The following is a 288,358-nucleotide window of genomic DNA, read 5'->3' as shown; positions in this document are numbered from 1 at the left end:
TGTGCAAGAGACTTTCTTAAAACACAGTCTAACTCTCTAGTCCATGCTGAGCTTAAACTCAAAGCAACCATCTGTTTCAGTCTCTTGAATATTGAGAATAGATGCAAGCCACTATGCCAACTATAAAGAACTTAAAGGATGTTAATGGTGTTTATTTTTAAATGGGCAACATGATGTACAAGGACTGGTGACCCATGCCTCTGTCTAGTTCCCCTTAGTATTTCTGTGATAAAGAAGCTTCATTAGCCTGGAGAATCAGTTGGACTCATCCACAGCCAAGGAAGAGCTCTTACAACTTGGAAAAATCTTTTGTTTTCCTCTGACAAAATTGATCCTTTAGGAGAGTCCTCCTTGACCTTTGTCATACCTGATTGTTCTACACCTTCAGACTTTGCTGTAGTTCTCGTTACTAACCTGTCTTTATTCTTCAAAGATTGGTCACTGGCCAGCTAAGTCCCTGTTAGTGGCTAGCAATATCAAAATAAGGCCACATGAAAAACTTAATGAGTTATCATTGCTTGGGTTCCTTCCTTCTTGCTCTTTCGTACTAGCCTTGTCTCCACTTTGTGTCCAGATACTGTGGTCTGTTTTGAGGTCAGACATCTCTGCCTTGCTTCTTAAGAAGCCAAGAAGTGCTGAGATTGCTTCTGACCTGGTTATGCAGTCAGCAAGACTAGGGGGCCTTGCAGGCAGTTCAGAGCTACTTCAAATCATCCTGCTCTCCTTGCTGACTCTGCTGAATCTTCTCACCTTGCTTCATTCATTCACTCACTCACTCATTCATTCATTTTTATTAATTTCCTAGGCTTTGAAGCCAAAATATCTAAACTCTTTAAGGGTTTATTCAGTAATTTGATGCTGGGTAGATACTTTGCATTGCATCTTCAATTAGCAGCCTAGCTTCTGAAGCGTGGATTAGGGCACTGTGTGGGTCACACTCTGCCCAGTCTATCTGGTGCACATTAGTGCCTACCACTGAAGTCAAGCAGGATCTCTGCTCTTGCTCATCCTATTCACGTCACTACTTTGAAATTTGTTAGGAAGATCAACTCGCCATTTGTTGAAAATAGACAAGATTTTATTATAGGCTCATTTCATTTTGTTTCCCTTCTGGTGATGTTCACCCTTATGTGTATACTTGCAAGTACAGGTAATTAGAGATGTACCAAGTATCCCCCCACACATTTAAAATTATTTTTAATATTTAATTACTCTGTGTGTGTGTGTGTGTGTGTGTGTGTACACACATATGTGTTCCATGATGCGGTTGTAGAGGCCAGAGAATGGATAACTTCTGGAAGTCTGTATCTTCTTACACAATATTGGTCCCAGGAATGAAGCTTATGTTGTCAGGCTTGGCAACAAGTATCTTTCCCTGCTGGGTCATCTCAGGGATCCCCAATTACTAACTCTGTTCTTAATAGCAAGACACACATCTTTCCAAATCATACAATATAATAAGCATATATTGGTTTCACCACTAACCCTAACCCTAAAATGGTCTTACTCTTCGTATTGTTCTAATAAAAGTATTTTCCTCTAGTTAACATGTCATAGACTACTGTCTCAGGGGCAATACAGGAGATGTATAATGTGCCCCAGGCTGATGGTCTCTATGCATTTGCTTGCACTTACTGCTGGATACCATTGCAAACAGTATGTCATAAATCTATACCATTTTATAGATGGATGTGTATAATTCATTGCTCATCTTTGCAAGGGGTGCTGTAGCCTGCATTGGTACTAAAGGCTATCTGTTTGCAGGTCAATGTGCGGAATGGAATGAGCTTGCATGACTGCCTTATGAAAGCTCTCAAGGTGAGAGGTCTGCAGCCAGAGTGTTGTGCAGTGTTCAGACTTCTCCAGGAACACAAAGGGTAAGAGTGCACCTTTTAGAATAGTAAGGATTTCCTAGCCTCAAATAATTTGTTATGTCACAAATGCTTTGTATTTGATTCCTAGGGATTAGTATATGTGTATTCTTTTGTTTTTAAAGTATCAATTCAGAAAAATTTGTTTACTGAGAATTTGAAATTATTGCTTGGACATTGTCTTGAAAACTACAATGCACAGGAGATGCTCATAGTGTGTTCAGGGATGGAAGTGGAATTGTTAGAAGGCATGTTTTTGAGTGCAAAAAATGTTCCTGGTGTTTATCATAAGAGTAGGTATTCTGAAAATGTTTGCATTGCTTTTTATAGTTAAGCTGGAGGGATGGCTTATTAAGAGTGCTTGCTGCTCTTGTAGAGAACTCAGGTTCAGTTCCCAGCACTCAGGTGGTTCACAACAGATTGTAGTGCCAGCTCCAGAGGATCTGATGTCCTCTTTTGGTGTCCAAGGGCACCTTCACATACGTGATGTACATATATGCACTCTGAGATACACATTTTTCTTTTTAAAGAATACTATCTTTGGCCGGGTGTTGGTGGCGCACTCCTTTAATCCCAGCACTCGGGAGGCAGAGGCAGGTGTATCTCTGTGAGTTCGAGGCCAGGCTGGACCGACAGCCTCCAAAACAGAGAAACCCTGTCTTGTAAAACCAAAAAAAAAAAGAATACTATCTTTGGCCTGAAGAAATACCCCAGTCAGTATAGTGTTTGCCTTGCCATTTAATTGCTAGAACTGACATAAAACTTTGACTATGGCTGTGCCCTTAGCACCTGGGGGTAGAGGCAGGCAGGTCACTGAAGCTTTCTGACCAGTTTAACCTAATCAGTGAGAAGCTGTCTTAAAAAACAAGGTAGATGGAACTTGAAGGGTAACATTTTCAAGTTCCCACTCACTGCAGTCCTAAAGAGAAGGTCTTGTCATTCGTGCTTTGTCAGACAAACCTAGGGAAACATTGGCCTTTGCCCTCTTTGGGGAGCAATGCATCTGTCACTAACCTGCTGCTTTGTGGTTCTGAGTTCCCTAGCTGGAGAGAACATCTCAGGAGTGTCACACAGAGCTTACCTTCCACCTGTCTTTTCCTCTGCTTTATCCCCATGTTGGTGTCCAAGCTGATCCATAGACTTCCTTTATGACTTGGGGGATTCTGAGACAGGCTTGGTCCACTCTTCTCCAAAGCTGTGTGATTGGGAACTGACCTCAGTTCTCTTCAGAACACACAGCTCCTACTTGTGTTCAGACAGTGGGGCTTCCTTCCTGTCTTCATTAAGAAACAGCAATACTCTAGACAGACACCATCTCCCTTTCTTAAGGAATTATCTTAAGGAATGGATTATTGACTGCTGGGTAACCAAAAGAGTAGTTTGCTAGCCTCTGGCAGGGGATAGAGAATTTTGAATGATGCATATGTGTTACATTCCTCCTTAACTAGGAATGTTCATTCTCCACAAATGGGACAGATTAACGGAACACAATGGTTTTTCCATAAATTACTATGATGTCCTGTCTTGCTTGTTCTGGGCACAAGTTTCAGTCAATTTTAAAGACTGTTTTTGTCTCTTATAGACGTCATTTATTTTATAACCTCTCCAAACACCTTTTGAGTCAGTAACTAATGGAAAGGACATCTCTGAGTTATGTTTATGGACATTTAGATTGAAGTAGCTGTTGAACACTAACCTTGAACATTGTAGTGACTGCACTTTACTTTATGGGATCTTGGGATTTTGGTAGGATTTTAATATTACACAGCCCCCCTAAAGACATAGTTACCCTTGTCATGAGATTGTTTTATTTCATTGTTCAAAGGAAACTTTGTTCTAGGAGTAAAAACTTAGGAGTCCAACAGACTTGGATTCCAACAGGCTTTTTTACTCTGTGAGCAATGACTCTTCAGGGCCCCAGTTGGCTTATTTCTAGGGTGGGACCAGAGCACCTGTTAGGTGTGCTCAGACAGCTTGCAGCAGACAGTAGAACTGCTCTATGTCCTGAGCTTGGACATTGTTCCCTCATAATTATGCTTTGGGTAATTTTTAGTAAGAAAGCACGCTTGGACTGGAACACCGATGCCGCCTCTCTGATTGGAGAAGAACTGCAAGTGGATTTCTTGGATCACGTTCCACTCACAACTCACAACTTTGTAAGTTTCAGTGCCTGGCTTTCTCTGCCATTTTGGGCTCTTTGCTTTGCATGGTTGACCTTTCCGAGAAGTACTAGACTTGTGCATTGTTAGCTGCTTTCACTTCTCCCTATGCAGTCATGGACAGTGGGCACTTTAGAGTCCATTAATAGAGGTCCCTCTAGAAGCCTTCCATTTCTGAATTTGACAGTGTGGGAAGTATGATTCTTCACTGTGAGAATTCTTATGGGGCCAGTGGAGAAAGCACCTTGTTGGTTCTTCCCTTGCATTATTGTAATTTTATACCTGCTTTCTTGTCATAGGCTCGGAAAACGTTCCTGAAGCTTGCATTCTGTGACATCTGTCAAAAGTTCCTGCTAAATGGATTTCGGTGTCAGACTTGTGGCTACAAGTTTCATGAGCACTGTAGCACCAAAGTACCTACTATGTGTGTGGACTGGAGTAATATCAGACAGCTCTTGTAAGGCATTTGGTTTTTTTCCTTGTAAAAATTCAGGGTCAGGTGCAAAAACACTTTAGATAATGTTCATTATACATTTTTATTATTAAATCTGAGTTTTATGGCCGGACGTTGGTGGTGCACGCTTTTAATCCCAGCACTCAGGAGGCAGAGGCAGGTGGATCTCTGTGAGTTGGAGGCCAGCCTGGTCTACAGGTCTACAGAGTGAGTTCCAGGACAGCCTCCAAAACAATACAGAGAAACCCTGTCTCGAAAAACCAAAAAAAAAAAAAAAAAAGTCTGAGTTTTAGGTTTGTTAAAGAATTGCTGTGAATCAGAAACTATCCACCTTAGAAGCACAATAGTTCTAAAATTAGCTAGTTTTAGTGTGGCAGCTTAACTAAAATAAACAGGTAGAGATCTGAGAGATGACTCAGTTGGTGAAGTTGAGTTTGATCACCAGCACTGACATAAAAGCTGAACCTGTGCCACATGTCTGTAATCTCAATCGGGATGGTGGGGACAGGGCTGTCCGTGGGCTTGCTGGCCAGCTAGTCTAGCTAAGTTGACACCAGAAACAGGTAGGATCCATTGTCTGTCAAACAGTTACTGACACTGACTTGTCAAGGAAAAGAAAAGGGACATGGAAATCAAAGGGCTTTCTTCTCTCCATAACTGGGTTGCAAGTGGTCAGTGCTGCATGTTGTCCTGAGGAAACAGAAAGAGTTCATGCTGTTTCCTTCCCCTTGCTTGCTCTGGGGAGCAACATGTTTGGGCCTCAGACGGTTTGGTTAAGAGATTAAACCAGGTACCAAGATATATTTCACAGAGAGAAAGTTGTTTAAATAATTGCAAATTTAAATTAAAATTACACTCATTAGAGCCCTTTAAAAACTTGTGTTGAGAATATGAAGTACATTTTATCTTTATTGGAGTGTGTTAGGAAAAGAGAGGAACATTTGTCTTCACTCAAAATAGGAGGAAACCTTTAGCTCCCACAGAAGTCACCTATTTGCTCTCAGAGAACTTGAATAGCAGAAAGGCATTGCTTGTGGCCAACAGACACCTCAGTACCTCAGGGCTGTCCTCAGCACCTCCAAGTCTCAGCTCATTGCTCTGAGAAGAGGTCTCATGGGAGTTGGCTGGGATAGCATGAGATTGCCTAGTACAAGAACTCAGTGCATGGAATGAAAGTGCCTGGCTAATGGTCATTCCACTTTCCCTTCCTTTTTACTGTTGGTGCTGAATGAATTTATCCCTTGTAGATTAGCCTTCTCATCACTGTTTCCAAGGTAACAATTCCAGAAGAGTTGGATGTGATAACGGTTGTAAAGTGTAGCATTATCACTTAAGGAAACCTACTTTGATACAGCTGGCCAGGATCAGACTTCTAGAGATGCATCCTAGCAGGATGGATGTTCATTGGCAGGTTGCTGTAATCCATCCCTTTGGGTTGGTAGTCTCTTCACAGCAGGTGTCTGAGGCATTTGAGGAAAATGAATAAAGGGAAGTTGGGTTGTAGCTGTGGGTTTGCAGGCAAGGGGCTGGCTTCTCTGTAGGAGGACAAAATCTATAAACCAGTATTTCCATGTTTCATTTAGGCTGTTTCCAAATTCCACTGTTGGTGATAGTGGAGTCCCAGCACTACCTTCTTTGACAATGCGTCGGATGCGAGAGTCTGTTTCCCGGATGCCTGCTAGGTAATGTTTTACTTGGCACTCTTTTGGAATGTTACATTAGGTTGGATGGGTTGGGAGGCAAAATACAAAGAATCCCTATTCATGTGTTGCTGTCTGCAGACCTTTTGCTGCTTCTGTGGAACACTAAGTGGAGACCTTTCTCTCTGTGGTCCCAAAGAACTTACATGCTGAAAAGTGATTTTTGACTGTAGGCCCTTCTGTTACAACACAACCCTCAGTCTCACATTGTATGTATAAGAAGATAGAGGTTCTGCCTTCTTGCAGTTGTGGTGAATTAAACCTCTATAGAAAGGTCCGCCAGGTGGTGGTGGCGCACGCCTTTAATCCCAGCACTTGGGAGGCAGAGGCAGGGGATCTCTGTGAGTTCGAGACCAAGCTTGGTCTACCGAGCGAGTTCCAGGACAGGCTCCAAAACAATACAGAGAAACCCTGTCTCGAAAAAACCAAAAAAAAAAAAAAAAAAAAAAAAAGGTCCCCAATGTGATTATAGTGAGTATAGTGGCTAAGAAGATCATCAGACCTTACTTCTAAAATGTTTATTTATCATGACCTTAATATCCAGTAGATGGAAATAGATACCCTTTCTGTTACACTTTTGAGTTTGCATTTAACTTACCATTGCTATTTTCTAACTCTAAAACTCAAAGTTCAGTGGAGTAAGTTTATATTTTGCTCATTGACACACAAAAGAATTTAAAACCTAAACAGAATCTACATTTTTGTCTAAAATGTCTGACTTTTAACTTACATGCAATCAGCTAGCATTTAATGACTCCAGTTGTAGCAAATACTGATCTGTTCTTAAGAGATATTGTAAAACCCTAAAGTATTCTGAAGAGTGATTTATTACCAGCATAAACTTGTATGATGGATTCTCCTTTTCATAGGGATGATAAGCATATTTATTTTTCATTTTCAAAAATTGCATGCAAAAGAATCCAGACAGTTTCTAAACAGTGCATATTGAAATTATGAAACATTGTGTCCAAAGTGATATGGATCAGGCTTACCCTTATGGGTCGGAATGATGTGGGCAGTTGAAAGACTTGGCCAGTGTGGAGGTCTGAGTGCCAATCATGGGACTTTCTTTCTCCTCCATGCCTAGTTCCCAGCACAGATACTCCACACCTCATGCCTTCACTTTCAACACCTCCAGCCCTTCCTCTGAAGGTTCCCTCTCCCAGAGGCAGAGGTCAACATCCACTCCCAATGTCCACATGGTCAGCACCACCTTGCCTGTGGACAGCAGGATGATTGAGGTAATAGGGCCCCTTGGGGGTGGTGATGAGCAGCAGTAGTTAACACTGGGAGCACAGAATGTAGATTTCAAAGCTGCTCAGGAATGTTGCAGTATTTTCTTAGGCCCTTGAAGTTTGAAATGTTCTTTTTACGTCTGTTATGTCCATAGACTGACTTAACAACTAGGCCAGGGCGTGATTCCAGTAGAGAAACAAAACTCCCTGCTAGCCCAATATTGTGCCCTGTGCCCCAGGATGGAAGTGAGTTCTTTGAGCTGGTACAGATAAGTGCAGAGCAGCGTCATGTGGTGATGGTGTTGTGAAGACTACAGATGCTCTAGAAGACTGTATAGTAGGAGCTCTAGGATCTACAGTGCATTGAGGCGAATGTGACAGTGCCAGTCAGTGTTTGCAAACTGCCTTTTCTTTTCTTGTATGTTCTGTTTGTTTAGTTTGCTTTCTAGCTTATCTTTAAAATCAACTGACTACACTTCAAATGCTTCCTTTGTTCTTTATTCTTCTTTATTTCTCATTGCTTTGGACTAGAATAACAGCCTGAATGCCTCTTCCAGGCCGTGCTCCAGACGGTTTTGTCTGAGGGGAAGAGTAGGTATTTTCTCCATGCTTTTGTTTCTTGGTTTTAACAGGATAGACTGTTAGACTATCATGTGAGACAATGGATACCCTCATTTACAGTTCTACTTTTGCCATGTTTTCGTTCTTTTCTATAGAATATGAGTATAATAAACACTACAAGTTAACTACTGCTAGGTGAGTTTCTCAGGGTAGATTCTTGAAGGCAAGGGCATTGAAATAGTTTTTAAAAACTTAGTTCTCTCCAAAGACAAATGATGGACTGATATAGTAACACAGCATCTGCATTGAGTTCAAACATTAGAAACCAAAACATTTCACCCATTTGGTTGATATGACCTAGAAAAGCCCAGTTGGGAAGTCTGGCATCCCAGCACATACCTAGAATCCCAGCACTTTGGAGGAGCTTCTTCAGTACCAGCATGGACAACACAATGAAACCCTGTTTCTAAATCGGATTAAAAAGACACAGAAGTCATGGCCATGTAACTAAGCCTTCTCATCTTTGCAAAAATTTGTTCCTTGACACCTAATACCTTAGATGCAATTTTTCTTGAGCTACAAATCACCTTAAATCAATTGTCCTGCCCTGTGTAAGCTATGGGCTTCATCATAATGATTGGTCCTATACATTTATATACAGTTATGAAGTAGCCATTTTCTTTTCTTGTACAATTTGTTCCTGTATAAATTGTTAATACACTCAATGTGAAAAATTTCCAATTTCTAACATAAGTAGTACAGGTATTATTTTTAATCCAAATTGTGTCTCAGAAGAAAATTTAATTCTTGGCCTCCTTTTTGTCCCCCTCCTTATTGGTGTTGTTTTTCAGGACAGGGTTTCTCTCTGTAGCTCTGGCTGTCCTGGAACTCACTTTGAAGGCAGAGGCAGGTGAATCTCTTGAGTCCAAGGCCAGTCTGTCTACAAAGTGAGTTCTGGGACATCCAGAGGTACACAGAGAAACCCTGTCTCAAAAAAGAAAAGCACAAACCAAACCAAAAATAACAGAAGAGATTGGTTGAATGGCCAATGTTTCTCTCACTTGGCTGTCATTTTGTCGTACTTCTTTATACAGACTTTTGCACCTTTCCCTCACAGACATACATCATCAGACCTGGTTTGAGTTGTATAGTGTGTGTGTGTGTGTGTGTGTGTGTGTGTGTGTGTGTGTGTGTGTGTGTGTGTGTGTGTGTGTGTGTGTAGGTAGATAGGTAGGATGTCAGTTGTCTTCCCCAATTGTCCAGGATCCTCCTGTTCCCTGTGCCGGGTTCATAGGCATGTGCCACCACTCTGTGCTTACATGACCAGCCCTTCAGCAACCAAGGCCTTTCCTGAGGCCCAAGGATCTGGATTTTTAAGCATCTCTATGGGTGCTTTACATAGCCCAGGTTTGGGAACCAGAATTAGGCTTTACTGTATGCTGTTAATAATACTTGGAAAAAATTAATAATACTTGGGTAGGCTGGCTGAAACAGGTGGTTGTGTGTGTGTGTGTGTGTGTGTGTGAGAGAGAGAGAGAGAGAGAGAGAGAGAGAGAGAGAGAGAGAGAGAGAGAGAGAGAGAGAGAGAGAGAGAGAGAGAGCAGTAGCTTGGTTTGTGGTTCTTTTACTCTTGTAAAGATATCTTTGAAAGGTAGGCATGGTGCCACATGCCTGTAATCACAGCACTAACAAGGCTGAGACAGAAGAATGACAGATTCAGGACCATCCTAATCTACACAGTGAGACCCTGTATCAAAAACACACCAGAAAATATGGCAGGAGTGATGGCCCTCTTCTGGCCTCCAAGGGCACTGCACAAATGTGATCCACACACATAAATGCAAGCAAAACACTCATATTTATAAAATGGGGGGGGTGCCTTAAAAATTGAGTGGGAACATTCTAGTAATAGCTTCATGGAACAAATATCTTGTGATAATACAAAGAAAAATTCAAGACGTTGGAGAGATGGCTCAGCAGTTAAGAGCACTGACTTCTCTTCCAGAGGTCCTGAGTTCAATTCCTAGCAATCACATGGTGACACACAACCATCTGTAATGAGATCTGGCGCCCTCTTCTGGCCTGCAGGGATACATGAAGACAATACTGTATACATAATAAATGAAAGGAAGAAAGAAAACTGCAAATGACTTTCTAGAAAGACACTTTCTGAAGTGATGAGGGTCAAGGGTCAAGTGGTTTTATATTTATATATAATATATATTAGTTTTTTTTTTTTTTTTTTTTTTTTGGTTTTTCGAGACAGGGTTTCTCTGTGGCTTTGGAGGCTGTCCTGGAACTAGCTCCTGTAGACCAGGCTGGCCTCGAACTCACAGAGATCCGCCTGCCTCTCCCTCCCCAGTGCTGGGATTAAAGGCGTGCACCACCAATGCCCGGCTCAAGGAAGAATTTTAAGATTAAAATTTAGACATTTCTCATGGAGGGCTATATAGATAGTTAGGCAATTAGAGTGCGTGTTACTCTTGAGGATCCAAGTTCAAGCCCAAGCACCCATGTCAGGAAGAACATAACTGCCTGTAACTCCAGCTTCAGGGGATCCCACACTGTCTTTTGGGTTTGTGGGCACTTGTATTCTAACACATACACATCAAAAATCTTAAAAAAAAAAAAACCCAATGTCTGATGGAGGTAGGTCCTTGTGATTCGAACGATTTTTAAAACAGAGTCTAGTCGATTTGCCTTGTCACATAAGAAAATATAGCCAGCTTGAGAACATCACTAAGGTTTAAAGTAGTATCTCATATCTCATGTTAATGGAGCTGAGATCCATATGTGATGGTTCTATTTCTGCCACTCACAGCTCTGTGACCCTTACTGAGTCTCCCCTCCTGTCCATGTGGGTTTTAAAATGTAAACACAGGATTTAGACTGTGGGGTTCATGTTTTTCCAGTTCCCTGTAACTTAGAGTTTATGTACCTGTATTAAATCCAGCTTTGATCCATAGTTGTCCTTACTCTTACTAAAGTAAAAATGAGCCTGTCATTAGATCTCTGTCTCTTTGTCTCTGGTTAGCCTCAGTAGAGCAGGATCCTTAGACTGTGGGGGCGATGCCAGTTGACAGTAACTTCACCAGTCTTTGCTGAAGGTTTGTTTCTGAGAAATGATGTGGTTTCTATGAAAAGTTAGACTCAACATCATGTAGGATGTAATAGAGATCAATCTTTTTAAAAAAATTGCTTTGGGCACTAGGTAAACCAGGAAATTAGGAGTATGGAAGTATACGTTTTATATTTTAGAGGGTTAATAATTGCTTTGTTCCTACAACCCCCCCCCCCCCCAAGAGAAAAAGCCTTTTTAAATGTATCTGATTAGCTTTTGTTTTCTGTTTCAGGATGCAATTCGAAGTCACAGTGAATCAGGTACTTTACCCCATTTAGTGATCAGTAATGGGTTTTTTTCTCTCTATACTGTGATCTTTTGTTGACTTATCTATGCTTGAATTCTGTTTGTCTTGTCTATTAAGCCTCACCTTCAGCCCTGTCCAGCAGCCCCAACAACCTGAGCCCAACAGGCTGGTCACAGCCTAAAACCCCTGTGCCAGCACAAAGAGAACGGGCACCAGGATCTGGGACCCAAGAAAAAAACAAAATTGTGAGTATGGCCAATAATACCTCCTGCCCCTCAAGGCTTAGTAAAGATAAACTCTTGGAAATTAGAATGTGCTTAATATTATTTGGGGGTGGGTACCTAATAAAAATACTGAAGGAAAATGAGTGCAGTGCTCCCTGGCATGTTCACTGTCTACAAGTTGCTATTTGGTTACAACTTAGTAAACTAGCATCTCCTCAAAGACAAACTTGTAGCTGCAGTGACAGTGCCGATCTTTAAAGGAAGCAAGAATAGATGGAGGGTAGGATGACTCTATTTGATAGTCTTGCTCTCAGCAGGCTGTTGGCATTCTGTGCGTTATGAATGATCTCCACTTATTTCAGAGGCCTCGTGGGCAGAGAGATTCAAGCTATTACTGGGAAATAGAAGCCAGTGAGGTGATGCTGTCCACTCGGATTGGGTCGGGCTCCTTTGGCACTGTGTACAAGGGCAAGTGGCACGGTGAGTTTGGGGCCTATCTCTGGCTTCAGGGCTTTGGGGGTCAGGTTTCAGCCAAGAGGGCTAGGGGACTTCTTGGTTCACAGTGGCCTTCGCTATGGACACTGGATCACACCTGGCAATGAAATCAGTTTTGAAATTTCATACTATTCTAACCTCCCATTACTTTACTTTGTATAATAAAGTTCTAGTGATGCTTAGAAACAGTGAGCATGTTTAGTTAGATGTTAGCTCTGCTCATGGAACGTGCTTCTTCACTGAGCAGGTGTTTGCTGCTTTGGTGGAGGGTGCCCTAGATATCAGCTGCTAAAGGGACCTTAGAACAGGTACAGAAAAGAGCAGGAGCTGTGTCCTGATAACAAGGCTGGCTCAGGAAGGCCGGGAACTTTTTGGCTCTTGCTCTGCCCTGGGACTAATTGTAGCTCTCCCTTCCCTCCTGTGGGGTTAGTGTTCTTATTTCCCTGGGGAGCACTTGCACTTGGAAGAAAGATTCTAGCTTAACCTTTGTAGCCACAGCTTGAATAGTTTGGCAACATACTTAGCTTTTCCATACCAGGTTTTTAACACCTAGATTAGGATGTTAACAAATTCAAGTTTCAAGTAGTGCTTTCTTGATGTTCCCCCAAAAGTCAGACACGGTGCTCATAATCGTTATAGCTAATAGGGCACAAGTGTGCAGATGTTCAAATTCACAGTGTTGGAAACTGAGTGGTATCTGTTTCTCCAAGTGCACATCAACACATGGGTTTTTGCCTTGCCTAGGTTGTCATATGAGCAATGTGATTTCTTAGGAGCACAGATCAGAAAGTTGGTCAGTGACACAGAGAGTGACTCCCGAGAACTGTTAAGTAATGCCCTGCTGGCCTGCCAGTTGGTTTGCAGGGGAATGGTGTCACTGCAGCAGGCTATGAGCTAGGCAGAGGCTGTTCTTGATGGCTGCTTAGCATTCCTCCAGTCTGCTTCCAGCATTTGCAGCCTGCCTTGTCTTGTCCTTTTTTTGTTGTTGTTGTTTGTTTTTACGAGACAGGGTTTCTCTGTATTGTTTTGGAGGCTGTCGGTCCAGCCTGGCCTCGAACTCACAGAGATCCGCCTGCTTCTGCCTCCCGAGTGCTGGGATTAAAGGCGTGCGCCACCACCGCCCGGCTTTGTCTTGTCCTTTTAAGCTTTGCCTTTCCAGGTACCTGATCACCAACATTTTTCTGGCTTCACCACTTAAGCTGACCTGCCTACCCCAGTCTCTCCCTCCACTCCCAGCCTCCCCACCACTTTGTTTTCCACTGTAACTCCAAGCCTACCCTCACCTTTGTTTCTGGTGCAGTTTGGAGTATCCTTTCTAATATCCTTCCTGATGCTTACACCCCACTACCTCCAGGAAGCATCTCCGTACACTCCCGCTTCTCAGCAGTCTGAGCCCAGCTACTGTCTTGTCTTCACAACCATGCAGGAATCTCCCTTTTTTAGCCACTTGGGACCTGCCACTAGGGCACACATGACTTAGGGTCTCTACTGGACCGGAGACTCTATCTCTGCACCTTCTCTACTCAGATGAGCTGCGTCATCTATAACAGCCTGTGCCTTTGGTGCTGGGCGATGCCAGTTACCAGGTCAGCTATAGATAATAAACTGGAGCTCACAAGGAGTCAGACTGGCACCTCATGGGAACCCTGTCATCCCCACTGGTTTTCCCTAAAACAGACTGCCTCAAGACCACACTCTTCAGCTTGAGGGACCAGCCACCTCCAGGGTGCCTTTCAGCTGACTCAGACTTTTGTGAGAAAGGGTCTTGGTATGTGGTTTAGGCCAAGCTCCTGCCTCAGTTTCCAGAGTGGACAACCTTATAAAAATTTGAGGTCCTGACTAGGTGGTAGTGGCGGTGCATACCTTTAATCCCAGCACTTGGGAGACACAGGCAGGTGGATCTCTGTGCTCAAGGCCACCCTGGTCTACAGAGTGAGTTTCAGAATAGTCAGGGCTACATAGGGTAACCGTGTCCTTAAGAGATCCTTAAAGGGTTCCAAGTAGCTTATTATTACTCTTGTTCATATATCTTATGTAGAACATATCTGAATGTGACTTCTGACTCTTCGTGAAAGCACGTTGATTGTAGGATGGTGGCTTGGATTGCTGCCTTGGTGGCTGTCAGTATTGCAAGTGAGGCAGTAGTGTGGACCCCCATAACTCTCTGCCCTTCCTGACTTCTGCAGAGTTTTAACAGTCAGGTGTGTATACAGGCTGTGACGCAGCAAGGGTTCAGTTTTCTCACTGCTCTGATAAAGGACCCTGGCTCAGCTTGCTCAAGGGCCTGCTTCCTCATTGGTTTTGGCTTGGTGTGCCACTCACAGCCCTGGTGTTGATATCATCCTCCCAGGTGAAGGACCTACCTAGGTTCTCCCAGCATCATATGGATACAAGCTTGTTGAAGGCCTTTTTAGCACAGTGTGAGTATGAATAGCAGTGAAGCTTCTCAGCCACTTGATGTATTAGTTAGCAGATTTGTTCTACTGCAGACATGTGTTCACTGAAAAGTGTCTCCCTGTCTTCCTTAGAATTAGGGGTTTTGAAAGGCTCAGAAGTAGCTCAGTTGGTAAAAAGAGTTTGCTATCTAAGAATGAGGACCCGAGTTCAGTCCCTAGCTAGCACTTACATAAAAAAATTCTTCTGTGGTCGTGTGGTTGTACTATCTCGTAATCTCAATGCTGGGGAGGTAGAAAGGAGCTCACTGGCTGACCCTAGTTGAGTCCTGGGTCCCAGTGAGAACCGTCTCAAAAACAAACAAAAAAGGTAAATGCACATAAATCCTAAGGTATGTGAAAAATAAAGATTATTTAACCGAGTGTAACTGACTACAAATTAATCTGCAGGAGATGTTGCAGTAAAGATCCTAAAGGTGGTTGACCCAACCCCAGAGCAGCTTCAGGCCTTCAGGAACGAGGTGGCTGTCTTGCGGTGAGCCCAGCCCCTGGAGCAGCAGGGTTGGGTAGGGCCGGGCTGTGCAGGTCAGCACCTGCTGTGGGTTCTGAGGGATACTCCTCTAAGGAGGAAGGAACTCTATTTCCTTTCAGCGTATGTGCTAGAAGCTAGACGAGCCCTTTGCATGGACACAACTCATCTCTGCAGTTAATATGCAACAGTCTAGCTGTGTGGGGTTTGGCTTGTGGTAGGACTTATGTTTTTACCTTTATTTCCAGGCATCTCTTTATAGCTAATCTGCTTTGTTCTGGAGCTTGAGCACTAGCTCTCTAGTCACTGAATTACTCTTAGGTTTGTCGGGATGAGTTGGACAGAGGTGGAATCCACAGATGAGGGGTCCTGTGCAGAGGGCAGCCTCTGCAAGCAAGGCCAGCGTAGAGGTGGATGAAGGGTGGGCTTGAGCTGATGGTAGGCAGTGCTCTCATGGTAGTGCTTTTCCTGCTTCCCTTCCCCCCAGCAAAACACGGCATGTTAACATCCTGCTGTTCATGGGCTACATGACAAAGGACAACCTGGCCATTGTGACCCAGTGGTGTGAAGGCAGCAGTCTCTATAAACACCTACATGTCCAGGAGACCAAATTCCAGATGTTCCAGCTAATTGACATTGCCCGACAGACAGCTCAGGGAATGGAGTAAGTAGACAGCTTGGTGAGTCCTTGTGGCCTGAACCATGAGTTTCCTCCCTTGTGGGAGCTGGATTGAGTGGCACCTGGGTAGGCTCTTTGACATTGGATGTTAATGCATGATAACTCTGAAGCTCCCATTCCTCATGAGCCAGACCTAGTCACTGTCTGTAGGAACCTTGTGCCCAGGCAGAACATCTGCTCACTGGTGCTTTTGTCAACTTAAGAAATGTGTGTGTGTGTATTTTAGATTGTGTATATTTGTGTGGGTCTATATGTAAATATATACACAAGTCAGTATTCAGGAGTTGCGTGGTCCTGAGGCTGAAGTCAATTGTGAGCTGCCTGATGTGTGTGGGTGCTGAGAATCGAAACTGGGTCTTCTACAAGAGCAGTACATGCTCTTAACCTCCAAACCATCTTTCCCCCCTTTGTCACCTTGGATCATCCACTGTCTTTAAAAGGCCATCTGGGTCCTGGGTCCTCTGGATCTCTGCTGGACATGGTACTGAATGATAAGGTTCTGTCCTGGCCAACTTTGCTTCCCAAGTGCCCTTAGGGCTGAGGGTACAGGAATTCTGTAGTGTTTGCTCCCTCCTCCCCTACCAGGTGACTATAGCTACAGTTGTGTTCTGTTTTGAAGTTCATACAGAAGTCAGATGGTGGTGGCACATGCCTTTAATCTCAGCACTCAGGGATTGGGGTGGTGGTGCACAGGCAGGTGGATCTCTTAAGTTTGAGGCTAGCTTGATACAGAGCAAGTTCCAGAATAGCCAGGGCTACACAGAGAACCCTTATTTCAAAAATAAAAATAAAATAAAATTTATACAGAAACTTGAACATACTGTAAGAATTCTTTCTTTTGGAAGTGGGGCTTTGGAGCCCTTCTGTATTCATAGTGTAGCTGTCCTGTTAAATTCTGCATTCTCACCACACAAAAAAATACCCAGCTTACACTCATCCCCAGCTCCTGACAATCAGCCTTCCCACTGCTTGGTTTTGTATTTGGATAAGTGGCATATGAGGTAAAAGACAGCACCCTACATGCCTGGCTTTGTTTGCATGGCAAATCCAAGTTGCAGTATGCAGGGTGAAGTGGTACCCACCAGTTAGCTGATGGCCAGTGAGACTGTCAGTTACTTTTGAGTGAAATTGATGTTTGATGTCAGCCCATTTACACTTGTGGCCTTTCTATAGGTGATAGACTTAGGCTGAGAAAACGGGCTCTTGGTGCCTTATTAGCTGTAGCTCCAAACAATTGATGGATTGATTTTTCTCCTTCACAGCTATTTGCATGCAAAGAACATCATCCACAGAGACATGAAATCCAACAGTATCCTTTGGTATTGAATTCTCAGCTTAGGGATCCAAGAGGTCTTTTACATATATGGTTCATGGTGCCAAAAATGGAGTTAGTTAAAAAGCCAAACAGAACTTCTACAGCCTCCACCTTACTGCAGTGCCTGTGTCTATGAAATTTCCTTGGAACTTGGAATGAGCTTGAACTCAGCCTGGTTGAATTATACAAAGTTTGCTTGAAAGTTTATTAGCACCTATTTATGCTTCATCTGTGGAAGTACATCTCATTGCTGTACATACAGATGAGAAAGTAAATACTGGCCAGATTTTCAAGATTTTGGATGTTATTTCCCATCCTCTGATGCACATGTTACCAACAAGTCCAAGGTGGTTGCTGCCTCTTACTTGGTCCAAGCAGCATAATATCATCTATAGAATCAATGAGATACTTTGTGGAAGACACATGTGATCAAGATCCCTTCAAACTGAATATGACACAGAGCAGGAGAGAATATCCTTGAGGTAAAACTATGAAGGTCTATTTCTGGCCTTGCCAACTGAAAGCAAATTATTTCTGGTGGTCCTTATGGTAAGGTACCAAAAAAGGAAAAAAAAAAAAAGGATTTGCTAGATCACTAGCTGCATACCATGCACCAAGAAGTATGTCAAATGAAGGACAGCACATCTTAGAGTAGCTCTAATTGGATGGAGTTTGATAGTTAACTTGTCATTCTTTAGGTCCGCTCAGTCTTCCTCACTGGCCAGATAAGAGAAGGGAGATGTGGTGTGAACCCCTGCATCTTTCAAATGTTGATGGTGGCTGCTAGGGATGTGATACCGACTTGGATTCAATATTTTCCCTGGCAGAGGCTTCAGTGTAGTCTTTACAACCATTAACAGCCCTCACAACAGTCAGGGAACCATTGTAAGAATTCTGGCAATTGGGAGAGTAGAGCTATACTAATTATATATTCTGGGAGTGGGGAAATAATCACAGGGTGAGTTTGGGAACCTCTTGTGAGCTAGATTCAGCCAAAACTCCACTAATCACCTGGCCTCCACAAGTCCGTTTTAACTGGAGGGCCACAATGTTTCCTGGTATCTCCTAGAATGGGCACCATTTCAGAACAATGTCTGATTGTTTCCTTTTCTCCAGCTACATATTGTCCTTGAGTGTTTAGGAGCTAGCCTAGAGGCTACTGTTAGAAACCGAATTCCCTTTTTCTCATACCAGTTGTCCACCTTTTATGCTGAGAGATGGTACATAGCGTGGCCTAGTAGTGTGATGCTCAGCCCACAATTAGTGGCCATGACTGTCTCGATACACTTTCCTGAAGTAAGCTTTTGGCAGCAGAGCACTGCTCCCATGGACCAGGTCACAAGTCAGATGCAGAAGTGAGCTGATGGAAGTCAGTTTTTTAAAGAAAGCATTTGGTGGTGAGGCTGCTATTTGTTGCTCTAATGAGTGCTACATGTAGGCAGGCAAGGGTGAGCAGTCTGGGGCCCAGTTATTGGCTATCACTTCCTGCCTCCTGGAAGACAAGTAATTTTGGAATTTGATTTAGTAGTGAGACAGATGAGGTAGAAAGCTGTAATGAACGCTGTAACTGTCAGTCTCCTTAACTAGCATTGAGATATATTTCTCCATGAAGGCCTCACAGTGAAAATTGGAGATTTTGGTTTGGCAACAGTGAAGTCACGCTGGAGTGGTTCTCAGCAGGTTGAACAGCCCACCGGCTCTGTGCTATGGATGGTGAGGAAGCTGGCCCCATACAACTTCCTGAGCATGATGGCCCAGAGCTGGGTGCAAATTTGACAACAGTTCTGCAGTTCTGAGAGCCTGGTTGACCCCTGGTGTCAGCTTAAGGCAAAACCACATATCTCCTAGAGTGGCAACAAAGGCCAGAGCCTGGGGATTGAGTCTTTGGGGAAAAGCTATCCTGGGCTAAGGACTGACAACTCCCCTCCTCCCCAGGCTAGCTGGAATAGCCTGGCTCCTGAATATCTCTGGAGCCTATCACCCAGGGACTAACATACTTTGTCCTCATAGGCCCCAGAAGTAATCCGAATGCAGGATAACAACCCGTTTAGCTTCCAGTCTGATGTCTACTCCTATGGCATTGTGCTTTATGAGCTGATGACTGGGGAGCTTCCCTACTCGCACATCAACAACCGAGATCAGGTGATCTGCACGGGGCCTGGCAAAGCAGCAAGGGGCTAGTTAGTCCCAGTGTTCTGTTGTTCACAAACTCCTTTGCTCAACTCTTTAGATCATCTTCATGGTGGGCCGCGGATATGCTTCCCCAGACCTTAGCAGGCTCTACAAGAACTGCCCCAAGGCAATGAAGAGATTGGTGGCTGACTGTGTGAAGAAAGTAAAGGAAGAGAGGCCTCTGTTTCCCCAGGTTAGATGGAGCTCAGTAACTCAAATACTGATTACATTCTGGGGGTGTAAATGTGGCGGGCTAGGGGTTCTGTAGAGAGGTGTGGCTGGGGAGATACGAGTCCCTGACTTAACGAGACCACGTGGGGCCTTGTTTCAGATCCTGTCTTCCATCGAGCTGCTTCAGCACTCTCTGCCGAAAATCAACAGGAGCGCCTCTGAGCCCTCTCTGCATCGGGCAGCCCACACTGAGGACATCAATGCTTGCACGCTGACCACATCCCCAAGGCTACCGGTCTTCTAGCTGATGATGTAGCGGTTCTTAGGCCACCAGGGGAGGAAGAAGAGTCAGCAGGCACCACTGTTTCCTTGGGGGCAGAATGCATGTTTTCAGAGAAGCTGCTGCTAAGGACCTAGACTACTCACAGGGCCTTAACTTCATGTTGCCTTCTTTTCTACTCCTCCTGCCCTGGAAAATGAAAAGGAAGATGTCCACCATGCTAGCCTGCTCTTCTCCAGAGGTATACAAGTCAGCTGAGTATTTTAGGGCAAGAAAATGGCCTTGGAGAGAAGTCAAAGTGGCTGGCACTCTGGCTGCTGCAGGGATGTGCAGTCGGGAACCTGACTCTCTGAGCCTATCTGCTGCGTGGCACAGATTGTGCAGTGCCAGTTTTGCACATGGAGTCCTGGCCACCTGGGGAAGCCTGCTTTGGTACTACAGAACTTCACTTTGTGGACACACCCTCCTCTTACTGTGTCTAAGGTGTCCTGTGTGGATGGCTTTCCAAGCGCGGTGCTCCACCTTTGGGCAGCCTCCCACACGCTGAATCTGTCTTCCAGGAGCTGCCCCTATGGGGTGGGCTGCAGCCCAGCCTATCTCTAGCCACATCCTTGTCTGTAAGAAAGCCAGAAATACAGGTTTTCTTAATGATTTTGGGTTTTAATTTTGTTTTTATTGCGCCTGACAAGATACAGTTATCTGATGGTTCCTCAATTATGTTATTTTAATAAAATAAATTAAATTTAGGTTTAATGGCTACTGACTCCTTCAGAAGTCATACTGAGCTTTCAGCAGACATCCTACTTGTTTGGTTTCTTGTGTACAATTCAAGGAGGGTCTGTGCTGTGTGAGCTTTTTCTGCAGTTACATAAACAGCCAAGCAAAAAGCACATAGGTTTGATACTCCCCATACTATAAGGAGTGCATTTATAAAATATTTGGTATCTACAGAGCTTTTTACAAAAATAAATTCAGGGTTAGAACAAACTTGCTCTGACTTACAAGGTTATACACACTAATTTACAATCCAGCTGTCTTGGCCTCATATCCCCTCAGGACCACAAAAACAGCATAGAGTAGGGCCTGCTTTCAGGTGAGAACAAGCAGTTTGAGTGTAACACCTCAGTGTCTTATGCTGTCACTACAAGGGAAAGATGGCATTTCCATGGAGACCTTTACAGATAGGGCTCCTATCACTATAGGATGTACCCTTTACCTGGCAACTGCATATACCTGCTGACTAAATCAAGCCTGACCATCCTCAGAGCATTAAGAGTCTATGCTATAGTGCAGCACCAAGCTGCATGAAGTCCAAGGCTTACAACACACTAGAGATGGTCACTGCAGAGGAGCCCTCTACAGGGCTGGCGACGCCTTGGATAAGAAAAACAGATCTGCTGCTTTGTAAGCAGCTCCAAGTTTACTGATGCTTAAGGAAGAAAGTCACAAAAGAAAGATGGCAGTTTGGGTTTCATTTAAAAGCAATCAGTTAAAACAGCTGGACCACATAGCTGGTTCCCCCTAACGGGCTGGAGGTACAACTAAGAGTTCATCTCTAAATGTAGATTCCATGGACTTGGTTATCTTATGCCTTTCCCTTCACCAGGGCTGTGAAAGTGGAGCATGAAGAGACCAAGGGGATTCACTGCCGTCCTCATATCCAGGTACCATGCCACCTTGGGTCAGTGACAGCGGCTTGTGCACCCTGCCTTGGAAAGTTGTGACTGCAGAGCCCTAGATGAAGGTGTCAGCATTGATTCTAGGGTTCTGATGATTCTACTCCAGAAAGATGCATGAAGAGGTCTCCAAGCTCTGTCACGTCAACATCATCTGTGTTGGTGACCTGCTGGGTTTCTCGGTTCTCGATAAAATCCCAAAGCCGCACTGAATTAAAGAACTGCAAAAACAGCCAAAAAAGCACACCTGGGTCAGTGGAGATGGCAGCAGACACCGAGTCAGCTTGCTTTGCTTTTCTTGACCCCAAAGCTCTGCTGCCAAAGCTATTAGGAGGGAAATTCCCACAACACCCCTAACCAGCTTACCCTCACAGTGCCTTCAGAACTCAGCTGCTTCCGAGGTTTCTCTGGTTCTGCCAGCCGTCCATCCGGGTAAGCATGGCGGTAAAGGCACTTACTTCCAAAGGGACAGGTCCCCTTGCCTTGCTCAAAGTATTTACATGCCTTTTTCCTGAAAAGCACACACATGATAGATTAGACTGGATGGATGGATGGATGGATGGATGAGCTGGAGGCGACTTATTGCAGTCACAGTTGTCTGCTGGATGTACTCCGTGAAGGCTGAGTGTGTGGAAGCAGGAGCAGCCCTCCCCACAATCGCAGCAGCCCTCATGTCTCTGCACCAGGGCCCAGCAAGGCTTGGGCACTCCAGGCGCCAAGGTCTGAAGCTGGTTCGCTTGCTCTGCTCAAGTCTCCAAAGCAAGTGGGTTAGTTTCCTTTCTTCTTAGTTACGGATCCTGTCAAAGTAGGTCTTAGATGCCTCAAGCATCTAAGTGCCTTCCATTTTTAGAGCTTCATTTAACTCTTCCTTGTACCTTTGGTCTTTCTCCACTGTTTGGAGATTTTTTTTTCTTTTTATAGCTTAGACAGTAAACTCTAAGGTCTCTAAGGGCGCTTCACCCTTAGGTGCTTCAGAACTGCCTCCTACATGGCGATCTACATTTGTAATCCCGAACCTCAGGAAGCAGGGGCAGAAAGGTATCCATGAGTTTGAGGCCAGCCTAGTCTACAGATAGTTCCAGCCTAGTCAGAGCTATAAAGCAAGACCCCATATCAAAAACAAACCCACCAGGCAATGCTGATATACTCCTTTAATTCCAGTACTTGGGAGGCAGAAGCAGGCACATCTTTGTGAGTTCAAGACCAGCTTGGTCTACAGAACTAGTTGCAGGACAGCCAGGGCTACACAGAAGAACACTGCCTCAAAAATAAACAAGCAAACCCAACAAAACCAAATAACAAAAAAACACCTCTGCCTTCTCTAGGCCAATTCTTACATGGCCTTCCTCTTTTTCCTCTAGCCCTACATATCCACCCACCAAAGTCAAAAGCTCCAGCTTGGCCACCAGACTGTGCTCTCGGCTCACACCCATGTAAGCTATTGACAAAACTAACCCAAACCGACTGGCCTTCTAGTTTTCACTGTCCCATTGCCAGGGTTTCAGTCACCCTTGCCACCCACCTGCCAGTCAGGTCTTCCTTAATGCCTTCTCTTCTCTACTAGTAACTCCAGCCTCTTCAAAGGAGCCTGGTGGAGTTGTGCTATCTAGCCCACAAGAGCAGGGTATTCAGGCTCCATGTGGTTTTCTTCTCGCACCCAAAGTAGACAGACCCAAGTGCTTTCTCTGCTCTGGCTTAGATCACTAATGAAATCTGCCACCGCACTGCCCTGTCACACTTTGATGAGAGATGATCTCACTCATCTCTCTGCTGGTGGCACTTGGCAGAAGCTCATGTTCTGAAGACTGTTCAAGAACATCACCAAAGGGACACAGCCAAGCAAGATCAACAGCACTAAGGTGACTTCTAACCAGCACAGCACCTTTGTAAGCCCAGCCAGCTCTGTCTTGCTGCATCTGCCCTCTTGTGGATGGATAATTGTATGACAGGAGGGAAAAAGAAGGTAAAATGGGTAACTAGATAAATATAAAAACTTCCAAAACAAATAACAGGAAAAAAAAAAACCTTAAGGAAAAAGAAGTGAATTTTGGCCAGGCATGGCATGGTGGTGTAAGTCTTTGACTGTAGTGCTTGGGTAACAAGCAGGTAGGTTCTACGAGTTCCAGGTCAGCTAGGGCTACACAGTGAGAACCTGTCTCAATAAAAATGACAAAAAGAAAAACAAAAAGTGAGTTCTAGATGGCAAATCTGATGCTGCCTTGTGGGTTTTGTAATAAAGTAAATATAACATGTATTATTCACAGTATCAGTGGCAGGATGACAAAGGTCAGATAAAAGGCAATATGAATATTCTGTGAGAAATTCCTAGAAAACTATTTCTTCTAAAAAGATGCTAGGTGTGGTTGTACATGTCTGTAATCTTAACACTAGGGTGGCTGAGGCAGAAGGTTGAGGCTAGACTAGGTGACAGAATGTATTGGGTGTCGTGGCAAGCATGTGGGGGCCAGTCCTCATCTTGCACCTCATCTGAGGCAGGGCATCTTTGCTAGAGTGTGAGTTGTATAAGGCTGGCAACTGTCAGCTTCTCTGAGTGATGCCATGGCCCCCTGCAATGGCCATGTCCTGTGAAATAGATAGCAGATCCTCAACAGGCCCTTGTTAAATGCATGGAAAATCAGAGATGCCAAAGTACCCTCAGGGTTCATCTTAGAACTCATCTGCTTCCTCAAGGCTTCGCTCAGCTCTGCAGCCCAGAGCCCAGCAAAGTGCCTGACAGGAGCACGAAACTCTCAGATCCACCCACCAGGTCCAGATGACACAGGCTCAAACCACACTCAGCCAGGCAGGCACCAGGATCCCCTATGAAATCAATCAAGGCACTTACCCCATTCCCTGTTTGAAAGCTTCAATCAATTCATTCTTTTTATTCTGATCTTCTACCCAGTACACACTTGGAATTACAAACTCTGATATCACACGGCACTCTGGACAAGACCTGAAGAACAAACAAACAAACAAACAAGGTTTATAAGGGAGAAAATATATCATGAATCCTTTGCACATTCCACTCTGAAACCCCTTGCTCAAATGCATAGCCAGAGACACAGTCACATTCTCTAAGAGCAGCTTGTGCTGCCGAAAAGGTTCAACTCAGTAAGAGACAGATCTGAGCATTCATCCAGGACAGCCAGTAAGCAGACAAAGCGATGCTCATTATCTTCAGTGACTACAGAAGGCAAGATGATATAAGATACACTTTCCTATGACAGCTGAGATTAGATTAGAAATAAAGGCAAGCACTGGAGAGGATGTGAAGGAACTGGAATCCTTATCTGCAGATAAGAGTAGGACACAGCTTCAGTTGGAAGCCAAACTACTGTGACACTCCTGGGGTCTAGACTTGTGTGAGTGCCCACTAGCTGGAGAGCAGGTTACAAGCTGTTCTCAGTCAGAGCACTCTTCACCCATATAGCATGCTCAGAGATGGCCCTGGGAACATTTGCTAAGACAGGCTATACACAATGACGGGCAGAGTAAGGTATTTGTAGAGAAAGAACCTAGGATGGAGGCTACCTGACAGAAGGGCAGGTGGCAGTACAGGCTTGGGGGATGATGAAGTTTCTGAAACTAGACTGCATGTCAGCTGAGCAACTAACTCTGCAAAGTACTGAACACTGCAGAACTCTACTGTCTCTCTCGGTGAAGCTGCTGCACACAGGCAAGTTCTCCAACATGCACCAGGCAGTAGAAGTGCACAGGAGGGAGCCATATTCCGAAGGAGTACCAATCCCTTATTAAGGTTAAAAAACATGAATATGTTATAAGGCAGACACAACAGACTGTCCAGAGTTCTCGAGGTCTTCAGGACAGAACCTAGCCAGCAACAACTGGCAGTTCAGCTCAGAAAGGATGACTTGTGCAAGCTCACACAACTCGGGGGTCTCAGCTTTGGAGGGCAGCAGCCTCCAAGCCTACGAGAAGCCCAGCTGCACTTACTTTATGATCGGGTTTTCAAACTGCTTGGCACATCTCCACTGGCGGATGCAGGACAGGCAGTAGGTGTGGCTGCAGCTGGAGAGAATGCCAAACCTCCTCTCAGATGCAGATGCCTTCTCCAAGATCACCTCCATACAGATGCTGCACACTTTGTCCTGGCTTGCTTGGAAGGCAAAAGCCTTTTCCATCTCATGTTCAAATGTTGACATACACATCTGAGGATGACAGGAGGGAAGCCTTAGTTGTCTTTGGCCAAGACCCCAGGAGTTGCTCAGTCACAGTCACAATAGCTGTTAAGAACAGTACCTACAATCCCTGAATTCAGGACACAAGATCTAACCAAAAAGTAGACCTCAAACCACCTTGTCCTTGTCCTGGGTCCCCTAGTAGGCTATGGTCACTATCAGCTTAACAGCCATGGAGTTCTAGAATACTGTGGCATTTATGAGCACTGGGCCACAGGTCTCTGGTTCTTCTCGATGTCATGCCTATTCCACACCACATCAATACAGGAAACGCCAATAACTATGACGAACTGAGTGAATCCAAGTGAACGAAGGCAGATGAGAAGACCCAGGCCCCTGCTCTGGGCTGTACACAGTGCTCTACGCACATGAATAAAGAGGAGACCCAACTGAGTTCCACAGCTTGCTACCCCACTGCCCCATGGTGGCTGGATTTCCAGGAATGCTGTCTGCTAGCATGTGCATTAGGAGTCCTCTGGGACACAGGTCTTCTCCGGGTCAAGAGAGGCCATGACCATTTTATCCCATGTAATTACCAAGTCCTTAGAGGAGGTAACCCTGAGCTTCTTCCCTTCTATAACCCATCTTCATAACCCTGAAATGAGGGCAGCCTAATGTGAGGCACAGCCTACACACAGGGACATTCATGACCTTTCAACACTTGGCTCCCAAGAGTCCATGATAAAAAGGAAAGGACTAGATAGCAGTTAAGAGCTCTTGTTGCTCTTCCAAAGGGCTTGCATTTGGGTCCTAGTACTCTCATCAGGCAGCTTACAACTGCTTCTAACTCCAGCTCGAGGAGTCTACACCTCTCTCTCTACAGAAACTCACGTGTGCGCTCACACACACACAAACACACATATACATGCACATAAAATTGAAAGAAAAGTCCATAATAAAGGTTTTTCAAAGTTTCCAAAATATTGGCTGCCTGGATGCCAACAGGAGATGTGTGACCCTAGGGAGGGGAGATGTGACAGTCTGAGTGCACATGTGGTTAGAAGGCAGCACAGGCACGTGTGCTCCTGAGCTGGGTGGGCTGTTTTCTTTACTTTGCATTTCTTTTACTCATTAGCTTTCTCAAAGAATCTACTTAATGTTCTGTGAAATGAACGCATTTTTATTTTTTATTTTTTGAGACAGGGTTTCTCTCTGTGGCTTTGGAGGCTGTCCTGGAACTAACTCTTGTAGACCAGGCTGGTCTCGAACTCACAGAGAACTGCCTGCCTCTGCCTCTCGAGTGCTGGGATTAGAGGCGTGCGCCCCCAACGCCAGGCTGAAGCTTCTTTTTTTTAAAATGATTTATTTTGGTATTTTTTTTTAATTTTATTTTTAAAGATTTACTTATTATGTATACTGTTATGCATGCATTATGTCTCATAATGGATGGTTGTGAGCTACCATATGGCTACTGGAACTGAACTCAGGACCTCTGGAAAAGCAGCCACTACTCTTAACTGCTATGCAATCTCTCCAGGCCCCAATTTATTTATTTTTATTTTATTTGCATTGGCGTTTTGCCTGCATGTATGTCTGTGTGAGGGTACTAGATCCCCTGGAACTGGAGTTACAGACAGTTGTGAGCTGCTATGTAGGGGCTGGGAATTGAACCGGGTCCTCTTGAAGAGCAACCACTGAGCCACTGAGCAGTACTTTGCAGTTCTTAAAGCTTGATTTATTTTATCACTATTATTGGTGTGGTGTGTGTGTATGTGTGTGTGTGTATGTGTGGGGTGTGTGTGTGTGTGTGTGTGTGTGTGTGTGTGTGTGTGTGTGTGTGTGTACGTACATGCATGAGGTTCTTGTGGAAGTGAGAAGAGGATGTCTCTCTGGAGCTGGAGTTACATGAGGTTGCATAGAGCTACCCAAAGTGGGTCCTAGGAAGTGAACACTGGTCCTCTTGCAAGAGCAGCAAGTAGTCTTAATTGGTAAGTCATCTTTCCAGGCCTGAGTTTTGCATTTCTAATATTTCTTATTCTTCTTTGTTCTAAATAATCAAAACTGATAAAATGGGAGGGGAGGTTGGTGGGATGCATGGGAGGATGGGAGGGAGAGGGAACTGGAATTAATATATAAAATATTCTAATTTAAATAAAAAAAATACCAAACAGGGGTCAAGAAAAGCAAACAAAATGGCACAGAAATAGAACTTGAAAGTAGAGTAAAAGTAAACCAGGTATACAACATAGGCACTCCCGACAGAATGAGACTCCAGACTCTGTCCCTGGTACATTCAGGTCTCTTAAAATGAGTGCACGCCAAGGTTTAAGTTACCTTCTCATGAGCTTTCCTTTGCTCTGGGTCAAAGGGGTGCAGAACTTGAAGCCTGCAGATCTCACACATGTCCCCATGCAGGTAGACACAGGAATCTCCAAACCGGCACTCCCCAGCAGCAGCGTAGGGGCATAATTGCTGCTCGTTGCTATAGGAGCTGCTGGCCTCCAAGTCATCCAGGCCACTCCTGATGGCATCTAGGTAGGAATGGGGCTTCATCTCTGGGCTGGTCTGAGGGTCACTGCAGCCACCTGGGTTATTCACTGTGCTCGGTAGAGTCTTGTCTTCAGCCTGGCCAGTGAGATCTCAACACAAAATGCAAACATATGCAACAGATATGAGAACAAGCTCATCTTTCACATCAGCTACTAGCCCAAATTAGGAAGAGCTAGAGAAAAGCAGGTCAGAGAACAACAGTGCAGAGGCTGGGAGATGGCCCAGGAAGTCAAATGCAGATGCCAGAACAACAGAAGAGAATGGGGTCTTCTTATACAAAACACAAAGATGTCAACATACAGACCATTTAATGCTAAAACCACCCCAAGACATGAAATCCCAAGGGGAACGACCCCAAGTTATAGGAAATCCTCCTGAGGTCCAGCAGCACAAAAGCCTTTCCCACTTGGTAACTTCTTTCTCACAAACCTGGGTCTCAGCCCAGACCCCTTCCTTGTCCTTTGTCTGAAGATACTCTTCAAATCCCCAAAGCAGTCACTACTAGGATATGGCACCAAACCAGGAGAAAGTGACCTGCCCTCCATTAAACATCCAGCTTTGCCAGGTGGTGGCACATGCCTTTAATCCCAGCACTTGGGTGGCAGAGGCTGTCGGATCTCTGTGAGTCAACTTGGTCTACAAAGTGAGTTCCAGTACAGCCAGGACTGTTACACAGAGAAACCGTCTCAAAAAACAAAAACAAAAACAAAAACAAAACACACACACAACACACACACAAAAGCAAAAGACCTAACAAAAACCCTACCCAGCTTCAGAATGAGTAGCCTGGGGCTTCTCATCTGTAGGTGACCTTATAAGAGGCAACTTCAGGGCAACAAAAGACCACTCTGATGCTTTGCTGGGCTCAGACCAGCTGTGAAGATGCGCCCCTGGACCTCTGCAGCCTGTTTCAGACAACTCTGGGCTCCTGGGTGTCAGGATTCCCTGAGCAGCAGCACTAAGCCGGCATGCTGCTTCCCCAGCAGCAGTGGAGGTTGCAGTCACTCACTTCGGTCTCTGAGCACCAGCGTCTTCTTCTCTCGCTTCCCCGGTTCATGCAAATGTGTCCTCATAACAGATGTGGCAATGTCTGGAGAAGGGTGAGGACTGGGCAAGCCTGAGGATGGCAAAGAGTGGGGTGCAGGGCCAACCGCTCCACCTGCTGCAGCTGGGGGCTTTGTATGATCATATCTGAACAAAACACAACAATGTATGATGGCCATGCAGGCCCTAACACCTGCACACACACCCACATACTACCTGCCCTCCCAGCGACGAACTACTGGACTCACTAAGGTAGGCAAGGGCTTGTCTCTATACTCCCAACTAGAAAAGGCTATTGGGGTCATGTAACCTATACCACCACTACCTTTACCCACCCCTAAGTGTCCTAGTAGGACTGACAGGAATCCACCTACTTAAGAGAGTCCCGGGTAGGAATCTCCAGAATACAACGATCGGGGTGGGTAATGGCTGGGAAAAGCAGGTGGCTATCTCAAACTCTAGAGCTCTGTCAGACAGCAGGACTAGATGGGCTCTGCTCACACTGTTGTCCAGTCTGGAGCAACAGGCTGTGTGTGCATGAATGCCATTAGCCTCCCGTCAGAAGTCACTCAAGCATGAACTGGAAATGGCTTAAATGGCATACCACACCTATACACACACACACACACACACACACACACACACACACACACACACACACACACACACACACACACACACACACACACACACACGGGGATAGGCTGGTGGCAGGGAAAGTCTGATGTGCTATATGGGGTTTAAAAGCAAGACACAAATCATTAATATTCTAAGTACAACTCTAAGTTGAAAATCTCCCTCATTAAGACCCATGCACAGGCAGGTATACGGCATACACTTGTATCCCCACCACTGGGGATGGGGGCAAAGCCAGCCTTGGCTACATAACAAGTCTGAAGTCAGCCTGGGTGGCATAAGCTGTCAACAAAACTAAACCCAACCCCCATCCTTCACACACAGCTTCACAGTAGCCCCAGTCATGGCAGCCTTGCCTGCAGCGTGTGCCATAGGCACAGTAGCCCTTCTGGTAGTACTTGCAGATGGTGGACGGCTTGCTGTTTGCCAGATCATGTGAGAACAGGCACTGGCTGCCTTCACGACACACGCCATGCATAAAATACCTGAGGAGACAAGCACAGAACAGCCGAGTCACACGGGGAAGGTGGCACTCTCAGCACTATGCATACAGCCCCGCCCATGCAACCTCTTCTTTCTTGATTTAAACATGCATCACAATGACCCAAGACTAGCTTTTAGGAAGAAAAAGATCTCAAAAGTTTCTATGTTGGGGCTGGAGAAATGGTTCAGTGGTTATGAGCACTTGTGGAGGACCCAGCTTTTTTTTTTTTTTTTTTTTTTTTTTGAGGTTTTTCGAGACAGGGTTTCTCTGTATTGTTTTTGGAGGCTGTCCTGGAACTCTCTCTGTAGACCAGGCTGGCCTAGAACTCACAGAGATCCACCTGCCTCTGTCTCCCAAGTGCTGGGATTAAAGGCGTGCGCCACCATCGCCCGGCTAGAGGACCCAGCTTTTGTGGAGGACCCAGCCTCTGTTCCTAGCATCCATACTTCAGCTAACAAACAACTGAAACTCCAGTCTTAGGGGGGTCTGATGCCCTCCCTCCTCTGGCCTCTTTGATCACTGCATGCATGCGGTGTATAGACATACATGCAAGTAAAGCACTCATACACATAAAATACTTCAAAACTCTTCTATATGGATAAGCTCTTGATTTGTGTTAAATATGTAAGATATGAGCTATTGGGGAAACATGTCCACTCTCCCCAGTCTCATGGAGCTGTTGAAAGAGACAACTAAATGGCAGGAGAAAAGACCTGGGTTCAAGCCAAGTCACAAGTCCTTTTCCTTACCCTTGCACCTGTAAGTGTAGAGATGACACCACCTACTGTTTCATGAGGCTATTGCAATGAGCCCCAAAGAAGACAGTGTGGCATCAAAAGGCATAAGGGATGCTGGGCATGGTGGCATAGGCTTGAAATCCTAGCCTGTGGGCAGGGTGCTTGCCTAGCATGTGCTAAGCCATGGGCTTCATTCCCAGCACAAAATAAACCAAATGCAATGGTATATGCCTATAGGCCCAGCACTCAGAGGAGAGCCAGGAGGATCAGAAAATCAAGGTCATTCTTCGTTATATAACAAATCTGAGCCAGGTGGTGGTGCACGCCTTTAACCTCAGCACTTGGGAGACAGAGGCTGGCAGATCTCTGTGGGTTCCAGGTTCAGCCTGGTCTACAGAGTGAGTTCCAGGATAGGCTCCAAAGCTACAGAGAAACCCTGTCTCAAAAAAACAAAAGCAAACATACAACAAAGACATCCCAAAACAAACAAAACAAAGAATTAATAATAAAAATTCACAAACAAAACCAAAAGTAGTATGTACATATAATGGAATATTATTCAGTCTTAAAAAGGAAAACATTTCCAACTCAAAACTACATGAATGAGCCTTAAGGACATTGTGCCAAGCAAAAGAAGCCATCACCACAAATACATGTGGGGTACTTTCAACAGTTAAATTCACCAAGGCAGAAAGCAGAGGGACTGTTGGCAGTTAAGGGAGAGATGAGAGTTCAGCACAGTATTCTCTCTCACAGTAAGAGCTCTGGAGATTGATTATACAACTGTGAATGTACCAAGACCACAGAACTGTGTGCGACTTAGGCACCCTGGCAAAGCCCAAGCTATTAGAGTCACTTTCTCACAATGTTTTTAAGGTTTCTACTCCTATGCTGAACACCATGACCAAAAGCAGTAAGAGGGAGAAAGTTTATTCCCGCTTCCAATCCATCACTGAAGGACATCAGGAAAGGAACTCAGGCATGAGTGCTGCTGCCTGGCTTGCTCAGCTTGCTTTCTTTTACTGCCCCTCCCACATCAGTTACTAACCAAGAAGCAGCAGCAACAGGCTTTGCCTACAGACCAATCTGACGAAGGCATTCTCAAGACCCCTCTTCCTACGTAACTGTGTTAAGTTGACAAACACCAAAGCAAACAAATCAACCAATCAGGACGCACAGTGTTCTTTAAAAATTGCTATATACAAGATCTCATGTTGTTTAAAAATATTATAAACATAAACTAGTATGCTAAGACTGGTGACCCACGCAAGTTCCGAACGATCTAGGATAAGGGGGACTCCCAGAAGGGTTAAAAAGGAGGGTGGGGGGTGGGCGGGGATAAGCTCAATATATAAGGGGCAAAAACTTTAAAAGCTGGTGATGCCTACAGCAGGCTGGTAGAATCTAGGCCATCATGTGGCATTTTCCTTACTTCAGCACCTGCACTTCCCAACGTTTCTGCTGTGAACACATTATGTAACTGCCTTTGTAGTAACAAAACGCTGATGTTGCTTGTAAACGCCTGGATGCAGTGTAAATTGCTCAGTTCGGTTTTATTCAGACTCCCCAGAGTGCAGCTTATTAAGGTCTATAAAGGACAGGTCTATAAAGGTCCCATGGACATAACCTTCCAAGTTCAGGCTGAGTGAGTGTGGGGAAGCAGAGACAGGAGACACAGGCCACTAGCTGAGGGAGGGCAGTCTTCCCAAGCTCATGTCAGCACTAGATCACACTTCGTGGAAGAAATGGACCAAAAGAAAAGAAAGGGCATGGTGATGAGGTGTGCAGGCCTGCTGGGAGCCTAGACTGGGGACCATGGACCATTTCTCACCAGGTCACCTGGTGTCAGCTGTAACCCTGCTGTGCTCAAAATGAGGTAGGTGCCCAGGAAGCTGAAAGACATGCTGCTCAGGCCAGGCTTTCTGGAGACTCCAGAACATCCCCCACTGAGGCCAGCAGCCTTCAGATGTGCACACTGCATTGAGGAGGGGCCTGAAGAAGGTAAAACATCCCTTTACAAAAGGCTCAGAAATGCGTTTCTATAACAGATTTATTGGAAAAGAATATTTTAAAATTTACTTAAGAACACATAAGCCAGGCACTTGAGATGCTGAAGAGGTGGACTGCCACAGCTAAATGCCAGACCAGCTACATACAGCACCTTGTAGAGAAAAGGAAAACACACACACACACACAATGTCCCTCACCAGCCAAAGTGGACCAGCAGATTTGGTCCTGAGCTACAGCCACCTGCATTGCTACTGGTCTGCCTGGTTTATCTTGCACCCTCCCTTTTGGTAAAGAACCCTATGGAAGTAGACTTTTGGGTAGCGCCTCCTTACATCCCACTGAACCAGAGGACAGTGCCCAATTAGCGATGGGGCTGGCAGGCTGCTGAAAATCTTGCTTATGGAGAAAGCTGGAGAGTTGGCCAGGCCCTCTTACCCCCACCCCCATCTGATGAAAGGGATAGCAATCTCACGATCAGAAATTGAAAGCTGTCACGGCTCTGAGCTTTTCTAGGAAGCTACCCAGATTTCCCAGGAAACACTTCCCAAGTTAGGCACTGTTCGGTAACTTGCTAGACGGCTGACTGGAAAAGAAAAGGAAGGGAAAGAAGGGAGGGTTGAAGACCTCATGGGGAGCCCATGACATTCAGAGGCCCTGGGCTCCATTCTTAGCAGGCAGGGGCGGGGCAGAGAGCAAGTAAAGGCCATGGAAAGGAGTCAGTCACTACAGCAGCTCGGAGACTGGTAACCTCTGAGCTGGCCTAGGAACAGCCTTTGGCTTCTAGAAGCTGCTGGTATAGTCAGAGTTCCTACACTGACAGAGTTTCTCACTGTGCCTCAACTGTTCCATGCTGTGGTTCATACAAAGTGCACTTCCTCTTGGGCCTGGAACGTCAAGTCACAGGCAGAAGCTGCACTGGCCCCCCACTGCACCCTACCTGGTACCTCTGGGTAGGAAAAGTGCTTCTACAGGGGTAGAAGCAGCCCTCTGGACTCCTGCTCTCCCTGCCTGGCTGTGTATCCTTGCTAAGCCAGTGTAACAGCCTCAGTCTAGAGTCTAGCTATATGCTAAACACCATGACTCTATCCAGTCTCCAGGTGTGAGGATGGTTAATCCTGGGACTCCCCCAGATAAGAAGATATGTATATCCTCAGCTGACCCTGAACTCCTAGACTTAAGTGATTCTACGACTTCTCTGCCTCAGACTCAAGTGGCTGAAAGTATGGGCACACCACCACCACAGGCTTGGTGAATCTTTAATGCCATCAAGACTGCAGTGAAGCAGAGTAGGAGGACACACCTGTAATCCCAGCACTCAGGCTGAGCTGGGGACTGCAAGCTGAAAAGTAACTTGGGCCATAGACAGGAGACTCAGTCTCAAGAAAACAAAACAAAATGACTTAATATATTGTAACCATCCATAAATTGGAACTCTGAGGGCACAGAAACAACCTGGTGCCAACAGTCAACCTGCGAAGATTAGGGCTGGTAAACGCCAACACATGGTGGCAGGCAAGCTCACAGTGGCTACAAAACCAGAAGGCCAGGTGTGGTGAAGCACGCCTTTAGCCCAGCACTTGGGAAGGAGAGGCAGGCGGATCTCTTGAGTTTGAGGCCAGCCTGGTCTATGTGGTGAGTTCCACAGGACAGTCAGTCTGTCTCAAAACAACTACAAGCTCGGGGAGCTAAGATAATGGATACTTGATAGTCTTCTGGAAAAAAAAAGACTGCTTCCAGGAAAGCTAGTGAGTGGAGTCTCGTGTCAGAAGTGAAGCCAGCACAGCCTTCTTCATGTGCTGTCACCAGTGACACACACAACCTGAGCACATGCTGCCTCTCCTCTGGGTCGTGCTCATCTGAGCTTAACCAGGGCATCTCAGCGTTGAAACTGCTGACCCGCCCCCAAAAGAGAGGCTAGGTATGGATTGGAGGGGACGACGAAGGGGCTTAAACCTCACAATAGGGAGGTTCCTTCTGAGTGTGGCTCACTACAGACCCCAACCTGCCCCAAATCATCCATGGAGCTGAGGCCAACCTCAATCAAGAGAATCAGTCTGGTTTCCTGCAGGGCTTCAGTTGTCTCTTCAAAACTGCTTCTCCAACTCTTTCCATACACAAGTAATTTACAGTCTGAGATTCAGAATCGCCTCTAGCACACCATGGGAGCAGCTCTTAGTGTGTGGACGCATGGCCATGAGATGCATGTGAGGTGATGGCTGGAGGCCAACTCAGGTGTCCTCTTTTCATTTACTTGTTTATAGTGTGTACATGCGCGCTTGCACTTCAGCAGGGACGACGGTAACCTGAATCACTCTCAGCCCTCCAGTGCCTCTGAAACAGGCATCTCTCACTGGTCTGGAGCTCACCAGGTAGGCCAGTGAATACTCAGATTGTCTTGGTTATAACTGGGTGTCTGACTCCACAGCACTGGGATAGCAAACATCCCAGCATACCCAGCATTTTCACATGAGCTTTCAGGATAGAACTCATGTACAAGCTTGCAAGACAGTGAGCTGACCCTCAGCTCCTTGTGCTATTTGATACTATAGAATGAGGGGTATTCAGGGTTAGGTTTTAAAGTCATCAAGGCTGGGAACACTGCTTCTCATATGTGGTACACAACAGCCAAGCTGTGCATAGGGTCATTTCAGACATTTGTGGAAGTCCTGTGCTAATGCCAAGCCAACACTCAGCTAGTAATTTATGAAACAAGTCACATGGCAATTTTTGAAATAAAATCTACTTAACACAATCCAAAGATACACTAACTTGGTGTTTGTATGCTTGCTGAGGTATGGGTAGGGAAATATGAAAAGTCTTTGTTTTCCATAATTAAGTCACTGTATCTCTGCAAGACGCACGCCCTGCAACTCATAACACTGACTGGAGCAGTGGGTGGCATGAAGGCCAGCCTGGTCTACAGAGTGGGTTCCAGGCCAGCCTGGTCTACAGAGTGGGTTCCAGGCCAGCCTGGTCTACAGAGCGAGTTCCAGGACAGCCTCCAAAGCCACAGAGAAACCCTGTCTCGAACTCCCCCAAAAAAGAAATTTGGCCCCAGTCCCACAAACAAATCATCCCTTGAGTTAAATGTTTTAGTGAATAAAGTGAGAAAATATCCCAGTCTCAGCACAAATGCAAACTTGGTACTACCAGTGATTCTTAATGTTTCCCACTTAAATAATGTTTTATATCTAGCAGGGTCCAACTCCTTCACACCCCTTTAAAAAACAAAACAAATCTGGGTGGTGATGGTGCATGCTTTTAACCCAGGCAGAGGCAGGTGGATCTGAGTTTGAGACCAGCCTGATCTACAGATCCAGTTCCACCAGTTCCAGGATAGAGAAACCCTGTCTAGGGGGAAAACACACACACACACACACACACACACACACACACACACACACACACACACACAAAAGAACAAAAGCTCTGAAACATCCTCCAGGGGGACACAAGCTATGAGACTCAATGTTAGTGATAGACTTGTACCACTGTGAAGCTAAGCTTAGGAAAAACCTGACAGGCCTGAGGTTGTTTCACTTCAGGAGATGACAAGTTCATAGATCAGGACTGTGATGGTTGCCACTGACTGCAGTCACTGAGGAGATAAGTCTCTGGCATGTCTGTGAGATTAAGTCAGCTGAGGTGGGAAGAGTCAACATGAATATGGTATATCATTCCTTAGATTGGAGTCAAGACTGAATAAAAAGGAAAAAGTGAGCTGAGCACCAACAATCATTGCTCTCTGGGTGTGATATGATCCACTATCTCAAGCTCGTATCACATGACTCCCCCTTCATCATGGACTACTAGTCAGAATGAGCCCTTCCCTTATTAAGCTGCCTTTGTCAGGTATAGTAAAACCACACAGCATCACATACTGTATGACTTGACAAAGCTGCAGAAAGAAGCCCAAACACCAGTTAGCCCTGCAACAGAAACTATCCTTTCCCAGCACTCCAACATTTTTTTCCAGACAGGGTTTCTCTGTGTAACAATCCTAGCTGTCCAGGAACTCATTCAGTAGACCAGGTTGGCCTCCACCTCACTGAGATCCGCCTGCCTCTGCCTCCCAAATTCTGGGATTAAAGGCGTGCACCATCACTGCCAGCCCTAACATCCCAATTCTTAAGAGCAGCATCCCATAGGACTCTCTTAGAATCAAAATAACTTAAGCATTACGTAAAGATTCTGTAGACACACATCTCAGAAAAGTCTGTAAGTGGTAAAATTAAACCATAAGGCAGCAGTGTGGCGGCACATACCTTTAATCCTATTGAGGGAGGCAGAGTAGGTAAACCTGAGTCCAAGGTCAACCTGATCCACACATTGATCTCCAGAACAGTAAGGCTACTTAGAGCCTGTCTCAAACAAACAAACAAACAAACAAACAAACAAACCATAAGCTGAGTTTTAGAAGTTATTTTCTAAGTAGCCTGAATCTAGTTTACAGGACACCATGATAGGAGCATTTCCTCCTGCAAAGGGAAGGGAGTAAATAAACACACATTCTGGTACCAATGATCCACAAGTACCATTACAGACTGTCTTAGAGTTTCTGTTACTGTGACAAATTACCATGACCCAAAGACACTTGGGAGGAGACTTATACTTCTGGGTAACAGTTCATCACTAAAAGAAATCAACCAGCGGGGCCATGAAAGAGTGCTGCTGATTGGCTTGTTTAGCCTTTCTTACAATACCCAGGACCACTAATCCAGGGGTGGCACTACAGGGAGCTGGGTTGTCCCACATCAATCAAGAAAATGAACCACAGGCTAGTACGGTAGAAACATTTTCTCAATTGAGGTTCCCTCTTCCCAAATGACTCTGGCTTGTGTCAAGTAAACATAAAGCACAGACACTAACTGCAATTTTCCTGGTAACTACTTAACATAAGCCGGGCTCTGGGTACTTGGCTCAACCCTTATATCAAATTTGAAACGAACTCTTCACAAAGGCATCATGGCCAGGCGGTGGTAGCACACGCCTTTAATCCCAGCACTTGGGAGGCAAAGTTCCAGGACAGCCTCCAAAGCCACAGTGAAGCCCTGTCTTGAAAAACTAAACAAACAAACAACCAACCACAAAGGCGTCAGGTACCATGCAACAAGGTGTTAGATGAAATGCTTATCACATAATCAAAAGACATCTCGGTTTCTTAATTTACAGAAACCAACTGAAACTTGTATAAGCTGAGGCTCCTCTACTCAAAATGCTTGGGCTGCGGAGTTTCTTAATTTTTCTTTTTTTTTTTTTTTGTATTTTAGAGTATTTTCATGTACAAGTTTTGGGGATGGCACGAACGAAAGTGTAAACATAGAATTCATCATTTCATATATGCTTATAAACACATCCTGAAAAAAATTATAGAATATTTCCTAACTTTGTATTTTAATATAACAAAATTTCATGCTGTGGAATTTTCCACATGTAGCATCATGCCGGCACTCAAAAAGTTTGGGATTTTGGAGCATTTCGAAATTTGGATTTTTTACATTCGGGATGCTCACACGCTGCATTTCCCAAACATGCAAATCCACAGGACTAAACCCCCCAAAAAGCCACAAGCTCGTCACCGAGTTGCGACGTTGCTATTCAACCCAACTATTTTTACTTCAAAAGTAGCTTTCTAGTTCTCCATTTCGTCTAACAAGCCATCCATTGCAGCCGTCTTTCTGCTCCTAAAGGGGTCTCGCTCTAGCCTCTTTCGGTGGTCTCAGTTTCCTGCACCGCCAAAAGGAGCTATCCGCTCAGGATGAGGACTGCGAGCAGCCCGCGTCCCCCGCTATCACCCCTCGCTCACTCTCTGCAAGCCGCCGCTGCAGCTGCTCCTGCCGCTCCATCCTCTCCGCGGCCTTCGAGTTCCTGCCTGTTATCGCCGCTGTACACAGCCCGCCGTGGCTCGGCTCGGCCCCTGGCCTCCCTCCCACGCCCCCGGCAGCGCCCAAGGCCCCGCGGCGCCGCGCACTTACCTACAGGTGACCTGCTTGGTGCTCATGGCGGCGGGGCGGAGGGCTGGAGTCGCGCTGAAGTCTTAGAGCTGCCAGCGCCACGGCCCAGCCCGGCCCCGCCCCGCGCATGCAGTCGCGTCACTCCTGAGCGCGCCACCCCCGCGCGCGCGTCACCTGGAGGGTGCCGGTCGGAAACTTAACCATCGTCATAATTGGTTCCGCCGGGGCGTGGAGCCGGAAGGTCCTTACTCCCTAGAGCTCCGGGTCTCACGTTTCCAAGACTACCGGGCGGAGCGTGTCTGTCATCCTAGACTTGTCAATCGTCTGCAGGGCTGTTACTTCTTAGAGCTTGACCCCCATCTCCCAAGACAGTCTTTTTCAAAAGCAATTTTATTATTTATTTTTATTTTATGATACGGGTATTTTTGCCTGCATTGATGGTTGTGCACCGTGTGCATGCAGTGCCTGCCCAGACGAGAGGAGGGAGTGAGATCTTCTGGACCTGGAGTTACAGACAGTTGTGAGCTGCCATGTGGGTACCAGGAATTGAACTCGGTCCCCTGCAAAAGGAGCCAGTGCTCTTAACTACTGGAGCATCCTCTAATAAGAATGTTTTTATTTCTTTGATAATTTCATATATGTGTACAATGTATCTTGATCATATTCAACCCAAATAGCCCCTCTCCCCCTCTGGTCTTTTTATGTAAATACACACGCATACATAACTCAAGGCAGGAACCTGGAGACAGAAACTGAAGCAGTATGTTTTGTGTGTGTGTGTGTATAATTTTGATCCTTGCAAACTATAGTTATATTTTCAGCTTTGAAAACCTATATCCCAGTTTTCTGTGTTGAATTGGCATTGCATAGAAATTAACAGTATATTGGTCTGGAAACATTGTACTTATTTTTTCCATTTGTATAGAGGTAATGTACTGTACTAAGCATGTAAGGTCTGCTGAGTGCTCACTTCTAAGTAGGACATCTATGTCAACACCCAACCCTGCAAACAAGACTCAGGAAATATGGAAGAAAGGGTAGCAAGAATGTAAAAGCTGGAGGATGGGAGAAGCGCTAGGAAATCTTTCTTCTGGACACGTCATAAAGTCACAGCAGCTGTGGCCACTGGCACAGGACTGGACCTGTGGCCAGATGTGGTGGTTCACGCCTTTAACTCTAATCCTTTAGTCAGGAGTCAGAGGTAGTTAGATCTCTATGAGTTTGAGGCCAGCCTGGTCTACACAGACTAGCCAAGACTATATAGTGAGACTGTGAAAAAAAAAGTAGTGGGCAGAGCTCATTAGCATTCTATCACAGATGCGGGAGGGAGGAATAAGGACCCACCTCCTCCACAGGGGTTGTAAGAAGTCAGTAGTTGCTGGGAGAGGAGAGTCATTTTCCTTGCTGGTGTAGCCACTAGAAAGTTGTCCTTGTTCAGGTAAATGACCCCTTCCATGTTCATGCAAACAGCCTTGTATGATCACAGGTATCTTGGGGGAGGAAAGGATTTATTTCAGCTTACAGTTCCATGCAACTATGCATTACTGAGGGAAGTCAGGGCAGGAACTGAAGAAACAACAATGGAGGAATGCTGTTTACTGCCTTGCTCCCCATGGCTTGCTCAACCTGCTTTCTTATAGCAAGCGGGACAGACAGCCCAGGGGAGGTACCACCCACAGTGAGCTGGGTCCTCCCACACCAATTATCAATCAAGAAAATGCACTGTAGGTTTGTTCACAGGCCAGTCTGGGGGAAGCATTTTCTTAATTGAGGTTCCCTTTTCCCAAATAATTCTGACTTGTGTGTCAAGTTGCAGTAAGAACTAGTCAGTATAGTGGCACATGATTGTAATCTCAGCATTCTAGAGTTTGTTTGGTGGGTTTTTGTTTGTTTATTTTTGTTCTTTGAGACTGGGTTTCTCTGTGTAGCTTTGGAGCCTGTCCTGCATTTGATCTGTAGACCAGGCTGGCCTCAAACTCACAGAGATCCGCCTGCCTCTGCCTCCCAAGTGCTGGGATTAAAGGTATGTGCCAACAATGCCCGGCTGAACTCAGTCCATTTTTTATGGAGTTAATATTTCTTTCTTTCTTTCCTTCAGTTCTAGGGATTTACAAGGGCCTACCACTGAGCTAGTATCCCTGAATCTGGCTGGAAAGTAATAAATGCTATATGTTCTAACCCAGACAGTGGTGATGTAAGTCTTTAATCCCAGCACTTGGGAGGCAGAGGCGGGTGGATCTCTGTAAATTTGAGGTTAGCCTGGTCTATAGAGTGAGTTCCAGGACAGCCTCCAAAGCTACAGAGAAACCCTGTCTCAAAAAAAAAAATGTGTGTTCTTTTTCCTGAAAAAAAAAAAAACACAAAACAGGTCAGTCCCCCCAAGCCCAGAGCCTCTCTGACTAGCGGGAAAACACAAAACTAAATATGAATAATTGACTATAGAGAGTCCTGTTCCAAATGTAATGAGATCTCACACCCTCTTCTGGTCTGCAGGCATGCAGACAGACACTATATACAAAAATTTAAAAAATATTTTAAAAAAACAACAACAAAACCAGAACTATTTCAAGTACTTGAGACTGACTGCTGGGACCCCCTTGGTGGGCATTCTTCTAGATTCTTCTAGAGCCTTGAGGGTGCTTTGTACTGCTGGACTCTCAGATGCTCCAGCAAGAGTTCCCTTCCCTCTGTGACAGATTTTAATTTTTTAACTCTTATTTGATGTACACTGGTTCGGCTTTTGTTTTTATGTACATTGTAAGATGGGTATGTGTGGAGGGGGCGTGTACCTTTAGGGAAACTATTATAGTTTGTTTACCTGAGAAAGAGAAAGGAAGGCAATGTGGGAAATAAGATAATAGATTCAAAAGACTAATGAAAACAAAGCTATTTTTTTTCCCGAGACAGGGTTTCTCTGTGTAGCCTTGGAGATCTATGCCTGTCTATGCCTCCTGAGTGCTAGGATTAAAGGCATGTGCCCAATGCCTGGCTTGTTTTTGTTTTTTGAGCCATGGATTTTTGTGTAGTCTTGGCTATCCTGGAACTTACTCTGTAGACCAGGCTGGTCTTGAACCTAGAAAGTGCTGGGATTAAAGGTGTGCACTACCACTGCCCAGCTAACAAAGCAGTTTTTAATGTACCATTCTGTAGACAGGACACTAGGATAGATAAAAGGCAAAAATGGACCCCTGCTGATTTGACACAAGACAGTGGTTTTTAAAGTCTCCATAATCAGCCAGGAGGTGGTGGCACACGCCTTTGATCCCAGAACCTGGGAGGCAGAGGCAATCAGATCTCTGTGAGTTTAAGGCCAGCCTGGTCTACAGAGTGAGCTCCAGGACAGCCAGGGCTACACATAGAAACCTCGTCACGAAAAACCAAAATAAATGAATAAATAAATGAAAATTAAGTCCCCATAATTATAAGAAATTCCTGCCCCTCTTTCCTTAAGGCCGGGACTTCCCTTCGCTCTAAAGTCCCCATTCAATTGGTTCAGGACACAAAGCCTTATCTAATGAATAATTTGGGGCTTGAGGCTGCCCCTTCCTGACAGAGGACTGAGTCATGCAGCAGGCTGTCTGTACCTTTCCAACTTTCAGAGTTCTGGCACTGGCTGCCAGCTAGGGGAGAGAGAGTCCAAACCCTGTTTATCTCATGACCCTTTGATGAACACTGAGCCCACCCCATACTGGAAATGGACTATAGCAATTCATCTTTCAGCAGGAAGGCAGTCACAATGAGTCTACTGTTAGTACCACATGAAAAGGTTGGAAGAAGGCGAGGCAGGTTTCATGGGAAAGGTTGCACGGGAAAGCAGGGGTGCAAATGTGCAGTGTCTACAAAGAAACTTGGTAAGCCAGCTCAAATGAAAACTAGCTCTTTAAGAGCCCAGCCGGTACAGCCTGGTTACTGGTTAATCTACCTGGCTTAGCTCTTGAAGCTTCCATCCATGATGATGTCACTGTTGATCAGGTTACTCAGGTGGTGTGAATTCACCAACTGCGTAATGAAGAAAAGGAAGTCTCCAGAAACCTGTTCTGGTGGCCCAGGAGTCAGATGGAAATGCACTTCTCGGGAGCCAGCAAGCCTCTAATTAAATTCAGGCACTGCGGGAGGTCCATCTACAGTTTCAGTGTACCCCAATGCTGCCCCCTGTGCCAGGGGGATGTGGGCTCCACCAGGATAGAGGACGCACCTATCAGCATCTCGGACCCGTTCTCCAATGGGCATCAAGAGAAATGCTCCTTCCTCCTCAAACCTACGAGAGGGACGTTCCTTAGGTACAGTGACTTGAGTTATAATGAACTGTGCGTGTGTTTCCTTCCTTCTTTGAAGGACATGTGTTGTGCTGTGCAGTGTGTGTGTGGGTGTTTTGGGTAGACTGTTGTCCTTATGTCTTTGTACATTAGAGTGTGGCTTGCCTGCCTTGGGACGGCCCTGGGTTTTGTGTACACATTTGTGTAGTATGTGAAAAACTGTGCACAGTGTATGAAGATACCTGCCGATTTTAGGAGAATGTGTGCTGAGTGGCTGACTGGGGATAACCTGGCAGTGAGTGCTGCTGGAGGAACACTGTATAACCTTCGACTCATACTCCTGTGGCAAGCAGCTTCAGTGTGCAAAGTACAATTTGAGAGAGAAAGCGCTTGATGGAGGTGAATGAAATTAACAATGAAGTCCAAGGGGCCCTCCCCTTTTCTTTTTATTTCCTCTTCCTTTTTCAGTGCTAGAGGTTGAACCCAGACCTCATACAGGCTGTGTAAGGGGTCAGTGCTCAGTGGAACTCACAGAGATCTGCCTGCTTCTGCCTTCTGAGTGCTGGGATTATGTGAGTTCAAGGCTTAGCATGATCTACAGAGCAAATTCCAGGACAGGCTCCAGAGCTACACAGAGAAACCCTGTCTCAAAAAATCAAAAAACAAAACAAAAAAAAAAAAAAGGAAAGGGAAAGAAAATTCCAGGAAAATTCACAAATCCACATATAAGTGGGTTAGTAGGTTATTATTATTTTTAGATTCATACAATTATCTTTCAATAAAAATATTTTTGATATTACTCAAATATTCAACTTTTCTGGAGCTCCTCACTCATTTGGGTAGATCCAAGTGCCCATCTTGCATTATCTCTGTTCTGCTTCAAAACCTCCCTTTAACTTCTTTTTTTTTTTTGGTTTTTCGAGACAAGGTTTTGTTTTGGAGACTGTCCTGGAACTCGCTTTGTAGCCCAGGCTGGCCTTGAACTCCTGATCATCCCAGCACTTGTTTCCTTAGATTCCTAGAGAGAGGCTGCCCTCCTGACTAATGTCAGGAAAGATTATGACACCATGGAGGAAGTCTGCCCTCCACTGTCCCTCCCTCTTGCAATGGGCACCTGTGTATTCTCTGGCCAATGCTAACCCTGACGGGCATGGGTAGAATGAGAAAGGAGGTGTGGACACTGGTGTCTGCAGGAAACCATGGCAGCCCCGCCCACTCTCCAAAGCCATTCCTTCCCTTTCACCCACGCCTCCACGTCTGCCTCGAGTCCCACAAAACTTGTGACAAAAGGAGAATAAGCAGTGACCCCAGGGACTCAGCAGGCTCTGCCTGAATGAGGTTGGCCAGCCCTGCTGCTTACGGCTGTGCAGGGTGCAGAACAAACAGAGGTGCTCTGACAGTGGGTGACCCTCAGCCTGAACTGCATTCACCAAGCCAAGGGCACTGTCCAGAACTGCACAGGAGGCCCTTCCATAACCCATGTAAAGGGGCTATAGGAGAAGGCTGGCCAGACCATCAACATACACTTTGTATTTTTCCCTTCATACCTACCAACTGATTCAAATTTGTTGAACTTCAGTCTCCAGTATAACAACCTACTGAAAACACATGCTTGCCAAACTAAAACTGAAGTGACCCTTCTGGAAGCAAGCCACGAGGGCGGAGCCACATGCTTTCCTATGTCACCAGCAGGCCTAAAGGCCCAGAGTCAAAACCCAGCTATCTGTCACGTGACCAGGTTTACGGGAGGGAGGGCAATCTGGCTAAGATGGAGCTAGGGAATGAAGAGTGTGGAGCACCAACCACAGTGGCAAAAGCAGCATCACTAGAGACACATTCTTGCTCACTGTAGCCTCTGCTCCCATGAAGTCTCCATAAGCTCAACACAGTCCCTGGGGGTGACACTGAGAAGGAGGAGCAGTCATCCGGCCATCATAAAGCTGGATGCTTGCTTTACTGAAGAACCAGATATCCAGATTTGAGATCTAACACTTAGGTTCCCTCTTAGGTCTACTAAGCGGGACATTGGAACCTAATCAAAGAGCATTACATACACGCCAGAAACTGTCATAATGAAATATATTATTTTGTTAATGTACAATAACGAACATTTGATGTTGGGTTACTGGTTCAAGGTAAGCTTGGGCTAGCTACATGGTGAGCCTTTGTCCTAAACAAAAACAAACAAATTAAAAAAGTACAAATTTAAGGGTGTGTGTAGAACAGAGAGCATGTACTGAGCACAGGCAAGGCCCTGGGTTTGATCTTAGAACTAACCAACAACCCAAACCAGAAAAATCTCAAGCCAACAGAGTGATGGCGAGAAACGGCAATCTAGGGAGTGCAGTGGCCGTAAGCTGCTGAGCCGTGGTGAGCGTCTCCCAGCTGCCTCCAGGACCCTCTCACCCACATTAGCCAATGGGCTAGTGGGTGAACTCCCAGAGGGGAGTAGGAAGCTCTTCCACCATTGACTGTGGGGGTGTGGGAGTCCTGAGTCCAGCTTCTGCTGTACCATTTAGCCAACTGATGGCAGGGATGGTCCAGGCTACAGGGGTGGGGTCAACGCCCTCCTCTTTTAAATATCCATGCTTCACAGTCATGCTTGGCATGAGTGCTTGTTAATAGGCAAGATGGCACACTTGCGCTTACAGCTGCCCTGGGGGCCGAGGCAGGAAGGTCCTGCATTCCAGGACAGCCTGGGCTATTCAGCAAGACTTCTTACCAAACTAACACCCAATGCCAACAACACCCCTCTGTTTCAGGGAATATGATGGAAAGTCTGATCTTCACGTTGGACTCACTAACACACGAGGTGAGCATTTCCTACATTTTTTCCGCATAAGAAAACCCCACGATTACCGATTACCAGACAGGATGAGCAGCAAACCCATTCTGCCTTCCTTGCTTCTCCTATTGCAACCCAAAGCAGGTCATGTGACTCGGGCAAGTCAGCACTACTTACAGTTTATATATTTAGAAGACTAAAAACACTTTTATTGTCACGTCTGCTGCGCGGCCTGTGTCCGAGAACGTGCGGAGGGTGTCGGGTATTGAAAACACAGAGACTCGTTCAATGATATAAAGAGAACTTTTAACAGGCTCCAAAAAGGTTCAAGAAAAACTTCCTAAGAAAAGCTCCCACCAGAGAAGCTTCTGCTCTCTCCTCTCCCCTGGCTGGTTCTGCTCTGACACCAGAGGTGGATGTGTGTGGGTTTCTGAAGGTGCGGTTAGTCTTTGGACAAGGTCGAGGTCAGGGCGGTTTCTGTGGGAAGGCCTTTCCCAGGAACTTATTGTATCATTTTTAGTAAACATGTTTTTACTAAACATTGTCTTACAGCTGCCTACTCCAAGGCAGAAGGGGAAGTGGCCAGGAACTTATTGTATCGTTTTTAGTAAACATGTTTTTACTAAACATTGTCTTACAGCTGCCTACTCCCAGGCAGAAGGGGAAGTGGGTCTCTGCTCAAGGTCTGGTGTTCCCACAATTCACCCCTTTTTATTTTTAAATGAGGCACTCCTGGCTTAGGTCAAGTAGGGTCACCCTCCCTTTCCCGTCTTTGGGGGACCTTGAACCCCTGTTTTAGGTGGGAGGGGTCTTCCCCACAGGTTGCCCGTCATCGGAGATACCCCAACCTTAAATCATCTGTAACCAACCTTCATGGCTATCGGGATTGCCATGGGCTAAGCTAAGCAATACTTGGTTACGGATCTCTTGTCTCTGGAACAAGGCACGTTTGAGCTCGGCATAAAGCCAGAATGCCTACTGCCACTGCCACCATTTCCAGGACCCCCATTGACATAGCGCCTCTCCATCACCATACCCATCACCAGATCTGGGCCATAACATTCTACCAGCCTTCATCTGTTACAAGGGTAACCCGCATGTGATTTACATTTACAATTTGATAAAGTTTCCAATCGTTTTAAGATCTGCTCAGGAAAGCATTTAGAAAGTGCACTTGCACAGATACATTGGGCACAATCATTGATGTTACACATGTAGCATTATGAAAAATATGAACAATAGTTGTCACATTAGGACAAGTTGCATTTCTCCAGAAAAATACACTGGCCTAGTCGTGATTCCAGAAACAGGAACCATCAAGTCTGGTATTTCAAGTGACCATGTCCTGTTCAAATACTGAAAAGAGGCTTTTGCCACTCATCATAGTCCATACCAATGTCCAAATGCTTTAAATGGGTCCTTTTTTCTCTGTTGGCTTTACGATGAAAACTCATGGGTCCGGAAGGTTGATGCAGCAGGTCTGTTGAGAAATTGGAAATCTCGAACCGACTATTTTCTCTTTTTCTTGGGCTCTAGATTCGATGACATCAAGAATCAGGAACACTGATTTAGGAGATCTCACTCAAACTGGCTTAGGTAGGCTCCCATGGTCTCAGGTCCAGTTTTTCTCTGCTCCATGCATCTCACTAAATGGTCTGACAGTTGCTGAAGCTCTATTCCTTTCCTGCAAGAAAACACAAACATGCCCTCGACCCCAAATTAGGGTCTTCTCCACTGTCTAGTGTATGGATGTCTCCATTTGATCTGAGCAATGGTTGCTCAAGTTCCATCATGCCAGAATCTGTCTGAAGCTCACTGGCATTCACATTATAAAATTTTTAAATGAGGAGTGTATTATTTGATGAGTCATGTGGGGACTGGGGACATTATTCCCCCTTTTTTATTTTCTAAAAAAATTTTCTTTTTTGAACTGTTGAAGCTGGACCATAACAGTAGAAGGATTTGTCTACCCTCCTTGGTTGACTATCTTGGTAAATTGGGATTACTACTTAGATTATTTGTAGATGCCCATTAAAAAGGACATATCCATTAAATATTTCCCAAAAACTTCTGAAAAATCACTCAAAGATTGTAAACTATACTGTGTCCAAATAACTTTTTGAAAATTATTTGAAGTCTGTGAGCAGTCTTTCCCAATCTAACCTGTAGAGCTCTCACTAGCTGACAAGGCCTCATTTGCATCTTAAATTTTTCTGTTAAAACATTAACAGACTGGCTGGATGTTCCTTTTGGCTATATTTAACGCAATCTAGGTAGCTTCTTAACTATTTTTGAAGGGATTTAAGTATCCTTTTAATCATATAAGCAGTTCACACTCACACATTCGCAATCACATTTCATACATACCGGTGTGGCCACACCATACATTCAGAACATACATGCATCTTTCAGTCATCCTTTTTCCCTAGGTCATGATTAGTCTGTTGCAATGAAGCTTCCTTAATTGAAATCTATGTAAAAGAACAACTCCAGCCAATCCTTGAACTAAAAAGGTTAAAAAGTCCTATATGTTTTTATCATTCCTCCATTTGAGCTACAGTCATGGGGTACAGCCGTACCTACTCCTTGTAATTCTGTAGATGCAAGGTGGAGAGGCCAGGCTTTTGGCTAAAAATTTTTAGAGATGACTCACAAAATAGAACTTAAATGTAAACAAAATTTTTCATTCCATATACCTTTGTCTTTTTCTTTTTCTTTACTTAATACCAGTACCTCTTTACTGTTACAAAAAAAATTTTTTTTGAGTCAGGGTTTCTCTGTATTGTTTGAGGCTGTCAGTCCAGCCTGGCCTTGAAGAATAGTACTGGACTGTCCCAAGAGTAGTCTGACCGTGCCTGGGGGCAATGGCCCATGCACCCCAGTAGGGAGGGCCTGGATCCCCATTTCTGGTGTTAGGATTGCCCGGGCAGAGGGAGCGAGGTCCAATCCTGCACTCCCTGAGGTGGCTCTAAGGAGGTCTGAGATATGAAGGGGTTGCTCTGGGGGAGAAAATGAGTCCTGCCACTGCCCAGAGCAGGGGTCATTGCCCCGTACACATTGGTTTTGGGGCCCTGGGGCGGGGCCCTCCTCCCGTTTCCCTGATTATTATTAGCAGAAAGGAAATTTCCCTCCCTGTCAGTTTTAGAGTAGCAGTTATTGGCCCAATGATATCCCCTTCGACAACGGGGGCATAAACCAGGTCTCTTGAGACCCGTAGTACTATTTTGAGGGCACTCTCTACGGAAGTGTCCCTCCCTACCGCAGCTAAAACATGTTTTTCTCCTTCCCAGAGTAGGTCTTTCTTTCCCCACTTGGGGCCGAATAGCAGCAGCTAACACTTGGCCCTGGATGAAGTTCCCATCAATGTCCCTACAGATCCGGATATAGTCATTTAGACTTTTATTGCGATAGGGGCGAAGGGCTTCCTTACAATATTTATTTGCATTTTCAAATGCCATCTGCTTTATGACTGGCATCGCAGGCCCAATGCCCCCAAATATTCTTTCTGCTACCTGACTGAGACGGTCTACGAAGTCTTGAAAAGGTTCGGAAGGTCCTTGAAGGACTTTGGACAGATGATCCCCTCCTTCCTTGGAAGGCAATGCTTTCCAAGCCCCTTGGGCTGCTGCTGCCACTTGGGCATAGACTGCGATGTCATATTGCATTTGTTGCTGAATGGTGGCATATTGACCACTTCCTGTAAGCATCTCCACATTTCTCTGGGGCTGTCCGGCCTGTGCATTTCTTTGGGCTGTCTGGCTGCATCTTTCCTGAAACTCACCTCTCCAAATCAAATAATCTCCCCCCGACAGAGCTGCTCTGCAAAGCTGCTGCCAATCGCCAGGTGTCAAATTAAGAGACGCAAAAGATTCCATTAAGGAAAGTGTAAAGGGAGCCTGTGCTCCATAATTTAAAGTTGCCTCTTTCAGTTGTTTTATATCTTTGAAACTTAAAGGGTCATGGCGCCGAATGACCTGTCGAGAATTGTTCGGGTCTGGAACTTCCATTACCGGGGCCACCACCGGGCAGCATTGGACCCCTCCTCTGGGTCTTCCCTCCAGGTCCAAGAAGGACTGGGTTATCTCATAGGAGGAGTCCCTTTTTTCAGAGTATGGGGAAGGGTTTCTCTCCCTGTCCTGTCTTTCCTTAATTAGAATCTTTTTTAGTTCTTTTTTAAGGGCCGCGATCTCAGCAAGTAACCGTTCCTTTTCAGACTGTGACGAGTCTGAGTCTGAGCTACTTCCATTTTCTAGGTCTGATAGAGAAGGATATAACCGATTCTGACCGGAGTCCTTCTTTTGGGTCGCGCCCGGAGATGTCTACCCGTTTTTTTGTTGTTACTAAGAGACTCCTCCTCATCCTCACTAACAATGGAGCCTCTAGTTTCAATCACGGTCTCTTCATCATCACTCTCTGCCCCTGAACTCAAGGAGGCTTGAGTCTCAGTCTCTTGTAACTCTAAAAAGCCTCTTTTGTGTCCTGAACTACCTGGCGGTGACGAACCTTATCTGTCAAAAGTGCTCCCCTCACTAATCTCCATAAGGAGAATGTCGTAGGGGGCAAGGACTCAGATCCCTCTTTTCGTAAAAGTCTATGAAGATCACGGCGAACCTCCTCCCAATCTGGAATATTTAAGCTTCCCCCAGTAATGAACCATGGACTGGCTCGTTCGATCGATTTTAGAAAGCCTTCTAGGGTTTTAGACTTGACTGCAGTCCCATGTTCTTTAAGTAACTTTTTTAGTTGATACTGCAATGATTCTAGCTTCCCGGAACTATTCCCCATAGTTTCTTAACCCCGTCCACTTACCTCGCTTTCACGATCTCGGTGGGACCTCCAATTGTCACGTCTGCTGCGCGGCCTGTGTCCGAGAACGTGCGGAGGGTGTCGGGTATTGAAAACACAGAGACTCGTTCAATGATATAAAGAGAACTTTTAACAGGCTCCAAAAAGGTTCAAGAAAAACTTCCTAAGAAAAGCTCCCACCAGAGAAGCTTCTGCTCTCTCCTCTCCCCTGGCTGGTTCTGCTCTGACACCAGAGGTGGATGTGTGTGGGTTTCTGAAGGTGCGGTTAGTCTTTGGACAAGGTCGAGGTCAGGGCGGTTTCTGTGGGAAGGCCTTTCCCAGGAACTTATTGTATCATTTTTAGTAAACATGTTTTTACTAAACATTGTCTTACAGCTGCCTACTCCAAGGCAGAAGGGGAAGTGGCCAGGAACTTATTGTATCGTTTTTAGTAAACATGTTTTTACTAAACATTGTCTTACAGCTGCCTACTCCCAGGCAGAAGGGGAAGTGGGTCTCTGCTCAAGGTCTGGTGTTCCCACAACTTTTTAGTGATGCTGGGGTGGAACCCAGGCAGGGCCTCCTGCATAATTAACTCATACCATCACTGAACCACACCCCTGGCCCCTGGGAAGGGCTAATGTTTTCTCAGAAAAAGCATCACAAACCTGCACACTTCTGTGACAGATTTAACGATCTGTCCTTGTGTTTGAACTAGGTTGCAGGCCCTTGGCTTCCGATTCCCCACTCTTGTGCTGGATCTCCCCATACTCCAGGATGTGGTGGGGGGGCCTGTAGTCTCTGGCTTTGGAAAGTGGACTGGGTGGGGGTGGTTGTGTCACAGCACTTGCCTAGCCTGAACCCGGCTCTGGGTCCCACCTCAAGTACGTGAATTAAAAGGGGAACAATGCCTATTATGTTCTGTGGGCAGGATTTAGCTCAAAAGCCACCGTGCTACTCCTGGGAGACATGTTGGTGGGACACTTGCCCAACATACATGAAACCCTAGGTTTGACCCCTCTATAGCTCATTAGATCCAGGTTCTCAACCCGTGGGTTGCCATCCATTTGGGGGTCACATATTAGCTTTCCTTAATACCAGATATTTCCGTTACGATTCATAACAGTAGCAAAATTACAGTTACAAAGTAGCAACAAAATAGTTTTATGGTGGGGGGGCGGTCACCACAGTATGAGGAACTGTATTAAAGGGTCACAGCATCAGGAAGGTTGAGAACCACGGCTCTAGATAGAAAGGCACTCTGACAGTTGCAGACAAGTGACAAAGATTGCAGGATTTATGGTTACTGTTATTTTCTGAGCACCTGCCACAGGGCGCCTGCCTTTGTTCTGGGTCCTCAGGGGTCGTGTATAATTACAACACACACGGCATACAGCGGGACGAGGCAGGATGGGAGCAGAGTCTCAGCGTCCCTCTAGTACAGCCCAGCATGTTTGGACTGCTGGACCAGTGGGACAAGTACTTGGAAGACTTCTCTGCTTCAGCGGCCTGGCTGCCTCACAGGTAGGTGTCTGGAAAGACTACGAGTAACTGCCACCCATTTGTCACGTAAGTGGCATCCTAGTTGCCGTGTGGTTACTGCTGTGTTTCAAGTCCATGCTTGAGACTGTCAATCTGTGAGAACAGCTGAATCCAATTGCTAGAAAATGTCCCATCAGGCGTTGGTGGCACCCGCCTTTAATCCCAGCACTTGGGAGGCAGAGGCAGGCGGATCTCTGTGAGTTAGAGACCAGCCTACAGCACGAGTTCCAGGACAGCCTCCAAAACAATACAGAGAAAACCTGTCTCGAAAAACAAAAAACAAACAAACAAACAAAAAGTCCCTGAAAGATTCATGTGCTTGAATACTTGATTCTCCAGATGGTGGCGCTATTTTGAGAGGGCGGTTGTGGAATTTGGGCAAGTGGGACCTGGCAGGAGGAAGTGGGTCTCTTGGGAGAGGCCTTGGGGTTTGGAGCCTTCCTTCCTCTCTGTCCTACCTGTGCCTTTTGCTCCTCATGCTCCTGCTGCCACCAGACTTCCCACAGGACACCAGGCTGGACAGGTCCCTCAGAGTCAGAATAAACTCCTCCTGTGAGCTGCTGCTTCCCGTTACTTGCCACGGAAGTGTTCTGAGCAGTGGGGCCAGCAAACACTGATGGGCGGTGACTGCTGCTGCACACTCAGTTGGTGTCTTGAGCCCTTTGTGCCCTCCTGCTTAGGTTTTTCACTGATGTGACAAGAGGCTTTTCCTTTTTTTTTTTTTTTTTTTGGTTTTTTCGAGACAGGGTTTCTCTGTGGCTGTCACGTCTGCTGCACGGCCTGTGTCCGAGAACGTGCGGAGGGTGTCGGGGATTGACAACACAGAGACTCGTTCAATGATATAAAGAAAACTTTAAACAGGCTCCAAAAAGGTTCAAGAAAACCTCCTAAGAAAAGCTCCCACCAGAGAAGCTTCTGTTCTCTCCTCTACCCTGGCTGGTTCTGCTCTGACACCAGAGGTGGATGTGTGTGGGTTTTTGAAGGTGCGGTTAGTCTTTGGACAAGGTCGAGGTCAGGGCGGTTTCTGTGGGAAGGCCTTTCCCAGGAACTTATTGTATCATTTTTAGTAAACATGTTTTTACTAAACATTGTCTTACAGCTGCCTACTCCCAGGCAGAAGGGGAAGTGGGTCTCTGCTCAAGGTCTGGTGTTCCCACATGTGGCTTTGGAGGCTGTCCTGGAACTAGCTCTTGTAGACCAGGCTGGCCTCGAACTCACAGAGATCCGCCTGCCTCTGCCTCCCAAGTGCTGGGATTAAAGGCGTTTGCCACCAACGCCCGGCTTGAGGCTTTTCCTTTTAAGATTTATTTTAAAATCTTTATTTATCTAAAATTGGTATGGGTGTAAATTCACTATACGTATGCAGTGCCTGAAAAGGACAGATAAGGGTGTTGGATTCCCTAAAACTGGTTACAGCTGGTTGTAAACTGCTCTGTGGAGCCTGGTGGTGGCACACACCTTTAATCCCAGCGTTTGGGAGGCAGAGACAGGCAGATCTTTGTGAGTTCTAGGACAGCCTGGTCTACAGAGTGAGTTCTAGGACAACAGCCAGGGCTATGCAGAGAAACCCTGTCTGGAAAAACAAAACAAAAGCAACAAAAAAGCCCAAACAAAACTGCCGTGTGGGTGCTGGGAACTGAACCTGGGTCCTCTTGAAACCAGACAGGTTTCTTAACTGTGGAACATTCTCTAGCCACCTTTTGCTTGCCCCCCCAAGACAAGGTCTCACTGTATAGCTCAGGCTGGCTACAAAATCTCCATCCTCCTGCCTCAACCTCCAGAGTGCTGGGATTAAAGAAGAAAGCCCAGCTATGAGAATGGATTTTTAAACATACACAGAAAAATCCAAGTTATATTTCATAATTTTATATTTAGTTTTTGAGACAGGATCTCTCTTCATAACCTTGGCTGTCTTGGGACTTATTCTGTAGATCAGGCTGATCTCCAACTCACAAACATATGAATATCTCTGCCTCCTGAGTGCTAGGAATAAAGGTGTGTGCCCAATGCCCAGCTCATAATTTTATTCTTGACACAGGCTCTCACTAAGTGGCCCAGACACACTTTGAACTCTTAAGAGATCCATCTGTCTCTACCTTGGGCACAATAGGCTTAAAGGCATGTACTACTATGCCTGGTATTCCTAATTTTTTTTTTTTTTTTTGGTTTTACGAGACAGGGTTTCTCTGTATTGTTTTGGAGGCTGTCGGTCCAGCCTGGCCTCGAACTCACAGAGATCCGCCTGCCTCTGCCTCCCGAGTGCTGGGATTAAAGGCGTGCGCCACCACCACCCAACTAAATTTTTACAAGTATTGTTTGTAGTGTACAAATATTTAAGTGCCATTTTTGTTTTAGCAATTTGAATGAATTTCTCAATTTTTTTCCCTCTTCACTCTTTTTTTCTGGAGATAGAGTCTCACTCTGTAGCCTTGCTTGACCTTGGACTCACAAGGATCTGCCTGCCCCTGCCTCCTCAGTTCTGGGATTAAAGATGTGAGTCTCGATTAAAAATTTTTAAATTACATTTTATTCATTTATTTTGGGTGCCCTGGTGTGTGTGTGCATCACAGAGCATGTGTGGCAGTCAGAGGGCAAGAGTTGGTCCTCTCCTTCTGTCATGTGAGTCCCAGAGATTGTCGGGGTTGGTGGTAGGTGCCTCCACCAACCGAGCAGCTTTTCTTTTCTTTTCTTTTTTTTTTTGGTTTTTCGAGACAGGGTTTCTCTGTGGCATTGGAGGCTGTCCTGGAACTAGCTCTTGTAGACCAGGCTGGTCCCGAACTCCTGAGCCCTGAGCAGCTCTTCTTCTTCTTCTTCTTCTTCTTCTTCTTCTTTTTTTAAAATTTATTCATTATGTATACAATGCTCTGCCTGCATGCTTGCACACCGGAAGAGGGCACCAGATCTCATTACAGATGGTTGTGAGCCACCATGTGGTTGCTGGGAATTGAACTCAGGACCATTGGAAGAGTAGCCAGTGCCCTTAACCTCTGAGCCATCTCTCCAGCTCCCCTGAGCAGCTCTTAATGTGAGCATTTGCCAGGGCCAGCATGGTGGCCTCAGTGGAGGCAGGCGTTCAAGCCCAGCCTGGCCTTGCCTCACTGCAGCTCGCTCTTCTCTGCAGGTATGAGGAGGACCACCACAACTGCTCCAGCTTTGCTCTTACCTTCATTAACTGCATCCTTGCCATGGAGGGCAAAGAGCAGCTGGACAAGAGGGAGTTCACGGAGAAGTACGTGGTCCCGAGGACGCGTCTGGCCTCCAAGTACATCACGCTTTACAGGGCCATCCAGGAGAGGGGTTTCCATGTGGCTGAGCATCCCGACCCAGTGGCAAGCCTCTCGTGAGCAGTCTGTGCTGAGTGCTGCGTGTGACGGCAGTTGGGCCAGGACATTCTCGGGTTTACTACCTTTAAATGGTACTGCAGGTTTCTAACTGTATTTAACTGTGGCTAATAAAAAATGATGGATAGTTTTCCCTTAAGCATGATTGTAAAAACTTATAAAAATTAACAAAAATAAATAAAAATTTACAGAACTAGCCGGGCAGTGGTGGCGCATGCCTTTAATCCCAGCACTCGGGAGGCAGAGGCAGGCGGATCTCTGTGAGTTCGAGACCAGCCTGGACTACCAAGCGAGTTCCAGGACAGCCTCCAAAGCCACAGAGAAACCCTGTCTCAAAAAACCAAAAAAAAAAATTTACAGAACTAACAAAATTACAGTGTATACAGTTAGGTGGGAGAACCACCTACCAATCATGTAAGAGACCCTAGGTCCAGTCCCCTGTACCACACTCTCAAATTAAGAAAAAAAAATTAAATTTTCCTGGGTCTCAAAAAAAATTCTCCAACATTTGTTTTTAAGCTGAGAATCTGCTACCAAAGTGGAAGAATCTTATTCACCGGTCCAAGAAAATGCTTTGTATAAATTACTTTAAACTGAACACATTTACTTTTTGATGTGACTGAAAGGAGTGGAGAACCAGAGGGAGGGGTGTTGAGGGTAGGAGAGGGAGACGCAGGTTCTGAAGGTGTAAGCGAGCATGTCTTACACCTGCACTTGAAGGCACACAGGAAGGCTGACATGCAGTCAAATGGCAGAAATCTGCCTGCACAGTAAACTCTTGATTGTCAAGAGTGATAAACAAAACAAAACAGAAACAAATATAATAGTGGCTAGAGAGACGGCTGAGGTGTGAAGAGCATTTGTTCCTCTTGAGAGGAGTTGGTTAATTCCCAGCTCCCACATGGCAACTTGCAACCACCCATTACTCCAGTTCCAGGCCTCTGTGGGCACCAGACACATAGTGGACAGACATACACAGACAAAATAGCCATACACATTAAATAAAATAATAATTCAAGGTATAGCAGAAGTGTCTTTGAACTGTTCTTCCCCCTTGTCTGACAGAGCTGGCCACTGCTCTAACACACTTCATTTTCTCTCTGGCATGTTCTCTCTTTGGGTTTTTTCCTTCCCCAGATGATCTCAAATTCTAAGGAGAACAAATGGAAAGCAGGACACCCAGCCCCCTCTCACCCAGCACTCCATGAAAGCATATTCAATACCTACAACTGACAGTATACCCAACACCTATTACTGACAGGCCGCCCAACACCCTATGACTGACAGTACACCCAACACTCATGACTGACAGGCCACCCAACACCCTATGAAAGCATACCCAACATGTGGGAACAACAGACCTTGGCCGGAGGCCCATTTCCTGGGAGCAGGCAGCTGTAACCGGTAGAAAACATGTTTACCAAAAGTCAATCCGGTGTCCATAAAAACATGTTTAGGGCTCGCCCACAGGAACGCCCTGACTTTGACCTTTCCAATGACTAACCGCCTCTTTCTGATCCCCCCACCGCCGCATCTGGTGTCAGGGCATATAACCAGCCAGGGTAAGAATAAAGGGGAGCTTTTTTGGGGCCTTCTTGAGGCTTTCTTGCACCACTGACTGGTCTCTGTGTCATCAATCCCGACACCCTCCGCACATTCTCGGACACAGGCTGCGCGAGCTGGCGTGGTACAACACCCATGACCAACAACAGCACAGTCAATACCCTTGACTGAGGGAACATAGCACAGGACACCCAAATTGCACCCCTCAAGCAGTAACTTGAGGTGATAATGGCTGCCCTGGCCCCCTAGCCATGACTGCTCCTGTGAGGACCCGGCCCATCTGTGTTCGTCCCCTAAGACTGTTCTTAGCACCTCACGGGCAGAGCTTAAGTCCTATGTCTGTCCTTGGTGTTGGCCACACTGAAGTAACTTCCTCTCCTGTCTCACCACACTCACCTCTCAGCTATTTGGCTCTCCAGGGACTAGCCCCCTGGCCTCATCGTTGTGACCCTAACCTGACAAAAGCCACTTAGGGAAGGAAGTTTGTGGGAACACCAGACCTTGAGCAGAGACCCACTTCCCCTTCTGCCTGGGAGTAGGCAGCTGTAAGACAATGTTTACTAAAAACATGTTTACTAAAAAGGATACAATGCCCGGGGCAATAAGTTCCTGGAAAAGGCCTTCCCACAGAAACCACCCTGACCTCGACCTTGTCCAAAGACTAACCGTCCAAAGACTAACCGCACCTTCAAACCCACACACATCCACCTCTGGTCAGAGCAGAACCAGCCAGGGTGGAGGAGAGAACAGAAGCTTCTCTGGAGGGAGCCTTTCTGAGGAAGTTTTCTTGAACCTTTTTGGGGCCTGCTTAAAGTTTTCTTTACATCGTTGAACGAGTCTCTGTGTTGTCAATCCCCGACACCCTCCGCACGTTCTCGGACACAGGCCGTGCAGCAGACGCGACAGAAGTTTGGTTTGAGGGGACAGACCATTATGGTGGGGAGGTCACAGAGGCAGGACTGAGGCAGCTGAACGCACTGTATGCACCCAGGAAGCAAAGAAAGGGGCACTGGTGTTCTCCTCTGCATTCAGTCCAGGACACCAGACCATAGGACTGTGTGGCCCCCTACTTAGAATGGGTTTTCCATGGCCAGAGGTTTGTGTTCTAGGTGGTTCTAGATCCCGTTGACGATCAACACACATAAGTTACCATGGGCTCTAAGTCTGGAGGATAGCCTTTGTGTCCCAGGAGCTCTTGAGAGTCCTTTGGCATAAACTGGATTGGACCCTACCTAATTTTCAAGTTTTTGGTCAGCATACAAAACCACAAGTTTCATGATAACACTGTCCCATGTGTGTGTCATACACTATCACCCTTCCTTGCTGCCCCCATACTTTATGAGTCAACACTAGCAATAAAGATAGAGCCTTTTCACACAGAGGTCTCTGGTGAATGCTACAGTATAGATAAATTGAGGGGTGGGGTGGAGGGAGTAGACATCCCTCCATACCAAATACCCGTATTTATAAAGTCAGGAACTTTAAAAGCTGCCCATTCAGATCCCACACAACAGCTAAGGCTTCACTGGAAACAGGTGACTGGGATAGAGCCAGGCTCTCTCGATGAACTGGAAGCTCACCATTTTGGCTCTGCTGGTCAGCTAGAGATCTCTCCAGATCTGCCTATCTCTATCCCCCAATCCCCAGTGCTGGATTACAAGGTGTGTGCAGTCATGCCTAGCTGTGTACCTGGCTGCTAGGATTCAAACTCAGGTCTTCATGCTTGTGTAGCAACTGCTCTTACCCCGAGCCATTGCCCCAGTTCAGTTCCATTGCACAGATGAGTAAACTGAGGCTCAGAGAAACCATCATTCCCAAGGCTAGACACATCCCTGGTGCTGACATGGAGTGTGAACTCAGACTTTTTTTTTTCCGAGACAGTTTCTCTGTGTAGCTTTGAGCCTATCCTGGCACTTGCCCTGTAGACCAGGCTGGCCTCGAACTCACAGAGATCCGCCTGCTTCTGCCTCCTGAGTGCTGGGATTAAAGGTGTGCACCACCACCACCACCACCAGGCTGCACCCAGTATTTTTCTATGTATCAAGATTCACAGCCAAATTCATAGCAACAGATATTCTGGACTCTGTTTTTCTTGTAAACTTTGCAAGGCACCTTTTCTCCATCAGAAGTTAATTCTGGTGGGTTAATTCCTAGAATATTAATTGCTACTTCTGTAATAAATGAAAAAGGCTCTCAGCACTTACACAGCCTGGTGGGGGGGAGGCATTGAGGAGGAAGTTTGAGGTCAGCTGGAGCAACCTAGCAGAACCCTGTATCCTCCCCCCCTCAAAAATTCACATAAAGATGCCAATTATTCAGGCTACTAGAAGCCTTTCACATAAAGGAAATACATCAGTCATTACTTTGTGGGAACACCAGACCTTGAGCAGAGACCCACTTCCCCTTCTGCCTGGGAGTAGGCAGCTGTAAGACAATGTTTAGTAAAAACATGTTTACTAAAAACGATACAGTAAGTTCCTGGCCACTTCCCCTTCTGCCTGGGAGTAGGCAGCTGTAAGACAATGTTTAGTAAAAACATGTTTACTAAAAATGATACAATAAGTTCCTGGGAAAGGCCTTCCCACGGAAACCGCCCTGACCTCGACCTTGTCCAGAGACTAACCGCACCTTCAAAAACCCACACAGATCCACCTCTGGGTCAGAGCAGAACCAGCCAGGGTAGAGGAGAGAGCAGAAGCTTCTCTGGTGGGAGCTTTTCTTAGGAGGTTTTCTTGAACCTTTTTGGAGCCTGTTTAAAGTTTTCTTTATATCATTGAACGAGTCTCTGTGTTTTCAATCCCCGACACCCTCCGCACGTTCTCGGACACAGGCCGCGCAGCAGACGTGACATTACTTTAATAGGTTTACAATGCTTTTGTTTCCTACTATGTGCTTGTAGGCGAGCAATCCCTATATTTTGCACAATGGTCAACCTGCTTTTAAACCTTTTAGTAGTTTACAAAGCAACAAATGTTTATGATAAACTGGTGGGTTAAAACATCCGACCTGGCCGGGCGGTGGTGGCGCACGCCTTTAATCCCAGCACTCGGGAGGCAGAGGCAAACAAACAAAAAAACACCCGACCTGGCAGAGTTCAGCATGGAAGAAAACCATGGCTAATCTTTTTTTTTTTTGTTTGTTTTTTTGTTTTTCGAGATAGGGTTTCTCTGTAGCTTTGGAGGCTGTCCTGGAACTCACTTTGTAGACCAGGCTGGCCTCGAACTCACAGAGATCCGCCTGCCTCTGCCTCCCGAGTGCTGGGATTAAAGGCGTGCACCACCAACGCCCGGCTTCTTTTCTTTTTTTTTTTTTTTCTTTCGTTTTACGAGACAGGGTTTCTCTGTATTGTTTTGGAGGCTGTCAGTCCAGTCTGGTCTCGGACTCACAGAGATCTGCCTGCCTCTGCCTCTCAAGTGCTGGGATTAAAGGTGTGCACCATCACCGCCCGGCCAGAAGAAACATTTCTACACAGGCTTGAGTAGAGACACTACTTCTGGGGCTGGGGACCTATCAGCCGTAGCAAACTCTAACCTAGCACAGGCAATGCCTGAGTCTCCATCAGCTCCAACCAAACCAATCGAGAAGATCCTGCAATGCTGCTACCACCGCCCCCACCCCCATCCCCAGTGGTGGTATTAAACCCCAGGCCTCGCTTTGCAGGCTGCTCCCTACTGTGTCCCAGCCCAGGATGCTCCTCCAGTTTCTCCAGAGCTTTCAGTGACAAGTGGTACCTGTGGTTTCTAGGGCTTTCTATAATACAGCTACTGAAGTCTGTACACTTGGAGGCACACTCAACCTTCAAGGCACCCGAGATGGCGTGAGACAGGGTGGCGGCACTGGATGAAGCGTTCTTGGGAGAGTCCAGACTGCAATGGCACCGAGCACGAAGTATGTGAAGTGGCTCAGAAGCCTGGGGTAAGCACATGACGGCAAAAATGAGGGGAGGGGAGGAACTGCACCACTGAACCTGAACTTCAGATCACAAGGCCTAACACACGTGTGAGGGCAGATGCGAGCCTGGACAGATACCCACATCTAGGGTATGGACCATGAGCAGACAGCACGGAGTCAGGAGCTGGTGGCCACAGGTCACAGCCATTAGCATACATGCCTGTTCTCTTTTTTAAATATCACCGCTTCCAAAGATGGTTTCAGCTGACCACTTTGGGATTGTCATGTGCCAGTTTCTGGTCCTGGATGAACCCCGGACACTTCTCTTCCACTTACACTAGCTCCCACTGTGGCCTCAACCCATCCTCATAGGACTACCTCTCAAGTCCACACCCCTGGCTGGCTATCTTGTAAACATGAGCCAAAAATATGTTGAAGCTTAGTGTACCCATTTACAGTACTGAAGGGAATAGTTCTTCAAGGGAGATAACCCAACCAGTAGCTTTGCCCCTGTAAGGGACTAATGCAATTCTTGAAGGATGGTGTAGCTCCCCAGAGACTGGCTACAGAACTATATCTCTATGCCAGGTCTTGTTTTGGTTCATGTCCCTTCCCATTTCTCCAGAAAATTATGACATCCAGTGCCAGACCTGTGTCATGCTGTTTGGACTTTGCAGCCATGAAAATCCTGAACCAAATAAGCCTCTTTCTTTACGTGCTATCTAGCATCAGGCATTCTGTTATTGAAACACAAAAACTGACTAAGATGCCCAAATGCCCCTTGGGCAAGAGTTTTTCTGCTCTCTAACCCATAGGAAGATGGGGGCAATGTCATGTTCTGCTAAATGTAAACTACACTCGTTATCTTTCCAAAAGCTTCACTGCTTCGTTTTTGGAGACAGTGTTTCTCAGTGTAACAGTCCTGGCTGTCCTGGAACTTGCTTTGTAGACCAGGCTGGCCTTGAACTCATTGAGATCCACCTGCCTTTACCTCCTAAGTGCTGGGATTAAAGATGCACACTATCACACCTGGCTTCACTGCCTATTTTTATTTTATAAAAAGTTTTCCAAAGCAGCAGACAGATTTTTTTTTAAAACTTACTTTGTAGACCAGGTTGGACTGGAACTAAGAGATCTGCCTGTCTCTGCCTCTCGAGTGCTGGAATCAAAGGTGTGTGACACCACCACCTTGTGCAAGATGCATTTTAAATAGCTAATACTGCATAATTTTGTGTTCAGCATGCAAGCATGTCAAATAATGAGTTCATTGAGAAGACACCAGTCGCTCAGTATTTCAAGGCTCCCAGGCCATCATTGATTTTCAATCCTTTGGGTTACTGGTTGAAGTCCCTGGGTGAGCTGAGCCACAGGAGTAGATTTCTCATTTAAAGCAACAAGAACATGGGGCTTTGACCCCCAAACATGCTCATGCTTCTGTGAACTGTGGACTCTGAGGTTGAAAGGTCAAAGCTCATCCTGGTCACTTCTCTCTCGTGAAGACACCCAACGGCTGAGAATCACCTCCTGCAACCAAGCAAAAGAGGGCTGGGCTTCAGAAAAAGAAGTGGGAGTCCCAAGCATGTGACACCATGACCCTCACACAGAAGCCTGAACAGTGTCCCAGCACACAGCAGTGGTGAAGCTGCTGCCTAACTCTATGACTGGTCTGGGTGTTGGCTCTTTTTGTCAGCCATGAAAGTAAGAGTGAACTTTGGTAGACATTTTATGAACCACCAACCTAGAGAAGATCAGAACAAATGGTGGGGGGGCCCTGGGGCCCTGGAGACTGACAGGGGCTCTGACTGGGACCAGGGAGGATGCAAGCACAGAGAAGGAAAACAAGGGCACCCTGGCCGTGTGCAGTGAGCACAGGTGCTGTCAAGTCTTTCAGGGAAGGGCACAGAAACAGCAACAAACACGGGGGACTCTGACACACTTGGCAGCCCTAGCAGAGGAAAAACAGCAGCACTAGAGGGTGCCTGGTTCAATACAGGAACAAGGGAGTGAGATGTGCGTGCGGGCATGCGCCAGGCGCAGCGGCAGAGTAGGCACTTAGTGTGAGAGAGGCCGTGCTTTCACCCTCAGCACTGAGGGAAGTCACAGGAGAAGTTTGAGGAGGGAGAGACAGCTAGTCTCTGGGAGTGAGACTTGTGGGAGCCCTGGCCTGGTTACAGCAGGAGATGGAGAAGCAACAGACAGACTGGTTTATGGGGCCAGAAGAATCTTTCTATCACTGAGAGAAGGCCCTTCCTGGCAGGCTTCTAGAGGATGCAGTGGGAGCAGACTCTTGGGAGGTCTCTGCACGCACAGACCTGAACCTGTATCCTCTTCATGCATTCTGGGGTTTCCATGTCTTCATTAGTCATGGTAGAGGGCTTAATCAAGTAGCACAGCATCAGCTCCTGCAGAGAAACAAAGAGACCTCAACGTGCCAGCGTGTGAGGGGGGAGCAGGCACCCTGCCTGTCCCCTGGATCTGGGTCTTCTCTAAAGAGCTGGCTTTGACAACCATCCAGAGGCTGTGACAATGTGGTGAAGCACACAGGCTGACATCAGATAGGGAGACAGGCTGGCTCAGACTCGTGACCCTGTCTCCACTTTCCAAGTTACAGGTGTGTGCACCTTGCTGAGCTGTATCCATAACTTAAAATTGTTTATACCTTACTTTTAATTATGTGTATATCTTCGTGTCTGTGTGTAGGTATATGCATGTGAGTACAGGTGCCTGTGGAGGCTGGAAGAGGGCATTGGACCTCCTGGAGCTGGAGTTATAGGAAGCTGGTGAGAAGCCTGATGTGGGTGCTCTGGTCCTCTGGAACGAAGAGCAGTGTGAACTCTGAGCCTTATTTTTGTTTATGTGTGTGTATGCATGTGTATGCCATGTGAATGCAGTTGCCAACAGAGGCCAGAAGAGGGCGTCAGATCCTCTGGAGCTGGATCATAGGTGGTTGTGAGTTGACTGATGTGGGTGCTGGGCTCAACTCAGTTCTGCTGCAAGAGCAGCAGGTGCTCTTAACCTTGGAACCATCTCTCCATCCCCACATTCCCACTTAAATTTTTTTTTTACTATGTTTAAGAGACAAACAAAGGAACTATGTAGGTGACAGGCGAGGCGAAGGCTATTACCTTAGAGACGTTGCCTGAGACTCTGCTTAAGGCGGCCAGTGACTTCCAGCTGAAAGGTCTGCGGAGGGAGCCCTCAAAGTTGTCGTCGACTAGCTCTACGATGACAGAATAGCTAGAAGACAAGAGAGGCATCCTGGAAGAGCCACATCATCAACTCGTTCAGAGAGCACTAAGTCAGAAGGATTTTGCATCGCCTGCTGCTAAAAGCCTAGACCACCACAGAGAATTACTAACGACCAACCAGGCTGACAAGATGCTTACTGTCAGGAAAGACTAGAGGTACTTTTCTCACACAGCTGCTTGGATACTCATTCTCGCTGGCTGCTGGGAAGACTGTACACAGACTAACCTGGCATTTAACACATCCATGATGGGCACAGTGTGACATGCCAGTGTCCTATCATTTTCCTGTGGTGCTGATCATGGAACCCAGGGCCTCACACAATCAGCCTGAAGCCTGGAGGAACATGGTTTTTTTTTTTGAGACAGGGTCTCACCATGTAGCCCTGGCTAGTCTGAAACTTGCTACATAGACCAGGCTGACCTTAAACTTATAGTGCTCCATCTGCTGCCTCCTCAGAGTGCTGAGCTTAAAGACATGTTCTACCATACCTGGCCATGAATATGACTTTTTAGAGAGATATATTTTATTTTTATAAATATTAGGTTTAGGCTGGAGAGATGGTTCAGTGGTTAAGTGCATTGGCTGCTCTTCCAGAGGATTTGAGGTCAATTCCCAGCACCCACATGAAAGCTCACAACTGTCTGTAACTCCTGTTCCAGAGGATCCAAAACCCTAATGCAGACATATAAGCAGGCAAAACATCAACGTACATAAAATAAACTATTAAAAAGTAAGTATAGGTATTTGCCCGCAGATGCTCATGCCTGGTGTCTGAGGAACCCAGAAGATACTGGATCCTCCTGTTGTAAGTCACCACGTGAGTGCTGGGAACTGAACTTGTTCTGTAGACCAGGCTGGTCTTGAACTCAGATCCGCCTGCCTCTGCCTCCTGAGTGCCAGGATTAAAGGCCTATGCTATCACTTTTAATTGTTTCTGAGACACTGAAAATTAAACTTGAAGCCAGAAATTTGTGTGTTCTTTCAATTAATTTATTTAAAAATTTCCAAACCTTGCGTGGTAAAATGGAGGGCCTTTCCGATACAGCACTGCAAAGAAGAGAAGGGAGATGTTAACCCATCACAGCCAGGTCGAGTGAGGCAAACACCTAGCTCTCTGCATCAGGGCACTCTGTTCTCTGCCCTCCAGTCTGCTTCAGATCCAAGTCCCTTCTCCCAGAAACAAAGGAGTTAGTCAAAGCTGGGTGGTGGTGGCATAAGCGTGTGCTCAGCACTTGGGAGGCAGAGACAGGTGGATCTCTGTTTGAGATCAGCCTGGTCTATAGAGTGAGTTCCAGGACAGGCTCCAAAGCTACACAGAGAAACCTTGTCTTGAAAAACAAACAAAAAACCAACCAACCAACCAAGAAAAAACAGACAAACAAAAAAGAAGCTAGTCAAATCCACTGCCCAAACTGACACCCTGGTCCACCCCACAAGCAACTCCCCCAAGTTAAATACAAGCCATTCTTTCTGGCTCTCTTCTGGTGCTGGAGACTGCATCTAATGATTTACTCTGCCGAGGCCATACCCCTAGACACAAGTGGGTCTTGTCTTTCTCCATGTGTATGACGTGGTAGAAAGAACATGAAGTCCATAAAACGTACAACACTTGTGATTTGTTGCAAATCACCCAAACTCAGAGTGAGGGTGGCCCCATCTGCTGCATCAGAGATGAGCAAACCTCCAGGATATTTTCAGGGAAGTCTAGGGTCACTTCTCAGCCTTTTGGCTACACAAGTATAGAAACTCAGGTTCTGCAGAGATGGCTCGGTGGTAAGAGCACAGGCTATTTGAGTATGAGGGCCTGAGTTTCAATCCTTAGAACGACATAAAAGGTGGGTTATGGTTGCACATGTCTGTAACCCCAACATCAGGGGTGGAGGGGTTGGGGTATGGTGTGGTGTGAAATGGGGTAGCGGGGTGGATCCTGACAGCTTGCTGGCCAGCCCAGCCAGAATAGTGAGCTTCTGTTCTGGTTCAATGAGAAACCCTGTGTCAAGGCAATAAGGCAAAGAATGACAGAGGAAGCCACCTGACCCTCCTCTGACCTCCTGATGCATTCTCACCCGCCGTCATATGCATGCATCATACACACTTGGCATGCATAGGCTAGCAAGATATTTCAGCAGGTAAAAATGCTGGTATGAATGCCTATGTCACAGCACACGTGCCCATGCAAACTGAATTCATGCACACACTTATAAATCAAAACTAAAAAATAAACAAATAAGAAAGAAACCCAGTCAAGAGGCTATAAAAGACCCACAACCACATACTCTGCCCAGTTACCACTCTGCCTTTCTCATGGGGATCTGACATAGGAAGGGGTGAAGCCAGTCTGTAGAGACCAAAAAGAGCCCCTTATTGAAGGAGCCTGGGCCTAACGACAGTCGGCCTCCGCAGGTCCCTTTGGAGGCAGGTACCAGCTAGCTAGCTGCCCACCACGGCCATCTTGCTTCCTCCAGGCTCTCAGTCCCTGAGCAGCCAGCCCTGACCCTGTGCTGTGTCATCAGCAGAGTCTGTGCTCAGTACTTAGTGAGTGATCCTGAGAGCCTGTGCTGAAGACAACCATAAGCTTGGGACCCCGAGGACCTGTCAGAGTTTATCTGGAGACAAGCGGAGATGCACTGGATTTCATGTAAAACAAAGGGAATGTTATAAAGTGCCCCAGGCATGACATTTATAGATGAAAAATGAACACTATGGCCAAGTGCCAAAAGCCAAAATTTATAAGTAACCTACAGCTATGTCACTATTGCCACGTGCTAGCCCCATGACACTGGCTGCCTCCTTGCTCCCCAATGGAGGAGAGTGTGTCCTTTGAGCAATGGACACAATTTCCCTGGGAAAGAATTCTAGCAACACCAGGTTAATCATAGTCTATTTTAGACCATTACAATTTTGATTTATTTTTGACTTTTTATTATAGGAGTATTTATCCTGCAAGTGTTTTTGTGCACGACATATGTGTGCTCAGTAAATGACAGCTGGGGACATCTTCACAACTCTAGGACTCAGGCCTGACCACAATCACACAAGCTGGTGGCTGAGGTGCAGCAGGTGCCATAGAACTCTCGTTTATGATAAGGAAAGCCTTCATCTGCCCGTGGGCTTCCCCAGCACACTGCCTTCTCACTGTGGATTTAACCCATCCCATCCAAATACCCAGCATTTGTATCCAAATACCTCCCAAGCAAAATGGGCTGACACACACCAAGAACTACTCACACAGATCTGTTCCGTACTTGAGCCCCACTTTGGGCACCCAGCCTTTGCTTCGGAAGTAGTGGTAAGCCATGTAGGTGGTCCTGAAGGTGGGCTGGATTGCAGTGAAGGCTTGCCAGAGCTTCGCTATTGTTAAAGGCTCCTAAAGTTGTTAAAAAGAAAAGAAAACAAGACATTAGTTTGCATGTGTCTACTTCCACTCAGTAAGGGAGCAGACATCTAGATTAGCATGGTATAGCAGCAGTAATAGAGATAAACAAGGGATTCATTCAGGAGACTGGACCCACACTATGTGACAGCAACCACCATGAGTGGTTCCTCAACCCAGATGCTACTGTGAGGTCTATCTCCGCATGATAAAGCAACACATGCAACCTTGGTAATTTGGTTCATATCAGGTTAATCACATTTCCCCTTGCAGTGCTGGGTGTGCAAGACAGGGCCTTGTGCACACTTAGGCAAGTACTCTACCTCTGAGTTACAGCTCACCCTCCTGCATATGTGCAGTTAAAAAGGCTATGCATGTATTATTAAAATTGGTTTTGTGGGTGGGGAGACAGTCTCACAACTGTAGCCCAGGCTGGCCTTGAACTTGCAATCTTCTCATGTCTGCTTCCCAAGTGCCATCAGAAAGGTCTCCAGTGACCCATGTGGCTCCCACCCGAGGCTCTCACTCATCTCTTCTGAAGCAGGACTTTAGAGAACTCAGAAAACAATGAGGCTGGGGTGCAGCTTAGTGATGGAGCATGGGCTCAGCACACATAGGCTCCAGGCTCCATCCTTGGGAGAGGGAGGGGGAGGGGGAGGCAAGTCTAACATCTAGGAATGAGAAGCAGCAAAGGGCAAGGGTCAGAGGCCATGTAAAAAGGTGGGGAATCTAGAAAATGTGTGGTGCTGGACTCAAAGGTAACAAGCCCACTGGAGCTTATTGTAGATGAAAGCTTCTGTTCAGCTTGGTCCCGAAGCTGATTAGCCCCAAATAAACACACACTTATATTAATTTATAAACTGTTGGCTGATGACTAGGGCTTCTTACTGGCTAGTTCGCTCTTAATTATTAACCCATAACTATTAATCTATGTATTTCTACATGGCCTTATCTTACCAGGGAATGCCTGGCATGTACCACATGGCATCTCTCTTGAGGTTTCACTCTCCTCACTCCTTCCTCTCGTAGCCCTGCCTATACTTCCTGCCTGGCTAATGGCCAATCAGTGTTTTATTCATCAACCAATAAGATAAACATATATACAGAAGGACATCCCCCATCAGCTTGTTAAAACACACTGTTCTTTAGTGAGTAGCTACTGCAATGTCAGGCCAGGCTCAGGAGAGTAAAAATAATTCTGTAAATGAAATTTTCATTAACGATCCAAAGATGATCCTTGGCTCCATCTTGGCTTTCAAATAGGAGAATGGTCACCTGATGGAGCAGCACAATAACCCAGCTACGTCCAGAGAGGGGCCTTGAACAGAAGGAATGGTTTTCTAGGTCCCAGAAGAAAGCAGTCACAAGCAAGTGGCTGGGTTTGGAAAGTATCTCTCCTCATTCCATTGCTTTGTGAAAGAATCAACTCGTTAGCTGGCTGGGGCTCAGCTCTGCGAGACATGCTCAGTTCAGCTCAGTCTAAGCTTTAATTCCACAGATATGGCTGGACCACAGCTCACTGGCAGAACATATGCTTACGGTCAACAAGGCCCTGAGCTTTGTCCCCAGAAAGCAAATAGCTCCCATAAGCACCTAGGGTTAGTTTTTGTTCCTGTATATGTGGCATCAATCCCTTAATAAGTCTCCCCAAGAAGGTGGAGTCCCCGTGGGGCACTGGAGCAGGGTGCCGGAGGATCCCTAGGAAGCAGACACAAGCACTTCGGCTGCCATTTGTCTCCCTTTGTATCTTACATACTCTGAATAGGCTTTGTATCAGCAAGGTTCTGAATTCAAAAAGGACAAAAAATGTCCAGTGACAGGCCACCTCTCTTCAAATGCGTAGAGGTCAGCGAGGACGACACCCTGGCCAAGGTGAAACCACAGACTTTTTTTTTTTTAAGATTTATTTATTTGTTACAAACACAACACCCTGCCTCCATATACATCTACACACCAGAAGAGGGCACCAGATCTCATTACAGATGGTTGTGAGCTACCATGTGGTTGCTGGGAATTGAACTCATGACCTCTGGAAGAGCAGTCAGTGCTCTTAACCTCTGAGCCATCTCTCCAGCCCGAAACCACAGACTTTGAAGACACCTAGATAGGGATTTCCCAGCTGATTCTAACCACACTAGCCAGGCTGAGTTGTTTATTTTCTCTGAGCCCCAGTTAGCTTGTTAATGCATCTACTACTAAGAGGAAGGAAGGATCAGAAACAGCACAGAAGCTGGGCCCTATGGCTTACATATGTAATTCCAGCACTTAGTGAGGTCCAGGCCTGCCTAGGCTACAAAGGGAGATCTTCACTCAAAACAAACACAAAGGACTGGAGAGACTGATCAGTGGTTAAGTAAGAGCAACCACATGACAGCTCATAACTGTCTGTGCTCTAGTTTCAGGAGATCCAATGCCCTATCTGGCCTCTGTGGTTACCCAGCATGAATGGGCTGCACCAACATGCAGGCAAAATGCCTATACACATAAAAGTCAAACAAATAAAACCAAAATATAAAATGTCCAAACAAAGAAAAACCAGCTTTCAGCTTCCAGTTCGGTTGCGGAAAAAGAGACCAAGACTTCTGTTGTTCAATCTTTTCCTTCTTTTTTTTTTTTTTTTTTTGGTTTTTCAAGACAGGGTTTCTCTGTGACTTTGGAGGCTGTCCTGGAACTAGCTCTTGTAGACCAGGCTGGCCTCGAACTCACAGAGATCCTCCTGCCTCTGCCTCCCGAGTGCTGGGATTAAAGGCGTGCGCCACCAACGCCCGGCCCCGTTGTTCAATCTTTTATACCTTCCCCTGTAATGCCCCTTAGCCATGCCCAAAAGTGGGCCTAGCTAGTGATGTAGTTCACCGCCTACGTACGTATACATCTTTATGTCCGTCTGTATACGTCTTTAGTCATGTCTAAAGTGGGGGTGGTTAGCGGTGTGTTAAACCGCTCTTTTATTACCTCATCTGTATGTGCCTCTAGTAAGTCACATGGCTAATGGCAGTATTGTTTTCCTCCTACAAAAGGGCCTGACACAGGCATGTACAGGAAGGACACATTGATGACTTTGATTATTTTTGCAGTGCTGGGGGTGGAACAAGGCCTCACGCATGCCAAGCAGGCCCTGTGCTCCTGAGCTGCACCCAGCTTTGCTTTGCTTTTTGTGGGTGGTTTCAGAACCATCCAGATACAGGTTTCCTTCTTGTATAACGAGCCACACTTTCCGAAGGTTCTGAGGCAGACACAATCTAAAAGGGTCACCCTGGCTTGTGCCTGAAGTGCTCCAATTAAGGCTCCAAATTCGAAACTTACAGGAAAAAGGCAATTCCTACTTTCTTTTCACTCAAAGTTGACACATTTGCATTAAAGCTCCATGGAAAGGGGTCAACCCACTGTTAACATGGGACTGTGAGATTATGCGTATACAGAAACTTACCTTCTCATAGTAAACACTTAAACATCCCAGGGCGTACGTCAGGAAGAAAGCCTATAACAAAGCAGGGAAAGACCCATTAGAAGCACTGCTGCTCTCCTAGGGTGGGCATGTAAAGCAACCGCCTAGCACACCCTTGGCTCACCCCAGCAACATCCAACAGAAATAAAAATAGCTTTCTCACAACGCCTACCTGTTTCCAAACACTAATCCCATCCCAACAGCCGCATGTTGTGGCTTCTGTCCCTGGCATCAGAATCTACTATGATCATCAGGTCTCAGGTACCCAGGAGAGGGGGTGGTGGGCAATATTAAAAGATAGCTTATAGCAACACTGGGCTTCTTTGTATTTTATTGACTGTAGACTGAGGACCTCCTGCATGCCTGAACTGCCTTGTCAGTTACATCCCAACGTGTCTTTTCTAGCATCAAAGTATCTGAAAGGGCAGACATGTTAGCACAAACAATTACAAACAGTCCCTGCCTCCAGGTTCAGGGCAGGAGGGTCCTTGAGTACAAACAGGACTTGGCTTTTTTCCTCACTATCTCCTCCTGCCCCAACCTGGTGTACACGCGGCAGTAAGAGCCCAGGAAGCTGAAAGGTGCAGGAGAGTCCAGGGATGAGGGGCTGCAGGGCCTAGCACTTCAGTGACCTCCTTGGAACCACCCAGAGCCACTGGACATGGATGTTCTCCACATGCAGCTCTCTAAGGCTACCTGGAGGTCCTGGGTCTCAAACTGTGTCCTGCTAGGGGGGAGGCACATGGAGGCAGAAAAGCCCCACGCCCGTGGTGAGACCATGGCAGAACCCATCACAGCCAGACCTCAGTCATCTTCAAAACAGGTCCAATAGTCTCACTAAGCTATTAGAAAAGTTATTTTTTATAAAATACTGTTTAGAGTAGGATGTGGTGGCTCAGTACTGCTCCTGGAATATGCCCAGTCCTTCCCACTCTTGCTCTCTGCTGTCTTAATGGTCCTTTCCTCACCACAGGCTCCAGCAACTCCTTTGCCTGCCTCCTCCAGAGCACTTGCTTTTGTCTGGAAGTGTCTTTCGTTCATGCGCCTATTTGAGGAGAAGATCAAGCCAGGCAGAACCGAGTCTAGAGCTGTACCTCAGTCTACAAGACTGTCTAGCTCCCTTTTGGTGAGTGCTCAGTCCTTGTGTTGAAGGAATAAAAGAAGGGCTGGAGAGATGGTTCAGAGGTAAAGAGCATTGATTGTTCTTCCAGAGGTCCTGAGTTCAATTCCCAGCAACCACATGGTGGCTCACAACCATCCATAATGAGATCTGGAGCCCTCTTCTGGTGTGCAAACATACATGCAGGCAGAACACTGTATACATAATAAATCTTAAAAAAAAAAAGAAATAATAAAGAAAGAAAGGTGTTAGGATAAAGCACGAGGGGGAACTTTGACCAAACATTCCGGGCAGATAGAGCTTAACTGAGAAGTTTTATTAGAAAGGGAAGGGGGGGGGGGAAGAAAAGAGGTAAAGACACACACACACACACACACAGAGAGAGAGAGAGAGAGAGAGAGAGAGAGAGAGAGAGAGAGAGAGAGAGAGAGAGAGAGAGAGAGACAGGAAAAGTCCTGTCTGTCCCAAGGAAACAGCACAAAAGAGAGTGTAAGTGGGCAGGGGTCTTTCTTTTAAAGGGTCCTTTGCACCTGTGTGCAGACTAGTAGTCATGGAACCCTGGGCTGACCAAGGTACTGCCTGAGTGCATTCTGCCAGGTGACGGGGCAGGCCAGCATAATGCCTGAATCCTTACAAAAGCAACCCCAATCCCTGTCTTGGCTTAGGCCCAGGTGGCTAGATCCACTAGGGGCTTCTGCACCTGCGTCTGTTTGGTCTACATGGCCCGAGGCTGGTCTAAGTCTCTCAGTGCTGTCCATAGCCCTACAGGCCTACTACAACTTGTCATTAGCTTTCCTAAGACTGAATACTGTGGTTTGTGGATGGCCCAGGGTGACCAGAAATACCATGGAAAAGATTAACCTGTCTCCTCAGGTAGACAAGCTCCCTTCATTTTATCAAATTTACATTCCTTGGTTCAGAATTGGAGAAATACAAAAAAGAATCGGCCTCAGAGGAGCACAGTGGAGACCAAATAAGGTCTAGCAGACCTGGGTTCAAGTCTTCACTGGGTGATTTAATTTTTAATTTTATGTGTATGGTGTTTTGCCTGTGTGTATGTATGTGCACCATGAGTATGTCAGGGACCCAAGGAGGCCGGAAGAGGGCATCAGATCCCCTGGAACTGGAGCTACCACGTGGGTGATGGGCACAGAACTTGGATCCTCTTGAGGTTAAGAGCCAGCGCTCTTAACCACTGCCCCCCATCTCAGTAAGATGTTTTTATTTGGAATCAAATCCTCACGAGACAGGGAAGGGAGGTCTGCGAAGCTGGCATCATCAGTGAGCTTTCCCCTTTGGGTGCTGAGGTGGGGGTGAACCTGATGACAGTTTTCCATCACAAGGCTTATTCAGGTAGAACCCTCAGCCAGGCGTTGGTGGCACACGCCTTTAGTCCCAGCACTCAGAGGCAGGCGGATCGCTGTTAGTTCGAGGCCAGCCTGGTCTACAGAGTGAGTTCCAGGACAGACTCCAAAACAATACAGAGAAACCCTGTCTCAAAAAAAACAAAACAAACCCCCCCTAAAACAAAAACAAAAACAGGTAGAACCCACAGCACTGGAAAATGAGATCGCAAAGGCAACCTCTATGAAGTTATGGAGCAGTCTGCCTCAGTGATCACATGACTCCTTGAAGGAAGCCCTGGAGAGAGAGGGGGGAGAGCAAGAGAGCAAGTGGGCAAAGGAGAGAGAGAGAGAGAGAGAGAGAGAGAGAGAGAGAGAGAGAGAGAGAGACAGACAGACAGACAGACAGACAGACAGAGACAGAGACAGAGACAGAGACAGAGACAGAGAGAGAACAAAATCATTCAGAGTGGTATAGTCTGCTATGGGCATGGTTCAAGAGCAGGACAGAGAAAAAGCCACCTGTGAAAGATGATATCCGTGTTACATCATCAATCAGCATCTAACAGAAGAAAAGGCAAAAGCCACTCATGTGATGCAGTCACTGTGAAGTTATCTTAATTTATGATGGGTGTCAACAATTTAGAGAGACGACAACTTGCTATGGGGGAGGGCATGAAGGTCACCAAAGAGTCAGGAAACCAGTGAGGAAGGACGTGTGCATATACCTTACATTTGTTAAGTTAATGTGATATCTGATACTGAACATGAACTCAAAGAGAACGGTTCCGCTGAATAAGCAGAAAGGAGTGCACCTGAGACATACCTCCACCCTTTCCCCTAAGCTTTTCCTTAGCAAGTCACACCCTTCCACAAGCTGCAATCAAACCAAATTCTGCTGGAGCTCATTTGAAATTTGGAGGGAAAAACTAAACTGGGGCCATGTCCACTTGGGGATGTCGCATTCTTGGTGAGAGATGTGCACGAAGTTGTGTGCCTTCCAGGAAAGCCTCCAGACAAGTGACATATCTCATTTGATCTTTACTATAACCCTCTGGGGTCAACATCCTGGAATGTCACCATCAGAAAGCCCAGGGATGTCACCTCTTGTGTGCCATGTTGACGAGGCCAGTAGTTTCTTCCACTTATCTTTTCTGTTTTTTTTTTTTTTTTAAGACAGGGTTTCACTGTGTGCCCCTGTCTGACCTGGAACTCACAGAGATCCCTCTGCTTCAGTCTCCTAGTGCTGGAATTAAAGGTGTGGGCCACCATGCTCAGACCTATTTATCTTTGTCTATTACTTCACTTCTGTCTTTAGCATGGAGGGGAGCAAACCCAGGGTTGCAGACATGCTAAGCAAATGCTATGCCATGGAGTTATGATCCAGGTTACCACCATCTTATTTACTGCCATTTATCATTGACAATTCTCAGCAAATGCTTCAGACTTTAGGCTGCAGAGTCAGATGGCTTAGGTACAAGTACTGATCTTGAGCAAGGAGTTTAACCAGCCTGAAATCAAGTTTCTTCCCCGTCAGAAAGATCACAACAGGCTCTAGGGTGATATGAGGACTTGAGATATTACACAAATTAGTCCTTAGCAGAGACATTAAGACCATGCACAAGGAATTTAAGACCACACACTACTCCGTTGTTCTCATTATGCGTGACTTCCTCTTGAGCCCTAATCATGGGCCAATGAGAGAGAGACACCCCGAGGATGTTCCCTCTTCCATGAACTGAAACAAGCACAGTGCAATCCCCGTGGTATCTGGAGCAGATAATGCAGGTGAGGCAGACTGGCAGGTACTGCTGCAGGAGTTCCCTTCTTCCGCCCCAACTGCAGATCCCTAGGAGATCAAGAGGAGGAGGAGGTCTTTTTCCTGCTCACATCTCCAGCACCTACCCTGCCCTGCCCGCCACTCAGGAGGTCCTCTGGAAATGCTGACTGAACAAAAGACCATTATAGGAGGGACAATCTCTACTTGCGCCGTTCCTCCAAGGCCCTACCAGCCTTCCTTTCCTCAACAGCCGGCCAGTGGGCTTACAAGGAGAATCTATCACCTAAGGATACTTACTGTGTACAAAGGATAAAGAGATCAGGGTGCACATGAACAATGGGATTTCACTCAACCACAAAGAAAAACAAAATGATACACTTCCAGGAAAACGAAGATCATTATGTAAAGCAAAATAAGCCAGGCTCAGAAGGCCAAATTCTGCAGGATTTTTCCCCCCTCAAATCTATATTTTCCCCCTAATCTATATTTAAATTTATGTGTGTTGGTCATAAAAATAGAAAGGATGCTATGAGAGGATGATGGGGGACGGGAAAGAAAAGAAGGTAATGGGATCCAGGTGGGAGCAGGGGGGTTTATCTAGAGAGGGCAGCAAGGGTTTCAGTAAGAGGGGAACATGGGGCGGGGAGTACAGTGAAAGGGTCAATGAGATGAGAACAGAAATAAAATATATTGACACACATGTATGAACATATAATGAAGCATATGTTGTATGTTTTTTTTTTTTTTTTTTTGGTTTTTACGAGACAGGGTTTCTCTGTATTGTTTTGGAGGCTATCGGTCCAGCCTGGCCTCGAACTCACAGAGATCCGCCTGCCTCTGCCTCCCGAGTGCTGGGATTAAAGGCGTGCGCCACCACCGCCCGGCGCATATGTTGTATGTTAATTTAAATTCGTAAGTTAAAAATCTATGTGAAACAGGTTACAAAGTGAAGTGAAACGAATATGGCAATCATTTAAGTTCATTTGTATTTATGTGTGGCATTTGTTAGTTAAATAATTTCCACTTTTTTTTCAGAGCTGTGGACTTCTAGGAAAGGAACCCTCTAGCAAATCTTTCCACCACTGATTTATAGTTCTAGCCCTGACATGAATCTGTATGTCACAGTTTCTTAGAAGAGCTTATCGTTGGGCAAAGCGGGATACTGAAATGAAATTATTTCGCTTTGGGCTTTTTGTTTGCATTGTCTCTGAGATGACTCTCACACAGACCAGGCTGACTGTAAACTTTCTGTGTTGCTGAAGCTGACCTTCAGTTCCTGATCTTTTTGCCTCCACCTCCTAAGCACTGAGATTACAGGCATGTGCCATCATGCCCGGCACATCTTCCTTTACTGCCCTGAACTGAATTCTAGCACACACTATGAGGTGGGATCACTGGTCTCTTTCCACATGGTTCATGAGCCATCCAAATACTGCAGACTCACTGTCTTTTCCTGACAGGAAATGAGAGTTTCACTGAACCCTGAAATCCCTTCTACAGATGGCCTGTTTTAGTCTCTTTGGGCCAATCTTTTCATTCTTACACGTTTAACTACTCTAACCTTATGTCTTTCACGACCAGCTACCATGACATTAGTTGTTTAAGTTGTTTTGTTCTTGGGCAGAGTTCTTGCCCAGAACACACAGAGCCCTGGCTTGGCCCCCAGTAGCTCCACTACTTTCTCACGATTCCCAAAAGAAGTTTGAGAACCAACACAGGGCAAGAGCAAAGCTGTGAACCTCTCTTCCCGCTGGTGCACGAGCATGGAAGAGCATGGTCTGAACACAGCAGACCCTAAGAGGCGCTCACGGGAGGGTCTTACATGAGTCTACAACAAAGCTGGACTTAAATATGGCGATGGAGGAAATTTTGAGCTCTTTAAAAAGTCATTCAAAAGGTGGAAGTATTTTTACAGTTAGAATCAATATTTTAGCAGTAATAAAAGTGATCACAAATGTCTGTGGTGGAATTGTAGCTACTCAAATCCACGGTGTGTGATGCTTGGAATCAGAACTATTGATACCAAGGAGGGGAAAGGGCAACATGGAGAATTGAGAGGCTGGGCTCATTTCATTTTTTCCCCAGCCTCTCCTGCCCAAGACACTAAAAATATTCTACACGGTGTCCAGCACAGAGGTCACATGTGCCTGTTTGGTATAAAAAATGTGGCAGGGGCAACCGGATGATGGAAATTTGAACTCATTCAATTTTAATTAGTTAAAATAAATCATTCACATGAGGCCAGTGGCTACTGAATTTCAGGGTAGACTGTCAGCCTTGGGTGAAAAATAAAAGATAAGGCGATGTCCTCAACACCCTCCCCATTCAGCTCTGTGTCACCCGCTTTCCTGCAAAGAAGGAAGAAGTATAGACCAGGGAACAGAGGATTACAGACACAGCCCTGAAAAGACCACCGCGGACGCACACAACAAATTCTCCAGAGACCACATGTCTGTCAAGAGCTGTGGTGCTGCAGAGCTATCCGAGAAGCCCAGGGAGGGCCCACCGTCTCCACAGCACAGAGAGTTCTGTGTGCAGAGCAGATGGGAGCAAGAAGGGAGGGTCTCAACCGAGTGGGCCACAAGCTAGAGGAACACATCAGAGGGGCAGTGTGGTGACATTTTTAGAAGGACACTTCAGAATGCAGCTAACCCAGTGAGTGGAGCACACTAGTGATTCTGCAGAAGAAAATGTCTGAGGTCACTTACTCAGCAGTCGGTACGTGATCAGTCTATGGCACATTAAAAACAGTAGGTTCAGCAATTTTAAAAAAATTAACTCTCTCCCTCTCTTGTTGTGAAAATTCTTTCCCCTATAGTTTTGGGGTACAGGCCTTAGGGTGTGGCCTGGGGTGCTACCTGAGAACTGAAAAGCTGGAAGAGAACATGCGCTCTCTCTCTCTCTTACTCTGGCTGATACTTGGCATGGTGGGAGCCCTGTGCAGTGAGGGACCAGCGGTGGCTTCAGCCTTTGAATCTGTGAGTTTGTCCTTTTCATTTCACCCTTAATAAATCGGTTTTTATACCTTTGTGAGTTATTGCATCACTCTCTCTCTCTCTCTTTTTTGAAAGTCTGACTATGCTGTCTAAGTTGGTTTTGAATTTCTGGGTTCAAATGATCACCCTTCTTCAGCCTCCCAAGCAGCTGGGGCCACAGGCACATGTGGCCACACCATGTGGACTGCGTTTTTGGTTTCTCTTTTTGCAGTTCTGGGGATTGACCTAGTGCTCCGTGAATACCAGGCAGGTACTCTGTCAGTGACCTTCACCCTAGCCCGAGCTACATACTCCAAATGAATGAACTGGTATGCTAATTACAAAGATTAATTTTTAAAAAGCTGAGGAAAATAATCTGGGCACGGTGATGCACACCTTTAATCCCAGCACTCGGGACTGTCAGGGGGATCTGTGTGTTTGAGGCCAGTTGTCTATAGAATGAGTTCTTATAGAATAAGTTCTTGCGCAGTCAGAGCTACACCATGATACCCTGGCCTCAAAATAAACAAAGAATAGAAAAACCTAACAATATCCTGAAACCGTGATGAGAAAGAAGGACACAAGTTGGGTGGTACACACCTAAATCCTAGCACACCTTAGGCAGGGGAGTTGTGAATTCAGATTAGCCTGGACTATGTAGCAAGAGCCTACTTAAAAAAAAAAAAAAAAGCCGGGCGTTGGTGGCGCACGCCTTTAATCCCAGCACTCGGGAGGCAGAGGCAGGCGGATCTCTGTGAGTTCGAGGCCAGCCTGGTCTACAGAGCGAGTTCCAGGACAGCCTCCAAAGCCATAGAGAAACCCTGTCTCGAAAAACCAAAAAACAAACAAAAAAAACAAAAAACAAAAACAAACAAACAAACAAAAAGAAGCCGGGTGTTGGTGGTGCACGCCTTTAATCCCAGCACTCGGGAGGCATAGGCAGGCAGATCTCTGTGAGTTCGAGGCCATCCTGGTCTACAAAGTGAGTTCCAGGAAAGCCTCCAAAACAATACAGAGAAACCCTGCCTCGAAAAACCAAAAAAAAAAAAAAAAAAAAAAAAAGAAGGAAAAGAAGAGGAAGGAGGAGGAGGAGGAGAGAGAAAAGGAAGAGGGCAGGGCTCATACGAATCCCTTAAACGATCAAAACTCCTTTCTTTCCTTGCTGAGGGTTTGAACCCATGACTCTCACACTATTTTAGTGATTTCGCTCAGCTACAGCCCAGCTCCAACACACTCAGAACTGATGAAACAGGCGGAGGATCAGCGAGACGGCAGGTATTTCAACAGTTAGCATTCTATACGGAACTGTTCTGAGGAGGGTTCCGGTGCACAGCGCACAGGGCTAGACTCACCCAGGGCTGAGACAGCAAGATGAACACATACCTCTTCCAGGCTGAGCTGCAGATACTCAAAGATCCTGTATGGATTTCTTCTGCACACCAGTCTCTTTCTTTGCAGCAACTACAAAGGAAGGAAGGACGAGAGCCAGTCACATGGGACACAGGTGAACGTCACCTGCCATGAAGACTGAATCCCCAAATGAACATTTTTTTTTTTTTGATAAACTCAATGCTGACATGCTGTTGAGTAAAATAACCTTTGTGGAAAAGACATTCTGATTTTTCTGCTGCTAACACTATCCCATGGACTTTGCCTGAATGATGTGATACTTCATTGTCAAACCAGTGTCCCCCACTCACAAGCTGTGTGCCTGTTCTTAGCTGTCAGAATCTTCATCCTCTTAGCTGAGATCAGGCAATTACACTGCCGTTCTTTTCCTAAACAGGACACAGAGTATTACTTGTTTTAACTTACTTTAACTTTTTTAAATTTGAATTTTAGTGGATTTAGTGAATTTTAGTGCAACTGGGACTGTGCTTCAGTAGTGGCCTCAGAAGCACCATACAGGACCAGTGGTGTCCACAGGCCTGCCTGGCGGCAAGTGAAGGGCATCTGGGTGGGCTGACATCTTCTGCAGGCCAGCAACAGGTGGATGTGGAGGAATGACTGACAGTCTTCCAATCTCCAGGGCATATGCCCCAAGAATCCTGGTGAATGCATATAACCATATAGCACTAAGCCCAGTGCTATAGTTTTCCTATCTACACCCAGCCACTGGAAAGTCTGCATTAGTGAGAGACTAACACACTGCAGTGACACAGCAAGACAAACAGCGATGTTCTGACTGGCTGACTGTAACTGAAGCCCAGATGGGGGAGCATGGTACTTTGTTCCACATACCTTCTCATCTGCGGCCTCGTCCTCCTCCTGGACATCACACAGCTCTTCCTCCACGAGTACATACTCGTGGGCAGCCCTTTTCTCACCTGCTGCCCGGCTGCTGTCTGCAGGCCAAAGGTCATCCTGGGCAATGAGGGCTTCATGGCTATGGCAGGGGACCTGGGACAGAACTGTGGTGTCTTCCATCACATGTCCATTAAGGCCAGACGGACTAGCCACCGTGAGTGTGGCTTGGCTAGGCCCTTCCTGCAGGCAGTCTGAGTGTGTGTTGAGACCCTGCAGGTCATCTGACTGTCCAGCAGCTCTAGTGGTCACAGAGAGTGCGTCCTTTCCCACTCTTCCTTCCAGGGAGGAGTTGGCCTCGGAGTTGGGCGGGTCACGCTGTGGGGTCTCTTCTTTCCCCTTTATGCCAGGGAGCTCAAGTGGCTCTGTGTAGTCTGTCAAGACCTTTTGTATAGTGCTCTCATCCTGGCCTTGTCTACGCATGAAATCCATGGCCCATTCCACTCGATGCCGATACCTGTCCACAGAAACACTGTCAATAACACACTCATCTTGACTCCAGGACAACAAAATGACCAAAAAAGTCTACACGATGGCCCACCAAGATGGCGAGTTTTCCTGAAGGGTGGATTACAGGCAGAGCTTGCCTCCTTCACATTCTCCTACATCTAACTGTCCAGCAACACCCATGTGTCACTGGTCCTTTGGTATCATTTGCTTACTTCGAAAAAAATTAACCCCCATTTAACAAAGTGTGAAAACTTATATAATTGAAAACCAAGAGACGCTGGTAAATAAGGCAGAGAAAATATCGACTTTTACTGGCATCCATTTTGTCTTTTTTTTAGGGGGGGGGGTTCCAGACAGCGTTTCTCTGTGTAGTTTTGGAGCTTATCCTGGCACTTGCTCTGTAGACCAGGCTGGCCTCCAATTCACAGAGATCCACCTGCGTCTGCCTACCAAGTGCTGGAATTAAAGGCGCTTGCCACCAACGCCTGGCTATTTTGTCTTATTTTTAATCTTGGTTATCACACAGTTGGTTACAGATACTCCTTTCATAAAATCCTTTGTTTAGTATTGGAAAGCGAATGTCAATCACTAATTTTCATAGTATCCATCCATGAACATCACTGGATATAAAAATAAATGGTTTGCCTAATACACAGTTCAAGGGAGGAAAGGGTTTATTTCACCTTAGAACTTACAGGCACCATGAGGGAACCCCGGGGCAGGAGCTCCAGGCAGGACCCGGAGGCAGGGATGGAAGCAAAGGTCTTGGAGGAACTTTGTTTACCAACTCATTCTCTAGCTCACGGTCAGTAGCTTTCTTATACAGCTGTAGTGATATATTATTTATGATTTATTAAGGCTTGACTAAGGATTCAGAAAAGCAAAGTCAGTCTCAAGCTATAGAAATTAGGCAGTGGTGATACACACATTTAATCCCAGCAACCAGAAGCTAGGAGGTGGTGGCACACACCTTTAATCCTAGGACTCCGGATTAAGAGATGGACTGATCTCTGTGAGTCCAAGGCCACCCAGATCAACACAAGATTGAATCAGTCTAAAAGAGAATTATGCTCACACCTTTAATCCCAGCACTAGAGGGGTATAAAAGACAGGGGCAAGGATTCAGTAGGAGGCATTCGTTCTCCAGCCACGCTGAGCAGAGGCAGCAGTTTGAGACTTGGCGAAGACTTCATGCATGGATCAGCCCTTTCAGCCTGAGCTAGAGGTGAGAGCTAGTGGCCGGCTGCTTTGCTTCTCTGATCTTCAGCTTGAACCCCAGTATCTGTCTCTGGTCTCTTATTTATTCGTGTCATATACAGCTCAGGCCCACATGCCTAGGGATGGTATCACTCACAGTGGTCTAGGCCCTCCTCCTTCAATTAGTTGAGAAACTGTCCTGTAGACTAATCTAATCTGACTGAAGCAATGAACCATGGTTTCTTCTTCTTCCCATGTGTGTCAAGCTGACATTTAAGATTAGCCGTCACCACACACACACACACACACACACACACACACACACACACACACACACACACACACTGAAGTAAATCCCCCTTTAGAATATAGTTAGCACAACTCAGAGCTGAGCACTTGCCAAGGTACAAAGACCATGAAGACAACAGGGCTGCATCAGGACATTGCTGGGATGTGTTCCTGTGACATCAGAACCTATTGTAAACAAAGGTCAGCAGCCAACGAGGCTCTGCCCACATCCAAGAAGATACATGTAATTTCATTCCTCACCTAAGTGCTTAGATGCCTGGACATATCAGGGTGCACAAACTGTCATGTCTCATACAATCCAGTAGGCAAACTGTCTTTTGCACCCAGAAAGACCAGTGTCTGCTTTGCCCTGGCTCATCAGAACCAAGAACCCAAGCTGTTCACATCAGTCTTCCTATACTATACACAGATGAGCATACATCCCTGTGCACTGGGACTGAATCTTTGACAATTCATTTACTGCTGTTCTGGGGACTGGACCTAGGACCACAAGCAAGGGCAAGTGCTCAAGTGCTCCACTGCTGGGCATTATCTCCCCCCTCCCCACCCTTTTTTTTTGAGAAAGGGTCTTTCTGAGTTGCCTAGGCTGGACTTGAACTTGCTAATTCTTCTGCCTCAGTTTCTTTCTTTTTTTGCCATTAAAAAAAAAAACTGAGCTATATTGGGGCTGGAGGGATGGCTCAGAGGTTAAGAGCACTGGCTGCTCCTCCAGAGGTCCCGAGTTCAGTTCCCAGAAACCACATGGTGGCACACAACCATCTGTAATGAGATCTGGTGCCCTCTTCTGGTGTACAAGCATACATGCAGGCAAAACACTGTATAGATAATAAATAAATAAATCTTAAAGAAATTGAGCTATACATTTCCCCCACCCCCTTGCACCTTCTCCCCCTGCCTCAGTTTCTTGAGTAGTTGGCAATACAGGCTTCTGCCACCAGGCCTGACTGAATCTTGGATTTAAAGAATGAAACATGGCAAGGCTGCTCTGAAACCTGTATTATAACAGTATAAAACGTGGAAAATCTATTACTGCATGTTTGGGGTTTAGTCTGGACTCCATATTTACTACTGTGTAGATTACTTAGCTACTGTTTCTATTTCCTCCCCTACAAAATTGGGGATACTAGTCCTACTGGCTCACAGAGATCTTGTTCTATATAACCTTTTAAAATTGGGGGACATGGTGTCCCGGTGACCAACACATGCAGTAGAAATGTTGGAAAGATCTAGAAAGAAGTTTTCTTGTGGTAGCAACTGCAGACTCCTTGACTTAAAAGCGTGCCCCAATCACAGTGGTGCAAGTATGTTATACCAGCAAACAGGAGGCTGAGGCAGGAGGACTGCATGCTTTAGACTAGCCTAGGCTACAAGGTACGACATCAGGCACAAAAAAAATCAAAAGCAAAAGCATAGGAAAAAAAAAGTAAAAACCTAAAACCAAAAACACATTGAAAGAGTCACGTGACTGAAGGTTCAGCCATCCCCCTTCCTTTGCACAGATCCAGAGTCAGCAAGCACACTGGGCTCCACTCCACCCTGTGCAGTGGCCTGGGCACAGTTTCATGCTTGCTGTGTGACCCTGCCTCCTCAGGCTCAGGGACACGCCTGCACACTCTGTGTGCCACCTCAGGGGGCTGTAGCAAGGATGAACTGAGAGGAGGCATGTGAAGGGTGCAACACACACGTGCCCAACAAGTTACCCATCTGCTTGCTCTCTTACTGTCAAGGCTTCAGGGATATGGTAAAACACAACTCACTCTGTCTCAGCACACAATTGCTAAAACCTACACATGGCCCAGGACCTGGTTCTTTGAGTCTGAGCTAACCCACTGGTACCACGCCTCTCCTCTCTTCTGTCACATGACACAGCCACTGCACTCCTGCCTCACTGCATTTCAGAAGACCTAATACTTCAACCAGAGTGGCCACAGGACTGTGCAGAAGAAATCCAAAGTAAGGCCAGCGATGAAAGAGCTAGGCAGCAATTAGCCTAGGTGTGCGGCATGAAGGTCCCAAAGTGGTGTCCTCCTGCTAGCTGCAAATTCCTTAAAAAGCCAAGTCCTCCAGGAGAGGTAAGAACAGAAAAGAGGCCCGGCAGTGGTGGAACACACCTTTAATCCCAGCACTAGGGAGGCAGAGACAAGCGGATCTCTGTGAGTTTGAGGCCAGCCTGGTCTACTGAGCTAGTTTCAAGACAGTCTCCAAAGCTACAAAGAAACCCTGTCTCGAAAAACCAAAACGAAAAAAGAACAGAGAAGAGTAGGTGCCAGGGAGCATAGGGGAGAGGGCAGAGCGAGGAGGCACAGCTAGGACTGGAAGCAAACTCACTCAAGGCTGCAAGAACCCCACACCGCTCAGGTTCCCAGGCTCTGAACATGCCTCTCCCACTGGCCGGACCACCTCTTCTACACGATGGACCATGTGCATCTATTATCTGGGCCAGTCCAGCTTTGGAAGGCCCAGTTCTGATCTCGGAGTAAGGAGCTTAACTTCCCACGGTTCAGTTCTTCCCCTGCAGAACACGGACCTCAAGAGGATCGAGGGGTCTTCATGGGCTGGGGTGAGGAGACGAGAGAAGCGGATGGTGAGCACAGCACCTCTCACACAACACACCCCAGCACCACTGCCATGTAACAGTTGCCTTATTGTTCTCATTGTCAACTCCTCTCACTCTGGGGCTGAGCCCATGAGTGTATTTTTCCAATTTAAGATGAGGTCATCCTGACTGGTGTGCTTAACAGAAAGGTGAAGCAGACAGACAAGGACACACACACACACACACACACACACACACACACACACACACACACACACACACACACACACACTCCTCTCCCTCTCCCTCTCCCTCTCTGGAGGTAGGGACTGGCCAAGAAGACCGAGGGCTGCAGGTACCACCAGAAGCTGATCCTGGTAGGAAAGGTCCTCCTGTGTCCTCCAGAGGGAGGTAGCCCTGTCAGAATCTGCATTTTGGTCTTTTGGCTTCCAGAACTGGGCTGCCAGCTGAAGGAAACATGTATGAGCTGAGGAAGCACTTCTGGGCCCTCATGCTGTAGACACTGCAGTGCTGCTGAGTGGCACCTTCAAAGAGGTAGGACTCCCTTCCTTGGACAGAATTGACCTCATGTCATCTACACAGCGAACCTGACTAGGAGGGGTCTTCAGCCTCTGTCTTGTTTCTGAATCCTAGCTTTGGGGACAGTGACCTGTGTACTGTGGCTTGGATGGGATGGGGGCTCTGCCAAGTTCTAAGTAAGTCCCACTCCAAGCCTAACCTGGGAACACTCCTCCCTGATACTCTGCTTGCCAGCAGGGCACAGAGCTGTGACATCTGCCACCACCAGTGAGAAGATGGGAACATCACTGTGGACTGAGAGTCACGAGGCTCTTCAGAGGGGCTGGGATCTGAACTAGAGCACAAACAAGGTTTGGGATGACTAGACTCCTACTTTGTTTTATGAGAAAGGGGTGTGCTGGCTAGTTTTATGTCAACCTGATGCAAAGAAAAGTCATCTTGGAAAGGACCTCAATTATGAAAATATTTCTAGCGAGGCGTGGGGGTGGGGTGGTGGTGGTGGCGCATGCCTTTAATCCCAGCATTCAGGAGGCAGAGGCAGGCTATTTCAAGGTTAGCCTGGTCTACAAATCCGAGTTCTAGGACAGCTAGGGCTGTTACACAGAGAAACCCTATCTAGGGTGGAAATGCCACCATAAGACTTGTTGTAGGCAAGTCTGTACGGCATTTTCTTAATTAGTGATTTATAGAGGAGGATCCAGACCATTGTGAGTGGTGCTATCCCTGGGCTGGTGGTCCTGGATTCCATAAGAAAGCAGGTTGAGCAAGCCATGAGGAACATGTCAGTAAGTAGCACCTCTGCCATGGCCTCTGCATCAGCTCCTGCCTCCAGGTTCCTGCCCTGTTTGAATCCTGTCTTGACGTCCTTCATAATGAACAGTGCTGTAAACTAAATAAACCCTTTCTTCCCCATGTTGCTTAGTTATGGTGTTTCATCATAGCAACAGCAACCCTGAAAAAGACTACCTTACCCTGTAGTCCAGGTGGAACTGGAATTCACTATGTGGACCAAGCTGGCCTTGTACTCAAAACGATCCTACTGTTTCAGTGCTGAGATTACAGACATGAGCCACCGCTTAGCTATCAAGGGACCAAGACCAGGCTACAGAGATACCGGGTCTGGTCCTGATATCCTGGAACTGACTCCAAACCCAAGCATGTGAGAGATGGCACAGAGAAAAGGGCAGTAAGCCCAATCGTTGGGGCAGTAGAGAGGACTGTCGCAGGGAGAAATTCTAGGAGCGGTGATACATGGGCAGGACCATGGATATACTGGGATTAGCTAGTGTCTGTGGAGTCAAGGGAAATACTTCCAGAATGTCTAAGAGGGGCTTCTGTGAAACCCTCTGGCTCTACAGTGTACAGCAGGCAAGAGGGCAGGATCATCTGCCCACATGGGCTGGGAGGCTGCTCAGAGCCTGAGTCCCAGTGTCTCAGGACTTTATAACACACTCTCAACATGACAGGAGTTGGTGTTTTGAGAGGCTGATCTGAACTAGCAACATGTTTCAGATGGGATTTGAGCCACATTAAGTTCAGATACAGTTTCCAAGTATTATCTACTATCAGGAGAAAACAAAGGTACAAGGTTGTGTCATCACAGTCTACTTAACACCAGACCCGAGAAGACACCACTGCATCAGAGCCAAGGTCACCCTCACTTACTTCTCTGAGGTGATTATAGGCATATCTGTCTGCATACCTGGAACAGAAAGACATTCGATTAGTTCCAGACAGACTTCCTTAGAAGGAACAAAACCCACCAAAGACATAATTTCAAGATCCAGTTACACAACTGGGCGACGACGTGTATCGGCCATAGCCAGCTTGTTCTGACCAACATCCTGCCCTGTGCCCACATTCTCCTGTTGGCTCAGATGGGCCCTCAGAACCTCTGCCCCAGCTCAAAAGCAGATATGAGACGGGACAGTTCATCTGTAGGAATGCTTGGGTCCTGTGTATGAGCTCAGCAGGGAGGGCTGGCCACCCTTGATGGCGGTGTGGTTTGGGATATGGGGCCAGGGGTTCCAGCTCTATTACTGGGTGCCAAGTAGGACAAGTCCTTTCTTCTAAAGTGTTTTCAGATCATTCAGTAGTCTAGCTTTTACTCCTAGTTCCGCCTCATTCTGCCTTTAGGAAAGTTGTCTCCTTTCTCAAATTCAGCACTGAGGTTTGAATGAGAATGGCCCCTGTAGTCTAATAGATTTGAATGCTTGGTCACCAGGAAGTGCACTACTTGAAAGGGTTAGCAAGTGTGGCAGATGAAAATGTGTACCGCCGCTGCCCAGCTTATGTGTTTCTTACATGGACACACTGGTGTTTGCAATCGACACCCTTCTCTTTCCACTGGGTTGTTTCTATTCTTCAAGTATTACAAATAGGACCTCAGAGAACAGCCTAGGCTGCTTTTCTTCCTATTAGTTCCTGTGCATTGTTAAGATGAATCTAGGCTTAAAGGGAAGATACAGATATAATTTTGCTAAACATGGTTAAATTCCTCTGTAAGGGCTGAGGTGTGTGTACACATACACCTACCCGTGGCGAAGTAATTCAGCATACTGTCAGGCTTTCGGGATTCTAGCCAGCTGCTGAACTATACCTCAGTGTGAGTAATTTCTATACTGTCTTACATGAGTCATTTCACAGCTCTACCCCCGCCCCTACCATCTCTTTCCTTTTTTCCCCATTGAGACAGGTCTCTAGTTGGTGATCCTCCTGTCTCAGCTTCCTACTTGCTGGGATTACAGGTCTGAGCCACTATACCAGTGGTTCTCAACTTGCGAGGCACAACGCCTGTGGGGGTCACATGTCAGATATCCTGCATATCAGATATTTCCATTGTGATTCATAACAGTAGTAAAATTATAGTTATGAAGTAGCAACAAAATAATTTTATGGTTGGAGGTCACCACAACATGAGGAACTGTATCAAAGGGTCACACACCAGGAAAGTTGAGAACCACTGCACTGTACTTAGCCTTAAAGAAATTTGTCTGTCTGTCTGTCTGTCTGTCTGTCTACCTACCTACCTACCTACCTACCTACCTACCTACCTACCTTTTCTTTTTCAAGACAGGGTCTCAATACGTAGTGCTGGCTGTCCTGAGACTCGATACGTAGACCAGGCTGGCATCGGACTCACAGAGATCCACCTGCCTTTGCTTCCCAAGTGATGGGATTAAAGGCGCACACCACTATGCCTGGTAATTCTTTTATGTTTTAATGTGCTGGTATTGCTTAATTACAAGGATGCCTTGAAAAATGTATTAGGAGAAAAGAATTGTAAATTAAGGAGCTATGCACATTAATAAACTCCATTTATTTGTGTGTGGGGGTATGTATGTGCCATAGCATGTGTGGAGGTCAAAGGCCAACTGGAAGTAATGATTCTTTCCACCATATGGGTCTGTGATGGCTATTTTTGGAATTAACTAAAATCTAAGTAGCTAGGCACACCTTGATTAGATCATTTGTAGTAGAAGCCCCACCATAAATCCGGGCTACATCTTCTGGTGGCAGCCCACATAAAATGACATGAAAAAGGGAAGCATTTGCTTTTTGCCTGCTTCATTCTCACTAGCAAGTTCATCTATCCTGCTGCTGAGGCATTCCCTCGTTTTAGTAGTTGCTCCCTAACATGGGGTCCGAGCGCTCTAACTCAGGTCATAAGGGCTGGTGGCAAGCATTTTCACCAACCAAGCTGTCTCACCACCAGCCCCACAGTATGTTTAACAATGCCATAGCTACTGTAAATTCTACCTCTGCAAATAAAACATTAAGCTCATTTTGACAGTAGCACAGGCAGGCAGAACTTCCTACACACAGCATCCTGCCAGGCAAGATGTAACAAGAGCCTGAATAGTACTTTCCCCTGTCTTCCGAGGTGCAATGGATTGAAATCAGAGCCCTGTGTACGTAAGACTTCTGACCACTCCAAGGAAGGGGAAACACATTTCCAAGAACCACAAGGATCTTTTTGCCTGGTCTTCCGGTTCATGGGAGATCCTGATTTCAAGGCTAGCCTGGGCTAAGTATTGAGACATTCTTAAGAGAATTAAAATTTAAAAAAGTCACACTAAAACAAAACAAAGAACTGTTTTGATGTATGTTTTTGTAGGCGCTCTTCCAGGCAGGAATGTTGTCAGTGTGCCTCTCTTCCAGAACTTACCACCTCACCAGGACATGTTAGTGCCAAATCAAAGCTGCACAGCTTACCTTTCCATTTGGCAGCCAGTTTAGAATCGGAGATTGTGAAGTTTGGACGGCTTCTGGAAAGAATGCCTTTTCCAAAGTAACCCTTCCAAAAAGAAAACACGGTTGATGCTCAGTTGTCAGGCTTGCAGCTGTGGCAGAATAAAACTACTTAACAGCCTCGTGTTTCCCCGATTCTCTAACGATCATATACACCCACCTCTTTGGTGTGCGGTGTATGCAGGTGTTCATGTGTATGTGAGCACATGTGGGAGTGCAGGCACATGTGCGCAGAGGGTGTGAGAGGAGGGGCGTGTGTGCGCACGTCTGGGTGCTATCAATGTTTAGTATTTCCCATGGACACTGGGGGTCTGAACTTAGCACATCATGCACGTGGGTCACCTCTGGGCCCCATGGCTTTCAGTACCAGCTCGCCTATCACATAAGGAATCACTTCAGCTTTCGTCTGGCATCCTGAAGGCACCAGAGCAGGCAGGGGAAGCTTCTTCTCACATGCGGCTCAGGAGTGCATTATGCCTGGGAGTGGCGCTATGCCCACTCCAGACAAAGGCCTCTTGGATTCCTTCCTGCTCTGCACTGGAAGTATCCCTGTCTTCCCTGCTTTTGACTATAAAAAAGCAGAAAAAAACCCAAATAATAATGTGACTAAAACGTACCCAGCGTATGAAAAGCCTCATCCCATCTTGCACACGGTGAACAAAGGCCTCAGCAGTGAGCTGTAGGCAAACAGGACCCAATGAGACCTAATGCGCCAGGGCCCCACTGACCTCACTGCACTCTCTAGAGAAGGTGGAAGACAGGCAGGATGCCCATCAGCTGCTCTGAGCTGGGAATGGGGGCAGGGTTTGGTGTCATAGGTATGAGTGACTTCAGTAGGGATAGCAGGTGCAGTTTAGAGGTGGAAGACAAGGACCTGGACCCAATCCCCAGCACCAAACCAAACACACAAATACTAAAACTGGACTGTGGTGCTAGGGAACCACTCTGTAGATTCATAATGTCACTGAATTAAAGGTATGCTTATGAGGGGTGAACTTCTTGGGTATAAGTTACATTTTATCCAGGCTGCTTAAAAAATTACTTTTGCTAGGCAGTGGTAGCATACACCTTTAATCCCAGCATTAGGGAGGCAGAGGCAGAGGCAGAGGCAGAGGCAGAGGCAGAGGCAGAGGCAGGCGATCTCTGAGTTTGGGGCTAGCCTGGTTTACAGATCAAGTTTCAGGGCAGCCAGGACTACACAGAAAAACCCTGTCTTGAAAAACAAAACTGAACAACAACAACAAAACCAAACCAAACCAAACAAAAAACCCAACTCAGCAAAAAAGGTTCATTTCTTTAAATCTCATGTGCATGGGTGTTTTGGGCAGATGTATGTCTATATACCACACGTGTGCTTGGTCCTGCAGAGGCCAGGAGAGGGCACTGGATCATCTGGAACTGGAATTACAGATGGCTGTGAGCTGCCATTCTGGTGCTGGGAATTGGATCCAGGGCATCTAGAAGAGGGGTCACTGCTCTTAACTGCCGTCTCTCCATCAGGCTGCCTTTCACAATTCCCCAGTAATAAAAATATATGGGGAGTGGAGCAGGAGAGATGGAGGAGGGGAAAGCAAGTCTTATTTGAAGCCCATAACTGCCATAACTAGGAGCTGTCCTCATTTAACAAGTCTCCAGACAGGAGAGAGCAGAGACCTTGGGGAACTTTCCACAGGACCTGGCTCTGCCCAGGAGCTGGGCCCCATGCCACTGGGAAGGGACAGAGGTCAGTGGGTGACCTTCAGTTTTCACCCATTACATTTCTGTAAATTACTTGTTTGTCTTTGATACACACTTCACCCTATGTGGTACTGGAAGCTGGGTTTGTGGCTGGGTATGCCTAGTTTTCAGCCTCACAGTCCAGGTTGGGAGGGCCTGCTCAAGATGTCACCAGAGTTGCCAGGCTTACCTTCCCATATAGCTGCTCCATGTCCTCTGTGCCCCTGACTACCACATTGTTGCTAATCATTTCAGCTCGGAATATTCGGAATTCCTTCCTGGGACCTTGGTCCTGACCAAAAGGGATGGGCAGTGGTGACTCGTAACTCTCATATACTCTTCTTTTCCTCTTCGGGGCACGGAAGACTGCCTCTGCCATTCTTCAAGGGTGACAGGCCTTTAGAGGACAGAGGAGGAGTCAGTAATCACAGACTGACACAGCCAGCACACACAGAACTGGGCTCATCTGGTCTCCGGAGAAAGGCAGAGTATCTATAAAACCACGAACTAGAAGATGCCATGGGACAAGGCCATGATCACACAGTTCAGTCACCAAGGGTGTCTCAAAGCTGAGACCTCCCAGAAGCCAGCGCCACAATCCTAACTGAAGCTGGTAGTACCAAGGCCTAGTCTCGTACTCTGAGAATTCTTGCCGGTAAGAACATGCTTTCCTTTCCTTGACCAAAAGACATTCAGAGCTGCCCAGGGACTGCTAAAACTCCAAGGTACTGACATGTACAGATAAAACCAAGCAAGAATATGTCCTCAGCAGAGTGAGTCTAGTGAGACCTCCATCTTCCAAAGATCGACCCTGAGATACATCATAAGCCCTGGGGCAGTCAGTTCTCAGGGTTTTCTGTTTGTTTGTTTGTTTATTTATTTGCTTGAGACAGGGTCTTGTGAGTGACAGTGCTGGATAACAGCAGGGTCGTGGAGTCCAGAGCCCAGGCCCTCTCTGTGTGTCCTGCTCAGGCACACTGCGGAACAGGTGTGAGCAAGATGCCACACAACTACCAACCATGTAAGGCATTACCCAGAAGGAGCCAAGGGAGCTGAAGTCAAGACCTCTTTATTCTGGGTCTCACCCTGACCCGAGGAGACAAAACAAGCGTGGAACACCCACGAAAGCCAGTTGATGTAACACAGGGCTGCTGCCAGGTAACAGCTCACAATAGGAAGCAATGCTGAGTCGCAGTCCATGCAAATGTATACACTGCAATTGACAGACAGACGCTGTCACCAGGTGGGCGGGTGGGGGATTCAAACCTGTCTAGGGTCAGGTCTGCATATGGGTTAACCTGAGAAGTTACATGAAACTTAAAGGTCATGTACACAAAGGACAAAATACAATGATCTGGGTGTCCTTACGCTCAAACCAGCATCCATTAGACAATGGAGAGTTGTGCCTGAGGAGGTGGGTGGCTGTAACATTTCATGACCATTAGAAAGAAACGATGTGGCAGAAGTACCCACATGACAGCTCCCATCCATCTGAAGGACCTAATGCCCTCCTCTGGCCTCTGTGTGCACTGCATGCATGTGGTGCACAGACAAGACACACAGGTCAAACACTTAGTGTTGCATGTTGTAGTGTAAGCATGTATATGTGTGCAGGTATGTATATGAAAGCAATCATTACAATGTCCTGTCTTAGAACTGTCAGTGTTCCAGATAGAAACACATCAAAATAAGTTCTTAGACTTCAAGGAAACATACCTGAGCATTACTGTACGTGCCATGTATAATGCTGAACAGCATTTATGACCATGGCTACTGCATGGAAAGGGAGCTGAAGGGCTGTTCTCCCAAGAGCACCGTAACTAGATATGAAGACTGTCAGCCCGATAGACTACTGCAGAGACAAGCCTCTGGGCATGTCTAGGTTAGACTGGCTGAGTCGGGAAGCCGAACCCTGAACGTGGACAACACTATCCCATGGGCTGCAGCCTCAAGAGCACAGAGGGTGAAAGCAAGTCCAGGAACCACACTCTACTTCCCGACTGTGGTTACTATGTGAGTAGCTTGTCTGCTCTTGCACAGAACATACATGCAGGCAAAGTACATGAATAAACCTAACTTTAAAAGAGAATTGCTTCTTGTTGCCGTGTCAGCAGAACACCATGATGTAAGAGGGCAACAGAAATAAACCTGGAACCATTGTAAGTGAAGAGGCCTCACTGGATATCAGTGCAGCCATGACAGGCTGCAGACTAACAATACTGGGACTAGGCCTCACCCTTACCCTGCGGGGGACTAATCAGAGTTGAGACAAACAAGAACTAGATGCTCCAGAACATTAAGACTAGCTTACCCAACTTGCATATTGGTTGCCAATTGCCTTGCAGCAATGCCAGTCACTGTTTGACCAGTCAAGAGTTCAACCCCCATCTGAGTCTGGAATTCCTCTACCCGCCATTCTTTACTCCTTAAAAACCCTGCCTCAGCGGGGCGGTGGTAGCACATGCTTTTAGGTCCAGCACTCGGGAGGCAGAGGCAGGTGGATCTCTGTGAGTTCGAGACCAGCCTGGTCTACAAGAGCTAGGTACAGGACAGCCTCCAAAGTCACAGAGAAACAACAACAAAAAAACCCTGCCTCAACTAACCTCAGGGCTCCCTGATCCAACTTCTGTGTTGGAACAGATGGAGAATTCAATCAGGAGCTTGCAATAAAGGTTGTTTTTTCATATGAACTCAGACTCCTGGTGGTGTCTGGGGGCTCATAACTCTGACATAACACTAAGCAGGTTCAGGGTTTCAGATACTAACTGGGCCAGGGACACACAAACACACATGGGCCTGGAGAACTGTCCTTATTTTATAAAGAAGCAGAGGTCGGCCATTTGCTCAAAGCTTAGGGAACTAAGAGGTGAGACCTGATGTGGTGGCACTTCCCAGCCCTCAGACTAAGACAGGAGGATTGCTCTGAGTTCCAGGCCAGCCTGGGCTACCGAGTGACACCTCAAAAACAAAACAAAACATGCAACCAATAAACAGGTACATAAACAAAAAGAGAAGGCCATCTTTCACATGTCGGAGGCACATTTAATGTATAGGGCAGACCAGGTCAGTAATGTGGAGGACTGAACGTAAAGGCTGCAACTTGCTTTCTCCTAGTGTTAGGGCGTGAACCCAGGGCCTGGCTCGCTCAAAGAAGACGCTCTACGGGAGGAGCCACATCCCGGCCCTGGCATTACTCTCGCACAGATGAGGAAAGTGGCTGGGGACCAAATGTACCTGCAAAGATCGCTACGCTTCATTCAGTTCCCAAGCCTGGCATGCCTGACGCCAAAGCACCACACTCGTATTTCTGTCTTCCAAAAGCAAGGCCTGTCCTTTATTCTTTCCCTGATCTGCTGGCCTAACTTTCATTTAAAATTTTGGGTGTTACTATGTAGCTTTGGCTAGTTTAAATCTCATCATGAGCTCTCAATCTCCCAAGTACCGGGGCTAAAGGCGCGAACCATCATACCCAATGGTCAGCATAACTAACCCCTGTTCCAAAATGTCAACTCAAGAACAAATAACAAAGGAAGGGGTAGATGCATTTAATTTCCCAACACTCTTGGATCAGGTGTCAAACAAGTCTCCCTTGGCAAAACTCACCCGTGGTCTCTTATCATTTTTTATTTTTTGAGCCGGAGCCACACGTAGCCCAGGCAGGCTTCAAACCTCATACGTGGCTGAGGATGGCCTTAAAAACATCTGATCCTAGGCGGCGGCGGCGGGGGTGGGTGGGAGTGGGGGGGCGTACTCCGAGGCAGAAGCAGGCGGATCTCTGTGAGTTCAAGAACAGCCTGGGGCCGGGCGGTGGTGGCGCATGCCTTTAATCCCAGCACTCGGGAGGCAGAGGCAGGCGGATCTCTGTGAGTTCGAGGCTAGCCCGGTGTACAGAGCAAGTTCCAGGACAGCCTCCAAAACAATACAGAGAAACCCTGTCTCGAAAAAACAAAAACAAACAAAAAAGACCAGCCTGGTTTACAGCGAGTTCCAGGACAGGTTACAAACTACAAAGCTAGAGCCAAAAACTGTCTCGAAAAACCAAAAACCAAAACCAACCGAACAAAAACCCCGCGGATCCTCTAGCCTCCACCTCTCAAACGTGGGGATTACAGGCGGGCACTGAGAGGCGCTGCCAGCTGAGCTCCATCCTCAGCCCTCGTGGGCTCATCATTTGAAAACACGTTTGCGCCTGTGCTCCTGACGGCACTGCAGAGGTGCAGAGCTGAGGGCCAAGGAAGACCAGCTTGGGTCTGGGGCAGCCGGCTCCTTGTCAGTCCGAGCAGAGTGCTCAGCGGCCCGCACGACGCTGTGCCCACGGGCGCTGAGAGACAGACAGCCCCCACCCCACTCGCGCCGGAAGCCGCTTACACGCTGGGCACAGCGACACACCCACACCGAACCGCCAGGCCTCTGGCCCCCAGTCAGCCTTACCTTTCCCGACCACGCGCGCCCACCGTAACCCGGGCAACCTGAGGGCGGTGCTACAGCCGTCAAGCAGCAAAGTCGCAAAACCAGAGGCTGGCGCAGCCGCAGAATCGACCCACCGCGTCCTAGCGCAGAGCGCCTGCGCACAGTATCGCCGATCGCTCGTTCCGCCCCCCCCAGTTGACTCTAATAAGGAGGGCTACTGGATCATATATCCCTCACAGCAATCCCACAAAATCCATTTTTACCCTCTTGAGGTTACATAAGTCTCACGGCTTGGCTTTGGTTCGCTTGGAACTCACTGTGTAGCCCAAGCTGACCTAGAACTCACAGAGATGCACCTACCTCTGTTTCTCCAATGCTGGGATAAAGATGCTCACCTCTTCACGGGTACAACACAAGATCCATTTTTACAGATGAGATGTGAAGTGGCCTGCCCCAAAAGATGCCCTTGACCTCCTCAATATGACATGAGATTTTATTCAGTAATGAACCCTGCTTGCTACAATAATGACCTACCAGGGAATATGTACCCGCTGGTGCAATAACAGCGCGAAGGGTATGGAGGCAACCAACAGCAAGAATTCATGCCTGGTACTGTAAACCTGATCAAAAGCCCGTGTCTCGGGAGGTCATAGGGCCTAAGGGAAACCTACTTACGCTGCCTTTTTAAATGGACACGCCAAACTACTTGTAAATATTTGGTTATATCCACAGTGCTGCCCTCACCCACAGCCAGAGAAGCACCTCTCTCTGGGTAGTGGTGAATGGTCAAAATGCTGAGAACAAGTGCTCGGTCTTAAATGGGATGTGTATACTAACTCCTGCCTGACTAAGGTTGAAGAAACATTGAAAAACCCAACCAACCAACCAAAAACAAACAAACAAAACCGGGCAGAAAGAAGGCGAGAGCCAGAGAATGGGGAAGAGTGCTGTGAAATGCTGTGTTCTGGACATGACAGAGCCCATGGCATTCATGGGCTCCGAGCAGCAGTGATCACACACACACACACACACACACACACACACACACACACACACACACGCACACACGCACAAACGCACACACGCACACACGCACACTCGCACACACGCACACACACACCCCTTAGACATGGTCAACCCTGCTAGATCAGTTAACATTCCAGCATGCAGTACTAATTGGATCAGGTGGATTACCAAAAAGTTAAAGAACAGGGGGTATGAAGGGATGTATGGGAGAGTAGGGAATGGGAGAGGAGATCTGGGGGTGGCTATAATCAAGGTACACTGTACACAGGTATGAAACTGTCAGACTACACTAAAGATAACAAAGAATATGGACAGGCAGTAAGAAGATAATCTCTGCAGGTTTGGTGGTGCATGCCTTTAATCCTAGCACTCGGTAAGGAGAAGCCGCTAGAGCTCTATGAATCCAAGGCCAGCCTGGTCTATTTAGCAAGTCCCAGGTCAGCCAAAACTATATATTGAGACCCTGTCTTTTTTTCTCCTTAGGCTAGGGTGTGGCTCAGTGATAGAGCACTTGCCTAGCATTCAGAGGCCTTGAGGTCTGTTAAAACAAAACAAACAAAAACAACTTATTTCTCAAATTTTTAGCCTTTTGTATCTTGTTTCTTTCATACTCTTTACATCCCAACTTTTTTTTTTTTGGTTTTTCGAGACAGGGTTTCTCTGTGGCTTTGGAGGCTGTCCTGGAACTCACTTTGTAGACCAGGCTGGCCTCGAACTCACAGAGATCCGCCTGCCTCTGCCTCCCGAGTGCTGGGATTAAAGGCGTGCGCCACCAACGCCCGGCTTTACATCCCAACTTTGATTTCATTGAAGTATTTGAAAATAATCCCTACCCAGGCGTGGTGGTGTATATTCATAGTCATAGTTACTAGGGAAGCTGAGGGGCTACCATCCCTTGAGGCTGGGAGTTCAAGGCCAGACAATATACTGAGACCTAATATGAAACAGGCAGCATTCCTCAGGGAGGCAGAGGCAGACAGATCAGAGGCTGCCTGGTCTACAGAGTGAGTTCCAGTACAGCCAGGAACTTACTCTCTAGATTGGGAAACCCTGTCTCAAAAAACCAAACCAAACCAACCAACTAAACAAACAAACAAACAAACAAAAACCCAACAACAAGAGGGGCTGGAGAGGTGCCCCGGGTTAAGAGTGCTGGCTGCTCTTTCAGACAACGTGGGTTCAATTTTCAGAACCTCCATGGCAGCTCACAGGGCAGCTCACAGCCATCTGTAACCAGTGCCAGGGGACTCGATGCCCTTTTCTGGCCCCAGTCACACACATGATACACAGACATACATGTAGGCCAAACAATCATATGCATAAAATAAGTAAGCCTAAAAATAAAAAATAAAACAAGAACCTCAAACATCATGTAAAACCTCACCCATGATATTTCAGTGTGTATCATCTTTTTTTTTTTTTTTGGTATTTACGAGACAGGGTTTCTCTGTATTGTTTTGGAGGCTGTCGGTCCAGCCTGGCCTCGAACTCACAGAGATCCGCCTGCCTCTGCCTCCCGAGTGCTGTATTTTATCTTAATGTATCATATACCTGTAACCCAGACACACATACTCGACCATGTAGTTGATTCTATTTCTGATAGTCATGTGTATTCTATAAAGTTAGCAAATATACATATAACACAGACACATATACTGGACCATGTAGTTGATTCTATTTCTGATAGTCATGTGTATTCTATGAAGTTAGCAAATATTGGCCTGTTCTTCCCAGGAGAACGCAGGACTAGCTTCTGGCAGCCTGTAATCACAGCTTTTTCATCCAGCGGTCAGTATATCCCCGTTTCGTACTGGTGGTTCTATTTAAAGCCACCCTTTGTATTATCTGCTGTTGATTCATTAACACTGAACTGGAAGCCAGCAGTGAAATAACTGATGCATGCCAGGGGCTTATCTAAGCCTATTTCCTTCAATAAATCGCATTTCCTGGCTGAGCAACACTGTAGTGCTTCAGCACTCCCCTGGAGGCATTTGAAACACTCCCATCCCAAGAGTGTGGAAATCTTGTGCACATGGCTGGTGCTGGGTGTGTTTAGTGAGACCTTCATTTTGAAGACACACACACACACACACACACACACACACACTCACACTCACACACTCCATTTCAAAATTCCAGAGCAGTGTTAGAAACAAACAGAAAACAATCTAGGTGGCTCACAAGGGGACACACAGAGTGAAAGTAGCTTGGCAATGCAATTCTTTTTGCAAAAAGGGTGTGCCAAGACCCACAGCAGGCTTGCATGCGTGTGGGGGTAGGAGCTTTACAGCAGGTGATGCCTGTGTCTCTTCCCCATTGGCTGGAGTCTGAGCTCACAGACTTTTACTATTGGTTAGTTTTGAAAGCCTCCACGGCAAAGACGATGAAGGAAAGGATTGGCGCTGCAGGTACCAAGTGGCCTGCTTTGCATGAACAAAAGTTTTACCAGGTAGGGGAGATCTGTGGAATCATAGTCCTTGGTAGGCAAAGAATTTTTGATAGACTAAAACAAACACTTCTAACAGTATGAAGGCCATCTGTCTAGTACATCATAAACACAGCAGGAAATAGACACCAAGTCTTTTTTTTTTTTCAAGTTTGATTTTTCTAGACAAGGTTTCTCTGTGTAGTCTTTGGTGTCCTGGAGTTTGAGCTTTAGACCAGACTGACCTTGAACTCTGAGGTCTACCTGCTTCTGCCTCCTGATTGCTGGGATTAAAGGCGTGTTCCACCACTGCCCAGCGACACCAAGTCTTAATGTGAACCATGAATGCAATCACTTTGTAATTTTTGGAATATACTAAAACAAAATACAAAAAACAAACCAAAAACCCGAATTTGTTCCCCCTCCTTTTCTTAGGGGAAGGGGCTTGAAACAGTCTGATGTTGCTGGCTTCAAACTGCATGTAGCAGAGGATAACCTTGAACTCTTGGTCTTCCTGCCTCCACCTCCGAAATGCTGGGATTGCAGGCATGCATCGCGGTGTTTAGATTCAACATTTTTCTAATCTGAAGTTCCAGATCGCCTGGGTGTCCTGTGTTTTATCTAGCCATCCTGGTCACTTCTACCGTGGCCATTATGTGGTTGTCATAGCAGGCCTGCGAATTGGATGCCACCACCTCTGTCTTCTTTGCCGGTGACTGGGAGCAGAGCAGGCTAGATCAGCTCCCAGCCTCAATCACCCCATGGGATGCCAGGGTTTGGCTCCAGCATCCAACACACAGCATTCAGTGTTGAAGCCGACTCTGCTAAGAGTTTGTGGGAAGGAAGGAGGGAACCTTGATGCAGTGATGGACCAGGCAGGCTTCCTGGAAGAGCTGACCTAGAAGCTGGGCTGATGACAGTCTGGGGCACCAGGCTGGCCCCAGTGAGAGGCTGGACCCAGCTTGGAGGTTCAGGGAGGAGCTGGGCCTGGTCAGGGCAGGAGGTCGGAGCCGAGATAAGGCTGGGTAGTTGAGGCGGGGCCGATTGTGGAGGCGCTTGAATTCCAGGCTTGGCTTTCGGACTTTACCCCGCAGACAATGGGGAGCCGGTCGCATTTCTGAGCAGGGCTGGGCACCCCTTGTCGCCCCATTGTTTTCCTGAGAGTCCGGGACCCGCAGTGTTGCTTCTCGACCACCAGATGGCGATATTTCAGCAAATTTCAACCACTCCAAGGAGGCACGCACTCGGGAACCCTCTCTAGTTGCTAATGAGTATCGTCCATCCATAACCCAACTAGCCAGAGCTGGGAAACACACACCAAATCCACCCAATCCGGGACTTGGTCCAGCCTCACTCCGCCGGCGAGTCCGCGCACCTTCACAGCTTTGAGGGAGAATCTGTTGAGCCGTAGAAAAGGAGAGACCGGTGTTGGCCTGTGCAGCTGGAAGCGCTTTCAGTGGCCCACACACCCAATTCACGAGCTGGGAAGCAGAGGTTCGCCTTAACTTGCCTGTTAGGATGTGGAGCCACGTAGCAAGGGGGTGAGCCTGGAGCCCTCAAGGTTCTGGTTTGCTGGTCAAGGTTCCTTGCATAGTATCCAGCCTTCAGTCTATCGTGGTTGCCAGAAAAACAAAAACCAAACCAAAATAATCCTAAACCACTATAGTACTATTTGAGGGAAATAAGCCACCTGGCCTGTTCCTGGACACTGATCCTCCCAGCTAGAGATCCGGAACACCCGTTTTACTGGAAGGACTTGTCCAAGGTCCCACGGAGGGGACGCACCAGAGACCAGAGGGCATGCTGGATCCCAGGACCGTTGTCATGCCCACCTATCTCATGCCTTCCTTTAACAATCAGACACATCCCACTGTGGGGTCAATTTCTTAAGAGAAACTTGTATGTCTACATGCGAGAAGATACAGGTTCTCTCTCTCTCTCTCTCTCTCTCTCTCTCTCTCTCTCTCTCTCTCTCTCTCTCTCTCTCTCTCTCTCTCTCCCTCTCTCCCTCTCCCTCTCCCTCTTTCCCTCCTTCCCTCCCTTCCTTCCTTTCTGTTTTTTTTTTTTTTCAAGACAAGGGTTCCCTGTATCTTTGGAGCCTGTCCTGGAAATTGCTCTGTAGACCAGGCTGGCCTTGAAGTCACAGAGATCCTCCTGCCTCTGCCTTCCAAGTGCATGTGCCACCATCGCCCTGCCAAATATTTTCTTTTTAAAACTATGTATAAATATGTGTCTGTGCATGGAGTTCAGGCATTTGTGAGCTGCTTGGCATGGGTGCTTGGAATTGTACTCCAATCCCCCGCAGGATAGAAGGAGTGAGTGTTCCTTAATCACTGAGCAATCTCTTAGCTCTAGATGACTTTTTAAAAAGTGTTTTTTTTTTAATGTGTGTGTGTGTGTTTGTGTGTTTGTATGCACTCACCAAGCTACTTGGGGAAGCCAGAACTACTGGAGCTGGAGTGACAGGCAGTTTTGCTACTGGGTGTGGGTGCTGAGATGCCACTTAGGTTCTCGGGAAGAATAGAAAGAATTCTTACACGCTGATGCGCCTTTCTAACCCTCTTCCTCTTTTAAATCAAGATGCGTGGGATGTAATTGGTTTGTTGTTGTTGTTTTTAATAGAGAAAACCTAACTGTTTCTCCTTAGAAGGAAGGGCACACTCGTAACATGTGCTATGGACACACACTGTATAGCATTCATATAGTATGTTCAACAGTAAAAAGAACAAATTGTTATTAATATGTATCTACAGAAGTGTATCAACAGACACATTTCAAACACATGATAAAAGCAAGATGCAAGATAATATGCATCCTACTTTTGAAAACTAAAGCACACAACATTGCACACTGGGGTATACAAAAAGGTATGTTCATATAGCAATGCCCAGTCTTCCATGGTACTTGGCAGTGAATAAGGGAACCTTAACTTTGTTTCTAATCTTTATCTCTTAAAATAAAACAAACAAACAAACACATCATGGAAATAAACCTGGGTGGTAGGTATACAAGCGATTGCCACATTATTTCTTCTTTATTTATGTAAATACAAAAGATGCTTCCGGGAAGTAAACTCAGTTGAGATGACACTAAGTCCGGCTTTCTTGTCTGGGGTCTGAGGGTGGCAGCAACAGTGTTCAGAGGCCTGAGGGTAGCTGGGCTCCAGTTCTGGTCCCACAAACACAGGCCTGAGATTTGTAGCTGGTGAGGTCCCATTCACGGCATTTCCAGGGCCCAGTTATCCACCCCTGCTTCTGTCACCCCTTTGGGGGAGATGGATGTGACTAGAGAGACCATTGAACCCCTTGGGGGGACACAGAGGATAGAGGCCAGGACCATGTAGTTTTTATCTTGGATGCCGCTAGCTGGCAGCGGCCACACCCTGAGCCCCCCCCCGCCCCGTCCTTTGCTTTGGTCATTTTCTCTGAAGCCCTGATCCCACAGACAGTTTCTCAACGTGTCCTTGCAGGGAGGCTCTCACTTTCTGTGTTAGGTGCTCCAGCCAGAAAGTAAACCCAGTTTGTTTTCACTTTTGCTTTCTTGTTTTCCAGGACTGTGCTGACCAGCGTGCAAAATCATAGTGTCAGTGTTCTATTGGTCATGACGGAGAAAGAAGCAATCAAGTGACCTCTTATGCTGCACAATCATGACAGATGGGGGCAATAGGCTGTATCTTGGTGTGTAGCAGGCTAGACCATGCAGCCCCACCACGTATCAAGATGTACCATATAGCCTTGGTTTGTAGCAGGCTAGACCATGTGGCCCCACCATGTAGCAAGGTGTATCATATAGCCTTGGTTTGTAGCAGGTTAGAGTTTACAGCCTTACTATGTGACAGGCTAGACCGCCTAACCTAGGTGTGCAGGTTAGGTGGCTGAGGCATGTGTAGCACAGCTGTCACCTCTTATTCATTCCTCAGAGCACATTCCATTCTTTGGTGCCTGGTTGTGTGACCTTCTCCTCTTATACTTTTTTCCCGTTCCACAACACACAAGTGTGTTGTTCCCAGAAGCCCATTTTTCTGCTCTTTTATTCCTCACTCTTAGGCTTTGCACGTCTAATGTTCCCTTCTACATCACGTACTTGCACACTTGGTCTCTGTCTAGTGGCTGTTTGTGGAGGCCATGGAATCTTAGGGAGTGGCATAGCAAGCAAAAGTGGGTTATGGGGCTCCTGCCTGAGCCTTTGCCTCCTGGTCTACCACGGTGGGAGAAGCTGCAAGCACCCAGCACGGAACTGACCACAAAGCCTGATGGGCGGTGTTCCCTGAAACTGTGAGCCAGATAAACCCTTCCTCCCTTAAGTTGCTTCTGTCTGGAGTTTCTCCGTAGCAACAAAAGCAGCAACATGTGCTCACCTCACTACTCTTAGTATGCGATGCTCACTCTCTCCATTTCATTCATCCATTCATTTATTCATTTTTATTCTTTTTAGGTTTTATTTGTTTTATATGTGTGGCATTTGCCAGTGTGTGTTTATGTACATCACAGGCGTGCAGTGTCTGTGGAGCCAGAAGAGAATGTTGGATCCCCTGGCACTGGAGTTACAGGCAGTTGTGAGCATATGGATGCTGGGAACTGAACCAGGGTCTTCTGCAAGAACAGTCAGTGCTCTCACCCACTATGCAGTCTTTCCAGGGACCCCTCTCCGTCTTAAAGATGAGGAAAGCGAGAATCAGAACAGCTATGCACTTTACCTTAGGTAGCACAGAGAAGAAGCAGACAGCGGTCAAAGCCTTGTCCAGCAGCAGCAGCAGCAGAAGCAACAGCAACAGCAGCAGCAGCAGCAGCAACAGCAGAAGCAGCAACAGCAGCAGCAGCAACAGCAGCAGCAGCAGCAGCAGCAACAGGGACTCTCCCTGCACTGCGACTAGAATGGCAGCAGTTTAGTTCACCCCTCAGTCTAAAAAGTGTTTTATGAAGAACACTTGCCTTGTTTTCTCTCTCAAACCCCGTGTTCTTTGTCCAACGTTGCTTTTGCCTTACATGTGGCCCCTGAAGGGACCATAATTTCCTGGGTGGCTACAGAATTCTCTTCTCTGCTACAGGACAGAGGTCCAAAGCCCAGTTTTCCTGCTTATTGGAGCACACACACCTCATATGTCAAAGGCCTAAATTCCAGGCAAGCCGGTGATAATACCCCAGTCATCATATTTGAAACCAAGTTTCAGCAAAGACATTTGCTGCCAGAAAGCAAATTAGCCCTTTCTTTTCTCTGTCATTTTTTCCCACCCAAACATAACATCCTCTTATGAAATATGTCCGATCTGCAATATTTGCTTTCCCTTATTTAATAACAGGAAAGGCTTTGCTGCACTTTTGTTGATTTTTGCATTTCTTATTAAAATTCTTAAGGGGGTTTTGGGGGAACTTAATCAGCAAAAAAAAGGAGGAGAAAAAAAAATCCTCATGTGCGGTCCCCGGGACTTGCAAACGGAGGAAGCACACTGTTTGTTTAAGAGTTGCTGATGGGAGAAGCAGCTGGCCACGTGTTCCGGAACCTTCCTCAGACTCTTCCTTCTCTGAGCGCCTTTCTCAGCTGTCTACAGAGCAGGGCAAATGCCAAGAACGTGGAGCTGGTGTCCGTGCCCCTTGCCAGACTGGGGTGAATCCAGAAACTCATAGAACACCCAGCAGGCTTGCTACAGGAGGCCTCAGTTTCCTCTTTTTTGCTCTGGCCAGCACCCCTTGTCCAATCCCTCTTCCCATACTACTTGCTGTCCGAGGGACTAAGAGGAAAGGGCTTACAGTAGTCATATACTCTCAGGGACAGTAGGTGATCCCCGATTGTAGCTTGCTGTAGGTCACAGAGCCCAGAGTCCCTCCCGAGCTGTACCCTGGCTCCTCATCATGTGTGCGTCTCACACAAGGCTTTGTGTGACAGAGTAGATATACCATGTCCTTAGGCTTTAAAATTCTGCTCCAGAGAGGTCATGGCTACCACCCTTGCTTCCTAATTGGGGGGCTTCAAGTTGCTTCAAGATTTTAGTGTTTATATTTACATTCTAGTAGCAACGATTATTTTAAAATTTAAAGTTTCGTTTATTTGTGTATCTGTGAGAGTGCTCATGAGGGAGGCCGGAGGACATGTTGCAGGAGCTGGTTCTCCTCCTCTAGCATATCGGCACAGGGTACTGAACCCCAACAGTCAGGCTTGGTTGCAAGTGCCTTTATCAGCTGATGCCCTCCCACCAGCCCAGGAAAGACTGTATTTCTAAGCACTGTTCTGACATCATTGTACTGTTATTATAAGGTGTATGTGTTCTGGTGTCATTGTACTGTTATTATAATGTGTGTGTGTGTTCTGACGTCATTGTACTGTTATTATAAGGTGTGCATGGTTCACCATCAGAAGACCCCTTTACAGAGTCAGTGTCCCCCGTTTCTTCCACAGACAGGCGCCAGGTTCAGGCAGGCCAAACAGCCTGACAACCAAAGCTGTGGAAGACCAGAGCTGCAATCTACGTCTCTAAGCCTGGAAGGAAAAGCTGGGGCCAAGCTGTGAAGGGCTTCACCTGGTGCTCTTAGGAATCTGGATCTTTACACAAATAGACACCTGGAAAGCTTCAGGGGCAGTGATTCAGCCTGGTTTGGACTGTGGAGGCCCCGGGGTGGAGAACAAACCAGAGGTCCCAGGGCCCTGCGGAAGAGGCAGTTCTGTTAGGAGCTGCAGGCTAGAGGGCCCCAGGCTTGCCCACCCCACATCCTGTTTCCTCCCACCTCCATGAACAGAGTCCTCTACACTCACCCTCCTCCTAGAGTCCCTCTCTGGTTCCTCCTCTCTCTGCGGTGGTGGGATTTGAACCCAGAACTTCATGCTTGGCAGGCTCTTCTCATTCTTCCCTCCTCCCTTTGCATGCTCAAGGTTTCAGTCACAATGACTCTTGAGCTTGCGGAGGTCAGAGAGCTGTCTGAAGACCCAGGAAAGGAAATCTACAGGCTCTGAGCACCATTGCTCTGTGCAAGGAACCCAGCATCGGGTTTCGCAGACCTCAACACTACTTTTGCTTGTGAACAACCAGGAAGACAGACACCTGGAAGGTATCAGCTGTGCTCTCTAGATGTCCTGGGAATGGGTGTGCAGTTGAGTAGGCAGAGGGCTAAGCTTATCCTCTGAGAGGTCAAGTGCATGGCTTGGACGGAGTTCCAGGCCAGCTTGGGCTACAGAGTGAGACCTTGTCTTTAAGCAACAAAACGAGAAGGAGAAAAAGGGGGTGGGTGTGTGGGAGTGGTGGTGTGGTAGACCAGAGAGAGACCTAAGTGATTGGTTGCCATCATTTTTCTCCTTCCCTCCCTCCTCTGTCCCTCTGTGGCTCCATGTTCTCAAACTCTTGGGCTCAAGTCATCCTCCTGCCTTGGCCTCTTGTACAGCTAGGGTGACAGGGGCCTGCTCAGAACACAGGAATATCGGTTTGTCCTTCTTATTCTTTGACCGAGTCCTGTGTAGCTCAGGTCAGCTTCAAACTCTTTACATAGCTGGGGCTGGGCTGGCCTTGAACACCTGTTCTCCTGCCTGCACCTCCCAAGTGCTGGGATTTCAGGTGTGCACCTACAGTAATATTTCTCATACTCAAATGTCCATCCAAAGAAAGGCTGGGAATGCAAGAGCGCAGCAGATGGAGGCGGGGAGGTCTCCCGTGCCATTAGTCACCGGAGTCTCCTCGACAGTCCCTCCCGAGTCTCCTGCTTACCAAGCGTCACTCTGATTTGATTTGGCTTTCTGTGGACTGTTCCTACAGGGAGCTCAAGTGTTGGCAGCAGGACATGTGTATCCGGTCCCTTTGGCAGTGACATTTTCACTGTAAATTAGTAAATTGGGAACAGATAATCCACAGAAGAAGTCATGGAAATGACTAATCTGTAACATAAAAATTCTTCCTCTAGGATTCAAGGAAACATAAATTCAACCCCAAACTCAGATTGTCTCCAGTCTCCTCAATCACAAAAGATTGATTTGTTTGTTTTTCTCACCAAGTAGCCTTGACTGTCCTGGGACTCAGTCTGTAGATCAAGCTGGTCTCAAACTCACAGAGATCCACCTGCCTCTGCCTCCTGAGTGCTGGGATTAAAGGCGTGCACAACCACATCTGACAACTTCTATTAAAAAAAGATTTAAAAAAATAAAAAACAAATAATAGACAAAGAAAAGGAAATGTGTCAAACCAGTGCAGCACGGTGGGGGAGGGACCGAAGGGGGTAGATGCACCTGGAGTTACAGGCAGTTGTGAGTCACCCGATATGGATGCTAGGAACTCAATGCAGGTCTTCTGGAAAAGCAGCTCAGCCTCAAGCCTTTTACATTTTTTTTTTGAGACAGGTTTCTGGAACTTGCTCTGTAGACCAGGTTGGCCTCAAACTCAGAGACCTGCCTGCCTCTGCCTCAATTCTGGGATTAAAGACTTGTGCCACCACAGCTGGCCTCAAGACTTTTTTGAAGTCAAAACATATTGCTATGAAAGGCAGGTGTAAGGGCACACTTGTGCACTACTTGTGGGAAACCTTGCTGCCTGCATGGCCCTGGAACACTACGTTTAATCATGCAGGTTCCTTTGGTTTCTTTACTTAGGTATGTTTGCAGGGCTAGGGATGGAACCCAGGGCCCCTTGCATGCCAGGCAGGTGTTCTGACCCCCGAGCTGTGGCCCAGCCTCTCAGTGAAATTCTTTAGGCTTCTACAGACTCATTTGAGACACTGCCATCTGCCAGAGAATAGCTGAAGGGGGCTGTGTAGAAAGCTCATTGGGCAAGTACACAAGACTGAAGAACTGAGTTCAGGTCTCCAGAACCCACTGAAAAGCAATGACCTAAATGGTTGTAATCCCAGCATCCACTACCAGGAGATGGAACGTGGAGACAGGAGAATGGAGGGAAGGCCAGCTAGAACAAAGTGGGGACCAGAACCTGAAGTTTATCTTTCGTAAGTGCACTGTGGCACGAACGTGCCTACACCCCTGCTCAAAGAGCACACACACTAGTGTGCATACACAGAACAGCCACAGGAGCCACGTCCTGGATTTGCTCCCGAAGGTTTACTGAACACCTACTGTGTGCAAAGCTTACACGACAGGAGGTGGGACCACATAGCTGGGAGGGCGGAGATCACTTCCTGGGTGTGGCGGAAAGGGGAATGGAAGGGTAGGAGATGGTGAAGTCAGCCCCTCCCTTGGTCTTTGCTGTCTCCTGCTGGTCCCCAGGCTTGTCCTACTTGGGCAAACTGAGGCTCAGGTGGCATCCAGAAGCCTCCTGTAGCCATAATCTTCAGTGTGGCTGATCTAAAGGGCCTGAGTCTATTCATAGCATTTTAAAAGGCCCCCAGGAGTTTCAATTGTTTAGTGGGGAGAGAGAACCATGAAGAGAATAGAAAACTGACAAACTCAGGGCAAGATGCTGGATAAGACAGGGTGTAGAGCCACACACAGCTAGCCCAAGAGCTGACTTACAAGACTGCAGCCAATGCCATCTTGCTGAGCACTGGTCCATTTTGAAAATGTTGTTTGAATTAATTAAAAGCATGTACAGGTGTTTTGTCTGCCTATGTGTCTGTGTAGCACATGTGTGCTTGTTGCCTGTGGTGGTCAGAAGAGGGCATCGGACCCCTGGAACTGGAGTCACAGAAGGTTGTGAGATGCCATGTGGGTGCTGGGAATTGAACCTGGGTCCTTTTGCAAGACCAGTCAGTGCTCTTCACTGATGATCTAACTTTCTAGACTCCTTCACTAATTAACTTTTGAATGGACAAAAAATGCTTGTATCTACTTAAGGGATAAAGGGTGACATTTTGGTCCACCCTGAAATGGTCACTGAAGATAGAGAGGTCACCCAACCCCACAAATGTTTATTCTATTTTTTAATCCTCATTCCTCCCCTCTTCCCCTCTTCCATCCCCCCTCCTACTCCTCTTTCTGAGACCTTTTCATGTAGTCAAGCTGGCTCAAATTCCCTGAGTAGATGCAGATGAACTTAAACTTCTTCTTCTTCTTTTGTGTTTTCGAGACAGGGTTTCTCTGTGGCTTTGGAGGCTGTCCTGGGACTAGCTCTTGTAGACCATGCTGGTCTTGAACTCACAGAGTTCCGCCTGTCTCTGCCTCCCGAGTGCTGGGACTAAAGGTGTGTGCCACCACTGCCTGGCAACCTTAAACTTCTGACTTTCCTGCTTCTACTTCACAAGTGATGGGATTGCAGGCTTTGTATCCCACACCTGGTCAATGCAGTGCTAGGGACAGAACCCAGGGCATTGGCATGCTAGGCAAGTTCTACCAACTGAGCCACATCCCCAGCCCCAGAGTGAAAGTACACCCCCTGGCTCCCTCTGGAGTTCAAGGGATTCCTGTCCTGCCTACAGTATGGGTGGGGAGCTCCTATCCTAAGAACAGCAATAAGTGCAGTAAGGACTTCTACTGAAGATCACACGAGATGAGCTGATTTCTCAAGGCTGGGTCTCACAGTGGTAAAGACAGCATTCAAGAGTGTTCCTCAGATCTAACTCTACAGGAGCCCTCTGTTCTTTAGCTTTGTGACTTCAGGCCAGTGGTTTGGTCCCCCTGAACCTCATCAGTTTCCTCGTTCCTATCTCATGGACTTGGAGGAACAGGTGGGGTTATGACAGCGAAAGCCCCCAGCACAGAACCTGGCTAGTTAAGTCCTCTGTGACTGGTGGTATGGGCTTCTACCCAGCCAGGAGGATCCCTTCCCACAATAGCTAGCCTCATTTCCTTCTTCAGCTTTCCCCACTGCACATGGGCTGTGTAACTACTAGTGTGTGTCTTACCGAGGGCCCATGCTGCTATCTGAAGCTGTTTGGAGGACATACGAGACCCAATAGTTCCTCTCCTCCCCTCCCCCATAGGTAAGAAAAAGCAAAGCTCCCAGAGGGTGGGGTAGCACTGAGGTTGCTCACTCACAGGGCCACCCTGGTCCCCTACTTCTAGTGGGTCCCACCTTTCTAGCCCCAGAAGGCCCACTCTGCTGGATTCCTTGACAGTGCCCTCTACCAGGTAAATCTTGGAGGAGAGTCCATGAACATCTCAAAGTGCTGAGGTGGGTATCAAAGGACCAGGTGAGTGGGGGGCAGAGGTGGGCCTGGGCTAGTGAGTTGACTGCCGGTTGACTAGGTGACTCATTTGTACCAACAGGCTGGTGAGACATAGAGAAACTCCGGTACAGGAAGATGAAATAGGATAACAAACCCAGAGATTCTTTGAAAACAGTCAATTTGTCTCCTAGTTGGGCCCCTGGCTGCTACTTGCAGAACTCAAAGGCTGCTGTGACCCAGGGCACAGTGACCCCCCAGTACAGGGTGGCTTGCTACAGCTTCATCTCACTCACCTGACAGATGGGGATAGGACCCCACCGCTTCCCTCCACCCTACATTCTTGGGATGGGTTTGAGACTCCAACACCCCTTGTGTAGTACACGGTGAACCTGTGTACATCTTCCCAAGATCTTTAAATCTACTCTGTTGCACCAATCCTGAATGGGGTGTGCATGTTGTAGAGATGGACAATCTACTGTGCTTAGGGGACAACATGGAAAAACATCCGTGTGTGTTCAGCACAGACGCCATCCTTTGCCCTGAATATTTCAAGTCCTGCTGGATGGAGAAACTGTAGATAAAGAAGGCTACCCAAGGAGTGCTGCCTCGCTGGCTCATTCTGAGGACAAAGGGATAGAATGTGAGCCTCACGCACAGGGCCTGGCTCCTGGCAGGAGAGGTGGGCCTTCTGTTAGGCCTGCTCTGGCTCATAGCATCCTCAAAGCTCCTCAGCATCCCTAGCTTGGGTTTTTGCTGGGTGGAAAGATCCTCTCTCAAAGAACGTGCCTTGTGGCCAAGGCAGCCTGGGAGCCACAGGCAGTTTAGGCCGTTTGCTTTTGTGCGTACTGGACCCCTTCCTTCTGGAGCGCCATGGAGGACCCCAGGGGAGCTCAGAAAGGCAGAAGCAGCCTAGTGCTGTTCTGGTCTTGCTATCAGAAAACTGTGCTGCCTCCATGCGGGCACCTGAGCAGCACAGAGGACAAAGCAATTAGCAAATCTGTTTTCACAAATTCAACTAGACCCTCTGTACCATAATGACTTTTTTTTTTTAAATACAGCTTTCTGTTTGTTTTGCTTCCAGGCTGTGATACAGATGAAATGAATGACAGTCCACATTAGCCACAGGCTGATAACCCCCCCCCCCTGGAATGTTTGCTGAAAAGCAAGGCAGGGGAGGTTGGCTCATGGAGGAGCCCTATCATTAGCCATCAGTAAAGACCAGATCTGATGGAGGCTGGGAGGCATGCCTGGCAGCCTAGAGGTCTTGAGAACTTTCTGGGTGCCTCCAGCCTGCTCATGGTGAGGTTGGGGAGGCAGTCGTGTGTGTGTGTGTGTGTGTGTGTGTGTGTGTGTGTGTGTGTGTGTGTGTGTGTGTGTGACCTGCATGGGGCTGTAAAAGGGAGCCCAGAATGGCCCTCTCCATTTCCCTCACTCTTGTCACTCCTCCTCTGTTTTCTTTGTGGTACTGGAGGTAGGCTCCTTGGCCTTTTACATGTTAGGCAAGTGCCCCACCACTAAGCTACATCCCAGCCTCCGATGGGATTTTCTTAAGTCAGGAAGTTCAGGAAATACTTCAAATAGGCAACAGAGCCTAATATTTGTCCATATTGATAATCCCCAACCCACCAACCAACCAACCAACCAACCAGTTGAACCATTCACCCACCCATCCATCAACCAGCTGAATCACAAACCAACTAACCAGATAAACCACAACTAAACCACCCAACCAACTGTACAACCAAACAATCAAACAACTGTACAACCAAACAATCAAACAACTAGACAAACAAACAAACAAACAAACAACTAATGGAACAACCAACCAACCAGCCAACCAACCAACCAACAGACTGAATAGCCAATCTGCCAACTAACTAACCAATGATCAGCCAACCAGTCAACCAACTGAAGCACCAATTATTCTAGTAACTGAGCCACCAACCAATTAATCAACCAACCAATCCACCAACCAACTGAATCATTAACCAATCAATGAACCAATGAACCAAGCATGAAAGCAACTAGGTAGTCAAATCAACAACCAAGAAGTAAAACCACTAACCCAAATATTTGCTGGGTTAAAAAGAAATCCCTTCTCCCCATGTTTCTGTTCATGCCATCAACCCCCACCCCTGCAACTGAGGAGTAATGTTAACTGCTCCTTAGCTACCCCCTCTGCTGGGCCATCCCACCCCTGCTTTCTGCCATTCCTCTAGATGTTGCTCTGGAGGGCACCTCTGTCCCTTGCACTGCTGCCCACGGGCTCCTCATCTGTAGCCAGTGGCACAAACTGCATGACTGCAGAGTCACAGGCTGAAGGGCCCAGTCCCAGCTATCTGACTCCTGGGAAGCCCTGTCTTTTCTGGTTCCCCACTTTTCCAGGTGGAGATCACCCACCTGGGTCCAGGCAGACAGTAAGTTCCCTGGGTTCTTTGCCCTGAGTTCCATTCCTGCCACCACATTATCCTGTCAAGGTACTGCATACTTGTAATCCCAGGACTTGGGAGGCGTAGGTAGGAAGATTAGGGGTTCAGGGCCATCCTTGACTACATATTGAGTTTGATGCCATTCTAGACTCCATGAGATGCTGTCTCAAACAAAACAAAACAAGCAATAAAACAAAAGCCATAACCACAGTCACTGTGTATCAGTGTCAGAAAGTCAGGTGAAGCAAAGTCAAGTGTGTTTGGGTTGGGAGGGGAGGTATCATGGGGAGGGTGACTGTGCAGACCTAGGTTGGCTGCCTTTGTTTTTTAGCAGCCAGAATCTCTTGGCCACTTGTCTTTGATGTCCTTTAATTAGTCTTCACATTTGCCACTACAGGTCATGGTCCCTAGGAAGTGTCCTGGACACTAGCTGGACCCACAGTAGTTCCTAGAAGCCACTGCTCAGGCCTCAGGAGCCGCTGTCTTCCCTCCCACCTGACTCTGGCTGCGAAGGAGCTTTACTGGCTGTGCACTGACCTTGCCTTCCCTCACGGTCCCGATACTAAATAAGTATATTATTTACAAAATATCGCTATCGCCTAGAAAATATCTCCCCAGGAAGAATTAAACAGTGACACATTAAAACCTTTTAAAATGCAGGCATGCATCAGCTGGCATGGGGCGCTGGCCACACAGACCCAGGACAAACAAGTTAATGGGCTTCCAGGCAATGCTGTCTCTGCTCAAAGACAGAGACTGTACATTTGAGCCTATCCAAGGGCCCTGATTCTGGCACAGCTTGCTCAGTTGCTGTTGGAGGAAGGAATGCTGTCTATGACATTGAGGGTGTTTTCGGAAAACTAGAGTAAGGCTAGGAAGGTAGTTCTGACAGTAGTTCATGGAAGAGGATCTGATTTCAACCCCCAGAACCCACATTTTAAAAAACAAAACAGCAGAGGCAGGTGGATCTCTGTGAGTTCGAGGCCAGCCTCGTCTACAGAGCGAGTTCCAGGACAGCCTCCAAAACAATACAGAGAAACTCTGTCTCGAAAAAAACAAAAACAAAAACAAAAAACAAAACAAAACAGCTAGGCATGATGGTATAGGTTTGTAATCTCAATGTCTGGGAAGACAGAGACAGGCAGATCTCTGAGGCTGTCTCAGTCAGCTTTGCCTACATGGTGAGCTCCAGGCCAGTGAGAGATGATGTCTAAGAAAAGAAAAAGGAAAAAAAAATTGTGGCCAGGTGTGTGGTGTATGACTTGAATTCCAGCACATTTGGAGCAGAGGAAGGCAGATCTCTGTGAGTTTAAGGTCAGCCATCCCGGTCTACATTGCAAGTTACAGGTCAGACAGGATGACAGAGAAGAAGGAGAAGAGGAGGAGGAAAAGGAAGGGGGCAGGGTGGGGAGTTAAAACCCGAAGAACGAAACTCAAGATTAACCCTCTGGCCTCTGAAGACAGACAGACACACAGACACACAGACACACACACACTCGAATGGAAAAAGTCCAGAACAGAAGGCTTGAAGCAGGTTGAAAATGACCACTGGAGTCTGTACAACCTTTGACCTCTACAGTCTCACCCAACCCTGGAGAGTTAGTTATGGCCACACTCTTACAGATGTGAATTAGGGGTGCAGAAGCAGCATGCCCTCCAGGGTGTGACCCAGCCCGAGCCCTGACGGACACCCCTCGCCTCTCCCGGACTATGTACAGCTCTTTCTCCAGTTCCGCACGCCTTGCCTGGGTTTTGAGGAAAATTCCAGCCTCAGAATAGCGTTCTATACTAAAGAAGGTTTTGAAGAAGAAATTGGAGCTCATCAGTCTTTGCCACTTCCTGTAGGCAGAGTTCAGAAGGAGGTCAGTCTAGGCCTGCAAACACACCTTCCAGGCCTCTCTCCCTCCAGTGAATAACTCTGCTTGCCAGGCTAATCTGCTGCAGGCTGGGAGCCTGGTGATAAGGCAGACAAAGGCCTTATCCTGTTAAGCTCCTGGTGTGAATCTAAGGAAGCATAGGAGATGGTATGAGGCACAGGGCATGTTTGGAAGCAGAGGAGAAAATAGCTTTTTGGGCTTGGTTTAGGGCTGTCTTTATAGGAAGGTAACATTCCAACTGGGCATTAAAAGGGTGAATATAAATTCATTGGAATATTCCAGAAAGGTGGGAAGAGCATGAGGCACCGGGTAGAAATTATGCTAGGGTTGGGGACCTGCCCGTGTTGGAATGAGACTTTAGCCTGGTGGCAGAAGGCTGGTTAGCTCAGCAGTGGCCAGGATTCAAGGAAACTTGAGGACTTAATTAAGGAGTCTGGGTTATTACTTCGGAGTGCTGGAGCAGGGGAGTGGCCTGCTCAGAGCATGGTCATGAGAGGGCACCTTGGCCTCCATGTGTGGTGATCGATGGAGAGCAGAGCTGGGTGTGTTATCACACAAAGGCCCAACCAGTGCTAGGCATGGCCAGGGGTGTGTGACAATCCAACGCTGTGCCAGGGACCGGGGACCGGAAGGCACCTGGTTGTACTCTCAAGGGACATGGTTATCTGCTGTATTACTGGCATCTTCTACCCAGAGCTACCAGCTCAGTTCTAGGTAATCAAGAGGGGACACTGACCCTCCGTAACTCTCAATCACTCAAATTCCAGGACAGAAAAACAGCCACTTCTCAGCTGAGGGCTGCCGAGGCAGTAGGCAGACATAGCACCTTGGTCCTCAGACCCTCCCAGATCAGTGTCCTAAGCCTGACTGGCAACCCTTTCCTACAGCTGTGTCACACCCTGGGAGGCTGGCAGGCCACAGCTGCTGGGTGAGGTCAAGGTAGAGAAGGGCTAGCCTAAGCTCACTGGATGAAGACAGGGTAGTCACTACACTCCCAGGCTATGCTTCCACACTGTTGCTCAGGAAGGGTCAGGAAAGAATTCACCATGCCACATGATCTGCACCTGGGCTCTTGCTTTATTCCCATTCTGCAGATGAGGAGACTGAGGTCCCACAGAACTGAATTTGTTGGGCACTTCAGTGCTACACTGTGCTGCCTCCCAAGTCTGAGGATAAACTTGGATCAGGGCCACAGCAGGGTCCACTTTGCCAAGGAGGACAGATGAAGACACAGGCCCCTGGAGAGGGCCGTGTTTCTCTCCTGAACAGGGCAAGTGACTTGCAAAACTCCTTGGTCTGAAGAGGGGCTTTTGCAATAGTGCTATTGAGACAAGGCATGGAGACCACAATGCTCTGGGACTTGTTCTTTTTAAAAAATAATTTTTCCTTTTTTGACAACTAATACAGAGCCACAGCCAGACTCCAGACAGCCAAGGGAAGCTGCCCTTCCCCCCAGCAGCACCTACTTCCTCCTGGCTCAGGAGAGAGGTCCGGGCCTGCACCCTGAACTGGCCCAGGTACCCCAGTTGTTTTATGGATGGGTCTGTCGTGAGTCAATATGATGACGTTTCCTGGAAGAACTTTATTTCCCTGCATTGTTTGTGGAGTCTGTGTGGTTGAGCACGTACTTCAGATTGACTCCGAGTGTGCTGGGTCCGGTGGACAGACACTCCTAAGGGCAGAGAGCAGGGTCTGGGGAGGCCAGGCAGGGGTTGTCCCCTTCCTTCAGGTGGCAGAAAGAGGATGGTGACTCATAGGCTCTGCCTCATCTCCAGCCCACAGAGGGCTGGTTCTCTGGCTGAAGAGGCGCTTCAGTCAGTCATCTCCAGATGTGATGACCACATCCTGCACACTCGCCCCCTCCCCCACATGGCTGTCCCCACCTGGAGTGTTCCTGTTCCTGCTCAATCTACCTACAGGGCTGTCCCTCTCAGTCCCTTGCCATTTGTAGCTGAGGAAGTTTGGAGAGGTGACATGGTTGTCTGAGAATACTTGTAGAGACTATAGCAGGTTCTTTGCAAGTCGTGGGCTCAAATTTTAATTCTGGCACTCATCAGTGGGTAAGTCGCTTCAGCTCAGTTGCTTCAACCACCAAATGGGTCAGTAATTTTCTCCTTGTGGACCCTTGACTGATCAGAAAACAGGTATGTGGCATGAGCAATGGAGGCATTTGTCAACTTCATTCATTCCTATTTACTCTTTTTTTCCCTTGAGACAGGGTTTCTCTGTGTAGCTGTCCTGGAACTCAGAGATCTGCCTGCCTCTGCCTCCTGAGTGCTGGGATCAAAGGTGTGTGCCGCCACGGCCGCGTTCCCATTTACTCTTAATATAAATTGGAGCTGGGGCTTACAGGTAAGTACTGTCAGTGTGTCTGTCTCAGATCATCCTCTTGGAGATATTTTCATCAAAGCCACGGGACTCCTGAAGGTTTTAGTACAGAGGAAATGGCCCTGGTGCAGATATGACTGTTGGTTTCAAGTCAGTGACTTAGCCAAGAGGTTTAAAGGGAGGAAGAAGAAATGCATTCATCCAGCTCTCCTTGGCTTCCTAGCCTGTCCATAATTCCATCTGCCTCGTGCACCTACTGTGACCCCAGGTTTGTCCCATGCTCAGGGCCCCAGCTTACCTGGCTTTGTGAAACCCCTGATCTTGATTTAGACACTCATCTTTTGTCGCTGTGGAACTTTCCAGTGGGTAGAGGACACAAGTTATTTTGATCTGCCCAGCATTTTTCTCCTTTTCTTGCAAAACCAGAACCCATGTTTGGCTCTGAAGTCCACTCCTCAGCCTGTCATTAGGTGTGGTCCTCACAGGACTATTAGGACAGGCACCAGACGATTTTTGGGCAAGGGAGGGTCTCTGAACCATTTGAAGCCCATCAGAGGCCCTTTCGGAATCCATATCTCAAGGGGATAGTGCAAGACTGCCCAGTAGTTAGGGCCTTGTAATCCTGTGCAGCTACCCAAAGGGAGGGCTGGGGATATAGTTCAGTGGCAGAGTGTTTACGCTGAGTTTGATCCCTTGTACAGTTAAAAAGAAAAGAAAAAAGAAAAAAGACAGGTCTCTACTAGATCTGGATGCTGCATTTGATCCCTCCACCTCACAAGACAGGATTTTTGGTCTCCCTTCTTGTTGCCTTCCCAGTGAATTATGCCCTCCCTCGACTCAGCTGCAAGCTCCTTGCAAGTTTGGAGCAGTATCCAATGTGCATGTGCTTGCAGATATCCTCTCTGCTGTCTCAGGGAGGTACTGAGCCACTGGTTCATCCACTCATTCACTCATTTACTCACTCACTCGTTCACTCACTCATTCACTCACTCATTCACTCACTCACTCATTCACTCACTCGTTCACTCACTCACTCATTCATTCATTCATTCATTCACTCACTCACTCACTCATTCACTCACTCACTCATTGACTCACTCACTCACTCACTCATTCACTCATTCACTCACTCATTCACTCACTCACTCACTCACTCATTCACTCACTCACTCACTCATTCACTCACTCACTCATTCACTCACTCACTCACTCATTCACTCACTCACTCATTGACTCACTCACTCATTCACTCATTCACTCACTCATTCACTCACTCACTCACTCACTCATTCACTCACTCACTCACTCATTCACTCACTCACTCATTCACTCACTCACTCACTCATTCACTCACTCACTCACTCATTCACTCACTCACTCATTCACTCACTCACTCGCTCACTCACTCATTCACTCACTCACTCACTCACTCACTCATTCACTCACTCACTCACTCACTCTTTCACTCACTGCTTTATACAGTCAACAGTCCATTATCACACACCTGCTGGGGACCACTAGTTCAGTGATGGAAGGAGTGGAGGATTAGTTGTGGACACACCTACCCGCCTCCATACTGTCCCAGGTCTAGGACAGCCCTGTAAAAATTCACAGGGAGGGTTGGAGAACTGGCCCAGGGTTAAGAGCACTGGCTGCTCTTGTGGAGGAGCTGAGTTTGGATCCCAGAACCCACATCTGGCAGATTATAACTACCTGTAACTCCAGCTCCAGGGGATCTGATACCCTTTTATGGTCTCTGTCTCTCTCTCTCTCTGTCTCTCTGTCTCTGTCTCTGTCTCTCTCTCTCTCTCTCACACACACTCCTTTTAAGGACTGTGCATGGGAGCTCTTCCTTTGGTCATTCGCTCTTCAGGCAAGGACTCAAGAGTTTCTACCACACTCCTGGGGCTGGAGGGTGTTGGGTAGGAGGCACAGGGGAGGGAAGGAAGCCAAAGTGGAGACCTTATGGTCCATGTTCTCAGCACCCTGGAGGGCCCAGAGTGAGGCCATCCACCACCATGCGGCCACTGCATTTTCAAGGTTCCTTGGAGCCTTGGGTCTGAATACTAGTGTTTCATAGAACATTCTTTTTTATAGCCTTATTGAAGTATAATTTACAGACCATGAAATTTCCCCATTGTAAACATATGGTCTATAGAAAACACACAGAATTGCACAACCGTCGCCACAGTCCCATCTCCGAAGTTCTCATCCCACAGAGCTTCCTCCTGCCTGTTTGCAGTCAACCTTAGCTTGAAGTGTTATGGTGTTTAAGAAGTGAAGACAGCCCAGGGTGGTGGCAAATACCTTTAACCCCACACTCGGGAGGCACAGGCAGGCATATCTCTTAAGCCAGCCTGGTCTACACAGTGAATTCCACACCATCCAGGGCTGCATAGAGACCCTGTTTGAGAGAGAGGGAGGGAGGGTGGGGAGAGAGAGAGAGAGAGAGAGAGAGAGAGAGAGAGAGAGAGAGAGAGAGAGAGAGAGAGAGAGAGCACATGGGTGAGGGGTCTGCCCCTTAGTGAGAAAGCATGGGTTTAATATGAACAAGGCCCTAGGTTGTACCCCCAGCAAATAAAAACACAAGGAAAAATAAAAACTCGGTAACCAGTGGTCTGTTCAAGTTTCCCACTTTACAGATGGGAAAACTGAGTTCTGGAGAAGAGAAAGGGCCCACTCCTGACAGCAGGGAGCCCGCGGCACTGCTGACCTCCAACACAACCCAGTCTGAATCCACAGCCCAGTCTCTCAGGGGAGGCAGTTAACAGTCTCAGAGCAAAGTAAAGTCCAATCCTGGGTTCCACCAAGCATATGCTGTGTGGCTATGGGCGAGCTGCTTTAGCTCCCTGGGTCTGCCTCAGTTTCTCTGAGAGTCAGTGTCATACCCACTGTTGAGGAGTGTGTGTGGATTCCCCAAAGATCGCCCATAGGAATCGCAGCCATGTGCAGCTCTGATTAACCGCCCAGGAAGGTTGGTTAATAACTGTCATTTCACCACAGTCGTGTCCAGATTTGTCCTCAGAAACTTGGAAGTGAAAAAGCAGCAATTAAAGAAACCCGGTCCAGGCCCCAGATGGAAATGTGGGTACAGAGACAGCTTTCTAAGAATGTGATGCAATGCCCCACCCTGGGGCCTCATCGCCCTGTTCTGTGGATGGAGCAACTGCCGGGAGCTTGCTTAAGGCGCCTGCCATGGTCGGCTGCTCCCTTCTCCCTGGCCCCAGCATTTCCCAAGAGTCCACAACACACGCATCTCCTCAGCAACTGGGGGCCGCTTCCCCTCCTGTCCAGACAGGAGGGGCGTAGTGGGGTGGAGGCTACCCTCCCACTCCACATCAACTGGCTTGATGAGGCCACACACCCAGAGAGGAAGGAAGGAAGGAAGGAAGGGACTTACCATGATGCCACCTGCCTGAATGCTGCCTTCATCATTTTGTCCAAAGTTATTCACGTGGCTGCCAAGGTTCCTAACAGCTAGAAAATAAAATTCAGTGAAGATGATGTGAGTGCTTCATCTGGAAGGGTCCCCCAAACACTCCCAGGTGGACTACGGTCCCTCCTTGCACTGGGAGGTCAGAGGTGGGACTGTGTCTGAGGAACACTACACACTACTCCCAGGGAGCTGAGTGACTTACACGCCACACACTGTAGACCTCTGCCTTCTATGCTCAGCAAACTTGAATTCACGAACCATTTGGAGGAAAGTGCTCAATACTTACTAGGTCTTTTTTTTTTTTTTTTTGGTTTTATGAGACAGGGTTTCTCCGTATTGTTTTGGAGGCTCTAGGTCTTTACTGTAAGTAGAGAAGCTGCTTTGTTGGTGCCTTCGGAACCCAGGCCATTGAGAATGTAGGGTTAAAGCCACTGCATCTCCAAGAGGGTCACAGTCTAGGGTCAGGACAAAGCCCTGTGGTAGCTGAGGTTTGCTTTTGCTGAGGATGAGGGTCAGAGACCTGGGGAAGCTGAGGAGCGCTCGGGCATTGGAGGATGAATGGGGTATGGAGAGCTTGCCAGGCTTTGTTTGGCTGGAATCTGGGGAGCAGGAGAGGTAGGAGGCATTGGAAGTTAGGTGGTGAGGGTCTTGAAGGATGGGACATTTTAATGTTATCATGGAGGACATGAAGGTGCTTCACTGTGGTTGTGACCTAAGGAGTAAGGCACCCAAGGACACCTGTCTGACATTAGACATTAGATGGAAGGGGGGGGGGACAAATGAAGAGCCCCTGTGGGGAAGGTGCCTCCTGGGGACAGATGACCTGTTAAAGGCCTGCCTCCTGGGGACATATCCGGTTGCCCCATGCCAGTTGGTAACATGGGGAAAGGGCAGAATTCCAGACCAGAGAGTCTTAAGCCTCCATCTTTTACACCCAGGCTCAGGCTGTCCAGATGTATGTCCATGCACATGGCTATGGAAAAGGAGATCACAGCCTCGCCTGGCTTCCCCATTATCCTGCTGGAGTCAAAGACACCAGGTTCACCCTTTCTGCCCTGGCTCAGCTGGTGCATCCTGGCAGGGACTTCCACACTGTGCTGGTGGAGGTGGGATGTTGAGCTAGACAGCCACTTCTTGGCTGTGTGGCTTTTGGTGGAGAGCTGCTTCTGCTCAGGCAGGGCCAAGACAGCAGAACCTGAACCCATGGCATGTTAACACTCTCTGTTGTAATTTGGTTTCAGTTGCTATGATGGAATACCCAAAGCTGGGTTGCTTATGAAAAACAGAAGGTCATGAAGGCTGGAAGGTGCACGATCTAAGGGGTGAACCAGGTGAGGGTTTGTGCTGCAGGGGATGGGGAGAGAGAGAGGGGAAGGGAGGGCATAGGGGCAAACTGATCTTTCTATTAGGTGGTCCTTCCTATAATAAACTCAATACCCTTCTGGGGTAGAGCCCTCATGAGCTAAATCACTCCTAGAGTTCCCTGTTGTGGGAACTTCTCTGCTGGCACATGAACAAATGTCTACTCACCCCCAGACAAGGGCGTCAGTGACAGACCAAAGCAAAGGCTCCATTCAAGCCCAGCTTGGCAACGCAACGAGCTCATTGGGTTTAGTTACAGAGCACAGATGAGAGAGTCACTTACAGGAGTTCAAGTGACCCCCCAACAACTGTCTCCCCGCAGTATAACGGACCACTTTTCTGTAAGCGCGTAGATGGAACACCCTTCAGAGAACCTCCCACATCGATCGATGTACCCTAACCCTTCCTTCTGTGAGGGGGATGACAACAGGCCTGATTTTGAGGGTGGAAAGTGGTCACAGCTGCTCTGATGAGGTTGGTAGTGACTATTATCCTTAGAGAACAACGTTTCATACCAGCCTCACCTCGATACACCACCGCTCTGGGATGGAGTTCACAATGCAGAGACCTTTGGGGACACTGCACGACCCAGGCCAGCGGTAGATAGCAGTAGCTCATGTTCCCCTCTGGGGATCCTAAGAACCTTCCTCCCATAGCCTGAGGTCTCAAAAGAGTTGGGCAAGGCCGGCAGGAAGGGGTTAATCAAGGCTAGTGATTGAGAAGGATGGAGAAAGGGGAGGAAGCGTCACAAAGCCATATGGGCATCTCTTGTTCAGGGCAGGCTGACGTTCTTGCCAGGAGTGTGTGTGTGTGTGCATGCATTTTGACCTCTTTTTTACAAAGTGGCCCTGAGGATTGGACATAGGGCCTCCTGCATACTAGGTAGACTTTCTGTCGCTCCTTTGTGTCCACTCCGTGTGCGTGTTTACACATGTATGGGTATTGGTCTGTGTATGTGCGCATGCGTGCAGAGGCCAGAGGTTGATGTAGGTGTGTTTGTCCATCTCTTCTCGCCTCCTGTGGTGAGGCGGGATCTCTTGCTGAACTCAGAGCTCTTGGTGTTTTCAGTTTGCCTAGCCGGCTTGCTCTGGGTATTCTGTGGATGGGGATCACAGGAGGCTACAATGCCCACTCATCTTTTCCGTGGGTTCTGAGGATCTAAACTTGTTCCTTCCACTTGTGCAGCAAGCACTTTACTCTGGGCTGTCATTTAGCTCCCACCATGCCCCTTAATACTTTTTACGTGATTTGAGACAGGCTCTCATTAATTTGCCATTAGGATTTGGAATGCTCCTACCTTTGGCTCCTGAGTTTGGCCTATAACACCAAACCTGGCAATTTCCGACTTGTTTTTATGAGTGTAAAAGGCCCAAGAAAGTGAGAGAATTCACCCAAGGGGAGAATTCCCAGCATTCTCTCTGTTTCTGTGGCAACAGAGGCAGGCTGCTCTAGGCAAGGACCCTCAGAGATGGGGAGGAAGGGTGGAGTGGGCCTGAAAGTCACTGAGCTGTTGATGGTGACCCAGACCTAAGCTACACATAGGAGACTGTGGACCCTGGAAAAGACCTGTTCCCTACTTAGGTGTGACCTTCAAGGACAAAACTCTGCTATTGAGTGATCAGTGGGAGCTATGAGCTATGACCAAACACCATGGGGGAAGGGTCTTGAGAGACCCTCCTTCAGTTTCCTGGTGCCCCACCCCAGACACATGGCTTTCTGAACTAGAAGGAACACACACACACACACACACACACACTTTTAAAGATAAACTCTTTTTAATTAATTAATTTATTTTTATTTTATGTGCATCGATGTTTTGCCTGCATATATGTCTGTGTGAGGACACTAGATCTTGCTGGAATTGAAGTTACAAACAGCTGTGAGCTGCCATGTGGGTGCTAGGAATTGAACTCGGGTCCTCTGGAAGAACAGCCAGTGCTCTTAACCACTGAGCCATTTCTCCAGCCCCAAACTCTTAATGTGCTCATTTTTATGCTCAGGTATTCTCTGATTACATAGGCACAGAACTGACTGTGGAGGAATTGCTTGAGACCAGTCACAGCTGTGAACACTCATCCTGGTTGCTTCAGTGTGTAGTATGTCTAAAATAAGCAGGGATTTATATTATTATTGTTATGATTATTATTATTAGGTAGGGTCTGCCTATGTAGCTCAGGCTGGCACTGAACTTAAAGAAATCATCCCACTGTTCCTCCCCCACTACTGGGATCACAGGTGTGTGCCATCATGCCTGGCTGGAATCATTTTTTTTCCAGACAGGGTTTCTCTGCATTGTTTTGGAGGCTGTCCTGGAACTTACTCTGTAGACCAGGCTGGCCTTGAACTCACAGAGATCTGCCTGCCTCTGCCTCCCGAGTGCTGGGATTAAAGGCGTGTACCACCAACGCCCGGTGCTGGAATCATTCTTAACACAAAAAAATTTTATGCCAGGTGTGGTGATCCACCCCTGTAATTCTAACACTTGGGATGTGGAATCAGGGGGAATCAGGAGTTCAAGGTCATTCTTCCTTGACTGCATACAAGTTTGGAACTAGCCTGGTTTACATGAGACCCTGTCTCAAAAATAAAACCAAACAGAAAAAACTGAGAGCAACTAAAGCAGTTTAAGAGGATGGAGCAGGATTTCAAACAGAATCTTGGCTAAAATTATGTGTCTGTGGACTTAGACAGCAAGAGCTAAGTTGGGGGCGCCTTTCATGAAGGCACGGTCTCTGGGAGGTCAGGGTTCAAGTCCCCCTTTCCTCATTTTGAAATGAATAGCATCAATGGATTCATTTATTCTCTCTTGACTTTTTTCCTGTAATAAGATGAATTGTAAAGAGACATGAGCACTGTCCACAGAAGTGAGGAGCCACTTCCTCCCCTCCCTAGATAACCCAAGCAAGAAGAAGGTCTCAGAACTAAGCAAAGGCCTGGAGGTGACAGAATCACCCACTGCAGCCGGTTCCAGCAGGCACACACCTTTGCCAGTGTGAGCATCTGCATCAAACTTTGGATAAGGGACTCCTGTCTACACACAAGGGATGCAGCTGGAAGGTCTTGGTATTCTGCAGGCATCTTCCCGGATGGGGTGTCTGTGGGACCATCATTCTGCAGGCATCATTGCATCTTCCTGGATGGGAGTGTCTCTGGACCATCATTCTGCAGGCATCATTGCATCTTCCTGGATGGGGGTGTCTGTGGGACCATCATTCTGCAGGCATCTTTGCATACTAGGTTGTGAGATACAGAGATGAGTGTAATAGTACTGGTGGAAGTATGCAAATGAGGTTCTTCAGAGAGACCTGGGTTGGAATCCTAGTTCCATCTCTTCCCTGCTGTGCAGCTTTCTGCTAATTATATGACATCACCTCTCTGAGCTTTAGCTCAGCCCTCAGTAAGGATGGTGGAGATGTGATCACCTCTGCAGGGGGCTGTCACCAGCCTCAGATGGGGTCACACACAGCAAGCCTTGCTCCCATGGAGTGATGACCGACAGAGATGCCCTGTAGAGGCCAGGTCCTATGTCCTCCTTTGGGCCTCTTACAGTAGCCCTACCTGGAGAGACAGAGCCCTCAGAAGAACATCCACACAGCATCCTCACAGTAAGTTAATAGTGATGACTCGGACTTGTGTCTGTGGATTCTCAGAGACAACCAGTGTGGGGATCACAGACCCTGGCTGGAAACCCACCCCTCCATCAGCCTGGGAGCAGGCAGCTGCGAGATAATGTTTACTGAAAACAATTCAGTGCCATAAAGCTCTTGATAGAGCTCAGATAAGGGCTCACTCACTGAAACACCATGACTTTGATTCCCCCTAAGGCTAGATGCTTCTTCCTGCTCCCTGCTGTTTCTCCCCGATTCTGGTGCTGGAGATTTAACGACCAGCCAGGAAGGTGAGAAGTCTGGGAGAGCTGTGAGAGGTGTGTGAGAGCTTGGTTGGAGAATTGTATGTGTATGGATGACAGAAGTCTTTAAAAAGGGAAGCGTTTTTTCTTGGGGGGTTCTCCTAAGCCGACTTGGGGAGCATAAAGTTTTCTTAAAGCAACCAACCGGTCTCTTTGTCATCTATCCTGACCACCTCGCTACATTCTCGGATGCAGGCTGCTCAGCAGGTGCGACAAACCAGCACAGCATTGCACTCACCCTGAGAGGAACAGGATCATCATTCCTGTTTTACAACAAAGGATGCGGAGGGGCAAAGAGGCTATGGCTTCTGTTCAAGGCCACACAGCTAGGAATATGACTCTCTAGGTCTGGCTTTCCTTGGCCACAAAACTAGACTCCCCTTGGCCTGATATATCACAGCACAGGTTAGTCCAGGGCACTAGGGGGACACGACTCGAGAATATGGTAATGGAGATAATAAATCTAGGGTGGCTTCTGTGAGGTGGGGACATTTACACTGGGCTTTGACATGTTCAATGGCATGGGCTGGGCTCCATGTTAGGTAGATGTATGGGTTCAGAAGACAATGCCTGATACAGTTTGGCTCTGGTATGTTCCCAGGGGTCCTTGTATTGAGGCTTGGTCTCCTGGGCAGAGCTACTGGGAAATGATCTTTTTTCTTTTCTACTTTTAGGTTTCATTATGATATTTTTTAAAATTTTAATTGAAAATTCAACAATAATTCTGATCACAATTTCGCCTACCTCATGTCCTCCCAGATCCTTTGCATCTCCCCACCTATCCAACTCCGTGCCTTTCTCTCCTTTTAGAAGACAAACAGGCAAAACAAAACAAAACAAAAACAATAAAACAAATGAGGAAGCACAAGAAACACACACACACACACATACACACAAAACAAAACCCATAAAAACACAAAATGAGAAACGATAATGCAAAAGACCTGTAGCATAAAGAGATGCTCAAAAAAAGCAATATGAAATAAAAAAATCTATAAAAATATTTTGAGTTAATTTTGTGTTGACCATCACTCCTGGGCATGGGGTCTGCCCTTAAGTGTGTTTTAAATACCTAGTGAGACTCTATTGTAGGAAAGTGACTTTTCCCTTTGCAAGCAGTTGCCAAGTGGAGATAGACTCTTGAGTAGGGATGGGAGATTGTGTCCACTTCCCCCTCTCAGTGCTGGGACCCATCTGGCTTGGAGTTGTGCAGGCCCTGTCGTGCTGCCGCAGTCTCTATGAGTTCATATGTGCGTCAGTCCTCTTGTGTCTGGAAGACACAGTTTCCTTGATGTCATCCATCCCCTCTGGCTCCTACAGTCTTTCTGGTCCTCTTCCGCATAGCTCCCTGAGCCCTGAGGGGAGGGCTTTGATGATTATGTCCCATTTAGGAATGAGTGCTCCAAAGTCTCTAACTCTCTGTGCATTGTCCAGCTGTGTCTCTGAATTTGTTCCCGTCTACTGCAAGGAATGATGGCCGAGTGAAACACTGATCTATGGGTATATGGGTGTCATTAGGAGTTGTTTAATAGTTATGTTCCCTTAGGAAAACAATAGTATTTGGTTTTCCCTTAAGTCTGCAGCCTATCTAGCCTCAGGTTCTTGTCCACATCTGCATTGGTTTCATTTCAGGGAGTGGCCTTAAATCCAAGCAGAGAGTAATTGGATACTCCCACAATGCTTGTGCCATTATTGCAGTAGAGTATCATGCAGGTAGGCAGGACATCATTGTAGATCTCAGGGTTTGCAGCTGGGTTGATGTTTACCTTTCTCCTCTGGTAGCATGCAGAGGACCTTCCAGCACCATGAACATGAGTCAGAAGGGGTGAAGGCTATAGTTAGGCATCAACTTGGTTTCTCCATGTTTAATGATATCTGTAAGTGCTGTTTTTAGTAAAAGAAAGAACTATCATTAATTTGTGCAAAGCAATCAATAGCCTGAGTAATATCTTAAGTTGTTAGGGGTTTCCATGGACTTCTTTAGTCAACAACTCAGATGTAACCGTTCCTGGCACTGGATGCTTCACTTGGTGGCAAAAGATGTTTAGTTGGGACATCTATCTCCCTTGTTATTTTAGAAGTCCATTTAGATTTATTTCATATATGTATAGATTTTAAGACTTCCACAGTAGTAGGTTTATATATAACCCCTCATATGGCTCTTAATGTAAGTTATCCCTCCTGATATTCTTTCCCTTATCCCCATCTTCCTTCCCCTCTCCACTTAATCCTTCTGTTCTAGTCTTCCCAGTGCTTTTCTATAACTATATATTCTAGGGAAATGATGGATCCTTTAAAGGGTGGGTTTAGTTGGAAGAAGTTAGGTCATTGGGGTATATGCCTATGGAGACTGTGATAGTTGATAATTCCCACTTTGACAAGATGTAGAATCACCATAGAGACAAGTCTCTGGGAACATCCATGAAGAATTATCTAGATCAGATTAACCATTCTAAATGTGGGTGGTACCGTCTCATAGGCTGGGGTCCCAGCATGTATAAGAAGAAGAAAGCTCAATAGCTGAGCGTCAGCCTTCATAGTTGCTCACTGACTGGAGCTGAAGTGTAAGCAGCTGCCGCATGTTCTGCTGCCATGCTTGCCTCGAACTGTGGGTCAAGAGAACTCTGTCTTTCCTTAAGTTGCTTCTGTCAGGTGTCTTGCCAGAGCAATGAGTAAAATAGCAAGTACTTAGGTGATAGGGGAAGTCCTTCTGTGTATATGTTGTCCTATTGGTTGATAAATAAAGCACTGTTGGCCAATAGGAAAGCAAGATAGGTGAACTAGGAGTCAAGGAGAATTCTGGGAATGCAGTCAAGAGTAGGAGTCGCCATGTGAACTCGGGAAGAGAAAATGCATGAGGCTGCGTCCTCAGTAAGATAAGACCTTATAAAGATATATATTAGTAATTATGGGTTAATAATTAAGTCAGAGCTAGTCATTAAGAAACCATAGCAAACAGCCAACCACTTCATAATTAATATAGTGTCTCATGTGTTATTTGGGGGCTGAGACAGTGGGACCCAGGTGGCTAGAGGGAAGAATACATGTTACCCTTAGTGATAGTAGGCTCTTAACCTCTCCCCCCTGCTCTTTTGCTTACTGGCTGCTAGGAGGCAAGCATCACATGATCCAATATGTTCTGCCTTATCACAGCTCAAACGAAACAGAGACAACCAAACATAGGCTACAGCGTCTGAAGCTATGAGCCTAAATGAACCTTTCTTCCATATAAGATGATTAATTATGGCCGGGCGGTGGTGGCGCACGCCTTTAATCCCAGCACTCGGGAGGCAGAGGCAGGCGGATCTCTGTGAGTTTGAGGCCGGGCTGGTCTACAAGAGCTAGTTCCAGGACAGCCTCCAAAACAATACAGAGAAACCCTGTCTCATAAACCCCCCCCCAAAAAGATGATTAATTATGGTATTTTGTCATAGTGACAGAAAACGCATGGGCACAGTGACTGTCCCCATGAAGGCTGTAGACTCATTTGTGACTGTAGGTCTTGCATAGAGCCACTGATCCCTGTCTCCTAGGACAGCGGTCTAAGTTGATTAAAATCACCAATAGGGGCCAGAGAAATAGTTCAGTGGACACAGACTTGCTTCATAAGCATGGGACCTGAGTTCAATCACCAGAACCCATGTAAAGCTGCTGAGTGTGTAGGATCCCTGGGCCAGTCTATCCTAATTGGTGCTCTTCAGGCCAATGAGAGACCATGTGTCAAAGAAGGTGGATGGCATTCCTAAAGATGGCATCTGAGGTTGTCCTCTGGTCTCTGAATATCCCCACATATATATGTACCTGCACACATGTACATTGTATCACATAGTAAAAAACCAACCATCAGTATGCCAGTTGACTGAGTGTATTTATTTGTATGTGAGGTATGTGTATGTATTCCAAAATATGTATCTGGGATATACATAAGTATATATAAAATGTATGTATATATTATACACACACAAAGTTTTATTTGTGGTTTTAAGAAATATTTGAAAGTATCCTTGGGAAGACAACCATTTGTGGAGCTTCCAACAGGGCCTCCAGGGGCAGCAATGGGCTGGCTGAATTCTCTTGGCAGCTTGCACCCCGGAGTTCTCGTCCTTCCTCCAGGTATGAGGAAATGATTCATTCAGGTCAAGGGCAGGTCAAGGGACTTAACTGAAGCCTCTGGACTGCCAAGTGGATAGGATAGGACATGAGACTCCTAGGCTTGACTGTCCTACATTTGGTCCCTGGGCCAGGCTGAGAACGTGGAGGGGCTATAATAAGGACCCTGACGTGAATGCAAAGAGATGTTCCCACTCCACTCACATATCCCACCTCCTTAGGAGCCACTGTGGAGAAGGACTTGAGCTCTTATCTCTGCACTTAGTAACCTGAGGTCTTGGCTTATCATGCCCTGTGCCTGGCTTTAGTTCCTTAGCTGTAAAAAGAAGTGATGACATCTTATGCATCCTGAGAATGCCGGGAATATGTGAAAGCCTGTGTGCCCACCAAATCCTGTAGGTCCCCTGTCTTGTCCTATGGCTGCTACTCTGTGGATACAGCTTTGTCTGTATCCAGGGAGCCCAGCACTGTTTACTGCAGCCTCTGACTGGCAAACCCTTGACCCAAACTGTTGCTCAACGCCGATCCTGATCATATGAGCCTTTGCACCAGAACTTGGGTCCCCTGAGTCCTCGTGGCCTGATCCTAAGACGCTGGGTTCTGTGCATGTGGCAATCATTGCTTCACATGGTGGCTGCTCTTCTTGCAATGGGTATGGAGCTGGCCAGGAGCTGGTGTCCATGTGCCCTGTGTCCCAGGTGGGTTGCTCTGCTGAAGAATTGCTAAACACTGCCTGTGACCCTGGCATCATCCAGAGGACTCAGGCCTGGGCTGGGGATACACACACTTCCCAGGATCTGACGTGGGGTAGGGGCACAGGGCATGTGACCTTCTCATTTGGTACCAATCTCCACTTGGAAGGCCAGAATTCTAGTCTAGGGTCCCCACGTCTAAGCCTGAGCCTGGGGGCAGCACACGTCTCACTTGCCCATGGGAACAGGATGGAGGGAAGAGTCCACCCCAGGCCCTGTACAAAGTAGATACTGGGCATGTGACAACTTCTCTGGTGACCTTGGATCATTTTCCTCTCTGGAGTTCAGTTTCCTTACACATGATACCTGAAGCCATCTGGGGGCCTCCCCAGCTCTTAGTCTCAGAGCTGGTCCCAAGCTGGACATACTTGAATGATGTCAACTACTGGGAGAAAAACAGAGATGCAGAACAAGCAACATGTCACTCTCTCAAGGTTCTGGGCAAGTGACAAAGAGGTCTACAGATTCTTACACCCAACTTTCAAGCATTAAGGAGGTTACTCCTCCTGTGGGGCCCTAACTGAGGCACAGTCGGGTCCCAACCTATAATTAATACAGGGCTCCCTGAGTCACTTTCAGCCACTGGAACTTTTCCTTCGTGTCAGCTGGTTACTCACCTGGCCTTCGATCTCTTGATTAACTTTCAAAATATAATTCAAGGTCTTGGGGAAGGGGCTGAGGCATAGACATTGTCTTGTGCTGGCTCCCTGTCATTAGCTATCCCAACCATCTGGGTGCCCATACCTACCAGCTCTGTTCCTCCTCTGAGAGGTGGTGGCCAATGTGCTGTGTGGATTCTGTTGTACATGGTCCCGCACTGTCCCCTCAGTGAGTAGGCTGGCCCAGGAACCAAGAAGACCTGGAGGGAGTGGTAGACTCCTACTTCCTCCAAGCCTATGCCATAAAGGTTTTGTTTATGGTTTGTTTATTTTATGATTCTGGGGACCAAACTCAGAACTTCCTGCATGCTGGGAAAGTCTATACCACCGAGCTGCACCCCAGTCTACCTTTTAGATCTTGGGAAGACCAGCTGCTAGACCAGGACACTCAGGCAGTGGGTGTGGGGGACTGTGCTCCCTTGCTATTAGCCTTGTGTCCCGGTCTAGGAAGACTGTCATAAAACACCACAGTCTGGGTGGCTTAAACAACACAGACTGCTTTTTTTCTTGGTTCAAGAGGCCTAAAGGCCAGGATCAAGGTGCCAGCAGGGCTGGTTCCTGTGAGGGCCTTGACTTGAGGATGACTGGCTAGTTTCTCGATGTGTTCTCACATGACCTTTTCCTGTATACATGCTTCTGTCATCTCCTCCTTTGGTAAGGACACATTCTTTCTGGATTGACCACTTCCTAACCCCAGCTAACCTTGACGACCTCCTTGAAGGTCCTACCTCCTGATGCAATCACACTGAGAGATAGGATTTCAACATAGGAATTTTAGGGGGACACAAGTCAGTCCATAGCAGCATGGGAGTGAATGATCTTGAAAGTAGACCCTAAGGTCCAATCCACCTTCAGATGCTGCAGTTCTAACTCCTCAGCTAAACTGCCTCCAACTCTCTGATCCTCAGACAGTGTGTGAGCAAAGGCTCTGTGGGAGAATTCCCAGTGGATCTTTACACAGGACACCTGGGTGAGCATCGGCCAATGGAGATGTAAACTGCTAGGGAGAGCATCTACCCACTGACAGAAGTAACTTCTAGTGTGCCTCTTCTCAGTCCCCACTTCCTCCAGTCTCCTGCTCCACTCACCCAGGCATGTCTGCTCTCAACTCTGTCTTCTTGTGATTTCATTATAAGACCTACTGGGGCTGGCATGATGGCTCAGTGAGTAAAGGAACTTGCTGCCAAGCCTGATGACCTGAGTTTGATCCTAGGAACATATGTGGTGGAAGGAGAGAATGGACTGTCACAAGTTGTCATCTGATGTCCACGTATATGCCATGGTAAGTGCGGAACTATCCCAACTCCCAAAAACCAAATAAATGCATTTAAATTTGTTTTAGAAAATTTTTATTCATAATTTTTCATACAATACATTTTAACCCTGTTTTCCCTCCTCCAACATCTTCCTACCTCCCTACCCATCCAAGTTCATATTCTCTCTCTTTCTTTCAACCCCCAAATAAAATCAAAACAAACAAAATAAGACAAAAATACTAAACAACAAAATGAAACAAAAGATGCCTCCTCACAGAAAAACCCAAAATAAAACATAGGGCCATTTTGTGTTGGCCAGCTACTGCAGTCCATGGGGCCTGACGTGGATGGAGTGTGGTTGATTATCAAGTGATACTCCATTGAAGGAAACTTGCTTTCCCTTTGCCAGCAGGTATCAGTTTCAAATAGCCTCTTGGTTGGGGTGGGACCCTGGTTCTACTTCCTCCTTTCAGTGTTAGGACCCCATCTGGCTCTGACCTGTGTAGATCTTGTGTGTGCTGCCAGTCTCTGTGAATTCATAAGTGCATCAGCACTGTTGTGCCTGGAAGACGGGGTTTCCTTGGAATTGTCCTACCCCTCTAGCTCCCAGAGCCTTGAGGGGAGGGGTTTGATGAGTAGATCCAATTTAGGACTGAGTGCTCCAAAGTCTCTCATTCACTGCACACAGTCCAGTTGTGGATCTGTTAATTCCCATCTATTGTAAGCATAAGCTTCTCTAATGTGGATTGGGTAAGTCATTAGGAGCCATTTTATTTTCATTCTCCCTTAGTAGAAAAATAGTAGGTTTCTCTCAGCTTCTTCTTCTTCTTCTTCTTCTTCTTCTTCTTCTTCTTCTTCTTCTTCTTCTTCTTCTTCTTCTTCTTCTTCTTCTTCTTCTTCTTCTTCTTCTTCTTCCCCCTCCTCCTCCTCCTTCTTCTTCTCCTCTCTCTCTCTCTCTCTCTCTCTCTCTCTCTCTCTCTCTCTCTCTCTCTCTCTCTCTCTCTCTCTCTCTCTCTCTCTCTCTCTCTCTGTCTCTTTCAAGAGACACTGTAGACCAGGCAGTCCTCAAACTCGGAGAGATCCACCTGTCTCTGTCTTCTGAGTGCTGTGATTAAAGGCGTGCACCACCACTACCCAGATGGTCTCATGTTTTGACCATTTGTGTCAGGTATGGGTTCCATGTCATGGAATGGATTTAAACGTAATAAAAGAGTGCTCAGTCACTCCCACAATATTTGTGCCACATTGCTCCAGTAAATCTTGCAAACAGGCCACTGTTGTAGATCGCAGTGTTTATAGCTGGATGATGTTGATGATTTCCTTTCTCCTCCAGTAGTGTGTAGGGTACCTTCCAGTACCACTAACACTACTTAGTAGGGGAGAAGCTTCTAGATAAGTACCAGATCAACTTTTCCATATTTGATGATGTAAGTGTTGTCTTCAACAAAAGGATCAGGCTGTGGAAAGTAATCAATAGTCTCGGAATAGCCTTTCATGTTCGAGGGGTTCCATAGGATTCCTTTGGCCAATGACTCAACAATATATATAAAGGCATTGGAGGTTTTACTTGGTGGCATAAGATGTCTACTAGGGGTATTGTCTCCTCTGTTATTTGTTGACTCCCTTTAGAGTTCTTTGATAAGTGTATATATTTGAGAAAGCAGTAGCAGGCTTCCATGGGGTTTTTCAAATAGCCTTTAGTGTTAGTTTCCATCCCATCTTCCTGGCTTTACCTTTCTTCCATTATCCTTCCCTTCCTTGGGAGATCCTTTCTTTTGCCCTGGTCCCTTACTAGGTATCTAATCTCTGTGGTTATTCAGATTGTAACACACATATGGGAAACTTAAAGCTAACATCCACATATAAGAAAAAGAAAGCAGGCAATATTTGTCTTTTTTGGGTCTAAGTGACTTCTTTCAGGATGATTGTTTCTAGCTCCATCCATTTACCTGAAAATTTCGTAATTTTACTTTTTCTAAACAGCTGAATAATATTCCATTGTGTAAATGTACTACATTTTCATTATACATTCATATTTTATAGACCTTTAAGATATTTCCAGTTTCTGGCAACTATGAATAGAGCAGCAATGAACATGAATGAGTGACTGGTGACTATATGACCAATGTGGTATAGCCAGATCTTGAAGCAGATATATTTCCAGCTTCCTGAGGCTCCAGCACACAGTTTTCCATAGAGGCTATAAAAGTTTGCACCCTCTGCTCCTCAGCAATAGACAAACGTTCCTCTCTCCCCGCATCCTCAACAGCATGTGCTGCCATTTGTTTTACTGATCTTGGCCACTAGGATTTAGATAAGATGACGTCTCAAAAGAAGTTTAATTTGCATTTCCCTAAGGATCGTGGCCATTTCTTTGTTTCTCTGCCAATTGTTTCATCTTTTGAGAACTCTGTTTAGTTCTGTACCCATTTTTAAAAGGGTTATTCGTTTTCTTGGTGTTCAACTTTTGAGTTCTTTATATATCCTAGATACTAACCTCTCTCAGATGTATAAATGGTAAAGATCTTCTCCTGTTCTGAGGCTTCCACTTTGCCCAAATGATGGCATCATTTGCTGTATTGAAGCTTGCACGCTTCATAAGGTCCTATTTATTGATTGTTGGTTTTTTATTAAAATTTTTTACTTTTAAATTTAAATTCAAATTAGAAACAAGGTTTCTTCACATGTCAATCTCACGTCCCTCTCCCTTTCCCTCCCCTCCTCTCACCCCCTCCCACCACCCACCCAATACCCCCTCCTTTCCTCAGGGAGGGTGAGTTCTTCCATGGGAGTGTCCACAGTCTGTCATTTTATCCAGGACAGGGCCTAGAACCTCCCCCAAGAGTCTAGGGTGAGAGTGCATCTCTCATTGTGGGATGGGCACCCAATGTCCATTTGTATGCCAAGAATAAATACTGGTCAACTACCAAAGGCCCCATAGATTGCCTAGGCCTCCTCACTGACATCCCCATTAAGGGGTTCTTGGTCAGCCCCATGCTGGATTCCCAGGCGATTGTTGGTCTTAATGCCTGTGATATCAGTGTTCTGTTCAGCAAGTCCTTCCCTGTGCCAACAAGTTCAAGCCTATTCCCCACTTTCTCTTCTAAAGGACTTATAGTATGAAGCTCTGGCACAGAGCTTCTCAAAACTCTCTGGGTGGGCCTTCGGAAACCTTCACATGGAGAATGCTGCTCCTAGAAGTGTCCCAGTTTATGGGTCAAGGCCCTGGTTCCAAAAGTTGCTGAGCTATATGACAACTGGGATTCCTTTCGTGGCTTTTCCCAGCCCACACTCAAGTATCTCCACCCTGCTGTGGCCCAGGGAAGGCCATACTCTGGACCATGCAGTTTTCATCAATGCTGTCAATGGGACTCGCAGGCTTACTCTCTAGACCCTTCTCCGGAGGTCCCGTGGGCTGGCTACCCCTCTGGACCAGAGTTGGGCTCCTGACAAGCTGATTTTTTCCCCCATAGAGGTTCCCTTCTACACTCTGGGACTCAGTCACACTCTCAGTCAGCAAATGACCCCCAGTGACCCAGCAGCTCCAGTGTACCTGCTGTTCTTTGGCAGGTTCTGACACAGTTCTGTTTGCTTGGTTCCTTGCTGTGGTAGAAAGAATGACATGTTCCTCTAGTGACTGTAGTGATTACCAGCAGTGTGTTCCTTCCTAGGCCCCTTCCAAGTGACTCATCCCCCCACAGTATGATATGAGGCTCCAGCTGGCTGTGCTCCAAGAATGGACATGTGACATCAAAAGAAGCCCCTTGGTGGTCTGCAACCCTCAGCCACAGTGATTATTTATGGGTTGTATTAAGTGACCTTGGCTTGGCAAGTGAGATTGAAGTCTGACAGGAGATACCTGGGAATCCCCGCAGTCTCTGGCCTGAGACTTCCGTACTGGTGTTGAACTTTCTGTGATGTTGAAGCTTCATCTTGAGCTGAAGTGCAATGTGGGTCAATGCCTCCATCTTTTCCTCAGCCAGCTTAAAAGAATTTATGTCTTTGGACAAAACTCAGCAATTTCATGCCTCAGTTACTTCTTAGAGTGGGCCATGATGATTCTGGGGTGTGGCTTAATGGTATCTTGACTAGCTCAGGAGAGGCCTGGGTTCCATCTGTAGCAGGCATGATGGCAGGCACAGTGGCTAGCAGGCACCTTGAGTGGATTCTTCAGAGGTCAGTTCATGGAAAGAGCCCGAAGCAGAGGCTTGAAGCAACCTTTGTTTGTCTGGGGGCCTTGTCTGTCTGGAGGCCTTGTCTGTCTGGGGGCCTTGTCTGTCTGGGGGCCTTGTCTGTCTGGGGCCCAGGTGTGCTGGCCTGTGGGGGTTGGGGCGGTCTCCCAAGTGTGACTGTCCCTCTCTTTACCCAGACTTTGCCTCCCAGCGGACTCTTGGAACTGTGCTACCCTAACTCTTGAGGATGTGCTGTCCTGTCTCCCAGGACAGGCTCATGGGACTCTGCTCTACTGGTTCACAAGAGGGACCTCTGCAGGTGCCAGTCTCCCAGAAGTTTCCTGGAGAAGGCCAGTGGATGCTGGGTCCAGGGAGGTAGCATGCTGGGCGGACTGGGACGGGAGGGGGTGGCGGCACTCATCTTCCCAGTCTAATCTTTCCTCCAAAGCCTCGGCAGCCACCATGGGAGACTGCCCAGCACCCTTTGTAAATGGCCATGTGGTTGCAGCCAAGCCGGAAGCTTCAGGAAACAGAAGTAGAAGCGAAGAAGCTTCTGCAGCACCCCACAGCTCCTTGGGAGTCTGAGGTACTCGCTCCCGAGTGAGTTTCCTGGAGTTCACACTTCCCTCACTCCCACTTCCCTTTAGAAAGTGCAAGCATGCCAGAAGACACTCCGAGAGGACATTCAGCATCTACACTCCGCTTCATTTCCCACTGTGATGTCATGAGAGTCCTGTGTGCCACCCGCAGCCGCAGGCCACAATGGGAACGGCAAGCACTTCAGGACCAGGTGTGGTTGCTTATGCTTTGCTGACTTTGCATTCCTGTTTCTTCTACCTACAAAACCCTTCTGTACCAACCCCTCTAGAGCAACTTCAGGTGACCCTCCAAGACCCAGCTGAGCTTCCTCCTTGACTCCCACAGACTCTCATAAGTTCTATTTTCACCCATGTTGCCCTGGCTGGGCCAGGCCTATAACATGTTTACCCCAGTGTCCTAGTAACCAGGATCTGGTATACAGTAGGTGCTCTGCATATACTCACCATGCTCTTGGCTGTATGCACTGCCTTCATGTTGAGCACCATGAATGATAACCTGACATCTTGGTCAGGGTTCCCACACAGAGATGTGGTGCAGCTGATGAAGCCTGTGGGGGGTGGACACAGAGAAGCGAGGGTCCCGAGGGGTCTATTTCATCTACTTCTGATCAGGGTGAGGTTGCTGGGAGAATGTGGGAGCCCTGGCAAACTTAGCCTGTCTTATGGAATGTCAAAGTAAAATCCTGGCTTGAGAAGGGTCTCAGGCAGAGGGAGTGGGACTGTTAGGTTGGGAGCCAGATGGAAGGTGAGGGGTGTTAGCTGTGGCAGCCTCTACCTGGTATCTCTACCCTGGAGCAGCCATTCCAGCCACAACGCTGTACTGAACAGGATCTGTGTGACTCGTCCTGATGCTGCCATCATTCAGCAATAGGGCCTGACCCAGAGAAGCTCAGTGAGTCCAAAGAGAAGAAGGGAATGAATCAGTGGACGAGACATTAAATAAAGTACTGGTCATGTTAGTAAACTTTCTCTCTGCGAGGATAAATTAGGACTCTATAAACCCCTAGGAGGGAGTTCAAATGGGAAGAGAAAGGAAGGAGGGAGAGGAAGGAGAGATAGAGAAGTTTTGTGTATTTCTCTATATAAATTCTAAATAAAATTTATATAAGTATATGAGAAAGCAGAGCGGACACAGTAGGGGTGCAGGTGGGCAGGACTAGGCAGGACTGGAGAAGAGGAAAGTCAGCCATGGCTGAGGCCACTTGGGCAGGTGGCCCTAAAGGAAGCTCATTTTACATGCTGTGTGGGGAGGGGAGGCTTCCCAGGTCCCAAGGCCCTGCGGCTGTGGGAACAGTTTCCTTCCTGGGCTTGTGGGATTGCGTGACTCCCGGAATGCAGGGCCCAGGGCGTGGATGCGAGCAAACGCCATTAGGCCTATCAGTGATCTTGAGGTGTAGATATGGAAGTTTGAGGAGGCCCAGCCGGCTCTGCCCAACTGTAAAGAGACGTGATTGAGGCGGGTCATGGGGAGGTGGCAGTGATTAAGGGGGGGCAGTTGAGGCTTGCTGACTTCCTGCAAGGCAGGCAGAGTAACACAGGAAGCCAGTGATGGGGATTAGTCATGGCACCAGCTCTCTCATGGAGCCTATAAACTCAGGACCTCGGCATCTCCAAGGGAGAGCACCTGGCCCCAGTTCACCAGCCAAGTGTCATTTTCACCCTAGAAGTAGCTGCCCTGAGGTTTGACTCTGGCAACGTTGAGGTTGGTCTAGACAGCGGCTCTAAGCAATTTACAGCAACTCTACGGCTTCCTGCGCCCTTTCTCTTCTCAGCATCCCATGGGACTCCTAGTTGGCCTTGTAGGACCTGGGACAAAGCCCTCACCTCCGCCCCATGGACAACAACACAGACCACAGACTTTCAGGACAGAAAAGGGCGGGAGGAAGGTTGCCGAGACCCACAGGGCTGCTTGGCATCAGCGGCTGCAAATCTAAGTTTGGAACCTGGCTTAGGTCCAGGGCCACAGGTGGAGGTGGGAGTTTCCTGACCTGGGAACGGAGACTTGGACCAATGGGGAAAAGGGACTTAAGAGTGAAAGGACTATGCCCCTGGGCCTTGCCACCTGTCTGGGGCCCAGCTTCATAGTTATAAAACTCTCTCCAAAGGTAAGATAGGTTCTCTGGGAAGTTTTTGTCCAGTGACCAGAGAGAATAAAGTTTTATGGAGGAGCAGGACAGGGCACACCCTGTGTGTGGTGTGTGTGTCTGTGATGAGAGACCCTGGCTGGGAGTACCGGGCACTGGGTTGAGGACTGTCATCCACAGAGGCCTCCAGTTCTTCATTCCTGGGGACCCTGGGCTCTGCCAATTTGAAGGGTTGTCACTGGCACTGATATTAGCTTCATTACTTACGAGCCTTTGGAGGAAGCTTGGGGAAATGGGATGACACATGTCTTCCAGGGAAGACTTAAGACCTGGCAGTTGGCAGGGAATAGCTTCTCCACAGCCCCAGCACATGAAGGGCACCCAATAAATATTTGGAGACTCTCTTCATGGGTAAAAAGAAAATAAGAAAAAAGCAATGTGTCAAGCTTCTTGTCCACTTCAGTGGAGATGGGCTTGGAGAGTCAAGAAGCTCCTCCACGGCCCTTCATGGGGGCTGTCAATCACTTTCTTCCACAACTCTCCCGTGCCTCCCAGAGAATTGCACGCTGATGATCCTGATCTGCATCCCACAGCCACCGAGACACCTGACCTGGGGTCCTGAGGTATTTCTCCCTCAGGAAGCAAGCACCTCCTCAGATAGAGTGTGTCCCTGTCTCATAGTCTGTGTCACCAAGTCGAAACCTCATCCTTGTCTTCTATGCTCCCCCTAGGCTGTCTCCACATCTGTCTGCTCACTCTGTCCCCATGGTCAATGCCTTCCCCTCCTCTCCACCGCTACCGGTTGTCTGTGTGCCAGCGACAGCCTCTTCGTGGTCTCCCCATCACACTTGTCTTCCCGGCAAAGGGATGCTCAGTGAGTATCTGCCCTGCTACTTGGAAATTTGGATCTTGGATGTGCCCCAAAGGCCCACGTATGTTAAAGGCCTGGTCTCTGGGGCGATGCTGTGTGGAGGAAATGAGACCTTTGAGAAGTAGGGCCTTGGAGGTTTTAGGCCATCAGGGTTTTCCCTGAGGGGATTATAGGGCTCTGGCTTTTTCCTCTCCTTGCTTTCTAGCTTGTGACAGAAGTCTCCTCACAGCCCAGAGCAGTGTGACCAGCCAATCACAGGTTTGAACCCCTGCCCCAACTGTAAGCCAGAACCAACCTCCCCCTTTATAAATGCGACTCTCAGGGGAGCTAACATACCTGCTAAAACTCTCCCATGGCTTCCCACTCTCCTTAGGACACTTCCCACTCTCCTTAGGACTAACGATGGGTTAGTCTTCTTCGCTGCTCTCTTACCCTGATTGATTCTATTCTGCTGTTTTGGCTTCTCTTCCAAGAGCCCTAGACTCCAGTCAAATGGAAAGACTTGTCGTTCCCGCAGGCCATGCACCTTTGCACAGGAGCCCCTCGCCTAGCTTTTCTTTCTTGTTTGCCCAGGTCCTTCCTAAGTGCCCCCACTCTGTCTCAGACGTGACCTCCTCTGTGAAGCCTCCTCTTCCCTCTGCATCCAAGTTGACGCTTGTCCCCACTTGACTGCAGCTCAGACTGCCTGGGAAATTTCAAATAATCTCTTATGGTATCAGATGGCAGGCAACACCAACTGGATGACGCTTCAGTTGCAACTTGTCCCCAGAACTAGCGCGAGGAGGGAGTGGGGGGGGTAGTGCTGACTTGCTTCCCCCCTTCCCTCCTCACTGTGACCCCCACGGGTAGCTAGCTATACACTCCCGAAGCTATAGAAGAATCACAAGAGGGTTCCAGAAATATTGCCCAAGGCTATCCAGCTGCACCCGCCCTGCCTCCGGCTCTCTGGCTTCCTCTGTTTGCCAGGCTATTCTGTGGCTGCCAGCTTCTGTGTTTATCTCCGTGAAAGTGAGTTCCTTGGTGGCCTGAGTCACACCAGCCTTATCTATGTGTCCCTAGAGGTTGAGGAAAGTTGGGGACAGGCAAGGCCAATGAGCATTTACTGACATTGGCCTGTCTTTCCTTTTCTTCCCTCTGCTGACCTCAGGCCAGCTCCCCCTCCCTTGTCTCTCCCCAGACTCAGACTCTTTAATGGCGACTGTATGGCTAGAGGAGACTGACTATTGTGTGTGTGTGTGTGTGTGTGTGTGTATGTATGTGTGTGTGTGTATATGTGTGTGTATGTGTATGTGTGTGTATGTGTGTGTGTATGTGTGTGTATGTGTGTGTGTATGTGTGTGTATGTGTGTGTGTGTATGTGTGTGTGTGTGTGTGTGTGTGTGTGTGTGATCAGACAAGTCTTCCCCTAAAGGTCAATCGGGCTTGTGCCTCTTAAAGTGGGGCACACAGCCCTGTCATATGGGCTTATAGAGTCATGAGAGAAAGGGAACACCCCATCTTGGGGAGAGTTTTTCCTTTTGAAGTCCTGGGGGTAGGTAAAGTGAGGCAATTTGGCTTTCAAGTGATATTTTAAGCATGATTTTAAAACTTTAAAGAAGATAGTCAACTCTTGGTATCCATGGCTTCCACCTAAGTGGACTCAAACAACTTTGCACGTACTATTAGGGAAAAATTGTGTCTGTCCTGAGCGTGTGCAGACTTGGTTCGCTTTTTCCTAAACTGGTGTGATACCTGTTTATCTGGCACTTCTGCTAGGCTGAGTATTCTAATGCAGACATGGATGCATATTTGTGAAAGGGCATTTGAGGTCCTATGCAAATACCGTGCTGTCTTACACATCTATCTATGGATTTCAAGGGCTGGAACCCGTAGCTTGTACTTTGGTTCTCCTCACGGTGTGACCGGCAAATTCATTCCCACTTGTCTCCCCTGGGCTGTGGCCTCAGCAGACTGTTTCCTATGGGCTGTTTCCTTCCTGGCCTTTTTCTGGGTCCTCCTTCAGACTGCAGCCTCCGCCTAGGAGCTTCTGCAAGGCTGTAGCTTTCTCGAGGTCTGAGGGTCTGTCACCCCTCGTCCTTCAGTGTCTGGGCTGATATTGTCTTGATCACCCTCTTCCGCCAGCTTCCCTGATCACCGCCTGCACTTTGCTTGTGGCCTCTGCATTAGAGGTTCCTCCGCCATTGGTGCCCTTGCTTTTGCTCCTGGCCGGGTCTTGACCCTTACACTGCCTGGAAGCTTGAGCCAGGACTCAGGAGGTGGAAGGCAGTTTACAGCAGCAAAGCGTGTGCGTGGTGTTTGAGAGAACAGTCACCCTCATCAGGGGGCAGAGCAAGGAGAAAGCCTTGGCTAGCATCTTGCCAGTAGGAGGCAGCTCCTAAAAAAAAAGAGTCCCCCTTCATCAGCAGCTGTCCCGCCCCAGGAGCCCTGGGAGGCCTGGCCACGGTGTAGCTTTTCCAAGGCATGTTGCCCGCCACTGTGGCAGCAGCGGCAGCATCGTCGATAACATGGGCTCCTCCGAGGCATAACATGGGCTCCTCCGAGGCCTTCCTGGCGCTGACCCATCTGGCAAGCAGGGTGGCCAGGGACCCCAGGCCGAGCTGCCAGCAACTGACTCAGCACAACGCCCTTCTCTCAGCAGCTTGGCTTCGGGTGGGAACCAACCAGCCTTCCGGTGTCCCCTCCCCTGCCCTTGGAGGCAGCCAGCTCAGGCTGGAGCAGCCCCAGCCCCTTAATGAGCACTGGCTGTGGCCTGGCCCAGGCCTGGGTTGCTCTGAGCTAAGAACACACGCTCAAGCAGCAAAGAACGTGGTCCTCTGATGGGCAGCCAGAGTTCTGTCCTCTGGCCTGCCTCACTAGGAGGCCTGAGGTCTTGGGATATTAGAGCTAGAAGACAGAACAGCTTTCTAACTATGCAGATGGAGAAACTGAGATCCAGAGAGGAATCACCATGCATGTAGCTGTGGCAGGTACAGAGCTGTGTCAGCATCCAAATTTAACTGGTTCCGGCCTCCCTAAGCTCACACCTGGATGGTGTGGGCCTACACCTTTCTTCTGGAAACTTTCAGGCTGGCTCCCTGGACTCACTGGGTGTCTAACTCCCTTATCTGCAATCAATAGTGATAAGATTTTGGTCCTGGTTCTTTTATTTGATCATCCAGGAGATGTGTAAACTAGGTACCACTAGTAGAGCTAGGGGAACAGAGGCCTGTGATGAAGGGATGCTCGGAGACTTCTCCAGGCTAGATACCAGCTCTCCAAGGAGCACTTGCCCACAGCCTCACACTTAAAAAGTGGCAAGTCTGTCTGTCTGACCAGTCTCTCACCCATACTCCATGGTCTGGGGCGGTGTGGAAAATGGGCCTGGGATCCACTCTCCAACTCTTGCAGGGAGCCGTTTGTGCTGTCCCTGAGACCAGCCCTTAGCTCTAAACAGATCCCAAAAAATGACATTCTCCTGGGAACATTTGCCCTGGAACATATTTACAAAACTCCAGAGGGAGAGAAATAGCCCAACCCGCTCCCTACAGACTCAAATTAGCAATTTTCTTATTCATTATTACCCCTCTGGAAATTCAAACTATGTAATATTTATCTAAAATTAGGAGTAGAAGTCGCCAGAGAAAAGCCCTGTTACTTTTGGGGAAAACGTTCCCTTAGCCTCATCCTTTGCATTTGTTCTAAATCAGAACACAGAACAGTTGTCTTTCAAATATTTCCCCCTCCTGATACTATGTGGACATATATTTTCACTTTACTCTTAAAAATGTAGATCTTCCAAGTACTGGTGGCACATGCTTTTAGTCCCAGAACTCAGGAGGATCTCTAAGTTCGAGGCCAGCCTGCTCTACAGAGTGAGTTTCAGGACAGCTAGGGATGCACAGAGACACCCTGTCTTGAAAAACAAACAAACAAAACAAACTTCTTGCTTTTATCTTGTGGCACATTCTGTACTCAAGGACTCTAAGATAGAAAAACCTTCTCCACCAGCATTATCTTATATGGGTGTTTTTTAAAAGAATACGCCCCCTTATTTTCTCTTGGTCTCTCCTCCCCTCCCTTCTGTGGTTGTAGAATGTGTATGGCAGTGCAGTGCCTGCAGAGGCCAGAAGAGGGGATCAGATCATTTGAAGCTAGAGTCACAGGTGGTTGTGAGCCTCCAGATGTGAGAGCTGGGAACCAAACTCAGGTCCTCTGCAAGAGCAGTATGTGCTCTTAACTGCTGAGCCATCTCTCTAGTTCTTGGATGCTTTGTTTTTAAATTAAATTAAGTTAATTACAGTCTGTGGTGCTGGGGATTAATCCAAGGCCTCCTGCACACTAGGCAAGGCTTGTGTCTGAGAAGCACCCCAGGCCTTGAAGGGCACATTAGTAATGGCAGTAATAATGCTGCCTGCAAGCAAGACTGACTGAGATGTGCCAAGAAACCCTGAGAATTACTTTACAGTCATTATTACATCTAATCCTCACAATGACCCTGGAGATGGTGTTATTACCCCATTTTACATTTGAGGGCAATTTAGGCCTAAAGAGATTAAGACACTGGCCATATCCTCATGGACATCAGACGGGCACACGGTAGAGTTGGGATTTAAACCCAGTCAGTATAACTCCGAAGTCTGTTCCAGGATGCTGTTATTTGGCTGTACCACATGCCAGGCTCTCCTCAGCCTTATGTAGTAATCTCTGAACTTACAGCTATGGTCGCCCAGGAAGTTTGTTCCATCTTTCCCTTCTTTCACGATAGTGGGCCTCTCTGGTGGTAGTGCTGGCATCTGGGAAGAGTGTGTGTGCAACAACCAGATTGAATATGTGGCATCAGCCTAGGACTTCAGGTCCTATGTTAACTGCTTTGCTGTGGTGTTGGAGACTGAACCCAGGGCCTTGTTCATGCCAGACAAGTGTTTCACCACTGAACTATGACCATAGCCCTAATTCTCAGCCCAAGGATCCTTCTGGAAAACATGTTGAAGTAGGTTTGAGACACAAGACTAGAAATGACTTTGAGAGGCCTAGGACTAGGGGAAGCCATGGAGGAAAAGCCTGACAGCAGGAGGCCTTTGTGGGTTGAATGTCTGTGAGGCCTTGGCTCCTGGGAATGGTGAGCCGGGTAGAGAACACCATTGGGTGGGCCAGAAGATTGTGACATGTTAGAGGGTTAAAGTGAGTCAGAATCTCAGGGTGCACAAATAAGCACGGTGTGTGGGAACCAAGGGGCAGAGCCAGGCCTAAGGACTGAAAGTCCCCAAGGGGTCCATCCCTCCAGGTAGCCATCCAGGGCTGGGCCATCCTGGGGAGCTTTAGAGAGGGAATTTACACTCTGGACAGTGTTGACTTTTGGGAAGCTTGCTTTCCAAACTTCAAATTTGATCATATCCCTCTGTTGCTTGGCAACTTCCTCTGGATCCTCATGGTCTCCAAACAGTCCAAGAGATCTCCTTACCATGGGGTAGATTTGTGTCCCAGTCTGACACAGGCTTGGCCCCTCTGACTTTCCACCCTGACCCTCTTGGAGAGCTGGCCACTACTGTATCTGCATCTCTAGGCAGCTGTCACTTCTGGGTTGTCTACTCATCCATGTACTGTGACCTCTCGAGGGCAGGGCTGTTCCCTCACCTTCATCCTGGGTAGCGCTGCCAAGTATGAACTGTGGATGGACTAGATAATGGCTGACCATCTTCTATCTCTAAGATCCTGCTATTTTGTTTGTTTGTTTTTGAGACAGGGTCTCAAGCAGCCTAGGTTGCTCTTGAACTCCCTAAATAGCTGGAACTAGCTTTGGATTCCTAGTTATTCTACCTATGATCTTATTCCCAAGTGCTGGGATTACAGCTGTGTCACTATGCCTGGCTTTATATTTTAATGTATGTATGTATGTTGAAGCATGTACGTGCATGTGTGTGCATATATGAAGGCCAGAGGTTGATGTTGGGTACCTTCCTCTACTTATTTATGTATTTCCTTATTTTGAGGCATGGCCTCATTCAACATGGAGCTTGCTGTTTGGCTAGGCTGACTGACCACTATGTCCTTGGGAGAAGTGATCCTTCCGTCTGTGCCTCTCAAGCATAAAGCTTCTACATGGATACTGGGGATCTGAATTGAGGCCTTGGGGCTTGTACAACACATTTACTCACTAGACCATCACCACAGTCCATAGTTATTCATTCTTTTGATGCAAAGTCTTGCTTTGTTGCCCAGGCTGCCCTCAAATTTCTAGATTCAAGTAATTTTCATGTGTCAGCCTCCCGACTAGCTGGGACTACCATGAGCCTGCTTCTTAATATACTTTAAAAACTTATTTATTCTCTCTCTCTCTCTCTCTCTCTCTCTCTCTCTCTCTCTCTCTCCCTTCCTCCCTCCCTCCCTCCCTCCCTCCCTCCCTCCCTCTCTCTCTCTCTCTCTCTCTCTCTCTCTCTCTCTCTCTCTCTCTCTCTCTCTCTCTCTCTGTGTGCCAAGTGTGCTGCTAGTCATGGATGAGGAATGGGAAGTTGCAGATAATAGGATAACAATACATACAGAGATGTCCTGGAACCAGGCTAAGAACCAAGATGGGTGAGGAAAGAGGAAAATAGGTGACGTTTCTATCTAGCAAAGGACAGTTTCTTCATCTCTGATCTTATGATCATGATAGCGCTGTGGTGTCATGGTGGAAATGAACTATGATTCTTGTCCTCAGGATTGGGAATGAACACTCCATCCCAGTTTCCATTCCGGCATTCCCCTGCCCCTGCAAAAGGTACCCAGCCTCTGTTGTCCCTGCCTCCTTCCTTCAGCACCTCAGTTGTAGTAGATATCATGCAAGTCAGAGCCCACTCATGGCTCCTTGGTGGCTGAGAAAAAGTCACTGAATGCAGTGACAGCTGCCTTCTTTTGTGGCAATTCGTCTGACTTCTGACTTCAAATCCACAAATGGGAATCTGCAGAGTGACACCAACACCACCGTACAGGGACACATTGGATAGAACTGGGGCCCTCACATAGGCTAAGCACATGCACTACCTCTGACACACACACACACACACACACACACACACACACACACACATTTTCTTGCTGAACCTCCTTGCTCCTCACTTGGATTTAAACACAGAAGCCAAAGAAACAAAACAAAAGGCAGAACAACAAAAGTCTGGAAATACAGGTCAGCTCAGGTTTCCATGGCTGTAGAAAAGGTTGTGGAACTCTGGTTTCTTGAGGTGTCCCACTCATAGTAGAATGATGTCAAAGGATGCTGGGTCATGGTTAGTGGAGGTGTGGGACAAGGGCTTGACTCTTGACCATAGTTACTTTTCTTCCTATTTTTATTAACAGGCATCCCTAAGTATGTTTGTGCCTAGAGAAAGCGCTATGAATAACCCATGATGCATGTGTTGATTAACTTGTGAATCATGCTGGGGGTTGGGGGGAGCAGGAGCTTCAGAGATGAATATAATGTGTTGTAAAATATTTAGCAAATGATCATCCAAGCCACAGGGAAAAATCCGAGAGATGGGAATTTGAAAGCTGCCAGGATTTAAAAGCTATTTAATGCTAAGCGTTGGTGCCAAAGAGTTGAGAGCATCCCTCTCCCCACTCCATTGGCAACAGAGCTTGAAAATGTGGAAAGCGCTTGGCTGGGCCGTGGAGCGCTAGTGGGAACTGCGATCAGGCAGAAAACTGAAAGACTTTTTGTTTGAGAACCTTGTAAACAAGGGATCGCCTCCCAGGTCCCTCTGAGAGCTCCACCTTGCCTGTGGCTTGCACATTTTCTCTTGCCATCTCCCAGATAGACTCCCAGTGTGGCGCCAACATTGTGAAGACACTCGACAGTCATCTGGATGTTTCAAAATCCCCGGATGCTCCTCATCAAGGCAGTAAGAAACCACCATATGGCCGAACAAATTTGTCACCTTCCTTCCAAATGTTTGGATGTCACTCAGACTCTGCCTTGGCTCTGGTTCCAATGGGGCTTAGCTCTATCTGTCATTTTAAAGGTTTGGACTCCTATGAGTCTGTCTTTCTGAGGGGCATAGGGATTGTATATTTTTAGGGCTGGAGTCAAGACTCACTTTCATAATTTCACTCTTTGGAGATGCACTTCTTTCCAAGAAGAGGATGGAAAGATCTTTCTTGATGTTTTGGCTTGACAGCCCTTAACTCTGAAGTTGTAGCCTCCCGGGTAGAAACACCACATGTTAAGGTGGTAAGTTAGGGCATGGGAACAGTCATCCTGGAGAGCAGAGACTTCCTGGTCATTCAGTCACAAGGCATGCTTCAAAGATTCAATGTGCACCTTATGGCTGTAACCAACCCGGAAGCCTCCACTGCTAGGAACGATTTATAATCTGCTTGTTGGTATTTGTTGCAAACATGATGGACCAAGAGGCTTTGAGTTCAGTAAAGTAAGGGATCTCTGCGAAAATGGCCCTCAGGAAGGCCCTCTCCCCTCTTCTGCTCTGTTGTTCTTGCTATTTTGCTTTCCTGTAATGTTTTTTGTTGTATTTCTTGCAGATTCTTAATTCAACACCATCCCTGAGGTCTACCTCTGAATCCACAGGCTCCACCCTGAGTTTTCAACCTTCACGAATCTTCACTTCCCTGAAAACCATTCCCTTGCACATGACCAAGCACCCTGACCATTCATCCAGCACATAATTACCTGCATTATAATGTTTTAAGAAAGAGTCATGCTTTTCTTTTCAGTGCAATGGTGGGCTCATTTTGGCAGACTCCAACTCTTCAAAGTCTTAAAAAATATTCATTTATCTACTTATTTATTAGTGTGTGGGGGTCAGAAGGCAACTTTTGTGAGCTGATTCTTGAATTGTTCCCTTTCGAAGCAAGGGTTTCTTGTTTCTACTGCTATGAATATTCTAACTAACTGGCCTGGAAGCTTCCAGGACATTCTCTCGTCTCTACCCCCATCTTACCACACTGAATATTGGGATTGTGGGAGCTACCAATGACTTTTATATGCGCTTCCTGGCTGGAAATCAGGTGGGCAGGCCTGCAGGACTAGCGCTTTTTCTTACTGAGGCATCTGCCCCTCATTTTTTAAGATTAAAAACTATTTTATTTATGGGTACATATATGTGACGTATATATGGATGTCTAAAGAAAGCTTCAGACTGCTGTGGGATAATCCTTCTGTACACTGTGAAGCTGTGTTGCTCTCATTGTTAATAAAAAGCTGATTGGCTGATGGCTAGGCAGGATTTTTCGGGGCAGAGAGAATGCTGGGGAGAAGGGCAGAGTCAGAAGAGACCCCATGAGATGCAGAGAGAGCAGGATGAAAAGTATGTAGATGAGATAAATGAGCCTCAGGGTAGCACATAGATTAATAGGAATGGGTTGATTTAAGTTATAAGAGCCAGCTAAAAACAAGCTTAAGCTATTGGCTGAACATTTATAATTAATATTAAAAGTCTCTGTGTGGTTATTTGGCAGCCGGCAAGACAGAAAAGTCCACCTACGTCAGATAGCCTAGAGCTGGGAGTTATAGGTGGTTGTGAACCATCTGATATGGGTGCTGGGAAGTGAATGGGGCAGTCAGTACTGTTAACCACTGAGTCATCTCTCCAGCCATTCCCTCCCTCTGTTTTTAACACAGTGTCTCATGTATCTTAGACTGGCCTTGAACCTGATAAATAGGCCACGTTGAAAGACAACCTTGAACTCCTGCTCCTACTACCTCCGTTTCCTGAATGCTAGAATTACAGGTATCTTCCGACATGACTGTTTTTTTTTTTTTTTTTTGCTGTGGTAGGGATCAAACTCAGAACTATCTGTTTGCTAGGCAAGCACTCTACTGACAGAGATACATTCCCACCCCCATAGTGCTAACTCTTAAAATTTGTGGTCTCTGAAACTTCTAGCAGTGTTGAGATGACACATTTGGGTCCCCCTAATAGGCAACACAATCAGACTTTCAAATACCACTGTGTTACAGCTTACAGCATTTCCACTGTATTAGGTATTGTAAGTATCTAGAGATGGTTTAAATGATGGGGGAGGGTGTACTTGACACCCACAGGGTTTGGTACCTTCAGGAGACCTGGAACCAGAGCTCATAGTTATAGAGGGATGGCAATATGATAAACATGTTGCTGGTGATGAGGACCTGAGCTTGACCCAGGACAAGAATGCCAGATAGGTTTGTGCTGGGGAGCTGGAAGCAGAAGGCTCCTCAGGCCTCAATGACCAGCTAGTGTAGCCTTATTGTTGGTCTCAGGACAATGAAAGACATCTTCTCAAAGTAGGTAGATGATGTTCCTGAGCATGGTACCTAAAGCTGTCTCCGGGCCTCCAAACATATGAACAGCACCCGAACATACATAAACACAAACATGAACACACACACATGTCAAAGAATGACCAAGAAAGGAGGGAAGAAATAAAATGGGGAAATCTCCCTCCAAACCTGTGATGGTAGAATGGGAGACATGCATTCGATCTTTACTATAAACAATTCCATAATGTGGTAATTTTTTAATATTAAAAGTAAATTGTAAATGTATCTTTATAAACAATATGCATAAAATAGATCATGTTCTAAAACCTTTTGTTTTTAAAATGCTTTTTCACAGTAAATTTCTTAATTGTCAGATTTTCCCCTCCAGATAATAGTGCAATTGGAAGAGGGAGCACATCAGCGAGGCGGGGGGCTTTTTGGCTAATATAAATCCTTGTAGATCTCCTGGAGCAGGGGGTGAAGGCTCATGTCTGTCTCCGTCTTCTTGATCACATGCAATAGCTGCACGTGCTCTGTGACGATCTGCCTGAGGTCTGTCATCTTCTGGAGCACCTTGGCGAACAGCTGGGAGGACTCTGGGTGGTTCAGCTTCAGCTGAAGCTCCAGGGCCTGCAGCAGGTTGTCTTGAATGTCCTCGATGGGCTTCACGTTCAGCAAGCCTGGGCGGTCTGGGAGAAACAAAAACACAAAAGGAGGCTCAGTCAAACGTTCTCTGGGCTGGCTCTAAGGCCTGGGCAGCTTGGGGTTAAAGCACGTCCCATGCAGGATTAACTGTGTGATGACATGATGCTATCAGGAGCATTCTGTCCTCAACCCAAGACTCTTCTGCCAGCATGCTTCTCTTCTCCGAAATCACATTTCCAACCTTTGTTCCTCCTAGAGGAATCTTTTTACAGCTCCCACCTACATGCTCAGAACAACTTCAAATAAAGTTTTCAAGTGAAAGCCTTGCCGTTTTTCTGTGTGTGGCATAGTACAACACATTTCCAGCAAGATAAGACAGTAAAATAAATTGATACAGTGTAGCTGGTGTTTCTTCCAAGGGATGAGTTGCAGGTGTTTTTCATCAAGTCTTAACATTTCTTTCTCTTTGTTTCCTTTCTACATTTCCATTTTGTTTTGAGGCAAGGTCTCAATGAATTACCTAGGCAGGCCCCAAACTCCTGGGCTCTCTCAGACCTCCTGACTCAGCCTCCCAGTCTACAGCTACCGGAGTCCTGTATTTGGTAGGATACCCTTGTGTCAGCCTTACCTAACATGCAAGCAAATGCTGCTAATGCTTTGCCCTAAGTGCGACATTTGCTGTAGATTATGGTGAATATGTTTTACTTTTGGTTTTCCAAGAATTTTAAAGTTTTGAATTTGTTTTAGTCAGGAATGTTGGTTAAATTTTATTGAAGGCTTTTAAATTTTTCTATCTGAAGAGATATGGTATCTGAAAAGATATGATTATATCTTAGCCTAGTGTAATGGATTACATTAATAGATTTCCTTATGTCCTTGCACTCATTTGTTAAGATCTTATTCTGGGCTTTGTAATAATTGTGGGTGATATGGTTGGGAGTTTTATCGTTTGAGGCATCCATTGTTTGGGCAGTGACTGTGAACCAGCCTTATGAGTGGAGTTCTGTTTTCCTTCAGTTTTGACCTGCTCTTTTGTGGTTTCTTGGAATTCGTTTGAAGAGCCCTCTGGCCCTGATGACAAATCCTTCACTACCTAGGCTCTCTACAACATATAAAGTAAAATGTATAAACGTATAAATGTATAAAGTAAAATTCTTTAGAATGGAGTTGTACATGATATTCTTTTATAATCTGGAATCTATTTTTGTTATATAGTGGTGAAAGTTTCTATTAGACTAAATTAATTGTACATAATAGCAAGTGGGTTTCATCACGATATTTCTGTATATGTATGCATATAATGTACTTTGACCATATCCCCCGCTTACCCTTTATGGTCCCATTCCCACTCCTGCTGAACCCTCCCTCTTCCCAACCAGTCCCTCTCCTGTTTTCTTTTTCTTTTTTATGGACTAATGGAATCTACTCTTTTTATGTTTCTTAGCTTAATGTTCTTTGTGTTTCTCATTTTAAAATCTTACTTGTAAAATACTTACTTTTCTTTAAAAACGTGATTAAGTTTATATGTGTGTTTATGTCTTCATATATGTATGCACACCTTGTGCATGCCTGCTGCTTTTGGAGGTTAGAAGAAGGCATCATATGCCAATGGCTGTGACCCACTGGTCAGTGTTGGGCACTGAATCTGAATCTGAGTCTTCTGTGAGAGTAGCCATGCTCTAAACCATGGAGCCATTTAGCCAGTCCACCCTTATTGTCTCATTAAAATACAGCCTTTAGTTTTATTAATCAACTTTAAATTATATTTTTGTTTCAATGTTTAATTCCCTTTAAAAATAAATTTATTCATCTCTCTTCCCCCCTTCCTAAATTCTTGATCTGAATGCTTTATTCTTTTAGTTTTGGGATTTCTCTATCTCTAATGAACTCATTAAGACTCTAAATTCTCCTCCGAGTGTCACTTTGGTTCCATCCCACAGGCCTTCAGGAACAGACTCTCATTGTTCTTTTAAAACAGCCTATCTTAGAATGTTGGCTTCATTTTTTAATCCAAGAGCTATACAGGAGTGTGTTTTAAGTTTCTTCCTCAGAGTTCTGAGTAAAGGGGTTTTGGTTCCTGTATTCTAAGTTTACTACATTTGTTAGAATGTAGGGGGTTTCTCCTTAAGACCTACTGAAAGGACACTTAGGACACACCCCAGCATCTTACATGGACTCCAGAGTTTAGCTTGCAGGCTGCTCACTCTGCTAAACATTGCAGCCCTTTTTCCTTCCCTGTAAGTTCACCCCCGTCTTTGTATCCATCTCATCGGCTGCTGTCCCTATCCCCTAGCCTCAGTTTCTCTAGTTACCTTCTGCTCCAATTACACTAAGGTACTTCTTTTCCAAGTTCCTCACACATCCAGATCTGTCAGACTGTGTGCAGAGACTCCTGCCTCCTGCCTGAGCCTCTTCACCTCACTGTGATGTCAGTGGCCTCTCCACAGGGAGCACAGCAGGGTGGACTACTCCTCCCCATCCCTTCTCTCCTGTCCTCATCTTTTTGCTCTGGGCCCCATAGCACCTTATGGCCACTGCAATTTCTACATTTGAGGTATGTTTACTGAATGGCTATATTCTTCCAGGATTGTGCGCTTCTGATCCAAACACTATACACTTAAGTCGTTCCCTTGTGTTGTCAGCACTGTCCTGTGCCCAGGAAGTTCTGATGTCTCTGAGCCACCAGTGGATGGATGCCCAGTAAGCCCTCAGCTGGCTGAGTTAATGAGCAAGTGGTTGTTCTGGCCCAAAGTCCATAATTCTAGTTGGTGAACAAGCCTGAAGGCAGAATCACCACATGATGAGGACGTCTACCATGAATGGTGTTTTGTTTTACCATATCTAATAAACTCTCATAACCTTTAATCCACCAAGGCGAGGCTCAGGAGAACAGTGTGGTCTCAGGGTGGGACTTGGAGAACATTTTCTCCATTTTACTTCTTTTTCATTACAGAAAGAAACATGTCTTTGGTTTGACATTTTTTTCTTCTCTAACATATCCCATCAATTGGATTAAATACAGTTTCCTTTGAAATTCCAGCATTAAATGTGAGACCATGGGAATAATAATAGTGAAAAGTCTCAGCTCTGAGAATGGAACAGATGATTTTAGTCCTGGACTAAATCCACTCCTGAGCTGTAACAGAACAATGAGATAGCTCACTTGGGCTAGTGACGTGGCTCAGTAGGTAGAGCTCTTGTTGCTGTGCAACCCTGATGCCCCGAGTCTGACGCCGAGAAGGAGGATGGACTCCACGGATCTGTCCTCTCACCTCCACACTGTGTATGGTGGCTTGCATGTGTGCACGTGGATGTTCACATACACTTCAAAAGTTAAGAAACCACTGAGGCTTCAGCAAAAGCTGGACTCTGGACTGGGGCTTGGGTGTAATGACTGTTGATCCCCTCCCCAACAATGTCTGAGGTTTTGAAAGCCCGAGGCTGTGTGAATGGGCATCCCTGGCCCACAGAGCCTGTTCTGGGGTCTTTGTTCCTGGGCCCTCTCTCTTTTCTCCTTATCTTTGAGTAACAATGGTGGGGACAAAGCTGCTGAAGAGATCATATGAATGAACCCAGGGTCTCTATCAAAAACAAGACCCTAGCATGCAAAAGATGGGCTGGAACCTGGCTCAGGGAGTGAAATGTGACCGGCAGCTCTAAGAGTAGGGAAGGATCTGGTTTGGATTTTCCAACTCTTCTTTGGCAAGTTACTGTTTATGATGTGATGGATGATGTTTGGCTGAGGGGCTGAGATGCTGTGGCCACAGATTAAATATATTTTCTCCAGTGACAAGTTAGATCATCTACTGATCAGCCTTGTTGTCCCCTGCACAAGCCTCTGTCAAGGGAACACACAGTTTGGAGAAGGAGGCCACAGAGTAGAAATGGCCACATTCTCCAGTTTTGTCTTTCACCAACTCCATGACCTTGGGTCCAACTGATTAAATTTGTTGGGCTCAGTTCCCTCCTCTGTGTACTCTATCAGTGATCTCTAATCCTTAATTCCCAAGTTCTAAGATGCATTCTTATCTGTAATTCCCTCTAGCACAAAATTCACATAATTCAACTAGGGAAATAAGAATTGAATTAGAAAAGTGTATTCATAAGCTTACATATTAAGCTTAGGACGGGCTTATTTAAAAACAAAATCAGAATGAAAGCCAGCCTCTTTTGGTCTTAAGTCCAGGGCAAAAGGGATCTACCAACAACTCCTCTGCTTCTGCTCTTCATGGGCTTTGGGACCTCCTCTGCTCTCTTTCCTGTTTCTCTTTCCACCTTCCTCCCCACATTCCCTGGGACCTTCACTGGGTTGACACTGTACCATAGACTAGCCCCCAGAGTCATCCCATCCTTGTCCTTCTGTCTACTCTCCAGGGTCCAGAGCCTGCTAGGACGTTTTCTGAAGGGCTGTCTTAGGTTCTCATACCTTGTTAAGGTGAGAGGCGGGTCTGGAGTAGGCTCAGGGTCAAGGGGTCTCTGTTGGCTAGGGCTGCCCAGAAGGCCCTTTGGGGAAGCCCTGTTGACTCACACACTCCAGGAGGCTGGAGTCAATTATTACATCCTTACTCCCCGGGCTGCAAAGAATTGGGAAAGAACCTTTCTGGTCTTCATTCACACAGTCCTGGGATTGATTAGAGAGCAACTGATTTGGGCAAATATACAAAGCTTCCATCTTATCCAGATCTGATTCTGATTGAGAACAGGGCTTATCTGAAGTGAACCCAATGTTTGGTGCTGCTAGGACCCACCCACCTGAGCTGCATTCCCCTAGCATATGTTTCCTCAGGAGGCTCAGTTGGGCCCCACAGCAGCAGGCCACAGATCAGGTTTCTTGAAGGACAGGCAGGAGAACAAAGGCCAGTCCTTCTGTCTAGTCTCTGGAAGATGTTGTCTGAGTCTTTCCCATCTTCCCTGTTGGCTTTATGATGGGTTGGTTTGAAATGGATTGTACTTAGGTCCTTTAAGGGGAGATGTCAGTTTGTGGGCAGCTATATATTGACCCATAATCAAAAAGAACTTCAGTTCAAGGAGGAGGAGGAAAGGCTATCAGATTCAGACTCAGTACTCTGCGACTTAACTTCTTTCCCAACTTACTCCATCATTTCCTTTATTGGATTATACCTTAAGCTCCAAGATAGGTTCTAAGGGGACCTGGGCCTGGAACCTGAAGATCAAGTGCTGTATCCCTTCCACTTAAGTATCCATGTGCTTTTGGACAACTTAGCAGACCTTTCAGGGGATGGTTTACATTTGAAGACAACAATGCCACATCTCTCATAAGGCCATAGTGAGTTACAGGGTAAGAACACTAGAAGTTCTTACTCTTTGTGCTACAGGTGGGGTGGTGTATCAACAGCTGGGAAATGGAAGGTTTTGAAGTACTTTTGGTGAGAATGGAAATTTGAGATCACAAGAATATAATTTCTAATACAGACATGTTTGGGGCAAATTCTCACCCTCACAGTTGAAAACATGCATGCAGGACAGTTCCAGAATAGGCACAAAGCAGTCACAGTGGTGCGGTTACATGTTCCTTGTAGAAATGACTAAGGACTCTAATCTTCAGAATTGGAGTGAACATTAGACAGACTATGTAAGATGTCACGTGGTCTGTGGCCACTCGCTCCCACTATCCTCTCTAGAAAAACACATTGTTCAGAAGGAACCAGATCTAGTACAGGGACCTCAATTTGGTCTACACATTAAAATGAACAGGAAGATTAAACACAACATATATGTCTCATATACATGACCTGGGATAGATCTTCTAGATTTCAGGAGCTGTTGGTGTTTGAACATGTAGCCCTCAGTGAGCAGTACCAGTTTACTGAGAAGCTTTGGCTGACCAACTTTGCACTTCCTCACATGGTGACCTCAGACAGATTTAAGAACATCTCCATACTTGAGTTTTTTTTGTTTTAAAAAAGGAAGCTGGCTCAGTGGAACACACCTATAGTCCAAGATATTCAGAGGCCAGGGAAGGAGAATTGCTTGAACCCAGAAATTAGAGGCCAGCATGGGCAACATAGCATGAACTTGTATAATAAATAAATAAGGGACTAGGGATGTATTGGACTACTTATCTAGCATACTTGAATTCAATCCATAGCACTGCAAAAATGGTTTTGTTCACACGTGTGTGAGTGGGTGCACATGTGGGAATGGAGGTCAGAGGAAATCTCAGGCATCATTCTACAGGTGCTGTCCACTGTTTCTTCTTTCTTCTTCTTTTTTTTTGAATCAAGGTCTCTGACTTTGTTTGCCATGTAGAGCCCCAGGGACCATCTGTCCCTGCTTTCCCAGTGTTGGGATTACCAGCACAGGTCTGGCTTTTAAATATATTTGTATTATTTATGTGTGTGTGGGCTAAGTATGTGCTTTGTATGTGTGGGTGTCTAAGGAGGCCAGAAGAGGGTGATTGATCCCCTGGGGCTGGAGTTACAGGTTGTGAGTCACCTGATGTGGGTGCTGGGAAACTAACTCTGGTCCTCTGAAAGAACAACAGCAAGTTCTCTTAACCACTGAACCATCTCTCCAGTTTCATAGCTGGCTAATAAAACAAAACAAGCAAAACCCACCTGGGCTCTTGGAACTGAATTCCTGTCTCTATGCATAGAAGGCAGGTACTTGACCACCTGAGCTCTCACCTCAGCTCATTATGAAGTAACTAATGGTTTCAAGCAGAGCTGGAATGGTAAACCAAGTCCCAGTGTTCTGAGTATTGAGTGTGTCAGAGCATACAGCAGGCTTTGGAGCTATACCTCAGCTGTCACTCCGTTGGCTGTCTCTCTCTTGCCAGGCCCTGGTTTTCCGGGGTTCTCTCTTTTCTGCCCTTTTTCCCTTAGTTATTCCTTCTTTTCAGCTTTCCCTCACCTTCCCTGTTCCAGATGTTTTCTTCTTCCCAATTCTGGGCTGTACCTTGCCGAGGATTTATTAGGATGTTAGAGTCAACCTAAATTAACGAGAGGTCTGACCATTGACTGATTTGAGGCATGGGATGGTTTACTACTTCTATCAGAAAAGCCAGGATGCAGTAAAACAGAAGCCTTGCAAATGCTTCACAGATAGATATCATCTGCCTGCTGCAGCACATGTTGCGGCTGGACCCTCCCTCTGACGCACTGAAACACTCTTACACTTCCCCGTTCACGCAACGATTTCCCATTAATCAATGCTTTCTCTATGTTGGATAACATTATGATTTAGCAGGATGATGGACGGGGAAAACCACAAAGAAATCAAGCCTAGCCAATATTTTCTACTATCTGCCCATCAAGCAGCAACACTACATCAAAATATTCCTCAGTTCCCATATTCACAGAACCAGGTCCTCAACATGAATGCATGAAGGGGCAAGGTAATGCTTGGTCAAAGCTAGGCTGTCCCTTTATACATGGTTCCCCAAGGAACAGAGCCTGAGTTTGGTTCTATTTCAAGGTCTTATGAGTTCTGTGTTGGCCCTGGGAAGTCCTTGTGATCCTTCTGGCTCTAAGGTACTCGTCACTCGTTACATGCTCTATTCCTTTCCTTTTTTGTCAGGACCAAGTGGCAGTCTACTGTGGTTTGCCACTTTAGCTGAAGGAGGCTGCTGCAATTCTGTTCTTTCTGTTTTGGATGATTCCATTAGGACTGATGGCTGGCTGGCTGGCTGGCTGGGGTTGGGGTACGGGGTAGAGGAACAAGGTTTTGTGAAAGGAAATGGGAGAATGTCCTCTTCTGAGTCCCCCTCCAGCCTGACCCACTGCTGTCCTCAATGTGCCTGGTGGCTCTGCTTTGCTCTGGGAGAAGAAGGGCTGAGAAAAGGAAGACTCTTTGTCTTTAGACCCAAGACAGCAAACCAGAGACAGAAGCCTTGTCAACTTTGGATTCTCCACTCCTGCACCCTCCCCCTTCTTTTTCCCTTTTCATTTCTTTTTTTTTCTCCATTTTTTTCCTCAGAAGAACTTGTAACCACAAAACATAGGTATACTTTCCTAAACATCTAAGGTTCCTGCAAAGTCAAGGGAAATATGGGAGGGGGAATCCACAGTCCCAGCTCCCCCTGCCTCTGTGGGGGCCCAGGGCTAGGGGTTTTTGATCCTCCTTCTTTGGCTCCTCCTCCTTCTCTGTATCTCTTTCCCTTTGGGTTTTGTTCTCAATCTGCAACTAATCCCCTTAAAGTGATAGCTGATAAAGGGATTAGCTGAGAGCTCCTAGGGGTATTTATATTGTAGGAAGGGATTTTAAGGACGGTTGGTGGAATTTCAAGTCATTTGACAGGCAGGATGGAGTGGAGCTACTTCAAATGATATCACCAGGAGAAAGGGGAAATTAGCATTCACTGTGTGCATAACAGTGTCCCAGGCACAATGCCAGAAGCTTCATATAATGCTATTTCACTTGCTTAGGGAGCTGATAAGGAAGTTAAGGCCCAGGGAGGTAAATAATTGCTGCAACCACACATCTAGGAAGTGGGGGAGTGGGGCTTTCAGACTCTCCTGTGTGGTTCTGGAGCTTTCTCCCTGACCTGTCCACAGCTGCTGCACCAGATGAGAAGTTTCTTTTGGGCCGCATGGCACCTTACACCCCTGTGTCTAGCCTCCCTGTTAGGTGACCTGAGGATCCTGAGTTCACCCTTCCCCATTTGCAGCTGAATGGTGCCTATCTGGAAGGCTGCCTGGGGTCACCCAGAGTTTAAATACACATTTTGAGAGTCCAAAATGATAAAGTTCTCTGAAAAGCCACCCGTGACTGGCTAAGGAGCCTCTTCCAAGACTGCCAGTGTGGACAGGAATGACTCAGCAGTTCAACTTTCAATCCTAGGTCTGTCAAATGCCACTGTTTGCTCAGTCCCAAGATGATGGCGACCTACCCAGCCTGGGCGGAGGAGGAAGTTTTATTTCTGGAGCAGTTACAGATAAGGAGTCTTCTATACTCTGCAGACAAGAGCCTGCACATATATTCTCATATGCATGTCTATCTATGGGGTGAGTCTAAGATGTTTCATTATTTCCCCCATTACCTCATCCCTGCCCCCAGTTCTCTGGTTTTTAGTATTTGGGTGCCAGCTGCAAACTCATAAATATACCTCACCCCTATCATACCAAGTGCATGAGGTTATGAAACCAGAGAACACGGGACATTTCTAGATAATTCAAACTGAGTCATTATTCAAAGTCATTCTGCCAATCTCACACACAGTGCTGCCTCATACATAGTGTAGGTAGAACCCATTAGATATGTTAGTCCTTAACAAACCAGCTATTACTTTGTGACATGGTCATCACCTGATGGGGACAGGGGACATGATAGCACTGTCTGTCCAGCTCAAGAGAAATTAGATGTCTTTGTTTATTTTCAATATCTGAAGAACAGTTGGAAAAACAACTTTCTCAATGGGGAAGGAAGTTAAATATTTAGTTGGCATAGAAGAAGTAGGAAACTGGCATAATGCTGAGGCTGTAGCTCAATGGGAAAGCCTGTGCTCAGCATTCATGAGGCCCTAAGTTCAATCCCCAGAATCACTGAACACAAAAAGTTGGTCTACTGCTATTTCTACTTATTTTTAATGTTTAAGTTTCAAAGTAGTTTAGATGTTGTCTCTTTTTCACTTAACTACCATGGGAGATGATCACATACTGAAGAGGATATAAAGGCCCTGGTGCTGAGAATAATCAAGAGTGTGACTATTGTAGGGCTCCAATTAGACACATACACCCTTCTTCTCCAGAGAGATGTGCTATACTGTCACTGTAATTTACAGAAATCACTCTATAGTAAGTTGGAAGCATGACACATATTCCTAAGGTCTGAAGGGTAATTGAGGTACAGGGGTAGAGGGACACTCCCAAACCTGGTGGTCCTTCTGCCCCAAGTGATCTGTAGTGGGTCACTGCATTTAGAGCTGCTGAATGAGAGGTGCTTTGCAAGTCCCCCAAGAAAGCATCTATTTGCTTGAACTACACAGAGCAAGTGTCCACCTGCTCAGCTGTTTCGCTAGAGCAAGAGAAATGAAGACACTGGATAATATTTTAACGACTTTAAATCCCTCTCACGAGTGCATGTATGCTTATGCTCCACCCCATATGCACATGTGTATATGGAGGTCAGAGGTTGACACTAGGTGTCTTCCTAACTTGCTACCTTACTTTTTGAGAAAGGAAGGGTTTTTCACTGAAAGTGGAGCCAGCTGATTCAGCAAGTATGGCTGACTAGCAAGCTACAGGGATCTCCCTGCCTCTGCATCTCCAGGGCTGGTTTTACACCCATATGCCATAGCAGAAGGCCTTTACATGGGTGCTGAACTCAGGTTTCATGCTTACATAGCAATCACTTCACTGACTAAACAACCTCCCCAGCCTGTTCTTACAACTTTTCTTTGTAATCATTTATCTCTCTTATGACTTGGTATATGATGGTATCTGGTTAAGTGGAAACTTATTTACTTAGCCATTTGAAGTTTACTGTCTACTTTTGTGGGAAGCTTTGCAAACCATTGTGTCCAGGTGCTTACTGTATGACAGATGTAAGAACTATAGCACCAGCCTTCAGCTTATCACAAGCCGTAGGCCTTTCCCAAGCACCTTTCAAAGCCAAACAGGGCGTCTGGGAAGACAACTCAGTGGGTAAAATGCTTTATAGTTAGTTAAAATTGTATCTTAAGAAGGGCATTGGCCGGGCATTGGTGGCGCACGCCTTTAGTCCCAGCACTCAGGAGGCAGAGGCAGGCGGATCTCTGTGAGTTCGAGGCCAGCCTGGTCTACAAAGTGAGTTCCAGGAGAGCCTCCAAAACAATACAGAGAAACCCTGTCTCGAAAAACCAAAAAAAAAAAAAAAAAAAGGGCATTGGATATAAATAACAATATATGAATATTCTTAATTATAAATATTTATAGGCAGCATGGAAATAGTTCTTTAGAAGCTACCTTTTTGGCAATTGAGAGCCTTCTTCTTCTGAATTACTCAAAAGGCAACAGAATTTCATAGAGAAGTGCATTATGATGATGAAGATGATGATGATTGCAGTGCTGGGTATTGAACCCAGGTCTGCACATGTTCAATGTGGGCTCTGTCACTGAGCTACATTCATGGCCTTATCAATTAGCAGTTCTGTGACTAGAAGTAGGTAACTTGTTTTCTCTGAAGTTCCATTTTTCTCCATCTAAAAACTGGGTATACGCTATATAGAGCTCCAGCAAAGACAGATCAAAGTCTAGGAATAAAACACATGTTCTAGATCTCTGGGATATTCAACAAGTGGGGGATACTGCTGCTGTTTTACTTATTATAAGCATATGTCAACTTATTCTAGGCAATGTGCTTTGACTCTGTTTTAAGTCCAATACATTAAAAAGAGTACCCACCAGCCATGGTCCATGATGAAGCAATGGGGCATCAAGCTGTTGACTTGACAGAACAAGGTCAAATTGACAAACAGTATCATGTCTTCTTTCGTGGGCAAATGCATAACTATGAGAACATAACTACCTTCTACCCACTCAACAACCAGTCACTCTAAGAACAGCCACCCAGAGCTGCTTTGAAGAAGGAACATTGCAGGGTCTGCTGGTAAGAGCAGGGGACACTCTGTAGGTGGTTGGCACAAGCCAGACTCTAGAGGGTAAGTGAGGAGGTTGATGACTCGCTGTCTATTGCTACTACATGTAGGCATAGATAGTTGCAGTTTCTCTGTCACTCAGATGGCAGTGGCAATTTGCCTTGAAAAATACATTGTAAAATCCAGTGAATTTCTTCCCTCATATCTTAAAAGTTTAGGACAAATCAAAATGGATTCCAAGCTGTTCTGACTTAACAAGAGCTTTTTCCTTTTGGAGAGTTCCAGCTGGACCCTCCTAGGCTTTTCTTTACCACACAGCACACACTCAAGGGGCAAAGTGTCCAGAGGAGTGTCCTGGAGTTTGCCAGGTACCCCGAGCTTCACACTTGGCATTGCCACAGAGCAGGGCTTGGAAGCTTGCTAGCAAGGCTGGCATGGGTCTATGGCGCCAGTTGCAAACATCTCAACACCACCTAACCCAGCAGTAAGACGAGAGGGTGCAATGGAAGTTATTATTTGCTGGGATTACAAGGAAGTGCTCCCCTGGATTCCAGGTTCAGACCTTAAGGAAGGAACGTGTGGGTGGGAGTGTGGGCTGCAGCTGCTAGCTGCAGAGAGTAAGGAAGCAGAGGGGACAGGGCTACCACTGTGACAAGAAGTGTGGTTTTTAATCCAGTCCTACTACTAATCAATAGGCATCAGATCTTGTACAAATCTGAGTCCAGGCCCCTAATTTTTCTGCCTATGAAGTGAGAATAAACTCAGGATGCCCTGCTGGGATCCATGGAAGACTATGAACAGGCTCTTAAGAACTAAGTTTTGGCTCTGAAGTACGACTGCTCCTTTTATTCCACTTCTTGCCCCAGCTCAGAGGAAAGAGACAAGAAGACTTTGAGAACTAGGTCATCTCTTTTAGCAGGCTGGCTGCAAGAGCTGAGTACACCAGGAGTTGCTAAACACAGTTCAAATCTAAGAACTAGATCAACAGGGTCAGCACTGTTTAGTGGGCAGCAACACTTACTTCCCCAGCAAATCCCGAGTCTGGTCAAATTGATACTTCTATCTACAATCTTCCTCTTCGGTCCCTCTGAGAACCCCCACACTCAGCTCTGGTCCTCTCTCTTACACAGCCTCAGCTTCCTCATCATTCCCTAGCCTGAACACTTAAGTGCCGTCAGTAGGGCCAAAGCTCCAGCTTAGAAGGGTCAGCTGGTCCTTGCCTAAAGAACAGCTTCTGAAGTGTGGAAGAGATGATGGCTCTTGCTAAGATCGGATAAGGACAGAACTCTGTTTTCTGGACTAAAGTCTCTTGTTTACATGGTGTTTTCCTGGAATTTCAGAATAAGGAAAAACAACCAATAAGCGCAGGCTAACCTGTAAACTGTCTTCCTCTAATAAAGCAGGGTTTGGGATATTGTTCTCACATCTATGGATGTTGAGAACTTACTGGAAGCCAGTCCTCAACCTGGGAATGACTGTTGGGCAGCTTTTACCTGACCTGCACCCAACCAGCCCCCCTGAGTAAAGAGGAGAGAGAATCATATTCCTGTGATCTCTACAAACATGGGCCAGTTTTACTCTTGTCTGTTGCCTGTATTTAGACTTCATCTATAAAAATCAACTTTGGTCAGGGAAGGATTTTCCTTTCTGTGATGTAGGAACACATCAGTGGCTAATCCTCTGCTTTGAGGAAGTCTAGAAAAATTCACAAGAATTAAAAGATCTTAATAATCTGGCAGGCTGCTACTTTAGGGTATCTTGCATTGTTGTGTGGGTCAGATGAGATCTGGATCCTGGCTTTTGTGAAGACAATCTGTGAAAGGGCAAAAGGAACTTCTTTATATAGAGTACTTGTCACTGGTGCCATTCTAACTTTCATAAATTAACATGAGTCAGCAACTACAGCATCAAATTCGAGCACATTACTTAGAATGTGGTTTCTTGACCAACTAATGAATGGTGTATGTATATATGTTTGTGTGTATGCATATATGTATATATGTGCACATGTGTATATGTATGTGTGTGTTTTTATTTCTGTGATGCTTGAAACCTTTGCATGTATCAGACAAGCACTTCTCCACTGAGCTCCTGCCTCCAGCCCATCATGACTGTTTCTTGTTCAGACCTTTCCTATTTACAAAGTAAGACGTTTGAATGCTTTTTTTTCAAATGCTTCCCTTACTGACTATGGATATTAATAACTGCAAAATCTATGGAAAGCAATCTGGAAATGATGAAATAAAAGACTTAAAAATGCTCATAGATATGAATTTCATTTCTGGAAATTTACAATAACAAAATTATCTGATATTTAGATAGAAATTTACATAAAATAATATTCAATAATCAAAATTTAGAACACTTTCCAAAGAAAGACATGTTGGCACAAGCCTATAATCCTAGCACTGTGGATCAGGAGTTCAAGACTAGCTTCAGCAACAAAGTGAGTTCAGGGTAACCTGAGATCCTGTTTCAAAAACTTAAACAATGAAATAAACAAAAATTTAAATAAGGGAATGCATTTTTCATTACCTTTCTATGTTTTCACTATCATTCAAAGATAAATAATAATGTAAATGTATAGAGAAATGCTTTGGTTTATAAGAGACCCTTTAAAAGTATTTTATAGTCACTAATGGTGCTTCTAGGACTGGGAGTATAATTCAGTGGTAGACATGCCTGAGGCCATGAGTTTAATCCCTAGGACCAAAACTTTAAAACTCAACCACTCAACTCCAAAAACATGTTGATTCAGTGTCTGAGAATGTGCCATGCCTGGGTAGTAGATACTTACTTGTCAGTGGTTGCTGTGTGCCTGGCTCTTGATTCCAGCCCCACCGACAAAGACAACACAAAATTACTGATTCTGACTAACCCTTGCCATACTGCTTATCTCTCTGCTCTTTAGTCATGTGAAGCAGCTTTGCTTTCACAGAATAGAAGCTGGGAGCATGGACTCTGCAAGCAGACTAGCAATTCTAGTCCATCTTTCTTTAGACAGGTTCATTTACTATGTTGCCTGGTTGGCTTGGAACTCTCTAGACTAGGCTAGCCTTGAACTCATAGAGATCTGTCTGCCTCTGCCTCTTTCTCTGGAGTGCTGGGATTAAAGGCGTGTACCATTATGCCTGGCTCCCCAAGTGCATCTTACACTGGTCACATCACTGTGGGCAAAGGCACACATCTTCCAGTGCTTCTGCTTCCTCACTTAAGAAAGTGGCACTTACCTCACTGAGCTGCTGTGGTGTATAGGAAGTACTCAGAACACTGTCTGGCCTTAGAGGTATCTCCTTGGTGTTGGCTCTTACTGCTCTTGATAATCACCATGCATCTTACTAGAAAGCATCTGCTCTCAATCACACAAGACTAATCATTGGATCATGCTCTTTATATGAAACAATAACACACCTTTATACCTACAGATTCACCTTCCCTACAGGTGAGTTTTCACAAGTAGGTTGCTGCACAGTTCACACAGAAAGTGCACTTAAAGTCACTTCCAATATAAGAGCTCACTGTTTAAAAAACAAAGTTTTGTTTGTTTTAAGACTATGTAGCCCAAGCTGGCCATCAACTCAAGATCCTCTTGCCTCAGCTTCCTCAGTGCTGGGATTCTAAGTGTGCACCATTACATCTGACTCAGCAATTTTTATAGATAGAGATGAAAGCAGAAAGTTCTGCATACTTGTAAACAAGAGAGATACCATTGGAAATAAAATGTGGCTTTTGGATCTGAATAGTTAGATCATGTTTCTATCTGCAAGGCCAAAATTTTGACAAATAACCAAGTAGTTCAATTTCTTTCTCTGTGGCATGCTCTTGGTTCACACTGCATTGGTAATCACACCCGAGTGCCTTACAAAAGCACAAAAGGGAAGTCACAAGAAGAAGCCACATGAGTGGGAAGGTGGAGTTTAGTATATGTACATGCCCTGAGTCCTGATGTAAGATCACACAGAGTTGCCTGCTCTATACCATAGGAGCATCATCAAAGTTGAGTTACATGTGTCATTACTAAAATGAACTGAAGACTGATTGGCCTTTTGGGAAGGAAGGGAGAAAGACAAAGAAAAAGAACATGAAAAAAGAGAAGAAGATATTTGTCTTTCATGATTGGATTTGGCAGAAAAAAGTAGTGTGATGAATAAAAGCCAAGGAGCCTGGATCCCCACAGCCTTCACTCTGAGAAAGCTAATAGTATTCAGCTTGGGGAGTGACATGTTCATGGCACTGTGCCATTGGCATGCTCTGCACAAGCACAGTCAGTAAAAAAGGAACACAGAACACTGAGGAAATGCAATCCCACCATCGTCCCACCTCCTTCTAAATCAAAATCAAAATCAAAAGATGGATCTTACCTCCACTGAGAATAATGACAGCTATAAATATGGCCAAGTCACTGTCATCTAATTCCAGTGCATTGAACTTCACAGCAAACTCAAACTTGGGCTCCATAAAGTCACCAAAGGGCTTCCGCAGGCTTTTGAGGAACTCCCTGGTCATGAATCCTTGGCCCTCTGATATGAGAACTCCATCTTTATTCATCAGGGAGGCCAGCATCATATAGATGATTTCATGGACACCATACTTGAGAAGAGTCACTTGGTCGTTCAAGTCAAGGTTAATGAAACCAGGGATATTTTTAGCATATTCTGTGATCTCTTGAACAGCTTCCACAGATCGAAACTGGCACCCTTGGAAAATGCGGATGGCCACCTCTTTGTTCTGCTCCTGCAAGGGGGTGATGTGTTTGAACTTGATTTTATCTTCTCCCATCATTAAGGAATTCATGTCGTAGATGACAAACGGCTGCAAATTAAAAAGGGGGAAGTGGTTGAGTTAGTTGGTGATTCCTTGTTCTGTGAGAACACCACCCTAGTTCCAAAGACTATGTGTGCATTGCTTTGCTGAGTAAAACTGTAACGGCTGAAGGGGCTTATTCAGGAGGAAGGGTTTTCCTATTCATCATTATGATCTGCTCTGGCCAAACATTCTATAAATTCTGCTCCTCTTTTCCTTCATATTATACCACCACTACATTACCCTGGGACTGACTAATAGTTTTGACTTGTTAGATTTTTAAAATGACAAAAAGTCACTTATTTTTCTTGAATTTCAAGAGAATATATATTTAGTCTAAAAAATAGTTAAAGCAACTTATGATTAAAAAAACCCACTTGAACATAAACTAATCTTGCAGCTTTAGATTAAATTTACTCAGACCACAAAGGAAACACAGTGTACATATAAAATATATTTCACTATAAAAATTCACTCAAAGCAGATTAAAAATATTGAGCCAAGAAAATGTCTATTTCTTTCCTTTTCTTTCTTTCCTTCGTTCTTTTTTAAATGCTCTGGAAGCCATCTGTTTCAGAAAAAGCAGCTGTGGGTAAAACACTGCAAAAATAGTAAAATAAAAATGCTTTTTAGTTTTTTATTATCTGTAGTTTTGAAAATTTAACCACAGAGCCCCATGTATGCTAAGCAAATGCTCTATCACTGAGCTGCAGACCCAGCCCTGAACTTAAATTTTAGTATATCTGTTATTAAGGATCAACTAATAAATAAAATGAATACATCAATTACTCAGGTTTGCAACAGGCTGCTTTCAGAAGCAACTCCTGTTTGTCATGGCACTCTAAGAAGGGACCCTAGAAAGAACTAACCTCAATATTATTATATATTTGTGTTCTGGAATAAAAACTGTGGCTATTGGGTCCTGGTTTTGGTTCTATGGTTAATCCTGCCTCCCCAAGATTTATTTTTATCTTGTTTGTCTGGGTGTTGACCTGTATGCATATAAGTGTACCATACATGTGTCTAGCTTGTATATGTCAGAACACTATATCAGATTCCCTGGAACTAGAGTTACAGATGGTTGTGAGCTTTGTCAGCTGCTGTGTGAAGGCTAGTTAATTATATTTACACTTCCACAGTCTCAAGGTTTTTTCTTTTTCTTTTTTCTTCTCCTTCCTTCCTTCCTTCCTTCCTTCCTTCCTTCCTTCCTTCCTTCCTTCCTTCCTTTTTTGATACAGGGTTTCTCTGTGTATCCCTGGCTATCTAGGCTGTGACCTCAAATGATATTAAAAGCGTGCGACACCACTGCAGGGGAGTTGACAAAATTGAAGGTTTCTATTTCTTTTCTAGAGGAGATTCTAGTTACATTTCTAGTGTTTATGGTGGCAGGGTGTGTGTGTGTGTGTGTGTGTGTGTGTGTGTGTGTGTGTGTGTGTGTGTGTGATATGTGGTGACACATGATCACAAACTCTCTGAAGTATTAAAAGTAATTTCTTTTGAGCAGAGGTTCTGAAAGCTTTCCAAAATGGCAGGGTTGGAGGGTGCATAGGTGACAACAGTAGCCAGCTTCAAGATGTACTGGCCAGAGATTTCATTATGAACTCTTGCAGATAAGAAAGAATCTTTGGTTTCCATCAAGCTCATTCTGTTCCACACTGAGGACTCCTAGATTCTGAGTAGATTTCCAAATACACACATTGTACAAACTCTTCAGAGTTGTTGTTTTAGATGTACTGCTGCCCTCAATAATGCTCACCACACCCCAGAGAGGAGAGACTCTGGACTCAGAGGCAGTGTGTTTGCTGCCTTTCATTCTTCAAAACAATCAGCGGCAAAACATGCTCACTGTTTCTCAGATACCCTGTTTCTGCTTACCTCGAGTCTTCACAATTGGCACCATTAGCAAGAAGAGGATAAAGGAAGGCACAGTCAGTTATATCAATTAGAATGTACTGTGTTATCCCTCAATTCTGGTCAGATTTTAGCAATGAGAAAAATTTGAATGGATGAAGATGATTTTGCAGAACTTAGAAGAAATGTTTTCCTTCTCTCTGCCTCCTCCTCCTCTATTGGTGCTCTAGGCGCTTTATAGTGTATTATAATTTATATTAAGAAAATGAGAATGACTTAAACCGTTTTAGGCAACCTCTCATATACCTAGACTGGCTTTAAACTTGATATGTACCAGATGATGATCTTGCACTTTTGATCCTCCCAAGTGTTGGAATTAGACAGGCACTACCACACTTGGCTGATGCTTTACTGGGGCTTAAATATAGGGCTCCAAGAATGTCACATCCCTCGTTAAAGCCCCTTGTGAGAAAACGAATGTGGGCAACAAAGAAAGAACTTCAACCAAACATGGTAGACTATAGCTAACACGAACACAACATCATCACCTCAGCTGGGCACACGGTTCCCACTATAGTACTTTCCTAGAATGTTCAAGGCTCCGAGTTCCATCCCCAGGATGGAAAACATAAGCACAGAATCAAGACAGTTAACTATCTCCTTACACCCGGGAAGACTGTACCCGGAGTTGCCCCTTCAGCTTTTGGGTGAGCTCCTGCTCAGTCATGTGGGTTCTTGGCAGAGATAAGTATCAGATTCTTTCTCCTCCAAGTAAGCGGTTTGTCTGGAACTCTGCCCTGGTCCATCACCCTTGTGATCCTCCTTGACTTCCCCTGCCCCTCATATAAAGCCCCAGGTTCCTGTTTTTGAAACTCTGGGATAGCTGAACATAGGGCACTAAATCCTGCTAATTTTCTCTCCCGATTTAACAACAATGTGACTTTAACCCCTTGGCAATCAGTGTTGGTCAGGATATCCTGGCAGTAAATACTCAAGGACAGAGAAAAGAGGCAGCACCCCCACCATCATACCAAACCAGTACAGTTATGCTTTAAAAAATCACTTCAGCATTTCTGACATTTCTGAAAAAGTAGGGGACTGGCAGAGAGCACTGAGTACTGACACACAAATGAACACCAGTGGAGGTTTTGTTGTTATTTTTCCTAGTTACATTTTATTATGCCTTTTTTGACTGCATAAATTCTGCTTCTGTATGGATCTGTCAAACTGTAAGAGTGACCCCAAGCCACCAGCTCACTAGTTCTCATACCACAAACCATCCATTAAGGCATCACTTTCACACTTTACTGAGACTTCCTCATCCTCAAACCTACTAAGAAAGCAGTGGCTTGCCTGCTTATTGAGAACTGAGTTATTAACACACTACATCATCAACAGCCTGTACGACTTTGATCACATTTTTGTATTTTATACAAAGCTAAGGGGGCCCTTGTGCTTTGGATTAGCTTGTATAGTGTCTTCTAATAACACATCATCTACAGGAGGAGTCACATTGTCTTCAAAATTTGACTCAGTGATTTTTTATTTCTAGTTTATAGTGTGTTTACATTCAGAAAACCACAAGAACCAGGTTTGGGAAATGTAGGCTTCATTTCATGGACCTTTCCAGATATTTTGATTTTTCAAAGAACACTCCATTATTAGAGCCTGTCTTTTAGATTTTGTCTGTCTCCTTGTTTCTTGGCTTTCATATTAGGAACAAACCCTGTCCTTTATGAGCTACAGTCAATGAATGATAACCCCAAGTACATTGATTTCCTCACCCTCCTTACTGTTCTTGCTTCTATGTCTCTGCTTTGTTGAAAACCATGAGGTCACAGAACTCAAAAGATCTTCTGAAGGCCACATGATTACTCTCTAAGTGTGAAGAGACTTTCAGCCGGGATGCTTTGCAAAGTCCAAGAGTTCTTTATAGCAATCCCTGACCTAGAACTGGTACATCCTCCTGATTGCTTCTTCTGTAATGCTTTGTCCCAGGCTTCTCCATGTATTCTAACCCTTTTCAAGAAAATCACTTTTCTGGAAAGAACTAGGGCTTTTAAGCTCAATCTCTTCTGTGCTGAGGTCCCAGGTAGTGACTTTTGAATGGCATTTCTTATAGTCAACGACAGAAGTTAGAAAGTCTGTCAGATGTAATTCTGTGTCCCCATGTGGTTTAGTGATTTAAGACAAATAAATGAAAACTTAATAAGAATTATTCACACTCAAACGAACCAGCACATAACCACAACTCTTAAATAAATTATTCAATAGCAGCCAAGAGTACTGGCGACCACAGTCCAACAACTAACTAACTAAATAAATAAAATAAAAATAAGTAAAGAAGCCCAAGTGCTTTCCTCCTCAACCCTGCTGAATATTATTGCTATTGTTTGGTACTGGGAATGGCACCCTGAGCCCTATATATGTAGGCAGTGTTCTATCACTGAGTTGTGTACCCAAACCTAGAATAAGGCTCTTTTTGTTTCTTTTCCAAAACAAAACAAACACCTCACTATTAGTTTAGTTCTGTCATATTGCTAGCTATTACTAATTACTCTGGTCATAAAATAAATTATTTTAATACTATTGATAGATGGATCAACAATGCCAGGAACCTAAGTTCATTAGCCTTGGAGAGTACTCAGCACTGCTTTCTGCTTTATTCTTACAGGGTTCCTAAGTCTTTCTCTAAGGGCTCCCTCAATATTATCTCATCAGGGGAGGATATTCCAGTTCATTCAGGCTCTCCAAAGGTGACGGGAAAGACTATGCTTTGTTTGTCTGTAAGAGTAGGATTTAAGAAGACATTTTCCCCAAAGTCAGTAAGATGTGATGGCCTTTGTATATTTTAGAAAGCTTAAATGTAAATGGGCACAGAAATGTTTCCACAGCAGTTTACAATTCTGCATGGACTTTATGACTCAGTGGTTTTGTATTTCATATATTATTCAGAATGGTCACTTTCCAAATGGCACCAGTTTTCTCCTGTTGTTACAAGAACAGTGACTTTGCATGTGCCTGTCATAAACAACATGATGCCTTGGAACCCAAAGTCCAACACAGTACAAATAAAAAGTTTTACTTCCTATTTGTAGATAGAATACAAGCCAGGGCTTCACCAGGCATCACTCTCAGATATGTATTGAAGAGTTGGCAGGCATACCTAAGGTTTTTCTATTTATTGTTTTACGACCAGCCATGACACTGAGAATGGTTTTTGAAAACCACTCAGTTTATTTTCATCAACAAACATGGGATCATGTGACCGTTGCACTGCACCAACATGAGAGTCAAACATCCTGAATTTCCAAAGTCCATTCAGTTATCAAACTGCCTTCCAGCACAGTGTGGGCTTCAGAAATCTGTAGAATTTCTTCAGCAAGGGAGGGGCTATGGCTGAAACAAACCACTGGAAGAAAAGCAGGTGGTGGGGAGAATGGGTTCGAGGGTGGCAAAAAGGTATACTGCTCCTAAGATTTCTTTAGTGGTTCTGTAGCACACATTCCCTTGAGCCTAGCATACCCAGCCCATATTCTTGGAGGCAAGATGATGAAAATTATTGGTATTTTATCCCAAAGATATGATGTTAAAGTTGATAGGAGGAGAGCAGGAACACTTAATTTATCTGTTTTGAAGGGTGTGAGTGGCCCAAGGAGATAAGATATAAAAGAAGGAAGTATAGCTGAGAAGGGGGAGTGGCCCCTGCTGGCCTGGAGGCAAAGGCTGAGAGGGCAGCAGCTGGTGGGTTCCTAACAGGCCATGGTTAAATTGAGCAGTGAGATAAACGTTAAGAATGGCCCCTTCAGTCCGATCATTTCCTTTAGCAAGGGTTCTGGGTAATTGGTCATCCTCTACACTGAGCAGCCTCCCCCGGGCTTGGCGTAACTGATGCGATGACATCAGCGGCAAGCTGTGTGTATAATGAGACCTAAGTTGCTCTCCTCATGGCCTCAGCCACTTTCTCACATCCCCCACCATCTCGAGAGGCCGCACTTCAGCAAAACTTTCCCTATCAATGCAAATCTTAGCTTTCACAGTCCTGGCCAAGAGATAACATAACACTCCTGAGATAGATGCTATCAAATGAATAATAGGACCATGCTGATAAAGAACAAATCTCACTGCAAATCACATTTTGGGTTTCTGTTCCATATTCTCTACTGAACTATTTCCATGGGTGCTTGGTTTGATTTAACCAGAAAAGAAGAAAACAGTGCCAAACAATTTGATTTTAGTTCTGTATAATCAGTGAATGGGTTGTTTATATTTGGCTGGGCCTCTTTTTCTTTTTCTAGACCCTAACTGGAGGCAATTCTGTCACTACCCAATCACTAATGATGTCTAGTTTGATGAACAAATATTGGGCTAGTGAAAAGCCCTCTGTTGAAAGTCCATAATTTCAAAGGGCATAGCAACAGTCTTTAACTCAATTAAACAAATAGTCTGAGTAACTATTATGGGCAAATCACAAGCCTACTTACTATAGGGAAAAATGACAACCCTTGGCCTCTGAATTGAGAGGTCTATAATCAAGCTTTTGTACCCCCTTCCTTAAATAGCTTAATAGCTATTTGTTTCACAAAGGGCCTCCAATTATCTTATTTTTAACTCAAAGATTTAGAGCCAAAAAGTCAGTTGGGATGAGGTTTCCAAGTGATTTCTAGTGGTTTGAGCTCCTTGTCCTTCAGAACAAAGATAGGACTACATTGGCTACTCATTCTATAAATTTAAATTCTTGCCTATTAGGGTGGGCTGGCTTGCACTCTCTCTCTCCTCTCCCCCCTCTCCCACCTAGCTTCTAAGTAGTACTAAATTGATAGGATTTCCACCATGGATTTCAGGTGTGCACTGGAGGTAAAGCGATAAGAGCCCAGAGCCTGCAAAATGAATGGCTCTAGGTAAAACTGAACTGACTACTATGGGACTCCTTGCCTTTCAGCAACCCCCTCCCCAGAGCCTAGTTCTGAGATCCCAGACTCCAGCCCTCTTTCCTGCACCTGCTCTTGGCAAGCTGTTGCAATTTGCCTTCAAGTGTTCACTCTCCTTAGTCATGCAGCTGCAGTCTTCCTTTATTTTCTACCTGGGAATGAAGTAAGCTTATTTTCTGTAGTCAGATTAGCTGTGTAGAGGTCTTTATTCACGTTTAACTTGCTATGGCTGCCTTTTGTACTTAGTGGACAGACTGCACTGTACTATGTGTGGTCCTCGGAACAGCATGCAGAGAATGCTCCCAACTAGAAGTCAGAAAGCTTACATCATAGCCTTCAGATGTCTATGTGCACATGCCTCTCCACTTTAGTTCCTTCTCCTTAAATGAAGATGGTAATAAACAATGGCCCCGTAGCTGGAATGTAAAGAATGTATAAAATACTTGGGAATTCTAGGGCCTGGGCCCTTGAGTATCTGAAACTCAACTGTTCTTACTGGCATGTGGCTCTTTTTCACAGCCATTAGCTGACTATGCTGTAAGTCATTTAATTAAAAAGAAAGAAATACCCTGCTTGTAGAAACTGAGGGACAGAGACTTGACCCAGTCACGTTCCCAGCTGACAGTGGGATGGGAAACAGCATTTAGGTTTCCTTTTAATGGAATTTGGTGTTGGTTTTCAGCTTCATGTCGGAAGCTTTCTGCTTCCTAGAAAAGTGGACCCACAATACTTTTCAACTATTATGCATTTTCTAAACAATGTCTCTCAACAAACCTCCAGACACTTAAGGATCCTTTTGAAGCTTGGGCATGTAGCTGAGCTCTAGCACAGGTGTACCTGCATGCTTGAGGCCTTGGATTTAATCAATATTTAGCACTACCCCTCCAATAATAAAAATAAAATAACAAAATACTCCATTGGAGTAGCTTAGGCAACTTAGATCCTTATAGAAAGTAGGATTCATGTATATAATAAAAGGATAGAGTGCCCAGTTTCCCAGGAATCAAGTTTGGTACTTTAAGAACATAGGTCTCATGATATCCTGGATGGACTTTTGTACCAACTTTCAACTTGGGATGAATGACTCTGGAAACCTTGAAAGGTAAAAGTGGGATCCAACACCTTCTACACCTGCTCAGTCTCCTCCATGGCTGCTGAGACACTGTGTTCTCACAGCTATTTTGATGCTGAGCAAAGAGATGGGTCTAGAAAGAGGGTGGGGGCATGAGAGGACTTCACATTCATTCATGAGTATTGAGATAACCTATGAGTTCTTGTATCACTCTCAAAGAGTTCTGTTTTTTAAAACTACAGCTTGGAGGAGTTGCTCTTTTTTCAGAACAATGTTTACTTATCCTGTTTGAAGACACTTCCTGTGTCTTGGACCTGACATGCTACAAGATTTTAACAGTTCACAGCTGAGTGATAATCTGCATACACATGCGTACTGAGGCAAATCATTTAGTCAAAGAAAGTATCCCCGACTCCAGCCACCCCTTGTAGAGAGTAGAAGAGAACTAACTGATTTGTCTGTTGTCTTTCCTGTCAAGATCGCCCTCGCCTTGGCTTTGGTCAGCGGGAAGGACTTTATGTATGAGTCATACAAATGCTTCGCCAGGGCCCGGAGATCAGCAGACTCCGGGTTCAGCTGGTCGATATCACTGGAGATCTCCGCCAACAGCTTCTCCTTCTCGGCCTGTGGCATCCGCCCAAACCTGATGGCTGCAGAGGAAGAGGAATGACAGGATGAATCATTGGATCATTACTATGGCCCTGCATTGTGCTCTCCCCAGCCTTGGTTCCCACAGTGTATGAGCCCCTCCTCTCTCCACCCCGCACTGGTTCTGCTTTCTATCTACCACTTTGCTTGTGTTTTTATTTCACAACAGTAGCACAGAAAAATGAAAATTGAATTATTTACTTCTTCAGTTTCAAAAGCAACATATGATCCTGTTAGGAAATTGGAAGAATCTGTTTAACAAATAGGAATACATATTCATCCAAACATGGAGTAATTGAGAGCTAATTCCTATCCATCCCTTAAGAACCAAGGCTTTCAAGTACAGCTAGTTACCTCTTCCCAGTACTCCACCCACCCTCAGCACTTCAGTGATTGGAGTGTTCACACTGTACTCTAATTATGACTTTATATGACTCTTGTCCCTCTGTAGAACAATGTCCTGAAAGACAGGGACACTGTCTTATTTATCTTGGTAACTTCTGCACTTCACAAAAGGTCAGGTAGGAGGATCTACATGTTTTATGAATTAAGTAAGGAGCCATGAAGTCCCAGTTGTACAAGCTCTGTTCTTGGGCAGTTTGTGTGATCTGCTTGTCCTTGTTGTGAAGAAAGGATGGTGCTTTATTCCATCTAGTAGACCAGGGAACTTGGACATTGAATGGATGAAGTTGGACTTATCTCTAACTTGGTAGAATTACCCCTTACTGAGGTTCATCAGAAAGGCAACACCTTTATCCTGGGCTTCTCAAGGAGTGGGGAAGTATGAATACAAAAGAAAGATCAAAGAGAGACCATAGAGCCTAAGATGGGAATTAATCTGTGTGAGTTGTCGTCTGGGGACAGAACACTTGCCTGGCATGTGTAAGGCCTACATCCCATTCCCAGAAAATAAAATTAATAACAATATGTTTATAGGTTTTCAACTTGAATAAATTTTCCTGCTTTCCTTCTGATAACATTTGTAAAAATGTCACTTTGAGTAATGTTTTTCTTTGTGGTCATTCTTCATTGTTGTTTTAAAAATATTTATAAAAATAAAATAAATTTAAAATGGGGGTGCTAGGGAGTTAGTTGCCTTAGTGGTGAAGAGCACGTGTTGCTCTTGTAGAGGCCCTGGTTTGATTCCCTACACCCATATGGTGACTCACAACCATCTCTAACTCAAGTTCTAGGGGACCTGATGTCCTTTACATGCCTTCTTGGGCATAGTGTGTGCTGAGCACATGCTCTACTACTGAACTACAGCTCAGCTCTTGTTATTTTTATTGTATTTTATATTATATTCTTGAGACTAGGTCTTGCTGCATAGCACAGTGTGGCCCAGAACTTAAAACTCCCTGAACTAGCATCCTTGATCACTACCATGCACAGCTCAATTTTGTTTTAGAGAAAAGATTGATTTGTACCCCTAAGTCTCATATGTTTATAAATTCATCTCAGTTGGCCCTATACTTTATCACTAATAAAACTAATGCACTAAGTAGAGATGTTTGCCTCTAGTTTACACTAAATCAGAATATGTTTAGATACTCTTGATAAATATAACGTTTGTGCCTGACCCCTTCAAAAAGAAATCTTTAAAATATTGCCCCCCCTTTTCAGTCAAAATTGCAGCCTCCCATTATTCTCTTCCATTTTAGCTGCACTGGAATGCCAGCTTATTGAGGGGCCTTCCTACCTGGTCCCCGATCCACTGGACTCCCCCAGTCTATGACCTTGACTCTACTCTCCTCTTTTTTATAACTCTGGCCATATTAGTCAACAATAATGTTTTCTTTTTTCCTCCAGTCTGCAGTCTTCATGAAGACAGGAGTCTTGTTTATTACACTCAGCACTTAGCACTTATAGAGCATTTTTAAATAAAATGAATAAAACCCATGTTCACCAAGCTCAACAAGGCCCCATTCCTCCATGAGGATTGGTAGCTATGGTTGCTGGTAGAGGCAGAGGCATTTTCTTCAGTAGTGCTGCCACTGGTAAGTTGCCTACGTTCCTGTAAATAACCCCTCACACATGCTTCGGTAAGTGATCCTAAGTAAACTTACTAGGTCACAAAATAAAAGGAGGATGCAGAGGGAGAAGAAGAAGAATAGAAAAAGAAGGACAATGATGATAATAACATGGAAGTAGAAGGGGACTAGATAGTTTGGAAGAGGAAAGGGACAAGAAAAGGTAATGGAGGTGAATATGATTGCATATGTGCTAATGAAACAATTAGACTCATTAATATATGCAAGCAACAATACAACAACCATGTAGAAGATCCTTTTATAGTCCCCTGCAAAGACATTCTTAACCACCACCTCTCTCACACAGAACTAATCATTTGCTTTGTTGTCTTTTGAGCAATGTGGAAGAAAAGGGGGCAGAGCATATGAGAACTACTTGGGAACACTCTAAAATTACATGTCTCCCATGGAACATTCTAATAAGCCACCCCAATATCCAAATAGGATCTATCTATCTATCTATCTATCTATCTATCTATCTATCTATCTATCCATCCATCCATCTATCTATCTATATCTATCACGTGGGGTTTGAAAAAGCTTTTTAAATGGTAGGCTTTCTTGTATGCATATATTAATGTGAAGCTTTTATAACATTTCTAAGAGGTTTATATTAATTCTTCTAGAACAGAAGCTATATGAATACCAAGTTTTATCTTTGCTCCTGGGTGTAACAAAATACATATAGTATACAATAAATATGTGAAGAATTAAATTCCAAAACACCAAGTTTAAAAATAGAATAGCCAGGCGGTGGTGGCGCATGCCTTTAATCCCAGCACTCGGGAGGCAGAGGCAGGCGGATCTCTGTGAGTTCGAGGCCAGGCTGGACCGACAGCCTCGAAAACAATACAGAGAAACCCCGTCTCATAAAAACCAAAAAAAAAATACACAGAATATGAGCCAATATGCACATTGGGAAGTTTACATGAGAGAAAATAAGAATTATGGCATTAAAAGATGAAGAAATTATGGGCTGAGTATATGGATTAGAGTGGTAGAGTGCATTCTTTTTTTTTCCTGAATGATTATTGTTTTTTTTTTTAATTTTCCAGTTTAAATTTAGATAAGAAACAAGGTTGCTTCACAAGTCAGTTCCAGGTCCCTCTCCCTTTCCCTCCCCTCCTCCCGTGCCCTCCCCCCAGGTAGAGTGCATTCTTAACATACACATAAAGCCTTTGGTTTCATCCTCAGCACAGCAAATAATAAATCAAAGTAAAAATAAAAACAAATCACCACAGAAATTGTGAAGTAAAATTTGGAAAAAAATCAGAGCTATTCTGGGAAGAAGAGAGGGGGAGAAGAGGAGGAGAGAGTAGATCATGGGGGAACAGGAAGGTTGAGTGGGGGGTAGAATACGGGGAGAACAGGATGAGAAATACCATAATAGAGGGAGTCATAGGTTTAAAGAGAGAGCTGGCACCAGTGAGACCTCTAGCAATTTACAAGGATGACACCAACTGGCAAGCTAAGCAGTAGCGGACTACCTTACATGCCCATTCCTGATAATGGACTTGACGAGTACCTTAAATGCCATTCTAGAATCTTCATCCAGTGACTGATGGAAGCAGAGGCAAACACCCACAGCTAAACACTGAACTGAACCCATAGAACCCAGTGACAGAGAGAGAGAGGAGCGATGAGAAAATTGGCAAAGAATGGGCTGGCAAAACCAGCAGAGACAGCTGATCTGAACAAGGGTGAGCTCTTGGACCCCAGACTGACAGCTGGGAGGCCAGCATGGGACTGATCCAAACTCCCTGAGTGTGAGAGTCAGTGAGGAGGCCTGGGCAACCTATGGGGCCCTGGGCAGTAGATCTGTATTTATCCCTGGCATACAAATGGGCTTTGTGTGTCTATAACACAAACAGGGATGCTCTCTCAGCCTGGACTCTTAGGGGAGTGCCTGGACCCTGCCCTGAGTGAAATGACAGACTCTGGATATCCCCTATGTGGAAGGAAGTGGGGATAGGGTGGGAGGCTGGGGGAGATGGAAGGGGTGTAGGAGGAGGGGAGGGAGAGGGAACTGGGACTGACATGTGAAGCAAGCTATTTAAAACTAAAGTAATAAAAATATTTACATGATAAAAAATCAGAGCTATTATATAGTGAGACAGAAGTTGCTAGAATCATCTACTGTTTCACAGACTACCCCATTCTGTCTTTTTACTTGATAAAAATTATTAAGTGACTCTCATATATTAGACACTGTCCTAAGTTCTGGTTAATTAAAAAACATTTATTTAGTGTGCAGCTATGTATGCATGTTGCATGTATAGGAGGCCAGAAGACAATTTGTGGGAGTTGGCTCTCTTCTTCACTATGTGAGTCCTGGGGATGGACTCAGGTTAGTGGCCAGCTCCTTTATCTGCTGAGCTATCTCACTGGCTCTCTGGTTAAATTTTTACAAAAAGATTTATTTTTAATGTTTAAAAGTATTTTGCTTGCACATATATCTTTGCACCATGTGTGTGAAATCCTATGAGGCCAGAGGACGGCATAGAATCCCTTGGAACTAAAGTTATTGACCCTTGTGAGTCACCATGTGGGTGCTGGGAGTCAAACCTGTGTCCTCTGCAAGAGCAGCAAGTGCTCTTAACCACTGAGCCATCTCTCCAGCTGCTCCTATGATTACAATTTTATAGACAAGGAACTATAAACATTCCTGGACATTAACATGCCTAAAGATGTATTTTATCACTTCAGTTAGGAGACATTAAGGTAGTGCCCTGCTAGAATCTGAACAAATGCATATTTTCATAAGTTGAAGTTTTCAAAAAAGGCTAAATCTCATGAAGAAATTGTCTATATTGCCAAATAACACTGTTATAAGGCATAACTTGATCCACAAGTGGACTTATCATTTTTACACATCAGGGGCTTGACAAAGGAAGAGACTAGGTCCTGTTTGGTGGTACTAAATCTGCATATGACAGATCTGAAGTAGAGAAACATTTTATTTGTTTCTTTATACAAGACAAAGATTCATACAGCTCAGGCTAGCCTTGAACTTGCTATGTACCAGGTGCTGAGATTATAGGTGTGTGTTTCCATACCTGGAATTTTTGTTTTTTAAAGGGGGGAATGCTGGTTACATTCATTTATTTGGAGTCCAGGTAATTCCAGCTACACCCACATCAGGTGAGTATTGAGCAAAGGTACCTGTGCAAGCCCATGTTTCCTATCATGGCTTTTATTGTTGGGGATGAAGTGGTGTGGGGCTGTGCTTTCTGTGTGTTATAGGTCAGATTGGCAGCCACTGCTCCCCACAGCAGATAAAGATAAAGCAGCAAACCTCAACATCTAGTTAATCTGCTGGTCTCTTAGTTTTTTTTAAAGTTGTTAGGGATTGGTGTTTTTTTTATTTTAGTATTTTTTTAAAAACTTATTTTTAAGATGTGAGAAGGATGGAACCCAGGGCCTGGTACATGCTAGGCCAGTGTTCAACCAGGGAACCAAATTACTAGCCCAGTTCCCACCCTGTAAGTGGAGAATCAAAGGAAGACAGGGAAGTTGTGCAGTTGTTTCCTAGAAGGCTGAAGTTAAAGCTCAGAAACAAAGATGGCCATTATACATTGGGGACCAGATATCAGTGATGGTTAATTTCCAAAGACAAAAGGAAAATGTTCTCTGAGTCACTGAGAGAAGAGAGTGGTCTGGTCTCTTGGAAGGCAGTAGAACTAACACTACCATCACTGCTTCCAGGAAGTCAACTTTCTGATTTCTTCTCTGTGATAAAGCAGCTGTATGGTTTACAGAAAATTATGTAACACCTATGGTCCCTAATTTCTGTATTTACAGAAGAGGACCTAGGAAAAGATGTCTTGAGATTCCTTCTTATCTCTATAGTTAGTTCTAAAACACTACAAAGATCTAATCACATCACACTCACAGGACCTGGGAAGATACTTTGCTTTGAGACTTTACAAAATAAAACAGGTGAATTCTGCCTGTTGTAATGCTTGTCACATATAGCAACATCAATTTTATGTTTGGGATAGTCACCTACAGAGGGCAGGTTGTTATGGCCCAGTGGTAGTGCATGTGCTTAGAGGGTCTGATCCCTGGCATCAAAAAAAAAAAAAAAAAAAAAAAAGAAAGAAAGAAAGAAAAGGAAAAAATGAATCATCTAGAGAAATGTATCTTAGTTTAAAAAATCATCAGTATGAGAAGAACTGGTAGGTGCCTTCAGGACGACTAGGTCTGAGAAATCTCATTAATATCTTAAAAGACAAATTAGTGTATACAAGATGTAATTACTATATACTAATAGCACATGACAAATGTATCACTTCATATTTAGCACAGATATTATTGAACAATAAATTTTAAGCATGTGGAATAATTAGTATCTTGTTTTCTGGATTTGAGTATCATGCTAAAACATAGTAAACTAACATTTTCAAAATACTTATCTAATTGTAAGTACATTAAGGTCAGATTTTATTTAACTACAAAAGCATATTAAAGTGGACTTTCAAGATAACATATCAAGTAAAACAGAAGAATAAAGTTGGATCCTATTTTAAAAAGATATTTTTCTTTCAATTTTTAAAGGATTAGTTTGTAGCCATAGCACATAGCAGGCTTTTTTTTTTTTTTTTTTTTTGGTTTTTCGAGACAGGGTTTCTCTGTATTGTTTTGGAGGCTGTCCTGGAACTCGCTCTAAAGATTTGTCTCCGGGTCAGGTTTTCCATTTGTATATGTTTGTTGCATGTAAATCACAGAAGACATAGCTACTAGTGGTATTACTGCCAATAAACAATCTCTTTTCATCTCATGTGGTGTGTGTGTGTGTGTGTGTGTGTGTGTGTGTGTGTGTGTATGTCTGTATCTCTTTCTCTCTGTGTGTGTGTGTGTATATATATATGTCTGTCTCTGTGTGTGTGTGTTTGTTTGTATGTGTGTATGTCTGTATCTCTCTCTCCCTCTCTGTGTATGTGTCTGTCTGTCTGTCTGTCTCTCTCTCTGTGTATTTGTTTGTATATGTGTATATGTGTGTATCTCTCTCTCTTTGTGTGTGTGTGTATGTATGTGTCTGTCTGTTTCTCTGTGTGTGTTTGCCTGTATGTGTGTGTATATGTCTGTCTGTCTGTCTGTCTGTCTGTCTGTCTCTCTCTCTGTGTGTGTATGTATGTATGTATGTGCTTGTTTGTCTTAGCAGAATATGGGAAGATACAAACCTCTTTGAAGAACAAGCACAAGGAATCAGAGAAGTCTTCAGGAAAAGACATTTCAATAGGGCCTTGAATGTCAGGTAGGATTCTGATGGGGACAGAGGGTCAGGATCCAGAGGCAATAGTGTTTGTAAGCACAGAGACTGTTTCCAGGAATGGGAAGACACAGTTTGCTTGAAGTGGCAAGGGGACAGGGTGGGAGAAGAGGCATGGCCCCTAGAGAAAGATCATGAATATTACAGACTCATTAACATAGGTACTTTGTGTATTGGGACTGTCACTTTTTCCTTCACACTACAAAGGTGACAGTGGTTGATTGCTCTTGTTTTTTGCGTGCAGTGATAGAGCACATTATGATGGACATGTGTGTCAGAAAAGGCCTGTTCACCTCATGGTTGCCAGGAAGCAAAGGGAGGAGAATGGGCCGGGTCCTTACATCCCCTTCAAGGGCACACCTCAATGGTCTCACTAGGCTCCAACACCTCCAATAGTACCAGGCACTGGCAAGTAAGCCTTCAACACTAGGCCTTGGGGGTCACTTCAGATCTAAACTATAGTAAGGATTTTTTTTTTGAGGAATAAAGCTTAAATCTGTCATTTAGGCTTTCATGCTACATGCCACGGCTACTGTTTGCCAGGCATTGGGACAACTGCTTCAGACATGCTGAATGCCACAAAAAATTGTGAAACCACTTTTTTTCTTCATATTTTTATGAAACTACGGAGAAACTATTTTTTAAGTTGTCAGCTTTTTATCTTCAATAGAAGGAAAACTCCCACATCATTTGTATCATAGGACATCCTGATCAACAAAGCTTTCACTAACTTTTAACATGCTCAAAATATTACTATCAAATTTCAATGTTATAGGGAAAACCTGACCAGATGACTCATTAGTAGCACCAGCCAATTCTTTTCTACTTCAAACTATTTTAAAAAATGTATTTACCCTAAACCTAGTTATTAGTTTATATGTAAAAAGTAGTTCTGAATAAGAAACATTCACTCTTCAAAATGCTTTATGACTAAATTGTTTTTACTAAAAATGAAGGTATATTTTAAATATGGTAAATACTTGGGATGTGATAGCAGGTCTTTCCAATAGAAATTATGGTTTTAAAAGGTAAAGAAATATGTGCAAGTGCCCATTTGACTGAAGAAGCAACTAAAGCCTTGAAGGCATTTTTCTCAATGGTCGAGCCAGCTTCCTACATGAACAGCAGTTACCTCACAAGTTATGTGTCCCTCTGTGTACCCTGGGAGCTAGGCTCATATGTGCCAGCACTCAATTCTGAGTGCTTTAGACAGGGCATCAAATTGACTGTGTCTAATGATGCAAAAGATGTCTAAGCAATCTGTGGGGCGGCTTATCGTCCAGAAAATGATGGATTATTAAATGATAAAAATAATTGGGAAACATGCTTCTCTCTATTATTTACAGGAAAATCTCTAGTGTATTTCTAGTCCATGCTGGAGACGGGCATTTGAGAAGCAACTTTGTTTCTAGCAAGGAGGTTTCTAAAGGTGTGTCCTTCAGCAGCATCTAGTCTGTGGCATGGCAGAACTGCAAGTTCTACCTGAGGAGCCTCAGCCATAGGCTGTCATCAGGGTTTCTAGTGTCTCTCAAAGACCCAAGTGTTCAAGTGTGACTGCCCTTGGGAAGTGGGAAGTCTCCAGGTCCTCAAGGTCCCCTTCTTTGGAGGGGACTGTGTTACCTCAGCTCTTCTGTTTTTCGATCTCTCAAGGATAGGCTGTTTTACTACAGGCAACAGGGCCAAATAATCATAGATTAGGGCCCCCAAAGCTATGAGCTAAAACTCTTTTTAGTTTGGTTGTTTTTTTTTTCTTGTTTGTTTATTTTGAGACAGGGTTTCACTCTGTAGCCGAGGCTGTGTTTCAACTCATGGCAATCCTTCTGCCTCAGCTTCTTGGGTCTGGAGTTACAAATGTGTACCCCCCCGGCTCATCAACCTTTAATGACAGACAATTAAAATGGACCATATGTACTTTTTTAGGATGACTGCTTTAGCTTTTTACTCTAGTCTTGAATCATCATACAACCATTATGCTAAGTGCCTTAAACCGATGAGCAGCTGACAACACACACAGACTTGTTTCAGGCACATAAATTATGTCTTTATGGCACAAAAAATATAGATGGAAACTTCAGATTCAGGTAACTGACATACAGATGCTAACATGTTTTTGGGAGACTCTAACATTGTCTAGTAAAATGTATGAATTAGCTGGCTGAAAAGTGAAGTGCAAGTCAATGAATTATGTTTTTCATTATAAATAACAAGGTAATTGTCAACTCTGAAAGGACTTAGTAATTATTGGTTTTGATGACTTTTGGAATTATTCTCCTTGGCCTTTAGGTTCCTTGAAGGTCACTGCAGAATCTCCCTTCAAAACAACAAGGACATTGCTATTAAAGAATCCAAACACATTAAGTGGGTTAAACAGAGGTAAAGAATAGAAAGAAAGTTACATAGAATTTGGGTGTGGTGACACATGCCTACATGTGGGAAGATGAGACAAGAGGATAGTGAGATCCAGGTCAAACTGGACTACATGGTGAGACTTTGTTGCTGTGGAACAATCTTTGTACACTGTGAATATGTATTACTTTCATTAGTTAATAAAGAGCTGACTGGTCTATAGCTAGGCAGGAAGACTAGGAGGACACTGGGAAGAAGAAGGGAAGAGTCTGAGGAATCTTGAGCCAAATGTAGAGAAAGCAGGATGTGTACAAAATGATGTAAAAACCATGAGCCATGTGGTAGCAAGTAAATAAATAGAAAATGGTTAATTTAAGTTGAATGAGCTAGCTAAAAACAAGCCTAAGCTGTTGGTCAAACATTTACAATTAATAATAAATCTCACCATGGTTTTTTGGGAGCTGGCTGATGGGACAGAAAACTCCATCTACACATTGTCTCCAAACAAAAAAGATAAAATAAAAATTAAAAATAAAGCAACACATATTGGGGCAGGTTGGCTGTGGGGAATGTTCATTCTTATGTACCCTGAAAACAGCTCCATGCTGATATTCAGGTAGAATGCATAGGATATCTCCTCTGGTGACTTAAAAAGGCATCTTATGTGGATGGAAGCCTCATTCTGTTAGCTCACATTGACTAGTATGACCACAACCACACAGAAAATGTTGTATTTAGAAATGTTTTCTCATCAGGACTTGATTAAAGCCCACGGCAGATTCTCTTCCCATATACGGACTATATGGTTGTTTATTGTTCAGCAAGCATACTTCTCTGAAAGCCTCTGAGAAAGAGTTTTGTTAGTCACATTTAAGTCCTTTAATGGTTGAGCTGCTTAGGTCTCTGGCATCATAGTATTTAATTACTACTGGTCCTTGCTTTTGCAAGAACAAACCGAACACACTGTTCAAATTGGTCCCCTCTAGATAGAATAAGTGAAATGGACTTTTTTTGTTTACTTGCTTATTTGTTTTTGAGACAGTATCTCACTATGTTGCCATGCTGGCCTAGAATTTCCTATGTAGATCTAGCTGAACTCAAATTCAGAGATCAGCCTGTCTCTGCTTCCTGAGTGCAAGTCAACTGTTTAAATAAAGCCAAATGATGACTTTATTATCAAGGGCATGATAGCTTTCTTTGATTTTTCTGGGTGGAGAAAATTATACTATCCATATTATATAAGTTCAATTTTTGGGAAGAAGGGTATTGGGAATGAATTTTGGGGTCTTGTGCATGCTGAGATCTGTACTGAATTTCACTCCCTGCATATAGTTTAAATATTATTTACCTTCAAATGCTAAACAATTGAAGATACATTTCATGTGAGGTGTGCTTGCTTGTAAATCACAGGAAATATATTTTACATCAATGTTGTATTGCCTGTAAGTACTAAGAACTATATTACATATGAATGTGATAAATGACAATTTTTTAAATAGACAAAACCTAAATAACATTAAAAGCAGTATTGGCATGCTTTCTGAGACTATCTTGATGATAATGACCTCAAAGTCAATGATTTCTTCATAAAGATGAAATAAGTTTGCTGCAACTTGATTGCATCAACTAAAATAAAGCTCTTGGCTTAAACATTTGCTTGTATGTTTTATGAGGTTTGAAATAAAAAGAAAATTGATGGACTTAAACCAGCAAATTATTTTGCAATCAATGACTGCAGTTGTACACTGCTACAAAGCAGATGTGGTCAAATGTTGAGGGAAGTTGGACCAAATTCCCTTCCTGTCCAGTGCTGTTGATAGCTCTATTCATAATATACTCTTGCTTTTAAAGGAACTGGCCCATTATAACAACTAAAGCTTTTACTGCTTTCAAAGGATAGAGTGTCAACCAATTGATCATTGACAAGCATCTTGATAGTTCCCACTGTGAAACACAAACATCTTCATTATGGGACACAAATTTAATCTCTACAGATATAGTAGAGTCCACACAGATGAACAACAAGTTCAAAGATTATCTTCTTACCAGATCAGTTTTTCAAGAGATGAAAGCAAAAGAAAATAAAGATCGGAGCTGGGGTGTAGCTCAGTGATGAAGTGCATATTTAGTATGTATGATCTCCTGCATAAGAGAAAGAAAAGAGGAGGGAGGAAGGAAGGAGGGAGACAGGGATGGAGGAAGGGAGGAAAAATTGGATATCAAATGAAATAAAACTTCAGACTTCATTTGATAACTTTAGTATATATTAGTTCTTGAAGCCATAGGAATTTTTTAAAAAAACTGACTAATAAGACTCGACAAACATATCATTATTAAGTTACAGCTAAAATTAGTTTTGTGGAGCAGTCAACCGATCTGAACCAAATGGTAATGAAAAATTTGTTTTTAACAGGCATAAATCTTCTGTGATTATTACGAGTGAGTATTATGAGTGAGTATTACAGCTCATGAACACATGGGTCTTCTCTACTATGTTTCTGAAGTCAACAAAGTCATTTTTTTCTTAATGCTGGGGATGAAACCCCAGGATTTCATATGTACTATACAAATGCTCCTTCACATGGCTACACACTGTAAGTTTGAATTTAAATTGTGGTTTAAAATGTGTGATGTGGGAATTGAAAGTATTTGTGACTTTCTTCTATAAGTCTCTGTGTTCTCTGAAGTCAAGGATAGTGCTGTACTCATCTTTTCATGGTAAAGAACAACAAGAAAACACATGAGCCCAAATTCTAATATGATAATTAATCCTAATACTCTCAGAGACACTCAGTATTTTTTTTAAAGTGGGAAGAAATGACCAATGCATATTAGTATAACTTAGCTTTAAAACTGTTTTTAAAAAACTTCAAAGCAACACCGGGTGTTGGTGGTACACGCCTTTAATCCCAGCACTCGGGAGGCAGAGCCAGGTGGATCTCTGTGAGTTCGAGACCAGCCTGGACTACCAAGTGAGTTCCAGGACAGCCTCCAAAGCCACAGAGAAACCCTGTCTTGAAAAAAAAAACCAAAAAAAAAAAACCCAAAAAAAAACCAAACTTCAAAGCAACATAAAAACCATGATTATAATTACATCTGTGTTTAAATATTACAGTTTTCCATAGATTCTCTCCCCAAGTTTAAGTATTTTCTCCAGTTGATGCAGCCAAACAGAGGGTTTTATTTAAAAGCTGGCCTACATGAAGAAGCTCTCATCAGGATGAATTAGAAGCACTGCCTTTTTATAGAAGAAGTGTACCCATTTCCATTAGTTGTCCTAATGCCTACTGACCTGGACCTAGCACTGACCATGAGAGTGACAAAGAGTATACATGGTTCTCAGTGTCCACTTACCATTGTGAGACATCCCCACAGCGAGGCACTTCTGAAACCGACAGTACTGACATTTATTTCTACTTTTTTTGTGGATCCGGCAGTTAAGATCACACCTATCATAAATAAGCTTCAATCGGATGGTTCTTCGGAAAAAACCCTGCAAAGGGATATGGAAAATAAACAAATTTAAGTCTATGTGACACATGGAAGCAGCAACCTGTGGATAAAGACACACTCACTGATTTGGATGTCAGGACTAGTGGATTTGGCCTGGGAAGACAGCTCAATCAGGAAGGTGCTTGCCTTGCAAGACTGAGGGACTTAGTTCAATCCCCAGGACCCTTTGTAAAGACACTGGGCATCATGTGATGTGTGCTTGCTATCCCAGGCCTGGAAGGCAGAGACCAGAGGAACCCTGAGGCCCATTGACCAGGCAATTCAGTCTAATTGGTAAGATAGTGGGAGACCCTATCTCAAATATTATTGACAGGATTCATAAGGATGATACCTGAGATTGTCCTCCATCATTCAAATGTATGCACAAACATATGCACTTGTACCCTATAAATATGCACGACTGTGCACATACATAAGCTTATATATGTATTCATAAAACAAAAGGTGGGTTTGTGACACAGTTCTACCATGGGGCCCTGTACAAGTGGCTGTCTGTGGCTTACTGGTCCTTGCTGTAAACCAAAGAACACGAGGATTCTCTAGGGTCCTTTTTCACCTCTTAGACACTGAGCACATCCCAGTGATGTCATGCAGTCAGTCAGTGTACCTTGGCTCTACATTTAGTTTTCAGCATGCTTTAAGAAGTGCTCTGATTTTAATGTAATGCATATAAAACACCATGTAATCAGTCCAGTCTCTCAGCAAATCATTCCAGCAGCATGCCCCAGGTTTCATAATTGTGCTAAGCAGCTTGGCAAAGTTATAGTCATTTCCTTCTGAAGTAAGATTAGGGCCAATAAAAGTCCACATGTGGATAACTTTTTGGAATTCTCCATGTTGCAATTTCCTGCAGAATTTGTTTTTTTTAATGTAGTTGAAAGATCCTCCACCATTGTAGCTTGCAAGCAGAAAGAGATAGCAGGAAATAATATGAGAAGCAATTGGGAAATCCTCAGAAAATCTGCTACTTCAAAATGCAAATATATCCTTCTGGGGCTAACAGAGTGCTTATATGAATTAACTACATATTTTGGATGGAACTGCAGAAAATTTAATTGGAAATGTCTTGTAGCTCCAGTGTGTGTGTGTGTGTGTGTGTGTGTGTGTATGATGCACATATTTTTCTTTTATTTCTAATTATGTTCATCTTCATGAAACTCATTTCTCTCAAATTCATCTGGTTCTGCTAGGTATAGACAATTCAGAATTGGGTGTGCAAGATGGTTTAGCAGGTAAAATTACTATGTAAAACTAACAACTCAAGTTTGATCCCTGGAGTCCGTGTTGGAAGAAGCATATGGTCCCTTGAAGGTTGTCCTTTGACCTCTACATGAGCATTGTGGCACATGTGCATGCTTATACTCAAACATCACATACAAACAACAATATAAAAATAAATTTAACTAAATACTAAAACTAAAAACTAAAACTAAATACTAAATTAATATTGGCTCTGTTTTGCCATGAATTTTAACTCTCTCAAATCCACCTCCTTAGAGCTTTTGTGTATGTTACCAGTGAGATACCTCCTTGACTTTAGTATTACATCTTGAGCACTAAACAAATAGACACCTTCTACTGCTTGCTCGACATCCTTACTGGAAAGTTCAATAGCCCTTCAACCCAGTGTCCACAAATGAAATCCTGGCTATCCCTATAAGCTCCTTTACTTATACTGAGTGGCTTTCCCAACCCAGCTGAGGCAGCTCCATGCTGTTTCTCAAGCCAAAATTCATGGAGTTATCTTGACTTTTTTTCTTCTTCTTCTTGAAGTTACTGATCTCTTTCTTTCCCTCAAATGGCTAGCTCTTTCTCTAAATACAGGCATAGTATTCCATTATCTGAAATACTTGGGAGCATAAACACTTTAGATTTCAGATTAAAAATAATTCTGTAGAATAGTTGCATACACAGAGTAAGTTACCTTGGTCTTAGGGGAACGTATGGATCCGAGTCTGTAAATGTTGAATCTGTGCTCTCCCTCACCTCTTCTCCTGTGCTGGGACTCCAACTCAGGTCCCTGTGCATGCTAGGAAAGCACTCTACCTCCTTCAGCAAATCCTACCGGTGTGTGCCACCACAACTGGACATCGTGTGTCCATAACACAAAGAGGGATGCTCTCTCAGCCTGGACTCTTAGGGGAGTGCCTGGACCCTACCCTGAGTGAAATGACAGACTCTAGATATTCCCTATGTGGAAGGAAATGGCAATAGGGTGGGAGGCTGGGGGGGATGGTGTGGGGTGCGGGAGGAGAGGAGGGAGAGGGAACTGGGATTGACATATAAAACAAGCTATTTAAAATTAAAATAATAATAAAAAGAAAGAAAAAAACAAAAACAAAACAAAAAACAAAAAAGAAAACACTCTACCACTGATTCACAGCCTCCTCTTTCCGAGAAAGGGGTTCATTATGTAGCCCAGGTTGTCTTCAAACTTAGGATATTCTTGCCCTAGTCTCCCAAGTACTGTGATTGCAAGGCAGATGCCACTATGACCAGTTCATATACAGTTTATATACAGAAGGTAGTAATAGGGACCAACCTAAGGCATTGTATAAGCTAGGCAAGCTATCTCTGAGCTACTGAGCCTTTGGATTTTTTAAATTCATTTTTTAAAATTTAATTTAAATTAGAAACAAATTTGCTTCACATGTCAATCCTAGCTCCCTCTCCCTCCCCTCCTCTCCTGCCCCCCATTCAATCTTTTCCCAACCCCTTCCCCAAGCCTTTGGATTTTTAAAGACAATATTCTCACTATGTAGCCCAGGCTGACTTTGAACTTGGGTTTCTACTGATTTGCTCTTCTATGTCTGAGGTTTTAGGTGTGTGCTTCCATGAGTAGCTGAAAAATACCTTTATACAGTATTTTTTAGTGAACTCCCATTTTGACTGCAACCTCCTCAATGAGGTCAGCCATGGAATTTTCCAAATGACATTATGTTGGCACTCAAAAATTTTGGGACCTTGTGGATTTTGTATTCTAAGCTTGGGAATTATATATATATATATGTATATATATATATATGTGTGTGTGTGTGTGTGTGTGTGTGTGTGTGTGTGTGTGTGTGTGTGTGTGCATTTCCTTCATTATAAACTTTGGTCACATCTTACCTTCTCAATCAGCCTCATCTCTAATTTGATGCTGTTGTCCTGTTCCTGTATGTGCCTCACTTCTGGAACTCAGTCTCCTTACACTTTATTTTGTCTTGTTTCTAGTAGTACTTGTGACTTTCTAACATATCACAGAAATCACCTACCTAAGGGATTAAATGCTTAACATGCATGCCTAAATGTTTTTTCTCTGCCCCTTCCTCACTCCCCACTTAAAATTGTGAGTTCCACAGGGGCAGAGTTGTCTCTTTACCACTGGACAGAGCCTACAACGTACTTCATTAAAATCTCAAATGTGATTTTATTTCCTTTTGATCATTCTCTGAGTTTGCTACAACTTATTAATCTACTCACAGCTGTTTGAATTACCAATGTTTGCTATTATAATTGCACTTCCACTTCTATAAGCATTACCATAGTTTTATTTACTTATTGAGGCAAGGTCTTGCTATGTAGCTAAAGCTGGCTCAAATATCCAGCAGTCCTCCTACCCCAGCCATCTGAATTACAGGCATGTGTCATCATGCTCAGTTCACTGCACACAATTTATTTACATATATGCAAGGGTTATCTTTAGCCAGAATTTCTATATGATATGCAAATGATGTATTTTATGAGATAACACAAGATTATTTTCCAAAATGGATGTATTTTTATAGACGTCTAAACTATTATGAAAATTTGAATGTCTCATTACCACTTGGCATAGTCAGGCTTCCTTATGTTTGCCGCCCTCCTCAAACCTTCCCTTGCACCTGTGACTACAGGTCTATGACACCATGCCCAGTTGTCAGATTTCATTGAGAATCTATTATGTGTAAAATGTAAGTGTGATATCAACATATATTTCCCTGACTTTTCATTTCCAAGTTTGTAATGGGGTATCTTGTCTAAAATTGAACATTAGACATTCTTTATATGTTTTAGATGTTCATTTGATGTCTGTAACATATGTATCTTCTCTCTGGCTTTATGCTGAAATGCATTTTTCAGTGATTTGTAAAAACCTATAAACATTTCACTTAACTTCTGTTCTTGAGAGATGACAGACAGGCACACCCTCTAACTCTTTGAATCCTGTTGTGTTTGTGTATCCATTGTTACTGTGGGAAGCATCTTGTCAACTGATTTTGGTGGCAATCTTTCTGTCTCACTGGTTGCTTTTACATATTCTCTTTCTCCCTAGCACTCTGTGTGTGTAGATATAGATTATCATTTTCTTATTGTCTTGTTATGTTTTCTGAATATGGGTTTCCCTTGCTCATCAGTCTGTGGATTCTAATTAGACAAATGTTATTCCTTGTGCTGGCTTTTGTGGTTCTGAACTACTCTTTTGTGTTTTTCATGTTCTTGTCCCTATTTATTACTATTTTCTACTGTATATGTGAAAATCAGAACAACAATCAAATAGGCCACATAAAAACCCTGTTGTACTGATGGAAGTAAAAACAAATATTTCTCACCAAAGTCTACTAGTGAAGACTTTTCTGAATTTACTCTGATATTTAGTAGTACAAGCACATATTTTTAACCCTCAACAACACTACCAACCAGCTCTGAGAACTAAATGAGCCTTCAAAATCTAGCCAACCCTAGGATGAACACTGCTATCCTTATTCTTAGCAATTTGGATGCCATCTTTCCCTCTGTGTCCAGGGGTCTGTTTGGCTGGTTCCTTGCTTTGGTTCCATCCCCCTTTTGAAACAAGTTTTTATCTGCTCTATATCCTATATCAGGCCACCCCAATACCTGCTTTTGGGAGACAGGTAGATGGTGCCAATAGTAGTTTTTCTTCTTTCTTTTCCTTTCTTTTTCTGATGGATGACATTCAAAATGATTGCTTTTGTATGTGGTTTCTGATATTTTATTTTGAAGTTATCGATAATAAATTGTGAAAATCCTATAAAGTCTAAATTGGGAACTCTTTCCTTCAAAGAGAAATTGAAGATGTTTCTTCTGGAAGTCCAGGTACCATTGACTTATGATATCATAATGTCTTTGAGAATCCTGGCTCCATTTAAAATCCCAAACTCAGCGCTTCTCACTTGTTGGATGCAACCATGGCAGCACAGCACCTTTCCAGCTCTGTGAGCATCTCCCCAGGAGATGCTCTATTGTTGACTTGTTTTGTCTTTGATGTTGTTTTGAAATTTCTGTTACTCCTTGTGATATTAGCAGTATCCCTAAGAGTATGTTCCATGTTGAATCTGAGGTAATAGAAACTTCTTGCCTTTTACAGGGTGGGTCCCAAGGACTGTGGCTATGCCATTGCTATGATTAGCAGCAAGTTAATGTGTAAAGCCACTCCTCCTGATTCATACTGATGAGGAATTTTGATTGCCATAATAATAAAAAACTTAGCTTTTTTCATATGATATATACCAAAAATGAATCATGTGGAGTTGGTTTGGAGTACTTCAACATTAAAGAATAATCTTCCTGGATATCATTTATGCATTTTAGACAGATACAAATAATTTTTTTGAGATAAAGTCTCATTGTATAGCCTTGGCTGTCCTGTAGACCAGGGTAGCCTTGAACTCGTAGAGATGTGCCTACCTCTGCCTCCTGAGTGCTGGGACTAATGGTTTGTACCACTATACCCAACCCTGTATATAAATTCTTAATCTGAATATATACAGAATATATACCTAAGAACTTGCTTCTACTGTTATTCCTCTTTAAATTAATGATAAGCAATTGTCTTTGTCATTTAACTCTTTCAAGAAAAAAGAGGAAAATATAAAATATCACTTAGTATTTTTCTGCAAATTTATTTACTGACCTGAAGAATGAAGCTGACTTTTCCAACACTTCTTCATAGCACTTATAAGCAAACACTCCAATATTACTCTTTAGTATTTTAAGGTCTATAAAACAATGCGTATTTTCAGTTGGCATTTTTTACTTTTCTTATTCTTTTCCAGTTAACTCTTTGGATTACCATGCAGTGAAAGTGTGATGAAGTTTGTAGGTCACTGTTTTAGAAGCTGCTCTTGTGTATACATTGATTATGTCTTCCTCTTTGCCTGTGAGAAAATGACTCTGGATTTTGTTTATGTCTTGCTTTTAAATATTTTCCCAGCTTTCTTTTAATTGTTTTATTTAACTATTATTATTATTATTATTACTATTATTGCAGGGAGAAGGGTACCTACATGCCATGATATGTGTATGTGGAGGTCAGATAACTATTCTGTGGAACTGATTTTCTCCTTCCACCGTTAAGTAGTTTCTGGGCATATAACTCAGGTGATCAGATTTGTTCAGCAAGTACCTTTACCTGTTGAGCCATGTTAATGGCCCAATTATTTTACTCATTTTCACCTTTGTTTTTATTTTATGTGTGAGGGTGTTTTGCTTGCACATATGTTCTTACACCCTGTGCATGCAGTTCTCACAGAATCCAGAAGAGGGAGTCAGACTACAGAGATTGGAGTTCTAGATTGCCATGTGGGTGCTAGGAATTGAACCTGAGCCCTCTGGAAGAACAGCAAGTGCTCTTAAGCCCAGCTCCACTGCTCTTCTATTTTTAACAAAATTTCATGTACAACAAGCTGAGTCCTTAGCATGTTATTGATTTTACCAAGAGATTAAAAGTTCTGTGCTGGGATTGCATGAAGCCTTCTCATGGAGTCCTCCAATCATAAGAGGTGAGTTATTGCGTTACGCTTGGCAGGCAGGAATATAGCCAAACCATTTACACAAGACCAGGCCCAACACAGTAGTCGGGTTCATTGTGCTGTAGTGCAGATTGTATTTACTCAGAGCTTTAGGTAAGTCTTGGTTCTAAACGATCTTTCAGAAGTGATTACAAAGTATGATTGCTCTGGTTTGAGTGTATCTCCCAAGGTTCAAGTATTAAGTTTTAATCTTTATGTGAAGTGGAAGAGGGTGGAACTTAATCTGACTGTTAGAAGCTGGGGGTGGGGCCTTTGAACAGTGATTAAGATTAGATAAGGCCCTTAGGGTGGAGTCTGTGATTGAATACTTTATAAGAGAGAGAGAGACTAAATGACACACACACACGCGCACACACACACACACACACACACACACACTTACTTCCTGTCTCTCACCGTATAAAGTCCTATACTACTTTACAGTTCTGCATCAAGAAAGTAATCACTAGTTGTGGACTCTCAACCTGAGGCCAGAACCATGGGCTAACATTCTTTATGTTTGAAGCTTCAGGTATTTTCATTTTATGAATGAAGAAGGGACTAAAATAATGATGACACTTAAGAAAGCAAAACCAAAACCATATGTATTTGCAAGCAGTGGATGATAGTTTTTTGAGTTCTAAGCCATGTATAACCTCTCAGAAGGAATTTGCTTTATTATGTGTAAGTCTGTAATAGCAACACACCAAGAACCTGACACTCTTGCACTTTTATTAACTCCAATCATTTGCTCTGTTCTGTTTGAATCTTGACAGGGATCACAAATATGAGCTTGCCCACTGGCATCCTAACTGTGTTTGAGAAGATTCCACAACAGTTATCTTACACAATATTCCTTATGATCTATAAATGAGTTCACAAGCTTTATGGGCAACTGAATTTTAATTATGGGAGTACCCCATACCTGATGGAAATGGCAAATATTAAATTGCCAAAGTACATTTTAAGCAATGTACAGGTGAGACAAAACATTTGCTAATTTCACTCTCAGTTCTCGTGGGCACTGGTGATAAACTGAGAGGACATGTTTGTTACTGACAGCCATTGGCTAAATGTATTGGGAATGAGGTAGCAGTTTGGGGCTTAAGCTGTGCTTCTTCAGGTCCCATGGCCTATAATAAGTGGTATCAAACTTTTGAGTCTCAGGACTCTTTAACTTTTAAATTATTGTGATGACTTTAAAGAGCTTTTATTTATGTAGGCTTCATTTACAGATATTTGTTAGACAAGAAATTAAAACTGAGAACAACTTTTTTTTTTTGTTTTTTGAGACAGGGTTTCTTTGGAGGCTGTTCTGGAACTCACTCCATAGACCAGGCTGGCCTCAAACTCACAAAGATCTGCCTGCCTCTGCCTCCCGAGTGCTGGGATTATAGGCATGCGCCACCAATGCCTGGCAGAACAACTTATTTTTGAGGCAGATTCTGTATTTCCCAAAGTGGTCTCAAACTTCTGGTCTCAAATGACCCTCCGTCCTCAGCCTCTTCAGCAACCGGGGCTATGTGTCCATGTAAGAATGGCCCCCACAGGCTCATATGTTTGGATGCTTAGTCACCAGGGATAGGATTAGACGGATTAGGAGTAACTTTGTTGGAGTTTCTAGGGGTGGGTTTTGAGGTTTTAAAAGCCCATACCCAATCCAGTCTTGCTCTCTCTGCCTATGGATCAGGATGTAGCTCTTAGCTACTGCTTGAACATCTGCCTGTATGCTGCCATGTTCCTTGTTATGATAATGAACTACACCTCTGAAACTGTAAACAAGCCCTCACTTAAATGCTTTCTTTTGTAAGAGTTGCCATGGTCATGGTGGCTCTCCACAGCAATAGAACAGTGACTAGTACAAGTCCCAGCATCCAACAGAGGAATCACATGCAAGGGTACATGAGCAAACATTCCACTAGCTACCAGTGTTGCCATCACCCCCAGTCATGTAGTTTCTGTAACATTTCAATTGTACTTGTGAAAGAATGAGAGTGGGAAGATGAATAAACAGTGTTAATACCATGGAATAATTTCAAACCCGTGACTGCCTTGAAAGAGTCTCATGGACTTCTGCGGCCCTGTGTTAACTTTGAGAACTTAGACATGAAGAAGCCAATCACATTGTTTCATTAGCATTTTTACATTTCTATTATAATTTAAGTACTCCCCCACACCAGTGGGTCCCATTATGCCATCATTATACATAAGCACCGTTATGCTTTTTCCCCATTAATGTTTTTTTCATCTTTAGAATGCACAGGTCTCCTGCTAGGGGTGGTGTCACAGGCCTGCAATCCCAGCAAGGTAGGCAGAGACAGGAAGATTGTGAGTTTGAAGTCTGTCTCAAAAAATGAAATAATGTGTGTACATGTCTATTTTCCCTTCCTAGGAAAGCACAGCTCTTCCATTTTTGTTTAGGAATTCCATCTTCTACGTTTTGGGAGGCTTGCAAATTCTGACAGTTCAGTTTAATATTCCTAGTTTTCTTGTACTGTTTTTTGCTCGGTTGGTTTTGTCTATGGTAGGTAAGGACTTACCTGCATTTTGACAGTTTTATTGTTTACTCTCCATCTATACCTTCCACCTTGTTTTTCTTGTCTACTTGTTTTGTTTGGCATTGCAGGGGATGGAATTCAGCCTCGTCCATGTTAGGCAGGTGCCTTATCACTAAGCTACACCTCTAGCCCCCTTCTACCCCACTCCTGATCACTACATGAAGGCTTTTGGATTTTCTTCCTCTTTCTTTTTTGCTTGCTTTGTCTTCTGAGTTTTAGTGTCTTCAGGGCATAACTTTTATGACTATCACCTAATACTGAAAATGTGTCTGACTTTCAATTCTCAGCTGTCCTTACCAATGTTGACTCCTATGAATGTGTGACTAGGACTAGGGTGAAATTACTTGCTTGTAGGTTCCAATTTTTACCAACATAGAAGAAATAAATTACTATGAAGTCTGAACAATCAAACAGTTCACACTCATTAGTGTATATGACCAGCATGACCCAAACTGAGCAGTTTCTTCAGATAAATGTGGCTCAGAATTCAGTAACTCAAAAAAATTGTGTAACCCTTACTCATTAAATACAATGGTGTGCTCTTATTAAATACAGGGATCTTGGGTTATTGATTTAATTTCATAGCTATTTTAATCACAGAGTGATTTTGTTGTTTCTGTTTTTTGAAGCACGGCATCTTGCCGGTCCTCTGCTTCTACCTCTTGCGAGTGGGGATCACAGGCATGTGCCATCATGCCAGGCTCCTGAATGGGCTTCAGTGTTTTAAATGAGAACATCTCTTGCCAGGAGTATTTCAAGGACTCATTTTGAAATTCAAACCTTAGAGATGTGTAAGACCTTGGCTGCTAACCTAATCAAATCATTTTCTACATGAGGTGACTGAGGGCTAAAACGTTCATGTGGCTGGCAGGCTATGACCGAGAAAGTGGCAGAGGTGACCCTGCTTGTGTCTAACACATCAGATTGCTTTTGGACTAAAAAGCACTTAGAAATCATGTCATTGAATTTCATTGTTTTACAGATGAGAAAATGTTTGTAGGTTGTGGTTAAATAATCACACACACACACACTTGTACAATATCTGCTAGGGGTAAGAAGTTAATAAAAAGTAGTTTCCCTTTTTGGCCTATTGTCTATCTAGAACTCAGGAGTCCTAACTCATGCCTACCTAGTGTTCATCATCTTAATTACCCAGAAAAAGCTCAAGTGAAGCAGTACTTACTTCATTTATTTATGATTTATTTTGTTTGGTGACCAGACTGGCCTTGAACTCACAGAAATGCTCCTGCCTCTACTCTTGAGTGCTAGTATTAAAGGCATGCACTACCACACCCCCCAGTACTGATAAACAATGTAGTCTATGGGCACATGATAAATTAAATATTATTTTATCCCCGAGTATGTTAACATTATTTTAAAACTATATAAAACATGAATGTATTCATGTATTTTCCTTATAACTGGGGCAGCATATCACTAACCTCCTAAAATACTCTTTCACAAAGGAAGTGCATAGTGCGTAGTTTTCTCTTTGCCTATTGCATAGGCTTAGGCTGACTCGGGGCAAAGGAAACACAGTACTAGCTTAGGGCTTGGTAAGGACAAACTTTACTAATCCATACTTTTGTTTTTCCTTTTGCAGTCCTGAGGATGAAATCCAGGGCCTTGTACCTGCTCTACCATGGAAGCCCTCACTCTGGTGACCCCAAGCCTTTGATTCACAATTTCTACAGTTACAATGTAGAAATGTGCTCAATATTATAGCATTAGTTTATGAGTCAAATGATACACATATATAATCTGTCAAACCTTACTTGTATAAAAGATTATACAACATGGCGAAAAATACACTAGGGAAATCAGGGAATTTAGGTTCTGATGCTGGCTCACCACTCACTGTCTTGCTGTGACACCTTGGACAAGTCCTTTTAAAAAATTCTGCAAGATACACTTAGATAAGTGTCTCAAGAGTCATTTTGGAGAAGGGGAAAAGGGGCAGAATAACCCTGATTTTATCAGCTTTTCTTAGATTTTCAAATATTATATTACTTGAAGAATGAGTTCTCCCAAATTTTATCTTGATTTTTTTACAGTGAGTTTGCAACAGGAAACAGAATAGGCAAAATTTCAGAAAATTATTGGATGATTTTTAAAAATCTATTTTTACCTTGCATCCTTCGCAAGCATGAACTCCATAGTGGAAGCCTGATGCTTTATCCCCACAGACTCGGCACTCAATGGCCATGAGAGAGTTGGAAGGCTCTTCGTGAGGCCTGTTGTAGAGCTGGGTCTTTTCAGAATAATAAGGTGGGGATGCAGGTTCTACTTTGATTGCACCTGTACATTGGGAAATTTGAGAAGATAGTTATCTCATAACAAACAATCCTAAAAAGGCACCATGGCTTCCCATGGTAGCCTTTATATTTTCATGTCATAACTTTACCATCTCAGAAGAGAGGTGCTGGGGAGCATGCTAACACACTGGTGCTCAGATAGGAAAAAGTAAGACTTTATCGTCTCAGGCAAGTCCCAACACCACAGAACCTCACCTGCACAAATAAATTGGGAAGGGAATTAAGAGCAAGGGAATTAAGTCTGCCCCCCTACACCCCACAGACACTGCTTGGGGTTTGAGCCCATGCAGCTTATTTGGAAAAGGATGGGCTGCATCTGGCACTCATTCTGTTATGGGTTTCATTGAAATGTTGCGTTTTAGAAGTAGTTTTAAACCTTCTTTGAAAAAGCAACACAGAAGGAACATGGCTGAGAAAATGTCCCAATGAGCCCAGCCTGAGGTGCCAGGTTATCAACAGGGTTGAGTCAAAAGGTGGTTTGTGAAGTGATCTTTGATAGAGAGCAGGAGAAACCTATGTGAAGCAAGTACTGCCTTTGCTGGTAGCTCAGACCTATTGAATTTCCATATTAGGCTTTAACCCAGAACCACACAGATAAATACAACCACGTATACTATCTATCTAAGGAAAACAACTAGAAATTACAGGAAGTTCTTACTTATTATCAGGTAATGATTGCCAGTGACACAGGGGTGACTCTGGAAAACCAGCACATCAGCCCACAAGATAAAAATCAAGGAAACAGCATCACAGAAATGATACTTTATCTTGAAAGTTCAGTTCTGGGTTGTTGGTTTTTTTTTTGAGTCTGATGTTTGATGGTAATTTACTTAATGGCATGATGATCTATCAATCAGCTACGGTGTTAAAAATGTAAATTTGTGCCCCAAACTGGTTTTGGGGTAAATTCACAAACTACAGATCAGAAAAAAATATAACTGTAATAGTAACTTAGTGGTGACCAGTCATAAGAGTTGACCTACAACTGTGACTTATTAACTAATACGGATCTGGAAGAATTCAAAGTTTACAGGATGGACTCTTAGCTTAAGACACAACTGGCAATGTAATCATGCTAGACATGCTCCCAAGAAGGCATCAAGAAAGGAAAAAAAGGAGGGAGGAGAGAGGGGAAGGAAAGAAGGAAAAACAGTTGGGAACAGATATTCATGTGCTGTCTTCATGCATGTCTTAGTCATTTGAAAAGTGAACATACTTTGGTATTCTTGAAGTTTCAGGTCATATTTGTAATCAGCAACCATTGGGTCAGCTCTTGTGAATGGAATGTCTTCATAGTGTGGAGCAGAAATGCTGGAGAAGTCAACTGTGGTAAAGGGCTTGATGTCAAAGGAATGGGAGTGGTCATCCATCACAGAGAGGTCCACAGAGCTGATTCCAAAGTTGGTGGGCCAGAATGGCATCTCTGTGTCAACCATGGTAATTTCTGAAATGGAAAAAAGAATAGACTATGAGTCAAGTTCTGGAGAAGAAAGCAGTCCTCTAAGGATGCATAGAGAGGGAGCTGAGTTCACTCAGACTACCCAGGGAGGGAGGAGTGCATTGCGACCTTCCTAGCACCATCCAGATGGCTTCACAGTGAGAAGGAAGTCGGCCTTTATCTGAGCATACTAGCAGACACCCACAGTGTGTAGCTACATGGAACAAATCCATCTAAGTGTGAGCTCTGCTCACATTGTCCTCTACAGCAGGTCATCAGCTGGATCTGGGTAATGACTATTTTTCTTACTTCAAATTGCTTCCACTTATATTAGGATATAACTGATAAAATATTTAAATGATGTTTTGATATATGTATGCACTGTGAAATATTTGCCATCATCAATTTAATTAACATATCCATCACTTTTTAGAATTATCACTGTCCCTGTGTTGAGAAAACTTAAGATTTGCTTCCTTAGCAAATTTCAGCTATATGATACAGTATTCTTAACGGTAGTCATCTTGTTGTCCATCAAGTCTCTGTACAGTCTCCCCAGTCCTCAGCAACCAGGAAGAGTGTATGGAATTTGCTTTCCTGCTTCTGGCTTATTTCCCTTAGCATAATGTTTCTTTGGGTCATCTCTATTGCTACAAAGGACAGGATTTTCCTTTTAAAAGGCCACACATTACTCCAGTATATGTATGTGTATGTGTATGTGTACATGTACATGTATGTGTATATGTGTGTGCATGTATATATATGTGTCTACATTCGGCATATGTGTGTATATATATACCACAGAAGGTTTTTTGTTGTTAATTTTTATTTGTTTATGTGTCTTAGATTCTTTACATTGATTTCATCTTTTGGCTATAGTGAAAAGTGACATAATGTATGCGGGAGCATAGAAATCTTGACATAGTGGTTTTAGTTCCCTGGCCATATGTCTAGCAGTGGGACTGCTAGTCACATAGAAATTCTACTTTTGATTTCAGAGATCTCCACGTGTTCTATAATGGCTTCACAGTATACAGCATACATCACTAAAAAGGTTTCTGTTGTTTCACATTGTTTCTTCTCTTTATGTACCAGCCATTCTGACAGGTGTGTAACAGTACATTTTATTGTAGCTTTGATTGGCATTTTCCCCAGGGATTAGTGATGTTGAACACTTTTTCATATACCTGTTGACCATTTGTATGTTTTCTTTTTAGAAATAGCTATGAATAGCCTTTGTGTATTGTCTTGGACTGAGATCTTTTGTTTTTGTTACTGATTTGCAGTTTTCTTGTGTGCATGTGTGTGTGGTATGCCTGTGCACGTGGAGGTGTCATCCTCAGGAATACTTTTCACAGCCTTTGAGATTGGGTCTCTCATGGCTAGTTCAGTTAGGCTAGAATGGCTAGTGGTAAGCACCAGAGATCTTTTTTCTCCACCTTCCCAGTGCCAGGAATACTTGTATGTCTGGTATTTACTTATATGTACTTGTATGTCTGGTTTTTTTTTTTTTTTTTGATTTTACGAGACAGGGTTTCTCTATATTGTTTTGGAGGCTGTCGGTCCAGCCCGGCCTCGAACTCACAGCGATCCGCCTGCCTCTGCCTCCCGAGTGCTGGGATTAAAGGCGTGTGCCACCACTGCCCGGTGTATGTCTGGTATTTTTATATGGGTTCCGGATACTGAACTCATGCTTACAAGCAATTTACTGACTGGGCCATCCTACTCCCAGTCTTGTGTATTTAAGATTCTTCTCTCTCTCTCTTTTTCTTTTCTACTTTTGCCTTCCAGGTGCGGGGATCCAAAGTGTGTGTCACCATGACTGGATCTTTTTTAAAAATATATTTTTATTTTATGTGTATTAGTGTTTGCCTACATGTATGTATGTGTATCATGTACATGCTCAGTGCCTGCAGAGGCAAGAAGATTGTGCCAGATCCCCTGGAACTGGAGTTACTGGAAATTATGAACTGAATCGGGGACCTCTGGAAGAGCAGCAAATGTGCATTTTTCTACATATGATTTGCTACCAGAGTAAGTAAAACAAAGCTCTGACCCATTTGGGTCCCAAGTACTAAATATGAACTGTGAGTCACTGGTTAGTATAGACTGTAAGTCTTTATGCAATTTTAAGTCTGACTTGGTTTACTTGAAATGAGATCACCATTCCAAGTGATGCCTAGAAAAGCAATCACTACTCTAAATGCTCCAGAGCTGTGTAAACTCAAAATTGTTAACCCTGGTGACAAAGAAATGAACTCATACATTTTTATCTTGGCTGTAGTCATATTAGCATCATTTGACAAAGGTTTTACTCACAATAGAGGCTCATTAAATATTTATCTATTAAACATTAAATGACTTGATGGCTGGAGGAAATAGCTGTGAACTTTCAATAGAGGGGGCAGGGAAGGTGAGAAACAAACAGAGTCACTGAGCACCTCCCATATACCAGACATACCTACCTTTTCTTCCATTAGTTCTAAAATATCTTCACTTTATAGATCAATGAGACAGTACTTGCCCTGTCAGGTTACATGAATTGCCTAAGGTCCATGGGCTGGGTAGGTGTGGGCAATTCAAACTGAAGGCTGACTCAGAAACTCTATCTTTTCAAGTAATCTCTCATTGATAAAAAATGTTCTGGAAGATGGACTTTTCTCATAGGGGAATCAGGGAATGCTTCTCTTGTTTTTTCACAGCATGCATAGAACTAAGGCTTTTTTTTTCCCATAAAGGCTGCATGAGATGAAGGGGTTCAACTATGATCTTCAAGAGAAACAAAGCACCTTGTAGATACAAATAAGGACCCTGGCTCTGGATGTGCTTTGTGGCTGCAAGAGGGCTCATTAGGCAACATTTGGGTTTCCATGCCAAATATCTGCATAATAAGTACCCAAACAACCTTCAGTTATCTGCGTTACAGTATAAACACTGCACACCAAAACAGAGGAATGTGCATTGGTGATAACTTAGAGGACATCCTGGTCTCAGTGACATCTAGAAAGAATTTTTTGCTCCTAATTTGCAGGAGCACCCATCAAACTACGTCGTTTGCTTCAAAATTCACCTACATGGATCTAGCCCAAGTCACTTCATTTACTTTGCCACTCTTCCTAGCATGATTAATTTTCATTTCTCTATGTCTTTACCCTTTGATTTTAGTTATTTTCATTTCAAAGGTGTCTTGTTTGGATAGTAATATCCTTAAAGTTGGATGTTTCTCATGACATCTATTGTGACTGATTAAGTGACTTAAAGGTAGTGGGTATACCTCTGTACAGACATTAAGAAGTGAAAACAAGGATGCAAAGACACGTAGGTTTCAGGAAAAACTGGTCATTTATCATTTTATTGGTTAACTTCTTTTTCAATTTGGGAATGGAACCCAGAGCTTTGCACATGCTAGGCAAATGCTCTACCATTTTCCTAGTCTTCCATCTGAGCACTGACTTTATAAGTGTGCACTATCAGGTCTGGCTTTACAGATTTAAAAATATTTTTTAGGTTTATTTATAAATTAAGTAAAGGGAAAGCTCTTATATAGCATGTTACCTTCTGAGACATAGACACCTTGCTAGTGTGGCACACCTGTGACAACTGATAAGCCAATATGGATATGCTCTTATGAGCTAAAATCATGTCTGTATTAGGCACTGTCTGTAAATAAGTCTTTGGACATTAGCAGGAGCATAATATGATGTGTCTATCATCACAGTATCATACAGAACTGGTTCTCTGTCTGAACCAACCCTTGTATTCCTGTATTCATTTTATCCTTCCTTTAAAAATGTTGTTTCACTGAACTCTACTATTAAGGATATGTTGTCAGGGAAGCAGGACAACCAACAACTTGTAAAATAAATTACTATATCTTAGCATGATATTAGAAGTCCTCCATAGCACAGCCCTAACTTACCTTTTCAATCTTTTTTTCCATTGGTTGTTTCAGACCTTATTCCCATGTGTGGCATGTCCTACTGCTAGATGTGCCATGCTGTCTCCCTGCCCTGCATTCCCTATTCTTGCCCTTCTTTGTAGATGCAGATTCTTGAAGTCACTCTCTCTTCCCTATTCCTTATTTCTGTGTAACTCACTCCTCCTTGTTTTTTTCAAAGCTAAATACTACTTTCTCCATGACACCTTCCATGAATCCTCTTCTTTAATACTGACATAATTTCTGATCTGTTTAAGTATCTATACTATGGATATAACATATAAATAATATATAATACTATAGATATAAATATATAGATATAAATGCCATAGACTCTATAGCATTTGCATGTTGTCTGGAATGAAGAGACACCTTATCATCCTGTTTCTTGGTAGCCCTTCTGCATGGTTATTTTATTCCAAACACTTGCCAATTAAGTGATAATGTTACATGGTGAAGGATAAAATGACTTCTCATTTTGCTGAGAAGGAAGAAGAAAATTAAGATACTTTCTCAATGGTTTAGTTTTGTCAAGATGTAAACTCCCCTGTAAAAATTAAATTTTGGTATTAAAACTAAGACAGAATGAACTCAAACCCTGCTCTCAACCCCATGTTTTAGTCTTTTCCCTTTGTGGACTATCAGGAAGATTAAAACTTGGTAACCTTCTTCTTTTGTCATACTGGGCACTGAACCCAGACTTGCTTTATTACTGAGCTATATGCTAATGAAGGTTTCCTTATTTTTCTAAGAAGGGAGGACAAAGAAAAAAGAAAAGCATTTTTCTCTTCATCTCTAAAAGACATTGCTGAAATAGATGCTTTCCCCTCCCTCTTCCTTTTCTGTATTCTGGGACACCTTGACCTCAACAGCATTAATCCATGGACACAGTTACTGGGAAGCATGGGATCCAAACATGCTTTATTTTACTTTGACTTAGAGATGGTCCAGGAAAGCTGCTTCTTATTTTGTCTCTAGAAAACATAAGCTTCTGTTGCTGCCAAGCTGTAAGTCTAGTAGGTGTTTTTTGTTACTCCGTGCAATTACCCATGAAAGAGCAAATGGACAAAATATTTGCATGAACAAACAGCCCTTCTTAGGAATTATTCAGTGTCTTCACTTTCCAGCTGGGTGACATGAGTCCTGTTGCCTCAGGGCATATCCTTCAATTTCACAACCTTTCAAAAAAAGTCTTTAGACACACTTTGTGTACAGTGACACATCTCTATGCTGTTTCTTTTTGACCTTCAAACTTGGCTTTCAATTCTGTTATAGTTAATGAGAAGCCTTCTCACACTACTCCAAAGTATAACGAATTTCAAACAAAAGTGTAATCAATTTCACACAAGAGTAAAATGACTTCTCTAATAGAATAGGTTCTATTTGGGAGTATGGAAGTGGGTCAGAAAGATAACAGATTATGAAGTCAAGCACCAGGACTACATAGTTTCTCTTTGGGATATTATGCTATTCTCTAGGGAAAGAGAAACTTCTACTAGAAATCTGGGGAGGGCTGGGGTGTGATTTAGTGGTAGAGAGTTTGCTTGGCAAGAATGAAGTCCCAAGTTCAATACTCAGTGCAGGAAAAAAAAGTAAAGGACAATATCAAATCTATATGTTGATTGTTTTAAAAGTCAGGATATAAAGTTCTATAAATTTGGGATTATAGCTCAGTGGTAGATTGCTTGTTCAGCATGTATAAGATCCTGGGTTCAATTCACAGCACCCAAAGAAAGGGAGAAAAAAAGGACAGCTGAGTTAATGTTGCACCCCTCCAGTAATCACAGTGGTTGATATTAATAGACCTCAGAGTCTTTGGTAATGATTATACTAGATATGGGACTGGAATGATCTCTTTTAATCCTCACAACAGCTCAGTACAGTATATTCAGAATTTCTTTTTCCTGCTTTGACAGGGACTTACTGAACAGCCTTGACTGTCCTAGAACTCACTTTGTAGACTAGACTGGCCTTGAACTCACAGAGATCCTCCTGCCTCTGCCTCCTGAGAGCTGGGATTACAGGCATGTACCACCATATACTCAAAATTCTTAAAGAGGAATAATCAAGCGCAGAAGATGTGTCTCAGTGACATAATACTTGTCTAGCATATGTGAAGCTGAGTTCCAATACCAGCTCTAAAAGTTTTGAGGGAAATTTGGCATAGATACAAAAGGAATTTATGGACCATTATTAGGAAAAGCTGGGTGTTGAGCACAAATGTCTGAAGTTCTGTGACCACACACTTAACCTCCTAAACTAAACCATTCTGCCTAGGAAAATACTTCTCTTTCTGATCTTCCACTTCCACACTAAGCATCAACACACTTCAACAACTTCTGTTGGGGCAGGCATAACGCAGGATGCTGGTGATGAATGCTATAGAGTAACTCAGAGAAATGGATTCAGATGGGTAATGAAGCAATGTGGTAGCATCTCATAGATTCTCTAGAGCTCAGTAACTTGATTAGCAATGACTTTCAAGAGACACTTAATCATGAATTTTAAATGTCTTCTTGTTTTAGTATCGTGGTACTCACAAGTATGGCTCCCACTTGTTTACCCAGTCAGCCCTTCCTTACTGATCTGTGTAAATTACAGCATAGTACAAACAAACTTGGGAATTATAAAGTTCCTTTTCCATCCATGAGTCAACATCTAGAGATAAAAATTGTCCTGAAACATTACAAGGGAAAAAAGCCATTTTGAAATAATTGTTGTTCCCCAGTTGACAATAAAAGAACATGGGCATAATGATCTGTTTATGAATATAGTCAGTAAGAGACTGGGTGGGCAAGAATACATCTTTTCTGTCTTCTGGCCTAGCATCCTTTGAACTTCATGGTGTTGTTACTATATTGATATAATATGTTGAAAAAGAGACTTTTATCCTAAGCCAGTTTTCATAGATCAAGATGTATTTGGTCTTAATATACACGAGTCACATCAAATTTCAAAAGCCTCATGCAAGACACCGCTTACCAGATGACAGATTGTCACAGAATAAAATGCAGAAGAAATAAGCAACAGAGTTTTTCCTGTTCTGGTTTGAACATGAAATGCACTCCACAGGATCATATGTTGAAGCACTTGGTACCCAGCTACCATGCACAATTTTGGAACATTCAAGAGGTGGGGCCTACCTGGATCAAACAGGCTATTGAGGGGTGGGCCTTGAGGGTTTTAGCCCAGCCCCACTCCATCCTCCAGTTTTTTTTTGCTTCCTGTCCAAGGGGGTAAGGACTTGAGGAGTCTGAGCTGCCTACTGCCATTTCTAGCCATAGTGATACCTTCTTAAACCAGGATCCCCAATAAATCCTTCTTCCTCCACATCATTTCTTACCAGGCATTTGGTCACAGTGAAGAGAAAAGTATGCACTAGACTAATAAAAATAATAACTTCCAAATGAATAGGAAGGTTGAAGGAGTGCTTCATCTAATAGATAAAGCACTGTGGTGGTGTGAATTTTCACATAATAAATACAGATAACCTTATCTTTTTTGTTACTTTTGTAGGTTGTTGTTCTGAACATTAACAATAAAGAAGGAAGGAGCATTGTTACATCCAATGTCCAGATTCAAGTTCTTCCTTGGAGGTCTTAGTTTCATGATCTCTCTATAACTAATTTCTCTATCTGTAAAATAATGCTACCTTGTTCTGTTCTGAAGATTAACAAGATAATATATGTAAAACAACTATCATAGGGACAGATACTTATTGAGCTCTAAATAAATAATAGTTGTAACTTTTGTACATTTTAGTAACGAGAGTCCCATCGTCATATAAAAGGTGGGCTAAAAGCCTCCAATGCAGCCCCTGGGGGACAGGAAGAGGAAGAAACACCAGCAGAGTCCTATTGTTCAAACAGAACTATGCCTAAAACAGATGTCCTGCTTTAAAGACCTTTGGTAAAGGAGAGTGCCTGACTTCCCAAAGTTTCTCACTCTAGTGCTTAATTGCTGCTTTGTGGCAGGGAAAGTCTTTCTTATCTGGCATTCCTCCAACTGTATTGTACATATACTAATGATGTTGCTTTAAAAATCATTACACAGAAAAATATCAGGTAGTCAAGTAAACTTAGGGGGTCTAGGTTAGGCAAGGTTGAACATGTTGACTACAAGACTTAAATTCATGATTCAATGTTTAAAGGACAACTGTTTATGAAATCACAGTCTATTGATGTTGGAGCTTTTAAATATTCCTGTCAAAGTTATTACAATGTAATCATGGACAACTGACTTAACCCCAAATTACAGGACTACATTGTGGAGTTGAGAGGAGGAAGAGGTGTGTTGGGGAAAGACAATGTGCTAGTAAAGAGGTTGAAAGCTTATGCTCTACAGTTAGAGGTTAACGGTTGGTGAACACAGTATAAAAAGTAGCAGCCAAGCATGTGATTCTCAAGACACTGAGGTAAATGCTAGAAGAGAGTTCTGGAGTTAAATGTCAGTACCCTTGAAATAGAATTATTGTAGCCCTGTAGATCTCTATTTAAAAAAAAATAAAGTCTTGGGGGAGGGCCTGGACCTTTCCTGGGATGATGTGAAAGACTTTGGGGGAATCTCCCATGGAGTGCCTCACTCTCCCTGGGGAACCAAGGGAAGATGGGATGGGGTGGGGAAGAAGGGGTGGGAGAGGGAGGTGGGATTGACATATGAAGCAGGCTTGTTTCTAATTTAAATAAAAATAGTCTTTATACTGTTTTATTTATAAAAAATGACATATTCATTTCATTACATTAAAATTAAGTTGGATATCCTTTATTTTTAATTACCACTGAACTACACCCCAACCTCTTAAATGCCTTTTAATTGTAATTATTTCCCCAGGATTTCACCTAACAAAGGGGAATAAACTTATTCCTTGCATATACTTTGTGTTATTAAAAGGAATGTTCAGGTAATAATATGGAAAAGTAGAAAAGATATACTGAAATAAAAGGAAAAATTAGATATTTGACCAAAAGATGGCTCTCCTTCTAAGTAACATACTTATAAAACAAAATTCTATTTTTTACTTTAAGAAATTGTGGGTATGTGTGTGTATCCATCCTCACATGTACACGTTTATTCAGGAGCCTGATTATGTGCAGAAGCTGGAGGAAAATGTTGGGTGTCACATTCAGGCACATAACTCATTCTAGTTTTGAGACAGGATCTTTCATTAGTCTAGAGCTCACCTGTTTGTTAGGTTAGGGTGACTGGTCACTGGGCCCTGTCTGCTCCTGCCCCCTCATCACTGGGATTATAAATGTGTGCTGACTTTTAAAAATTTGGGTTCTGGGGATTGAACTCAGTTTCTTGTGTTTTCTAGGCAAGCACTTTTTATCAACTGAACCATTTTCTCAGTCCCCTTTATCAATTTTCTTCTTATCCTTGATTATTTGTCATGGGCCTTTATTTATCAAAAGAGGAAAATGATTCTGAGTTTCATCCACAGAAGCATAATAATAGCTAGCAATTTTTAATCACTTAAGCAGCAGGCATGTACTTTTGTGTATGATATATAAAATATAATTTGCATATAAAATGGTCCAGGAAGGTATATAAAATTACCACTTAATAGTAGACTTAGAGTTAAGTAAATTGCATAACATTACACAGTTAATTGATATTGCAGCAGGAATTTAAATTCAGTTCTGGCTTTTCCACTATAGAAAGATTTAGAAATAAATTTTTTGTTATGTCATTTGTTTATTCAACATAAGAAAACATATTTTCATTCTGCTGTCTACTTAGGATTGTATTAAAAACAAACCCAGTGTTTCTCTGACTTGATTTCCCACTGGATTTGGCAGAAGATGAAGCATTTAGTATGTATCCCTATTTGCACATTTCTTTGTAATAAGCCAAAGGGTTCATAGCAAATGTTTGAATTCAGATCAACAAAGTATCAGAGAGACTGTAACCTTAGCCTCAGCCTCTAGAAGGAAAAGTACACTCATATTTTATCGCTAGAAGTTCGGTTTTTTTCTTATTGAATGGGACACAGTCTGTTTAGGTAGCTTGCTTAGGCCTGTCGAGAGGTGATTGGAGAAAGGTAGGAGGACCAGATCATACTGATCATTTCTTCTCTTTCCCAGCACACAGATTTGTATTCTTTCCCACTACAGTCAAACTAGCTCAAGCATGGCCTATGGTTTTTCTGTTAAATTTCTTTCTTTCCTAGTGAGATTCTAGTAGTAATCTAACCAGGACTAAGGCTAACTGCTGATAGCTAGTATGGGAATTTAAATTACTATGTTGCCCAGTATACACTGGGATTAAGTAAAAATTGTGCTCATTCAGAAATGAATGAGGGAACACTATTATAGGTTCCAGGAACAATAAAAAGATAAATAAATAGGCTGGGATGTAGTGCAGTTGTGGAGGATATTCTTAAAGGGATTGAGATATTGATATTGAGGGATTGATATTCTTAGTGGCTGAGAATTCAGGCTCAATTCCCAGCACTCACATGGCAGCTCACAACTGTCTGAAACTCTAGTTCCAGGGGATCCAACACCCTTACATAGACATACATACAGGCAAAATACCAATGTGCATAAAATAAAAACAAATGAATCATTAAAAATAAGAAAAAAAGAAAAGAAGAATGTTCTTGGTATGCATAAGGCCCTGCCTCAATCTTCAGCACACATACACAATATAGAACACACACACACACACACACACACACACACACACACACACACACACACACACAGAGTTTACAAAGAATTATTATGAACAATTTTATGGTACAGAGTTAATAACCTAGATGAAGTGAGCCTGTTTCTTGGACTCATTCCTCAAAACACAGTTGGCCAAAATGTACCCAAGAAGAAACACACAATTGAATAGGCCTGTATCTGTTAAAGAAATTAAATAAGTAATTAATAACCTTATAAAATAGACGGTCAAGGTACATTTACTTGTCAGTTCTATCAGTCACTCAATGCAGAAATCATACCAGTGGAAACAGCTGTAATAATTCTTGATGTTATGGGGCCAGCATTAACCTAATTGCAAAACAAGGTAAAGCCATTGTAATGGATAAAAAACCCTGCAAACTAACTCAGTCATGAATATAGACAAAAAAATCTTTAACAAAATGTTAAGAAATTGAATCTTATAACGTATAAGAACAACTATACACAGAGGGTGTGGTGTCCTTTAATCCCAGCACTTGGGAGGCAGATCTTTGCGTTTGAGGCCAGTCTGGTCTACATAGAGAGTTCTAGGACATCCAGGGCTGCATAGAGAGACCCTCAAAAAACAAACAGATATACCATGTACTATTTATCCTAACTATACACAAAATTTCTCATTGATAACATAGGAGAAAATCTAGGTGAGTGAAGTGGTGATTTCTTCAGATACAACATGAAAGGTATGGTCCATGAAAGAGAGACTGACAATGGAGTATGCAGTTCTGAAAGGAATGCGTTATCAAGCCATGAGAGAACAAGGAGGAAGCTTATATCACAGGGAAGGAAGCTAATCTGAAAGGGATATATAATGCATAAATCCAATCATATAATATTCCATGAAAGGTAAAAATTATGTAGATTAAAATATTTATTTTTAAAAAAATTATGTATATGTGTTACATGAATGAGCAACCTGGCCAAGATTTCTGCCTTCATGGTGTTAATGCTGTAATCTATAGGGACAAAGAAGATTATAAGCTATAAACACAATGAGCTATATGGTGTAGAAGATGAGGAATGCTTTAGAAGTAGGAAACTGGAGAACAGAAGAGGAGAAAGACAGTGGGAAGGGCAGGGTAGAAAAAGCTGTTCTTACTGGAAGCTAAGATCTGAGCAAAGACTTGAGGGGCTAAGAGAGGCAATCAAGGACATGTCAGAGAAAAAGTACTTGTGGAAGAATAGGAGAGACACCAGGCAAGACTATTCATAGAATATTAGGGGGTGGTGGGGTGGGGTGGGGGTGGGCTAGAAAGGATGCCAGTGATACTGCAGCAGAGCCAAGGGGAGATGGACAGAAGAAGAAAGGAAATGTAGAAATCTCCTTGGGTGGAGTATGAGGTACTTGACCAATTTGGGATTTTGTTCATTACTTGTGAATTGTAAGTCACTAAAGGATGTTGAGGTAGGGACAGGCCTGATTTTTTAACATGATGGGTATGAGGTGGGTGGAGAACAATATAGGGAAGAAGGACAGACACATTAAACAAACAAATAAAACCTGTCAAGAGACCACTATGTAGTCTAGAGATGGTAGATTGGATCAGGCGTTGGCAGTCTAGGAGGTAGAGGAGAGAAAATATTTTTAGACTGGAGAAGACAAGAACCATTAGATGTGGCTATTCAGAGAAAGCTTCATGGAACAGGTTGAAGTTTCTTGAACCTGATCTTGAAAGACAGGGAGGATTTGAAAAGGTGGACAACTGGGTAAGACATTTAAGGACATACTAAACTTGGAGGCAAGTGGGAATGTGGGTGTATTCTTGCAAAATGAGATTAGTCTGAAGAGAGCTGGACAGGCTCCTTCCTGGGCTATGGTGGGAAGGAAGGTAAAATATAAGGAGTGAAGCCAGGCTACCAGAAGGCAGTGAACGCCAGGCAAAGGTGTGAATTTCACAACACTATGATGCCTTGTAAGCAGCAGACACTCAGTAAAAGTTAAGACTGCTGGAGACAGCTTTAAAGCTGTTCATCTGCAAACCTCAAATAGACATAAGAGTTTCTACCCAGGAGAGCAGCTGAAAGACCACACAGGAAACCTGGCATAGACTAAGGAGGGTTAACTGGCATGTAACTGATAATTGACTGTTTTAAATCTACTTTTTGGTGTTAATCACACATGGAGCTTTCCACATGTGGGAATCTTAATCTTGTGTTGGCAATCTCTTATTCAAATAAAAATTACATGGGTCTAAAGCACTGTGTGTTCAAACAGTCATGTGACCTCAATTCTGGAACTGTAAAAGTGAGATTGCAGCTGCTGTTAGTTGCACATGACATTTCTGTGTCTGTAAATTAGCTACAGGTGCAAACTGTGCATACAAAGGAAAGAGTAGTCCAGTGGAAATGTACAGAAACCAGATTATATTCAAAGCATTCCAACATATTGCCAAATATATTTTCATAAATATTCAATACCAGTAGATGGACAGGAAGTCACTAACTTCTATGGCACTCTATCTAGTGTGTCTAAAGAAGCTAAAATAATGAGGCTGTGGATGAGTTCTGGTCCCCCAAGTCAGTGAAGAAATTTACTCAGTCCATATTTCCTCTGAGTCAAGAAATGTATACTTAACAATACACTATGACTTTAGAATGTCTCCAGCATTACTTTTTCAGGGTAAAGGTATAACTAAGGGAGTGTACTCACAGACATAATGACCTGACAATGTTAGAGTTATGATTATATTTTTGTTTAAGGGATCATATTATATACTACTATTTTGTACTCATATTTTAGCACTTTGAGAGATTAACTGTTCTTAGGTTGCTTTCAAAACCAATTATAATGTTATTAACAAAAGTTAGCCAGCTGTGGTGGGCCTGCCTGTGATCTCACCTCTAAGGAGGAAGAGACAGAAAGAGTATGGATTTAAGGTTTGATGGCAAGATTTTGCCTTTAAAAAATCTTGTATCTTCTTGTAAGTGACATTTCTTTCATATACTTTAATTTCACACTTTTTGGGAGAATTTAAGAGAACTGACCATTTTTGGAAGACACCAAGTCTGGAAATCAACCTAATTTAAGTCTTGGAGTTTAAGAAAGAAAGTTCAAAACAGTCAAATCAGAAATACAGACAGGACTAGAGCCACACTAAGGAAAAAGTTACTATGAACAACTATAAATTTCTCTTAAAATGCCTTGAATTGTTTTTCCTTCTTCACTACTAGGGATGAAACCAGGTTTTTTGTGCATGCTAGGAAAGTATTTTCTCTGCAAGCCACATTCCACCTCTCTGAATTGCTATTGCACCGTACATTATGAAATTTGGATTTGTAGCAATAATTTAAATCTTTTGTGGACTTTCACTTCAACAAATAAAGACTATCATAGTCTAGACAGGTTTATTTTTTAATGTCTCTAGGGAAAAAATGAACAATCATGGCTTCCATTTAAACTCAGCGAATAATTTCAATTTTGGACAGGTTGGTTTCTTCAGAGATGAATGCTAATGCAGTGGGAAGTAATTTCCCCATTGTAAACAAAACAAAGCAACAGAGGGCTGAAGATGAAGCTCTCTGTTAGAGCACTTGCCTGGCATACACAAGCTCTGGGCTCCATCCCCAGGACTGTAAAGATTTGTTTTTGTTTTGTTTTGTTTTGTTTTTTTAGGATGAGATATAGAGCTGTTTTCTTCAAGTTTGATGATTTCCTTCTTAAAACACTCACGGGGAAGGGGGGTTCATAAAGATGTCCCCTTTTAGCATTGGTAGCATAGCAATGAGCATAGCTGCTTTCTAAGAGGCCTTTTTAAACTCAAATAATTGTTATTTATTTTAGTGCAAAGAAGATGATTCCAGGGTTTGTTTTCCATATTCTTTAAACTGCTTAAAAAATAAGATACTCTACTCTCAGAGTCTCCTATTTGGTCCTCCAGCAACAAATATGACAAGACTAAAACAATAAACCTCACAGAGGGCTTTAGATCTGCCTTCACAAATACTGTGCTATTTAATCTTCACAGTAACCCTGTTAAAATACAGGGACACAGAAGGCCCACAAGGAAAAGGGAAATGACTTGCTCCATTCATGAAACTTGTATGTAGGCAAAACGGGACTGATCCTTACACTGTGGTCCCTTTAAACTTCTGCCAGGTGAGAACTTCAGTCAGCTATCTGTTCCTAGCATACCATTGTCTGGAGCCCCTTACATAGTTTAAACATCCCCTATATGTTTAAAGGGGTATGTAATCAACACTGCTCCCATATCTATGGGACTCTGGTTTCGAAGGGCTCTATTGCAGCATTTGTCATGTCTCTAAGGCGCATTTTCATTGCTCAATCAGATCCAGAGGACAAGCGTCATCATCCTTCAAGCTCTGGTGCAACAGCTGAAAATTATAGAATCCACACAGGACTGAGTCTGGCACTCAGAGTGGGAGGCATATTGAGCATGAGTCTAAGGAAGCGTACCTTCCACTGTGCCAATTTTGATTAGTGGAAATCAGAGCCAGCACAAGGTTACTTGGGGTTGCCTGCAGAACTCTTGATTTAAAAAAAGAAAAGAAGTGAGATGAAAGGGACACAGTGCTCATAGAGCCTAGGGGAAAAATGTATATATGTTCTTTTTGGGCATAGTGGCTAAACGAGAGACTTTAACTTCATGAACATGATCAATGCAGCTGCACTAGCAGTACCCAGCTAAGGTGCCACCACCCAGTTTACTTTGTCTCAGATGGGGAAGAATGAACACTTAAGCTGATGGTCTTAGAATCTCTGCAACATTTCATCAGTGCTGGCCTTGATTGTACACTTGATTATTTCCAAGCTTATTGTTTGTTTTAGCAGGAGTGAAATAAATATTTAATGGTCAACTACAAAGCACAATAGAAGTAATAAACAGGTTGTTGAACTTCAGGAGCTCAAATTAATATTTTAATTACTTAAGAAAACAGATACTATGTTACCTAGACTAGTCCCAACTCTTGTTCATGATAGAACCTTCCAGCCCAGTCTCCCAAGTAGCCACAGCATCATTCCTGGCAAGTAATTCTATTTTGTATCATTTTAATGAAGAAAGTATTAGGTTAGTACACTAGAAAGATTTCAGACTCAGGAAAATTATATTTAGGACAGTCATAGCATAAAAATAAGAGACTTGTACAGAATAAAAATCTTGAATCTCCTAACTATTCCTTGATATAATCAGCACTTGTCTTCTAGTTAACCTAAAGTATTCATTGTGCTACACTCCAGACAAGTTCTTTTCTAAGAGACAAAACTACCAAGTTGGAATCAAGAACTATTTCATAATGTAGCCAGGGTATTCTGCCCTGAGGCTGGCTTAAACAAATATGAACAGCAATCACTTTCATGGCTTACAGAAAATAGAATATTTTATAGAATATAACAAAACTAAACTTTTGTATATGAAACTCAGATGACAAAAACATTCACTGAGTCAATGACAAAACTGGGAGTCAGATCAGAGATAGGCAGTGCACTCAAGCCTGAGTTGGGTTCTTAGCATCATACACAAAAAGAGTACAATTTCAGGAAATATTTTTTCACTATAAAAATTGATGTTTTAAAAACCGTGACAAAAGTTTTAAAATTTTAGGCTTCCAGGAAAATTAAAAGGCAAAGCTATTAATTCTAACCAACAAATCATTTCACTTTAATGCTTTTACACTGCCATTGTAAAACACAAGTCACCCTACTCAAACAACCTATTTTATATTCAATCTATGAGATGAGAAAAATAAAATAGAAACACTAGAATAAATAAGAAATTATATAAAATAGAAGTTGTGCTTAAGAAACTCCAGTAGAAGGAGAACATAACATTTTGCAATGGACAAGAAAAAAATGTTGGAAAAGAAGAATTTTTTTCCTGCACAGCAAATTTGAATAGAAGTAATGGTAAATTGTTTATTCAGAATGTATCTAGCCTTATAGAGACTTCATTTTCCTTGTGTGTAAAGTGAGAGGCTTAAAGTATATATTCTTTAATTAACGCTCAGAGTATCCTAAAAATTCTAAAGCAGAATCTAACATGTTCCTGTGTTGTAGGATCTTGCAATTCTTTGGGAGAAAGAGGATGCAGATTTGAAAGTACAATAAAAAATAATTGAAGAAAAATAAAAATCCTACAAGAGGGATAAAAACTGCTACAAAAGATATCTAACACAATAAAAGAGTAGAAACTGCTGATTCTTCAAGTATTCTAAAATGCTCACACATATTTTTGGGGTTATATATGCAAATGCAAGAAACAAAAATGAACAGGTTTGGTTTTGTATTTAAATATCTTCAACACGTAATTCAGGAGATAGAAGCTATGCACAGAGATAAACTATGGATTAGGTTAGAGTTCTATGCTGAAGGTTCTGAATACATTGACAAGTGGCCACCATAGAAGTGATCAAAGGATTAAAATACTGTAATGCACATGTGGAAAAAAGACTCGAAATTTCACCCACACATGAGTGCCCAAAGCATCCCGGAAACAACATCAGGAATGGACTTTACCTTGTGAAGTGCTCACAGGCAGTGCATCAGCAAAAGCATCATGCTCTGGGTCAACAGGAGAGTCTCCCAGAATTTCACCCATAACAGCATAAAACAGATTTTGTATAATTCACACTGGTGTTTTGTCTACGTCTTGCAAAAGATCAGTTTGTTAAAGGAAAAAGGCTTGTGGTCATAGAGCTTATGAATATGTTAATGAGTCAAGACACCAGTTTTCAAATACTTGGGAGAGGTGGGAATAAACCCAGAAAGGATCAGGCCTGAATTGGCTGGCACTGTCCTAATCAAGAGCCAGCTGTGACAAAATGGTGTGTCATAATGTCTACTGCTTTGGCAAGACTTGGTACGTTACAAGGAAAATGTTGCTACACTGTCTCGCCAGTGACCACACGTTCAGTGTCTTGTGAGGGATGTGAACTGTACAGTATTTGCAATTATCCAAGTAGAGATTGTTTAATTTTGACTGTTTTTAAAATTGTAGTAAAATACACATCAATGGCTTTTTAAATGGAAAACTTTTATCTTTAAGTTATGAAATACTAGATAAACTTATTTGGGCAAAGCGTTTCTTTAGTATTCATCTTTGGTTGAATCTCTGATAACATTATTTGAAAATTCTGGAATTAAAACAAATATACATTCTTATTGAGGGAACTGGGAGAAACATGTGTAAAAAGTTAAATAAAAATTATTATTAAAAAATAAGGAAAAAAATTTTTGCTACCTACATGCTACCAAATGATACATTTCAAGGTGATTTATTCAACAAGTTTACAAAAGGTCCAAAAATGTTACTGCTATCCAAATTCATAAAACTGTTGACAGAATAAAGATCTGGTAAGGTTATAATTTTATATATCAAAGTATTTGTTTTAAATTTGTTTATTTATCAACAGCAACTCAGCAATGTTCCAATGGTTGATGTTAAGTGATAAGTACTATGTCACAATGAAAAAATTGGAGCTCTCTCTGAGAATAGGCATTACCAGAAGAAAAAAAATTATCCTGCTAAGTTGGCAAGGAATTGTGGTCAGTTTTGTAATCAGGCAAATGCTGGCTTCTTACTTAAGGCCTTTGCCCTTTTTGGCAGTAAAAACACCAGCCGTGCCAAACTGCTAACGTGGGAGCAGCCCTTGTCACATAAGTGGCCTCATAGAATCTAGTGACTTGCAGACTTTAAAAGAGTCCCTACACAGGGCAGTATACCAGATGGCAATAATTCCCTGAATTATATTCATCCTGATACCCCCAAATGGAATAACCATATATCCAGTTAATCTATGTTGAGTAACTGTTCATTCTTTAAGGGGACTAGCAAGAGTTTCCCTGTCAATCATGAAGCAATAGCTCAATTGAAAAATGCTCACTGGGTCTAAATAGAACATGGTGAAGTGAGAAGTTGGCAATTACATCATTTAATCCCCCCCAAATTACTAAAGTGATTCAAATTAGTTTCTCAGTAGTCCAAATGATGGTGGTAATGATCACTATATAGGGTTAGTTTTATCTCTATTTCATTTGAATTCTCAATACAAAATTTCTATTTTCTTCTCAATGCTTAGAAACTTCTTAAATTACAAAGCAATCAGGTATAAGGATGGAATCACAGACACAGGACATAATACTTAAGGATGTGATGGAATCCAAAATTCTTGGTAGAATTCACAGGTCAAAATAAATCACTAAAGTCAAGAACAGAAATAAGTTTAACAGAATGGAACAAAAACTGGAGTCCCATTCTATCTATTCATACTCTTATGTGATATCCTTGGTATCTGTGTCTAGAAAAACTTAGGCCTCATTTCCTATGAAGACCAACATATTACTTGGTTCCTTTAGTCCTTTCCCCAGATCCTGATTTAAATTTTTAAACATAGTTGAGGGGGAGAGGTATAACATAATGGTAAAGATTTTTCTTCGTATGTGTAGGCCCTGGGTTTGATCCTTGGTACCCCACCATCAAAAGGGGAATATTTATTCAGACCTTCTTAAGATTGCATGGATATTTGAAATGCTAACATATGGCAGAATGATACCATTTTAGGTGTATAGATAAGATGAGAAAGAGAGGCCCCTGAGCAATAACTGTGTCTTCTGAATTAAAAAGAGAGACAAGGCCAGTACCGGAACTAGATTCAAATGCTGAGGCACCATAAGGATAGAGGAAGAGGAGGCTTAAGGGGGATATTAATGAGTACCTACATTATTCTATTTTCAATACCAATGTCTATGGTGAAAGTAGAGGCTGTTCTCTTAATACCTCTTTCCCATGTCCACACATTCCCTCAATGCTGATGTAGCTCATTCATTTCGTGTGACTCAGTGTGTATCTGCTCAGCTTGGTTTCTAAGGTCAACAGTCTCACCTGGTTCTGAGGTTCTGTCTTAGTCTGTTATTATCTGGGCTGGGCACCACCCAGGGCACCATGCAGATCTCTTTCCAACAATCCACTAAGGGGTGAAATTTTTCACTCTTTGCTTATTGCTTCCCTTCCCCTCCCTCTATCCCTCCTTCGCTTCCTTCCTTTCCCAAGACAACATATAACTTGTGTATCTACCAGTTAACTAGGCTTTCTGAGTCTCTATTTGTTCTTATTGTGTGCTTGGTATTCAACCACACAATTATTTTAGCAGTGACTTATTCCACAGTACCTGAATCTATTAACATCTACTCCTAGGATTGTGTTTTGTCATTCTGTCTTTCCCTAAGCTAGCCCCCCTTTTTTTCTACTTGAAGCCAAAAAACCTCTTGATTATATTTATATTCATTTATTTGTTCTATTTTATTCATTTGTTCAACAAATATTTATTAACAATATAAGAGATGGCAGACCTTAAATTTTGTGCTAGGGTACTAATGAACAAGATGGGTGTGTTCTTATGGATTTCAAAAATAACCAGTAAACAAAAGTCACAGTTTAAATAAATATTGAACCTGGCACAGAGCAGGTTCAATAAATGTTGCTTATATATTTGATGGGACATTTGAACCATGCAACACACAAAACACCCAAGCTACTAACAAAATAGTTGGGGGTGTGGCTTGTTTAAGATAGCTGATGTTTATTACAATCTGTTGTCCTACCATTATTGCAGTGCAGGTCATTTAAGAAATAATTTGCTCCCATGGACATTCAGAAGTTAAAAATGTTCATAGGTGTGTAGGTTAATATCAGGGTCTTAAATTCAGGAGGAGGGGAGAGGGAGCAGGGAGAAAGAGAGGGAGAGAAGAGGAGGGGAGGAGAGCACATGGGAGAGCAGGAAGGTTGAGTTGGGAGAAGAATAGAGGAAAGCAGGATGAGAGATATCATAATAGGGGAAGCTATTATAGGTTTGAAGAGAGATCTGGCACTAGTGAGATTTCCAGAGACCTACAAGGATGATACCAACTAGCAATCTAAGCAATAGTGGAGAGGCTACCTTAAATGCCCTTTCCCAATAATGAGATGGATGACTACCTTATATGCCATCCTAGAGTCTTCATCCAGTGGCTGATAGAAGCAGAGGAAGACATCCACAGCTAAACACTGAACTGAACTCGTGGAACCCAGTTGCAGAGAGGGAGGAGTGATGAGCAAAGGGGTCAAGACCAGACTGGTGAAACCCACAGAGACAGCCAACCTGAACAAGGGAAGCTCATGGACCCAGACTAATGGCTGAGAGACCAGCATGGGCCTGATACCGACCCACCGAATGTGGGTGTCAGTGAGGAGGCCTTGGCAATCTATGGGACCTCAAGTAGTAGATCAGTATTTATCCCTGGCATACGAATGGACTTGGGGAGCCCATTCCACATGGGGAGATGCTCTCTCAGTCTGGACACATGGGGAGGGCCTAGACCCTTACCCAGATCATACAACAGGCTTTGGAGATCCCCCATGGAGGTCCTCACCCTCCCTGGAGAGTGGAATGGGTATTGGGTGGGGGGTTGGGGAAGCTGATGGGGGGGGAGGGAGCTGGGATTGACATGTGAAGCAAGCTTGTTTCTAATTTAAATTAAAAAAAAAGAAGTTTAAAATGAATGGAGTCAATTTCACTTTTTGTCAATTTCATTTTTGTGTAATTGTCCATCTGTTTTGTTCTTAAATATTGGAAAGACCTACAAATTTTATTTCCTATCAGTTCCATCATCTATCCACCCATTAAGTATTACCTTAGACATCCCCAACAGACACACTAATAAGCCACAGTTGTTAGTTTCAGTGAGTTCACATTTAATTATATTTACTGAAATTATCCAAACAAACCCAAAGGAGTGATCATTTAGTTTATTTAACCTTGAAGGTAAATTAGCATACATGCATATAGGAATCATTCTTGCTTTAGTAAGGTCGCTACTATCAGGGGGCAGCACTAATTATCAGAAAATTCATAATGTCATATGGACTCTGACATGTAGGTGAGTGTCTCTGTCTTAAAAACCTTAGTAATCCTGGTGTCCTACTCTTAAATTGATGGTGAGATTCACAACGGAACTGGGAGCATTAGCATCATAACGCTGCCAGCGTGTTATCAGAGTGTTGCCCCTCAGTGGAGAAGATGATCAGCACTAATCCAATGGAAAGCTGCCTGGAAGGGTAATTTTGCAGAGTCAAGAAAAAGACCCCCTGGCACTAGAGAGGACTCGATTTGTGTGGAAGGACATAGGACTTTCTGTAGTATGAAGTAGATGAGCATATGGTCTTGGATTTTGGAGACATAAGAAGTGTGAATTTGGTTATGAATTCAATATTACATTCTTGGTAAGAGAAAGAATGTAGATAATGGATTATACCACAAAGAAGATGGAAAGCCTCTTTTAATGCCCATGTTGCCAAAGTGAGCACAAAAAGCCGATTTAATTATTTCTCTGTTCATGATACCTGAAAACACACTGATGGTTTGCTATTTGAAAAAGACTGTTTTTAAAAGACAGGCTGACCTCAAGCTCACTTTGTAGTTGAGGAGAACTTTGAACTCCTACCCATCCTGCTTTTACTTCAAGTGCTAGTATTTCAGAAGTATACTATAATGCTTGGTAAGAAGGCTACCCTTAATATTTAATCTTGAAGTTTTTTTTTTTGGTTTTTACGAGACAGGGTTTCTCTGTATTGTTTTGGAGGCTATTGGTCCAGCCCGGCCTCGAACTCACAGAGATCCACCTGCCTCTGCCTCCCGAGTGCTGGGATTAAAGGCATGCGCCACCACCGCCCGGCTAATCTTGAATGTTAATTATGGAATTATTTGCCAAAAAACCCTAAATTTTTATACATTTGAAAGACAATGAGATTCATAAGAGTTGTGAATAATTTAATTTCAAGAAGGCTGACAATTCATTTGTAAAATTACAATATCAATATTTTTTGCATTACTCAGTATTAGAATGTTTTATGTAAAATCTTTCTCTTATGTAGAATTAATAATTTAATACTTAACAATTTGGAATTTATCCTGCAGATTGAATTTGGATTTTTAGAATTTCTTTGATTGGTTCATTTTGTATAAAATAACATTTTTGTATTGTTACATAATAGTATTTTTTGAATATTCTCACTTAAATGTTGCTTTATTCAGTTGTATCAGTACTGTTAATACTATGCCAGATCTTAAAAGTTTGAGAGCAACTTGAGAGCTGATAGCTCTCTTCCATCCAGAGTCTAGCACAATGCCTCTGTTGCCATTCAAAGATAGTAGGTTTGTTTTTGTCGATGATGAGGATCATAAGAACAGTTGTTTACCACATTTCTGTCTAATGTGTCATTCAAAGAGGTTACAACCTAATAAATGGGTAACAGCATCCTTTATTTTTCTTGTTCTAAGGAGACTTCAGTTTCCTGGTGATGCCTCCAAGTGACAGGCAGACTGACTGCCCAACTCCCTCCTGTCCTTATCCAGAACAACTAGCTTTTCCCTAGTTCAACTGAATCAAGTTCAGAACCAGAATCTTCAAGTGGTTGCTTGCATCAACTAAGGGTTTCTTCATGTCACAAGGAAACAGCTTGGGAAGAATGGTGTGCCAAAGGAACACAGGCTTCAAGAAGAAACAATCCTGATCCTAGATGCCATCCCTGCAAGCCTGATACTCATAGAGGAAGAGCACAAGGAAGGCTATTATCCAGTACATTTATGCCATTTTGTTCCCAGGCACAACCCATTCTTTCATGAGAAGAAGTAATTTCATTCAATTTTTAGAAAGTACATTATAAGGCAATTAACACATTAAAACCACATTACATGGTTTTAAAGAAAAATAACAGTGAAATGATGTTAATTTGTGGCCAACAACTCTAGTGGATGGATGGATGGATGCATGGATATATATATATATATATATATATATATATATATATATATATATATTCAACAAAAAGTATTTTAGAACTGCACAGAATTTTTAATTCCAGTTTGAAGCTGGTAGGTTACCTAAAACAAAATAATAGTAACTCAACTATTGGAGCTTCAGTATGGGGCTCAGGGGGACAGAGGTATAGATCAGATTATAGATTCAATCTCCATATGTTGTTCAGACTTGGCCTCAAACTCCCAGGTCCAATTCCTTTCCTGTCTCAGAAGAATAATTAATGTCCTTTTAGGTTATGCTGCTAAGGTACATAATAGAATGACTATAATTATTTAAAAATTCAACAGGAATTCTCTATATTGTATTAGGAAATATCTTTTCCAAGCCAGCATCACTTATGTCCTTTCTGGTAATGATTGATAACAAGGTGACAGCAGAAAAGGTCCTTTCATGTGGAGAAATGAGGCCTCTTAGTAAAATTAAGTCTTAAGAGAGGAGAAAGAAGGCATTATAGTAAATTAATATCTCAAGAGAAAAAAAACAGCTGAAAACCTTCTTTTGCCCCCTTTCCTTCAAAAGCTAACCTTTGTAATATTTGAAAAAGAACCTGACCTGTCTAACTACTTAGTAGGACTCAATTAAACACTTAAGATACTATGCCTTTGAACTAAAGACATCCTACCTAAACTATGTTTACTTGTCTTTTCATGTAATAACTAATATCTGAAATTCTCCTGTAATTGGGTTTCTAGCATGATAAAATACAACAACCTATATTATCAACATTCATTGATGTGGGAAATTCTGACCCTCTAAAGCATCTCCCTCAATTTTGATTTTTATCAATTGCTTTTTCAAGATCAGTTGCATAGAGGTTTCTTAGGCAACATCCTAAGAAACCACACTGACAACCGACTGATACTACAACAATTCAGAGTCACAGAACTAGATGCAAGTTTAGTTCTGTAAAATGAGTGACTTGCCAGTACTGTGATTGCTTTAAAGGAAATGTATGGACTATTGGAATTACTGACTGACAAAACTTTGCACCAGGAAAATTAACACACTCAAATTCTTAATTTTTCCTATAAGAAAACTGAGCTTCAAAGAAATGAAATGATTCACCTAGGTCATTACTCAGATAGTTGATAGCAGAGTTTGAGCTACAAATAGTTTCTTGATTCCCAGTTCAAAGCTACAAACTATACTCTATCTCATTACGATAAAACAATAAAACACTCAGATACATGTTGCAATCAATTACTCTTAATTATACCAATCATAGCCTATCAGTCTGAATGTATCTTGCTATTTGACTCACTTAATGTGGATGAATTAGCTATAGAAATCAGAGTTCACAACAGACTTCAGACCAAGGACTCTCTAGAAAGGAAGTGCTTCATAGTACCGTGTTAACAAAATGTGGTAACATTCAGAGAGCAACTGAGGAATTCATTTTGCTGACACATGTTTTACCTAGATTCTAGGGCTCTTCTGGTGCTAGCAGTCCCCCTCCTCAAACACAGCCTTTGTTTTCCTGAAAATAATATTACTATGAGAAAATTACTTTGTAGTAATAAAATTTCAACAAAAAGTATTTTAGAGCTGCACAGAATTTTTAATTCCAGTTTGAAGCTGGTAGGTTACCTAAAACAAAATAATAGTAACTCAACTATTGGAGCTTCAGTATGGGGCTCAGGGGGACAGAGGTATAGATCAGAGGTAGAGAACTTGCCTAGCATGTGTGAGGGTCTATGTACAATTCTCAGCAACACAGTAAAAATCAGGGAAAGAAGTCTAACTGTGTCTTCACTCAGTGCCAGAGTCCAGGGTTTGAGCTCCAGTGCTGGAGCTCACAAAAGTCCTTTCTTTGTGATGTCTTATTAAGCCTTTGTTCCCTCATCTAAAGGAAAGTTACTAGAGTTAGATACAATTTAAATAAACTAGTGCCTAGAATGGAGTAGGTTCTCAAAATTATTATGTTATGAATTCTTATAATCAAAACCTTGACCCCAATAAACCAAGTAACACACCCACTGATCCTGTATTTTAGCCAAGCACTTATATTTCAGGAAGAAACTGCACATGTGGAACATAGAATCCTCAGGATCAAGTAGGAATTTTATAAATTCACATAGAAGCAGACACTTTCTGTTTATGATAGCAAACAGAGATCTGATAGAGAATGTGATAGAATTGCAAACATGTTCATAAGAAACTGAATTTTGATGATAACTAAATAATAAACAGCATAAAATTTATTTTTGTATCAATTTTTCTATTTGGCTTTATTTACCAGGTAGTAGTCAATTACCTAAAGGTTTATCTCTTTATGATCTTTACTAGACACACTATAAATTCTGTTACAGTCTATGTCTCTAACTTTAGATTTATATAATAAAGCTATATCAGTTTCTGAAAGCCAGTAGGTTGGGAACAACAATAAAACCAACAAGTAGTTTGAAAATCCAGATGCTGTATTTATTGAGCAACCACTCTGCCAGGTGCTGTGCAGTCCTAAGATACAAACTCTTGCTTAGACTTTATAAAAACTCTGTGAACTTAACTTCTGGGAGAAGAAGATGGCCAGTGGCAGGATTAGAATTCAGAGCTTACATACCACATAGCACATTTAAATTATCACATAACCCTGAGAGCATCCGTATTGAGTTCTTAGTGCTCCTGTGGATCTTTTCCTGCACACATGTAAAACCATAAACATATACACATAATATAAGCCTACACATATAATATGGGTGGCATTTGTTGTTAATCAAAATGAGATTTTGTATTTACTGGTAGTAACGTGCTTCTTAAAGTCAGTAATCCCTATGTTTTCATTTCAATTTTTATTTCAAACAACACCCAGACCCTATTCACATTTCGTAGGCCCAAATGTTTCAGTTGGTTTGCTCTCACCTAAATTTCATCGATAATGATGAAATGATCATATGCCCCTTAAGCCATTCTAAATCTAGCAGAATTTCTGTTTTCCCCACCCCCACCAAGACCACCGAGTAATCAGGTCAGTAAGCACCTAGATTTGTTTTGTTTTGTTGGGGTTTTTTGTGACATCACTTATATCATTTCTCTATCCCCTGTGTTTCTGACAAATTGGATATTTTATGTAAGGTTTGTGTGCTACAGTCAAGCCACAATGCTGGAGACATTCTCTTACTACAGCTCTACAGAAGGCATATTATGGTCAGGAGGCCTGATGGCCCAGGCCTGCAATCCCTGCTACTCAAAAGGCTAAAGCAGGAGGAATATTCACTGAAGACTAGGCAGGGCAGCTCAGTGAGACCCTTTCTCAGAATGAAAAGTAAAATAAGGACTGGAGGCTATTAGTCTAAGGCAGAACATTTGTCTGTGATGATTGAGGCTATAGAGTTAATCCCCCATTTCAATCTCTCATTCTCTTTTCTCTCTCTCCGCCCCCTCTTTCAACTGCATTTGTGATGCTAAGATGAATTACTAATTTGGGAACCACACTTTGGTTGTGAGCCTAGCCTTTAATGGCTAAACTGTTTCTTCAGCCCACCAATTATCAATCTGTAATGACAGCAGTCTGACCTCTGACCTCTCCCTTATATAGCTACTTTCCCCCTCCTTGCAGCTAGACAGTTGCTGTGGCATTTGAAGTTTTTAAAATATATTTTAAAAATATTTATTTACTCCCATATATATATATGAATGTGTACCACATATGCATGGGTACCCACAGAGTCCAGAAGAGGGTACCAGTTCCCTTGGAGCTGGAGACACAGACACTTGTGAATCACCCAGTGTGGGTGTTAGGAACTGAATTCAGGTCCTCTTTCAGAGCAATAGGCACTCCTAACTCCTGAACCATCTCCCCCACCCTGGTTTCAATAATCATTCCACTGAGGGTTCTAATAAACTTGATCATCTTTTCCCCAAATCAGTAGTTTGAGTTTATAAAATGAAGTTTTTCTAATTCTATCATCCAAACATCACTCAGTTAATGTTTCTGTATAGGATCACTCTGAAATGCAGTTCCTACTGGGAAGAAAGACTAAATGTTTAAGTTTCTCCCTTTTATTAAAAGGTACGTAATTCTGATACCTAACTTCCTTAGTTAGATGTATCAGTGTCTCTTCTTCACTGAACACTCATGTTGCAAAACGTCTTTTTTCTTTTTCAGTCTATTTTTAGAGAACTCTTATTTCCACTTCATTTTTCTCCTATGAGAGTTACAAGTAAGACTTGTGTGCCTTGGTCCTTCAAATCACTAATCTTTTCTTTTTATCACACACACAAAACCATTTACCAACCCTTAAATAACAGAACCAGTGTTTCAGTTTTACCAAAGTTTCCGTTGACAGGGATTTCAGTTTTTAGCAAGTAGTTTTCCTAAATGATGTGGGGTGGAGGTGGGGTTAGCAAATGAACTCAACTGGTTCCACCAAAGTTATCTAGAATGTCAGCATAGCTTTGTAAAATGGGTCCAAGATTCCTGACAACTTTGTGAACTAATTAAACCACATTCTCAACTATATAATTTATTTTTCATTCTCTAGGCTTCTGAAGGTATACAAAGATCTAGAAGGTAGGATATTGTTTATATGTTCACAAACATAAGTTTTATTTTAATAAACTTCATTTGAATATTTAGAGACATTTTACTAAAAGACAAAGAGGAGGGTACCAAACAGGAAGACAGAAAAGAAACAAGTTTCTCAACTCTGAAATAGGTATCCCTCTCTCTACCTAAAACAAATACAAAATTGAGCCTTAAGTTAGTCTCTCTAATTATGTTTTTATTTGTTATCTATTGCACACAGTCATATGAACAGCACAAAATGCCTACAGACACTCTGGGCAAGTTGACAAATATCCTACACATTGAAATGAGAAGTGGGAAGGAGGCCAGATTGCTTAATTGTTTGTTACTTGGGAGTTTGAAAAGATGGACAAGCCAAAATCTTTATGGGGATCCAAAGAGTACAGCTCCTTCCTTAGGCAGCTGGAGAAAACAATGGGCCAGATTCTCACTCTGTGTAATCACAGAGGACGACTCCATTGTATAGCCCATTGTTTCTTCCATGTACTGCCTGAAGGGGAAGTGTATTGTTATCTATGGGAGCCCTTCCATAAGAGAGTTACATAGAATGAGAACATAGCCTCTGGGAGACTAATGGAGATGTGGCATTCAGTTCAGGAGGGAACTTTCAGATAAACATTTTGGATACTGTGTACCTAAAAGACCTATGCATTAAAATCAGGAAGCTGTGGTGGCCAAGAGTTAGTACGAAATCAGTATGCCAGGCTGAATAAAGGGGCTCTGAAAATCTTGGAGGTGGGTAAATGAATAGTTGGAGCTCACAGGAAATAGAAATATCAGGATGAGCTTTTCATGTGTCCAAGAAATCTTAAGCATACCTATTGTAACCTCCTCCTCATTAGTAGCTGGGGAAACTGAGGTACAAAGCAGTGTTTCATTTACAGATGAAACAGACAAGGCACAAAGAAGTAGAATGATTTGCACATTGCCTCATTTTATGTAGTGCAGTGATAATATCAAAGCTAGAATCCATGATGTTCTAATTATTAGATCTGTTCTCTGATTCCACTAAAATAACAATGCTTTTGTAGCTGGGCCTTCTTTGGGGAGAAAGAGTACTAAGAAGTATCATTATGAATCCCTACAGCTCTTTAGAAAAAAGATTTCTTCAAACAACCATACTGAGATATATTTTGTTGTATTGTTTTGAGACAAGGTCTCTGTCTGTATTCCAGGCTATCCTTGAACTGATGACAGTCCTCCTGTTTCCTCTTTCCAAGTGCTGGGTTATAGGCATGCTCCACCAGGCCTGACTTTGTGGTACATTTTAGATTTCCTATTGTTTGTTATTCAGTTTGCCAAGTTTTACACCATCATCATAAATTAGCTTTACAATATCTTCATCACCCAAATGCATACTGCTTTTTATCTAATCCCAGTTCCTACTGCCAATCCTAGGCAACCACTAATCTACAATTCTTCCTCTGGAGATTGTTTGCTTTCAGCAGACAGTGTATTCAGATGGGTTCATGTAATGTAGAATTCCACAGGTCTGACCATTGTTTCCTAAGTTTCAGCATATATCAACCTCTAGTAGGCTGTGCATGGACATGGAATATTTAAACTATCTGTACAGCTTATGAACAGTTAGATTGCCTTATTTTTTAAGAAAAAAAATATTTTTCTATGAAACAAAATCTGTGTTTCTTGGGGTCTTGTTTGTTTCAGTGCTGGGGATTGTACCAAGGGTCTTGTGGATTCTAAGCAAGCACTGTACCACAAGTCCAATTCTATAATGTTAATTTTGCTTCATGTTGATAACATACAAATTCATCTTTTAGATTATCTGCATGGCTTTATAACTAAATTCTGAGAAGAAGTTCCAGGGCTATGGTTTATAAACTCTCTAGTATTACCACTTTCTTTGCATAAGATTATGAAGAGGGCAAAGGTAGACTTTTATTATGTAAGTAATTATTTTGAATTTACTGAAGACCAAATGTGAGATGCTGGTGTTGCTGTAGGAAGGAATGCTTTAGAGTTCCAAAAGAGAAGACTCCCAAGAACAGTGTAATTGTATATACAGCAGTGATAGCAGAAAAGTAGCAGTTTCATTTCCACACCTACACTTCTAATGTAAATGTTAAAGAACTTACAACTTGACACTAAACTTGCTTTAATTCCATAGATACAGATATGCAAGAACTATAGCTTTAGAGCATATATTAATAGCCAACTTTATGTATATTTGCTATATTAAAGTGAAAATATAGTGGCTACTGAGAATCACAAAAAAATTCTTCCTTGAAATTTGTACTTGAATAAACAGTGGAATACGGTGTCATAAAATTCTTGGAACTAACTTGATATTTATTTATTTATCTATGTGTGTGTATATGTGTGTGTATGCCGTGTGTGTGTGTGTGTGTGTGTGTGTGTGTGTGCCTTCAGAGGTCAGAACCCTGGAGTTTGTGAGCCATCAAACATGGGTGCTGGAAACTCTATAGCCTCTAAATCATTTCATAAACACAGAAATGGGTTACATGGTTTATGAAGAATCACATAGCAAGTTAGTGACTATGTTGCATCTAAAACATAATTCTTGAATGCTATAGTTACCAGAATTTGAGCTGTATGTGTTAACCTCTGTGAACCTTTTATGGTTTTAAAAGCAAGATGTCTATTGAAATTGAGATGCAAAACATTCATTTTCTAAATCATATTTTTCTGTTAATGTTCCAATGATGATCATGATCCAAATCTGTAATCTAGAATCTTAATTCTTGTATTCATAGTACTGGGAGAAAAGAAAGATGTTTTAGTTAATTTCAAGATTAAAGGGTGGAGAGGTGCCTTAGTCTTGCCTTAACGAGATGATGGGACAGACTTAACATACTTCCTAGGGGGAGGCCTTACCCTCTCTGAGGAGTAGATGGGAGGGGTGGAGTGGGAGGAGCAGGAGGAGAGGAGAGAGGGGGAACTGGGACTGGAATATGAAAAATAAATTAATAAAACAAATTTCAAGACTGAAGAGTGGAGTAGTTCATGCCTATGATCCTAGTACTTGGGATACTGAGGCAGGAGAATTTCCCCCAAGTTTAAGGCCAGCCTGGGCTACAAAATTAGATGCCTATTTCCTAAAGAAACTAAAAGAAGAGAATGAAACAGAGGAGATAGAGGAGGAAAAGGAGGAGAGGATGGAGGAGGGGGAGAAGGAGGAAAAGAAGGAGAAAAGAGGCGGAGTAGTATAGGAGGGGAGTGAGAAGCTGGGCACAACCTTCAATTATGTCACTAAATTGGTGTATGAACTGAGGGAAGTCACAGCATCTCTGGTCTCAATTCCTCATTTTTCAAGCAGAGATAGGGAAAGGACAGAGATTAAATGGCATCTAATACTTTCTTTGAGCTCTTCTACTATGTTAAATACTATGGGCTATTGTCCCTAAATAAAATTAGTCTAACTTCTGCATAGAATCATTATTCTTTTTTTTTTTTTGTGGTTTTTCGAGACAGGGTTTCTCTGTAGCTTTGGAGACTGTCCTGGAACTCACTTTGTAGATCAGGCTGGCCTCGAACTCAGAGATCCGCCTGCCTCTGCCTCCCGAGTGCTGGGATTAAAGGTGTGCGCCACCAACGCCCGGCCAGAATCATTATTCTTATAATATGCACAAGCACACACTCCATCCTACTATCACACTTTATTGCTACTTCTTACTATCTAACTTAAGTTTTATTCAAAAGAATTTATCTCTTCATGCTTGTGTCCCTATTGTATACAGAAGATGCTCAATAAATAGTGAGTAGATGAACGAATAAATGTATGTAAGTCATCACTCAGGACTTACCTCCAGCTTCATGACCTCATTTCTGCTATAATATTTAACTGCTATAAGTTTTCTTGGTTAGCACCCAGTAAATGAACATTCATTAGATCTACTCCTTATTAATCACTCACTGTGTGAAGTTGATGCCAAACAACTTAGCCCTAATTTATTTCACACAGCTGTTTTACCTCTCTAGGTACATACTGTTAATTCCTTTGAAGATAGAGAAGAAAGCTCATTTAATTTCAATGATAATTATTAATACAGCATTAGGTAGTTAAGACTGGATTGCTTCTTGTGACTGTTCAATCCCACACAGATGATAGACTGTCTCTCAAGGCCTTAGGAAAGTTCTCTACCCACACATAAATGTCTGTAAGAAGCTCTGCCCTCCTGTTTGCTTTCTGAAGAGCCTGAAGAAGATGGTTTTCATTCTTTGAAAAACTTCCCAAATAAACCCAAGGACTGTTGCTCATGATGTCCATTTTTCTTGACCTAACAAAACAACTGGTTGTTCACAAGTTCATTAGTTTGGACTCTGATACTTGAAACTTCTAGTGTACAAACTTCTGGAGTCATACATAGAAAAAGCAGTATTGGTGGAGGGTTTCAGATGGTGTTCTCTGAGTTCCCACTGTCTTTGGCAAATCATTGGGTGCTTCTGGCTTTAATTTCTTCCTATAAAAAACCAGGAAGTAACAACTGTCCTCTTCTAAAGAAAAAATTAAGATGAAACATGGTGCTGTATTAAAAACTATAAATTCTAAAACTCTGTGTAGCTAGGGGAAGTGTTGCACTCCTATGATTCCAGACACTCTTGAGACTAAGGTAAGAGGATCACTTGAACCCAGGAATTTGAGGCTAGCTTGGGCAACATAGAAAGATCCGATCTGAGAAAAATTTAACCAAAACACAGACAACATAATAAAACCAAACCAATAGAATACTATATGAACATAAGATACTATTTTCTCCTGTTGTGACCAGACACTAAAGTCTTTTCCCTTTAAAACATTGTAATTTTAAAGTTTCACTGAGTAAATATGAAAAAAACATGTAAGATTGGGTTGTAGTTTAGTGGTGGAGCCCTTGCCTAGCATGCACAAGGCCCTGGGATCCACCACCATAAACACAAATCAGTAAATAGATTTGTGAATAAAATGCATATGCTGAGAGAGTTGGAAACAGCTGTGCCATGATGCTAAGAGCTGCTACTTCCAGGTGATCAGATTGATAATGAGGAACTCTTTGCTCTGTGTGCTTCTGTAGACTTTTCAATAGCAGCTATTACTTTTTACCACGTCCCTTAAAATAAAAAGGATGCTGTGCAACATTAGAGAAAGAACAGCTACCAACCCAGAGGGCTCTCTAAGGGAGAAGACACGAACAGTAAGCCTCACACAGCTGAGGTGCTAAAACTAAGTTTCTGTAGATTGCTAAGATAAATGGCAGTGATGTTTGGTTAAGCTTTTTTAATGACTCGATTTATCAAGAACAGTGCAAATCTTTCCATTTTTCAATGGAACTATTATCTCTTACCTGTTTTTCCTCTCTGAAGTGTTTCTATTAGACAGCAGCAGCACTAGTCCCCAGAAAGTATGAGGAGGTGAAAGACATACTTGGAAAATGGACAGGAAGCTTGATATTAGCTTTGCATAAAAAATACACATGCTCCTGACCTTACTGCTGCCATCCCTCTCTGCATGCTCCCAACTCCCTGGAATTATCACAGTCTCCTGTGATGCTCAGAGTGTATGTAAGTCAGCCTTCCATACTCAGCCTTCATCTTTTTTGTTTGTTTGTTTGTTTGTTTTGAAAAGAGATCTTGCTTTGTTGCCCAGGGTGGTTTTGAACTTGGCTCAAATGGTCTTCCGGCCTTGAGATCCTGAGTGGCCAGGGCCAGGAATGACATCACTTATGGCTTTTATTTTACTGAGAATTCTGATCTGTCTTTTGTTTCTACCACTGTCTCAGCTTAAACACTACTCTCCCTTGAATTCATTCTCATTATTCCACTTCTTAGCCTTGTTGAATAATGTCTCTGAGATAAAGGGGTTCAATTAAGATGATCCGATACTTCATCAACTCTCAGTCAGAACATGTGTTGAGAATGAAACAGGGCACTATTAGCAATGCATAGAGGACTTTGGGTATGAACTGAAACTGTCACAGGCAAACCAGGTCACTATCACCTTAAGATTAAGCAAGCTGAGGAGAAAATAGGTGTCCTGATGCCTTTGGTCCTTAGCAACTAGCAACTAGGTCAGTGCTGTCTTAGCTGTTGTTTGTTTGTTCCTCATAACCTTCCCCTTCTGATAGTTCACTCATTGTTCCAGGACTTGTAGCAATACACATATTTTCTAAAGAAACCTGTAGTAGAATGTAGTGCTGTAAAATTTCTTTTCTCTCTTTTTTAAACATTGAAGGTTCACACAGGCAGTTGTTTTGCAAAGGAAGGTGGGAATTGCACAGTTTTTGCCCTAGGCTCTCTTGCATTAAGAAGTGTTGTATCTGGCCACTTCTCAAGCCACCAGATGTGAAATAATTAATGCCCACTTGGATTACAAATCTCATTTTAATATCTTTCAACATAAATAACAATAACAATAGTCAGTTTGTGCACTTTGAGGCTCCCAAAAGGGAAGATACACTAACTACACAAAGACTATACTTTTAAACAACTTGACAAAGTTCTTATCTTAGTAAAAACAAGAATGAGTAAAATGGTCAATTTCGATGAAGATCATAGCATAACATTGAGTTTGATGACTATAATCAACTCGACCAGCAAAACCTAGGATATTCCAGTTTAGTAAATTCTTAGCACTTGGGAAGTCTGAATCATATATCTCAACTAGAGAAATGATTGTGTTTGGGGGTTATTTTCAACTCTTCTGTGGATCTGTAAGTACACATCTTTAAAGCACTGGTCTAATGTATTATCTGAAGAATATACATATAAGGTGCTGGTGTTCGGGAAGGACTGAGAGAGGGAGGTGCCTGTCTGTAACCCAGATCCTCGGAAGCAGAGGCAGGAGGACTGCACAAAATTGAGGCCAATCTATTATCTAGCCAAAACAGAACAAAACAAAACACAAAGACATCCCTTCCCACAAAAAACTCTACAGTCAGAGTAAATCTTAATAGCTAGTTCCTAATGACATACTTCTTTAATCTGAAACTTCAAGTAAATAGATTAAACTACTTTGAAAGAAAACTAACAATTTCTCTTCCTGCTCTTTTGTTGTTGTTTTTACACAACAACAACACAAGCACCAACATTTCCAACTAGCTGAGTGCAGTTCTCACCATTTTAATCCAAGATCATAAATAAGATTAAGACTTGAAAAGTCAGGGCATGGCACACACTTGGAATCTCAGCACTCAGAAGGTTGGGGCAGGAAGATTGGTAGTTAAAAGCCTCCATGGACTACACAGCAAGATTATCTAAATAAAAAAGTTAGAGTTGGTAACAAACAAAGTGAAGAAGTAGAAATAAATAAAGCAACAACAACATTCAATGTAAAGAGTCTTCTGGTAGGTAAAGTAAGTAGATCATGTGAACAGCTCAAATAAGAACAGAGATGTGAAGGTTACTGGAAATACAAGACAAGGGGACTGGCCATGAAGTTTAAAGTGACTAATCTTTTAGCGATTACTAAACATGTTTTATATATAGCACTTATTTAATCATGAGAAGTATAAGTTATTCCCATTTTACCAAAAGTTGACGCTCAAGAAAGCTGAGCAACTTGGCCTAGATCACTGACTCAGGAAATGAAATGTGCACAAAAATATTTAACTGGAATCACCAAAGATGTATCAGAACAACTTAAAATAAGACACATAGAAACAAAACAAAACAACAAAAATCCTGAATACCAGGGTGAGGCAAGAAGACTGATAGAACCCAGGAGTTTGAGGTTAGCTTGGGCAACATAAAAGATGCCTTGTCTCAAAATAAACCAAATTAAAAACTGTTTGCTATTTAAGATACTGTGGGAAATACACAAGAGTGTAAGTCTGCCCTTTAAGTATCTGTAATCTTGCAAGAGAAACAAGTGACAATAAAGTGAAACATTAGGCAATGTTTTATGATTTGAATAAGAACTGAGCCAACACTAGAGGAGATGTCAAAAAGTAGACCTGGCTCATTGCCAAGCTAATGGGAAGATTAAAAAATTTCACAGGGATTCAGAGGAACTTGTCAAGTGGGATGGTTCCTGGAAAAATCCCAGTGGAAGATACGGGATTTCAATGAGAGCTTGCATGGAGAACAGGATATAGACTCTAGGAGCATGGCTTCTGGAGGAAGATAATTGTGTGTTGGTGTTGTTTTTCCATTCATATCGTCATCATTTGATATACCCTACTATTGTATGAATAAGGACTAACTAATGAACTGGCTAGAGGCAGAAGGAATGAGAACATGTAGAAGAAAGACAGAATATTCAGGAAAGGAGAATAAGTAAAAGTGTAGTAGGGGTAAGAGAGACAGTTCAGGTAAATACGTTACTTTGCTTTAAAGCAAGTAGTCTGATAAATTGTTTAGCCAAGTGTATGTATACAGCAGTACAGATCTCTAGGCCTTCAGAGAGGTACACAGATAGAGACAGGAGAAATCCATCACAGCTTGAGTTCCAACATTGCCTCTACAATTAGTAGTGTAATTGTGTAAACTATTTAGGCCTCAGTTTCCTCATTGTAGACCAGAAGTTCTCAACCTGTGGGGTATGACCCCTTTGGAGTCAAATGACCCTTTCACAGGGGTCATCTAAGAACATCCTGCATATACATACTTATATCATAATTCATAACAGTAGCAAGATTATAGTTATGAAGTAGTAATGGAAATAATTTTATGGTTGGGGGTCAGCATAACGTAAGGAACTGTATTAAAGGGTCACAGCATTAGGAAGGTTGAGAAGAACTGCTGTAAATGATTGCTGTGAAGATTGAGAGAAATAATGTGAAGGCTAGGGGTATGATTCAAGCCTTCAGAATCTTTGAAACTCTGGGTTCAACTCTCAGCAACCGAAGTGCTTGGGAAGAAGAAAGCAAGGAAAGAAAAAGCAAGCAAACAAACAAGAGCAGATATGGTAGGACACATATGTAATCCAAACACCCCGGAAGCTAAGGCAGGTGGATCTCGGTGAGTCCCAAGCCAGCCAAAGTTACATAGTAGGACACTGTCTCAAACAAAACAAAACAAGAAAATAAAGAAGCCTCAACTGAAAAGTGCTTGTCACATGGTAAGTATAAACATTTCCTAATATTCTCAGGGCTGGGAGATAGCTCATTCAATAAAGTGCTTGCTGTTCAAGCCATGAAGACTTGAGTTCAAATATCTAGCATTCATGTAAAAAGGAAAGTAAAACAGTAAAAAGGGTGTTTGGGAGAGCAGAGACAGGAATTTCCCCGAAGCTCAAAGCTAGCCAGTCTCACCATAAGCTCCAGGTTGAATGAGAGACCCTGTCTCAAAAAATAATGTGGAAAGCAATTAAAGAAGACACACAGTGTAGGCCTCTGATCTCCACACACATGTGCACCCATGTGTTTGAGCATCCATACTCACATGTACACATGCATATACAAAAACATGTATGTATAGCCATACACACAAGTTATTACACCATTTGAAAGATCCCAGGTATAGTCTGCTCATGACTTAATTCATTCAAACCTAATATAACGTGATGACTCTTTACTATATGTACACACACACACACACACACACACTTTTAATGTTAGTGGAACTGTAAAAAAAACCTGTTTTATTAACTCATTGATCAAAAAAATTTTTATGAAATCAATAATGCTTAGGAATATATTGGCATACCTAATCATACTGGCTGAAATTACATCAAAGCCCATGTATTAAATAAAAAAAATGAAATCTACCTAGATTGTACTGAGAGTTGTGAAGACTTGAGTAAACCCTCTGGCCTCACTCATTTATTATGGAGTTTGGAATTCTGGGAACTAAACAGTATAGGCATATTAGCTTTGCTGTCCACAACATTTCTGACACATCAGCCAGAATACAAATTTGTCTAAATTCTTTTTTGGGAACCCAGAGGCTGCTTTTGTGTAGCTCGAACTGGCTGAGAATAGGGACACTGAACTAAGGCTTGTGGGTGATCAAAACTCCACTTTAAGGTACACTAACACCATCACGTATTGAACACACATCTAGGAAGATCCATGAAGCTCAATTACACTGTCTGTTCCACCGTCGCTTCCATTGAAATCCTTTACTCCATGCCTCCTACCTCCCTGCTTCACTTTCTCCTCCAGGAGGCAAGCTTGGAGCTTGGGCCTTCTGTCTCCTCATGTCTGCCTACTTTATGAATGAACTACTTCCCTTCGGCAAAACTTACTGTTTTGGTGGCTGGCGACCAAACAGCCAGCAGCACAGCACTGGTTCAGCAATGTTGTTTTTTTCCCCACACCTTTAGAAAAAATGGACAGATGCTAAAGGGGAAATGGAGGTTGAAAAGTGACTTAATTCTTTAAGAAGCAGCTTCTAGGACAATGGTTCTTAACCTTCCTAATGCTATGACCCTTTAGCATAGCTCCTCATGTTGTGGTGATCCCCAACCATAAAATTATGTTCTTTGCTACTTTGTAACTATAATGTTGCTACTGTTATGAATTGTAATGTAAATAAATATCTGATATGCAGGATGGTCTTAGGCGACCCCTGTGAAACGGTCATTTGATCCCAAAGGGATTGAGACACACTAGGGTTTCTTGATATTACCTTTTATGTTTTTTATACCTATAGTCAAACGTCATTAATCAAAATGAAACAATGCTATTAAAAGTTACAAATGCATCCACTTGGGGCTATCTAAATTTAATCTATATTTTAGTGTTTCCTATAATATTTACCAAAATAAAGAATGGCTTACTGTGAAGAACAATTTTACACAAATGGAAATGAAAAGATCCTTCTTTATTGAATTGACCAGAAATTTAATTTTACCAAGAACAGAAAGAGGCCTAGTATGGAACACAGTGGCTGAGTAGATGAGTATTAGCATGCTTGAGGCCCTGAGTTCAATTCCAGAACTTGTCTACAAACAAAAAAAATAATAGTAGTTTTACCAAGAGCAATCTATTCCTTGCATGGGTTGACCACCTTGTCATATGCTAAGACTCTGTTAAAAGAACTGGAAGACGGTTCAACTTGACAGTTGTTGGCATGAAATTATCTACCTCGGCATGTAATGTTTGAAAATATCAGAGATGTGTGGTACTGATTTATGTTTCTGTATTAGTACTGTCTCTGTAGCTCAGCCACATAGACAAATATCTATTGACCTCTCCATCCAAATATCTCATAGGCAACTCGTAGTTAATGGTCATCAACATCCCCTAATGTTATACTTTTTCATTAAGCCCTATCTTCTAAATGGTTGGACCCATCTCCCAGCCAATAATCTGTAAAAAGTCATACATGTCTGTGCTAACAGCTATATCCTTTTGACTCTAAGTATTTATTACATTTGACCCTTTCTCTGCCTCCTTATCCTTTAAGTTTAGGCAACCACCTCCCATTCCCTCCCCACCACACTCCTTCCTATCAGGTGTCTCATCTGCTCTTATCTGCTGTAGCCAATTCTCCTGCTGCAGCCAGAGGGATCCATCCTCTAAGAATGCCAATTAGAGACATCACTCCCCTACTTCCAGTTTAATTTCAGACTGACCTCTGTCTTAAACTTCCATGTTCTCTGAAGGCTCAATTGACTCCTTCCCTCTTAAGTCAGTAGGAGAGCAGCTTTCCCTGCCTCAGAGCCTTCACAACTCACCTCGTCTCCTGCTGTTCTCACAACTTCCTAAGGTAACTCTCCATATCAATTGTCAGTGTACAAAAATCACTTCTTCCAACGAAAACCAGATAGTCCCCTCCTATTTTAAACAACTTACCATACTCCCTCTCCTGTCTTGTGGTACCCATCACTTCATGACAATTTGCTTGCCTTCTGCTTTCCCACCACACTGTAGACTCATGGCAGTGTCATAGAGCCAGCAACAGAGAACAGTGGAGAGTTGAGTTTGGTGTTGGCTTTGGTGAGCTAATGTTTTGTGCTGTGCAAGTTACTTAACCAACCCTATTTTTTCTCAAATCTTTTTTTCTTTTTCATTCCAATTCCAGTTCCTTCTTCCTCTTCTCCTCCCGGGCTCTCCCATCCTTTTCCCCCCATTCCACCTCTCATCTGCTTCTTAGATAGGGTAAAGACTCCCCTAGGATGTCATCTAAGTCTGTTCCATTACCTCATTAAGGCAGGACCAAGGCACCCTCCTTAAGTATTGGTCCCACTGCCAGTGGCTTCATATACTGGCCAATCAGCCCTATTTCTTTTATTTATGTGTTTGTATGTATATATGGCACATGTGAGCAATGCCCATGGAAGCCAGAAGGGATTGTTGGATTCCCTGGAGTTGGAGTTACAGGTAACTGTGAGCCATCTTATGTGGGTGCTGGGAACCTAACTGGTGCCCTCTAAAAAAGCACTGAGCAATACGACAACAAAAGGAGATCAAGGGGATACTAATTGGAAAGGAAGAGATCAAACTTTCACTATTTGCAAATGATATGATAGTTTACATAAGTGACCCAAAAAACTCTACCAGGGAACTCCTGCAGCTGATAAATACTTTCAGCAAAGTGGCAGGATACAAGATCAACTCAATAAAATCATTAACCCTACTATATACAGATGATAAAAGGGCTGAGAAAGAAATCAGAGAAACATCCCCCTTTACAATAGCCACAAATGACATAAAATTCCTTGGGGTAATGCTAGCCAAACAAGTGAGAGACCTGTATTGCAAGAACTTTGAGTCTTTAAAGAAAGAAATTAAAGAAGATACCAGAAGATGCAAAGATCTCCCATGCTCTTGTATAAGAAGGATCAACACAGTAAACATGGCAATCTTACTGAAAGCAATAGACAGATTTAACGCAATCCCCATTAAAATCCCAACACAATTCTTCACAGACCTTGAAAGAACAATCAGCGAGAAGGCCTGGGCAACCTATGGGGCTCTGAGCTGTGGATCAGTGTCTATCCCTGGTATACAAACAGTCTTCGTGTGCCTATAGCACAAAGAGGGATGCTCTCTCAGCCTGGACTCTTAGAGGAGTGCCTGGACCCTACCCAGAGTAAAATGACAGACTCTAGATATCCCCTATGTGGAAGGATTTGGCAATAGGGTGGGAGGGTGGGGGGGAAGAGGAGTGCGGGAGGAGGGGAGGGAGAGTGAACTGGGATTGATATGTAAAACAAGCTATTTAAAATTAAAATAAAAAATGATAAAAAAATGTAAAAAAAAAAAAGACCCAGGATAGCCAAAACAACCCTGTTCAACAAGGCAACATCTGGAGGCATCACCATTCCTGACTTCAAGCTCTATTACAGAGCAATAGTCCTGAAAACAGCTTGGTATTGGCACAAAAATAGACAGACAGAACAATGGAATCGAATTGAACACCTCAACATTTATCAATACACATATGAACACCTGATCTTTGACAAAGAAGCTAAAATTATACAATGGAAAAAAGAAAGCATCTTCAACAAATGGTGCTGGCATAACCGGATATTGGCATGTAGAAGACTACAGATAGATCCATGTCTATTGCCATGCACAAAACTTAAGTCCAAATGTATCAAAGACCTTAACATAAATCCAGCCACCCTGAACCTCTTAGAAGAGAAAGAATTGGTACAGGAGCCCGCTTCCTGAACATAACTCCAGTAGCACAGACATTAAGATCGACAATTAATACATGGGACCTCCTGAAACTAAGAAGCTTCTGTAAGGCAAATGACACAGTCAGTAAGACAAAAAGGCAACCCACAGATTGGGAAAAGATATTCACTAACCCCACATCTGACAGAGGGCTGATCTCCAAAAATTACAAAGAACTCAAGAAGCAAGTCTCTAAAACACCAAAGAATCCAATCAAAAAGTGGGTACAGAACTAAATAGAGAATTCTCAGTAGAGGAGTCTAAAATGGCCGAGAGACACTTGAGAAAGTGCTCAACATCCCTAGCCATCTGGGGAATGCAAATCAAAACAACTCTGAAATACCATCTCACTCCAATCAGAATGGCTAAAATCAAAAACACCAAAGACAGTTTATGCTGGAGAGGATATGGAGAAAGGGGAACACTCCTCCACTGCTGGTGGTAATGCTGACTTGTACAGCCACTTTGGAAATCAGTATGGAGATTCCTCAGGAAAATGGGAATCAGTCTACCACAAGACCCAGCAATTCCACTCTTAGGCATACACCTAAAGGATGCACATTCATATAACTAGGATGTCTATTCTACTATGTTCATAACAGCATTATTTGTAATAGCCAGAACCTGGAAGCAACCTCAACTGAAGAGTGGATAGAGAAAATGTGGTACATTTACACAATGGAGTACTATTCAGCAGGAAAAAAAACCACTGGGATCTTGAAATTTGCAGGCAAATGGATGGCACTAGAAGAAACCATCCTGAGTGAGGTAACCCAATTAAAAAAAAAGAGAAACATGGTATATACTCACTAATTTATGGATTTTAGACATGAATCAGGGGAGTGCCAGCATACAATCCCACTGCCAGAGAGTCTGGGAAACAGAACCTTCATCCAGTGACTGATGAAAGCAGAGGCAGATACCCACAGACAAACACTGAACTGAACTCCTGGAATCCAGTGTCAGAAAGGGAGAACTTATGGGAAAATGAGTTAAGACTGGGCTGGTTTAACCCACAGAAACAGTTGACCTGAACAAGGACCCCTGATTGATGGCTGTGTGGAAAGAAAGCATGGGACTGACCCAGACCCCCTGAATGTGGGTGTCAGTGAGGAGGCCTAGGTAATCTATGGCGCCTTGCGTAGTATTTATCCCTGGTGTACAAATAGCCTTTGAGTGCCCATCCCACAATATGGGATGCTCTCTCAGCCGGGACTCTTTGGGGAGGGCCTAGGCCTTGCCCTGGATGAAATGACAGTCATTGGAGATCCACCATGGAGGGCCTCACCCTCCCTGGGGATTGGAGTGGAGATTGGGTGGGGGACTGGGGGACCTGGTGGGAAGGGCAGGGGAGGAGGGGAGGGAGAGGGTACTGGGATTGACATATGAAACAAGCTTGTTTCTAACCTAAAGAAAAAAAAATTAATAAAAAAAGAAAAGCACTGAGCACTTTTAACCACTGAGTCTTTTCAAGCACCAAAGAAATGTTTGCTTTCTTGCCTGTCTTTGTTTTGTGGGTTTTTTCTTTTTTCCCTCTTTTTCTTTCTTTCTTTCTTCCTTCCTTCCTTTCTTTCTTCTTCTTTTTTTTTCCTCCCGAGACAGGGTTTCTCTGTGTAATAGTCCTGGCTGTCCTGGAACTCACTTTGTAGATTAGGCTGGCCTTGAACTCACAGAGATCTGCCTGGGTCTGCCCTCTGAATGCTGGGATTAAAGGATTAAAGGCATGGTCCACCACTGCCTGACTAAGACATGTTCTTAACTTGTAGAATTCAGTCTTTATAAAAACTTGTTATTACACAAGGACACAATATTTTTTACATTCATGTGTGGCTGTACAGGTATCTGTGGATCCCTATTTAAGACAACAATGGCCTCTTTAAGATCCAAAATTTCATCATTTCTGAGAAAAAAAATAAATGTTTATCTTTCAGATATTTTCCCAGTGAATTAGGCCCACACATGGACTTATGAAGCTAGGTCTTAGAAAGAGCAGAAGCAATTCCACTGCACTGAGGAATCCATCTGAAGAGCAACAGACTCTTAGGCAATGCTTTTAGACAACAGCACAAAAAGCAGCAATTTTTCCATTGTGTGTGGCCAATGGAGGCTGATGAGAACATCTACCTGTGTTTAGATGGGATAAGAGTTTTTACCATCTGGAGAAGGATGTGAGAATATGAATTTAAATGCAAAAAGAGAACAAGAGATAGCAAGGGGCAAACAAAATTTGGCAAAGGACTTGAACAGACTTTTTCTCCCCAAAGAAGATATAGAAACAACCAGTGATACATGAGAAGAATCTCAAGAGTCATTAGTCATCAACAAAAGGCAAATCAAAATGATTGTGAGATAATACTGCATACCTGACGAGATAGCTGTTACACTGTCCCAAAGGACATAGAAACTTAGAACTCAACTATATTGCTGGAATGTAGACTGCTGAAATGATATTGGAAATCAGCTTGGCAGTTCTTTAAAACATAAAACACAAGCCAGGCATGCTTTTAAACCCAACAGTTGAGAGACTGAGGCAGGAGGATGGCAAGTTCAAGGCAATCCTGTACAAATTAAGACCATGTCTCAAAACAACAACAGCAACAACAAAACTGGTGGAATTACCACATGGCATTGTTTAGATATGGCTTGTTCCTCCCCAGAGATTTGTGTGTTAGAAGTCTGGTACCCAGTGTGGTGATGCTAAGTGCTGGTGGGACTGTTAAAAGGTGGAACCTGCTGTGCTCAGCCTTCAGAAATGACTGTGGTACCTCTACTGGGTCCTTGTTAGTTCTCCCTACAAAGTTGCTACTAAAGAGCAAGATTTGCCTGTCCAGGCTTCTCTGCAGTTCCCCCCAATTCCTGGTACTGTGATAGCACTCTCTCTAAGGGCCTTACCAGAGCCCAATCAAGGGCAGAAATATGCCCTGCATCCTGTAAGATTGAGAGATAAAGTAGGTCTCTTTCCTTTTCGGAGTATCCAGCCTTGTCTATTTTTCTATATCAATGGAAAATGGAGTAATTACCATATGATTCTGTGGTTCTTCACCTAAGTATATTATAGCTCAAAGAACCGAAAGCAGAAACTCCAACACATAGTTGAGCATCAATAGCCATTGCAGTGAAATTTTCAAAGGAAAAAGTTAAGAAGCCCAAGTGTTCATGCAACAGATGATTGAGTAAAATGGGATACACACATAAAAAGTATTATTCAGTCACAAAAGGCAATGGCATTATGATACATGCTATAACACATGAGTAACCCTTAAAGGCATTGTGCTAAGTGAAACAAACCATGAGTAAACCCACAAATATGGTATGATTTCCATTGATACGAAACAGTTGGGATAGGCAAATTCAAAAAGGCAAAAAGCAGAAGAAAGGTAACTCCAAAGCTAGGGATGAGCAATTGGGGTGGGTTACCATTCAGAAGGTACAGAGCTTGAGTTACCATGACAGAAAAGTTTTAGAAATAGCTATGAGGGATACTTGTACAACACTGTGAATATCATTAAGAGATGAACAGCTTGCTGTTTTCTGACTGACCATTTAAACTCTAAGTGAATCCTGATCTAAGAGAATCATAAAGTACTCGGGAATCAGCAGCTCATTGCTGTGGAGAAAGGAAGTCCCTCTCAACAGTGTTGCAAAATCATTCCCACCCAGCCACCATCCTAACACTCTGTGGTCTTAGTTGCTGAACTCCCTGCCATATCTGTTCTACCTCTGAGGCTACTTGGGACTAAACCCAGTTGAAAGGGGTGAAGGTGACTGCTATAGCAAATACTCTGTTCTTCAGACTTCATTTCCCTGGAGTTCTTACCACGTGCCCAGGGGCCATGTGCTAAATATAAATATAAACAAAATGCTGGTTTCCTGAGTGAGGTCTCATCTGCCAAGATTCCACTTAGATTGCTGATTTATAGGTGAGCAGATTTCCACACAGAGGGTCACCATGGCTCTGTCTTTGGGAGACAAATGAACCATGAATCCCCAGGCCAGAAAGGAAGAGGCAGCTTGGGTTACAACAGTGAGTTTCTGTCTCTTCTGCCAGTGTGTTCTTTTCACTCCAACCCCCAAACTGTAAGATCATTTCTTCCAAGGTTATTTCTATGTATATCACAGCAAATTGGCCACTCTTCTAAGATAATGTGATAGTCCATATTGAAGAATAAGCTAGTATCTAAAACTAAATACACCTTTCCAACTACTTGGCTGGCCACTTCCCAGGAGCTCCCAATGAGTCTTCAGTTTGTAGCTGCCTGACTGTCCTGTCTGGAGTTTTAGCTTAGTTTAGTTTAGTTTCTACCCAAGAACCAAAGAGCCATTTATGAAAATCTGTGCTTTTCTTTATATAAACAAATACTCTAAATTTCTACCTGGGGGAAAGGGAGTTTCAGAGATAAACTGCCAAGTTTGAAACTCCATAGTGAAAAAGAGACAAAGATGTCTTCAAATCACCAGATGGCTGGAACTGGCCTGGTAAGTGTGAAATGTATGGCTCCACTCATTCCTGGTCAGAAAGATGGCAAGAATCATTGACCTCCAAGATAATGTAATAAATGATAATGTTCTGTGACAGCAAAAGTATACAAAATAGATTTGGACAAATACTCTTTCAGTCATTTTTCTCATTTCCAATATCAACCGGAGAGCTCTGCTGACTTGGTTGCTGCTGTAACTTTCCCACTGTGCAGAGTATTGAGGCATCATGGCTTGGTGCTGGTTGTTCAGTATCACTGGGCTGCTGCAAATTCAGATGCATTTCTCTAGCTCTCAGTTCATCTTGGCACAACATTTCCAATATAAGTGCAATAAAGTGTATTGTCTGACTTTGAGGTTTTTACAACTCATCCCACCATATTTGGGGGTTGGGAAGGGTTGCAAGAACCCACAGGAAGTAAAAGGTATTATGGTGGTATCTGGCAACTTGAGCTAGCTGGAGGACAACTGAAATCATTGGTTTAATGTGAAGAATTACTAAATTTAGGATGACATTTTATGTGTGTGTGTGTGTGTGTTTTCTTATACCAGCATTGCTAGATTTGTTTAGATATAGATTTCTGTTTTCTTAGATAATATTCTCATGACAATATAAACATAGCTCCTTCTTATAATAAAAAACTTCTTGGCAGATTTTAAATTAACCAAAGGTGGAAAAACTAAGAAGCAAATTAATTTTTAAGTTACTATAATGGGCATTTTTGAAAACATTATTTTCATTCAATTCAGTCAATTTCTGAGTTTGGTTCCCTTTTAACAAAAAGTTAAATAGCAGCTATCTTAGTTAGGGTTTCTAATGTTGTGAAGAGACACCATGACCACAGCAACTCTTATAAAGGAAAAAATTCAACTGGGGTGACTTACATGTTCAGTCCATTATCATCATGGTGTGACATGGTAGAGTGCAGGCAAACATGGTGCTGGAGAAAGTAGCTGAGTGTCCTACATCTTAACTTGCAGGTAACGGAAGTGCTCTGTGCCACTGGGCGTGGCTTGAGCATGTATGAGACCTCAAAGCCCACCTCCAAAGTGACATACTTCCTCCAAGGCCATAACTACTCATACAAAGCCACACCTCCTAATAGTGCCACTCCCTTTGGGGGCCATTTTCTTTCAAACCACCACAGCAGCCAAATGAAAAACTCAATTAAAATCATGCAAAACCAGTTAGTCATTAAAAGCAACTATTTAAACACGATTAACAAGCCTCTAAATTATCATGAAAGGGACTTAGAGCAAGAGGAAAAAAGTAACATAAAGCCTTTTTGTTGGCGGCATTTGTAATTTAACTTTCATTCAGCTAATGCTTACTGATGAGCTATTAAGTGTTATGTACTATACTGTATGATAAGTATAATGAAGATGATGTTGATTTTTTTGCTTCCAAAAAATTTCACACTTAGGAAAATACATAGACATTTACCAATCATCTGTTTGCTCTTTTGTTTTTAGTTTTGAGATAAGGTTTCACTGTGTAACTCAGGCTAGTCTGGAATTCCCTGCATAGCTCAGGCCTTGAACTCCTAAGTGCTGAGATTATAGGTATGTGTGCCACACCTAGCTTCTGAATTTATTCTTAGGGGCTCATCTTTCAATGATTTCTTCAGTTGGTACTGTAGACATGCAAACGGACATGTATACTTCTGACGTCCAATTGAAGTTCAGTCATGTATCTTTGCTTCACTCTGGGCCTTTCTATCGCTGTTCCACCTTCACTTCAATGCCAACAAGTTCAGAATCAGCTCATCTTCCTCAAACACAACTCCATTCCCATTTCTTTTCATACCTCTGTGTCTGTATGTCAGTCAATCCCAGCAGCCAGGAGGCAGAGAAAGAAGGAGCTCCATAAACTCAGGGCCAGCCTGGTCTACATAGTGAGTTATAGGCCACCCAGAGCTACAGAGTGAAGACCTTTTGTCTTTAAAAAATAGCCATTTCGCCGGGCGGTGGTGGCGCACACCTTTAATCCCAGCACTAGGGAGGCAGAGGCAGGCGGATCTCTGTGAGTTCGAGGCCAGCCTGATCTACAGAGCGAGTTCCAGGACAGCCTCCAAAACAATACAGAGAAGGCCTGTCTCAAAAAACAAAATAGTCATTTCAGCCTATGCTCACCCTCTTTGTTGTATATGCTACTGATAGTGAGATATCTTTCTCTGCTCCCTTCTGAGCTCAGCTGTGATCATGTCATTCCCATACCTCAAGTCTTGACACTCCCCACTGAATCCTGGATCAAGTCCAAATCCTTCACTCTGGGTCTACTGACACCTTAAAACGCTTACCTTTTCATTAAAATTTGTGACTTCTTCCTTGCTGTGTATCCATGTCCTTGCTGGAAGGTTCAGGGTTAACAAGCCCATGAGGCGGGTGCTGAGCAACTTGGCTCTGCATGTATGATTTCTCCTATGGATTTTCCCCACACTGTTCTGTTCCCCAGGCACACACCGAGCAGCTCTGCATGTATGATTTCTCCTATGGATTTTCCCCACACTGTTCTGTTCCCCAGGCACACACCGAGCAGCTCTGCATGTATGATTTCTCCTATGGATTTTCCCCACACTGTTCTGTTCCCCAGGCACACACCGAGCAGCTCTGCATGTATGATTTCTCCTATGGATTTTCCCCACACTGTTCTGTTCCCCAGGCACACACCGAGCAGCTCTGCATGTATGATTTCTCCTATGGATTTTCCCCACACTGTTCTGTTCCCCAGGCACACACCGAGCAGCTCTGCATGTATGATTTCTCCTATGGATTTTCCCCACACTGTTCTGTTCCCCAGGCACACACCGAGCAGCTCTGCATGTATGATTTCTCCTATGGATTTTCCCCACACTGTTCTGTTCCCCAGGCACACACCGAGCAGCTCTGCATGTATGATTTCTCCTATGGATTTTCCCCACACTGTTCTGTTCCCCAGGCACACACCGAGCAGCTCTGCATGTATGATTTCTCCTATGGATTTTCCCCACACTGTTCTGTTCCCCAGGCACACACCGAGCAGCTCTGCATGTATGATTTCTCCTATGGATTTTCCCCACACTGTTCTGTTCCCCAGGCACACACCGAGCAGCTCTGCATGTATGATTTCTCCTATGGATTTTCCCCACACTGTTCTGTTCCCCAGGCACACACCGAGCAGCTCTGCATGTATGATTTCTCCTATGGATTTTCCCCACACTGTTCTGTTCCCCAGGCACACACCGAGCAGCTCTGCATGTATGATTTCTCCTATGGATTTTCCCCACACTGTTCTGTTCCCCAGGCACACACCGAGCAGCTCTGCATGTATGATTTCTCCTATGGATTTTCCCCACACTGTTCTGTTCCCCAGGCACACACCGAGCAGCTCTGCATGTATGATTTCTCCTATGGATTTTCCCCACACTGTTCTGTTCCCCAGGCACACACCGAGCAGCTCTGCATGTATGATTTCTCCTATGGATTTTCCCCACACTGTTCTGTTCCCCAGGCACACACCAAGCAGCTCTACTACTTAATTTTCTCCTTCCCAGGGACTGTTTCTGAAACAAAACTGAGCAAGGAATATATATCATAATACCATTTTGTCTCACGCAGTACTGGATACGTAAAAGAAGTCCAAGGTACCTTAGGAATAATACAAATAGGAAGTACAACAAAAACCTCACTAGCAACATATGTGGCCCTAGTCTTGTAAGCTTTGCTTCAATTGCTATAGAAAGGTGAAAGGTCATAACTGGTCTGTGAATTAACTGTCCTTTACCCATAATTATAGAGATTAAAAATGCTGGTAAATTACCTGTGTGTGCTTTTCATGGATTTAATGTCAATATTTGTGACAACAAAATGTCACAAAGAGTTTGAAACTGCAGAATGTTGGGCCAGGTGTGGTGGCACACACCTTTAATCCCAGCATTCAAGAAACAAGGGAAGTCAGATTTCTGTGAATTTGAAATCAGCCTGGTCTATATAGTGAGTTCCTCACAGTCAGGGCTACATAGTGAGACCCTATCTAAAAACAGAATAAAAGAAAATATCTGCAGACTAAACAGAGAATAAATCTCTTTTTTAAGATTTATTGATTTATTTATGTGTTTTATGTATGTGAGTGCTCTACTTATATATATGCCTGCATGAGAGAAGAGGGCATTAGATCCCATTATGAATGGTCCTGAGCCACCATGTTGCTGGGAATTGAACTCAGGACCTCTAGAAGAGCAGCAAGTACTCCTAACCACAGAGCCATCTCTCCAGTCCTGACAATATCTCTTATCCAGCAGGGGTGTTTTGGATTTCAGATTTTGAATATTTGCATTTATAAGCTGAGGCATTTTGGATGACAGACTCCAGGCTATGCACAAAGTTCATTTATATTTCATGTACTCCTAAGATTCACAGTCTGAAGGTAATTTTATACAGTATCTTTGGTGTGCTGTCTTTTAACAGCAACCTGTCACATGAAGTTGTGTGTGAAATTTTCTGTTTGTGCTGTCATGTTAGCTCTCAGAGTTTTAGATTAAAGATGATCAATCATAGAATTTTAAAAAATAGCCGGGGAAGGCACTGCTGGTGCACGCCTTTAATCCCAGCACTCGGGAGGCAGAGGCAGGCGGATCTCTGTGAGTTCAAGGCCAGCCTGGTCTACAAGAGCTAGTTCCAGAACAGATTCCAAAGCCATAGAGAAATCCTGTCTTGAAAAACCAACAATAAATAAATAAATAAATGAATAAATTAATAAAATAATAAAAATAAATAATAAAATAAAATAATAAAATAAAATAATAAAAAATAGCCAGGCGTTGGTGGCACACGGATTTAATCCCAGTACACAGGAGGCAGAAGTAGGTGGATCTCTGTGAGTTTGAGGCCAGCCTGATCTACAGAGTGAGTTCCAAGACAGGCTCCAAAACAATACAGAGAAACCCTATCTCAAAAAAAAAAAACAGAAAAAAACAACAACAACAACAAAAATACAGTTCTGTAGCATGCTTTGGATCTCGGGTTGGTAAATTTAAAAATAAATTCTAAGGGCTAGAAAGATAGCTTAGTTGTTAAAGTGCTTGCATGTTGACCATGAAGACCTAAGTATGGATTTCCAGCCCTAACATAAAAAAAGCAGAGTATGCTGGTGTACATCTGTAATCCGAGCACTGGACAGGTAGACATAGGAGGGGCTCATTGGCCAGACAGTCTATTCTATTTAGTGAGTCCCAAGTCAAGGAAAGATCCTATCTCAAAAACAAGGTGCCAATGGTGAGAGTGCTTGGTGGGTAAAGGCACTCTCCCCACAAGCCTGGTGACCTTTCTAAGCTCCAGAACCACACAAACGTAGAAGGAGAGAACCGACTGCCCCAAACTGTCCTCTGACTTTCATTCACCTCCTGCTCATGCATACACTCACACTACTAATAAATAAAAACTAACGACAACAAGAATCAAGGTGAGTGGTTCCTGAACAAGGACATCCAAGGCTGACCTTTTATTTTCACATTCATCTTCCTAACACACATAATTCTTAGATGCTTGAATAATTTAATTTCTATTGCATTATAATTTTAAAACTTTTATCTTTACTAGGAATTGTGTTAAGCACTAGATAGTCTGTGCTCTTAGTAAGAGTACTACAGTAAGACCAGGAACATACCATCACCTCAAAGATCAGTGCAGCTACTCAAGAGGAGGAGGAGGACTCCAAAAACAGGCAGAAGAGGCGGCAACTGCCTCCACTCCACTCTCTTATTGTAGCATATTATGCCGTATTTGGTTGCTGTCCCTGGGAGGCCTGCTCTTTTCTGAGGGGAGCCAGAGGGATGTGTATTTGGGGAAGAAGGGAGGGGAGATTGGGAAGGGAAACTGCAGTTGGGATGTAATATATGAGAAGAATAAAAAAAAAAGTGTACTGAAACCGGGCGTTGGTGGCGCACACCTTTAATCCCAAGCACTCCAGAGGCAGAGGCAGGCGGATCTCTGTGAGTTTGAAGCCAGCCTGTTCTACAGAGTGAGTTCCAGGACAGCCTCTAAAGCAATACAGAGAAATCCTGTCTCGAAAAACAAACAAACAAAAAAAAGTTTACTGAAACACTATACCAACAATAACAGGATATAACTGGTCCTGTCCAGTTAAGCACTTGTTGCTGTTGAAAGTCTGGTGTCAGAACCATTGGAGGTAACCACACTAAGTGCAGGGAGAAGTCAACCACAAAACTTCTAGCACTGTCTTCAGTGGAGAAGGAATACCATCTCAGAGTTTTAGAGAGTGCAGAAAGTGGGTCTGCAGTAAAGAGAAATGAGATGATGGACTGCTCATTTGGGGACACATCTGCAAACAGTGAAAAGTAAGGAAGATTTTTCTACCCAGTAGCATCTGGCACCTGAGAACAGAAGTATATGAAATTACATATTCTGAGATGCTTATTCACTGTTGCTATTGCTTTCATTCCAAAGTCTGGTAGATAAAACAGTGGCATTACAAAATATGAATATGTCTTGACAAGATAACTGTAAACCCACCACACATCATGTTAGTTTAGTTTAGCACATGCTTGCTGCTGTTATCCCAGGTCAATTGCTCTTTAGCAAGACATGAATCTTCAGGGGCTAAGTGACTGCCTACTGTTCGCACAAGGCAATTTACTCTGGTTATGTCCAGTAGAGTGCCAAGACAGGCCTCCTACATCTTCATGCTTTTCATGATGGTTTATAACAATAATTAACATGAAGAATGAACTTAGTATTTTTCCTGAGTGAAGATTATTAATGAGATACTGAAGAGTTGCAGGAATTCTTTGAACTCATGTCACATAGATAAGCAGTTAAGCAAATAAGTTGCTGTTCTGGGTTATTTTTATTTTATTTTTATTTTGTTTTTGGTGTTTAGGGACTGGACCTCATGTATGCTAAACATGGCCTCTATCATTGAACAACACATATACCCCACTGTGTGTGTTTCTTATCATATGGTATTATTTTACTATGAGGTCTGAAGTTGAAAAACAAAAGCAGACATATGTAAATAATCTTAACAAACAGCTAGCTCTTGCCACTGAGTCCCAGGAAGTAAGGCACCCAGATATAGTCCTATTAATCTTTAATTACTGGAAGCTCACTATCATCATGAAACAAATAGATAAAAGTACCTCAAAAGACAAAGCCCACAAAACCAAAAAGAGACAAAAGGCACACTCTGTGCTTTGCTTTAATTTGCAATAATTAAGGAGAGACTCAGGAATAAATAATGCACATTCCTCCAAATCAATAAAGAAAATTTTAAGACATTTTTTCTAACATCTTCAGAAAAAATAAGTATGTTCTAAATAACATGTCTTGTTGTAAACACAATCTCTATGTATAGTGTGTTGGTATAACGTGTTGGTGTCCATGAAAATTCCACCTTTTTCAGAAATGACTTGGACTTGGCAGTAAGAAGGGTCAGACTGGGGTGTGTAGGAGATTATGGACGTGAGGTGTAAAGAGTGAACTGACTTTCTTCTCTCTGTTTTTATTTCTTTTGTAGGAAAAAAGTGAAAGTCATGATTATGGTAATACTCTAAGAAGAATTCTGTAATAGTCTCTAAGCTCTTTATAAATATGTCCTTACTTGATTCTGGAAATAAACACCCTCCTCCTTAACAGATAAATAAACTGAGGTCTGAAGTCTTTGAGAACTAACCAGTTTACTGAAGAGACCACAGTTGACTCCCCAGGCAGTAATTTTTTCTGGTATTATATAGTGGGTTCTAGAAGTCAGTTAATAAACAACTGAGTATGAGGTGTATCTACGGTAGCAGGAAAGGCCATTCTCACTGCATATAATTATACTACTTCCCAATAACAATCCTTATAGTTCCAGTGAAAGTAACAAAAACAGATTTTGTGGTTTATTAGTTATGCTAAATTTCTCTGGTTATTTGTTGTAGAAAACTAACAAAACTAGACCTTGTAATAGTATTTAAGCTTCAGTGGTCACTTCTGGACACAGAAGCGCTTCGGTTTTATGACATTCTCTGGAAGAAATTCAATAACACATTGTTAATGCTTGACTCCTACAAAATGATTTCAAAGCTCCATGGGAATTTAGATTTGCACAAGTTATTAGGATGTGACCTTTCCCTTGGATTTCTTATTTTAGGATCAAGTTAACATGGTATTTCCCCAGTGGGAGCTGCTGTACTTCCTTCGCAGATAAGCAAAAGCAATCACAAATTATAGTGAGTAAACTCAGGGAAATATATATTTACTATGATGCAGATGAAAACAAAAATCTTAAAAGGAGACTACACTATGTGTTCTTGGATTTGAAAGGAAAAGCCATGTGGCTTGCTAAGAAAAGAAAACAAAACTTATGCCATTATGGTATTTCCCTGAAATTTATTCCTGATTGTTTCGTGTTCTGGCTAAGTCTTGTGACTTTTAAAGATTATTAAAGATGTTTACGTCACTTAATTTCCTATGGCCAGCCTACTGGGAGTATAAAAGGTTAAAAACATCAAATAATTTCAATGATTTTTAGATCATGGGATCTAGAAAACAAGGAGTTCATAAGCTAAAAAAAACTAAAATAAAATGAAAGAGACCACAGCTACTCTCCCTTTGCCCCACAGAATAACTGCACGTGATTTATATGCATTATTTGCAACATACAAATAACTGGCAGGAACCAAAGGACAGGTACTCACAGGTATGTGCATACATACACTCATTTTTACTATTTAAAGACAAATAAAATTGGGGATAGAGGATAATAAAGAGACTAAACCTCTGAAAGACTTAACAATAAAAAGGAATTTCATCCACAACTTAATATTTTTCCTATTCATTTTAACTGTAAATGTTTCTGTCTTAAATTTTCCTCTTATGCTTTCTTTACCCTAAAACTATTCTTCCAAATATTTAAATTATAAATTTAAAATAGTAAAGTTTTTCAAGGTACTGGGATCATTATCCCCTTAAAATAGTTAATATTTTTTAAAGATTTTTTTAATTTTATGTATGTGTACTGCGTGTATGCCTGCTGCCTAAAGAGGCCAGAAAGGGCACGGAATCCCCTGGAACTAGAGTTACAGACTACATGAGGAGCCATGTGAGTGCTGGGAATTGAACTCTTAATCACTGAGCCATCTCTCTAGCCCTCAATAATAATTTTTCAATTGATGAAAAAGTATTTTTTAGACATAATCTCCCTATGTAGCTCGAGCTGGCCTTAAACTTGAGATCTCACTGTCACAGTCTCTTGAGTGCTGGGATTACAGGCCTGTATTGTCATGCTTTGCTAAATATATATAATTTCAAAGTTGGGTTGTATTCTACCTGGTTAGATCTACATTTTCAGAAGTTGTTATTCCTTCTTCTGAGTCATCAGTACATGCAGTAGAATTACATTGTATTTAAATGTGCATAGCCTCAGGAAATATTATGCAGGAAATAATCCTTGCCATAAAGTCAACTATTCCAAAAAAAAAAAAAAAAAAAAGCCGGGCGTTGGTGGAGCATGCCTTTAATCCCAGCACTCGGGGAGGCAGAGGCAGGCGGATCTCTGTGAGTTCGAGACCAGCCTGGACTACCAAGCGAGTTTCAGGACAGCCTCCAAAGCCACAGAGAAACCCTGTCTCGAAAAATCAAAAACAAAAAAAAATCAACTATTGGTTTTATTGGTTAGTAGGGTTTGTTTGTTTGCTTGTTTGTTTGTTTGACTGCTAGGGGTGGGGCTTAAGTGTTCATGCATACTAGGAGTCTATAACCCCAATCTTGTTTTTTTTTTGTTTTAGAAAAACAACAGCAACAAAATTGATTGTGCTATTTTATTCCTAAATAACTGGTAAACTCTGTATTCCCCACACCCTTCCACTATTCCATAATCACAAATAACACAGGTAAACACTAATTCATTTAAACAAGCTGGTTATGGTGAGACACAGGCCTTTAATCCTAACATTTGGGAGGTGGAGAACAAAATAGAAAGTCATTTGAATTTGTTCATTTGTTACTAGTGCACCCTAATAAAGCAAAAATGATGTAATTACCCAAGCACTTCCACTAGCAATTCCTCTTAACTGAAGAAGACAACCTTGAAAATTAAATGAAATACAGGCCAGGAAATATTTATAATATTTAATAGTATAAACAGTTTATTTCATCCAAAAATCAAATCAAAACGAACAAGCAAGCAAACAAACAAACAAAAAGCAGAACAGCACTAAAACCTGGCTTAGTAAATTAGGTAATGCCACTACAATCACTACAATAGAAAGCCTTGTTGTCATAACAACACATCTGAAAGACAGGCAGAAACTAGAGAAAGTGTAAATGTCCTACCAGCAGAGTAAGATGAGACAAGTGGGATATACAAGTGGGAAAATGTATTCCTGTTAACAAGAACTAGAAAAACTATGGGAGGAAGTTTTGTGTCATTGTGATATTTTTATTTTAAACATATTTTCATAGCTTTTTTAAGAATAAAAGTATTTAGAATGAAGAGATAAGAGGGACAAAGGGGACAAATGAATATGATAGAGGTATATATATGTGTATATATATATATATATATATATAGAGAGAGAGAGAGAGAGAGAGAGAGGCAGAGAGTGAGATAGACAGATAGTCAGTCAGACACACAGATAGATGGATGGTAATGGGGATGTGCATGCTGAAATTGCCACACTTGTAAAGACAGCCTGAGCTATATAGTGAGTTCCAGATCAGTCTAGAGTACATGAAATTTGTCTCACAAAACAACAAAAGGGCTAGAGATACGGTTCAATGGTTATGAGCATTTTTCCAGAACACCCGAGTTCAGTTCCCAGCATCCACATTAACAGCTCACAACTATCTGTAACTCCAGGGGATCCAATGCCTCTGGCTTCCATATGCATATGCATACCTATGCATAATTAAATATACTAAAAAAGTCTTAAAAAACACAACCCCCCCCCAAAAAAAAGAAAGGAAAAAAGAAATGACTGTAAGCCTTGACTGACGCTCCGTAGTAAAGTGTGTACCTAAGAGTCTGGAAAGCCCTGGGTCTAATCCCCAGCACAATCAAATTTTTAAAAAGGAAAAAAAAAAAGTAAAGCAAAACAAACCCATTAACTAAAATTCAAAGTAACTTATGTTACCTTCACATGTTGCTGTGAACATACCAATTGCCTACCCTTAAGGTTTCAATGCCATGTATTATCCATATTTCAACCTGAAGCTCTGAATTCAGGCATAGTAGGTCAGCTAGGCAAAGCTGTGTACAGAGAGCATGCCCCAATACTGCCTATGTCACATACAAAAACCAATAAAGATTGTTGTGTCCTACTAGTGATTTATAGAGTTGAGATTTGCTCTACACAGTACAACTACATTGAATTCCTCTGTCATAAAATCGCTGAGACCAAACAAGTTCAAGTGTCTTTTATCTACACTCTTTTCTCCCTTACCATCTGTTAACATATTTCTTATGGGGGCTTTTCTTCTTTGTATATAGTGATCTACCTTAGTTGTAAATTAACCCACAGGCAACTCATTGGGTTTTTCTTTGAACTTAAACAATTTATGGTACAGGGGTCATTTAAACTGACAGTTGGCAAATTATGTTCAGAAAACTATCCCTAGGTTTAAAAACAAAACCTTCCCAAGGGTAAAGGCGCTACAGCAGAGAATTGGAATGTAACTACGGAAGACTTCTGTAATTACTTTTTTTTCAATTATAGCAAAATATACATAAATTTACCATTTTAACTATTTGACATGTTTTAAGTCACTTTGACATGTTTTAAGTTCCATGGTGTTAAGTACATTCACAATGGCAAGTAGGCATCACCAGGACTTTTTCAGCTTGCAAAACAGAAACTGTTCCCATTCCTCTTTCATGCCTCACTCCTGGCCCTTGGCCTCAGTGGTCTTCACTCCACTTTCTATGAATCTAACTGCATTAGGTACATCTTCTGCTCGTCTTCCTTTCACCTAAAACTGTTAACTGATGTAGTTTAATAAGTTGGTTAAACATGCAAGCGGGTTACAAATATTCAGGGTCAAATTCCAAATACTTAGCATTTAATTTCCATGCCAAATAACTGAATTTAGATCACTCCTTTAGATGCCAAAGTGTGTATTTGCCTCATTTTGAAGGGTTTGGTCTCTCTGTTTTAAAGCACTTTAGACTTTTCTAAGGTTAAATTAATTTTCAAAGCAAAATTAATGCTGTTATTGATTTCCTTTAAGTATCTAAGCTCTCTAAGTGTTACTTGTACTCGCTGTGCTCCCTGACATTTTTTCCAATAACAAGTAGTCTTCTCCCACCTCGCTGCTCAAATACAAGATTCTAGGTAATAAAGAGTAGGGAATCAATAACTTATTCAGACACTTAAAAAAAACAAAAACAAATGTAGTGAGGTTCTTGTTTAAACATTTGAATCCTATCCCATCCCCAGCTGGATTAAACAATTTGCTTAAAGTTAGTTCCCAAGGAGGTACAGATTTGTGAAATTGGGATCTGTTTTCCCCCTATCTCCAGACACGGGTTCTGGGGAACACACATACATGCTGAGTAGATGTTCTAGCCCTCAACTGCTCTGGACATCCTGTGGGGTTTTTAAAGAAGATCCAAGTAACGGGCTGCTATCTGAAGTAGGTTGAGCAGAGACAGATTTGTAGCGAAAGGGGTGGGAATTCATAAGAAGAGAGTAGATGGTAAGGGGGCAGTTCAGTGGGAAAAAGCTACTCAGCTTGCATTTAGCAGGGTTTAGCTTCTAGCATAAAACAAAACAAACAAACCCACAAGCCACTCTAGAGAAAGGGGATTGTACCTGCTTCATACCTCTGGCTTGTTTATGAATTACAAACAGAAATTCTACTTGTATCAATTAGTGAAAACCAAGGAGAACAATTATTAGGTGATTTCCATGTGACTTTTAAAAACTTCATATTTAATGGTTAGGAATGTAATAGTGATAGAATGCTTACCTAGAACGTATAAAACCCCAAATTTGATCACCAGAACTGTAGTAAATAAATAATAAAGTCACAACCAAAACATTTTACAACTGGGAAATGATTTAGCTTAAAGCTTACAGAAAATATAAAAAGATGACAGATCTCCATCTTGTGGTTCTTTCCCCACAGTTCACATATTCAAACCCTAGCACAATTAACAAAAATAAGTTGACATAATGATATTTGCCCCTTTGTATGGATTTCTCCAGCTTTCTCACTAGTATTAGCCCCGCTTCAGCTCCAGGATCCACCACATTCTCTTGCCATGTCTCTTTACCTTCTTTTAGGTGTGTGACAGTTCCCATCTTGGCCTGCCTTTTGTGCTCTGATGCTGTTGGAGCATGTTGCTCAGGTATTCTTAAACTATCTATTCAGAGTATGTTTAATGCTTTCTCATGATTCAGCTGAGGTCATGCAGTTTTTGGAAGAATACAGACATGTTCTGTGTCCCTCTCAGGACATCTCACAGGGCAGACGGCTCACTGTCTTACTACTGTTGGTACTGACCTTGGCTGCTTGGCTATGGTTAGTGTCTGCCAGAACTCTGCACTGTAAGTCTCTTCATTCCCGTTTGTAATTAACACACATGGGGGAAATACTTGGAAGCTGTGCAAATATCCTGTTTCTCCTTAAGTTCTTATCCACCCACTAAAGTCAGTGCTTATTGGTGGATCCAGCCTGTAGCAAAGGTTGCTATGGTTCTCTGATAATGACTTTCTATTGCCCTCACTTCTTACTAAGTTCTGTAACGAAGAGTCATCATTCTCTCCACCTCCATTTATTCATTTACTCTGTAATTGTTTACACCAGTCAGAACTCTTGCATATATTTCACTTGGGGAGCAATAATGCACTTCCACAGTTAGTGGTTTTATTGCTCAAATTGTCTCAGCTTTGGCTGCCGGGCTCTCTCCACCCACCCTGACTCTTTGGGAGCACACCCTGGCTTCTGGCACCACTTGGGCCTCCAGGATTGCTTATACTGGACTGTTTTTGCTTCAACTTTGGAATCAACCTCTTCTACAAAGAGCTCCAGTTTCTTTCAGGAGAAAATGCCATTTGGACACCACTGTGTGGTTTGCTACTGAGGAGGCTCTTACCTAGGTCCTCTCAGGGAATAGAGCTAAGGAACATGCAACATGCACTGTCATACATGCACAGTCTGCATTGATTTGTGAGTGTATTTATCTGACAGTTCTTTTTTTCATTGCATCTATAGGTTTCAGAAAAATGGGCCATCCTGTGACTTTCCTTGTTGACTATAATCAATAATTCTAAAACTACACAAAGTTTCAGAGTAACTTATGTCTCCAGGCAAAAAGGCCCACTTGGGGACTAAGAACTGCCTTAGCACACTAGGATCAGGTCCTGAAGGAATGAAAGATTTCCCAAAACTTTATCCATAGGTCCTGAAATCATACCCCATGCTAGTCAGTCCCTTCATGTAGGTACAAGCTAAAGTCAGAGATTCTCCTTGAAAAGAACATGTTTGGTATGACCAGAGGTTAGGGCTACATGGCCTATGAGGAACAGATTAAAGATAGATATATTTATCATAAGTATAAGAATCTAAAATATTGCACTTGGAGTCATTACATGGGTATAAAAATAAGAATTTAGAGGGTTATTTTTTAAAGATTTGTGTTATATTCAACTTCTAGGACATTTTCCTATCTTTGTTTTGTCTTAGACAAGTATGCTATTATGAATGCTGACTAGCAGGCGAATTATGTAGGAGAAAGTATTGAGGCAGTAAAAAATTAAAAGTTTTTAAAATACAAGTGTAATATAATAAATTCTGATGTACATACCAGTAAAGGGTGGTCCTTGTTTAAAAAATGTCCTTCTTGGATATCAGTGGTTCACAGTTAGCTTCTTTCAAATCTGAATAATTAAAAAGAAATAATATTTTCAAATTTCAATGGCACTCAAAATCCTCAGACAACCCAGGCTGTCAAAATGCAAATGGACACATTAATTTTCATGCCAGCATTTGTCTTTTTCTGTGCATATAAAGCTTTATATTCTCTAGAAATAACCAACATATCATCAAATGACTCATTGTGCATCATGCGGGATGAAAAAAAATTCAGAATGGTTGCACAAAAGAGACAGACAGACACTTGATCTACTCTCGATTTATCAGTCAGACCACTGACATGATGCAAATCTTTTTATTGCACCCATTTAACACATCAAATTAATAATAACTATATCACCATTCAGACTTAGGAAAACTAGATTCTTAAAGGGATTAGCAACCTCAAAAAACAAGGGCTGAGGGCTCTGGGCATGGCTTACTGATAGAAGCTACACCAGGAGGCCTGCTGCCCATATCCAGTTCCTGGGTGGGGAGTGATGCAAGTTTGATAATAGTTATACATTGCAAAGCTGATTTTTACTGAAATTTGATTTTATCTGAAAGCAACATAGTTGAGAAGTCTAAGGTCACAATTGAGTGCCAGCCTGCTTTGTTATGGGAGATGCAGTACACACCATGCTAAGCAGACTTTTCAGAGGAAGGTCCAGGGAGCAGATTGTCTAAATAGTGATTCACATCCTCGTCTCTTAAAATGCTCAGGGAGCCCAGAATAGGACATTCAGTAAAGACAAAACAGCATCCGGTGCCAAGAGCCTTATCAGGAGGGCCGGAGAGCCCCGGCATGCAGACCCAACCTTCTGCACACTCTGACACACATAAGACTCCAACGCTTGCTTTTCTGACTTCTTGGAACTGAAAGAAACTGTTCTGTTACATGATGCCTGGTATAAAAATGTTGTATCATGAAGATGAACAGTTATTTCTAACATGAAGGAACATGAACTACAGCCAGCGAGCTTTGCTTGTTGGTCTTCCCCGTAGTACTACTGCTTGGAAACGGGAGAGTTGTAAGGGCGTCTCAGTATCAATAGTAAACTGCAGTTCTATTCTCAGAGCTGGACAGTCTTCTACAGGAAGAGCTCATTTGTCAGCACTTTCTGCCTGTATGCTTTGTCTTTTGGCTGTGACTGCTGACCTCCACCACAATGATTTACATAAACACTCTAATTTGCTAGTCAACAGTGAAAGCAGCATCCACACAGAAACTGGTTTTTAGGTATAGCATGTTTAACACGTGGAAAACTGCTTTATCTACAAGAAATCACTACTCTGATGTTTTAAAAAAGCATGTAAAGTAAGATTTTAAAAAAGATTCAGAAATATGAAAATGAAAGAAAAATATCAATAAAGAAATCAATTAATAAAATAAAAAATGTAAAGATTCTAGGCTAAGATTAAGCAATGTTAATTCCCTTGACACTTGCTCCCAGTCCTCCCTAAATACATAAGATTTTTTATTAAGAATTAGACAAAAAGAAAGTAATATTTATTTATTATTTTAAAAAGTTCACACATGCATTTTGATCATATTCCTTCCCATAGTTTATATCCTCCCAGATCCTTTTACCATCTAACTTCATGTTCTTTCTCTCTCTTAAAAATAAATACATAAAAAATGTGGAAACTGCTGTTTAGTCAAGACTTGTGACCCCAAGAGTTAGATCAAACAGAAACAAGGCCAGCTGCTACTACCTCTAGAGACAAGCAGTACTCCAACCATCACCCATTCCCCATCCCACTCTCTGGATCCACTCAGACTGCTCTGTGTCTTCAAGGTGCAGTCTGCAGACACAGGACAGAGGCAATCAGAGGACAGGGTATCTAGTTCCCTCACAGCCTATGTTTGTGTTATGCTCATTGGATGGCTAATCCATTTAAATACCTAAAACCTGGAGACTCAGGCTGTGAACAAACAGATCACAGCTTTGCACTTAACACCAAGCTCACACATAATAGGCCAGACTATTTCTGCCCACTCATTCAATGGCTTCATATAAGAAATGCTGAACTGGGTCTTTCACAGTTGATAATAATGCAGGCCAAGAGCGATTTATTCAGATTAATTTGCCTGAAATGGGATGAACAGTGAAAACTGACAGAAGAGATGGGGGAAAAAAGAAATAATTGAAAACTTATCCAAAAGGTTGCAGGTGTAATTCAATACTAGACCGGTTGCCTATTGCCTATAAGTCCCTGGGTTCAATGTCCATCTCTGATGAAAAAACAAAACAAAACCCCTTCCCAAAAAGTAATTTTACAGATGTTCTTTTAAAGTGCTGCAGAAGAGATACCATATTTAAACTATGTGTAAAAACTTTTACATTGACAATATTAATTTTTAAGTACCATAATACTGATATAAAAGTTTGACGCTTCCCCCTCCCCACAAAAGAATCATCAAAAAAGGCTATTGAAATTGCTGAGTGGGTAAGGGAGCTTTCTGGCAAGTTTGATGTTCTGTGTTCAATTCCTAGGATCCCCATGGTGGAAGGAGAGAACCAGCTTCCACAATTGCTCTCTGATCTTCCCCATGTGCACACACCACACAACATATATATGCATATATATATTAATGTAACAAAAATACACTGAAAATTATCAGTCCTATTTATTAATATTAATTTTAAATGATAAGCAAAGCTAATTAATTTAATCATATGCTAAAAAATAAATTACTGTGATCCACTTGAATTTATCTCAGAAAAGAAAAGGCAATTTAATATCCCAAATTGATAACTTCATGTAATGGCATTAGCCCAATTTTAAAACAAGCCATATGATTATCTCAAAACATACAAAAACAGTACTCTACATAATTCTACCTTTGGGCTGGGGATGTATCTTTATGGTACAACTCTTGCCTAGCATGCTCAAGGAACTGGGTCCCAAACCCCAGCACCAAATAGTACTAATTCAACAATTTTTCTTGACAATATTTATTTGAAACATGAAGAAAGTTAATAAGAAAAATCTGTCTCCAGCTTACAACTAACATGGTCTTAATTGTGAAATATGACAGCAGCATTTCCTGAGGTGTAGTCTATAAATAACCAGTTCCTTTTCCAACAGTGAGGGTTTCACTAGAAAATGTGTGTGTAGTGTGTTTGGGAGATTTATAAAAGACATTAGATATAACTACTCTGTAAGCTTCACAACTAAGTAACAACATCATCAATAGCAACCCACTTAGCTTTACTATTCCTAACTTCACCGGAACACTGAATTAATCACTTGCCATTTTTCTGTTCCTCCATATATTGTACTGGGGTGATATTACACAGCTTCCTACCGAAACTAATTACAAGCTGCCTCATTGTTAACCCATTAGACTTCTTGATTTCTACTCTGTATTCCAATGGTGTGCTGGAAAATGCTTAATTAGCATGACGAGAATGCTCTGGCTTGAGGATTTGTGAGTTTCTGTGGTGTAAGACATGGGTTTCAAGCTTCCAACATGATGTCTCAAGGCAGAATGTCCACCACACAGACACAATAAGATGACAAATCTCAGCAATGTAAGAGCTAGGAAATATATTTTTTGTGTATCTGTTAACTTTGTTTAATATAACTTGTCAAATTGTAAGTTCACATAATTTAACACCTAATAAGTCTCTATAGCAATTGGTTTAGTAAAACTCTTAGATTGTACAGTTAATCTCTACAAGCTGATCTGAGTGGGCTTCTGAATACTGCTGCTTCATCCTGTCTTCCAGCTACTTCTTAATCTCTTGCACCTGTTCTTTCTGAGATTTTACTACTATTGCATTCTAAAAGTTCTTTGATTTTCTTCTTTCTGCTCTTGAGTATGACATAGTTTCTAAGATCTTCTCAAGAACTCTAAGTTTGAGCTGTACATGGTGGGCAGGTCTATAATCCTAGCACTTACAAAGCTGAGTCAGGATGACCATATGTTCTAGGCCTGCTAAGCTACACAGCAAGCTCTTGCTTCAAAAACAAAAAAACCAACACAATCCAAATTAAACAAGAAAGAGTTTGAGTTCTAAATCTTTTTTGCTGCTATGTCTGGAACACCCTTGACTTGTTCCCAGTATTTCAAACTCAACACAAGTCAAGCAAACCTATCTTCTCCCTCTTAAATATCAAAGATGTGCAATTAAGGAATATGTACTAGAGGGTGGACCTCTGCCTGGGGAGCATGGGTAAACTGAGACAGGAGGTGGGGAGGACTAAAAGATAATACAACTGGTTACTTAATGGGAATATTTTCCATTCTTCAAAACATTCAAGACAATTCCAGGATTTTACCTGGGTCTTTGAAAAATCCAGTGACTAGGATTCAGATTCAGTTCATACCTACAAGTAGCCCCTTCTGCCCTCCCCTTCAATTCTTTTCACATTCTTTGAAGTCTCCTCTAAAGTCCTGCTACCTAACCACTTCCTCCATTCTCAGCTTAGCAAGTTCAAGGTCTCTCCTTTTCTTCTTTGAGCCATGACTTAGAACATCAACTTACAGTTTTGCCAGCACCTTGTGACCAGTGCCATTTCACTAACACGTTATCACAAAAGTCTAGGAACTGACATGGGAAGATTGTATGTGTGTGCACAGACATGCACACACACCTGTATGATATTGGAGATTGAACTTAGAAGTTTATACATGGTAGGCAAACTTTTCTTAATGATAGGGAAAGTGGTCTTGTTCTGCCATACAGTATTGGTCACAGTATGCTGGGGGAAGGTAGGAAGTATGCAAACATATTTAAATTAGAAATTTGTATTCCAAGATAAATGCAGTCATTCCTCCATGTAGTTTGTATCCTAAGATTTATCCAACTACACACCAAGAATTTTTTTTTAAAAAATGCTTTGCCAGGAAGCTAGATTAGCAGGCAAAGCATTTGATAACTTCAATTCAGACCTCCATGGGAAGGTAGGAGTGTGCCAACTCCACAACCCATCCTCTGACCTCCACACTCATGTTGTGATATGTGTATGTCCAAACTCACATATCATATATATCCATGATAATCATAAATAAACATTCTAAAATTCTGTGTCCATACTGAATATGTAACAACCTTTTTTCTGTGTTATTTTTCACTAAACAACACAGTAGAACAAATTCTTTGGCATTTACATTGTATTAGACATAAGAGGGCATCTAAAGGCAATTTAGACCAATGTGAATATATGGATAGATTATATGCAAATACTACATTTCATATAAATGTTGAAACTAGCTCCCATGGATACAAACTCCACTGGACTTTTCACTGCCTTATGCCCTCTTATCATGAAGAATGATTCCTTATAGGTGTAGCTTCATCAAGGCCAGCTAACCTTCCTTAGATTTTTACAGTAACCTTACAAATTTGCTGTTCAGTAGACTGTTGTATCCTCAGATAACAAAATAAAGTGACTGTATTTGTATTAAAAAGCAGAGGTGAAAGAAAGGTGAGGGGGGATTTTTTTTCCTTTTTTGAGACAGGGTTTCTCTATCTAGCTCTGGCTGTCCTAGAACTTGCTCTGTAGACCAGGTTGGCCTTGAACTCAGAGATTTTTTTCCCTCTGCATGGGATTAAAGGCTGTGCTACCATTGCCTGGGATATATATATATATATATATATATATATATATAGAGAGAGAGAGAGAGAGAGAGAGAGAGAGAGAGAGAGACAGAGACAGAGACAGAGACAGAGAGACAGACAGAGAGAGAGAGAGAGAGAGAGAGAGAGAGAGAGAGAGAGAGAGAGAGAGAGAGAAAGAGAGAATTTCAACAGTGGTTGTCCTGCTCCCAGTGGTTGATTTTAAGTAATAGTGGAGTTTCTGAATATATATCAAAGATTTGGTGATCTCATTTGCCTTGTCACAAACAATACAAAGGCATGTTGTATTTTCAAGTCACTATCACATGCTAAACTGATTTTCAGTGAACTAGAACAACTACCCCACATTACATCTAATTATTACACAGGGATGGCAGTGGGGTGTTTGTCTATAGATATTTAATTCTCTGGAAACTCAGATATTGTAAAATTACGCTCTTGTGCAGGACTTGGTGGCTGGATTTAGATTGTTTGAGTTCAAATCCTAGCTTTCCCATTTGGCAGGTTAGTTGGTCTCTTCCTATTTCTTTATTGACCTGAGGACTGAATGAAATACACAACACACACATATCTTCTTTTGATACAGGGTCTCCTGTAGGTCAGATCAAGATTAAACTCACTATGTACCCAAGGGTGACCTTGAATTTCTGATTTTCCCAAGGACTGAGATACAGACATGTGCCCCCATTCCTAGTTTATGAAGTTCTGGAGATGGAACCCATGGTGCTATGCATGCTAGACACATCCTGTCTACTGAGCTATATCCTATCCCAGTGAACAACCTTAGCATTATATACAATATGTGACTGCTGGAAGAATAAAATAAAATAGTGTATCAAAGTGCTTTAAATAGAGCCTGAAACAGAGTTGCTGATCAGTAACTATTAATGATGACTCTCAACAATTACCTTATCTTTTTGTTGCTTGAGTTAATTAAGAAACAGTCCTTTGGCAAGATGACTAAGTGATATTTTAGTTAAATATTTAAACTATGTGATAGGTTAAGCAGGACAATGAATGGTTAAAAAGTGGTCTGAGAAGGAAATCACACACTTCCATTAATTAATAATTTACCAACTAAGCTTCCCTGATGAGTAATTTTACACAAGAGAGGTAAGAGACAATTGAGGATGGGAAACAGAATCAGAGTGTGGGTATGAGATAGTAAAGCAGCAGCTTTCCGCTGAGCATCTGCTATTCATTACTGGTGCTCTAGACGAGAGCTACAGGATGAACATGGCAGACGGTTGTGCTACTGCACATGTGAGAGAGGACACAACTCAGTGGTTCAAGGATCATCTGCTGCTGTTTGGAAAATGAGTGTAAAAACAATTGGGAGTTGCTTCAACAAGCTACTGTGTATTTACCAGTTGTACTGGCTGGGTTTATGTCAACTTGACACAAGCTAGAGTGATCAGAGAGGAAGAAGCCTCAGTTGAGGGGGTGGGGGTAAAATAGGGGGAAGAGGGAATCATAGGATCGAAGACAGATCAGGCACCAGAGTGACCTCGAGTGATCTAAAGGTATAACATCAATTGGCAAGCTAAGCAATAGTGGAAGGACCACCTCGAATGCCCATTCCTGATAATGAACTTAATGTCTATAACCATCCGGGAGCCTTCATCCTGTGACTGATGGAAGCAGAGGCAAACACACAACTAAGCACTGAACTGAACCCAAGGAACCCAGTGACAGAGAGAGAGGAGTGATGAGCAAATTGGCAAAGAATGGGCTGGCAAAACCAGCAGAGACAGCTGATCTGAACAGGGGAGTGCTCTTGGACCCCAGACCGACAGTGGGAAGGCCAGAATGGGACTGATCTGGACCCCCCCAATGTGAGTGTCAGTGAGAAGGCCTGGGCAACCTATGGGGCCCTGAGCTGTGGATCAGTGTCTATCCCTGGTATACAATATGTCTTCATGTGCCTATAGCACAAAGAGAGATGCTCTCTCAGCCTGGACTCTTAGGGGAGTGCCTTGACCCTACCAAGAGTAAAATGATAGACTCTAGATATCCCCTATGTGGAAGGATTTGGCAATAGGGTGGGAGGGAGGGTGGAAGGGGAGTGCGGGAGGAGGGAAGGGAGAGGGAACTGGGATTGACATGTAAAACAAGCTATTTAAAATTAAAATTAAAAAATTCTTTGCATGAAAAAAAAGAAAAAATGTCTTTTTAAAATTCAGCTGTAAAGCATTTTCTTAATTAGTGATTGATGGGGGAGGGCCCAGTCCATTGAGAGTGGTGCTACCCCTGGGCTGCTGGTCCTGGGTTCTATAAGAAAGGATCAATAGGTCATGGGAAGAAAGCCAGTGAGCAGTACTCCTCAATGGTCTTGTGCATCAGCTCCTGCCTCCAAATTCCTGCCTGTTTCAGTTCCTGCCCTGACTTCCTTCAGTGATGAACAGAGCTGTGGAAGTGTAAATCGAATAAAGCCCTTTCTTCCCTTACTTTTTGGGCATGGTGTTTCATCAAAGCAATATTAATCTTAACTAAGACAACAATGAGTCCAGGACTATTGACCCCCTTTGGACAGTTTGAGAATTAGCAAATTGATACTTTAAAAATGCATTTGGAAAACAATCAATGGAAACCACATTGTCAGAAAGACAAGCAAAAATTTCAGAATAAAGGCATCCCCATGTTTGCTCTTTTGGTTAGTAGATATAAAGCACATATTAGTTTCACATTGTAGTCAAAGTCTTGACCAAGGGAAGAGTTAGTAAAAGACGTTGAGAAACAGAGATGCAAAGGAAGGATCTTCAGAAGAAGCAGTTGTAAAACCCCAGAAAAGAGAATATAAGAAGCACCAGGAATGGAAAAAAAATGGGTAAGGAAGAGGGAGTAATAACCAGAGACACTGAAAGAAGTGAGGGGAAAGAGGAAGAATGAGGGAGGAGGAAGGAGGGGAGGGAGATGAAAAAGAAAGAAAGAGAGAAAATGAGAGAAGGAAAAGGGCAGGAGGGAAGGTGACAGAAGAGAGGAGGGGCTCAATGGTTCTGGCCACTGTTCAGCAGTAATATCATGCATGTCAGATTCAACCACTTACTGTAAATTTAACCATCAGGATTAGTTACCGTTGGCATTTTAAATACTGAATAGACATTAAGATACCGCCAAAACTATTTAACCCAAACTTTTACATTGGTAATTACATCTAAATGTCACCTTAAGGAAAGTGTGTTAGCTTTTCTCAAAGCTTAAACTCTTCCCTAATTACTGTTATGCCTATTCAGACACTAATTTTTCACTTGAGATGTCTGATCTATTATCACTTTCTAAATTGAAAAATGTTCAATAAATATTTCAGTGCTTATTATCTATCAGATAGTATTCTAGTCACATGTCAAAATTTTATATACATTTTGGTGAAAAGTATAACCTGTTTTACCTCACACACCATAAAGGGGGGTATCAACTTTTAACAAGTTATTTTACTAGAGATTTAATGAAATGCATTTTTTTCTTCTGCAGACAACCTTTTTCTTCACCTGACATTATAAGCACTAAAATAATCCCTATGAAAAGAATGTCCCTCATCTGGGTTAGAACATTCTAGCATTTCTCAAAAAGCATACTGAGGATGTCACTCCTATTTATAAGAGACTAAAAAGTTACAATGTTATAAAATGCAGCTCATCAGTAAGTATTAAGTCTAGGTACTAGACATTGAAAGAAACAATTTGATATTTATAATGACTAAATCAAATAGGCTGAATAATAAAAACTATCTATTTTCACACATCAAACTAGCATCCTACTCCAGCATGGAAAAGGGAGATAGGTACCACATCCCACCCTAATTAAGAACCTATTGGAAACCGGTAGTTTCTGGGAGAGGAAGAGTCAGTTTCTTGTAAGAGTGTGGTTCCTGGTAGCTCTACCATGATTCAGTGGAAAGCCACACATTCAACAGTACACAGGCAGCACAAACTGGACTTGATAGGTAAAAATAAAACAAGGACACAAAGTTGAGTGGGCAGCAAAGGCGAAGTAGATCTGAGGAGTGAGGAGAGTAAATGTGATCAAAACACATTGTATATAATTCTCAAAGAACTAACTTTTAAAATAAAAAATGGCACCCCACAGATATCCTCAAGTAGATGGGTAGACACATCAAGTTTTGTTCAATTATGTCATTACATCACAAAATGAAAAACAAATGACTTAAAGGTCAGCAGCTCAACTTAGATTTACGTAACTCACTTCTGCAGAAATTTGCATCACTTGTGAAAAACATCACGTGTGAAAGAGGAACTTACTATAAATATTAAAATTGGAAATAAATGAACGGCTAAGAAAGCATTGGAAAACAATAGTTTCTTTAAAAAGAATTGGAGAACTACAGAGTGGAGTGGTGTGTGGCTCATTGGTATAGCATGTGCTTGGCATATAGGAGAGACTGGTTTCAGTTCCCAGCAAAACACACACACACACACACACACACACACACACACACACACACACACACACACACACACAAATCCACACAAACCCAGTTGTGGAATTAAGTGTAGGACACATTTAAAAATAAAATTTACATATACATTCACATAAACTTATTTACAAGTACTGATGAAAAAGCTAAAAACTTAGCATATTTTAATGTTCCAAAGTAACTAGTTATAAAGGAAGTGTAGGGGAAGCCATCTTAGAAGAGACGCATTTGGACTCTAATGACAAGGCATTTTCTGCTCATTCAGCAGCCTTTCCCACTGCTGGATAGCTATAGTTATTACAATTCTTTCCTTACACTGAGCTGAACTATGACTTTCCTAAATGTTTGGCTATCCTTTGATAAATAGACTGTGTGACAGTTCCATAAATAAAGGGACCAACTCTGTCTTGCCTACTGTTGCAGCCTTTGTGTCCAACATATGAAGTGATACACAGAGAGGATGGCCTAAAGTCTATGACAAGTTCACAGAACAGTTTATTCTTCAAGACAGTTTGGAGCTAATACGAGGGTGAAGAGCATGGTCTCTGCAGTATACTGTGGATATTCTCATGAAAGGTCAAATCACATGCTTGAATCTTACGGCACTGTCACCTCAAAGTGGTCCTCCCTTGCTCCAGGTCCGTGCGCCTCCGTGTGCAGACTGTGCCTTGGCTTCAGAGCATGGCTCAGGTGGGCCTTTGTTTTCATTCCCACAGGTGTTCCTACATTAGGTCCAGATTTTGTTAACAGCTTCCTGATGGCTTTCTCTGCACACAGCTGCCAGGTCAATCTTCTGGCTAAATCATCTCCAACTTCTTCTTAAGATCTGGAATCTCCCCACTGCTAAGATAAACCCCTGCTCCTCCATTTGCATTCCAGACCACTTACCATCAGTCTGAAAGATCTACATTTCCAACCCTATTTCTGACTGCTCATATCCCTGTATTCTACTCCTCCAGTTGGTTTGTGTGGAGTCCCCTTGGGGCTGTGTTGAGTCACTCACTATTCCAGCCTTGGTTTTCTTACACTGAAGATTCTTCTTTCTTTCACTTTGACTATCTCAAGCTGGGAACATTAATTTTTGAGGAAGCATAAAATTATCCATTTCAGAGTATACAATACAACAGTGTCTAGTATGTTCTTGTCTATTTTGTTTTTAGTTGACACATAATGATTGCATACAATGTAGGGTACAGTGTGATATTTCAATACATGTACACAATGTGCAGTGTTCAGACCACGCTCACTGGCTAGAACACTAGAAAAGCTATGCAACCAGGAACTCGCCATGTGGCTTGGCAGTCAGCTGCTTGCCTAGCATTCACATGAGTCTGGGTTTGATTCTCAGTACTGCATTAAGAAAGAAAAGAAAGGCAGCTCTAAGTCTCCCTGTATATAGTTTCAAAGCATCTTCATCCCCAAAGGAAACCTGCATTCATGAAGCAGTGACTCCATCCACTGATCTGTCTACGTTCTTTGTGCAGTGGCCTGCTCTATTAGGCTATCTCGTTTCTTTCTCTGTACATTTTTGTATTGGTTTCCTTAAGGTTACCTTCTTGAACCTCTGAACTCTTCTCTGCAGGGCTCTTCCTGGCTACCTGCTCCCTCATTTGAATTTCAGTCACATTCATTTTCAGCCCTGAAACATCATGTTGCTGTGGGTTTATGCTTAACATTTCAACTGTACCCTTTAGGACTTAGGTGGATTCAAGGCTCCCAGTTATGATACTCTGTCTTTCTCTACATCAATAACCTACTAAACAGGTGTATAACTCCTTGTGCACAACAAGACATGAAAAAGCACTAAAATGAAACAGAAGTTTGGATTATTAAATGAGAGAGCATCTCGACCCCTCTTGTCTCTTTATCATTCCTGAAGGGCTCCTCTCAGAAGAGAAGGGTCTACATGTATCTAGTCAGTGTTTATTTGCCCTAGTAGCTGAACAGGTGTGAGAACAGGAGGAAAATGGCAGGTTGCCCAAGGGTGGAGAGGGTGCATGCTCTCTGCATTCAGCTTTAGCAAACAGACTCCTACCTTCATTCCACATCTACAGATGAAGTCCTACAAGGAAGAATTGGGTGTCCAGAGATGTTTCACAAGGCAATATTTGAGAGAGGCTCATTTTTTGGTTTTGCTCTTATATGTAAATAAGTTTCTCAGCCCGATACTTTGAAGTTGCTCATTAATACACTTCTTCCTTGAAAAAGATTAGCTATTAAATAACTATAACAGTCGTGCTTGTGGTTCATATATGAAATAGCTGAGCAAGCTGGGCTTGCTGACACACACCTTTAATCTCCTCATCAGAAGGCAAAGGCAGGCAGATCTCTGAGTTTGAGGTCAGCATGGTCTACAGAGTGAGTTTCAAGACAGCCAGGGTGACACAAAGAAACCCTGTTAGAAAAATAATTGTCTATTATAAGTCAATGAATAGGTCAAAATTTGATGGTGTTTTATCTAAGCTGACACAAAGTATGATAGATAAGCAGGATTACACGGTTCAGCAACATTTGTGCTGTGCATTATTATAAACTTTCCCCAGTTGTAGCACTAAACAGTATTTGTCACAGTTGCAAGTCTAAAAACAGGAATGTAAAAACAGTGCTTGGGCCCCTAGGCCATTATGAAACCTGTTTTTCTGACCAGGACAACAAAAAGAGCTAATGCAGAATGTTGAGGTCTATAATTAACATTTTTCCCCTTTTCATGTCTCACTTTACCTGCTCTAGAGTATCAGATTGAGCAGAATGAGAGTTTCTTCTGACATTAACTGCACATGCCCCCCCAAAATGTTACATAGATTGTGAACTAACATTAAAAAGAGCAATTCTGGGATTTTCCTAGAAATCTGGGGAGTAGTAATATTAAGAATCACGTATACATAATACTGAAAAGGTACATACTTGTTCTTAAAATCAAGTTGAAAAGTACATATAAAGGACTTAGGATGCACCTGTCCCTTGCTGCAGGCCAGAACTAGGAAGGTATACAGTGCACAGATTGGTAAAAAGAATGACAAGAGCTATGGTACACAATTCCTATACTCTAATAATGTATAACAGGAACATAAACATGAAAAGAAATCAGCAAATGCAACGGGATACAAAAGACAGGTTGTATCAGATTACTTATCAGAGTAAGCCTGTCTTCCACTTATGTTTCATTTAAGTGAAGATTAAGAGCAATTTGAATACTCTGTACATGTTGGCATTTATATTCATATAAAAACCAAATGAATCACCTATACATATTTGTCAGGGTCAGAGAATGTTCTGAGAAGCAGTCAACAAGTCGAATGGGCTGTATGGCTGGTCATGCCAATATACTATATGTTCAATCACTATCATTTTCTCATCTCAACTGAACCAGGTCTTTTAACTGCTCAGTGCTAGCACAGCTTTATAGTTGGCACATTGTGATCTTTAGGCTGTGTTTTCAGAAAACAAGTTTTGGTCCTGGGGTAAAGAGTCATGGTTCCTAAAGTCAGTGGTCATTTAGTAAAGATGGAGTTTGTGGGATACAACAAACACACTGGCAACATTTTCCATATCTGAAAGTTTTGGCTGTACTATATTGAGGTTCGCTCAATATTCCATAGCACTGTGTATGGGAAATAATATTTGGTTTCACATAAACTCCGTCAAAATGTATTTTCCTTGTATACTGTCCTCACTCATGTTCAGAATTTATTTTTAAGTGGTTAATAAGACATTTTCTGTCATTTAAAATGCCAGACATAAATGGAATTTATGAAATTCATAAATGTGAAAATTATATTAACTAGATCAGGGAATGATCATTCTCTACAGGATATGGGGTGCTAAGGAGGTGGCTCAGTGGTGAACAGTTTACCTGGAATGTTCAAGGCTCAGGATTTGATGCTTGTACTGCATCTGCCCACAGAGAAGCTTTGGTGATTTACTTTGAGGTGTCACCACATTGAGTCTGCTCTGCCAACAGATTCTAAGATCTAGAAATTGAAGTCTTGTTCACAACGACTGACATTAAGGACTAAATCAGTAGGAACTTGGGAGCCAAAGAAAGAAAATATTTGGTATCACGGATATGAAACATCTAGAAGACTTTTTAACATTTTAAGATGGAAAGAGAATTCCAATCCATAAGACTGATGTAAGATACATGTATGAGTCCCAAAGAAAGTGAAAAGAGCAATCCATAACCTGGGTCAAAGGCAAAAAAAAAAGCAGCTAATTTTTCCTTCTGGAATTTCAGGAACAATACATCAGAAAGAGGAAAGAAAAGTCCAAGGTCTATTGCTGTACTCTGTATTATGTGTGCATATCTGTGTTAATATATGTGACTTTCACACTGCTCACAGGGATTTGGGAAAAGCTACTCCTTGCTATTATGAAAACATTATTTTCAGTATTTCTACCACATTTTCTATCAAGATCTCTTGATAATGGAAGTTTACTTTAACAGGCTTCTTCTGTGGCTATTTGTAATTACATGTTCAACAGTCTGCCAGGAGTTGGAAAACTAAATAATTCCCTCACAGGGTCATTCAGTTTTAGATAGATAGAGAGAGGAGAAAAAAACAAAGAGAGCATTATATATATATATACATATATATATATATATATATATATATATAAAGAAAAAATTAAGAGGAGGGCTTTAAAAGAAAGTAATTCTGGAAACTATTTTTAAAACCCTATTTGACAGCACACACTAAAGATAAAAAGATCACAGGCCATAAGAAATCTACAAAATTGAATCCTATGTATGCCTCTGTGAACATTATGAGGCTGTCAAAAAGATGAATTCTAAGATTTTTTTTCTCCTTTCCAAATAAATAAACCATGTAAACAAAAAAAAGAGTACAGGTAAATCCAATATGGGAAACAAAACTAAGTGTGAAATATTTTGGGTGTAACAGTCAAGACTCATACAGTGCCTTTACATTTATCTAGCTAGAGAATTCCTATGTTTTGCCTTGATCTTTGCTGATTAGGATCACAAAGAAACTAAAAAGTTAACTGTTTTCTTTGTTGCTGAATATCTTCATGACTTACTAGTATGTTTTTTAGATAGGATATCACTATGTGGGCCACACTAGCTTCAAACATGTAATCCTCCTGCTGCAGTGTCTCAAGTACTGGGATTACAGATGTACACCACCATGACTGGTTCAAATACGGGCTCTTTACAAAGCTCTTGTATCCTCCAGCACTCTGGCAAAAGCCTCAGAAGTGGGGGTATAGCATCACATACAACACATTGCTCAACTGCTTTCTAAGCAGCCTGAACTAAATTACAGTGACATCAGAGGTACGTAAACACAAATTTCTCCAGCTCCTAAATCATAGTGTGTTGTCCACAAGACCTTGCATGCTAAACGGCCCCTCTGGCACTGAGCCACACCCCTGGCTGCAGTCCCCAAGTCTCAGAATTTTAGAGCAAGAAACAAAACTTACTAAAAATCTCTACAAAAGGCTCATTGTCAACCTTTATTAAACTGGAATTGAGAATAGCTTTATGTACCTAGCATAGACCAGTCCTCCAGGGCTAGATCCTTTTCTGTGATAGGATAAAATTTAATCTTTGAAACTCGGAATTCCTAACTGCCACTCCAAAAAGAACCAGGGAGACCCTGTCTCAGAGATCCAACTGGCCTACAGTGACAGGAGCTATGAACAATCAATCGGTCCACCTTGACAGGAACTTACAGACAACATCACTGAGTGTTTCTAAGTAATCTAGCAAGCCAGTGAGGGTGATCTTTACAGGGTAGTTCCCAGGGGTTCTATGAATGAAGTGAAATATGGCAAAGAACTTCACATAAGCTATGGATAAGAACATAGCCTAATAAATCCAGGCTGGTCCAAATTCACTGAATAGTGCCGAGGAATGAGATGAACCTCTCCCCAGTCTTCCAGCCTGTACTTCCTAAGTGCTAAAAATTCAAGTTGTTTGTTGGGTTGTTTGTTTTTAATGTTGTGCTGAGGATAGAATCTAGAGCTAGGCAAGCACTCCACCAACTTGGCTACATCCTTAGCCTCCCTTCCTCTTTTAGAAAAAGTTTACTGAACACCTACTAACTGCTATGCTATATGCTAGAGATGGAGAGGGGAATAAAACCCCACTAATAAACTTCTCACCTTTTACTTGTGCATTCCTAAAACCCAGTGAATTTGATCACTGTTGAACACAAAATTTAAAATATTATATTGCCTTTAAATAAAATCAGGATGTTACTACGTTGTTCCAAATGCTTCAAGGAAACTTGTAGCAATCTTCCCTTGCCAAACGCTTGACTAGGTGCAGTCTCTACTGAATTATTCTGGCAATTTCAACTTTACTTATATTTATATCATTCACATGTTTGTTTTCTCTTTTATAAACCTTAACATAAAACAAGAAAAAGAACTCATATGGAAAGCCTTTCCCACACACTCAAAAGCTTGTTTATATGGGTAATTATCAACTACAAGAAAGGAACAATATGTAGTCAGGTGAGGCTTTGGGATTATCTGTTTTAGGCTCATAAACTGGAAAGGTTGTGTAAAACACTAATGGCAGGTAATGCTTGGTACTGGGTGTGATTGTGGCCATTTTTAACTTCTATTCCACCAATCAGCTGGCTCTCAGAACTAATAAGGCTGATTTGGAAGTGGCTACCAAGCTTTGGTTTCTAACAGAGTTTCATTGAGTTGCTGTAACTATTTCAAGTTAAAAGTGAAGAAAACAGAATATGTGTGAAGTTGATCTGGCAAAGCATTAAATGCCATTTCTTCTTCTTAGTGATTGGAAACCCCTTTCACTGCAATCTATTAGTAAGGTGCTTTATAGGTCTGGCAGAACTAACTCATGAAGACAGCAGGGAATTGGTGTGATATCATGGAGGAAATCAAGGGCATAACGAGGGGGTGATAGTTTAGTGTTTAATTACATTATCTAACTGCCAGCTCACAGCTCTGAACTTTGATGACATTTCCTACGTAAAATGCTATTGCACAATGATTGTTTGTTTTCTTTTGAGTTGAAAATAGTTTGAGGAACACCTGCACTCTTTCGTGATTTAAATTATTAAAATTACATTTATTTATTGCATTGTGTTCAAAGGACAACCTTTGAGAGTCCATTATTTCCTCCTACCATGTGGGTCCTGGGGATCAAACTCAGGTTGTCAGGCTTGGCATCAAGTACCTTTACCCACTGAGTCATCTCTTAGATATGTGTCTTGATATTTAAAAGAAAAACTATGAATACAAGACAAATAAAACATTTATCTTTTCTTATCACTGCTATTCCACATCATTGGTCTCATGTATATTTTGCTGCCAAGGACAATTTGTCACCTTATTTCCCCTCTTTTAGCCCCCTTCATCCAATTCCACATGTGAGCAAGTCTCCCCTCTGCAATCCTATCCTTCTTCCTCCTAAGTGCAGTGATTCTAGGCATTTGGCAAGCATGATTTCTACTCTCTTTCCAATTCCACATGACTGTTACGTGTGTTTTCAGTCAACAAGAAATCAAGGAAGCAACCTTTCTTTTTGCTGATAGTGGCGTACTGCTTGGAACATTGACTCTTTAGAGTGGACTCCAGACCTTCATATGACAACAGCACTTTTAGTGGTGGGAGGACAGCTGCAGGGGTGGGGTCAAAGTTAAGGAGTTCTTTCCAGAACTTCATCCCAGCACTCAGTCTCACAATATGTTCCCCAACTGCCCTCACTGTAAAGGAGAATGTATCACTTAAACACACAGGATGAAATAGCTAGACTCTCTCCACAAGTTACTTGAGAGCCAGAAAGAGCAACAAACAGTAAGAGGCAACCTTAGAGTTCAGTGATTCTAGAAGCCTGAGATGTCACCATGGAGCAAGGGGGATCTTTCAGCCTAATCTTACATTCCAGGGCATAGTAAGCACTCAACCTGTGCCTGAGAGCAGAGAAGACCAGGATCTGTATGTGCTACTCCTACGCTCTCCTTCTTAGGGAATTCCCCCGTTCTCCACTTCCCTCATATTGCCCTTGTCCTTATCTGCAGCACACTGAGAAGGACTCCTCACTCCAGGCCCATGCCAATATGAACTCTTTCCAGGGGTCAGATAATTTGTTTCAATACATTTTATCTCCATATTATAACCGAGATAAATCTATGGATTAAGTTTTTTAAAGTAGTTAAACCTACAATTGAACTTATTTTTCTAAAAATATTGTGGGACTGGAGAGATGACTCAGTAGTTAGGAGCACTGGCTGCTCTTTTAGAGAAGCCAGGTTTGATTCCCAGTATCCACACAGGGGCTCACAACTATCTGTAATGCCAGTTCCAAGGGATTAGACACCCTCTTCTAGTCTCTACAGGTACCAGGCACACAAGTGGTACACAGACATACATGCAGACAAAACAACCATCCACGTAAAACCTATAAACTAGTAGCTGGAGAGTAAAACACTTCTAACATATGCAAGGCCATGGGTTCAATTACCAGTACCTCAAAGCAAAACATACAGCACAAAAAAGTGGGGCCTGAGGGGTACAATTGTAGCAGAGTACTACTTTGCATGGGAGGAGGCCAGGGTTTGACTTCTAATATCTAAATAAATAAGGAAAAGAAATGACCAAATAAGCAAAGCCTCATTCTATTATCTACTTTAAATTCTGCCTGAAAGGTTTAAAGTTATTGTAACCAATGCATTTTGCAAGAATTGATGGTATCTTTCTTTTGTGTCTAAAACAATGCAGTGGAGAAAAATCCATTCTTTTCAATCATAAAAGATTTCTCAGTCACTGTCCTGGTCACTGGCATGCTCAAAAGGAGACTCTTAGGGGACCCCAACAGTACTTGCTATTAAGAGTGTAGAAGTTAATGAGAAATCTGGGCTCCCACTCCCAAGGAGAAATTCAAAGACACTCACCCCCACTTACAACCATGAGCTTGAGTCATTCTCTGCCTCCATACCCCTAACCATAGAAGTCTGTCACTACTAGAGCCTGCTAATTCGAGGTCTTGGGAGTTTTTTGTTTTTTGTTTTTTCCAGCGATGTGCAGTTCAAGCCCCACAGCAATCTTAGACACCCATGCAGTTCAAGCCCCACAGCAATTCTCCAAGCACTCCCAGTGCTGCGCACAAGCCTCCTTCATCTGCTTAGCAAGCACGCAGTCCACCAAGGTACTAATTGGGATCGCCTATGCTGCCGAACCAGTCCTAGTCCGTTTCTTGCTTATGAAAGCCTCTTAAAAATAATATGTATTAGTTAATCCATGGAGGACTTCAAATACATGGTCATTTATGTGCTTGTCCAATTGCTCCCTGTCAGTGAGTGGCCTATTAGCAGGCACAAGTGATTTATCAAGTTTTTTAGAAAGCTAATTTGGGATATTGTTTGTTGCGAAAACAAACAAATGAAAACACTTTTAATGACTAGCACAAACCATTATTTGGTTTTTTAGATGCTGGTAGCAAACTGTGTTTGGAGCTGAAGGATACTACTATGCTTGGCAAAATAAACTTGCCCTGGATAATATATTCAACTCTCTCCAAATGTGCCATAAAAATTCGTAAAGACCAGGGTTTATCGAATAAATACACAAGCCTGCCACCCTGGGAACTTAGTGCTAGCACAAAGACTATTTGTCTATGAAGGACTCACAAAGACAGAATAAAAGACTTTACGCTTGTTTTTGTCCAAAATCATCAGGGAGATGGAAATACAATTGGCATCTGAAAACAGATTTCTATAAGCTTTTCTTGAATTGGCTATAATATGATAGGCATTATTATCTTTCTTAGCAGTTATCTCAGAAGTAGTAAGAGAGCAAACTAGTCAGATTTGTGATCGAGTTAGCGCTGACCTAGATAGGCAGGTGTGTGGGCCGTCTCTAGGATATCAGCTCAGTTAAATTCAGGGCCAAACTCTAATCATTTAAGAGATCCAGGCTTGCTGATAAAAGTCTTAAAGCTATACTGAGAATAAACAAACAAAAACAAAGATTAATAACTTTAAAACTCCCAACTTTCTAAATACAGAAAGTTTGAAAGAACCTAATGAGTGAAATAAACAGAATAAACACCCATACTCTTAAACAGAATACTTGAGGTTAAAATATTAACACGTATGTGAAATCAAATGAAATAGTAAAAAACACATAAACCTAGGTCTTAAGACAACGATTTAAGGATATGCTATACCAGTGGTGGATATCATCTTAAAATGAATCATACATTTCCCTACTGTGTTTGAGATCGCCTTCTAAATGCAGTTAAGTATGTTGGATAAATAAAATTGAAAATATGTCAGTTTATTGAATAATGTCTTTTAAACATATACTATATAACTCTCCAAAATCTGCTTCTACATTGTGAGAACACTACAAATAGTGGACAAAGAAAACATCAGGAAGATGTTTTAAAAATTAAAATTAATTTTAAAAACTCTTATATGCATGAAATTAACTCATGTATGGTATATGTGGCCTCTCTGTGGTGGTGAGACATACTAACCAGTCTTACTGTGTTTTGGTCAACTTAATTCCGTTTCTAATGACCTTTGTAGGCAATCACCCCACTGCTCTTTTCACTGCTTTTAGGCATTAAGAAAGAAAGCAAAGTTAAGTAATAGATAACAGGGAAATTTGCCACAAAAATAAGAAAGGCAAAAAATAAATTCAGCTTGACAATTTGTGGGCTGAGCGTATGTTTAAAATTATGACTGATTTTTTTAAATATTTACTTAGTGGAATCCTATGAAAGCAAAAATTTCTTCCAGTATATTTGTCTCACTTTATGACACAGAGAATACTTCCAAGTTCAAATGACAATAAGTTCAGCAAAAAGATCACAAATTAGAATAACCAACATGTTCTGCCATATGCACCGGGAACCTCTAGATCTTATGAAAGCTGTGAAAATGTGAAAACATTTGGGGAAATTATTTTAACAAAATTTTTATGAATGTCTTCTGCTATTAACAACTGCTTCATGATCTGAAAAAGAAATGGAATCACTAATACTTATATATGTTTTCACAGTTGTACCTTTACATAGCTTCCCTGCACAGGAGAATCTTGACAAGGCCAATGACAAATATCCTTATTTTCCGAGAGTAAAAAAAAAAAAAACATGATTTGTTGAAATATGTAAAACTTAGTAACTGAAAACAATTAGTCACATATTCAAAGATCCATTTCTACGACAAAAATTTAAAGCCACACTTTTTTTCATATATGAATTTTAAATGTCAAAGGGATTTTGAAATTAATATTTTTAAAATGTAATTTGGGATTTTTTTTATAAAAGTGATTCTGAAAAATGTAGTGACATGAGCGTTAAGAGAACCAGTCCCTCTATAGGAAATATATTTAATTATTAAAAATAGTTATCACAAAAGTGTTAAAGTAGTCTTAAATTCAATAAAAAATATGAAGTTTCTGGGTATTTTAGTTCTATTTTTTAAAGAACTTATATTCTTTAAATATAAAAGAATGAGGAAACAATGTCTAAAAATTCTTCGGCCTGGAGTTCTGCAGAACTTCAGCCTTCACTGCTGCCATTGTCCTACCGCAGTTAAAAGAATATGAAACTTTTGCATTTGAAAAAGAATTTTTTTCTTAAAAATAAAATTGTCTTTTTTTTCTTCTAGTGAGCTGCAAAAGATTGAGATGACCACCAGTTGCTTCTTAGATCTTCTCACTGAAGATATAGTTCTTAGCAAATTAAATATGAAATAATACATAACAAGGAGCAAATTTACATAAAACACACAGCGAGATAAAAACGGATGGCTTAGGGGAGGGAGAGGGAGCTAGAAACTGACTTGGGAAGCAAGCTTGTTTCTAATTTAAATATACAATAAAATTGTTTAAAAAAACAAAAACGGATGGCTTTATAATACGCTTCACTCCAGCTAACATATGAGACGTTATATATTTTTATATTTTATTAAAATATTACAGACATGTATTTAATTTTAGAGCAAATCTGGTTGGAGAAAGACAGCAGAGAACTTATTTTAAAGTTGAAGCCGAATCTTTTGGAACATCTCTCCAAATGCTCTTAGTGTCTATGAGTGTTTCTATAAAACTTTCAAGAGCTATCTCTTTGAGAGGCCATAGAAAATGTCAGTTCCTTCACTAGTCAGGTTTTCTGCACCTTGTAGCACCCGGAGTTATGGTTTCAGTCAGTAATTGAACACTCAGCATGGACAGGAAGACTCTACAGAGTACCTGGTATCTGCGGAAGACCTGCCCAACTCCAAGACTAAGTTACTCATTTAATAACTCTGGTTAACAATTTGCTTCGTGCATGATAATAAAGAGTTGACATTACAATAATGAACTAAATCAAGAGGCTCTCTGTTAGCTATCCTACAACTTGGTTCATCTATTTGTATGTTTTTTTCCTTGAATGATCATTTAATTTTACATTTTCCTTCATCCTTCTAAGAAGAAAAACTTCAGCTTATTCTTGACAGAAGACTTAACTCTTTTTTTCCTCCTGATGTGACACTCTCTCTACCGTTAACTTCAGAAGGGAAGCAGATTCTTACTGTACAACAAGAACACAGTAAAACCATCCTGATACGTACGAAGTTGGGGCAGTTTGGCCACCTCACAGCACGTTCCAAGGAAACAAGATGACGGTGGGGCCACTCACCTAAGCAATGGGAGTTAAGAAGAATTTAGAGCTGCAGCCTTCTGATCCCCAGCAGAGGTCCAGGCCCCTTCTTGACCTCCCCGCGTCCCTTATATAAAAGCAGCCCTGGCTACTCCCAGTTACTGCCTCCTCACCTTAGGCTCCTCCCCAATCCCAAGCCATAAAGCACCGGAGCTACACACCCCCACCAGGAGGACTGCCGACTCCAGTTAGCCTGTCCCCGGGCTCGAGCCCTCGGTAGGCTGTAGGTGGGCGCTGACAGGGAGGGGCCTTCGTGACAGCAGAGCCCGCTTTCCCCACACCTGGGCCAGCTCCGGGCGGGGGCCGCGGGCCAAGTCGCCAGGGTGAACACCGGCACACCCCTCCCCCCTCCAGCGCCTCCGGGCTCTGAGCGGCTGCAGACGAGCCCCTCTCTGAAAATTGTCACCGAGATCGGCGCATTCCCTGAGGGAGTTCTGGACCCTGCCGAATCCAGGCTTTCCTGTCAGGGTCTGGCGGCCACAGCCACCCTGCTCCGAGCTCGCGCGTGCCCGCACACCCTCACAGAGAGCCTGAGGTGGCTCCGCTGTGACTCTCCACGCCGTACCGGTGCCCCTCAGCCCGAGGACAGTCACCCTCTCGGTGTGAGACGGGTCCTCAGCCGAGACCCAGCACTCTTGTCTCTCAGTCCCCGACCCCGCCCCGCTATCATGCTCCCTCGCTCGCTCTCTTTTCCTAGTGACTTCTCCTCAGCCCATGTTCCTCTCAGACCCAGACTCCATCACTTTGTTTGTCACATTTGGTCCTGACAGAGTGTGACTTCTCAGCCGTGTCCCCCCAGTCAAGATTCTGTCACTTTGTCACACCCAGGGTCCTGTCAGAGTTTGAATTTCCAACCCGCGTCCCCTGTGGTTGAAACCGGGCTAGGCTGTCTGTCACACAGTCCTGTCATAGTGTGACTTCTCGGCTTGTGTCCCCTCAGCTCAGACCCGGCCACTTTGCCAGTCAGATCCCGTCCCCTCAGGCCGAGACCCTCCTCACCTTGTGTGTCACACAGTCCTGTCAGTGCGACTTCTCAGTCGGGTTCCCGGCAGCCAAGACGCCTGCCGTCAGGCTGTCAGTCACACAGGGTCCTGTCAGAGTGTGACTTCTCCTCAGCCCGGTCACCTTGTCGTCCCACTGGGTCCCCTCAGGCCGCGCACGACCCCGTACCCCAGCACAGCGCCTCGGGTTTCTCCTTCCGTGTCCCTCAGGCCAGCCGTGTGGCCCGGGGCCGACTCTGACCTGAGGCGGCGGCGGCGGCTTGGCGGGCGCTGAGCGTCCCCGCAGCCGGACCTGCCCCGAGCGCCCCAGGCAGCTGCCGTTCCGAGTGCGATGAGCCCCGCCTGGCCGCAGCAGACGAGCCTCGCCAAGCGACCGGGCCGGGCCAGGCCGGGCCGGGCCGGGCCGGGGGGCGGCGCCCAGGGAGCGGCCGGAGGCCCGGAGCCTACGACCTGAGGCTGGCGCCCTCGAAGCCGCGTGGCCCTCCAGACCACCGCCCCGAGCCCCACGCCCCACGCAGGCTACCTGGCCGCCTTGCTCCTCACAGCCACTGGGAGGCGACCCAGGAAGGTCCCGTGTCCCTTAGACCGATTCCCAGGGCCCAGCCTGGTGCTCCTGAAAGTGTGATTTTCTCAAGATGTTCTTTTCAGTAACATTAAAAAAATCTATACGAATTTAAGCGTATTTAGGATCTGTTTGTTTGTTGTTTTTTAATCTTTGAACTCTATGACGGTAAAAAGTGACAACCTTAGTGTTACTCATTCAGACAATTTCCTTTTTTTAAAAATGGAGAGGCGTTGGCTCCTCTGGAGCTGGAGCTACAGGTGGTTGGTGCCTGGAACCGAACATGGGTCCTCTGGACACAAACACTAACTTAACTCTTCCTAACTGAACCAGCCATCTCTCCAGCCCTTTATTTTTTAAACATGTGCAATGGATTTCTTAAATTCTTTAGCAGTATTTCTTGCACTGGGGACCTCACACACAGGGTGGGGAGGACTTGAGAATCTCATTTTTAAGTTAGAGAATATGGGGGCTTGTTGTCTCAGGAGCCTGAAGTGCACACGATGGACAGTTCCTTTTCTCTCAGCTCTCTCTGTCATGATCTGTCCCAAAGGGGCACATCCAGAAAGCCTGTGATGTTCAGGACACCAGGGGCCTTTATCCTTTTCCAATCTTACCGATTGAAAATCTTATTCTAGGTCTGGCTCTCCTTTGGGAAGCACTGACTTCTGGGAGTTTATAATCCTAACCCTGCTTCTTGCTCAGGATGATCCTCCACTCTTAGCATCTTTATTTGTTGTGGGATATGAAATTCTTTATTGTGGTACAAAAAGTTATCACTGGCGTATTCCAGCAAGTGTTTGTGAGAATAATACTGTGGAGTAATTTCAGAGTTTGCATCAACAGATTCATGTCCTTCCACCCTCAAACCCTAAAATAATAAGACACAGGTCAGGCCCATAGGGGCCCTAAAGACCATTTTACTGACCATGGAAAGACTCCATTTCTATGCTGGTCATTAAGTGGCCATGTGGACTTGTCTCAGCATCCTACACCCAGAGGGAAGTATGTACATATGCAGTATGTATGTAGTAAGTGTGTGGCCAGCTTGCTCACCCAA

The 288,358-nt window shown here is 43.4% G+C and overlaps 5 protein-coding genes across 17 annotated transcripts in view; 2 read left to right on the top strand and 3 right to left on the bottom strand.

Annotated features, from left to right (window-relative positions):
- The window catches only part of Raf1 (Raf-1 proto-oncogene, serine/threonine kinase), a 57,968-nt gene extending 37,711 nt beyond the window's left edge, over positions 1-20,257 (top strand). The window contains exons 3-18 of one of the 4 annotated variants that reach the window (XM_040737843.1): positions 1,765-1,877; positions 3,925-4,027; positions 4,330-4,487; positions 6,068-6,166; positions 7,272-7,425; positions 7,951-8,010; positions 11,334-11,361; positions 11,466-11,593; positions 11,935-12,052; positions 14,911-14,995; positions 15,477-15,653; positions 16,931-16,977; positions 18,578-18,696; positions 18,994-19,125; positions 19,214-19,348; positions 19,487-20,257. In XM_040737843.1, coding sequence (XP_040593777.1) covers positions 1,765-1,877; positions 3,925-4,027; positions 4,330-4,487; positions 6,068-6,166; positions 7,272-7,425; positions 7,951-8,010; positions 11,334-11,361; positions 11,466-11,593; positions 11,935-12,052; positions 14,911-14,995; positions 15,477-15,653; positions 16,931-16,977; positions 18,578-18,696; positions 18,994-19,125; positions 19,214-19,348; positions 19,487-19,630 — 1,800 coding nt within the window. In that variant the 3' untranslated portion in view covers positions 19,631-20,257. The remainder of the gene's footprint in view (positions 1-1,764; positions 1,878-3,924; positions 4,028-4,329; positions 4,488-6,067; positions 6,167-7,271; positions 7,426-7,950; positions 8,011-11,333; positions 11,362-11,465; positions 11,594-11,934; positions 12,053-14,910; positions 14,996-15,476; positions 15,654-16,930; positions 16,978-18,577; positions 18,697-18,993; positions 19,126-19,213; positions 19,349-19,486) is intronic. The other 3 variants (XM_005066112.4, XM_040737844.1, XM_040737845.1) reach the window with 3 other exon arrangements.
- A 750-nt stretch (positions 20,258-21,007) lies between these two features.
- On the bottom strand, positions 21,008-39,000 carry Mkrn2 (makorin ring finger protein 2). Its single transcript, XM_005066115.4, has 8 exons — positions 38,861-39,000; positions 30,011-30,139; positions 28,984-29,165; positions 27,759-28,063; positions 25,240-25,454; positions 24,128-24,238; positions 21,649-21,793; positions 21,008-21,503 (listed from the first exon to the last, which is right to left on the bottom strand). Exons 1-8 carry the CDS (start codon positions 38,884-38,886, stop codon positions 21,366-21,368), a joined length of 1,251 nt encoding a protein of 416 aa, XP_005066172.1. The 5' UTR covers positions 38,887-39,000; the 3' UTR covers positions 21,008-21,365.
- Positions 39,001-42,804: 3,804 nt separating this feature from the next.
- Mkrn2os (MKRN2 opposite strand) lies at positions 42,805-55,744 on the top strand. The gene is made up of 4 exons (XM_005065973.4): positions 42,805-43,119; positions 45,858-45,907; positions 52,027-52,189; positions 55,329-55,744. The coding sequence occupies exons 1-4, from the start codon at positions 42,896-42,898 to the stop codon at positions 55,549-55,551; spliced, it is 660 nt and encodes a 219-aa protein (XP_005066030.2). The 5' UTR covers positions 42,805-42,895; the 3' UTR covers positions 55,552-55,744.
- Positions 55,745-62,288: 6,544 nt separating this feature from the next.
- Positions 62,289-96,105, bottom strand: Tsen2 (tRNA splicing endonuclease subunit 2). 3 transcript variants are annotated; one of them, XM_040737846.1, is made up of 13 exons: positions 96,022-96,105; positions 91,781-91,987; positions 90,492-90,551; positions 89,839-89,920; positions 87,289-87,325; positions 80,529-81,048; positions 79,671-79,748; positions 71,052-71,102; positions 67,480-67,618; positions 65,262-65,298; positions 64,128-64,239; positions 63,315-63,404; positions 62,289-62,526 (listed from the first exon to the last, which is right to left on the bottom strand). In XM_040737846.1, exons 2-13 carry the CDS (start codon positions 91,967-91,969, stop codon positions 62,467-62,469), a joined length of 1,455 nt encoding a protein of 484 aa, XP_040593780.1. In that variant the 5' UTR covers positions 91,970-91,987; positions 96,022-96,105; the 3' UTR covers positions 62,289-62,466. The 3 variants fall into 3 exon arrangements, 2 of the variants coding, with proteins under 2 accessions (XP_040593780.1, XP_040593781.1); XM_040737847.1 differs by lacking the exons at positions 90,492-90,551; positions 96,022-96,105; XR_005873868.1 differs by lacking the exons at positions 62,289-62,526; positions 65,262-65,298; positions 96,022-96,105 and adding an exon at positions 95,194-95,216.
- A 54,673-nt stretch (positions 96,106-150,778) lies between these two features.
- Pparg (peroxisome proliferator activated receptor gamma) lies at positions 150,779-287,075 on the bottom strand. 8 transcript variants are annotated; one of them, XM_040737951.1, is made up of 10 exons: positions 286,735-287,075; positions 285,647-285,714; positions 263,017-263,089; positions 261,177-261,212; positions 202,046-202,273; positions 200,643-200,812; positions 189,025-189,163; positions 175,825-176,024; positions 167,079-167,529; positions 150,779-151,225 (listed from the first exon to the last, which is right to left on the bottom strand). In XM_040737951.1, exons 5-10 carry the CDS (start codon positions 202,263-202,265, stop codon positions 150,978-150,980), a joined length of 1,428 nt encoding a protein of 475 aa, XP_040593885.1. In that variant the 5' UTR covers positions 202,266-202,273; positions 261,177-261,212; positions 263,017-263,089; positions 285,647-285,714; positions 286,735-287,075; the 3' UTR covers positions 150,779-150,977. The 8 variants fall into 8 exon arrangements, with proteins under 8 accessions (XP_040593885.1, XP_040593886.1, XP_040593882.1 ...); XM_040737952.1 differs by lacking the exon at positions 285,647-285,714; XM_040737948.1 differs by lacking the exon at positions 261,177-261,212 and having other exon boundaries at positions 286,735-287,074.
- Positions 287,076-288,358: the final 1,283 nt, after the last annotated feature.

The sequence above is a fragment of the Mesocricetus auratus genome, unplaced genomic scaffold (assembly GCF_017639785.1).
Source record: "Mesocricetus auratus isolate SY011 unplaced genomic scaffold, BCM_Maur_2.0 Super-Scaffold_100676, whole genome shotgun sequence".
In the NCBI taxonomy this organism is placed as follows: Eukaryota; Metazoa; Chordata; class Mammalia; order Rodentia; family Cricetidae; genus Mesocricetus; species Mesocricetus auratus.
Note: the sequence above shows the minus strand (reverse complement) of the source record. Positions and strands in the feature narration are given on the sequence as shown.

Excerpts from the sequence above, each read along its gene's own strand:
- Mkrn2os (XM_005065973.4), top strand. The coding sequence starts at position 42,896 with ATGGAAATGCACTTCTCGGGAGCCAGCAAGCCTCTAATTAAATTCAGG. Across the intron at positions 43,120-45,857 it reads ACGAGAGGGACGTTCCTTAG|GGAATATGATGGAAAGTCTG; the intron begins GTACAGTGACTT and ends CCTCTGTTTCAG. Across the intron at positions 52,190-55,328 it reads GCGGCCTGGCTGCCTCACAG|GTATGAGGAGGACCACCACA; the intron begins GTAGGTGTCTGG and ends TCTTCTCTGCAG.
- Tsen2 (XM_040737846.1), bottom strand. The coding sequence starts at position 91,969 with ATGGCAGAGGCAGTCTTCCGTGCCCCGAAGAGGAAAAGAAGAGTATAT. Across the intron at positions 63,405-64,127 it reads TCTCAGGCAACGTCTCTAAG|GAGCTGATGCTGTGCTACTT; the intron begins GTAATAGCCTTC and ends GTTTCTCTGCAG. Across the intron at positions 62,527-63,314 it reads TGAAGAGGATACAGGTTCAG|GAGGTGATTCTCAGCCGTTG; the intron begins GTCTGTGCGTGC and ends GCTTGGTTGCAG.
- Pparg (XM_040737946.1), bottom strand. The coding sequence starts at position 219,447 with ATGGGTGAAATTCTGGGAGACTCTCCTGTTGACCCAGAGCATGATGCT. Across the intron at positions 200,813-202,045 it reads GAAACTTCAAGAATACCAAA|GTGCAATCAAAGTAGAACCT; the intron begins GTATGTTCACTT and ends CCCAATGTACAG. Across the intron at positions 151,226-167,078 it reads TGTCATTATTCTCAGTGGAG|ACCGCCCAGGCTTGCTGAAC; the intron begins GTAAGATCCATC and ends TGTTTCTCCCAG.
- Mkrn2 (XM_005066115.4), bottom strand. The coding sequence starts at position 38,886 with ATGAGCACCAAGCAGGTCACCTGTAG. Across the intron at positions 24,239-25,239 it reads TTTGAAAACCCGATCATAAA|GTCTTGTCCAGAGTGCCGTG; the intron begins GTAAGTGCAGCT and ends TTTGTTCTTCAG. Across the intron at positions 21,504-21,648 it reads GTTCTGAAGGCACTGTGAGG|TTCTTTAATTCAGTGCGGCT; the intron begins GTAAGCTGGTTA and ends CTGTTTTTGCAG.